The sequence below is a fragment of the Salvelinus alpinus genome, chromosome 26, assembly GCF_045679555.1.
Source record: "Salvelinus alpinus chromosome 26, SLU_Salpinus.1, whole genome shotgun sequence".
NCBI classification, from domain to species: Eukaryota; Metazoa; Chordata; class Actinopteri; order Salmoniformes; family Salmonidae; genus Salvelinus; species Salvelinus alpinus.
In genome coordinates, this window is record NC_092111.1 from 31,050,823 (window position 1) to 31,330,017 (window position 279,195).

Genomic DNA, 279,195 nt, shown 5'->3' on the forward strand with positions numbered 1-279,195 from the left:
TAGGAGTGAATTCAACCGAGTGTTGATGGTTCTTAGGCTGTTTATGATAACCTTTATATGTGACTTGCATGGAAGATCTGTGGGTGCGTAAAGACGCGGCCGAAGCAATTGCGCACGCTTTACACTGTCCATTCAAGATCATATATTCAGAAAAAAAATGTTTAATGCTTAAGCGTGAGGTTATATATCATATGAATAGGTTAAATTGTATATTTTAGTACCGGAGTGCCTTGAGGTCAGATGAAAGTCTACTTTTGGGTCTTGAAGGGCTTGTAATAAAACATAGCCTAACGATAGGCCTAATAATATGACTTCCGGCGCCGAAAAGAGATGGCCGCCTCGCTTCGCGTTCCTTGGAAAATATGCAGTATTTTGTTTTTTTATGTGTTATTTCTTACATCGGTACCCCAGGTAATCTTAGGTTTCATTACATACAGTCGGGAGGAACTACTGAATATACGATTAACGTCAACTCATCATCGTTCCTACCAGGAATATGACTTTCCCGAAACGGATCCAGTGTTTTGCCTTCCACCCAATACAATGGATCTGATCCCAGCCGGCGACCCTGTGCGACGCCGTAAAAGGGGCAAACGAGGCGGTCTCGTGGTCAGGCTTCGGAGACGGGCACATCGCGCTCCACTCCCTAGCATACTACTCGCCAATGTCCAGTCTCTTGACAATAAGGTTGATGAAATCCGAGCACGGGTAGCATTCCAGAGAGACATCAGGGATTGCAACGTGCTCTGCTTCACGGAAACATGGCTAACTCAAGAGACGCTAACGGAGTCGGTGCAGCCAGCTGGTTTCTTCATGCATCGCGCCGACAGAAACAAACATCTTTCTGGTAAGAAGAGGGGCGGGGGGGTATGCCTTATGATTAACGAGACGTGGTGTGATCATCATAACAACACACAGGAACTCAAGTCATTCTGTTCACCTGATCTAGAACTCCTCACAATCAAATGTCGACCGCATTATCTACCAAGGGAATTCTCTTCAATCATAATCACAGCCGTATATATTCCCCCCCAAGCAGACACATCGATGGCCCTGAACGAACTTTATCTGACTCTTTGTAAACTGGAAACCACACACCCTGAGGCTGCATTCATCGTAGCTGGGGATTTTAACAAGGCTAATCTAAAAACAAAACTCCCTAAATTCTATCAGCATATCGATTGTGCTACCAGGGCTGGAAAAACCCTAGATCATTGTTATACTAATTTCCGCGACGCATATAAGGCCCTCCCCCGCCCCCCTTTCGGAAAAGCTGACCACGACTCCATTTTGTTGATTCCAGCCTACAAACAGAAACTAAAACAACAAGCTCCCGCGCTCAGGTCTGTTCAACGCTGGTCCGACCAATCTGAATCCACGCTTCAAGACTGCTTCGATCACGCGGATTGGAATATGTTCCGCATTGCGTCCAACAACAATATTGACGAATATGCTGATTCGGTGAGCGAGTTCATTAGGAAGTGCATTGACGATGTCGTACCCACAGCAACGATTAAAACATTCCCAAACCAGAAACCGTGGATTGACGGCAGCATTCGCGTGAAACTGAAAGCGCGAACCACTGCTTTTAACCAGGGCAAGGTGACCGGAAGCATGACCGAATACAAACAGTGTAGCTATTCTCTCCGCAAGGCAATCAAACAGGCTAAGTCCCAGTACAGAGACAAAATCGAGTCGCAATTCAACAGCTCAGACACAAGAGGTATGTGGCAGGGTCTACAGTCAATCACGGATTACAAAAAGAAAACCAGCCCCGTTGCGGACCAGGATGTCTTGCTCCCAGACAGGCTAAACAACTTTTTTGCCCGCTTTGAGGACAATACAGTGCCACTGACACGGCCCCCTACCAAAACCTGCGGGCTCTCCTTCACTGCAGCCGAGGTGAGTAAAACATTTAAACGTGTTAACCCTCGCAAGGCTGCAGGCCCAGACGGCATTCCCAGCCGCGTCCTCAGAGCATGCGCAGACCAGCTGGCTGGTGTGTTTACGGACATATTCAATCAATCCTTATCCCAGTCTGCTGTTCCCACATGCTTCAAGAGGGCCACCATTGTTCCTGTTCCCAAGAAAGCTAAGGTAACTGAGCTAAACGACTACCGCCCCGTAGCACTCACTTCCGTCATCATGAAGTGCTTTGAGAGACTAGTCAAGGACCATATCACCTCCACCCTACCGGACACCCTAGACCCACTCCAATTTGCTTACCGACCCAATAGGTCCACAGACGACGCAATCGCAACCACACTGCACACTGCCCTAACCCATCTGGACAAGAGGAATACCCATGTGAGAATGCTGTTCATCGATTACAGCTCAGCATTTAACACCATAGTACCCTCCAAACTCGTCATCAAGCTCGAGACCCTGGGTCTCGACCCCGCCCTGTGCAACTGGGTCCTGGACTTCCTGACGGGCCGCCCCCAGGTGGTGAGGGTAGGTAACAACATCTCCACCCCGCTGATCCTCAACACTGGGGCCCCACAAGGGTGCGTTCTGAGCCCTCTCCTGTACTCCCTGTTCACCCACGACTGCGTGGCCATGCACGCCTCCAACTCAATCATCAAGTTTGCGGATGACACTACAGTGGTAGGCTTGATTACCAACAACGACGAGACGGCCTACAGGGAGGAGGTGAGGGCCCTCGGAGTGTGGTGTCAGGAAAATAACCTCACACTCAACGTCAACAAAACAAAGGAGATGATTGTGGACTTCAGGAAACAGCAGAGGGAGCACCCCCCTATCCACATCGACGGGTCAGTAGTGGAGAAGGTGGAAAGTTTTAAGTTCCTCGGTGTACACATCACGGACAAACTGAATTGGTCCACCCACACAGACAGCGTTGTGAAGAAGGCGCAGCAGCGCCTCTTCAACCTCAGGAGGCTGAAGAAATTCGGCTTGTCACCAAAAGCACTCACAAACTTCTACAGATGCACAATCGAGAGCATCCTGTCGGGCTGTATCACCGCCTGGTACGGCAACTGCTCCGCCCACAACCGTAAGGCTCTCCAGAGGGTAGTGAGGTCTGCAGAACGCACCACCGGGGGCAAACTACCTGCCCTCCAGGACACCTACACCACCCGATGTCACAGGAAGGCCATAAAGATCATCAAGGACAACAACCACCCAAGCCACTGCCTGTTCACCCCGCTATCATCCAGAAGGCGAGGTCAGTACAGGTGCATCAAAGCAGGGACCGAGAGACTGAAAAACAGCTTCTATCTCAAGGCCATCAGACTGTTAAACAGCCACCACTAACATTTAGCGGCCGCTGCCAACATACTGACTCAACTCCAGCCACTTTAAAAATGGGAATTGATGGAAATTATGTAAAAATGTACCACTAGCCACTTTAAACAATGCCACTTAATATAATGTTTACATACCCTACATTACCCATCTCATATGTATATACTGTACTCTATATCATCTACTGCATCTTGCCATCTTTATGTAATACATGTACCACTAGCCACTTTAAACTATGCCACTTTATGTTTACATACCCTACAGTACTCATCTCATATGTATATACCGTACTCTATACCATCTACTGCATCTTGCCATGCCGTTCTGTACCACCACTCATTCATATATCTTTATGTACATATTCTTTATCCCTTTACACTTGTGTGTGTGTATAAGGTAGTAGTTGTGGAATTGTTAGGTTAGATTACTTGTTGGTTATTACTGCATTGTCGGAACTAGAAGCACAAGCATTTCGCTACACTCGCATTAACATCTGCTAACCATGTGTATGTGACTAATAAAATTTGATTTGATTTGATTTGATTTGATAATAATGACAATGATAATAAGACTTAAACTGGTGAATTTTATCTCGGTCGGAAATCATGGAGCAGACCTCTGTATTTCAATCAGTTTTTCATGACTGAATATATACAATTATGAGCCTCTCCTGCTTTCCACAACAACTGGTCTAAGACGGATAGTTGTATTTTCCTGTAATTTATACGGAGACATCTGATACGGAATTCTGTCTAAATCATTTATATGGTTCCACCTTCATGGACTAAGTCAGCCATGGAGACACGCGGCCTACAAAGGCCCTAATACCGGTATGTGTCCGGTTGCTTGTACTGTAATATGATAAGTTGCCAAATGTGATGTGACCGGCTAGCTGTCATTTTGTTCTAGGACTTGTCACCTCCTCCACTACATGAACGTAATAGCGTGAATTGCCAATGGACTCTCCAGTCCCAAAAATAGCATAGCCATCTCCTAGGTCGCTATTACGGGCACCAACCTGATAGAGCGACTTTGCGGTGTCTCTGTGTGGATCACTCACTTTTTTATTAATTTATGCCCCACACGCCCTTTACAGCCCGGAGCGGACCTGCCGTAGGGTCAGTTTCGGGTTTCAGCGGCCACACAATGGAGACGCTATCTGTTGAGTCCCCTTTTTGTCTCCGTTGTGTGCAGCATGCTGACTAATCAGAATCCCCTTACATTTTGGCTAAGAAAACGTACAGGGTCTCTGGTAAATTCTCATTAATGGGTTGTCCTTAATCCCTTATGTGCATATCTCTGTGTTTATAGGCCTATATCATAAACGTGCCTATATCATAAACGTAGGCTATACGTTTTAGGAGTGTGCCAAATAGACCCAGAAAATACACAGAGTGTACAAAACATTAGAAACACCTTCCTAATATTGAGTTGCACCCCCTTGTGCCCTCAGAAGAGCATCAGTTCGTCGGGGGCATGGACTCTACAAGGTGTCGAAAGCGTTCAACAGGAATTTTGGCCCATGTTGACTCCAACGCTTCCCACGGCTGGATATCCTTTGGGTGGTGGACCATTCTTGAACACACGGAAAACTGTTGAGTGTGAAAAACTCAGCAGCGTTGCAGTTCTTGACACACTCAAACCAGTGCGCCTGGCACCTACTACCATTACCCCATTCAAAGGCACTTCAATATTTTGTCTTGCCCATTCACCCTCTACATGGCTTACACACAATCTGTCTCAGTTGACTCTCGGCTTAAAAATCCTTCATTAACCTGTGTCCTCCCCTTTATCTACACTGATTAAAGTGAACTTCACAGGTGACATCAATAAGGGATTAGAGCATTTACCTGGATTCACCTGGTCAGTCTGTCATTGAAAGAGTAGGTGTTCCTAATGTTTTGTACACTCAGTGTAGATACTCTATATACAGGTCCTATTATGAATGATGGATGTAGGAGTGTATGTAGCTTAAACTGAAAAAATATATAAACGCAACATGCAACAATGTCAAAGATTTTAGTGAGTTACAGTTCATATAAGGAAATCAGTCAATTAAATACATTAATTGGGCCCTAATCTATGGATTTCACATGACTGGAAATACCTTAACAGATACCTTAAAAAAAGGTAAAGGGTAGGGGGGATGAGAAAACCATTCAGTGTCTGGTGTGACAACCATTTGCCTCATGCAGCATGACACATCTCCTTCGCATAGAGTTGATCAGGCTGTTGACTGTGGAATGTTGTCCAACTCCTCTTCAATAGCTGTGCAAAATTGCTGAATATTGGCAGGAACTGGAACACGCTATCGTACACGTCGATCCAGAGCATCCCAAATATTCTCAACGGATTACATGTCTGGTGCAGGCCATGGAAGAACTGGGACATTTTCAGCTTCCAGGAATTGTTTACAGATCCGTGCGACATGAAACATGAGGTGATGGCGGCGGATGAATGGCACGACAATGGGGCCTCAGAATCTCGTCACAGTATCTCTGTGCATTCAAATTGCCATTGATAAAATGCAATTGTGTTCGTTGTCAGGAGTTTATGCCTGCCCATACCATAACCCCACCACCACCATGGGGCACTCAGTTCCCAACGTTGACATCAGCGAAGCGGTTGCCCACACAACGCCATACACACAGTACAGTTTGAACGGATTCATTCGTGAAGAGCACACTTCTCCATCGTGCTAGTGGCCATCATAGGTGAGCATTTGCCCACTGAAGTTGGTTACAAAGTCGAACTGCAGTCAGGCCAAGAACCTGGTGAGGACGACAAGCACGCAGATGAGCTTCCCTGAGATGATTTGTGAAGGTTTATGCAGAAATTCTTCAGTTACGCAAACCCAGTTTCATTAGCTGCCCGGGTGGCTGGTCTCAAACGATCATAAGAAGCCGGATGTGGAGGTCCTGGGCTGGCATGGTTACAAGTGGTCTGCGGTTGTGTGGCTGGTTGTAAGTACTGCCAAATGATCTAAAACGGCATTGGAAGGTAGGCAGTTTATGGTAGAGAAATTAACATTCAATTCTCTGGGAACAGCTCTGGTGGACATTCCTGCAGTCAGCATGCCAATTGCACGCTCCCTCAAAACTCGAGACATCTGTAGCATTGTGTTGTGTGACAAAACTGCACATTTAAGACCGGGCTTTAAAATCATGCTGTTTAATCAGCTTCTTGATATGCCACATCCGTCAGGTGGATGGATTATCTTGGCAAAGGAGAAATGCTCACTAATAGGGATGTAAACACATTTGTGCACCACATTTGAGAGAAATACACTTTCTTTGCGTATGGAACTTTACTGGGATCTTTTATTTCAGCTCATGAAACATGGGACCAGCACTTTACATGTTGTGTTTACATTTTTGTTCAGTATAAATACAATTTGGGAATTCCATTAGAAATTTTATTCAGCATTCTACTTAAAGTGCAGCATCATGATGGGCAACCCACTTGATTAAGCGCTATGGGGATGGTCATTGGTCATGTTTGGAAAATTGAAAGTAATATTAGAAAACTGTTAAATACTTAACCTGCTGTGCAAGGTTGGGTAGGTTACTTTCTAAATGTAAGCCGTTACAGTTACTAGTTACCTGTACAAAATTGTAATCAGTAATGTAACTTTTGGATTACCCAAACTCAGTAATCTGATTACTTTCCCCTTAAGAGGCATTGGAAGACAAAAAAGAACCATCAAACGAATTTAGTGTCATCATAGTTGTCTCTGACTTGTGGTCAAACTCGCTCAGGTGGAACAAACTTAAACTTGAGCCTTTTTTCAATGCTGAATTGAATGTCATTAGGAAAACAGAAAGTTGTCCAAGTGTATTATTTCGCAAACATCCTTTCTAAATTGAAAAGTAATCCAAGAAGTAATAATTTACTTAATCAAATGTATCTGTAATCTGATTACATGTTTTTTTGCTGGTAACGTAACTGATTACAGTAGGCTGGGTTTCCCAAAAGCATCGTAGCACTAAGATCATCTTTCGTCAATTTAGTTTCAATGGAATTAAGATGATCTTAACGCGGCAGGTAGCCTAGTGGGCCAGTAACCGTTGGGCCAATCACCGAAAGGTTGCTAGATCAAATCCCCAAGCTGACAAGGTAAAAATCTGTCGCTGAACAAGGCAGTTAACCCACTGTTCCTAGGCCGTCATTGTAAATAAGAATTTGTTCTTAACGGACTTGCCTGGTTAAATAAAAATTCTACAATGCTTTTGGGAAACACAGCCCTAGTCATTCCGAGAATTTCAACATATTTTTTTTCACCAGTTGAAAAACACAGCACACCTGTCAAGTATATAAAGCCCAAAGGTCATGGGTCATTTGAGAATAGCTGAATTCTACACACAGTCAAACCACGGTTGTCCTCAATCAAACACACATTTCTCTCTCTCTTTCGGTCTCTCTCATACATACGCAGTCTTAGAGAGAGCAAGAAAGAGGGGGGGGGGGGGGGGCACTTGAAATTCAAACTGACACACAACATATTACATTTTTATTTACATAAGAACAGATACAATTTAAACATTGAATACGACCGCCTGATGCATCGTACCATCACACCTTACATGCCAATTTACAGTGACTGTCTCCAAATGAGCATTAAAGTAATGACAAAGACTTTTTAGACACTATACTGGAAACACCAATACACTCTTACATACAGCGCCGGTCAAAAGTTTTAGAACACCTACTCATTCAATGGCTTTTCTTTATTTTTACTATTTTCTACATTGTAGAATAGTGAAAACATTAAAACTACTATATAACACATATGGAATCATTTAGTAACCAAAAAAGTTTTAAACAAATCAAAATATATTTTATATTTGAGATTCTTCAAATAGCCACCCTTTGCCTTGACTCTTGGCATTCTCTCAACCGCTTCATGAGGTAGTCACCCGGAATGCATTTCAGTTAACAGGTGTGCCTTGTTAAAAGTTCATTTGTGGAATTTCTTTACTTCTTAATGCGTTTGAGCCAAGATAGCCCTATTTGGTAAAATACCAAGCCCATATTATGGCAAGAACAGCTCAAATAAGCAAAGAGAAATTACAGTCCATCATTTTAAAACCTCTTTGGGCTAGGTTGGACGCTAGCGTCACACCTCGACAACATCCGGTGAAATTGCAGAGCGCGAAATTCAAAATACAAAAATCGTAATATTAAACATTCATGAAAATACAAATGTCTTGCATCGTTTAAAAGCTTAACTTCTTGTTATTCCAACCGCGTTATCAGATTTCAAAAAGGCGTTACGGCAAAAGCATACCATGCGATTATCTGAGGCCAGCGCCCCGCATACAGCAGCATTAAAAACATTTTTCAAACCAGCAGAGGCGTCACAAAAATCAGAGATAGCGATAAAATAAATCACTTCCCTTTGAAGATCTTCCTCTGTTTGCAATCCCAAGGGTCCCAGCTACACAACAAATGGTAATTTTGTTCGATAAAGTCCTTCTTTATATCTCAAAGAAGTCTGTTTAGTTGGCGCGTTTGATTCAGTAATCCACCGTTCCACTCGTTCAACATGCAGACAAAGGAATCCCAAAAGTTACCGGTAAACTTCGTCCAAACAACGTTTCTAATCAAACCTCAGGTACCCTAATATGTAAATAAACTATACAATTTAAGACGGAATGTAGTATGTTCAATACCGGAGATAAATAACGAAGTGCGCGCCCTCATCCACGCGCGCAACAAGACTACAGTCCTAATGAGACACCTTGAAAAACTACAACTACTTGCTAATTTTTCAAAAAACAAGCCTGAAACCCTTTCCAAAAACTGTTGACATCTAGTGGAAGCCATAGGAACTGCAATCTGGGAGGAATTCCTTTGAATATCCCATAGAGAAGCATTGAAATGGCATGTGACCTCAAAATGTTTTATTTCCGAATGGATTCTCCTCGGGTTTTCGCCTGCCATATCAGTTCTGTTATACTCAGACATTATTTTAACAGTTTTAGAAACTTCAGCGTGTTTTCTATCCAATGCTACCAAATATATGCATATCCTAGCTTCTGGACCTGAGTAACAGGCAGTTTACTTCTGGCACGTCAGTCATCCGAACTTCCGAATACTGCCCCCTAGCCCATAGAGGTTTAAGTCAAGTCAGTCAATATGAAAATTTCAAGAACTTCGAAATTTCTTCAAGTGCAGTCGCAAAAACCATCAAGCGCTATGATGAAACTGGCTCTCATGAGGACCACCACAGGAAAGGAAGACCCAGAGTTACCTCTGCTGCAGAGGATAAGTTCATTAGAGTTACCAGCCTCAGAAATTGCAGCCCAAATAAATGCTTCACAGAGTTCAAGTAACAGACACATCTCAACATCAACTGTTCAGAGGAGACTGCATGAATCAGGCCTTCATGGTTGAATTGCTGCAAAGAAACCACTACTAAAGGACACCAATAAGAAGAAGAGAATTGCTTGGGCCAAGAAACACGAGCAATAGACATTAGACCGGTGGAAATGTGTCCTTCGTTCTGGAGTCCAAATTTGAGATTTTTGGTCCCAACCGTCGTGTCTTTGTGAGATGCGGTGTGGGTGAACGGATGATCTCCGCATGTGTATTTCCCACCGTAAAGCATGGAGGTGGTGTGATGGTGCTTTGCTGGTGACATTGAATTCTAAATAAATCACAGACAAAGTACACTGAACCAGCATGGCTACCACAGCATTCTGCAGCGATACGCCATCCCATCTGGTTTGGGCTACGTGGGACTATCATTTGTTTTTCAACAGGACAATGACCCAACACACCTTCAGGCTGTGTAAGGGCTATTTGACCAAGAAGGAGAATTATGGAGTGCTGCATCAGATGACCTGGCCTCCACAAATCACCCGACCTCAACCCAATTTAGATGGTTTGGGATGAGTCGGACCGCAGAGTGAAGGAAAAGCAGCCAACAAGTGCTCAGCATATGTGGGAACTTCTTCAAGACTGTTGGAAAAGTATTTCAGGTGAAGCTGGTTGAGAGAATGCCAAGAGTGTGCAAAGCTGTCATCAAGGCAAAGGGTGGCTATTTGAAGAAACTCAAATATAAAATATATTTAGATTTGTTTAACACTTTTTTCGTTATTTCATGAATCCATGTGTTATTTCATAGTGTTGATGTCTTCACTATTATTCTACAATGTAGAAAATAGAAGAAAAAAAGAGAGAAAAAAACCTTGAATGAGTAAGTGTTCTAAAACTTTTGACTGGTAGTGTATGATGACACCAAAAACCTGTAAATTTGCGATACTGAACAGTGCTGCAGAGTAATTGAATTCCATGGAAACAGCGCCATCTTGTGTTCAAAACAGCTTTCAACTCAACGTTCATCATGGAGACACAAAGTAGGGGGGGGGGGGGAATCCCTTAACCTTTATAAATTAATGGAAAATAAAAGTCTCATGATAAATTTTTTGGTTAATTTACAATATTTGTATAATAATGACCCTCTCCCTCTCTTCCTCTCATTCCCTTTTGCTCATTTTCTCTATCCTCTTCCTAGTACTTCACCCCTATGTGCCATTTTCTACTTCCCTCATTTTATCCATCCTTCCGTTCTCAGACACACTAGAACATCTCCACAGTTTGCTCAGTCTGTTGAAACGTGGAGTCATTTCTCCATCTCCAGAGAGGCTAAGAGAAGCTGCCCACTGACCCCACTTCTGACTTCCACTCCCTCCATCCCCTCCTCCCTGGGTCTGGGGTGGGTCGGTATCCGGGGGGTCCTGCTGGATCCCTGTCGGGCTGGGTGGGGTCTCAGAGGCCTTGAGGACCTCCACAGGGGGGACTACGTCCCCCTCTCCGGTTTTCCCTGCAGTGTCTGGGCCATGGACACCAGCTGACTTAGTCCTCGGCTCACCTTCAGCTCCCCCTCTTTGACCTGAAAGAGAAAACAAAGAAATGCAGTGAGTGATGAAAGAGTATGTGTGTAGTCTGAAGCTGGCTATGAGCACAGGTCATATTCAAGGCAAATGAAATTCAAGTTGGTCCCCATTTAACCCCCTAAACCCAGTTTTCCCCTATTCCCTCACCTAACATTGATATTTTTCATGTCATAATCACTAGCTCTTCATAGGCCACTTTTATCTTATTCCTCAGCTTGTTAAGTCTCTCCTTGGCCTGCCTCATCCTCTCCTCTTTGCTGGTGACAGACTGGTCCCTCCTGACCTTCAGAGACTCCAGGTGAGGGTGTCTGTGTCAACAATCGGACAATACACACACACAGCAATTACACCATGAGTGAATACACACTCCAACAACAGATATTAGGTAGACACTCATATACTGTAGTTAGTGTAATTAACAAAAAAATACCATCTCTTCAATAGTGTTACTGTCCTTGGCATATTCAATCAGCTATGCACTCACTTACCATAAGATGGCAGCAGTATAAATAATCAGAACACTAATCAAGAGACTACCCAATCAAGCCCCAGTCTTAAGATGACAAGAGCTTATGGAACGCATCCTCTCACTGAAGGTACCCACCTTACTGGGGGCTGTTCCCAGGAAACTACCACCACTAGCAGGAGTGTGTGTTTTATTCTGTGTTTGATTCTGACACCACTATAGAGGTCTGAGGCTACAAAAGGCTACACTTTGCTCTGCCCCACTAGTAGCCCTGGCCGGTACCCACCATGTTGTATGCCTCCCCGCTGGCCTCTCCCTGGGCTGGGCAGGTATGATGCCTTGGCTAAGCAGCTACTCCAGGATTTCACTGGACCTGGGTCTCTCACCACTCTCATGAACCAGGCTAGGGATGTGGGCTGGGAGTGGGACACACACACAAGGTCTCTGACAAGCATACACTCTTTCACTCTCTTTTACACACACACCTGCTAGTGGTGGTAGTTTCCTGGGTACAGCCCTTGGTAAGGTGGGGACCTCTCCAGTGTACAGGACCACTCCACTGTCTGTGGTGAACTTTGACACTGCAGTTGCCCCTACTGCCTTGTCTACTCTCGGTGTCATCCTGTTGGGAGGAATTACAAAGTCACTTATATGAGTTAAATACACAGTGGCAATGTCCTAAATGTGCTTAAAAATATACTGAACAAAAATAATAACACAACATGCAACAATTAACAATTTTACTGAGTTACAGTTCATAAAAGGAAATCAGTCAATTGAAATAAATTCATTAGGCTCTAATATATGGATTTCACATGAGTGGTCAGTGGTGCAGCCATGGGTTTGCCTGGGAGGCATAGGCCCACCCTCTGGGGAGCCAGGCCCAGCCAATCCTAATAAGTTTTTCCCCACAAAAGGGCTTTATTACAAACAGAAATACTCCTCAGTTTCATCAGCTGTCCGGGTGGTGGCTGGTCTAAGACGATCCTGCAGGTGAAGAAGCCAAATGTGGAGGTCCTGGGCTGGCATGGTTACACGTGGTCTGCAGTTGTGAGGCCGGTTGGACGTACTGCCAATTTTTTTTTAAACGACATTGGAGGCAGATTATGGTAGAGAAATTAACATTAAATGATCTGGCAACAGCTTTGGTAGACATTACTGCAGTCAGAATGCCAATTGCACACTCCCTCAAATTGAGACATCTGTGGCATTGTGTTGTGTAACAAAACTGCACATTTTAGAGTGGCCTTTTATTGTCCCCCAGCACAAGGTACACCTGTGTAATGATCATGCTGTTTAATCAGCTTCTTGATCTGTCACACCTGTCAGGTGATTGGATTATCTTGGCAAAGGACAAATGCTCACTAACAGGGATGTAAGCAAATTTGTGCACAAAATTTGAGAGGAATAAGCTTTTTTTGCATATGGAACATTTCTGAGATCTTTTATTTCAGCTCATGAAACCAACACTTTACATGTTGCGTTTATATTTTTTCAGTATAACAGGTTGCCTATGTTAGATCAAGCATTCAAAAGCGTGTAATCTGCATTGTTCTACCGTAGCCAAATAGTTTGGTTGATTTTAGAAGAATCGTGACAGCGGATGAAAGAATAGCCTGCGACTCACTGTCTGTAGCCTACCATGATTCTCGAGCTGCCGCATCCCATATTTACTTCCAATAGAAAAGCTTTCGGTTACAGAGGTTCTACAGTTTGAGAATTTCGCGGGATATTGACGCATAAGGACCCTCTCAAGCAGTCGGGCTCCTTCACACTTTCCAAGATAGCGCGACCCATGTCGCCATGGACTCTGTGCGTTACCATGGCACGTTGCTACAATACATCTGACCCGGTTTAAGGCCAGTAGGTACAGTGGGTACCGCAAAACAGCCAATCCATTGTCCTTTATATAAATCCCCTTCCAAATCGTGGCTCTTAGCCTCATATGCATGGCCTCCAGAGTTATCCTGTATGTCAGGTTACAGATAGATAGCTATCGAGCATTTAAGTGTCTTATGTTGATGTAGTCAAATCAACTTTTTTCAAGACAAAAGAAAATCTCAATGGTCTTTCATACCCACAACCACAAGGAGGCGATAGAGGTGTGTGTGGTGTTGCTCTCATAGAACAGTCACTCTGTCAGTTCCAGAGAAAGTACGTTTTAGCAGATTCATTTGTCTTCTTCACTACTCTCCTTGGTCTCCTGCAAAAGACCAATGTGGGGCTGGAGGGGTAGAAGCACTGGGTTAGGGCAGCCACACATACATACTGACAACAAACAATTAACATTGTATTTTTACCATTAAACTATTATAGGATGAGAGAAGGCAAGTGACAAACAGACAAGACAGACAGGAAGGCTGACCAGCAGGCTAGACAGGGACAGACAGGCAGGACAGACAGACCTGGTCCATGCAGAGCTCATAGTTGGCCCTTTGGGCCAGGACGTCCAGCTGGGTGTGGGCAAGCTGCTGCTCAGAGTTCATGACCCGTCTCTCCGCCTTCTGTATCTCCTTGACCAGGCCCACCACTGTGTCCATCACCTGGGGACAGTTCAAAGGTCAGTCACAGGTCAGTCAAATTATATCATCAGCATCACTAAGGCTACTAAGCACAAGAAAATATTGTTTTTTCATGACTATCCTTTTCTACAGTCTGTTTTATAGACCTTGCACAACTGAATTGAGTGGATTTCTTATGTAGAACTCTTTAGGTCTGTCAGGCTTACAGCACATTTCACAAGAGTGTAAATATTTACAGAAATGCCAAGTGATCACAAGGCAGGTCCCAACTGTACGGCAGATGAATGAACAACATGGCTAGGACCAGGAGATCTGAACACCTTCCGTTTCTCCCACCCCAGAGTATCCCTGTCCCCCAGCACAAGGTGCACCTGTGTAATGATCATGCTGTTTAAACAGCTTCTTGATATGCCACACCTGTCAGGTGGATGGACAATCTTGGCAAAGGAGAAATGCAGACTAACAGGGATGTAAACACATTTGTGCACAAAATTGGGAGAGAAATTAGCTTTTGTGCATATGGAATATTTCTGGGATCTTTTATTTCAGCTCATGAAACTGTTAAGGCTGCGAAGGATCAACTGAGATAGGAACAATACCACACCTGAACTTGGTTAAAATAATTGTTTAATTCAATAGTTAATAAATGGCAAATGCAATTTCCGTATATACGGGTTCACTGTAACAGGATGAAAACAGAGAAGACACTTGTTCCTGACAAAGATATTATAATATATACTCATGACAGAGATAGTTCCCGCTTCCGAGCCGGCCTGTCAGAGTAGAGACTGGGCGTGGTTTAGACTCACCCAGCCTATCGTTGGTGTTGGCGCTTAAGCCAGTCCTGGCCCCTTAGCGCATGTGATGTCCCGACGCTGTTGCTGTGTAGATTACGCTCCCTCACCCCAAAGACTGAGGTCAGACATCTCTACAACATTGTCTGAGCTATTTGCACCTGTATACAAAGCCCACTGTTCTCGCTCAAGGCTAACCACAGCTTCCCAGCACACTTATCTGGGGCTAACTGTTACTTCCAGCATACACACACAGACACCCAGGCTCCCAGGCCAACAGTTGCTAATATTCAATCACATGTGTTATAGTATTGGGTTATAGTGCATAATTCAGAACCTCACAGATGATCTTCGTGTGTATAGTTTATCTATTATTGTACACCATAGTCAGCAGTCTCCTGATTCACCCCCCTCCCTCTACACCCCTCCTGTGCCTCTCTAAGATTAGCACAGTTTCGGTCACACAGTATGTTAGGGTTGCGTAAGTTCAACTGAGATAGGAACAATAACACAACTGAACTTGGTTAAAATAATTGTTTAATTCAATAGTTAATAAATGGCAAATACAATTTCCGTATATACGGGTTCAATGTTTCATCACGCAGGATAAGACAGAGAACTGATTTGTTCCTGACAAAGATAGTATATTATACTCATGAAAGAGATAGTTCCCGCTTCCGAGCCGGCCTGTCAGAGTAGAGACTGGGCGTGGTTTAGACTCACCCAGCCTATCGTTGATGTTGGCGCTTTAAGCCAGTCCTGGCCCCTTAGCGCATGTGATGTCCCGTCGCTGTGTAGATTACGCTCCTTCACCCCAAAGACTGAGGTCAGACAGCTCTGTAATATTGTCTGAGCTATTCACACCTGTTATACAATGTCCACTGTTCTCGCTCAAGGCTAACTACAGCTTCCCAGCTTCTTATCTGAGCTAACTGTTACTTCCAGCACACACACACAGACATCCAGGCGCCCAGACCAACAGTTTGTCAACATCCAATCACATTTAATACAGTTGCTAATCACGTTTGTTATAGTATTCAATTACATATGATATAGTTGCTAATCACGTTTGTTATAGTATTCAATTACATATGATATAGTTGCTAATCACGTTTGTTATAGTATTGGGTTATAGTCCATTGTACACCACAGTCAGCAGTCTCATGATTCACCCCCTCCTGTGTCTCTCTAAGATTAGCACAGTCTCGGTCACACAGTACAGCTTCACACTACTGATACATTTGTTGCTTCTCTCCTTTTAACACACACATTTCAGGCTGATATTCATGGTTGGGCCCTGAGCACTGGTAAGAGTGAGAACAATGGAAAATGCAGGTTCACAAGAGTCAGCAATTCAAACTTTAATACATAAGAAGCCCTACTAGCTTATAGTTAGTTAAGCATGTCAAAAAACCTTTATAAAACCCCACAAGTACAGCGCCCTTCTTAACACACACACATTTCACACTGCTTGTTCATATCTTATGCCCTTGTACAATGTTGCATACACACACACATATTTCAGGCTGTGGCCCCATGGTTAGGCTATGAGAACTTGTTACTCCTGAGAACAAAGACAAATTGTCAGGCCTACATGTGTCAGTAGCTCAAACTTTAATTAATGTAAAATCCTTCTAGTTTATAGTTATTTTAGCACGCTAAGCCTAGCAAAACCCCACAAAACACGTTACATGTTGCATTTATATTTTGTTCAGTAATATCTTGCATTTTTTAAATTCTACCAACTGGACAATTATTGACTTGTAGCTAAATGGTTGTCATTTTTATGCAATTTGTACGAACACTGGCTTCTTAATGTCCACTTAGAGTGAAATACATTATTTTTCATCAGATTTCACAGTCCGTGCCTAAAATGATATTAAGCCTTTACTAACAGGAGAATGCATCAAACCACTTCCAAAGTAAGTCACTTACCACATGAATTCAAAATTATAAAAATGACAGAAGTATATAGCAAAGAGCTTGAACGTGGAGCAGCTTATTAGCAATGACAAAAGTTAAATGTGACAAACTTCAAAACTCTTCAGAATCACTTGGAATCCTCCATTGGAACCATAAAGTCTGTGACAAAACCATTTCTGACATCCCAAGTAGGCCAGTAAACATATTGTATGTTGAAAACAGAATGGTGCAGGGTCACAACAGAGTACAATGTTTGCATTTGTACTGGCACCTATCAATGATTTTATAACATTGTCATGTTTTTCTCACTGCACATGGTCAACTGTGTCAATGTAAGGAACACATGCAGCTGGCAGAGAATACATGAGGGTTTGCATGCATGCAGTCAAAACACTAAGGAGCCTAAATGTGATACTATGTTTCTGACCAGACCTCAGTCTAGTCATCCTCCGTCTAGACATAATGAGGCTCCATGTGCAGCTGCAAAACAAAATCAAGAAGATACCCATTGACCTTTAAAGTTTAAACCCTCAGGGTCTTATTGATCACTTTATTCATATAGCTGACATATCAACACATTTGCTGTAATAACCAGGAATTCCAGCACCAATGCACAGTTGAAGCATTTGCTACACAATGTTGGCTTTAAATGCATAAGACTATAGGTTATTGTTCATACAAATTTGAAAACAATGCATTAAGGAGAATATGAATGCGAATTGACAAAAGGGACCACTGAAATCCGATTTTACCTGTTCTACCAAAACCCTATTAAGCTACACAATATGGGCATAAAATGGTCCTACAGATATACAATACATTTAAAATCTGCATACAAGCTTCCTCGTTTGGTGTAGTGTTAAAAATCTGTGTTCAAACACTGCAGAACTATAAAGAGAGAGTGTGGCAACATCAAACATAATGACCTTTAATTCTCTCTGACAGACAGCTAGACGTCTACTCATGTGTTGCGCTTGAAAAAGTTACTGTCAAAACAATGACTGCACGTGGCAATGTTTACCACCTGGCTGGGGCCAGTCCCTTGGGACAGACAACACACTTCGCAAGCATATCGCCCCTCCGACTAGACAGACAAGCTACATTCCTAAAATGTTTGGCCCCGGCCACTGGGCTACTATAAATTGCTGGAATGCGTCCAGGCCACAAACATTATTGATGCAGAGTTCCAGACGCGTGTACTTGATTTCCGAGTTCCAGACGCCTGTACATGATTTCCGGGAAGATTACAACAATGCAAAGAAATCTAATGGCTGAGAGCAGCCTCGCCCCGACCCATTATTTCGACATGTGGCATGACTATATGAACCTAGGGAGGATGCTGGAGAAACTTTGTGACGTCGCAGATCGGACAGCGACCACCTGTACCCAGCTAAAAGAGCACGTGCCGGACGCAGAGGATCACCAGACCGGTCGCCAGGAGCAACACTGGTTTCGTCTGAATTCAATCGGGACTGAGAGCCTGAGTTCTGCAAGCAGCATTTCAGGAAACACGAGCCACAGCCTGGCTTCCGGTGATTACTGCGGCTTCTGCAAGCAAAATGGAGAAACGGCAGAGATCTACCGGAGCCACAAACTGAAATCCAAAGACAGCAAAGTCATCTGCCCCATTCTGAGGAGCTACATTTGTCCTATGTGTGGCGGCACCGGAGACAAAGCGCACACGCGCCGGTACTGCCCACAGCGCAACGGCGTAGTGCCGAAATACTGGGGGACTGTAGAGTAGAAAACAGGAGGAAAATCCATCTGTAAATATTTATGGAGAAAATATATCCAACGTTCTTGTTCAGTTAGATAGACCTATTGTTACCATATATATTTTTTTTTACAAAGTGGCTAATGCGCCTTTGATGTTCTACGAAAAAAATAAACCTATTTTCGTACATAACTGAAATCGTTTTTGTTCACGTTCTCCTCAATTCTGGTATATAACTCGTTATAAAACTAACTCATTTCATACTGAACCTTTATTTAACTAGGCAAGCCAGTTAAGAACAAATTCTTATTTACAATGATGCTTACCGGGGAACAGTGGGTTAACTGCCTTGTTTAGGGGCAGAAATACAGATTTTTACCTTGTCAGCTCGGGGATTCGATCCAGCAACCTTTCAGTTACTGGCCCAACGCGCTAACCACTATTATTTTGTGGGAAAGAAATCACAACATGTTAATGACATATTATAGTTTTATTGACGGCAATTACCCATGGATCTTATTTTATTACTAATCCAGTAACAATCATGGCTTTAAAATTAAATCGACTTCCTTATTATCCAAAGTCACCCTAGTCCATTTAAACAAGCAATATAAAAATATATACTAATACTTTGTACAATACTGGTTTTGGTCCAAACAAAAGTGGATCAGAAATGCCAATATAACTTTAGTCTTCAAAGGATCCCAATATGCATTGAATTTTTTTAAATGGATTTCAGGCAACTTTGAATAAAGGATTTACATAATAAATTCTAAATGACAAAATGCTGAATGTAGAGTTGGTTTAACACACAAATTCAACTTCACAGATAAAAAAAAAAGCTAGTTACTATTTACAGGTTATAATGTTCAAATGCCAATTAAGAGAGCGGCAGGAGGTGGTGAAGGGAGAGAACATGAATAAGAATAAAAGGAAGAGAAAGAGGGCACAAGAGAAAATAAAGGAGATGGAGCGACAAAGGGGTTACAAAAGTAGTAAGAACAGTGAACAGATGTGGAACTACAGATTTACAAAGTCCTAAGGATGATATTTCAGGAGTCGGTCTCTAGACCCAACCTCCACAGTGCTGGGGTAACGGTCCTCTCTTCCCCACCCTCCTCACTGCCTCCATTTAAACACATTCATAAGCATCTCACCTACAACTGTCTGACAGCCTCAACCAGCCACGACCACACATGACACTTTCGTTCAGTTTCCACACACACACACACACAGAAACCAAACACCCCAAATCTGTATACAGAAAACAAGCACGCGTCATTCAGTACACAGAAACCTGTACATACAGCATACACGCCATTGACACTATGTCTACGTCTCAAATAGTACCCTATTCCCGACCCAATGATGTGCACTGCTTCAAATTCACAGGTTAAACTAAAGTTCACTACATAGGGAGTAGGGTGCCATTTGGAATTCGCACCACAGCTCTTATTAATCTCTGCATTAACGTTCGCAGTGCATAACCTGATCACCCATACTAATCAACTTGACAGTACGATTTTTACACTGTCAACTTTCAATTTCAGTTTTTGCATTTGTATTTTAATTACAAAAAGTCACAACAATGTTCTAGCTGACATTTGGAGGTGTTGTTAAGCAGAAGTTTCTCACTTGATTGTGTTGTTGTCGCCATCATACTGTAGGTTCGTTCGCAGTTTATTTTTTAAGCCCGACACCTGCCCTGTACGAGGGTCCCACTCTCTAGTTGCTCTGGGGTCTACCCCCCCCCCCCCTCCCACCCACCCATCAGAGTATCACCCATACATCTCCAGATGGGGGCTTCACCAGAGCTTCTTTACATGCTAAGTAGTTCAGTGTTTGTCCAGAGGAAGTAGTCCCGTCTATGCTTAAAGGGTCAAGTCTAGTCCAATGGATGTTTTACTTCTTACGCCGGACAGCTGTTTTGATCTTGCGTCTAGCGATTGAATTCTGTCCTGCAGGGGCTGCAGTGAAGGTGGTGCTCTTTGTTGACCTGTAGTAGGGGATAAGACGTCATCAACACACAATTCAAACTAAGTGTGCGCACATCCAATAACTTGCAGATGTTTGGTACAAAAAGGCATCTATTTTTATTTAATTATTATCAACACCATCATAACTATACATTACACTTGTGTTAAATACAAAGACTTAGGACTAACACCTGAACCACTAAACCAGGGAAGGCAAACATTCTGAGAGCATATAAATACCACTGTATTTACATAGGGACAGGTGAATTTGGGCCAATCCTTTTTCAGGAGTTGGCGCTGTTGGACTCACCCAATAAAGTTAAAGCCACCTCCAGGTGCACTGGGTTGGGGTGCCATGGAGGGTGTGGCAGAAGGGGCGGGGGACCCTCCTGGTGCCCCTCCGAAAGCAAACACCCCCGTGCTGTTACTGGACGTGCCGAACGCACTGACTGCTCCAAACTGGAAACCGCCACCTGGTAAAACCATGGACATCGGGTGAATCTTTGAAGTTGAAGCTTTAACGTTGCGTGATAGGATGATTCAAAAGCAAATCTCGCTACTCAGACTTAGTAAAATGTATTTAAAAATAAATAAATCATATCAATCTTAAATGGCACTTGTTTTTTTATTGCCGTCAGAATATATTCATACCCCTTGAATTATTCCACTGTTGTGTTATAGCCTGAATTCAAAATATTTTCTAATTTATCGACACACAATACCGCAATGACAAAAAGAAAACATTTTTGCAAATGTATTGAAAATAAAACAGAAATCTTATTTACATAAGTATTCACACTCCTGAGACAATACTTTAGAAGCACATTTGGCAGCTTTTACAGCTGTGTAAGTCTAAGCACTTTGCAACCCTGGATTGTGCGATGTCAAGTTGGTTGTTGATCATTGCTAGACAGCCATTTTGATGTCTTGCCATAGATTTTCAAGCTCATTTAAGTCAAAGCTGTAACTAGGCCACTCAAGAACATTCACTGTTGTCTAGGTAAGCAACTTGTGTATATTTGGCCTTGTGTTTTAGGTTATGGTCCTGCTGAAATATGAATGTCTCCCAGTGTCTGCTGGAAAGCTGACTAGGTTTTCCTCTAGGATTTAGCCTTTGCTGAGCTCTATTCCGTTTCTTTTCATCATAAAACACTCCTTAGTCCTTGCCAATGACAAGCAAACCCATAACATGTCGCCGCCACCACACTTGAAAATATGATGAGTGGGTGTCAGTGATGTGTTGCGTTTGCCCTAAACATAAAATTTGATTTGAAATACAAAGCGTTATTTGTCACATGCGCCGAGAATACAACAAAATGCTTACTTACAAGACCTTAACCAACAGTGCAGTTCAAGAAAGAGTTAAGAAAATATTTACCAAATAAAGTAACGAGGCTACATACAGGAGGTATCGGTACCGAGTCTACAGCCCCGTCGATGTGAATGTGGGCCTGTTCAGCCGACCTTTTCCTGTAATCCACGATCAGCTCCTTTGTCTTGCTCACATTGAGGGAGAGGTTGTTGTCCTGGCACCACACTGCCTGGTCTCTGACCACCTCCCTATAGGCTGTCTTATCGTTGTCAGTGATCAGGCTTAAGACTTGTGTCGTCAGCAAAGTTAGTGTTGGAGTAGTGTTTGACCACACAGTCGTGGGTGAGTACAGGAGGGGACTAAGCACACACCCCTGAGTGGCCCGAGTGTTGAGGATCAGTGTGGCAGATGTGTTGTTGCCTACCCTTACCACCTGTGGGTGGCCCGTCAGGAAGACCAGGATCCAGTAGGAGAGGGAGGTGTTTAGTCCCAGGGTCCTTCGCTTAGTGATGAGCTTTGTGGGCACTATCGTGTTGAACGCTGAGCTGTAGTCAATGAATAGCATTCTCACATAGGTGTTCCTTTTGTACAGGTGGGAAAGGGCAGTGTGATTGAGATTGCGTCATCTGTGGATCTGTTGGGGCAGGTATGCGAATTGAGTGGGTCAAGGTATTCGAGATGATGCTGTTGATGTAAGCCATGCCAGCCTTTCAAAGCACTTCATGGCTACCGACGCGAGTGCTACGGGCAGTAATCATTTACGCAGGTTACCTTTGTTTCCTTGGGCACAGGGACTACGGTGGCCTGCTTGAAACATGCAGGTATTACAGACTCGGTCAGGGAAAGGTTGAAAATGTCAGCGAAGACACTTGCCATTTGGTCTGTGCATGCTTTGAGTACACGTCCTGGTAATCCATCTGTCCCCACAGCCTTGTGAATGTTGACCTGTTTAAAGGTCTTGCGCACATCGGCTACCGAGAGCGTGATCACAGTCATCCGGAACAGCTGGTGCTCTCATGCATGCTTCAATGTTACTTGCCTCGAAGCGAGCATAAAAAGTCATTTAGCTCGCCTGTGCAACTCGGTTTCCCTTTGTAGTCCGTAATAGTTTTCAAGCCCTGCCACATCCGACAAGCGTCAGAGCTGGTGTAGTAGGATTCAATCTTAATCCTGTATTGACGCGGTGCCTGTTAGATGGTTCGTCGGAGGGTGTAGAGGGATTTCTTAGAAGCGTCCGGATTAGTGTCCCGCTCCTTGAAAGCGGCAGCTCTAGCCTTTAGCTAGATGCGGATGTTGCCTGTAATCCATGGCTTCTGGTTGGGATATGTGCATACGGTCACTGTGGGGACGACATCGTTGATGCACTTATTGATGAAGCCCGACTGAGGTGGTATACTCCTCAATGCCATTGGATGAAACCTGGAACATATTCCAGTCTGTGCTATCAAAACAGTCCTGTAGAGTAGCATTTGCACATCTGACCACTTTCGTACTGAGCAAGTCACTTCTGTTTTAATTTTTGCTTGGAAGCAGGAATCAGGAGGATAGAATTATGGTCAGATTTCCCAAATGGAGGGCGAGGAATAGCTTTGTATGAGTCTCTGTGTGTGGAGTAAAGGTGGTCTAGAGTTTTTTCCCCCCTGGTTGCACGTGACATGCTGGTAGAAACAAGGTAAAACAGATTTCAGTTTTGCCTGCATTAAAGTCACCGGCCACTAGGAGCGCCACCTCTGGATGACCATTTTCTTGTTTGCTTATGGCCTTACATAGCTGGCTGAGTGCGGTCTTAGTGCCAGCATCGGTTTGTGGCGGCAAATAGACAGCTATGACTAAGAGGACAAAGTTTATTTCTTTGCCACATTTTTAGCAGTTTTACTTTACTGCCTTATTGCAAACAGGACACATGTTTTGGAATATTTCTTAGTCTGTATATGCTTCCTTCTTTTTACTCTGTCATTTAGGTTAGTATTGTGGAGTAACTACAATGATGATCCATCCTCAGTTTTCTCCGATCACAGCCATTAAACTGTGTAACTGTTCTTCTTTGCGAAGCATTGGAAAACTTCCCTGTTCTTTGTAGTTGAATATGTTTGGAATTCACTGCTTGACTGAGGGAACTTACATATATAATGTGTGGGGTTTGTATGTGTGAGGTACAGAGATTAGGTAGTGATTCAAAAATCATGTTTATTATGTGACATGTTTAGCACATTTTTACTCTATGATTGCCATAAAGTGCTTGAATACTTGACTCATTTTTAATTAATTTGTAAACATTTTTATTAACATTCCACTTTCACATTATGGGGTATTGTGTGTAGGCCAGTGACACAAAATCTATTTAATCCATTTTAAATTCAGGCTGGAACAAAATGTGGAAAAAGTCGCTCTGAACATACACAAAACAACCCCAGAAAGTGACCGTAGCAACCCACCTGGTGTGGCAGAGGTGGATGACCCAAAAGCGGGCGTGGAGTTGGCTTGCTGTTCGAACACAGGGACAGAGTTGGCCTTCCCCCCGAAGGCAGGAGGCTGTGAGGCCGTGGCAGAGAAGGGGGACGGGGCGGGAGAACCAAACGCAGGGGCATTGGGCTGGGAGGTACCCTGACCAAAGGTAGAAGCTTGCCCTGACCCAAAGCCAGAGGAGGAGGCAGGGCTGAATACAAACGGAGCAGGGGCTGCTGATGGAGCTGGAGACAGACAACTTGATTACATTTCAACAACAAAAAGAGAGCGCTTGAGTGGAAAAATATCTTGGTTCAACTATTGGTCAATGCAGTCAACAGCTACACATATTAGATCAAGAGAAGTGAACAGAAAAAGCACAACACTATCAATTCACATTAGTAAAATAGTGCAGTGGCAACATTCTGGCTGAAAAAAACAATGTTCCTCGAAAATAAGTCCTAAAAAGAACCAACCTGTAGATGAGGCAGTGGAGAGCGGTGCCGCTCCAAAAGCGAAGGAGGGAGCAGCAGTGTTAGGTCCAGACCCAAACAGGAATGGTTGAGCCGGGCCAGGGTTCAGGGAAGCTGCAGGGGCAGGCAGGCTGTCCTGGCTCTGCCCAAACAAGAAGGACTTGGCTGGGGTGGCCTCACTTGAGGCATTCTGCCCGAACAGGAAGGTACTGGGGGCCGGGATAGGTGCTGGGGTAGTGCTGCTGGTGGGCCCAAACAGCCTGGGAGCAGGGGTGGTGGAAGTAGAGGTGGTGGTGGTTGCCATGAACCCAAACACTGGCTTTGAGGCTGCAGCATCTGCAAGAAAAACAAAAACAACTGAAGTAAAGAATGATTGGTTTAGGTGCAGACAGTGTGTACATTCACAAAAAAATATCAATTTTATAGTAGAACATCCATTCAAAGAATTGACAAATACAAAATGAGTTAATAATAACATGAACTAACTATTGCAGCGTATCCCTCCCACCTGTAGCACTTTGCCCAAAGCTGAATGAGGGCTTAGGGGCTTTTGCTGCTGGGGTCTCGCTGTCTGCCAGCTTCCCAAAGGTGAAGGTAGGTGCTTTGGGCTGGTCTGCAGATGGATCTACCATAAAGAAGGAAAAGCCTCCAGGGGGAGCCGATGCCTCCGCCTCTTTACTAGCAGCACTGAACAGGAACCCAGACCCCATAGAGGCCTCCTTCTCAGGCTTCCCAAAGGTGAAAGGGTCCTGGTCTTTTTCTAGCGATTCCTCAAATATGCTGCCCCCTAGTGGTGTGGCCAGGGCAGGAGGCTCAGCCAGCTTCCCAAAAATAGGAGCTGATGCTGTTGTGGTGGTTTCTGTAGAAGCTCCACTGTCCTTCTCTGTAGAGACAGGAAGGCTTAAAGTAGAGGTGGTGGTTGTCGGTTTTGATAGTCCAAAGGAGAACCCTCCGTCCGAGGGTTTGATCTCCGTGCTAGCAGCTGCTGCAGTGCCGAACGAGATCCCACCGCTGATGCCAAATTTGAACCGGGCACCCATACTCAGGGCTTCAGCCTTTCCCCCCTCATCCACTTCAGGGGTGGAAGCAGTAGAAGCTCCAAATTTGAAGCCCTCTGTGGAGCCGCCGAATTTGAAGCCTGCAGAGCTGCTGGTGTCTGTTGAGGTGGTGTCTGATGAGGCAGCTGCACCGAATTTGAAGCCCCCTGAAGAGGAGTCAGAGAGGGTGCCGCCGAATTTAAAGCCCCCAGAACTAGAGGCCGAGTCCGATGACACCCCCATGCCAAACTTGAATCCCCCTGAGCCGGTGTCAGACAAGGACTGGATACCAAATGACGAGGAACCGAATGCTGAAAGAGACAGAGGATCACATTAATTAACTACTTCAGTATTCTGTATTAAAAGAAAACCCACTGTTATCACACATTTCCTTACACTAGTTCAGGCTTCACATCTCTCTTCACTAATATCAAAGATCTTGCTACAATGACAAAGCCCTCTAACGAAGCCTCTATAACACACAAAGATGGCAGTTGACAGCTGTACGTACCTTTAGGCTCTACTTTAGCCCCAGGCTTAAGGGTCTGACAGGCCACACACGCCTGGTCTGCTCCCTTGTTCTGAACACAGCACACGTCACACTCCCACGCTCCATCTGGCTTCTTGAACTGGGCCCCAAAGCCTAGTAGAGGAGCGGTGCTGACAGGGGCGGGAGTTAGAGATGAAGTCGCTGCCGTCACTCCTGTTAGGTAGATGAAGATATGAGCGATAAGCAAAAATGTAAACATTAATTTGCACTAGAATTCTTTAAAATACTTTCTTGAAGATCTTCTGGTGCAAAATTAACAGTGGGCCAAGATAGCAGTATTGAGACAAACTCTCTCAATGGCAACTTCATGAAAAAAAAAAAAACACTTCTAAGCAAAAAAAACTTTAAAAAACACCAGGTTGTTCTCTCTTCTCATTACCTGGCTTAGTGCTCATACAGGAAACACACTTGATGTCCTGCGCCTTGTTCTGCACCATGCACATGTCACACTCCCACGCTCCCTCTGGCTTCTTAAACTTGTCCCCGAAGCCCAAGAGGGGGGCAGCAGCAGGCAGAGTCTTAGCCTCCGAGAAGGCATGCTGAGTCAGTGTGGCTTTAACTCCAGTCCCAGGCTTGGCTGTCTCACAGGCCACACATTTGACCGCTTGAGGCTTGTTCTGAACCAGACAAGTGTCACAGTCCCAGCTTCCCGCAGACTTTGTGAACAGGGCTCCAAAACCAGCAGCGGTAGTAGTGGTGGAACCCTCCAGCCCGGACAACGTTGTGAAATGTTCACTGTCGGTCTTCGCTAAAGTAGAGTTTGGATGTGGGGTCATACAGGCCACACACTTTGTGGCAGTGGGTTTGTTCCTCACCATGCAGACGTCACAGTCCCAGGAGCCTGTTGGCGCTTTGAACAAGTCCCCAAGGGAGGGGGTGGTGGTGGTGGACAGGGCTGGGGTCTCCTGGGGGGCTTTGGGGCCAGGGGAGGTCTGAGTAACAGGAACGGTAAACCCTAATGGAAAGAGATAGGGTTAAAAACCACCCTAAAACCAGAAATGAATATAAAGACACTATTTGAAAATACACTAATTTAAACCCACCATTAAAAAGAGCCACAACACTGTCATGACAAATTACATAAGTAACGACAAATGATGGCAGATGACTTGTAAGTCATATAAGAGAGAGATCAGGTAAAGCAATACTAGAAACGTCAAGGTTCTGTATTCATGTTTCCGTCATTCTCACCAGGTCCTTTGAGGAGCTCCAGCACACTGCCCTGTTTCAACATCTTGGCTGGTTTAAACGGCCCTTCAAACTCCTCCATGCTCTCACTGGCAGCATGCTTCACTACAGAGACACCAATGGAAACAGAAGACAACCATTAGCTATGAAAGTGGTTTCCCTTTACATCAAGGCTTGGATCTTGTTCTCATCCTGAAAGTGATCCACGCTTACCTGCTGCCACTACTGGGGTGACCATCTTCCCGTTGGATAGTGACAGACCCGTTTTCACTACAGGTGCACTGAAGGTAAATCCAGACTAAGAGACAGAAGATGGTCAACATCTCACCATTGTTGAATGTCAGAACAGAAACAATATTCTACGGGGGTCACACTGTCATCATAGCAGGTATACTCAAGCTGCGGGACTTACAGACAAGGAGAAGGACGGTGGGCTAGCAGCAGTTGTCATGACAATAGGGGAGGAGAAAGTGAAAGGTGTGGAGGGAGGGGTAGAGGGGGCTGTAGTCAGTGGCACCTGAAAGAAAGACAGACTTCATGGTCATTAGGATGGACACTAAACACATTTGGATACATTGAAATAAAGGCAACTGAAGATATCAAAAGTCAATGGCCATGTACCAAATGGCACACTAAATAGTGCACTACTTTTAAGCAGGGCCCCATTGGGCCAAAAGTAGTGCACTTTTAAGGGAATAAGGTGCTCTATGGGACACAGTCAAACGGAGCTGGACGGACCTCATTAGTGACGGGCTCCACCAGGACAGGTGTGGTAGTGACAACAGGCTTGGGGTTGGGGAAGCTGAAGATGGGCAGACTGATTGAGGTGTTGGCCGGCAGGGCCGGAAGCTCAGCAATCTGAAGAGATGGGTGTAGAAAACCGTTAGCAGTACTATACATTAACCAGAATATCTCTACTACACATAGCGGCATTGCCTTGCACAATTAGACAATGGTTTCAACCCAACCACCCACCCAGAAACATTTCAGAACCAACCAATAATTTATTGCCTGGATCACAAACTTCTCGCCAGACAGAATAGAAGGGGTCATATAGAGATGTGTACCCACCTCGTCTTCAGGTCGTTTGGACGAGGGTCTTGTGCTGGTCCTCTCCCTCTTCATCTTCCCTCCTCCTGACCCTGTGCTGCTGGTTGCAGGAGTGCTGGACAGAGGGTAGGTGGGTAGGCTGCTGCTTGTGCTTTGACAAGGGCCTGCCACTGCTTCAGGAATCAGAGGGGATCGTCTTGTGGGCTGGAAAGGAGGGAGTAAAGGGTAGGGTTAAACATAACGTAAACACGTCTGGTTCTATGGACTGGCTGTAATTTGGAAAGCAACTATCTACTTCAGCTTGTTAAGGCTTCTACACATCTATCCAACTACAGCCAACCCAACAGTCTACGGATGCGTTTTAAAAGAATCAGCCCGGTGTGTAGTCTCAGTTGGTAGGGCTGGGCTATACGGCCACCAAATCATATCTAGAGTTTTTCAAACTAATACAACATAAAGTATAAATATACAATATAAAAGTATAAATACTGTTTTTCTTCATCTCTAAATAAGCTTGGTTTCACAATAAAATGTCAATACACCGCAATTCAAAACAGCCAGGAATAATCAAATGAATTCAGGGCTTGTAAAATCATACCTAGACTTAATATAAGCATTCCACAAGCATAACTTATTTATTTTATCAAACTAGTTTAACCTGCTTTTTTGCAATAATCACTATCTGGCTTTCAAGTATGTCTATGAAAATGCCATTTTTGAACAACGCACATCCACTAATGACGACACATTTCTGGTAGCAGGCATTATAGAACATTAACACAGGTCTCAAACAATCAAGCCCACGTATTTAAAGTCTAGCCAACTTGGATCTAACTTGCTTGCCAAAAAAAAAAAATGGATAGTTGAATTATGAACACACCCTCCTGTCTGTCACCAACTGTTTGAACAACAGCCTGTTCACTTTGTTTGGATGTTGAAATCCAGCAGCCTACCTGGATAAGAAGATTTCTAAGAATGAGAACAAGTTGCCAATTCCTTACATAAAATGCATCTTTTCATGCGCATTTATAAAACAGACTAGACAGCTAGCGAATAAGCCTGTGGCTAAGATGCTGCTAGAGGTACGTGGTACCGCAATGCCACGCGTGACAAACTGAGCATTCATTTCCCACAATCATGTTCATTGATGCTCTCGTTTTAGTAGGGTCTGCTCTGTTCTACATTTCGTGAGTTGAGACATTTACAGACATCTCGTCCATTACAGTAAAATAACGTCTAAGCGTTTGTCTCCATATGACTTATTCTTTTGAACCAAACCTCAAATAGCGAGTTTAAAACTGCTCGTTGTCAGAGGAAGAAGTTATCTTGGTCGTTGTGATGAAGGGCAGGGGCTTGGTGTCTGTGTGCGAGTGGGAAGGTGCAGTGCACACAGCACAAAGGAGACGAGAACAAAAATACATAAAACACTCATAAAACCAAATGAAAAATGAATGCGATACAGGCATTTGGAACATGACACCAAAACATACATTCAAATTAATTAACTTGATATAATCGCCCAGCCCTAGTTGTTGGACATCATAATTGGTCCCAATTCAACATGTAGAAACAGCCATGGAGTCTGAGTTGGGGGAACAATTCAACACATCGATAGTTAGTTGGCTGTAGTTGTATGGATGCCTAGAAGCCATTAGGTGACTATTCTAGAGGTGGTGGTGGGGGTCCTCACCGTGCCTCCGGGGGTCTGGGTCAGGCCCGCGGGGGTCAGAGAGGGCCTGAAGGACATTGAGCGGCTCCCAGACACCAACGCTGCAGCCGGGATTACCAACTTCTGGACTGGGGGGAGGGGAAAGTCCAGCTGGAGGGGAACACACAGAAAAGTCATAAATACTCAAAACAATGTGTCCCAGGCACACACGAATACAAACATTTTAAAAGTCCATCACTGGCAGCGGGCAGCATTTGGTAAGCCAACACACCCACACACCATTCCATGCTCCATTGTCACCAATTCTAGCAATGTGGGTCAACACACAAGTTAACCTGTTTCTACATATGCATTGCTTGCGGTTTTGGGTTTTAGGCTGGGTTTCTGTATAGCACTTTGGTGATGTAACAAGGGCTTTATAAATACATTTGATTGACTGAACCTAGTGATCTCAGGTCATACATTACACATATTCTTACCTCCCTTCAGTAACAGTTTGGTATAAAGAATACGAAGACCAGCCTTGATGTTTCTTTTAAGTGACGTTTATTGTACTTAGTTTTTTGAATCAGCGCTGTTTCTTTCGGTTCCTCTCTCTACATCTCTGTAGCTTCCGGGTATGACGGAATAAGGACCCAAGCTATGGCAAATAGGGCTGGCTTTGTAGTGCCTGTCCATGTGAATGAGCGCATTGGAAGACAACCCCACCGCTACTGACAGGGTATGTAAATGTTTATATTTAAGCATAAGCGCCAAGAGGGTGTGGTATATGGCGAATATATCACGGCTAAGTGCTGTTCTTAAGAATGACGCAACACAGTGCCTGGACACAGCCCTTAGCCGTGGTAAATTAGCCATATACCACAAACCCCAAAGGTGCCTTATTGCTATTATAAACTTAAATGTAAATGTAATAAACTGGTTACCAACGTAATTAGAGCAGTAAAAAAATAAATGTTTTGTCATACCAGCGGTATACAGTCTGATATACCACGGCTGTCAGCCAATCAGCATTCAGGGCTCGAACCAGACAGTTTACAATTATATATTAAGTGCTATATCAGTTCAATGGGGGGATTTTGCTATTGATAGGACAGCGTTAGTTAGCTGGACCCATCATTTATGTGTATACTTTTGTTGCGGCAGTACTGTTGTTTTGGGAATCACTATGTAAATAAACACCCTTACACAGAAGTGCTTTTGCGGCGCTGCCATCGGTTATTTTGTAGAGTTTAATATAGGCTTAAGATTAATTTAAGGTTTATAGTTTAGCCTTCAGGCCTACTACGCGACACCCTTACTACTCAATGGCCCATTGTCAGGGCTTAGTGACCAGCTGCCACAGCTGGGACCATTTAATAGTTACTGACGACCATCCAGCCTTGGACCCCGCTAGATAGCAGCGCACACTCTACACTCACTCAAACAAATGCCCGCTTACTTTAACACACGCCAGATCACATACAGGACATAAACACGGCAGAGCAGAGGTGATCAGCTGATCCAGACTGACACCCCTGTTAACTACTGCAGACACGCCACGCCAGCAGACGGCAATACGGGAAGGAGGAGCTAGTGACAGCACTTTTCAAACCAATCAATAGCAGTGTTTGGCTCAAGACCTTTCAGCTGCTGCTGTGCATGTTAGCTGTTGTGGTTTGTAACATTGTGGACTAACAGCTGGAGAACACTAACCCAGGTTTGAAATGCTATAAGGTCAGCTGTCAGTGTCAAGAGATAATGTATTGGGGTTTTGAAGATGAACACTAGCTGGGCGATATGGACCAAAATCCATGTCACAATACAAGTACTGAATTATCACAATAACAATAAATAGAATGCTAAGTTTATAACATTAATGTGCACTAGTTATTTATACTACCCATAAAACTACTTTATCCCTAGTCGCACGGGACTTGTATTACCACAGAACGTTGGTTATATAATTATTACTTCAGAATGTCCATTATTACAGACGATTCGGAAGGGATTTGTTTTTTCCCAAACTGCCCCCTGTAATTCTTTATTTTTTCTCTCCAAATTGACATTTATGACAGAAGCCTGGAGTTTTTTATTCTAGGCGTGAAGATATTTCAACATGTCCAGGTGATAGGGCCACACTGATATCTCCAGCTTGGTTCCAAAGTTTGTAAACCATACCATCTTTGGTATCGTGTCGCCATAATATTTGAATTGAGGATGTGTGATCATAATCATTTGAATATTTTAGCGATCCGCTGTACGTCCTTAATGCATTCAGATGTGAATTACAGTGCACTTGCACCCGAGATGCGTTTTAAGGCTACGGATGACAAATGTAGCTTTTTCCAAACATTTAAGTCAGTTGTATGCTGCTTTGCGATCTATTAACATTAACATTAACATTAAATAGGCGCAATATTTTTTACTGATGCATTTGGCGAAATTCAATTAATACCCACAAAACATATGAACAAAAGCATTCACTGTGAAAGTTGGTAGATGTAGGCCCTTCATATAAAGTTATGGGCAGCACTTCATTCAATTTCTTAAATCAGTTATTGTTTTCTTGATCAAACCGTGAGCAACACATGTCAAACTCAGACATTTCTCTCAAAACACAGGGATGTCGATTCGCACGGGACTAGTATTATCAGATGACCTTCGAGTTCACAAAAAAACATTATTCTGTCTGGAATTATTACTCTCCTGTAATGTAAAAATAACTGACATGAAAGATTCGGACGGGACTGAAATTACAGCTGTGGTGTTCTGTGCGCGAGCACATAATTACATTACCCAAACTCCTCCAGTAAATCTAAAATCACATCCGAATAGGGATTTTGACTGTTGTAGCTAACAATTGTCCCATTCACAATCCATATTAGCAAACTTACTTCATTTCAAAATTCACATTTCTCTAGTAGGTTATTTACTGTAATGAATGATATAAGCAAAATGTCCATGATAAAGGGTCAGTGTCTCAAACACTTACCCGTTTTTTGGGGGCCTGGAAATGTGAAAGGTCCAGAGTGCTGCCATCAGGTGACTGCAGGAAATAAGAGAAAGAAATGTGAGCTATGTGACAACAATTGAGAATAAAAAGAGAAAGAGAAATTCACAACACTTACTTTTGACAAGGGAGAGGACACCGTAGAGGGGATTCTCTTGGCATCCTGTTAAGACAAACACACAAATGATGCATTTGTTACCATAAATAACTTCCAACAGAGACAGAAATATTTACCATGGCTTGGTAGCCAAGTGGACACCACAGGAGGTTGGTGGCACCTTAATTGGGGAGGACGGACTCATGGTAACAGATGGAGCAGAATGAGTGGAAAGAAATCAAATAGATCAAACATATGGTTTCCATGTGTTTGATGCCATTCCATTTGCTCCGTTCCAGCCATTATTATGAGCTGTTCTCCCCTCAGCAGCCTCCACTGCTTAACATGTAAACATTATTTCCTTGTGAGGATTCACCACTACAAATGGCTTCGACAGAAATGTAGGTCTAACAGCTGACACTAATACTATATACACAGAGGATCTATACAATACATTTCTATCAGATGGTTTTGTAGCCATTGTGCCAAGCTGAAATGGCCACTGTTCGTGCAAATCTGAGGGTTCCATATTTAATTCAATGTAAACAACTTTATTGGTACACACAGCGAGGGGGCTGGACATGCGCTCCAGGGACTGTAAGATGCGTCGGGCGGTAGCACTGGTCACCCCACAGGGCAGAGCCCCAGCAGGCTTGGCCTTGATCTGTCTCCGCAATGGAGCCTAGAGGGGAAATACACATCCATCAATCACATTCTATTTACATAGAGAAGCACTTTCTACAAACCCATTTGCCACAAAGTGGTTAACGGCACACATGGTTTGAATGAATGCCAGGTTAATGAAACAGCAGTGGTGGAAAGGCAGAGCTTTGGTCAAGTCATGCTGCAGGTTAATACCCTGTACCTCCAGTTAATGTTCAGCACAGGGCATCAAACAGCTCAGGGGTGGCGTTAACTCAGGAAAAAAGATCACGCAGAAGAAATATTGCTGTGTTTTAGAAACACAGATCTAAAATGCTTCTTATTGTAATTTCTGCTTGGCATCAGACTAATTGTGTGCTTCAGTTGCACTACTTCACTCGGATGAGAATTCACAAATGTGCATTCTGTCAGCAGACAGTAGTCAGACTGAAGTGAAGGTACTTTTCTCAGTGTAGCCAGCCTAGTTCTCTGGTAAAATGCAAGATTTACTTCAAGAAAAACATTAGGAAATGTAGATGGATATATTATTTCTATGATAAACAGAAATATGGTGGCCATGCATCGTTTTTGCAAAAAAGCAAATTTACTTGTGTGGCTGCTAGCCAAATAGTGATGCACTTCTGTGAAGCTATTTTCTGACGAATGTGTTGCATTAACGTGTTTTCTGTGAAGGAAAACTATAGTTGCACGCCCCGATCACTCAATTGAGGCAACAAAATAACACCTCACGTTCAATATAAAACAGCAGATTTCTCTAACATGTCTCTAGCAGCTCCATCTAGCAGCTCCATTTCCCCTGACTAACATACTATTTCCTATCTGTTATTATTCAGATCATCACAGCTCTATTTCCCCTGACTAACATAATATCTATTATTATTCAGCACAGGGCATCACAGCTCTATTTCCCGTGACTAACATAATATCTCCTATCCGTTTGAAATTACAATGTTGGTGCTGGCAGGCCAGAATATTGCTTTTGGGGGAGGGGGGGGGGGGGGGGGGGTATTTCTTGCCTAGGAGAAAATCAATAGGGAAAACACTTGAGTTGTAGTGGAGTGGGGAGCATTACCTGGTAAGGTGTGGCTGTGCGTGAGCGGGCTGTTCTAACAGCAGCTGCTCCCCCGTAGGTAGTCTTCCCTGGGTAGAAGGGGGAATCCCCCAACTGACTGGAGTTCAGCACTGAACTGTTCAACGTGGACTAGTGGAGAAGAAAAACATGGAGGCCGCATGTCAAACAATCACAACGGCGCAAAAGCAACAGTTTCCAAGCCACATGTATGTATGCAGGTTTTCCTGTAACGAATCGGTCATCATTGCAGCTGGTCAAAGTAAATCACCTTAACATCGATAGCTAAGCAAGTAACTTTAAGAGTTTGAGGACTCTCGACTGGCACTCACAGTGGAGGACTGATTTGACTGACTGACACTCACAGTGGAGGACTGATTTGACTGACTGACACTCACAGTGGAGGACTGATTTGACTGACTGACACTCACAGTGGAGGAAGTCCCAAAGACAGACAGGTTGAACGCAGGCTTCTTGAGACTGGACTGGGACTGCTGGGGCCCAGAGTGTGTCCGGTCCATCTCCGGAAAACAGAGCTGGGGTAGCGACGTGGTCTTAAAGTTTGGTACATCTGGGTACAGAGAAGAGACATTGTGTGATTACTCAAACTTGTGTCATGCAAATACATAACAAAGGACTGAATTTCAGTAGTACTGGCTATGGATCCTAAAATGTTATTTTCAAGATTTGGGAAATTATTTCCAAAAGCCACTTTCAACCATTAAAATATATTCTGCTGACTCTAGAACTCAACAGGATTGTTCATGGCGAAAACGTGATTCAGTACTCTTACCACAAACAATCCACACTACCTTTTTCTGATGCGCGTGACGAGAAGCCGCTGGTGGTGGAGATGTTGTCATCCTCGTGCTGGGAGCTATTGTCCTTGACCTCCTTGACTAGGGAGAAGCTGGTCGACGCCCCAGTGAAGGGGCCCCCAGCGAATGGAGCGGAGGAGGTGGAGGGCTGGGAGAAAAGGGAGCTTGGGCTCCCCAGGGCCGGTGAGGCGTCCAGGGAGGGGAAATGGAGGTAGGAGCGGTTGAGGGGGGGCCTCGACAGAACATCCTGGAAGTTCAGGGATACCCTGCTTGTCGAAGGATCTGGAGGGGTGGAGGAGAAATTACTAGGGTTAAGACGGGTTGAGGGGGGCGCTAGAGAGCGTGCTATGGAGTAGACGTGCATTGCTAGAGCTCCGCTCAATTTTGAAACAAATTAATATTTATCTTAACCTCTCACAACCTATAACTTCAAACAAATATGACAAAAGGAAAAGGCAACAAAAAAGGGGGCGCTAAACAAGATAATTGGAATGAGATAGACAACGAACCAATTTCAACGTCGCCGACCCACGAGGAGCTAGCTGAAGAGGCTAGCTTCCAAGAGTTCCCCACAGATCCTACTCAAAGTGACATACTGGCTGCCATAAACGCACTAAGCAAGAAGGTGGACACAAGGTTGGCTGATATCTCAAAGAGTATTGGGACTTTGGCCGAAACTGTGAAGGCAACTAAGGGAAGGGTGCACGAGGTTGAGCAGACGACAATCGATCACGAGGCCAGGCTACAGGACATAGAGAAACAGTGCGCAACGTTCAAAAATGACAACAAAACCCTGAAGGCCCGACTGGAAATGCTCGAGTCGCATTCAAGACGCCAGAACATCCGAATATGTGGGATCCAGGAGGACACTGAGAAAGGGAAACCCACTGAATTTGTCTCGGAGCTGATACCGGCATTGCTGGGGAGTGAACACTTCAAAACGGCCATCCTGATCGACCGCGCACACAGAGCACAGGCAACGAAGCCGGCCAAGGGCGGGCCACCAAGGCCATTCATTGTAAGGCTGCACTATCCCCACACCAGGGATCTCATCCTCAAGCTGGCTAGTCAAAAGTTCCCCCTTAACTACAACGGAGCCAGGGTGTCTTTCTACCCAGATCTTACCTTGGAGGTGAGGAACCAACGGAAAGAGTATGATGAGGTACGCAACAAATGCAGGGCGGCCAACATCCGATATGGATTCCTCTTCCCAGCCCGGTTTAAGGTGACAGTCGAGGGATCAACACGTACGTTTGACAACGCAAAAGAGGCCGATCTGTTCTTGACAAGCAAGCTCCCCGGCTGAGGATACAGAACGGCTGTGCCAGCAGGCTAAATGGCCAAATACAGGCCAGGAATGTGTGTGAATTGAATTTCCGGCCTATGTCTTTTCGATCAGAAGATCAGAAATTGGGACTTATATGATAGGTGAGATGTTGTGGCTAATATAGCATTGTTTGGCATGTCATGTTTTAACGCCACTCACCCCCTAACGTGAGAGTTAAGTTAAGTGTTATTTAATATTAGTTTATATGCGGAGCATCTATAGACGACGAGTTAGTTCAAGCTTTATGTCTAGACACCCTAAGGTTTGTGTGTTAGTCAAGGAGCGCTTCGTTTGGGGAAGTCACTCAGTAAAGGGACGGGTGGAGGGACGGGAGGGGGGATGGGGTCTGTGTTTTATGTTCACGTTTATTAGTACAGGTGGCATGACAAGCTCCCGCACGGCGGGACGTTTTTCTTCAGGGTTTTGTTTGACAGCAGCAATTTGCTTTAAAATAAGAAATGCCACATAGTGACCGAGCACAGAGTAGACCAGGTGGAATAAAGATAGTCAGCTGGAACTGTAATGGATTAGGGCATGTCGTGAAACGAGCTAAGGTTTTTTCTCATCTTAAATCACTGGGTGCTGACATAGTGCTTCTTCAAGAAACTCATATTAAACGCTCCGCGCAGGCCAAGCTACGAGTCGGCTGGATCGGTCAGATATACCAGTCTAACTTTGATGCAAAAGCGAGAGGGGTAGCAATCCTGATAAGGAAAAACATTCCTTTTGTTTACTCAACCTCGATTTCAGATCCTAATGGTCGGTATATTATTGTGGCTGGTACACTGAATTCAAAACCAATAACCTTGGTCAATTTATATGGACCCAACTTCGATGATCCATTATTTTTTCAAAGGGTATTTAAGGCCATACCAAATATCTCGGATACAAGTGTTATTGTTGGAGGTGACTTTAACTGTACGTTAGATCCTCTTTTAGATAAACAGCTATCAAGGTCACTTCAACAATCAAATGCCAGTGTCTGTCTAAATACATTGATGACAAACCTTAACATTGTCGATATTTGGAGACTGACGCACCCAACAGACAGGGATTATTCTTTCTTTTCATCAGTTCATAAATCATATTCCAGAATTGACTATTTTTTGTTGGACTCCAAACTAATTTCAGCAGCTGAGTCGGTTACCTATCACCCCATTCTAATTACGGACCACTCTCCTCTGTCCATGGTGCTGAAACTCGACAATATGTCGACAGGTCGGCGACCGTGGCGCTTAGACGCATACCTGTTGAAAGATGAGGCTTTTTGTCAGTATTTGAAGGAGCAGATTGCCTTTTTCCTCAGTACTAACGACACGGGGGATGTTGACGACTCCACCCTTTGGGAATCTCTAAAGGCTGTGATTAGAGGTTACATTATTTCTTATACATCAGAGAGGAAGAAACGTGCCAATACTAGGCTGAGAGAAATTGAAAGAGAGTTAGGGGAACAGGAGAACGTTTTTAGGACAAATTCCTCGTATACAGTCCTTGAGAAGATCACAAAGTTAAAGTATGAATACAATACCATCCTTTCGAAACGGGTGGGCTCTTTACTTGCTAGAACGCAACAAAGTTATTTTGAACTGGGGGACAAACCACATAAATTATTAGCAAGACAGCTAAGGCATGTACAAGCATCTAGAGCTATTCACAAAATAAAAGACAAGAAGGGTAAAATAGTAACAGATCCGCAGGACATTAATAAATGCTTTGCGCAGTTTTACTCAGAGCTATACCAATCAAAATGCGATGCTACTGATCCACAAACTATGGAACGCTTTCTCGCTGAATGTGAACTTCCTAAACTAGACAGGGGGGCAGCTGCCGCACTCGATGCAGGGATAACCTTAGATGAAATTAACACAGCGATAGCACAATTTCCAAACAGCAAGGCCCCTGGGCCCGATGGATATGTAATAGAATTCTATAAGAAGTACTGCGCTAGTCTATCTCCACTTATGCTGCGAATGTTTCAACAATCCAAAGAAAATACCAAACTCCCGCAAACACTGTATGAGGCTACAATAGCCCTGATCTTGAAAAAAGATAGAGATTCCATGGAGATGTCGTCGTATCGCCCCGTGTCGTTACTCCCCATAGAAAACAAGGTGTTGACAAAGATATTGGCAAACCGATTGAAAAAATATATTTCCGACATCATACACCCTGACCAGACAGGTTTTATCCCGGGCCGACATATATACTACAATTTGAGACGCCTTTTCAACGTAATGTATCATGATCATAAAGTTGAGGCAGTGGTAATAGCTCTTGATGCAGAGAAGGCGTTTGATCAGATTGAGTGGAAGTATATGATGTCGGTTCTGGAGCATTTCGGATTTGGAAAGGAATTTATTAATTGGATAAGAATTATTTATGCACACCCAATGGCGTCCGTTGTGACCAATCAGGAAATGTCGCAGTCATTCCGCCTGTTCAAGGGGTGCCGACAGGGGTGCCCTATTTCGCCTGCTCTCTTCGCTATAGCCATGGAACCCCTTGCTACTCGCATTCGGGCATGTGCCGATATAGCTTCTGTTAAAATAAAAGACACACAGCACAAAATTTCCCTATATGCAGACGATGTTCTTTTGTTTTTGTCTAAGCCTAAAACTTCTATTCCACCATTACTTAACTTGATAAACACATTCGGCTCCTTCTCTGGCTACAAGATAAACTGGCAAAAAAGTGAGTTGATGCCAATATCACGGCCTGTGGATATGCAATTTCTGCAATCTACCCCGTTTAGAACAGTGAGGGACAAGTTCACAAGCCTTGGCATTGTAGTGACAAGAGACCTTGACCAGCTATTGAAAGTGAATTGGGACATGAAAATATATCAGCTTAAACAAAATATAGATTTCTGGAAAACTCTGCCTATTTCCTTGGTTGGTCGTATAAACGCTATTAAAATGGTTGTCCTACCCAGGTTTCTTTACCTCTTCCAATGTCTACCCAATTTCATACCACAAAGCTATTTTAAGAAACTGGATTCAATAGTAACTCCATTTTTATGGGATAACAAGGCAGCCAGAATTTCAAAGAAGCATTTATGCAAGTACAAGATAGAGGGGGGCTTTGGCCTTCCTCACTTCAAACTGTATTATTGGGCTGCTAATCTGAACATTGTGTCTTTCTGGAGGGAAAGTTTACCTGCGATGAGACAGAAGGATATGCCTTCATGGCTTTTGATCGAGCAGGCCTCCTGTCAACGTTCCTCACTCCCTGCACTTGTTAATAGCCCATCATATGTGAAAAAACCCACTTATGACTCCAATCCAGTCATTTGCCATACGCTTAGGATCTGGAAACAGATTAGGGATTTTCTTAACATACCCACTGTTTACATAGACAGCCCGATTAGCCTGAATCATGCTTTCCACCCTGCATTGGATGATGTGGTGTTTTCACAGTGGAGGGAGAAGGGGCTCACAACAATTGGTAATTTATACATAGATGGTCAGTTAGCTTCATTTCAACAATTACAGGCAAAGTTCAACATGCCAACAACACATTTTTTCAGATACCTCCAAATCAGGAATTTCTTAAGGACACATATCCCACAGTATGGCATTAAGCCCAATAGTCCTACATTAGATAGCTTGATACTTGTCAAACCCCATTCAAAAGGGTCGGTCTCTAGACTGTATGATGTACTACAGGCCCACATAGAGGTATCCACAGACACCATTAAAAGGGCTTGGGAACAAGAACTTGGTTCAGAAATCTCAAATGAGGACTGGATAGAAGCTCTCAGGAATATAAACCACAGTTCAGTGAATGCCAGACACAACCTTGTACAGTTTAAGGTGATACACAGGTTACACTACTCAAAAGTAAAACTGCATAAAATATTCCCGGACACCTCACCACTGTGTGAGAGGTGCAAGCAGGATGAGGGGACGTTGACCCACTTATTCTGGACATGCCCTAAATTACATGCTTACTGGGCTCTCATTTTTGATTACTTATCTAAGGCCTTTGATAGAGTTCTAGCCCCAGACCCATTGATCGCTCTGTTTGGTACAGTTGATGGGAATAACCAGGAAGGGAAAGCTGTCTCTCTGTGTACTCTATTAGCCAAAAGGCTCATATTGCAATTTTGGAAATTGGAGACTGTACCTACCTTTGAAATGTGGTTACGGGATTTAGGGAATGTAATACATATGGAAAAGATTCGATACAACACCTCCAATAGAAGTCCATTGTTTTACAAAATATGGCAGCCGATACTGGATAAATGGTCTAGCCCCGCTTCATAACTGGGCTGACGATCTGCTGCTACTCTGTGCTGTACTCCACTCAATATTTATTTTTGGCTGAACTACACTGCTTGTAATGACTATATGCTGTCTTCTTATACATGTACCACCTAATAGGATTTTGTTTTATTTTGTGTATGTGTGAGTTAACTTTTGTTTTGTCCTCTAAACTGGCCATCCCATTCAACAGTACAATGAATGTCATTGTTTGTATTGCTGTCTTTTTTACTTTATTTTTATTGGAAAATAATAAACATATTATAAAAAAAAAAAAGAAGTGGGTGGAGAGCAGGGAGTGAGGGGAACGGAGTGAAGTGGGACTTGAATAAATAAAATGTGAAGGAATGGTGCGGTGTTAGGATTACGAGGATCAGTTTTCAATTTAAGTACAGATGTATAGAATGGTTTGAAGTAAGTTACTTCTAATAGAATGTTTTTGAGCCTGTGTTCAATCTCGATTTGACACAGAGTGCCTTCACAATCTGTTGTATTTCTTTGAATAAAATGCTCTCTTTCCAAAAAAAAAAAAAAAAAAAAAAAAAAAAAGACGGGTTGATGCATATTTTGAGCTTCAAAATGGCACTGAAGGGGGACCCCTTCAATTTAAGCCTACTAGAAAGTGTGCGCCCTCAGGCCTGGAGGGAAGCAAAAGTCATTACACTACCTAAGAAAAGTTAAGCCCCCCTAACAGGCTCAAATAGCCGACCAATCAGCCTGTTACCAACCCTTAGTTTTTGGGTTGGTAACAACTTTCGGGAAAATTGTGTTTGACCAAATACAATGCTATTTTACAGTAAACAAATTGACAGACATTCAACAAGCAAGTACTTACACAAATGGCTAATAACTGGATGAGAGAAATTTATGATAGAAAGATTGTGGGGACTGTTTTGTTGAACTCCAGTACAGCTTTTGACATTAATGATCATAGTCTGCTGCACAAAAATGGTGTTATGGCTTTACATCTCCTATATTGTGGATAAAGAGCTGTCTAACAGAACACAGGTGTTCTTTAATCAAAGCCTCTTCAACATAATCCAGGTAGAATCAGGAAGTCCCCAGGGCAGCTGTCTAGGCCCCTTAATTCTTTCGATCTTTATAAACCTATTTGGGGTAGGGGTTTCACTTTTGCATGAAATGCATGCTCAGAGCAAACTACCTGCTACTCTGTCCCACATCCTAATATATGCATATTAGTAGTATTGGATTAAAAAAACTCTAAAGTTTCTAAAACTGTTTGAATGATGTCTGTGTATAACAGAACTCATATGGCAGGCGAAAACATGAGAAAAATCCAACCAGGAAGTGGGAAATCTGAGGTTTGTAGTTTTTCAATGCTTGGCCTACCGAATACACAGTGTCTATGGGGTTAAGTTGCACTTCCTAAGGCTTCCACTAGATGTCAACCGTCTTTAGAAACTTGTTTCAGGGCTCTGCTATAAAGGAGGGGCTCATGAGACCTGTTTGAGTCAGTGGTCTGGCAGAGTGTCTCAGGCTCGTGACGCGCGCTCCCGACAGTTACCTCTCGTCTGAAGCAAAGCACTGGAACGATGGAATTCTCCGGTTGGAACATTATTAATGATTTATGTTAAAAACATCCTAAAGATTGATTCCATACATATTTTGATATGTTTCTACGACCTGTAACGGAACTATGAGTTGTCTGGACCTAGTGCTCATGAAGATGGATTACTGGGCTGAACACGCTAACAACTAGTGGCTATTTGGACATAAATTATGGACTTTATGGAACAAATCAGTCATTTATTGTCGAACTGGGATTCCTGGGAGTGCATTCTGATGAAGATCATCAAAGGTAAGTGAATATTTATCATGTTATTTCTAACTTCTGTTGACTCCAACATGGCAGAAATTTCTTTGGCTGTATTGCGCTCTGAGCGCCGTACTCAGATTATGCGTTTTCCGTAAAGTTTTTTTGAAATCTGACACAGCGGTTGCATTAAGGAGAAGTCTCTTTAATTCTGTGAATAACATTAGTATCTTTTATCGATGTTTATTATGAGTATTTCTGGGATTTCTGTGGCTATCTGCAAGATCACTGGATGTTTTGGAATCAAAACATTACTGCACGTAACGCACCAATGTAAACTGAGATTTTTGGATATAAATATGCACATTATTGAACAAAACATACATTACTGTGTAACATGATGTCCTATGAGTGTCATCTGATGAAGATCAAAGGTTTGTGATTAATTTTATCTATATTTCTGCTTTTTGTGACTCCTATCTTTGGCTGGAAATGGCTGTGTGTTTTTTTGACTTGGCTCTGAACTAACATAATCATATGTTGTGCTTTCGCTGTAAAGCATTTTTGAAATCGGACATGATGGGTAGATTAACAAGATGTTTCTTTCATTTGCTGTATTGGACTTAACTTCTCTAGGGTAGGGGGCAGCATTTTCACGTTTGGATGAAAAGCATACCCAAATTAAACTGCCAGCTACTCATCCCCAGAAAATAAGATATGCATATTATTAGTAGATTTGGATAGAAAACACTCTGAAGTTTATAAAACTGTTTGAATCATGTCTGTGAGTATACCAGATCTTATTTAGCAGGCGAAACCCTGAGGACAAAACATTCCGTTTTTTTGGGGTCACTGTCTTTTCAATGAGTTTATTGGGAAACCAGATTTCTAAGCGACTTGCTTGCAGTTCCTACGGCTTCCACTGGATGTCAACAGTCTAGAGAAATTGGTTGAGGTTATTCCTTTGTGTAATGAAGAAATACGGCCATCTTGAAGTCGAGTCACTCTAGGTGTCCTGTGAGATAGAAGCGCATGACCAGAAGGCATGCTACGGTTGGTTTTAATCCTGTATTGAACACAGATCATCCCGTCTTCAATTTTATCGATTATTAACGTTAAAAAATACCTAAAGTTGTATTACAAAAGTAGTTTGACATTTTTTGGCAAAGTTTACAGGTAACCTTTGAGATATTTTGTCGTCACGTTTGAGCAAGTTGGAACCTGTGTTTTTCTGGATCAAACGCGCCAAATAAATGGACATTTTGGATATACAGTGGGGAGAACAAGTATTTGATACACTGCCGATTTTGCAGGTTTTCCTACTTACAAAGCATGTAGAGGTCTGTAATTTGTATCATAGGTACACTTCAACTGTGAGAGACAGAATCTAAAACAAAAATCCAGAAAATTACATTGTATGATTTTTAAGTAATTAATTTGCATTTTATTGCATGACATAAGTATTTGATCACCTACCAACCAGTAAGAATTCCGGCTCTCACAGACCTGTTAGGTTTTCTTTAAGAAGCCCTCCTGTTCTCCACTCATTACCTGTATTAACTGCACCTGTTTGAACTCGTTACCTGTATAAAAGACACCTGTCCACACGCTCAATCAAACAGACTCCAACCTCTCCACAATGGCCAAGACCAGAGAGCTGTGTAAGGACATCAGGGATCAAATTGTAGACCTGCACAAGGCTGGGATGAGCTACAGGACAATAGGCAAGCAGCTTGGTGAGAAGGCAACAACTGTTGGCGCAATTATTAGAAAATGGAAGAAGTTCAAGATGACGGTCAATCACCCTCGGACTGGGGCTCCATGCAAGATATCACCTCGTGGGGCATCAATGATCATGAGGAAGGTGAGGGATCAGCCCAGAACTACACGGCAGGACCTGGTCAATGACCTGAAGAGAGCTGGGACCACAGTCTCAAAGAAAACCATTAGTAACACACTACGCCGTCATGGATTAAAATCCTGCAGCGCACGCAAGGTCCCCCTGCTCAAGCCAGCGCATGTCCAGGCCCATCTGAAGTTTGCCAATGACCATCTGGATGATCCAGAGGGATGGGAGAAGGTCATGTGGTCTGATGAGACAAAAATAGAGCTTTTTGGTCTAAACTCCACTCGCCATGTTTGGAGGAAGAAGAAGGATGAGTACAACCCCAAGAACACCATCCCAACCGCGAAGCATGGAGGTGGAAACATCATTCTTTGGGGATGCTTTTCTGCAAAGGGGACAGGACGACTGCACCGTATTGAGGGGAGGATGGATGGGGCCATGTATCACGAGATCTTGGCCAACAACCTCCTTCCCTCAGTAAGAGCATTGAAGATGGGTCGTGGCTGGGTCTTCCAGCATGACAACGACCTGAAAGACACAGCCAGGGCAACTAAGGAGTGACTCCGTAAGAAGCATCTCAAGGTCCTGGAGTGGCCTAGCCAGTCTCCAGACCTGAACCCAATAGAAAATCTTTGGAGGGAGCTGAAAGTCCGTATTGCCCAGTGACAGCCCCGAAACCTGAAGGATCTGGAGAAGGTCTGTATGGAGGAGTGGGCCAAAATCCCTGCTGCAGTGTGTGCAAACCTGGTCAAGAACTACAGGAAACGTATGATCTCTGTAATTGCAAACAAAGGTTTCTGTACCAAATATTAAGTTCTGCTTTTCTGATGTATCAAATACTTATGTCATTCAATAAAATGCAAATTAATTACTTACAAATCATACAATGTGATTTTCTGGATTTTTGTTTTAGATTCTGTCTCTCACAGTTGAAGTGTACCTATGATACAAATTACAGACCTCTACATGCTTTGTAAGTAGGAAAACCTGCAAAATCGGCAGTGTATCAAATACTTGTTCTCCCCACTGTATATCGACGGAATTAATCCAACAAAAGGACCATTTGTGATGTTTATGGGACATATTGGAGTGCCAACAACAGAAGCTCGTCAAAGGCCTGCAGGGTTGGAATATGCTTATCTCTCTTGGTTTACAATGGTGCTATCCTCAGAAAATAGTATCGTATGCTTTCGCCGAAAAGCCTATTTGAATTCTGACATGTTGGCTGGATTCACAACCAGTGTAGCTTAAATTTGGTATCTTTCATGTGTGATTTAACGAAAGTTTGATTTTATAGTAATTAATTTGAATATGGCGCTCTGCATTTTCTCAGGCTTTTTGCCAAGTGAGACAGTAGCGTCCCGCCTAAACTCAGATTTTTGGATATAAATATGAACTTTACCGAACAAAACATACATGTATTGTGTAACATGAAGTCCTATGAGTGTCATCTGATGAAGATCAAAGGTTAGTGATTAATTTTAATCTCTATTTCCGCTTTTTGTTACTTCTCTCTTTGGCTGGAAAAACGGCTGTCTTTCTGTGACTTGGCTCATACCTAACATAATCGTTTGGTGTGCTTTCGTCGTAAAACCTTTTTGAAATCGGACACTTTTGCTGGATTTACAACAAACGTAGCTTTAAAATACTTGTATGTTTGAGGAATTTAAATTATGGGATTTCTGTTGTTTTGAATTTGGCCCCCTGCAGTTTCACTGGCTGTTGACGAGGTGGGACGCTACCGTTAATATGTTAATAAGTTAATGTGAAAGTTACATATTTAAAAAATATATTTTTGGATTTCCCGCGCTGCCTTTTCAGCGGAATGTTGTCGAGGGGTTCCGCTAGCGGAACGCCTGCGCTAGAAAGGTTAACGACATGTCCCTGGCTTTGAGTAAAGCCAGTGTGTCTATGTATCCAGATGATTCAACACTATACATGTCAGCTACTACAGCAACTGAAATGACTGCAACACTTAAAAGAGCTGCAGTTCTTTTCAGATTTTGTGGCAAGGAATAAGTTGGTCTTAAATATTTCAAAACACTTAAAGCATTGTATTTGGGAGAAATCATTCACTAAACCATAAACCTCAAAATCTTGTAATAAATTATGTGTAAATTGAGGTGACGAAACTGCTTGGAGTAACCCTGGATTGTAAAAATATGTTTTGACCATGACAGTTAACAGTAGCTAAGAAGGGGAGAAGTCTGTCCATAATAAAAGCGCTGCTCTACCTTCTTAACAGCACTATCAACAAGGCAGGTCCTACAGACTCTAGTTTTGTTGCACCTGGACTACTGATCAGTCGTGTGGTCAGGTGCCACGAAGAGGGACTTAGAAAAATTGCAATTGGTTCAGAACAGGGCAGCATGGCTGGCTCTTGGATGTACACAGAGAGCAAACAAGATGAACGTAAATCTCTCCTGGCTCAAAGTAGAGGAGAGATTGACTTTATCACTACTTGTATTTGTGAAAGGTATTGACATGTTGAAAGCACCGAGCTGTCTGAAGTACTGGTGCACAACTCGGACACCCATGCATACCCCCCCAAGACATGCCACCAGAGGTCTCTTCACAGCCCCCAAGTCCAGAACATACCATGGGAGGTGCACAGTACTACATAGAGCCATGACTACATGGAACTCTACTCCACGTCAGGTAACTGATGCAAGCAGTAGAATCAGATTTTAAAAAATAGATAAAAATACATCTTATGTAACAGCAGGGACTGTGAAGCAACACAAACATACGCACTATAGACACACGTACACATGGATTTTGTGTGTTAGATACACTACCGGTCAAAAGTTTTAGAACACCTACTCATTCAACGGTTTTTCTTTATTTGTACTATTTTCTACATTGTAGAATAATAGTTAAGACATCAAAACTATGAAATAACACATATGGAAACATGTAGTAAGCAAAAAAGTGTTTTATATATTTGAGATTCTTCAAATAGCCACCCTTTGGCTTGATGACAGCTTTGCACTCTTGGCATTCTCTCAACCAACTTCACCTGGAATGCATTTCAGTTAACAGGTGTGCCGTATTAAAAGTTAAAATACGACACCAATGGGCCAGATGTCTGAATGAATATATTTGATATACTGTATAATATGCCATATCAGCTCACCTGTATTACTGGTAGCGGGCTCCGCAGAGTCCCGTCCATCAGGAAGGGGGTCTACCTCCTCGCTGCCATTAGGAGGGGCCTGACTGTTCGGCTCCTCCCCCAACATGGCCCCTCCCCCTTCTGCAGCCTCCCCGTTCGTGAAGTATTTCTGCATCCAGGAAGGAACGATGCTCTTGACTGTGTCTGTCACTCGACTAATCAGGCCTGACTGCTGCTGGTGAACAGAAAGAGGAAAGAAGGGTGGAGATAATAGCAGAAGGAGAGAGAAATGGGACAGAGGGAGACTTTTAGGACAATAGGTTGATATTTAATGAGAAAATAAAAACCATAATAATGAACATCTGTTTGGTGAACATCTACGGTTATGTGTTGAGAGGTATGTGTTACTAGGTATTGATCGAGAGACAGAGCAGTGGGTGCAAGTCAAAGTCATTCCTCTCAAGCGAAGCCCTACTTAAAAGCTCTTAGTAGCCATGTTTCCATCCGTCCAGTGATTGTGTCAACAGTTACTAAGTTTGCATTAAAAATAAATGCAACAATTATCTGCTACGGTGTGTTTCCATTTAAACGGTCTTCTATAGATCGAAAAAGCTGTATATAATGATGTCACAGTAAAGAACAAAAAAAAATTGTTGCTAAAACCTAGTGTCTATTAAAAATTAAGTGGTTGAATTGTTCCCATTAACCATTTTGGCAAATCGACATAAATAAATTGGCGACAGCCTGTATGCCCTCCCACCTATCGGTCTCATGTAGCCTGCAAAAGCGAGCATGGATAGAATCAAATCAAATTTTATTTGTCACATGCGCCAAATATAACCTGACAGTGAAATGCTTACTCACACGCCCTTATCCAACAATGCAGTTCAAGAAATAGAGTTAAGAAAATATTTATTGAAACAAAAAAACAGGCTATATACAGGGGGTACCGGTACTGAGTCAATGTGCGGGGGTACATGTTAGTCAAAGTAATTTGTACATGTAGGTAGGAGTAAAGTGACTATGCATAGATAAAACAGTAAGTAGCAGGGTAAAAAACACTGGGTGGGGGGGGGGGGGGGGCAATGTAAATAGTCAGGGTGGCCATTGGATTAATTGCTCAGCAGTCTTATGGCTTGGGGTTAGGAGCTGTTAAGGAGCCCCCTTTGGACCTAGACTTGGCGCTCCAGTACTGCGTGACTTGCGGTAGGAGAGACAACACTATGACTTGGGTGATTGGAGTCTGACAATATTTTGGGCTTTCCTCTGACACCGCCTAGTATAGAGGTCCTGGATGCAGGAAGCTTGGCCCCAGTGACGTACTACGCCGTACGCACTGCCCTCTGTAGCGCCTTACTGTCATTTGCCGAGCAGTTGCATCACCGCCTGGTATGGCAACTGGTCAGGATGCTCTTGATGGTGCAGCTGTCAAACTTTGAGGATCTGGGGACCCATGCCAAATCTTTTCAGTCTCCTGAGGGGGAAAGGTGTTGTCATGCCCTCTTCACAACTGTCTTGGTGTGGCCATGCAGTCGTGGGTGAACAGGGAGTACAGTAGGGGACTAAGCACGCACCTCTGAGGGGCTCCCGTGTTGAGGATCCGCGTGGCAGATGTGTTGTTGCCTACCCTTATCACCTGGGGGCGGCCCGTCAGGAAGTCCAGGATCCAGTTGCAGAGAGAGGTGTTTAGTCCCAGGGTCCTTAGCGATGAGCTTGGAAGAAACTATGGTGTTGAACGCTGAGCTATAGTCAATGAACAGCATTTTCACATAGCTGTTCTTTTGTCCAGGTGGGAAGAGCAGTGTGGAGTGCAATAGAGATTGCATCATCTGCGAATTGAAGTGGGTCTAGGGTATCTGGGATGATGCTGTTGATTTGAGCCATGACCAGCCTTACAAAGCACATCATGGCTACCGAATGTAAGAATTTACTAATACTTGAAATATTCTAATAATTCTCATCTGCCAATGTATAGCCACAGTGAAACTTACTGTAGAGCTGAAATAATTGGGTGGTGAAACTTGCGCTCAGCCAACCAGAAAAGCGAGGCGAAGCAAGTCAGGCATTCTTGAAAGATTAAGCAAGCAGTAGGCATTTAGAATTAAATGTAGAGACTGGAGCTTTGATAACATTGTGCCCAGTATAACTTCTCAATTATTCGACAATCATTTGTCGCAAGTAAGTTTGACAAAAGAAAAACCCACCCCCTCGAACAGATAAAAATGTTGTTGATCTTCAGAACATTTCTCCCGTAGCTGCCGTTTCCATTACACGTGGCAAATTTATTTATATTTTTCTGCGACATTGCTTTGTCAAATAAACCTGGGTCAATGGAAACTTGACTAATGAACAGTGGGCCAGACAGGAGTCTGATGCAGCACAGACCTGGTACTGGAGTTAATAATGCAGTAACAGTACACACATCTTCTACAGTAGATCTAAGCCTATCAACGAGTTGAGGGACATGCTTCCTGTCTTTAAACCAATATCACAATACAAGATAGTCCCTAAGTGCTACCCAGCTCCATTAACTACACTAAAATGTATTTTTAGAATGGTTCTGCAGAAACCTCAAGCCTGGGCAAATTTTTGTTGCAGCAGTATAGAGCGAAACAGAGGACAAGGGGTGTAAAAAATTATGTTGCTAGCACCACTTCACATGTACATCGGCTAGTCTACTCTTTTGGTAGCTTTCTACTCCTGATAACGACCATATCCTCCACTCCACTTCTGCTTTAACTGTAAAAAGCACCAGTCGCGCAGCGCATCTGCTATTCAACCTGTCCACACTAAATCCACAGTGTTTTACCAAGCACGGACCAGTGTAAACAATCACTCTAGATAAGTCTAACCCATGTACCAGGCCCAGCCTCTAAGAGGGCCAGTTCGAGCTCGCAGGCCTTCGAACGCAGCTCTTGTGATTCTACGGATTTAAGGACGCTGCATTTCCCCTGTGAATAGGGCCATGAGACCACAGGACCGTGCCAGAATGCTGCTCTTATTGTTCTCCCAGGAAGCACTTCTGTGTGGGGTTGAAACAGTGAGATGAGGGTGAATAGGGTCTGGCGGTGTACAATTGACAGATGAAGTTCAAGTGAACCAAAGAGCTGCTAGCCTATACAACAAACTGGACAATGTGTCTGACTGACTGTAGGCATTCCAAATACCAAAAAAGGCCAAGTTCTGTGTGCATTTCAAACCACCGCACAGTAATACAGAGCAGCAGTTGAACTTGCATCTGTCCAGTTACATGTGCCAGCACAACCATAACTCATAATTAAGGACCACTACTAAAGCTGCCAGATTCCCAACACTAGCTCACAGCGCCACACAAACACATGAATGAAATGTTTATGATTTCCTATATGACTGGAAGAGCCTACAACACCACAATATGCCCCTGAGCTAGGGGTGGTTAGCTCCATGACTCACTTCCTGACTAGAGACCACTTAAACAAGACTACTAGGCCTTCCTATATCAGTACCAAAGGTGGGGGGGGGTAATCTACAAGGGAGGTCATGCACTGTCAAGGGAAGCCCAATCTATCTGTAAAGTTAAGAGAAGCTACATGGTTGGTCCACCACAGTTCAATATGGCAGACAAAGTGAGAGTGGGTTTACTGGAAATTCCCCCGCAACCCAAATTATTTATTAGTGATTTCGCACTTGTGTTTTCCCCTCCAGTAACCTGAAAAAAGCTGCTGTGATGACACCATTCCAAACGTTTACAATTAAAAGTGAATAGGTCTACTGCTTCCCTCTCAAGCATTTCCCAGTTGATAGGAGAGAATTTATGCTTGTGGGGTCCAATGACACAAATGGAATAATCAGCTGACATGTAGGCCCAAACAGGCACAAACAAAACCTCAACTGGAAGTTTGAGTTCACTGGTCTAGAGTGAACTCCAAGTCAAATATTCCAATAGTTTGCTTTGGCCTATACATGCTCTTTATTATTACTGCTGGCAGACTCTCTGCTTTCACTTTCCAATGACCAATCTAGCAGGGATGCACAATATATCGGTGAACATATTGGAATCGGACGATATTTTTTTCGCAAATATTTATTTGCGAAAAATGGCGGACGGAAGACAGGGTGGTGCGGCAGGTGCCGCTTCTCATTCGAATGCTGTAATTTTATCTAAACCATCAGGTGTACGCCGACCCCAGCTAAGTAACTCATGCAAAGAGTTAAAGCGCAATTATGTGTTTTATCTCCAGTACTCTGCCATGATTGTCAGTTATGTAGCTGCTCTACTGATAATCTCAGTGCGTCCTTGCTGGGATGACACAATCAGTCTACTACCGGAGAATATTAACACCAAACACATTGGTTCACCGTTCCACGGGAGCGGACAGTACACAGCATACCATAATGTTCTGAATAATGGCCAAGTCTACCTCGCTCCTTATTCTACTGAACCGCTTAGGCGCAACAAACACAAGTCCAACATTTATCGGAAACTGTTAAACTACCTGTTCACTACCCTCCTGCTCTCCGGGGATGTGCAACTCAATCCTGGGCCCAACATCACCGAGCCAGCGATACGCACCGGAGTGGAAAGCGGTGGATGGCCTCGTCCACTGATCGTCGCCGCTGTGGAAGTGGGTGAGTGCTATGGTCCTATGGTTTCTCTCGACTCACCCAGCTCCAGGATAGATTTTGACTCTTCAAACATACCAAAGTCGCTATATGCGATCCCTGACTCTGCTTCTGGTACGCAAGCTGTTTTAATTAGTTCCCCGCATCCAGTGCAGGCGGGAGGGATTGTTAATTGCGCTACCGAACTGCCCCTAATCAAAACGAAACAAAACGGCCTAAACCCAGCCGTCAGAAAACACAGAAAATTTAACTTTTTTCAATGTGTCAATCACTCTCGAGTCATCTGGGACCCAAGAGCTAAGCCCAAGGGACTACTAGGGGGGCACTTGAACATTCGTAGTGTCATTCCAAAAAGTGATCAAATTCAACATCTACTCACAGACTCCAACCTTGACTTTCTCTGCCTCTCGGAGACATGGCTCCATGGAAACTCTCCATCTGCTGCTTTGATTGTGCCTGGCTACAATGTTTTCAGGAGAGACAGGACTGAAGGAAGAGGAGGGGGTGTGATGATTTACATTAAAGAACATATCCGATGTAAACAAATTGAGTGGTCATGTGATAATGAACTAGAATGTATTGGCCTGAACATTACACTGTCTCCCCAAATGTCTTTTACCCTCATTGGAATGTATAGGCCACCTTCCACCAAAAGTGTGTTTTTTGATCAGTTTAATAACATGCTTAGGGAATGTGATTTTGGGAAAGAGGTCATCTTAATGGGAGATTTTAACATTAATTATGAAGACAAGTGTTGTAGGAAAACCCTCAAACGGATCACTAATACCTTTGACCTTACACAGCTAGTTAAAGGGCCAACCAGGGTGACTTGTTGCTCTAAAACACAGATTGATTTGGTGTTCAGTAATAAACCAGAGAGAGTGACTAAATCATTCAATATGGTTACTGGGCTATCTGATCATAATCTGACACTTATAGCCAGAAAGCTGTCCAAGAGCAGGTTTAACCTCTCTACTGTTAGAAAGCCTGATCAACTAAGAATACCTAAGAGTGAATTAAGCTATTTTGAAAACGCAATTAAGGGAATTAACTGGAATGATCTCTTGTCCTATGCAGACGTGGAAGCTGATAGTCAAGTTTTTCTATCCACAATCCAGACTACATTAAATGGTTTCCTAAAGAAAATCAAATCCAAACCTGGCCAAAAGAGCACTCTTCCTTGGCTAAATGGAGAAATCTGGAAATTGATGAAAGAACGAGATTATTATCTAAAAATAGCCCTAAGATCCAAATTAGAGCATGACAGACGTAGGTTTACCATGTTGAGAAATAAGGTGATGAAAGAAATCAGACAGGCCAAGGCAAACTTTTTTATTAACATAATTGGTGAAGCAAAGGGAAATTCTAAACTGATCTGGGAGAATCTAAAAAAGTTAACAGGGAAAGACCATAGTAACACTGCAAAAAGACTAGAAATCATGGTGAATAACAATCTAACACAGGATGCAGTTGAAATAGCAATAGCCTTCAATTCCTATTTTATTGACTCTGTCAGGGTACTGACACAGAACCCCTCCACTGGTTTCTTGGGCTCAGTGCTAGTAAATGATGCTCAACCTGTCTTCATCATAAGGGAGGTTTCTGAGTCAAAGGTGGACAAGGTGATTAGCTCACTAAAGAACTCTAAAGCCAAAGATGTGTTTGGGATGGACTCTACCTTTCTTAAAAACTACAAAGAGTCACTCATTGGCCCCATTACTAAGGTCACCAACACATCTATTGGTCTCGGGGTGTTTCCAAGGGTATGGAAGTCGGCCATAATAACAGCCATCTTTAAATCAGGCGACCCTGCTGACGTGAGTAACTACAGGCCCATTAGTATATTACCTGTGGTGTCAAAGGTTGTTGAAAAGTGTGTAGCAGAACAACTGATTGCCCACCTCAACAACAGCCCCTTCACATTACATTCCATGCAGTTTGGCTTCAGAGCGAAACACTCCACAGAAACGGCCAACTGCTTTCTTCTGGAAAATGTGAAGTCCAAGATGGACAAAGGGGGCGTTGTTGGGGCTGTGTTTCTGGACCTAAGGAAGGCTTTTGATACTGTTAACCATGAGATTCTCATCACAAAATTGTCCAAGTTTAACTTTTCCCCTGATGCCTTGAGATGGATGAAATCATACCTTGAAGGCAGAACTCAGTGTGTCAGAGTGAGCAATGAGCTGTCGCCCACTCTTAGCTATGATGTGGGCGTGCCCCAAGGGTCAATACTGGGGCCCCTCCTGTTCAGCCTGTACATTAATGATCTGCCTTCTGTCTGTACTGGGTCTGAAGTTCAAATGTATGCAGATGATACAGTGATATATGTGCATGCAAAGAGCAAACAACAAGCTGCACAAGAACTCACTACTGTAATGGTCCAGGTTACAAAGTGGCTCAGTGACTCGTGTTTGCATCTCAATGTGAAAAAAACTGTTTGCATGTTCTTCACAAAGAGGGCAACAGATGCTACTGAGCCAGATGTCTATGTGTCAGGGGAGAAGCTCCAGGTGGTATCTGATTTTAAGTACCTTGGCATCATACTTGATTCCAACCTCTCTTTTAAAAAGCACGTGAAAAAGGTAATTCAAATAACCAAATTCAACCTAGCTAATTTCCGATATATTCGAAATTGTTTGACTACAGAGGTAGCAAAACTGTACTTCAAATCTATGATACTCCCCCACTTAACATACTGCTTGACTAGTTGGGCCCAAGCTTGCTGTACAACAGTAAGACCTATTCAGTCTGTCTACAAACAGGCTCTCAAAGTGCTTGATAGGAAGCCCAATAGCCATCATCACTGTCACATCCTCAGAAAGCATGAGCTCCTGAGTTGGGAAAATCTTGTGCAATACACTGATGCATGTCTTGTATTCAAGATCCTAAATGGCTTGGCTCCCCCTCCACTCAGTATTTTTGTTAAACAGAAAACCCAAACATATGGCAGCAGATCCACAAGGTCTGCCATGAGAGGTGACTGTGTAGTTCCCCTAAGGAAAAGCACCTTTAGTAAATCCGCTTTTTCTGTGAGAGCTTCCCATGTCTGGAATACACTGCCATCAGGCACACATAACTGCACCACATATCACACTTTCACAAAATGCTTGAAGACATGGCTTAAGGTCAATCAGATTTGTGAACATGGTCCCTAGCTGTGTGTTGCCGCTTTCCATGTCTGTTGTCTAACTTGTGAGGTGTGGAAACACTTTGTTGCTTTTATGAATTTTGTCTTGCTGCTTTTTGTTCTATGTTGCTCTGTCTGTATGCTACGTCTTGCTTGTCCTATGTTGCTATGTCTGTATGCTATGTCTTGTTCTATGTTGCTATTGTCCATGTTGTAATTGTTTTTAATAACCTGCCCAGGGACTGCGGTTGAAAATTAGCCGGCTGGCTAAAACCGGCACTTTTACTGAAACGTTGATTAATGTGCACTGTCCCTGTAAAAATAAAATAAACTCAAACTCAATAAACTCAAAAGTGTTAACATCGGTATCGGCCCGATGTCAAAGCTGACATGCATACCTATATAACATGGTACATGACGTAATGACGCCGCGCAAAATTTTGCGCTACACGTGGCACACAGCATTCCTAACCTAACCCAGAATGTCTGCTGTGTGGATCGAGCAGTCAACAAGTCGAGCAGTCATTTGAAAGAGTAAGAAAATTTCAGCGAGACAACTCAAAGGCAAAATTCATTAACGTCAAAATAATGTAATTCATTGCCCTTGACAATCAACCGTTCTCTGTCATGTGTGATGTTCGCTTTCGCCGACTGGTTGAGCACCGGTACACGTTGCCCTACCAGAGTTACACAGTAATAGCATCACTACTATTAGCTTCACGACATACTATGGAACATCGTTTGGGTCTTTGCGTTTCAAAAAAGATAGACGTCAAATAACACAGCTCTATCATAGAATGTTGTGTGTTCTGAATTTGCACGTGCAAGCCAAGCACCACCACTACTATCAGGAGCACTGTCAAAGCTGTACAAAAGTCTGCAAACAAGCAAACACCGACCATGAACGATGTGTTTACAATACCGCGCTGGTAATAAAGCATTTTTTGTTCGACCACAACTTCTGGAGTACCTAGCTAGCACCAATACAACCAGCTTGAAAACAAATGACCAATAGAAACTAGTCATTTTCATTAGCAATGATTATGGAATCCTTGTGACTAAGTATTAGCTAGGTAGACATTTGTTGTTCGCCTATTGAAATTCATTAAAAAAAATAATAATTGCTAGCCAGCCACTTAACCCTGTTGCCCAAAGCTAATGTTATAAGCAGCCAACTAGCTTCATCTGGCTAGTGAGGCTCGACCGGACCGGGTTGAGAAGCTAGCCACAAAAGTGAAATTTGCAGTTTGCCTTCAAAATAAAGGTATGTCATTGACAGTCATGCAGACGGTTACTACAATTGGTGGAATAATGCAATATTTAGACTAGATAATGTAAAAAAAAAGGTTGGAATGTGAGGTAATGAAATGGGGTATCAGTCTACTCGGTGCCACCCACAGAACACAACTGTGAAGAGTTTACGCAAATATTAGCGTTGTAGCTCTTATCGCGGGACAGCGACAGTGTGAAATCACCTCACCAGTCAGCCTATTGCGTGTATTGACATTCATATTGCACTATACAGCTTTACCTAAGGATTGGGGATCAATGAATTGGGGTATCAGTCTACTCAATACCCAAGACATTTTCCCCATGTCCTCAGAGTTATCAGACTCCAAAACATCCACGCAGTATTGTTTATCCTCGGGAATAGTGTTCAATACACATAGGTTGACAATAAATGTGGCTCAATTCACAGTTGTTTCAGAGACCCGCAATAAGAGCTAAGAGCTAATGTTCTCTGGGTGTCACTGAGTAGACTGATACCTATGGATTGTGGATCAATGACATCGGATAAGGCTGCACAGTGAAATAAGTATGCCCCCAATGCAATTCTAAAGTATAATACATCAGTGAGATTAACAGATTTGTCAAATTAACAAATTATTGTCTTTTGTTGATTTTATAGAACATTACAACCTCATTTAGCATGATCTATTCAATTATGGCATAATTCTACTATTTGTATTCATTTGCATCACTGTCAATGACATACTTTTATTTTGAAGGCTAACCACGAAGTCCACTATTGTGGCTAATCCTTATTATGGCTAGCTTCACATAGATGGGTCCGACCACCATTAATCAAATAACCGTCTTATAAATTAGGGTTATTTTAGATGACACCTATCTATATAGTTAGCTAACTACAGCTATTGAAACAGATGTTGTTTTGCTATGTTTTAGAGGAAAAACATTGTTTGCATCCATGAGCTAGCTAGCTTATATTTATGACCATCACTGTAGGTGCTCAAGACAACTTTACCAGCATTATGGCATAAATATTGATGAATCGTTGTGACATATGAAATATGAGTGATAGCGCAATCAATGTGTAATAACTACGTAGAAAATGTATGAACACGTTAAATTATTATGTGACGTGCAGTCATATTCAGGTCAAATAACACAAGTGCGTTTACAAATTCTTATTTCCAATGACGGCCTACCCCGGCCAAACCCGGACAACGCGGGGCCAATTGTGCACCACCCTATGGGGCTCCCAATCACAGTCGGATGTGATACAGCCTGTATTCAAACCAGTGACTGTAGCAACCCCTTGCACTGAGATGCAGTGTCTTAGACCGCTGCATCCATGTGTTACCTATTTAACTGTACTAGAATGCTTAAAAGGAGGCTACAATTGTAAATATCTGTATCGTTTTTTTGGCAAGGAAAATATCAGATATCATATCCGTCAAAAATGTCATATCAGTGCATCACTACAATGTAGCAGTCCCCGTCTTTGCACAGGGACAATTAATTTATAGGAAACTCCTAAATGGTGCATTGTCCCTGTCATCTGAAAATATATATATACATTTACTGACATATATTGAAGACAATGAAAACCTCCTGTGGGATTTCATGTCAAGGTATTTAATGGTCCTGAAAATCTGGATAATGATATGACTTAGAATGACCCTGTTCTAAACAACATGGATAACCATGACCAATCATTCTAAAATCCCATCCAACAGACTGGTTGCAAGTCAAATAAGTGGGACCTGTATTTAATTTAGCTGCAAAAATCACAAAATCAGATGAGCAGTCCAATAAATCCCAGTAACGTTAATTTTTGCAGTTAACTGCCGTTATCTAGCTAGATAAATAAGAAATTAGCTAGGTAGCTATATAAATATCAAGAACAGCGCAGGACAAGTTAGCTACTACTCACAGATATTCGAATTTCTAACTGTAGCTACACAACAACAACCGCCTACAACTAGCAAGCAGGACGACTAACGTAGAGGGCTCAAGTGACCCTGCTCAGTGCATATGTATCCCGCCTTTCTTGTGGTGTGTTCTCACTAGGCTACGACTGGTTACGTTTCCACAACGCCTCACATTTATGCCCCTTTCGAAATGAACAAAACCAGTTCATAATATTGCCTTGATTTCAAGAAATATAGTAACAGACTGAATAGCTACCATCACGGACTAATGTTGACAGTTAACGTTAGTTTACTGATTGTATTTGTGTTGCTTTGTAACGTTAGATTGTTACCACGTCGTAACGTTAACTAGCCTCTAACGTCACTTGCTTAGCTAGTGGTCAAGCATGTGGGTTGACTTAAAACAAAACTGAAATTATTAACTAACGTTACCGAACTCGTTAACTATCACAGTGCGCACTACACATTAACGATAGCTAGCAACTAGTATCTAGCTAAACGGCTAAGAAACGGAAATATACCCCACTGTCGACTGTATTTAAAAACATAGAAAGTATATAGTTAAATACTTTCATGATTAAAGTTAGATAATGTAAGCCACAAAGAACTGATATGATATGCCATAGCGAACGTTACATGACAATGACGTTGGCAGCGAGACAATGAAAAGCTAACAAATGATACCTAGCTTGTACATTTCGCTAGCTGTTAGCATCATAACATAGATAACTACTTGCTAGTGCATAGCTACGCAGCAGGTACGCAAACTTGACAAGAAGCCAGTGTTACGTCTAAGCTAATAAAGTTCAATATTTCTACACGACAGTGTGTTAAATAAGCATGGCTGCCGTTAGTCTTACAGTAACTGTCTTAAAAAGATACACACCTGTTAACAGATATTGGCTGGTAATATTAGCTTGTTCCCCGAACCAGCAAAATGTATATCACTTTGCTAAATTAGCTAGTTAGCTAGCTTGACACAGCGTGGAGGCCATGAGCGCTAAGACTAGGCCGCACAAAATGTCTCAAAGAAAACAATAACACAAGAGCGAAAAGACAACTGTTAACAAACTACATGCTATCCTTCAATGTGGAACATCCATAAAGATATGGTAATTTAATTTACCTGTTTGCTTTTGGCGTAAGGTTTAGAAGCGATATGATATCTTCTGCTTCTAATTTTCCCTCCACCCGTGGCCGCCATGGCTAGATCGAATCTCAACTAGCCGCCAGATAGTTGTCCTGTCATATCCTAGAGTTTAGCGCGCTCAGTCCTCCAACATACCACCATGCAAGGAAGCTTCACGTAAATGAGAACTATGGGAAATGTAGTTTAGGCATTAAACACGCTTGTGCGCCTCTGCCAATAATGTCAATTTTCAAAGGCCTTTGGTTTGACAAGGGTATTAATTTTGTATGTGATTTGTTAGACAACACAGGGGAGTTTCTGCCGTTTGATGACTTTATTGGTTAATAATTTCAGGTTAATATTACTCAGAGAGAATATATTAAGGTTTGCAAAGCAATTCCACTTCATTTACTTGGACTTATTCAGAACACTTTGTTATATTGTCAGGTTGTTCCCACTTTTCCAAGTTTACAAATGAATGACTTGAACCTTTTGGATAAACAAAAATCAACAATAAGTGGATACAATTGTCAGTTAAGTAATGTTTGGTGATTATAATTCAATATATTGCTATGGAAGTGGCCAACCTATGCTATGGTCAAAAGCAACTACCTTTTACCTTAATTGTCCAGTTATCCCAAAAGTTAAAGAAACGTATTTTAAAATCTTTTCTTCCATCTAGCCTGTTAAGGACTTATTGTACAAAAGGTTCAAATTTGACAAAGTGCCTTGTGTTTTTTGTTCCTCTGATTCTGAATCTATAGAGCATTTAGCTTTTTCATGCCACCATTCCAGTAAACTGTGGTTGTGTATAAAATCTCAAATTACCTATGTTTACCTTTGATGATGTTAAATGGCATTATGCTTATCCTTGTAATGCCAATCATAACTATTTTATTAACATTATTATTGTCTTGGCCAAATAATTATATTCACAAATGTAAACAGGGGTAGGAAAATTCCTTATTTAGTAGTTTTTTTTCTTCATTGAACTGTTACAATTTTATAAAGTTGGAAAAATCAGAGGTCATGTCTCTGAATGTCTGTTAATGTATCATTGCCTTGTCACATCTAAATTATGTCCACGCCTGGTGTTTTATTTTATTTATTCATTGTATTCACAGGAATGTCCCTGTATTGATGTGTAATATTATTTTTTTACATAAATATCAAACATGTGACCTACATTTCCCAGTGAAAAATAAATAAATACCAGTTGCGTAAAGTACTTAAGTAGTACTTTAAAGTATTTTTACTTAAGTCGTTTTTTGGGGGGAATCTGTACTTTACTATTTATATTTTTGACAAATTTTACTTCACTGCATTCTTAAAGAAAATGTACTTTTCATTCCATACATTTTCCCTGACACTTTAAAGTATTTGTTACATTTTGAATGCCAAGCAGGACAGGAAAATTGTTCATCCTTGAGTGTGCCCCTGCTAATCTGTTAATGTAAAAAAAAAAAAAAAAAAAAATTTAAAAAAAATTGTTTAGTCCGGTTTGCTTAATATACAGAATTACTTTTGATACTTAATTATATTTAAAACCAAGTAGTATTTTACTGAGTGGCTTTCACTTGAGTCATTTTCTATTAAGGTATCTTTACTTTTACTAAAGTATGACAATTTGGTACTTTTTCCACCATTGATGAATACAAACAGTTGCACTAGAATCAAACCTTCAAAACATGTGTATGCATGCATTCTTTTGTCATAGTGTAATTTGACTGACAACAATTTAATTCAATTTTGTTTGGTAAGAATGATTCTCTGCTGCCACCTACTGGTAGAAATTGTTTGTACACAAAAGACCACAAAACAAAAACAATTCTTGTCCTGTTTTAAATATTTATTAGAAAGATATATTCATATAAATTATCTTGCAACAGTATGCAGTTCACATAATTCATACAAAACAAATGCACTCTTAATGCTTGTATAAAAACAATGGTTAATCATATTACCTTTCACACACTCACGTAAACAAAGTGGGTCATCATGACATAATCAACATTTTAAACATTTAAGGCCTGGAATTATCTTAAAAACAGATCTGTCCAAACAGGATTGAGACCAACTCCATTTCAATACTAGTCAGTTGTAAAAATGAACTGAAATGAAATTCTCATAGAAAAATGTGAACTCTGACTTTCAATATATAGCTTGAACTGATTGAGTTAAAATAATTATCAATAATAAACTCTGAATACGGAAAAGGGAAACCAGGCATCTAAAACATTCAGGCTTTAGCTTCACGTAAGTTAAATAAAATCCATCCTGTAATATTTATGGTCATCATTTGAACAAAAGAGTGGGAAGAGTAAAAATGCATTCGGTACACCTTGGTGTTCAGTAAATTCTGTGAAGATTGGAAACTCAACAGTTGGTGCCTCCTCATCAAGTGGTAAATGCAACTTTTGTTGATTGGTTGTTGATCTCACAAACACAGTGAAGTGGGGGGGTTGCTCTGGGTAAGAGCGTCTGCTAAATTACTAATGTAAATGTAGTAAAGCTCTCTGCTCAGCCTTTTCCATTCAGTTTATGCTTCATTTATCTCGTCATTGTTCTTCAACCACTTTTCAACCAATGTAATATCCCCACCTCTTGAACCTCCTTACCCAAATTCTCTTCCTTCAATCTCCCCACAGAATTGTTGGGTGCAGTAGGGATGTAACGTAGTCCCTTCTTTGGCTCTCATTGCTTTTAATCTTTGTGTCCATTGACAGCTTTGGATCTCGCAGAGCCTCTCCCTTGTTTAGATGGGCTGGCTGAGTTATTCCGAGAGTCTCTCTCACCTACAAGAGGATACATATAGGAAATATGCTCCTTGACAAACATATACAGTTGATGTCGGAAGTTTACATACACCTTAGCCAAATACATTTAAACTCAGTTGTTCACAATTCCTGACATTTAATCAGAGTAAAAATTACCTGTCTTAGGTCAGTTAGGATCACCACTTTATTTTAAGAATGTGAAATGTCAGAATAATAGTAGAGAATGATTTATTTCAGCTAATATTTCTTTCATCACATTCCCAGTGGGTCAGAAGTTTACATACTCAATTAGTATTTGGTAGCATTGCCAATAAATTGTTTAACTTGCGTCAAACGTTTTGGGTAGCCTTCCACAAGCTTCCCACAATAAGTTGTGTGAATTTTGGCCCATTCCTCCTGACAGAGCTGGTGTAACTGAGTCAGGATTGTAGGCCTCCTTGCTCGCACACACTTTTTCAGTTCTGCCCACAAATGTTCTATAGGATTGAGGTCAGGGCTTTATGATGGCCACTCCAATACCTTGGCTTAAGGACAACAAAGTAAGTTTGCCACAACTTTGGAAGTATGCGTGGGGTCATTGTCCATTTGGAAGACCCATTTGCAACCAAGCTTTAACTTCCTGACTGATGTCTTGAGATGAAACTTCAATATATCCACATCATTTTCCATCCTCATGATGCCATCTAGTTTGTGAAGTGCACCAGTCCCTCCTGCAGCAAAGCACCCCCACAACATGATGCTGCCACCCCTGTGCTTCACAGTTGGGATGGTGTTCTGCAACTTGCAAGCTTCCCCCTTTTTCCTCCAAACATAACGATGGTCATTATGGCCAAACTGTTCTATTTTTGTTTCATCAGACCAGAGGACATTACTCCAAAAAGTATGATATTTGTCCCCATGTGCAGTTGCAAACCGTAGTCTGGCTTTTTTATGGTGGTTTTGGAGGCGTGGCTACTTCCTTGCTGAGCGGCCTTTCAGGTTGTCGATATAGGACTCGTTTTACTGTGGATAAAGATACTTTCGTACCCGTTTCCTCCAGCATCTTCACAAGGTCCTTTGCTGTTGTTCTGGGATTGATTTGCACTTTTCGCACCAAAGTACGTTCATCTCTAGGAGACAGAACGCGTCTCCTTCCTGAGCGGTATGACGGCTGCATGGTCCCATGGTGTTTATACTTGCGTACCATTGTTTGTACAGATGAACGTGGTACCTTCAGGCGTTTGGAAATTGCTCCCAAGGATGAACCAGACTTACGAAGGTCTACAAAAAAAATTCTGGGGTGTTGGCTGATTTCTTTTGATTTTCACATGATGTCAAGCAAAGAGGCACTGAGTTTGAAGGTAGGCCTTGAAATACATCCACAGGTACACCAATTGACTCAAACGATGTCAATTAGCCTATCAGAAGCTTCTAACGCCATGACATCATTTTCTGGAATTTTCCAAGCTGTTTAAAGGCACAGTCAACTTAGTGTATGTTAACTTCTGACCCACTGGAATTGTGATACAGTGAATTATAAGGGAAATAATCTGTCTGTAAACAATTGTTGGAAATATTACTTGTGTCATGCACAAAGTAGATGTCCTAACCGACTTGCCAAAACTATAGTTTGTTAACAAGAAATTTGTGGAGTGGTTGAAAAACGAGTTTTAATGACTCCAACCTAAGTATATGTAAACTTCCGTATATTTTCTATATAAAAAGACCTCATTCAACTTAAGTCGAACGCTTACCTGTAATGTCATCAGGGCTGTAACCATATGACTCTTTTAGGTTGCCATCATCACTCTCAGAGACGCTCTAGAAAAGATGGTTCTTGATAGTCAGTTAGAGGCAAAAATAACAATTAGAAAGACAAAACTACACTAGACAAAGGCCGACATAGCCTTTCTGTACAATAGACTGGAAACTGGCTGCAGACTTACCTTTAACTCAGGCTCATACTTCTGCTCATACCGCACCATCCCATACAGACAGAGAAGTGTGATTAAAGCCTACAGAGAGAGAGAGAGATATGTAGAGAGCACTGACAACACAATGGGAGCACTTACAGTACCACCCACATAGCAGTCACATGTCAGAGCATACCAATGGTATTACAGTCTAAATAACATCTCATTGTTATGGACACTTGAGGTATGGTAATTGAAGCAGAGAGAAATGTTTTGGAGGTTAACACATGCGCACACATGCACACACACACACAGCGCGAGAGCGAGATAGAGAGACACACACACAGCCCTTACCACACACAGAAGCCACTGGAACACAGACCGAGCTTGTGTTTTGGAGAACACGTCCTGTCCAAACTTGACGCACGCCAGGGCCTCCAGGAAGGCTATGGCCCTGTGGGTTAGATAGAGACCGTTAACGGACACTGACCACCAACAAACATTCACCTCTAACAATAATTACATTTTACAACAGGCATTATCTATAAAAAAAATATCTATGTTTTTTATTAAACAATGGCCCCATCTTTTTGTTAATCACACTATGTTAAGACACAAAAAAAAAATTAATCACAGAATACAATACATTACAATACATTTCCTCCTTAATTTTAGTCACCAGACTGCAGAGGGTACTTAGACTTTCGCTGAGCTTATAATATTGAAGGGGTGAAGCCAGGGGCATATAAGGGCCTCATTGTTTTGTATTTTATAGTGAGAGAGCAAGAGAAAGTAAGTCTGGTCCCCATGGTTACCAAAGCCTAGTCGGGGCAATCACCAGCTTGGGACAGCGATGAGGTCAGCATCAATATTTTGAACAAAATTGGACGTGACCCAATTTGCCATCCACAGCATTTCTGAGACGTTTGTCAATGACGTGGTCCCAAGATTAGAGTGGAGTTCAGCAACAGCAGGAAATGGCCACTAGAGGATACAGGAAAGACTCACCCAAACATCCAGCATTGTGTTCCCACTCGTTTGCACTGTGTGTCTGTCAGATATGCATAATACTGTCTGAGAGAACAGGAAGACAAACATTCAATACAGTTTATCTACAGCCATCACAACAACGACTGTCATCAAGATAAACAGAAGGGTTTACAGAAATCATTTAAAACTTCTTCCAACTCAATTCCATCTATATGAAAAGAGACTGCACGTGTCTAACTGTCATAATTCCCTTCTGCCTCTAGAATGTAGAGTACACGTGTGGAGTGGCATGGTGGAAAGGGTCCCTACCGTACAGTAGGGGCTGTGATGATTCCAAGAAGGAGAATCCGGCACCAGCTGAGAGCGTGAGACGCCTGGAACACGAAGATGTGCTTCAGGAAGAACGTGTTCAACTCAGTCAGCTGTTTAGAGGAAAGGAAGTAAAGACAGACAGGAAGTAAAGTCGTAGTACAGCAACATGTATATTAAAACATCACTGTACACACAGCTTAGATATCATACAATCTACCCCATAACCTTCAGGTATGTAGTAGGATCATAGAAAACATACCAACTGCTCAACTACAAAAAAAAAAACACAAATTTTAGTAAATAGTTTAACTCCATTTGTTTCCCAAAAGAGTTCAATCACAAATTACTTTCAAGTCAATATACACAGAGTAACTACATAAAACTGGATTCTGACTTCTAACCCTGGCACTAAATACTATGTATCATTTCCAGGTCAGAGGTCAGAGGGTAGAGCTCACCTGCCAGAGAATCATAAAGACGTAGATCCCTGCCACCCTCTGGAAGGAGGACTTGGGGTCTAACCACCGTACGTAGGTCCAGCTTGCTGGGGTGAACTGGAGCACAACCCGCTTCAGCTTCCCTGTAGTCGTGTGGATGTCTCTGAAGACACAGCATAGATACAGATATACAGAGAGGCATACACTTACACACTGGGAAATAACACCGATGGGTGTTGACAGACAGTTAGGCACACAAGGTTAAACACAGAGATACTGTACAGGCATTAAGAGACATACATTGATGAGAAAGCACACATGCACTAAATCAGAGCAGGCAGCAATTCCATAGAATAAATGTATTTTAATTGGGAATGGTGAACTGTATTGTGTCATCTGGGCTCCCGAGTGGCGCAGTGGTCTAAGGCAAGAGGCATCGCTACAGTCCCTGGTTCGAATCCAGGCTATATCACATCCGGCCGTGATTGGGAGTCCCACAGGGCGGCGCACAATTGGCCCAGCGTCTTCCGGGTTTGACCGGGGTAGGCCGTCATTGTAAATAAGAATTTGTTCTTAACTGACTTGCCTAGTTAAATTAAATTAAAATCTGTCATGACACTACAGGAGAAGGGAGGAAACCAATAGGAGGAGAACTTACTTGATGCTGGCCCATTGGTAGGTCCGCATCTCCAGGAAGCGACACACAGTCATGCCCAACCAGATGCCCCCTCCATTACACAGGAGGATGTCCAGGATCAACTGGTCCCACCAGCACTCAGCAAAGTTAGGCAGCAGGTGCATGAAGAACAGCTGAGGGAGAGAGAGACAGATAGAGACAAAGGTGAATGGGGAGTTACAAACTGACTCAAAATGTGCCAATGCAATAGAATATTTCAAATCAATCAGAGCCCAAATACTGTTTGAAACCAAAATGGGATCTGTTGATGGAAATCGAGCAACACTTCACAAAGACACGTGTCCCAAACAGCACCCTATTCCCTTTATAGTGCACTGCTTTTGACCAAGGCCGTTGCTCTGCTCAAAATAAGTGCACTGTACAGGGAATAGGGTGTCATTTGGGAAGCAGACACAGACTTCCTTATACCTTTTATTTACCTCAGTGAGCTCCCAGGTGATGCTGATGGTCCAGCAGAGGGCGTAGCTGCGGATGAGCATTGCCTTCATGGCCCAGCCCCCGAAATGCCCAAACGCAAAGATGTCAAAGTGGCTCAGGATCCGCTCCCAGGTGATCACGTGACAGTTCACTGCATATTCCTGCAGGGGGAGAAAGGCCAGGTAACACACGGACACAGAAGAGCCAGTTAAGACACGGACACAGAAGAGCCAGGTAAGACACGGACACAGAAGAGCCAGGTAAGACACGGACACAGAAGAGCCAGGTAAGACACGGACACAGAAGAGCCAGTGGCTCAGCAGTATGGTGAGTCATGATGATGCTAGCCTTGGATGCCCAGGCTTTGCTCACGTATAGTTGAGTCAAATAGATTTGTAAGGAAGGCCTTTGCGAGACTATGATGGTGCAAATTCATGCTGAATGACTCTGGTGGGAATAGCAGGCGTTTTACGGGCTCCTGACCAATTGCGCTATTTTGTGTATTTTTTTTGCATAGATCGTTACTTTTTTTGCACTTAATGTTTCGCCCATTGTTTCCTATGACCGAAAAGAGCTTCTGGACATCAGAACAGCCATTACTAACCTTGATTTGGACGAGGACTTCTACTTCAATGAGTCGGAGGCGAAAGAGATATTGATTATTGCGGACCAGGACCAAATACCGACACTCGAAGAAGGAGAAGACGGCGCCATAGAGGCCGGCCTGCGGGATACCTGACGAGACTACGCCGGAGCGCGGATAAATCACCTCTACCCTCCGTTTTATTGGCGAACGTGCAATCACTGGAGAATAAACTCAGTATGAGACTATCCTATCAACGTGATCTGAAGAACTGTAATATCCTATGTTTCTCAGAGTCGTGGCTGAAAAAGGAAATTGTATATATAAATAAATGTTTTTCTATACATCGGTAGGACAGAACGATGGCGTCGAGGAAGCTCAGAGGAGGGGGTGTGTCTCTTTGTAAACAACAGCTGGAGCGCAATCTCTAATATTAAGGAAGTCTAGAGGTTCTGCTCGCCTGAGTTAGAATACCTCATGATAAGCTATAGACCACACTATTTACCAAGAGTGTTTCCAACTATATTTTTCGTAGCTGTCTATTTACCACCACAAACCGATGCTGGCACTAAAACCGCACTCAACGAGCCGTATATGTCCATAAGCAAACAAGAGAATGCTCACCCATAGGCGGCGCTCCTAGTGGCCGGTGGCTTTAATGCAGGAAAACTGAAATCCATTTTACCTCATTTCTATCAGCATGTCACCAGAGGCAAAAAAAAAAACTCTAGATCACCTTTACTCCACACTCCACGAAAGTGGTCCGATGAAACGGATACTAATCTACAGGACTGTTTCGCTAGCAGAGAATGGAATATTTTCCAGGATTCATCCGGTAACTTTGAGGAGTTTGCCACATCAGTCACCGGCTTCATTAATAAGTGCATGGATGACGTCGTCCCCACAGTGACCATACGTATATATCTCAGACAGAAGCCAAGGATTACAGGCAACAACCGCTATGGCTGCTGATTGCAAGGAGCGGGACACTAATTCGGACACTTACAAGAAATCCCGCTATGCCCTCCGACGAACCATCAAACAGGCAAAGCGTAAATAAAGGACCAAGATCAAATCCTACTACACCGGCTCAGACTGTCGTCAGATGTGGCAGGGCTTGCAAACTATCACAGATTACAAAGGGAAACCCAGCCACGAGCTGTCCAGTGACGGAGGCCTACCAGATGAGCTAAATTTCTTCTGTGCTTGCTTCGAGGCAAGCAACACTTAACCATGTATGAGAGCACCAGCTGATCCAGACGATTGAGTGGTCACACTCTCCGTAGCCCTTATTTAAGTATTTAAGTTGACTGAGAACACATTTTCATTTACATCAACAACCTGGGGAATAGTTGCAGGGGAGATGAATGAGCCAATTGGAAGCTGGGGATGATTAGGTAGGCATGATGGCCAGATTGAAAATGTAGCCAGGACACTGGGGTTAACACCCCTACTCTTACAATAAGTGCCTTGGGATCTTTAGTGACCACAGAGAGTCAGGACACCCATTTAACGTCCCATCCGAAAGACAGCCCTCTACACAGGGCAATGACCCCAATCACTGCCCTGGGGAATTGGGACTTGTTTATTTTTAGACCAGAGGAAAGAGTGCCTCCTACTGGCACTCCAACACCACTTCCAGCAGCATCTGGTCTCCCATCCAGGGACTGACCAGGACCAACCCTACTTAGCTTCAGAGGCAAGCCAGTAGTAGGATGGTTGGTATGCTGCTGGTTAACATTCACAGACGGATTACCAGGACGCATACTCAGCGCATGAGCTGACAAGCTGGCAAGTGTCTTCACTGACATTTTCAACCTCTCCATGAACCAGTCTGTATTCCTATGTTTCAAGCAGACCACCATAGTCCTTGTGCTCAAGAATAACAAGGTAACCTGTCTAAAGGACGATCACCCCATAACACTCTCATTTGTAGAAATGAAATTCTTTGAAAGGCTGGTCATGCCTCATATCAACACCATCATCCCAGTATTTTACTTGGTGTCTTTCACTTAAGTCATTTTCTACTAAGGTACCTTTACTTTTACTCAAGTATGACAATTGTGTACCTTTCCCACCACTGGTTAAATAGTTAACCAAATAGCTACCCGGACTATCTGCATTGACCCATTTTGCACTAACTCAACTCATCACATACGCTGCTGCTACAGTTAATTATCTATCCTGTTGCCTTGTCACTTTTTCCCTAACTATATCTACCTCAATTACCTCGTACCCCTGCACATGGTCTCTGTACTGGTACTCCGTGTATGTAGCCAAGTTATCCTTACTCATTGTGAATTTATTCCTCGTTATAATTTGTCTATTATTTCTCCCTGCATTGTTGGGAACGGCCCGTAAGTAACAACTTTACTGATAGTCAAAACCAATTGTTTATGAAGCATTTGACAAATGAAATCTTATTTGAAGTGTAACAGCGATTTAATTTTCTTTATCTCACAGCTTTTGAATGATGAGATAAGTTATCAATATTTAACAATACCAGTTTTACTAATAATGTTTTGTGAAACTGTCCCTTATACATGGCAACAGTATCCAGCATGAGCAGAGCAGGCTGATGCCAATCGTTTAACCCAACGATGACTAATCTTATAGGCTAAGTGGTAGCTCTGTCCTCAACGTCTTATGGTTCACCCTCTTACAGAAAGCTGGTATTACCTGCACAAATTTAATTGGATGCCATAAACACATAGGGTGGAGTAGAGAGTAGAGTGGAGTAGAGAAACCAAACTCAAACTATGATCACTTAATCAGCGTCTAGGGCAACTTCACCCTACTCCCAAATATGGTGTCTGGCATGAGGTGGATACTGTAGCATACCGAGATCATAATGACTCACCATGACATCAGTCTCACGGGTAGCGTAGCGTAGGTTGGGGTCCACCCAGTACATGAGCCTCTTCACCTGGGCCCAGTTCAGGAAGATGAGGAAGACCAGGAACAGGAAGTACAGAACACTCAGACCTGACAACAACAGGAAGGAACCAATCAGAGCGGAGTTCCATGGACATGGTTCCATAGAGGTGCTCCACTGACGATGTGACTTGTTGTACTCTGCAGTAGGACTACTCACCAAATACCATGCGCCAAATTGCAGGATGTGGTCTTGTGAATGGACCTGAAGTGGATAAATAACGCATTTACACGTATCTACCATTATCAGAGTGGATCGACCAAAACCCTCATATACTGCAGTTCAAAAGTTAACGTAGCATAACCACTAGCAGTAGGTGCCCCATTCACTCGCACAGTCAAAACCAGAAAGACCTGAATGTCTATTATGTGACCATTGATCTACACTAGAACAACATTCCTCCCACCCATCAACATTCAGACACACCCTTTCTACCAGGTGCTGGTCTGGGTTATTGACAAGTACAAGGCAGTGACATTGAGTAACTACCATTGGGGAAGGCCAGGACACTGATGACGAGGAAGAAGGAGACAACCAACACGAAACCCACTCGAAAGTTGTTGTCAACATCTGCATCATCCCTGGAAAAGAGAGCAGGGTTTGATGTCAAAAAGCATTGGCTGAGATTTGCAATTTTTACATTATTTTCAGAGCATAAAGTGAGGTTTACTATGATACAGTAAATGTGACATTCAAATGTGACATTTAATAAAGTTTCTGTTCGATTATTGCATTTCCAGCATTGTATATATTATTACAATAAATAACATTAAAGGCCCAGTGCAATCAAAAACGTGATTTTCCTGTGTTTTATATATATTTCCACACTGAGGTTGGAATGATTCTGTGAAATTCTGAAAATGATGATAATTTTAGTGTGAAAGCTGTTTGAAAAGAGCTGCTGAAATTTCAGCCTGTTTTGGTGGGATGGAGTTTTGGCCTGCCTGGGTGACAACACCAGGCCGTAAATCATGTCATAGACCAATACGAAAGAGAGTTCCAAACCTCTCTGCCAATAACAGCTTGTTTTCAGTTTTCCCCTCCCCACTCAGACCACTCCCAGACAGTCGTAGAAAAATTATTGCTTGAGAAATTGCTACCCACCAATGCTTTTGAACTAAAACACTGCTGCATTGGACCTTAAAAAATGTAATCAGCAGTTGAAACAATAACAATGTGTTTTCCACAGCCCTGTTTCAGTAAAAAGCTGAGAGATGGGGCTGGAGAAATTAAACCACTCTCAAATTCATCAACAGAGCTATGGATGCAAGGATTGACCATCCATGATATCAGAAGTATACTTTTACCCATGTTTTGAGTCTATATAGTGTTTGTTTACATTTACTTTGTTTACAAACATTGGAGTAAAACAAGCTTATCTTTTGGGTTCTGATGGGGTATAACAGTTGAACTAAGCTCATTAAGCATTTATAACTTATATTCTTCAAGAATCAATGGGTACATATAATTCATTTACAAGTCCAAAAATGGATGTAGCAACTGCATATTGGCCCTTTAAATGTCTAATCATCTGTAGTTTAATTATACAATTTAGGTTTACACTTGGGTTAGATAGCTACGCCATGTTAGTACAACCACTAGGCCTACCGGCAAGTCAAATGAGCTGTCAACGGCTATTGGGTTACCTGGAAAAGACGAAGTACATCAAGCTAGCCACAGTGAACGTCAAAAGCGTGAGAGTGTGAGGCTTGTAGAAAAAGTTTATGCTGATGCCCTCCACTTGTTGCTCGTTAATCATCCGAAAGTGTAACATGTCATTCACATCATCCTTGCTTAATTTATGGGACCCCAAAGCAGGCGCCATGGTTGAGGGATAAGGAGTTTCTTCCACAATATTCCCTGTGTCAGCAGTTCTCGACAGAACAGGTTGATCTGCCTGTAAATAAATTGATGAGGACTGGGGATGGGCGGAGAGAGGACTGAACAAACCTGAAAACGGCCAATCAACTCAACAAACTATAGGGCTGTAGTAGGAATGCACATTCCAATACCAACACTCCCAATGAATTCCCCTGCAATCTTACTTTAGAAAGAGTTTCTATTTTAATATTTAGAACACCAGACATTCACAATGGAAGGACAAGGGAGTTTTCTTTATTGGTCCTTCGTAGATTGTTTTAGGTTGAACTAGCTAATTCCCCTGCTGTATGCGTATTTTGGTACATCCCTTGGAGAGGACGCTTCTATAATACTTCGGTGAGAGCGCACACGTGAGTAGACTGACATTGGCGCTATCTATTGTTGTTTTTACGTCTGCTCAGCGGATATATTCATGTTTTGACCCATTTTCTGTAATTTATTGCATGGTTTCATCCATTTTGTACTTCCAAAAACGACTATTTCTGTCTGCCCGTATGATTGTTCTATGCAAGCTAGCTAGCGTTAGCTACCTAGCTAGCCATTAGCTCAATGAGACATGTCCCTCAATCATTGTTTTATCTATTGCTTCTCTACGCAACAACAACATTCTCCACCAGTCAAGCTCAAATAATACATATAGTGGCTAAACAACGTGTGACTTGAGTGATATTCAAGTTAGCTGCATATATTTAATGTACACCCTTCTCATGTCACAATGTACTCTGTGTTTCTTCAACAGATCTCCATCGCTTCAACCTGTATCCAGCAGTGTCAGAGATGTACCTCATTACTGTCAAGGACTGTGGGTATCATCACCCTTCAGTATTCCACTGATGCCCAGCATTGCCCTGCAGCCTTTCGGAATTATTTCAGTGTTCCAGTCTTGCTTTCCATGCTCTAGAAAAGTCAGAACGCATCTCAGACGCAATAGAGGTGAAAACTAGGAGTTACTGTGAATCTCATGCCAAGGTCCAACCATTTCAAACGAAACACAGGGATACTGATAGGACTGATATGGTGCCATATCAGAATCCTCTCTCCCATCAACTCAGAAATGGAGGGATGTCGCTGAAGGAGTGGCAGACAGCTTTAGGTACTAATGGTACTCCTGTGTACAAACACACACTGTGGGCATTTCTCCCTAAAGTTTTTGCCCTCTCCAGATTTGGACGATGCCCCAGGACACTCTGCATTAGAAGAGATCAGTGATGAGGAGGCGGTTCGTATGGACAGCCCAGCTGCCCTGCCTGCTGTATCCATCTCCCTCAGACTATGTCAACAAGTCAGAGACACTCAGCAAGCTTGTACAGCTAGATAGATTCAGTCCATTTAGGGTTTGTATCTGATTAGCCATTAGTTTCCCATTACTTCCCCATGTAGTGCAGGGATGGGCAACTGGCGGCTATGTCAGCGAACAAGGCCGTAACCGGGGTTTGCGTTTTAGTGACGTCCAGAAGAGGGGATGGGGGGTGCAAGGGGAGGTACCTCCTCCCCCAGGACATTTTTTAAAGTCAAAGCTCATTTACTGCTTTTCTATAGCATTTAAATTTGTTTTTTTATTGTATCTGGACAGCAAAAACAAGCAAAAATGAATCCATTATCACCTTGGCTGCTGTAGCTTCATTCACCTCAGTTGATCTACAAACACATAGCCTGTTAGCTACAATTGTAATGTTATACCCCTGAAAGGGGGAACATATGAGAAACGATTCAAACTGACACGTAGCATCAGCAACGTCTCAGTAGCCTACTGTCTGTAAAGCAAAGTTATGAGAACTCGGTAGTGTATTTTTTGCTCCTGCTGAGGAAGACTCCGTTTAACATGAGCTTCTTACTTCGTCCTTCTAGCTGGCTAAGTAATACTAGCCAGTCCCCTTCAACGTTACTGCAATAGAAGTCTAGCCACCTGACTGACAGACATATCTATGTGCACTCTTTCTCAGAGTGTTGGTTTTTGTTTGTTTGGGGGATGTCTGTAGACACGGCAGCATCTCGCAAACACACTCGGTATTGTTTCTGACTCTAGTTGTCTACTTGAGCCAAGTGCGAGCTGTGGTAGTTCGTTTCACATCTCGGGCCTGTGCCGCAATAGGGAGGATTTAGCCATGTGAGAAAGTGGTGTTCCTAAAAAGGCAAATACGGGTGACGCAGGTGAACATAAGGAACAAACTGCTGTTCATGATTCCAGTCAGGAAATTAGAATTATAACTATTAGAATTCAATCATATCAAGAATAAGCGTTCTAATCATTGATCAACGCTGGCAGCAATAATTAGATGTTGACCCGTAATTCATTTTAATTTTTTTAATTTAATTTTTTGCAAATAGTCTGGGTGGCCATTTGATTGATTGTTCAGCAGTTATGGCTTGGGGGTAGAAGCTGTTAAGGAGTCTTTTGGACCTAGACTTGGCGCTCCGGTACCGCTTGCCGTGCGGTAGCAGAGAGAATAGTCTTAAGACTTGGGTTACTGGATGACAATTTCTTTGGGCCTTCCTCTGATACCGACTAGTATAGAGGTCCTGGATGGCAGGAAGCTTGGCCCCAGTGATGTGCTTGGCCGTATACAACCGGTCAGGATGCTCTCGATGGTGCAGCTGTATAATACATTTTTTGGGGGTCCTTTTTACCCCCCAAGTCTTGTTCCATCGCTGCAACTCCCATACGGACTCGGGAGAGGGGAAGGTCGAGAGCCACGCGGCCTCCGAAACAAAACCCTGCCAAGCCGCACTGCTTCTTGACACCCGGCTCGCTTAACCCAGAAGCCAGCTGCACCAATGTGTCGGAGTAAACACCGTACAACTGGTGACCGAAGTCAGCGTGCATTTTATTTTATTTTTTATTTTTTTTATTTCACCTTTATTTAACCAGGTAGGCTAGTTGAGAACAAGTTCTCATTTGCAACTGCGACCTGGCCAAGATAAAGCATAGCAGTGTGAACAGACAACACAGAGTTACACATGGAGTAAACAATAAACAAGTCAATAACATGGTAGAAAAAAGAGAATCTATATACAATGTGTGCAAAAGGCATGAGGTAGGCAATAAATCGAATAATTACAATTTAGCAGATTAACACTGGAGTGATAAATCATCAGATGATCATGTGCAAGAAGAGATACTGGTGTGCAAAAGAGCAGAAAAGTAAATAAATAAAAGCAGTATGGGGGGTGAGGTAGGTAAATTGGGTGGGTGGGAAATATATAGGATAAAGTATATTATAAGGTGGAGCACATAAATAAATCAAATCAAAGTTTATTGGTCAAGTGCACAGATTTGCGTTCAGTAATGCGCTCGGCCCGCTACAAGGAGTCGCTAGAGTGCGATGGGACAAGGACATCCCGGCCTACCAAACACGGACGACTCTGGGCCGATTGTGCGCTGCCTCATGGGTCTCCCGGTCACAGGTGGCTGCGACACACCCCGGGATCGAACCTAGGTCTGTAGTGACGCCTCTAGCACTGTGAGGCAGAGCCTTAGACCGCTGTGCCACTCGGGAGGCAGCTGTAGAACTTTTTTAGGATCTGGGGACCCATGCCAAATCTTTTTGTCTCCTGCCGGGGAATAGGCGTTGTTGAGCCCTCTTCACGACTGTCTTGGTGTGTTTGGACCATGATAGTTTGTTGGTGATGTGGAGGGGACTTGAAGCTCTTCATAAGGAGTAACTTGTAATAATAAATGGGAAATATATAGGATAAAGTATATTATAAGGTGGAGCACATAAATAAATCAAATCAAAGTTTATTGGTCAAGTGCACAGATTTGCGTTCAGTAATAGCTACCAATACAATAAACACATCATCCAAAAAATAAAAAGGAACAAATGGTTGGCGCTTAAGTAAATTAATGTAAAGAACATAATATTCTACACACCATACTGATCAAGCACTAGAGTCTATATGGTGTCTGTAGAGTTTTGGAGTTTTGCTGGGTATTTAGGCCAGTCCCCCATGAAATAACACCATATAAAGATTCTACAGACCCCTAGTGAGTAACCCCGACCGCACTTTCTACTCCACCCATTCCATTGGTCCCAATGCAATACACTGTAAGCCTATAAATTACATATTGGCTTATAGAGAAAAAACTATTCTACATGCTTATGTAAAAGTGCTCACTAGGGGTCTGTAGAATCTTTATATGGTGTTATTTCATGGGGGACTCTGGCCTAAATACCCAGCAAAACTCCATATTATTCAGAATCCCATGAAATGACACCATATATAGATTCTACAGACCCTACTGAGTACTCCCCACCCCACTTATACATCAGCACAAATAATCGTTTTTCCTGTACAGTGTTATAGTTATACTTTACACTGCAGTGGAGGCTGCTGAGTGGAGAATGGCTCATAATAAAGGCTGGAACGGAGCGTTTGAAACCATGTGTTTGATGTATTTGATACCATTCCACCTATTCTGCTCCAGCCGCTACCATGAAACCATCCTCCCCAATTAAGGTGTCACCAACCTCCTTTAGTATAGTGTCCAAGCACCCCATTTTAAGCTGTTGACCACAGTAAAAGTCCAGCAACACTCCATATTATTCATAGATCCATGAAATGACACCATTTGACTATCTGTACATAGTCACTTTAATAACTACCTACATGTACATATGACCTCAATTACCTCGACACCGGTGCACCCACACATTGACTCTGTACCGGTACACCCTGTATATAGCCCCGCTATTGTTATTTACTGCTGCTCTTTAATTATTTGTTATTCTTATCTCTTAGTTTTTTTTGGTGTATTTTCCTAAAACTGCATTGTTGGTTAAGGGCTTGTAAGTAAGCATTTCACTGTAAGGTCTACACCTGTTGTATTTGGCACATGTGACAAATAAAATGTAATTTGATTTGATACATAGACCCTATGTATGATACATAGACCCGATACATAGATTTGATCTACAGACCCTATTGAGTACTCCCCACCCCACTTGTACATCAGCACAAATAATATGATTTTCTCTATACCATACAGTGGAGGCTGCTGAGGGGAGAACGGCTCATAATAACGTCCGGAATGGAGAAAATGGAATGGCTTCAAACACCTGGAAACCATGTGTTTGATGTATTTGATACCATTCCACTGATTCCGCTTTAGTCATTATCACAAGCCTGTTCTCACCCACAAGGTGGCAACAGCCTCCTGTGCTATCATATGCATGATTTGTATTGAGGGGCATTTATGAGACCTTGGGACATGTTTTAAAACCCACATTTAATGCAAACGTCACTTAAATATTATTTGTCATGCATCATGAATAAATACAGGTTAATGGTACTTTTCTACTAGTATGTGAGGGACTTTTATTGTGAAATGTTCCGAAATTTCCTAACCCGGAAGTGCTTGTTTAGTGTTGCTGTCGAGACGCTGATACATTTTACCTTAGACAGAACAACATGGCGTCGAGGGCACCAGGTAAAAGTCACCTGTCTTTAAGCATTTATTTAGCCCAAAATCGAGATGAAACATTGCAAATATTATTGAGTGAAGTGGGATGTTGATTTGTGGTATTTTGGTGTGTTCAAATCCATGTTTTTGAGATCTCCTTTGTCGTGTCCTCTACTGAGTGTCCTAGCTAATGTTAAGCTAGCTATGACAAATCAAGGGAGAGCTCAGTGGTGTGCTCCAGACTGCTAGTGACATTTAACTTTAAATGTAATATATGTCAAATGCATTTTCAATTGATAGGTAAAGCTGTGCTTCGGTCTGATCAACTTTCAAACGCCACGCCAGTACAGATTGACGATTATCAAACACTAAGCATCTATGGGTAGGTATAATTTGTGGAACATTCCAACAGGAATCTGTTCCAAAAACTGAGTAAATAACAAGGATGCCAACAAACAATGCATACAAAGTAGCATGATCAATTAACCTAGCTAACTAGTTGCCCGAATAGGCATCAACTCACCACGTTGTTTATTCTTAATGTTTGTCCATAGGCTACCAGAGTGAGGACAGACATTTTTCGGGATTAAATGGAGAGTGAAAAACTCAACAAAATTGCCCACTCCCTCTCTACCTGGTATCTTATTCTGCCGCTTTGTATGCGTTGTTTGTTGGCAACCTTGTTATTTACGAAGTTTTTGGAACAGAATCCTGTTGGAAATTTCCACAAATTATACCCACCCTGCATCCATTGCCTAGCTAGGTGCAGTAGCTAACGTTAGCTAACTTGGTGGTTGTAAACATCTAGCTAGCTAAAACAAAGCAAGATAAGTCGGCATGCTAGCCAGCTCAACTTGGCTAGCTAACAGTACCCGGTATTACTACTGACATTGATTATCATGTCTGATGTCCTCTCTCCATACTTCCCGTACACCTCGATGTCAGAAATATGTCCAGATCGCGCAGTTCCCACATAGTTAGTACTCTGTAGATAATAACAGCATGTCATGTGATCTACTAGCACTCTATCCTGTTATCCACCACAGATGTAATGTTTGCAGTTGGGATACTCTCCTTGGTTTGTCCCAAATAATACTGTCAAACCCTCCCTCAAGTCCCTAGTTCTGTGATCATCTCAATTCTAGTTCCTCTACTTAAGCATCTTCTTAAATGAATGGAGAACATGATTTGGTGTCTCGTTGCTTTTGTACTGCAGTGATTGCAACTGCTTTTCTAACTGTGTTTTAGCAAACCAAATCTTGACATCAAATTATCTGACTCTTATTCTGGCCTCCCACACAGCAGCTACCGGCAGACTCCTGGTCGGCTTCCGTAAATGGTACTACAATGCGGCCGGATTCAACAAAATTGGCAAGTCTTGGAGTCTTTTCCTTTGGGGCCATCAGCGAGGGTCTTCAGACAAATCTTTTCACTCAGTCTTAGAAACATATATAATCTTCAGTTAGATATTTCTCTGACACTGTGTGGTGCTTGTTTTGGTTCCAGGTCTGATGCGTGATGACACGATCCATGAGGATAGCGATGTGAAAGAAGCCCTGCGGAGGCTCCCAGAGAAAGTGTACAATGACAGGATGTTCAGGCTCAAGAGAGCCCTGGACCTGTCCATGAAGCAGGCGGTTATGCCTAAGGAACAGTGGACTCAATATGAGGAGGTATGGAAGACCTGGGTTCAAATGCCATTTGAAATATAATTTACTTTCTCTGTGTTTGATTGAGCTTGCCTGGCATAATGGACCTATAGAATATCCCCAAAATGTTAAACCCTGCCCATCTGGCACTCTAGGCAGGCTAGAGCAAATAAAAGATTGAAAGATTTCAAATACTATTTGAACCCAAGTTTGAGGTACAGTGCATATAGAGTACCATAGTGGAGGGTACTGTGAAAAACAGCCCTTATTTTAAGTGTTAATAAAATCCCCTATGGGAAAATGATTGGTGGAAAAACGATTGGAATCATTTCCCTGTTTGACTGCTAGGTTTTATGGGTATTATGACACCTCCACTGTTGGGCTCTATAGTCTCACAATCAATAGTTTGTGTACAGGAAGGGATTTGAGATATCACTGGGGAAATAGAAGATATGTCAGAAGTTTCACAGCAGTTGATGTTATGGCATGTGATGAAGGACAAAATCTAGCCTGTCAGAGGTGATATTGTTACCATATTGATCGTGCTACACTACTTGAATAATCAACATGAAGTATGTAGGAGTAGAGACTTGAGGTTGGATTGGAATTGGCCAATTGTTGAGGAGTTTGGAGACGCCTATAAAGCTGTTTAATGTTTAAAAAAACACATCTGGTAGAGGTGGTGGGAGATCATTTACAGAATTAACCTTGTTTTTGTGTTTGACCTTTCTCCATAGGATGTACATTACCTGGAGCCTTACCTGGAAGAGGTCATCCGTGAGAGGAAAGAGGTTGAGGAGTGGTCGAAGAAATGAGATTAATCTGTTCTTTCTCTTTGGTCTGGTGCATGGTTGTCTGTTGTAATGTTTAAAATAAAGTTTACCCTATGGGAAGACTGCTTATTAAAAATGTACATTTTTGCAAAAGATGTGAGAAGGATTTTTATTTTTTAAAGCAAACCAGGATTTGATCCCCACAGTAATAAAGTTGTATTTACAGTAAAGTCAGTTTAATCCCACATTTTATAGCACTTTTGTAAAAACAAACTTTCATTCTGGTCACATATAAATGTCCTAATATACAAGATACATCTAAACTGAAATATATACAGTACATGTAAATACATGTTCAGTATACAAGTAGTACAATTCTTAACTAAGCATTCAATGCTTTACTATAATTGCCACTCATGAATGGAAGACCAAAAGGACAATTCAATCTATACTATAATCTAGGTCCAGTTGCATGTCAAAAAATCCCCTGATAATGGGGCAATACATTTGTCAAAATATCTGTTACAAGTACAGATTAATTGGTACGTATGGGTAGAAAACATTACTCAAGGTCTTCAGTCATCCCAATAGTCTAAAGCTGTCTCTCTTTGTCTCCTTCCTTCTATTTGCACTGATTTCTTAGACTTCTTTTGATCTGTGGAAATTAAGTGTGGGAACCCACTATAGACAATTGAGATGAACCACTTGTATTGCACAAACCCTTGTGCTATTAACCCTCTATTAGCCTCCCTCTGGTTTTCTACCTGCACTTTAATCAACCTCTTTGTTGGATCTCCTGTTGTCCAGGGCCGTAATTGTATCAATAAAGTTTCCAATGACGCTATTGAAGGATTTCACCATGGACACCCCCAGCTCGTTACTGGTCTCGTTGATATCCGCGTCATAAGCGCCCAACAGGGGGGTAACCACCTCTACGTTCCCCCTCCCCGCCCCTTGAAGGATCCCCATCAGTTGACCCCTGACGTCCTGGAACATCTCCCTGTCGTACTGCAGCAGCACCGTCTCATCCATGGGGTAGGAGACATCCTCGGGGTAGCAGTCCCTGGGCACGGGCAGCTCCACGTACCTCAGGGCTGGGAACCCGGTGGCCAGCGTGGAGAAGAGGCGGCGCAGGGCAGTGGCGCTCAGAGGGTTGCCCAGTATCTTCAGCTCCTCCAGGCCGCGACAGGGAGCCAGGGCCTGGGTCAGGATGTCCATGTATTCGTCTTCCAGGTCACAGTCCTCCAGGGTGAGGCTGTGGAGGGTTGCGGCGCTGTGCTGGAGCAGCTTGATGAAGGTGGTGGGGAAGAGCCCGCACACGTCGTGACCACTTATGTCCAGACTGACCAGGTTCTCGCTGTGCAGGCTGTTGGCCAGGTAGGCCATGTCTGTTCGGTTCAGGTGACAGTTGGCCAGCTCCAGGCATTGCAGTGGGGTGATCAGGGGGCTGTGGACAAGGCCAGAGGGTCAGAAATGTATTGCAGTAAATGTTCACTATTTTGCAATGTTATCAATTGTGTGTGTGTGTGCTCCTCATTTCATGCATGCTTGACAAAAAAGCAAAGGCAATATGAAAGCTTTACGATGCATGCCTAATTAATGGACAAGTGCAGGTGTCCGCTTGTTGTTTTGGGTCACGGCTTCAGTGATATTTCAGTGTCCGCTGTAATTGACACCATATTCCCTTCAAAGTGCACTACTTTGGACCAGAGCCCATAGGGTTCTGGTCAAAAGTAGTGCACTATAAAGGGAATAGGGTGCCGTTTGGGAAGAAGACAATGTCAGCCGTTGAGTGTCCCTTGCTTTCTGGCCGACCTGCTGATTTAGCAGCAGTCAGCTGTCTACATTGTCCCCCACAGCCAAGCAACAAAAACAAAATGCACTGAGTACTGCAGCCCACATGCTATGATATTACACAGTGGGAATGCATCAGCTTGAATAGACACCCCCAAAGCTATATATACAGTAGACATCAATACCTAATACACACACACACACACACACACACACACACACACACACACACACACACACACACACACACACACACACACACACACACACACACACACACACACACACACACACACACACACACACACACACACACACACGTGAGCACCTTAGCAGTCTTCGCAGGTGTCCGGTGAGGGTGGAGAAGCCCATGTAGAGCTCTGTCAGTTCAGTCAGCCGGCTCAGCAGATCCCCAATGGTCGCCAGCAGGTCATCCTCATCTGAGCCCAGCCTTCGCACGTCCATCGCCCCCGCAGGCAGCGTCAGGGACTGCAGCTGGGGGAAATCCATCCGGGACAACAGCAACTCCAGGTGCGGGGCCTCCAGGTGAACGTTATGGACCACCTCGAGTCTCCTCATGGCTTCCGGTTGGGCCACACGCAGCACGTAGAACAGCTGTTTGAGGGCCAGGGAGTCGCCTCGGAACCCAACGAAGCGCAGCTTCAAGGGGCAGTGACGGAGGAGCAGGAAGGCCTGGGCCACCACCTCGTAGTTCCGCCCGGTGACGAAGCCGTTCAGGCGCACGTCCACCTCAGTCTCGAGGGCGGAGGGTGCAGCGTCACCCGCCTCGATGGCCACCATGACCTCGTAGCACATACGGGTGAGGAGCTGGGTGCGGGCCCAGCGGCCCAGGGTGGATCCACAGGCACAGGAATGGTGCTCTGTGTCCTTCAGCCCAGTCAGGTCTACCACACGGAGGGTCTTGGCGTAGGTCTCTGGGGGCCGCAGTACATAGGACTGGAGATGGAAAATAGAATCTAGCTGTTTATTGCCATAAAATGGGAATTTGTCTTACAAATCAAAGACATAGGCCCTTATATGATGTAAGGTGAAATGTTTAACGTTTATTGCCCCAGTGGCAACTCAAGTAACTACAAACACATTCAGAATTGAAGGAAAACAAAAAATGTGTTACATTGGCCAAGACCCAGTGCCTCAGTTCACAAGTAGCACTTTTGACCAGTGAAAATTACAGATTGCACCTTTAAAGAAAATAACACCAGAACACATAGTAAGCCTACCTTTAGGCCAGTCAGCAGAGCTTCCAGGCACAGCCGGCAGGTGCATGAGGTCAGATCCTCCTGGCAGTCCACCGTCTTTCCCAGGAGCCTTTGCAGGTTAAGCTCGTGCAGGGGCCAGGTTTGGACGAGGTCGTGGAGGAGGAGGGCCATCTCGTGCATGTAGCAGGCCTTGAAGAGGAGCGGGTAGAGGTTGAACGACACACAACTGAGGTTCTCCCTGGCTCTCTGGCCACTCTGGGCGAACCCCTCGGCAGCGAGGAACCTGAGACTTTTCATGGCTCTCTCTTTTCTATGTTCTACCTGTCCTCGAGGTCTGGGTCTTGAAGCGTTAGGATCAACCAATCATCCCTTGTAACTGGATGTGTTTGTGTTGCTGCTCTCTCCCTGAGGGTCTCTCTGTGTGTTGATTCTTTGTCTCTGCCAGTACTGTATATCTGTCTGGACCTCGTTTTGCTGTGGTATCATGTTGTGAAAGAGAGGCTTGGGGCACGTGGTAGGTGAGTTGGAGGACTATTTTTAGAAACAGCCATTTCATTCCCTTCACCTCGTGAACAGAGAATCTATTTACAACCTACACCAAACGCCGAGCAGCAACAACCTCTCCTAGCCTACTGCTTACAACATGAGGCCCAAGATCCCTAGGTACCGCCAACATTGAAATGACCTGTCTATGCAATCAATCTATACATAAACACCAGTGACAATAACAGCAAAGCAATGTAAACAAACATAGAAAACACCGTACTGCTACATGTACACTACTGCTGTACAGAGTAACATTGGCAACATGCTCACAATGAAATGATAGATTTACTAAAGGCTAAACTGTTTATCAAGACCAAAGCAACGGTGGATCAGACGTCATAGCGTAACTTGACCGGTTTCGAAAACATTCATTTGAGTACACTGGAACCTCCAGAGTGTTCTAACACTGGAACCTCCAGAGTGTTCTAACACTGGAACCTCCAGAGTGTTCTAACACTGGAACCTCCAGAGTGTTCTAACACTGGAACCTCCAGAGTCTTCTAACACTGGAACCTCCAGAGTGTTCTAACACTGGAACCTCCAGAGTGTTCTAACACTGGAACCTCCAGTGTTCCAAATACTTTGGTGACAAGTCTTAGAGCCTTAGCATGTAATGTTTTGCTTTGGCCATGAGAGACAAACACATTTGACAACTTCCACACGCCGTAAACAGTGTGTATTGCTTTATTGTTTCTTGCAAATGTTTATTTTATTTAGATTTTTCATATTGCCAAATTTGAAAACATCAGCCTTCATTAGAGAGTGTGTATTTTTCAATTGACACACTACAATGAACACAAGCAAAGTTGATCATGCTTTAATACATCAAAATACAGACAATACAAAACATACTGCATAAACTCTAATACAGGGATGTAACTGTTTAAATCTTTGCCTTAATGAAGGTATTCATTAATTATATTAAATGTAAGTTGTAATCACAGGAGGTTGGTGGCACCTTAATTGGGGAGAACGGGCTTGTGGTAATAACTGGAGCGAATTCAGTGGAATGGTATCAAATATATCAAACACATGGTTTCCAGGTCTTTGATGCCATTCCATTTGCTCCATTCCGGCCATTATTATGAGCTGTTCTCCCCTCAGCAGCCTCCACTATAGAAACCTGAGAAGAAACATCCGTTAGAGAGCTTCCAAAGGTGAGTAGCACATTCAACATGAAACTCAGTTATCAATACAAGGCATAACAGTTCATTTTTGTACGGAGTTGCTATTACTCCTTAGCATGGAGAATGGTGGTGTCCCACAGCCTTATACTATATCTAAGGCCCACCTGACCTGACCAGGAATGGCTCAGGGCCCTAGCTATAGGCTAAACCACAGGGAGGTGTTTCTCTCAGTCTCTGTATCCCTGAGTGGAGTGCAGACTGCAGTCATGCCGGGGGGTGGTAGTGGTAGTGATGGTGGTGGTGGTGATGGTGCTCGTGGTGGTGCTCATGCCTCTGAGCCAGGGGGACCAAGCCCCCAGACGATGCAGGCAGGCTGGGCAGCATCTCCCTCTCTCCCCCTGGCTGAGCTTGAGAAGCAGGCTGGTGTAGGTGGTGGAGGGTTCTGGAGGGGGACCCAGCTTCTCTGGCCCTGGAGCGAAGCCTCTTACTGTGGCTGTGCTGTAAGGGGAGTTGGGGCTGGGAGTGTGGCTGAGAGGAGTGGCACCACATGGAGGGCTGGTGGCCATGGAGCTTGCTTGATTTACCCCCACGTCCTCCTCCTCCTCCTCCCCCTCCTCCTCCTCCACCTCCTCTGTCTCCCCCCACTGCCTTGACGTGGCCCCTGAGAGACCTGTTGAAGGAGAGGCCCCTACCTCTGGACTCAGTTGCACCGCAGTTCTCCCCTACCAACACTGAGCGGTGCTGCTGGGCTGAGCGTGCGTCCACTCTGGGCTCCTGAGAGGGGGCGTCTGCAGAGGATGGACAACAAACATCATGTTATGTTGCCATTTCTCTTTGTTGAATGTCATTCATCTTTGGTGTATTTTCAGTAAAAACATGTTGACTTTAATGATCTGTGACTCAAAAGTGCTGAAAATTGTCATTGTGTACCTACCTGCATTGTCAAACTTGGAGGAATAGTTCTCTATCCCAGCTAGGTCTAAGTAGTGATTCCTGCGTTCTGTGTTTTCATCCACACAGTGAAAAATCCTCTCTGGGCTCCCAGTCTCCTCCTGCTGGACCTCCATTCTGTCACCTGTTCTAGAGCCCCGGCCAGAGCTGCTGGAGGGGCCTACCACCAGTTTGACCTTCAGGGCTGTGCTGCTACAGGACGGCTGCTTGGCCGACGCTTCAACCACCTCATAGATGGACTGCATGAGACTGCACATATCCTGTAACACACAGGCACATCATTGTTCACCCAGGCACATACACGCGCACACACATGCACATCATCACACACACACATGCACATCATCATACACACCAACACACACACACACACACACACACACACACACACACACACACACACACACACACACACACACACACACACACACACACACACACACACACACACACACACACACACACACACACACACACACACACACACACACACACACACACACACACACACACACACGCACCATTAGCAGGGCAGCAGAGTTATCTTAATCTAAAGAGAAAGAGTATTATGTGCAACAGTTGCTTGTTGTGGGCGTGTGAAGCTGCTGTACCTGCTTGGTGACTTTACCGCTGTTGTCAAAGTGATACAGTGTAAAAACCCTCTCTTGCCGAGTGTCATCCTCCAACACCACGGTGCACTCTGTGTCCTGTAACCATGAACAAACACAACGGATGAACAAACACAATTGTACCATATTATGCTCGTCAAACAAACCCTTGCTTTACTGTATATAGCAGTAATAAACTACTATGTTATCTACATAGATTCTATATAGATTGTCCTTTTGAAGCTCACATCAACATGGCTGTTTCTTTTCCTGGGCTGTCTGAATGGAACGTGGATGGAGCTCTCCCTCTCCTCTGGTGGCAGTACCACTGTGAAAAACACACAACATTCTCATTAGCCTTGGGCTGGGAAAGCTTGTGTCGACTCAATCTATCACATTCTCATTGAATGGGTATTTGCTGTTTACGGACGATAATACACACATAGTATCCCAGGTTTAAGGAATTTGCGTACAAATATAAAACAAATGTATTTTTTCCCAGACAAGAAAGGGGTATGCTTAGTAAAGATATGAATCATACTGAATCAAACATATTAATCATTGAGTATGATGTTACGTTTATGATGCATGCTAGATTTGAATCAGTGCAACAGTAATGTGATCAGCCTGATCCACTGAGCCGTCTTTCTCTACTCACCCTGTAGGGGGCACTTATGGTTCAGGACCTGCTCATCCTTCACTTCCCTTCTGTACAACTCCTGGACAAAGAGGGAGAGGAGGGATGGACCAAGTGAGAATTAGGAGAGAAAACATTACAGAAGTGGGGTAGGAATAGAGAGAGGGAGAACAAAGCAATAAGTGACTCAGAGATGTGAGAGCAGGAAATCTTTGATCATCTGGGGGCCTATTGTTTGTCATCATCTGGGTAAGTAATACTGTGAGAACCAGCATCACACCTCAACTTCTGATAAATTAAATAAAGCGATATGAATGTATAATGTGTTCTACCACTAATCAGATGTAATGCAGACACAGCACATCCGCCTCTAAATACACACATGCACACACACACACACACACACACACACACACACACACACACACACACACACACACACACACACACACACACACACACACACACACACACACACACACACACACACACACACACACACACACACACACACACACACACACACACACACACACACACACACACAAATTAGATATACAAGTAACTAGTAGAGTACCAGTAGTGATTCATTTCCCCTTTGGGATGAAATCTGAGCTTCTAATCTGACCCCTGATCTCCTCCACTCAATGAGACAGAGTGTGTTCTACAGCTGAGGTACTGAGGGTCAGCGTAGAACCCCGGAACCTTGTCACATGGGACAGAATGGGGAACAGAAGGTCAAGACGTCACCACCCTGAACACAGGAGCCGCAGACAGATGACTGGCCTTCTCTCCCACTTGGCACACACTGGTTGAATCATGACGTTGAACCAACGTGAAATAGACATTGAATTGACATCTGTGCCCAGTGGGCTGTTTGTCTCCTGTTTCTAATCTGGCCTTACTGAGAGATATAATCTGTCAGGGTCTATTTTCCTAACATATGAAGAGCTACTTCTGATATCAGAGTCCAAAAATGGCTGACATTTGCTCAAATCTACCTCAGAATCAAATGTAAATATCCAGAAGAAGCAGAAGACAACTATTCTATTCTAGGTGTTTTATTCTATATTATTTTATTTTATTCTAGTATAAAGCAGAGATGGAATATTGCACGGGAGAAAGGTAGAACCTATCAGGGTGAATTTACTGTAAGAGCAGGCAAGCAGTCATGCCCTGGCCATGCCAGCTGTGACATCACTCTATCCAGTAAAAGTAGATCCATTAAGTCACTCTTGGTAATAAAGTAACATCACCCACCGAGTTCCCATATATGAGTAGAACTGAGCGTCTCATATGGAAACAATAACACATGGTAAATGTACAGACTATGTTCATGAACCTGCTGAGACTACAACCTATTTATGCTCAAGATGGATATTAGCTTCAATTAATTCCACTGGGTACTTCTTGCTTGGCGAGTACCTACACTTTGAAACTAGGTGTTCCCTTGAACGATGCAGAGCATATTGCATGTGTTAGCAAGACCTATCAAGATCTGAGCATATGATATCCAACCCTCTGTTGCAACAAGTCAGAAATCCGTCAAATAATGACAGTGAAAGCACCAAAACATTGGATCTGTGCGTCTGACTCTCTCCACCATAGATGTTCGGACTGAACAGCACTTAGTCGCCCACAGCAACAGAGTAACAAAGAGCCTGTGGAGTCTGAGAGGACGATGCTGACAGATAACCCTGGCTGCTGATGGCTTCACCCAGCATCCCAGCATCCCAGCATCCCAGCCAAACTCCTGCCATCGGCCGCCACGCTCTGCCTGCTACGGGCCCTTTTATCTGGGGTAGGGTTACTGACCGAAATGGGGGGGGGGGGGTAAACCTACCCCAGATGAACTGGGTGTCACCAATTTTTGCATCCTGTCCCGTAGCCCCCCTCTCTCTCACTCCGATTAGTTAGACTCCCATTAGTTAGAGTCAAACCCAGAGCCCTGGGAAGAGAACAGTGCAGGGCTTTGTTTGAACAAACTCTCTTCCTGTCAACCAATACCTGGATAGGTGGTTGATCATCTCTCTTCCTGTCAACCAATACCTGGATAGGTGGTTGATCATCTCTCTTCCTGTTAACCAATACCTGAATATGTGGTTGATCGTATGGGGGTGGGGCTGCATGGGGAAGGATGGTTGCTTCATCGCAGGAGTTTATGTGAATCGGCTTCTATATACAAAATAGGAAGATAAATAACTGAAAGTTGGTATACAGTTGATATACAAGTATTAGAAGTTGATATACAAAAAATGTAAAGGGGTTAAGGGTTGATATCAGACTCAGGCACAGAATAACCATTAAGAAGTGCTCATTTTCAGAGGCCTGGCCTTGCTCACAGAAACCAGATGTGAGAGATTTCTGGAGGAGGGGAACAGAGGGAGGGATTTGGATGTTGAGCTGTAGTTGGGTGAGGAAATTCTGGAGTCAGAGCCTGTATGGGTGGTTTGGCTGCTGAAACATAGAGCTAATTTCACAGGAAGAAAATGCCTCTCTAACCTCCAGAACTTAGCTAGCTAGCTATACAATCGGGCCTCCAACTCGCCAATCTGGTCTGTTGGCCTTCAGGGAGCAAAGCATTGGGAAATTTCAGATCATTGTGCGTAGATGTCGAGGTGTTCTCACCACTCAATGACATGATGAACATGATGGTTTCTTTTTCATTTTCTCTCTCTCTCTCTCTCCTCTCCTCTCCTCTCCTCTCTCTCTCTCTCTGACTCTCTCTCCTCTCCTCTCCTCTCTCTCTCTCTCTCTCTCTCTCTCTCTCTCTCCTCTCCTCTCCTCTCTGACTATCTCTCCTCTCCTCTCCTCTCTCTCTCTCTCTTTCTAGTCTTTTGTCTGAGCTAACAGCCCAGCAAACAGGGTGGTTTCCAAAATCACTTGAAGGTTCTCCAAGTAACCAAACATGAAAGGGGGAGAAAGACACCCAAACGATCCAATCTGTGTTTGGGAAAACCAGCTTCCCTGGCTCAGAGCTGGAATATTCTGGGAGGCGATCTCAGTCCAAATATGATCACAGAGTCCAGAGTCTGAACAGTCTACAGCCGATAGAATAATGAATCGAAACCTCTGGGGCAACAAACAGGACAGAAACAATACGAGGAGGGTTGGAAGGAAGATTCCCACCACTGGGCACAGAAGTAAATTCAATGTCTATTGTCACGTTCCTGACCTGTTTTCCCTTGTTTTGTATTTGTTTAGTATGGTCAGGGCGTGAGTTGGGGTGGGCATTCTATGTTATGTGTTTCTATGTTTATTGGGGGGGGGGCTACAACGGAGTGTGGCGAAGTCAGGTAGGAGACCTGCGCCAACTCCCCGTGCTTACCGTGGAGAGCGAGAGTACGGGCAGACACCGTGTTATGCGGAGCGCACGGTGTCTCCTGTACGTGTGCTTAGCCCGGTGCGGTACATTCCAGCTCCTCGTATCGGCCGGGCTAGATTGGGCATTGAGCCAGGTGCCATGAAGCCGGCTCAACGCGTCTGGTCTCCAGTGCGTCTCCTCGGGCCGGCATACATGGCACCAGCCTTACGCATGGTGTCCCCGGTTCGCCAACACAGCCCAGTGCGGGTTATTCCACCTCCCCGCACTAGTCGGGCTACGGGGAGCATTCAACCAGGTAAGGTTGGGCAGGCTCAGTGCTCAAGGGAGCCAGTACGCCTGCACGGTCCGGTATATCCGGCGCCACCTCCCCGCCCCAGCCCAGTACCACCAGTGCCAACACCACGCACCAGGCTTCCAGTGTGTCTCCAGAGCCCTGTTCCTCCTCCACGCACTCGCCCTGTGGTGCGTGTCTCCAGCCCAGTACCACCAGTTCCGGCACCACGCACCAAGCCTCCTGTGCGTCTCCAGAGTCCTGTGCGTCCTGTTGCTGCTCCCCGGACTAGCCTTGAGGTGCGTGTCCTTAGCCCGGTACCTCCAGTTCCGGTACCACGCACCAGGCCTACTGTGCGTCTCAGCCGGCCAGAGTCTGCCGTCTGCCCAGCGCTATCTGAGCTGCCTGCCTGCCCAACGCCGCCAGCGCTGCCCGTCTGCCCAGAGCCGCCTGAACTGCCCGTCTGTCTTGATCCTTCAAAGCCGCCCGTCTGTCCTGAGCCTTCAAAGCCGCCCGTCTGTCCTGAGCCGCTAGAGCCGCCCGCCAGTCAGGAGCCGCTAGAGCCGCCCACCAGACAGGAGCCGCTAGAGCCGCCCGCCAGACAGGAGCCGCTAGAGCCGCCCGCCAGACAGGAGCAGCCAGAGCCGCCCGCCAGACAGGAGCAGCCAGAGCCGCCCGCCAGACAGGAGCAGCCAGAGCCGCCCGCCAGACAGGAGCAGCCAGAGCCGCCCGCCAGACAGGAGCAGCTAGAGCCGTCAGCCAGCCATGACCTGCCCCTCAGTCCGGAGCTGCCCCTCAGTCCGGTGCTGCCCCTTAATCCAGTGGGGTTAATATGGAGGGTGGCCGTTAGGAGGAGGCCACGGAAGCGGGGATTGACTATGGTGGGGTGGGGACCACGTCCAGAGCCAGAGCCGCCACCGTGGACAGATGACCACCCAGACCCTCCCCTAGAGTTTTAGGTGGTGCACCCAGAGTTCGCACCTTGAGGGGGGAGTTCTGTCACGTTCCTGACCTGTTTTCCCTTGTTTTGTATTTGTTTAGTATGGTCAGGGCGTGAGTTGGGGTGGGCATTCTATGTTATGTGTTTCTATGTTTAGGTTCATTGTTAATTAGCCTGATATGGTTCTCAATCAGGGGCAGGTGTTTTACGTTTCCTCTGATTGAGAACCATATTAAGGTAGGCTGTTCACACCGTTTGTTTGTGGGTGATTGTTCCTGTGTCAGTGTTTGTGCCACACGGGACTGTTTCGTTTGTTGCTGTTCGTGCGTTCTTCGTTGTCTGTAAGTTCTCATGTTCAGGTCTGTTTACGTCGTTTGTTATTTTGTAGTTGTTCAAGTGTGCTTCGTGTTCGTCTTTCTGTATTAAACGGATTATGTATTCAACCCACGCTGCATTTTGGTCCGATCCTTGCTCCTCCTCAGACGAGGAGGAGAACGAACGTTACATCTATTCCATGTTGGTTCAACTTAATCTCATTGAAATGACATGGAAACAACGTTGATTCAACCAGTGTGTGACCAGTGGGCCTCTTCAAACACAACAGAATGACTGGTCGAGTTCTTCAACACTGCAGTTACAAATCCATACACACTAGACATACTGTGATGTAAACTGCTACCCGATATGGTTGGTTTCTCCTCTAACTTTGTTAGTGTTTGTACATTCTAATCTCTGGCTCCCATATCTGTACATGATCCAGACCTGATTTGGACAAACAGATTTGATAGTCAAATGTGCCTTTGTTAATCCATCAGGTGATGTTTTCAGCACTCCAGCCTGAGTTACTGTAATTGGACAGATACAGTATGTCAATATTGAGGTGAGTCTGAAATTGTTTAAAATCCTGTTTGAAATACGGATGACACATCCTATAGGTCTTTCTGCAAACATTGTATGACATGACTTTTGAAAACGGTATAGAACCAGTACAGAATGGAAGAACACATCACAATCAGTAGCTGCTGAGATCAGACACCTTACAGTAAAGGCAGTAGGGCCTCACTCCAAAACATGGCTGCTGTTTATTTTCAATTCATGCATGGTAAATATGTTACTCTTTCTGAAGAGAGGAAAGTCTAGAACCAGTGCCCGCAGCACACACTCTATACAAGACACGCATGCACGCACACACGCGCGCTCATGCACGCCCTGGACACACAGATGGAGGCATCACAGCCGAAACATCGGTGAAACGAAATAGTGAAATATCTCACTCTACAATCAAGGATAGACAGTTCGCTATTAGATTCTGCTGCAACACAACCGGGACGTTGCAGTTTAATGTGACCTTATAATTGACATTAGAATCAAGCTTCCTTACTGAAAAGAGGACAAATCATGAAGATAAGCTCAGACAGCCAGCCACACATATGAAGTGCCCAGGAAAATAACTGATAGTTCACTACAAACTGTAGGCCCCTGCTGACAGTTACATAAGCAATGGTGTCATGGAGCAGTTAATGGTGGGGCTGGAAAACAGAATCACAGAAACAACTGATTTGCCATTAAAAAGACATTGCAGATGTTGGTCTCATTACAGGAACCTGGCAGACTCTGCCTCTCTTTCCTAATTACAGGCTCCAGAGAGGCAGCAACATAGACCAACACTTCATTAACACCTCCTCACCACCACAATGAGTTAAAAATGTCCCTGCAGCTGGCATTCAGCATGGCTCCAATGGGTCTTTCCAAGTGTTGAGAGATGATTACGAGAGTGAAAAGAATACATCAAAAATATGTGAGTGAGACAGTGAGGGGTCACACAGTTAAATAAAAGTTATGAGCATGTTTTTGTATAGGACTCTCACTATGTTACATGATGTTGTATAGGACTCTCACTATGCTACATGATGATGTTGTATCGGACACTCACTATGTTACATAATGTTGTATTGGACTCTCACTATGTTACATGATGATGTTGTATAGGACACTCACTATGTTACATGATGTTGTATTGGACTCTCATGCCCCTACAGCTCTCCAAACCTGATTAACTCGTTAACAGTATTAGGCCTACATCTGAGGCACAGGAGGCTGCTGAGGGGAGGATGACTCATAACAATGGCTGTAATGGAGTGAATGGAATGGTATCAATCACATGGAACCCATGTGTTTGATGTGTTTGATACCATTCATTCCGTTCCAGTTATTATTATGAGCCCGTCCTCACCAGTTAACCTGCCACCAGCCGCCTGTGATGTGAGGGCCGTCCACCCACCACCAGACACTACGCCTACCATACCTTGTTCCCTTCACTGTTTTTTCTCAGTACAGCTTGTCTCTGTTGCAGTCAGAAAACCAGGACCAGATGTGTAGGTTCAGTATGGCGGCACTGAAAGACCCCGCTGTTCTGGACGGCAGCCATATGCGTTTCACACCGACATGACAGCCTCCTCTCACAGAGAGAGCAAAGGAAGAAGCAGGGAGAAAAAAAGCCCCTTTCCAAACACCTTTCATGTCCCTGACTTGGCTGTGAGCCATGATCCTGTGGCTGCCTTGCCTTGGCTGTGACTGGGAGGGAGGGAGCGTGTCTGGCTAGTTTATTATCCTGGGCTGGGGCAGACCTGACTGAGACTGACTGAACCCCAGTGTGAACCCCAGTGTGAACACCTGTGTGGACACAATATGAGCCCAAAGTGGTGACTGCCAGTATCAGTCCTCTATTCAATTGATGGATGTTAACAAGACTGACAAGACAGTAATTCTCAATGTTATTTGTTGTTTACCAATTTACCAACCCTAGATGGTACATACTTTGGTTGTGATTTTGGAATACAGATTGATGAATACAACAACATCCTGTACTCAATATTGAGAATGGTCAGTTGACCTCCCTCTGTCTTATAAAAGAACCACCTTTACATGTCCATTAGGGTTCTTACCCCTCCCACTCTAGGAGGCCTTGGTCCATTCATCTGCCCCGTCACAGAACTCCACCATTCTGTTTCTCATTAGCATCATTATCTAAGTTCAAGCCTCTCCACTCTAATGACACACGTCTGTGTTGCTATCCATTTACAGGCTTTTCTATGCCAAAAAAAAGCCACACTTTTATCCAAAGCGTCTTACAGTCATGCGTGCATACACTTTTTCCCACTATCCTGATGCTACACAACGGAGCTACAGAGGACAACTTGATATTGATGTTGATATTGATATTTGTGATGAGGTAACTGACTTTCTGAGGTAAAGGCATGTTACTCTCTCTAACACTCTCTCACTCTCTCTCGCGCTCTCTCTCTCTCTGTGACACTCTCTCTCTGTATCTACCCCCTCTCTCCTTCTCTCTGAAATCTGCAAAAGTGCCAAAATGTTAATCATATCTCAACTCAGGTGTAAAATATATCAGCTGTATTATAATGTACTGTACCTGCTTAAATCTGATTGTGTGGGTGTGGAGACCAGTATGTTCCCACTCTCCCTGACAGGTGAGAACATTGGCAGCAAAACTACCACCTACAAAACAAAATAAGAAATAGTCTATACCCTGCATGACATTTTATATTTGAGAGACATACTTCTGAATAAGTGATTCTTACCTTCAGGATTTTCTCTGCGTTTACAGGCTATCCAAATTATGCATGAATGGAAACATAAAAGATAGAAAGAAAATACTGTTGTTATATTTAGGTTATTAAGAGATTTACAGTAGCCTCTGAAAATAATCTAAATACCAAGTTTTACCATGTTTTGATTGGAGTTTGCCCATATTTTGTGGTATTTCCTCTTGTGCCTTGAACCTTCATCTATTTGCGAATTGACCAAGACATCTTCATCTCCCATTGATAACAACAAAGACAGTTATATCCTGTATGCACCGATATATCCATTTTCCCATCAAGTTATTAGAGGGTTGAGATAGGCTAAAGTTGGTTGAGGTAAACAAGAGGACCGAAGCTTTGGGAAAGTGTTCGCAATATGGACAGAGGGAATTTACGGAATTTAATATGAAAAAGAAACGAATAATCTATAGAGGGTACAGCACCTCCTGCTGTACATTAGGGGAAAGTATTTTCCCCAAACTAACTGTGGATTTGTATTGTGTGTGCATATAACAAATGACAGTGTCATAATGTAACGCATGCATGATATGCCTATGCATGTGAACATAAAATAAGAACCCTTCATTATACAAACGTTTTATTTGTTTAATAGCTAGATCGCTGTTTCCCTAAATAGGCTACTGTCAACTCCCTGTGATAAATATTGCCACCCAGTGGTGGAAACACATTGTGACACGTGTCTGCGTAATTTGAGCATAGAATGGACGGAGGACTGAATGACGAGAACGCAACTTCAGTTCCAATCACCTGTTGCACGATTATGACATCTATCTTCTGGAACGAGACCTTTTTGGTCAAAGATTCATCAACATTCTTCATAATATTTTCAACGGGGCTGGTGAGACAAAAGCGGTAACGGGGTATAGCTTCTATGGCATTTACCTGAAAATTAGTTGAAGGGAGAAGGCGCGAAAAAATGGATTACAGGAAACGCTTGATGATTCTCCAGGTAGGCCTAGACGAACTCCAAACGCTAGGGTAGGCCTATTGGCCGTTTTCACTCTACCACCATGTCATCTATATGCTCTCTTTGTACACTTATTCAAGTGTATTAACTGATTTGAACTTTTCCATATAATTGAACAACTTTTACAAAAGACTAACATGTTTTTGGGGCATCCAATTAACAATTTTTTCTACTGCAGCGGGCGTCGGAGAGCACCGGGAGGAGGTGGTCCGTGCTTGAGCGAGATGAGGAGCCTGAGATGATCAACATCAGAGACATCACCCAGCAAAAGGTGTAGGCTATATTTATACTGTTGGGCTTTCACAGGTATGATTACTTATATAGTGAATAATGAGTGGGTTAACATAGAGAGGTATGCAAAACAAATCTGAGTTCATTCACAGAGAAATCACACTACTCAGTTTTTTCAAACTATTTTCAGACAGATCTTCAACACTGATACTGGTACCTGGGGAGATTATTCAATTATTTTCACTTGTCCAGGAGACAGGGGCTCCGGTTCATCTAGATGAATACCAATAATGACCTCTGACTATACCCTATAGGATGACTCAGACACTGAGGACTATGTCTCCCAGGTGCTCGTGGGTGCACTGCTGGAGAACTTCCTGTTCAAATTACTCATCATCATCATGATTGTCAGCAACTGCATCATTATGGCCTTGCAAACCGATGCTATCATTGCCAAGGTAAGTTATGGTCACTGAGGACATCTTGTTGTATGGTGTATGGTGTTATTGAACATTTTGTGTTGTGGATATGTGGTGGTGTAGGGATGTTATATGATGTGCTGTTTTATCTTTAGCTCATTCAGTACAAACATAGTTCACTGTTTTATCTATTGTTTCATATGTAATGTGGATGCTTTGGTGTGTTTGGACCCCAGGAAGAGTAGCTAATGGGGATCCCTAAAAAATGCTAAATACAAATACACTGCTCAAAATAATAAAGGGAACACTTAAACAACACAATGTAACTCCAAGTCAATCACACTTCTGTGAAATCAAACTGTCCACTTAGGAAGCAACACTGATTGACAATAAATTTCACATGCTGTTGTGCAAATGGAATAGACAAAAGGTGGAAATTATAGGCAATTAGCAAGACACCCCCAAAAAAGGAGTGATTCTGCAGGTGGTGACCACAGACCACTTCTCAGTTCCTATGCTTCCTGGCTGATGTTTTGGTCACTTTTGAATGCTGGCGGTGCTCTCACTCTAGTGGTAGCATGAGACGGAGTCTACAACCCACACAAGTGGCTCAGGTAGTGCAGTTCATCCAGGATGGCACATCAATGCGAGCTGTGGCAAAAAGGTTTGCTGTGTCTGTCAGCGTAGTGTCCAGAGCATGGAGGCGCTACCAGGAGACAGGCCAGTACATCAGGAGACGTGGTAGAGGCCGTAGGAGGGCAACAACCCAGCAGCAGGACCGCTACCTCCGCCTTTGTGCAAGGAGGTGCACTGCCAGCGCCCTGCAAAATGACCTCCAGCAGGCCACAAATGTGCATGTGTCTGCTCAAACGGTCAGAAACAGACTCCATGAGGGTGGTATGAGGGCCCGACGTCCACAGGTGGGGGTTGTGCTTACAGCCCAACACCGTGCAGGACGTTTGGCATTTGCCAGAGAACACCAAGATTGGCAAATTCGCCACTGGCCCCCTGTGCTCTTCACAGATGAAAGCAGGTTCACACTGAGCACATGAGCACATGAGCACCGACGTGACAGAGTCTGGAGACGCCGTGGAGAACGTTCTGCCGCCTGCAACATCCTCCAGCATGACCGGTTTGGCGATGGGTCAGTCATGGTGTGGGGTGGCATTTCTTTGTGGGGCCGCACAGCCCTCCATGTGCTCGCCAGAGGTAGCCTGACTGCCATTAGGTACCGAGATGAGATCCTCAGACCCCTTGTGAGACCATATGCTGACACATGCACATTTGTGGCCTGCTGGAGGTCATTTTGCAGGGCGCTGGCAGTGCACCTCCTTGCACAAAGGCGGAGGTAGCGGTCCTGCTGCTGGGTTGTTGCCCTCCTACGGCCTCTACCACGTCTCCTGATGTACTGGCCTGTCTCCTGGTAGCGCCTCCATGCTCTGGACACTACGCTGACAGACACAGCAAACTTTTTGCCACAGCTCGCATTGATGTGCCATCCTGGATGAACTGCACTACCTGAGCCACTTGTGTGGGTTGTAGACTCCGTCTCATGCTACCACTAGAGTGAGAGCACCGCCAGCATTCAAAAGTGACCAAAACATCAGCCAGGAAGCATAGGAACTGAGAAGTGGTCTGTGGTCACCACCTGCAGAATCACTCCTTTTTTGGGGGTGTCTTGCTAATTGCCTATAATTTCCACCTTTTGTCTATTCCATTTGCACAACAGCATGTGAAATTTATTGTCAATCAGTGTTGCTTCCTAAGTGGACAGTTTGATTTCACAGAAGTGTGATTGACTTGGAGTTACATTGTGTTGTTTAAGTGTTCCCTTTATTTTTTTGAGCAGTGTACAAAGAGGTATTGTAGGCCTACTTTCAAACTGAAAACTCTTTTTATATGACAAGTCAACAGATAACAACGAACTGAAATGCAATGGAATGATTTGTTCATTGTAGAAGTATGACATTGCGTTCAGCATCTGTGAGCATATTATCCTCACCGTCTTCATCTGGGAGATCCTGGTCAAGTGGTATTACGGCTTCAACATCTTCTGGAAGGTAACGTCTGGTCAGGAGATTGATTTGACACAACCTATTACTTACTGTGGCCTTCTCAGAGACCATTGTGGTGTCATTATTCTCTCTCTCTCTGTCTCATTTTTGGTGTTTCAGAGTGGCTGGAATGTCCTAGACTGTTTGGTCACTCTGGCTCTGATGCTTGGACCCCTGATCTTTCCCCAGGGTGGGGACAGTTTACTAAAGGTCATCAGGTGAAGGAGTACCCCTCACACTCCGCAGAAACGCATTAGTGGAAACGTAGGGTGTTCTCAGGGCAGGTCTGGTTATAACTAGATATGTTTGAGTTGTGTCAGTGACAATTTGATCCTTTTAGCTAACCTCAACCCTTTTTCTAATCTTAACCTAATTCTCCTAACCTGCCACGATAATTCTCCTAACCTGCCACGATAATTCTCCTAACCTGATACGATAATTCTCCTAACCTGCCACGTTAATTCTCCTAACCTTAACCTAATTTAGTTTTAGGACAATCGTTTTTTTGTGTGTCAAACATCAACATGAAACATTATTTGTTGTGTAGTTGTTGTTGTGTGCTGCTTTCCCACTGGGCACACACTTGTTGAATCAACGGGGTTTCCACGTCATTTCAATGAAATGACGTTGAACCAACATGGAATAGACGTTGAATTGACATCTGTGCCCAGTGGGTTGTCACTCCATGTTGTAATGTGTTATTTATTGTGTGTGCATTCCAGGGTGTTGAGGGTAAGCCGTAGTATCAGGGGCTTTGCCTCCATGCAGGGTATGGCTATGATGGTCACCGTCATTATGCAGTCCATTCCAGACATGGCCAACATCTTCTTCCTCCTCCTCATCATCATGCTTGTAGGTGTTAAATCATGTACCAATTCAACCTCTCTCTCTTTCTACTTCTCTCTCTCACTTCATCATCATTCATCTTAATCCATTACCACTTCTTCGCCTCATTCTCGGGACTTTGAATGAGAAAAGAAACACGAGAACAGTCAATCTATGACGCCCCAGTTCTTGCTCTTGTTTATAGTATTTAATATGTTGGTTTGTTACTATGGCCCCAGATGAGTGTGTGATGTTTCAAGGAGTGATATGAGACCATATGAATGGATTCTACAACTGCTCAGTTGTCCCCTGTGTTTGTGATGGTGGGACATCTGCTCAGTTGTCCCCTGTGTTTGTGTCTCTCTGTGTTTGTGTCTAATGTCTCTGTTGATTTTCTGTCTGTGTCTGTCAGGTGTTTGCGGTGTTCGGCGTGACCCTGTTCAGTGCTGCTGTCCCATCAGCCTTTGGGGACCTGTTCTCGGCCCTCTACACCCTCTTCATCTGCATCACCCAGGACGGATGGATGGACATCTACAGGGAGTTTAAGGCGTAAGTGACACAAGGCCCTACATTTCCCCTTATCCAGTTCATACAGTATGTGTCCTTGGATAAATATTTTGAAAAGCAAGAGGAGATAATTTTATTAGTCTAATGCAGGGTAGCGTTTTTCATCATGAATCTTGTCTCCTATTGTCCTGGAAGAGGTGGTCTTCACTAATATCCCTTAAACAATGTAAATTACGCTTTGGTCCTATTATTGCTCACAGTTTCTATTTGGCGCAAAATTGAAAAACAATGTAACTTGGAATCATAATGTCATGCCCATACCCAACTCTGAAAATATCCAATGTTGGGATGTTTAAATTATCTCAGCTCCCGAAAGGACTGATCTCTATTATACACTGAACAAAAATATAAATGCAATATGTAAAGTGGTGGTCCCATGTTTCATGAGCTGAAATAAAAGATCCCAGAAATGTTCCATACACACAAAAGCTCATTTGTTTACATCCCTGTTAGTGAACATTTCTCCTTTGCCACGATAATCCATCCACCTCACAAGTGTGGTATATCAAGAAGCTGATTAAACAGCATGATCATTACACAGGTTCACCTTGTACTGGGGATAATAATAGGCCACTCTAAAATGTGCAATTTTGTCACACAACAAAATGGCACAGATGTCTCAAGTTTTGAGGGAGTGTGCAATTGGCATGCTGACTGAAGGAATGTCCACCTGCCACCTGAGCTGTTGCCAGAAAATTAAATGTTCACTTCTCTACCATAAGCCGTTTTAGATCATTTGGTAGTACGTTCAACCGGCCTCACAACCTCAGACCACGTATATGGCGTTGTGTGGGCGAGCGGTTTGCTGATGTCAACCTTGTGAACAGAGTGCCACATGGTGGGGTTATGGTATGGGCAGGCATAAGCTATGGGCCACAAACATAATTGCATTTTGTAATCTAACATTATCTTTGTATAAGGCTCGTGAATAGGGACTGGGGGGGGGAATGGGTTGGGATTATCTTTTGTATTAATTTATCTTATTGTTGTTGTACCTGTAACCCCCCCCAAAAAAGACTAAACGAAATAAAAAGTTGTTCACAAAAAATGTATTTTGTTCTGGAGGCAGCTCTGCAGTGGTCACTAGCTAGCACAGCCACAAAGTCATAAAATCTGCCTTTAAACCTAACCTTAACCACACTGCTAACCCTAATGCCTAACCTTAAATTAAGATCAAAAAGTGTTTCACATATTTTTACAATATAGCCCATTTTTACTGTGCCGATATCAAAACGGAAATGACTCAGTTCTACCTCCAGGACAAGACTCATGACAATTAACATCAACCTGCTAATTGTAGTCAAATGGGGCTTAACATTTTGCAGTAGAGTGAAAAAGCTTATGTGAAAATGCCTACATATTGTAGACATAGTTCTATGTATTTTGTCCTTATGTGGTAAGTGTTGTCCTTTCTCTCTGCACTGTAGTGATGAGGGGCTGATGTACGGAGCTTCTCTCTACTTTTTCATCTTCCTCACTGGCGGAGCCTTCATCTTCGCCAACCTTCTCGTTGCTGTGGTAACCACCAACCTTGAGATCTCCATGCCCGACTACGACGAAAAGAATTCGAACGAGTGTTCGCCGGCGGCGGTTAGTCTGTCACTCTTTCCCTTTTCACATTTAGTGTTTGTCACAGTGTTATTTATATCAAGGCATTGTATGTAACATCTTCTTGACCCTCATAAATGTGTATTATTGATCAAAGAAAATAAAATGTTATTTGTCACGTGGCCAAATACAACATGTGTAGACCTTACCGTGAAATTCTTCCTTACAAGCCCTTAGCCAACAATGCAGTTCAAGAAATAGAGTTAAGAAAATATTTACTAAATAAAGTAAAGTGAAAAAAAATACAATGTAATTTAATAAAATTAAAAAGTAACAAGAAAATTACATAACAATAATGAGGCTATATACAGCGGGTACCGGTACCGAGTCAATGTGCAGGGGTACAAGTTAGTCGAGGTAATTTGAAAAGTGACTGCATAGATAATAAACAGTGAGTGGGGGGGGGTGAATGTAAATAGTCCGGGTGGCCATTTGATTGATTGTTCAGCAGTCTTATGGCTTGGGGGTAGAAGCTGTTAAGGAGCCTTTTGAACCTAGACTTGGCGCTCCTGTACCGCTTGCTGTGAGTTAACAGTCTATGACTTGGGTGACTGGAGTCTTTGACCATTTTTTGGACCTTCCTCTGACACCACCTAGTATATAGGTCCTGGATGTCAAGAAGCTTGAAGCTTGGCCCCAGTGATGTACTGGGCCGAACACACTGCCCTCCTCGCGGTCAGATGCCGAGCAGTTGCCATACCAGGCGGTGATGCAACCGGTCAGGATGCTCTCGATGGTGCAGCTGTAGAACTTTTTGAGGATCTGGGGACCCATACCAAATCTTTTCAGTCTCCTGAGGGGGAAAAGATGTTGTCGTGCCCTCTTCACAACTGTCTTGGTGTGTTTGGACCATGATAGTTTGTTGGTGATGTGGACACCAAGGAACTTAAAACTCTCGACCCGCTCCACTTCAACCCTGTCAATGTTAATGGGGGCCTGTTCGGCCCTCCTTTTTCCTATATGTCATCGTTGTTGGTGATCAGACCTACCACTGTTGTGTCATCAGCTAACTTAATGATGGTGTTGGAGTCGTGCTTGGCAGTGCAGTCGTGGGTGAACAGGGAGCACAGGAGGGGACTAAGCATGCACCCCGGAGGGGCCCCAGTGTTGGGGATCAACATGGCAGATGTGTTGTTGCCTACCCTTACCACCTGGGGCCGGCCTGTCAGGAAGTCCAGTTGCAGAGGGAGGTGTTTATTCCCAGGGTACTTAGCTTAGTGATGAGTTTTGTGGTCACTATGGTGTTGAACACTGAACTGTAGTGAATGAACAGCATTGTCACATAGGTGTTCCTTTTGTCCAGGTGGGAAAGAGCAGTGTGGAGTGTGATTGAGATTGCGTCATCTGTGGATCTGTTGGGGGGTATGCGAATTGGAGTGGGTGTAGGGTTTCCGACATGATGGTGTTGATATGAGCCATGACCAGACTTTCAAAGGGGGTGGGTATGCGTGATGAGTTGTATACTGATTATTACAAGCTAGCTGCCTTTCAAAATCATCAATACGACCACTGCTCTTTCGTAGTTCCGTGTATTTAGTCCTCTCTCCTCAACCTGTCCCCTCTCACACAGCTGATTCCAGAGGACACGGGAGGCTTGGCGGACCAGAGCACCATCCACGTGGAGGAGGTGGTGACCAAGTCCAATATGACCCGGCGCCAGAAGCCCTGGAAGGCGAGCTGTCTAGAGAACCTGACCATGGACACCTTCGAGGAGCTGGTCCTTGTCATGGCTGCTATGCAGAAGAACATGGCTGCCTACAGGGAGATAAGACAAGAGCTGGACAGGTAGTGTAACGGAAGTCTCTGTTCTAGCTAGAAGCTATTGAAGCCACTATACATTTTTTCATCGTCCATCACAGTAACTGGTTTACACGTTTCCAATTGGCTCATTCATCCCCCTCCTCTCCCTGTAACTATTCCCCAGGTCGTTGCTGTAAATTGTGTTCTCAGTCAATTTACCTGGTAAAATAAGAGTTCCATAAAATAAAGTAATTGTGATACCAAGAAATTATGTTTTTCAATCTCCATTTTTCTGAATTCAATTAGACAATTTTTTCTCCCTTATAAGTAAAGATGGTGTCTTTAATGAAAAAAAAGATTGTCTTTGTACAGTGGATGAACTGTAGGTATATGTCCGACCATGGGTATGTGTTTATCCACAGTATAGTGGAGGAGGTGCACAGCCTGTCGTTCAACGTAAAGCAAGAGCAGGAGGTGATGATGAGGAACCATATGGCTGCGACCCTCCAGGACAACCTATTGAATAATGATATCGCCACAGGCCGCACCGGAGACATACTGTCCACCCTCATCACCCTGGAGAAGGTAGGAAGGCAGTGGACATGGCACCCTATTCCCTATGTAGTGCACTCATTTTGACCAGAGCTTTATGGGTACACAATAGATTAATTGACTTTTCCTAGAGTTGTCTATAAGCTTACATTCACTATTCTGTTACGTGTCTCTGTTTCAGGCTCATGTCATAGACTCGAACACAGCATCTGCTCACCTGTTCCAGAAGGGGAACATGCGTCACGCAGCCATGAGGCTGTCCATGGACAGCCAGATGTACTACCAGTCTACTTCTACACATGTGGATGCGGGACACAGTAACACTCCCAGCACACACCACAACACAGGCTGAACATACACAGGAATTTCTTCATGTCCCAAATCATTTGGCTTTACTGATTAGCTGAAATGGTCTCAAAGATAATGATAGATTACATGGCTAAATCAGACTCAGGCTTGCTGCACACATTTCCACATGCAGATCAACATTAACCATGTAATGTGACATCAAGGAAGAGTTAGTTTCTTGATAAAAAAAGACTGGTGACTGACGTAAATGATCAAAGGTTTCACAAAGTGTCTAAAAATATATACCAAAAGGGATAGAACTTGGAGTCTATTAACAGCATCTTTATAAATACTTTTTTTTATTTTTAGGTATAATATAACACTTCACATGTATTGCACAGATGTCTAAATAAAAATGATATGTTTGAAAAACATTCTAGTACAAAGCTTATGAAAAAGGTATTTTCCACATTTATTACCGAATACAAAAGTCAATCCCATATCTCACTGTCACCTCAGGATGATCATTTCATGGGTCCGTCCCTGTATTGTTGGAAGGGTTTGACTTAGAAGGGTTTGTAAACGTTGAATTACAAACACTTTCAATATTCAGACTATAATAATTATTATTATGTGGAGTCTATATTTGTCCCATTTCATACATGTACAAGTGTGTATTAAAACATGTGTGAATTGGAAATGTGTTTTTTTAGCATGTCCCAACTCACCCTGAACCACTCTCAGAGAGCAATTTGGGTCAAGTGCCTTGTTCTAGCAAACTAACAGACAAGGTTAATATCTTCATGTTAAATGTCCCAGCGGCTAATTGCTGTTGCCAAATGATTCTTTGATAGCGATGGCCGGCGTGGGTCCAATATGGGTCCAGATGTAGCCTTTCTCTGGACGGATAGGAATGGTGGGGTAGGGGCAGCTCCTGGACTTGAAGTACTCCGAGGGGGCGTGGCACACAAACTCCAAGTACTCCATCTTCCTGGGTAGATCCTCCTCTGGACCTATAGACACAATCAGAAAATCAGTAATGGAAACATTATCAGCTAGTAGTGGTCTTTGAGTCTACTGTGACATTACTCCCATATACACAATGCTCAAAAAGAGACAACTTTTATTTCTGTGTGCTCAAATGCAACTATAAAAAATGTGAGATAAATACTTAAGATTCAATCATCACTCACCAACAATGTAAGTGGCTGGATCAAACAGGTCCTTAGGACTGGCCTGGGTTGGTATCAACCAAGTCAACGCGGCACTCTTCTCACAGTACTGGTCCTGGATGAAACCTCTGATCTGTGCATAGTACGGCCTCCCATCATCCTCGTCTGTCACTTTGATGACATCTCCCATCTGATAATACACACCCTGCACAATGACACACGAAGGCAGAACGATTGCTGACAGCTATACATATCTGTGGCATACATTAAACAACAGATACATTTGTTATGTTTGCTAACATTATGTCCAGAAAGGATTTATAAAAAGTAAACATACCTTATAAAAGACTGATTCTGATGTGATGATTGTGGAAACAGATTCTGGTGCTTTGATTGGCTGTGGGGGGGGGGGGTCACATTGGGAGGAGCTTAGATTTTAACACCTGTGACAATACAACACAAGCAATCCAACACAAAGAGTTCCTGTGTATTTGAACTAATAATACACTTACATTTTTTAGTTTGAATATGTGTCTTCTGCCTTTTCCTTTGGTAGACACCTTTTTCTCAGAGGCAGGGGCTTTGTACTTTGTGCTCCTCAACCGTGCTGATCTCCTGTGGATCTCTTGTTTAGACTGTGGGCAAGATGTGTCAAATACCAATATTACATCTCCATCAGGGTGACATATATTGTTTTCTGTTTTGTCTTGCAAATATATGAGTATGGAGTTACAGTCACTAAGGGGAGCACAGTACAGTACATTATAGTGCAGGCCTATGTACAATGAGTGTACAAAACATTAGGAACACCTTCCTAATATTGAGATGTACCCCCTTTTGCCCTCAGAACAGCCTCAATTAATCGGGGCATGGACTCTACAAGTTGTCAAAAGCATACCATGGGGATTCTGGCCATGTTGACTCCAATGCTTCCCACAGTTGTGTCAAGTTGGCTGGACCATTCTTGATGCACGACACACAACCGAGTTCCATACCCCGTTCAAAGGCACTTTAGTCTTGCCCATTCACCCTCGGAATGGCACACATACACAACCCATGTCTCACGGCTTAAAAATATGTATTTAACCTGTGTCATCCCCTTCATCTACACTGATTGACGTGGATTTAACATGTGACATCATCAATAAGGAATCAGCGTTCACCTGGATTCACTTGGTATGGAAAGAGTAGGTGTTCCTAATGTTTTGTACACTTAGTGTATGTGCTCAAAACGACAAACAACCTGCTTGCCCCCGCCATTATTCTGTAGTGTGTTGGAGGACACCGAGGGTCCAGATGCTCCACTGCTGGTGCTCTTCCCCGTGCAGTTATTGCACAGGATCTCTCCTTGGTTTCCCTTTTTCCACATAGACGATGAGTTTGTTTTGCAGACAGCGCAACATGGTTTCAAACCCAGAGGCATCTTGAACGTGTTGACCAGCGAAATGATGAATGCAGAAGCTAGCTATTTAGCTAACTGCTTTCTGGCTAACAACATCAGCAACAAACAACCTAAAGCATGCAACAAAAAAAGAGCCAATCGTCCGCTCGCGCAGACAAACAGATACAGAATGCAAATCAAATAAAACCAGCAATAATCGAAAGCTGTTTAAAGGAACAACACAGATAACCTGTCCGTAAAATGTATTTTCCCTCTTTCAGATAGCTAGTGACGTGTTGGAGCGCTTAAACGTGTAACGTTATTGCGCCACCTACTGTGATGGAGTGTATCGGCAGGCTTATATGTATCTAGCAGGCAGGCGTATAAACGCTTAGCTACTTCTTTGTAAAAATCAAGCAAAAAAACGATAATATTGTCTGAAACAGAAGTACATACGGTAGCTAGCTACTTTAGTTGTGGGTGAGAGAAAAAAAACGATCCAAGCACGCTTACTACGTCACTGATCAAAAAGTAGCGGGGAACTTCCACTCCTCGCAACTGTATATTAACCGTTGCTACCAGTACCACTGAAGAAACGTCCTTATTCATGTCAAAATGTCTGGAGACAACGCGGAAGACAAAGTTAATCATGCATCTAACAGCAAAGGCATCTCTCTTCCAATGACTCGCGTGAAACTGATCATGAAAAGTTCTCCCGACGTCTCAAGCATCAACCAAGAGGCTCTTCTCATCACCACCAAAGCAACAGTACGTTGAATTCAGTTTACTGGCGTAGTTATGCTAGCTAGCCAATAGCTAGGCCTGCTAGCTAGTTTTGTAGTGAGGCATTTTCATATAGGCAGCGCTAGCTAGCTACTTCCATTAGTTCAAGCTCGTGAAGAAGGTAGCTAGCTAGCTAACCCTGAATGGCTGTAACAGTTAGCCAGCTAGCCCTGCACTGACATGGCTGTAGAGCCCCAACCAAAATAGGATGTAAACCCTAATGTCTGAATGTCTTTGCCTCGGCTTACTTTACATCCATCAGAGCCTTGTAAATAGAAGACTGGCCTCCATTATAGTGTCACTGTTAATAAATGGGAACTGTCCTGTGTAATAACAATTTCATTCATAACACTCGTGTCTTGTAGGAACTGTTCGTTCAGTACTTGGCTCTGTCCTCGTTCAACAATGGAGCAGGGAAAGACAATAAGACACTCTTGTACAGTGATCTGGCCAATACTGTTGAGGGAACAGAGACTTTTCAGTTTCTCACAGGTAAGAACTAGTGTTGCCACCACCACTTGACTTACATTCTCTTCTCTCTGAGCATACAGTAGATAGTCAATATTATCTGTTCATTATACCATTGCAGATATCCTACCAAAGAAGATCTTCGCTCGAGATTACCTGAAGCTCATAGAGGAAAATCCAATTGAGGAAGCAGACAATTGAAAAGACATTCAACCCTTCAAGCAATAGTGGTTGCTAGCATGGAGTCTGTTGAAGCTTTTTTCTCCAGCTCATTCCTGAAGTAGTCCACATCCATACTACTTCCAGGCGATGGCATTGTGTAGGCCTACATCTTCCCTGAGACGTACTAGAGTATATTATGTTTACTACCATTAGTTGCCCAGTCATCCAGATAATGGTCATCCAGTTTGGGGTCAGAAAGAATCAGTATGTGAGTTGACTACAGATAAACCATTAAAATCATAATCATATGTTGACCATGATACCACCCCCATATTCCCCCCTACAGCAATCACCTGCTGCCGAAGAGAAACGTCTGTGCTTCCTCTGGTTTTAATACCACTCGGTGCAAATAGTGCAAGCTTTCATCTGTTTTGGGCATTCTTTTTCTAAACAAGATCTTGAAGCAAAGGTTGAACAAATCAGGTGCTTTAAATAAAAAAAATATTCCATACAAGCAATGCAGTTCTCAGGTCAAACCAAATTGACTCATTGGTTGTGTCCTTTTTATGAAGAGGAACCCCAATGCGCAGTCTTTGCTAATGCTGACTATCTACTTGATATGACTTTTGTATTATATACCTTTCATTCATAAACAATGTTGATAACTAATCTTTAGAGATCTACACATGCAAACCGATTCCTTTTAGCAACGCGACTGAGTATAAAAGACACTTTAGACTTTGGCTGTGTTTAATGTGATATATTTACCATATTACTCAGTCAAAACCATTGGTAGTTTCAGCACTGGGTGGTTGCAGGCAGCACTAATTAATTTTTTTAGTAACAGCTCCTCTCAGATTGTGATGCATTTACGCGAGGACAGGGATTGCAATATTTAGGTTTATGTGAAGACAGGACAAAAAAAGAAATCACACTTAATGCTACATTTATTAAACCAAAGTCTAAATATGCTACTGTGTGTGGTTGAACTACAAAGCAGGCTACTGTAACTGCTAGTGTGTATTGTCTCAAATGGAAAGAATGCACTGAACTTTAACCGCTGTGTATATATTTTCTACAGGTGTTTGTAACAGCAATTTCATCCCATCTAACGATTGAGACTTGCCTTTTGTATGTTTTTGTGTTCCATAGTTTAGTTAATGAAAATAAAATCTTCATGCTCTACTAGATTATGCGTCATTCCCTATTTGTGTTGCATTGTTGTTTTCACCTTGTTGTAACAAAGCATTTACATAAATGTTACAATTTTATACCACACTGAATGAGTGTCACAGTTTTACTTCAATAAATAACATCTCTTTCTGGAACAGGTGTGCATGCTGAGTATAAAAATATATTTTATTTCCATCAAAATCTCCCTGATGCTGTAGGCTGCGTGCAGTTTGGGTTTCAGATAGGATTAAAATACACCTAATAGGAATGTGACTACGGAAGAATAAAATACCTAGTTCATATACAAAGAAAGTGCACCTCATGCTTTGTAAAGGGGGTTTTAACCTGAGTTTGCATGCATTGTTAGTGGGATATATTACATGATGGTACAGTTCATTCAAAAGCTGACAAAAAAATTGCCTTTAGAACACATCATTCACTGTGCCATTAGTTTGTCAAGTCGGAGTTGCATGATGTGTAAAGACTTCTCTAGGCTGGAGAACTGTTTCTCTAGAAGGGCTGCCACGTTGTCTTTTCCGTTGATGGAGTCCTTCGTTTTGGCAATGTGCTCCTTTATACTAGAAACAGACATTAAACAAAATCACAAAAGGTTCTCATACACATGAACCTAAAAACAGGTTTCATACATTTTATAACAATGTACTCTTTGATCTCCTAAATATTTACGACACGCTATCAATTACACACACATGAGTATTTAGTTGTATATCTTTGTATTTTATGCGTGTGTGACTGTTCTTGTCTATCAGTGTAACAGTGTTTTGTTACTTGTCATGTTTTCTGTTTTTGTGTGGCCCCCAGGAAGAATAGCTACGGCTTCGGCAAAAGCTAATGGGGATCCGAATAAACAAATACCAGCGGGATTGGTTCAAACTGTATCGTACTAGAAAGAGAAAGTCTGATCTCATTAAATTGCATTGTAATGATTTGTAATGAATCTCATAACAGGACTTTGGTTCAGCCAGATGTGGGGAGGACTGAAGTAGAACGTGAAATGATTCAGGCGGTGTTTGGACGACTTTTCCCGCTCTGTTCTTAGACCTCTCTACTCAGTAGGACAGGTCCTGACTAGTGGTTGATCATGCATGACTTCATCTGCTAGGAATTCAACAATGCTGGTTGGAGCAGAAAGCTCCACATACCCTTCTACATCTGCATTGCTTGCTGTTTGGGGTTTTAGGCTGGGTTTCTGTATAGCACTTTGTGACATTGGCTGATGTAAAAAGGGCTTTATAAATACATTTGATTGATTTACCCTTTATTTTCCTCACTCCCCTACACATTATCCTGCTTGCACAAGTCCCTAGAGGAAGTTCACTCAATTCCCTTTGATGAACTAGCTACAATCATTGAATTTCTCAATAGTTTTACTATGCCATCAACAAACAAAATCACTGTGTTAAAAAAGGCATTGGTATATATGACTGCTTGAGTATTCAATCTTTAGAAGTAAAAATAAGAGCAAAACTACCATGACGTCCTGTTTAACACAAACAGCAGGTGGAACAAGACTAGGGGCCAACTCAGTGCTGTGGTGCAGTGAGTGAATCTACCCCCTCACCTTGAGAAGGTCCATCGCTCCATCCCCTACACCTCACCTTGAGAAGGTCCAGTGCTCTGTCCCCTCCTTCCTCTTCTCCTCCAGTGTGAGGAACACCTTCTGCATGGTCTCCGTCGTCTCTGTCACGTTCAGGTAGTCCGCCCTCACCACCTGCAAGTCCTCCAAGGCCTGCTGTTTAAACGAGGCTGAAGTTCCCCCTTCTACCACCACCTCACTGGCCAGGGACACCGCCTGCAGGGCCGCCCTATTCTGGAGCACCAGCAGACGAGACTGCTCAAACTCCTCCGGCCCGGCAATGTCGTCCCAGCAGACTGGGGAGGCCGAGGGCAGCCAGAAGCGCTGGGAGCAGTTGACAGGGTTCCCCGGAATCTCTGTCACAAAAGGGCTGTCGGCGGGGAAGCTGTGGAGTAGATCCTGGAGGTTGAAGGAACCGGAGCCCCACTCCCAGTCTCCCTGCATGGGCTCCCCTGACTCTGGGTCGGGCGTGGGTCCCACCTCCGCTCCCACCGGGCACCAGGCACTCAGGAGGCAGCAGGAGAGGGAGAGCCAAGCCCAGCTAGTTGTTCCATCGTGGAGCCACTTCATCACGATGTAGCTGGACTAGTCTTGTTCCCCAGCAGTGTGTCTATTAGCCTGGCAAGCAAGGCTACTGGGCCTGAGGAGTAACGCAATGGGCATTGTCATTTAGATAGGCCTAATTTGTGCCGCTAGAAATAAACATGGTACCAGTCCAGCAGTGAATCATTCATCCAGGAAAACATGAGCTCATTTCCAAGCCACAGGACTCTTTGTTTTGAACATTACAGTTCACAGTAACTTTTCTGTATTTCTCACATACAATACCTTATGTTCTGCAGACAGAGGTTAGTGACTTTAATCCGTTCTTGAACAACTTTCACCTACTTTTTCCTGTGTATTTTCTTCCTGCCAGTAGGGTGGTCTAACAGTAATGTTTGGCATGGTGGCACTAGGGCAGACTGTCTAACCAGTTTTCCATGTTATGTCCTTGCTACAGGCAACAAAATGTGTTTAAAAGTATTTCCCTGGTACTTACAGTACAAATGTAAACCTATAAAGCTTTGCAATAATGTTGTGGAACCGTTACTGTTAAATACATCTTATTAATGAAACCACCTGGACATAGCTGAAATATAAAAAACTAAATGCAAACACAGTGCGCTACTCCACTGCTTATGTTATGAACAAACAATCATTTAGATATTTGGTTCAAACGATATTGGGGTCAATCGAATCATTACCGCCAGGCGGTGGAAAATAATCCTAATCGTTCAGCACTGCAGTCGGTTCATTCTGCAAACGGTCATAATTTGTCGTATCTTCATGTTTATACAATAGCTTCTCTAAACTATCAAGCAAAGCAAGAACATACTTACAAATGTAATCAAACGGCGTATTGCCATTTTTTTCATGCAAAGATTACCGTATAGAAGAAAATTCCGGAGACGTACGCAGTTTAGTCCGTCGCTGGTGCAAGTGAAGTCAAATTACACATGGTGAGCTTTTGGAAAGTATGACTCGTTCTCTCCCTCTTCCTCTCTCAGCGGTTTGAACAGCCCGGTGTCAGAGCATTTCGTATTATTCTGTACGTAAATCTGAGGCATAATTTCGTATGATATGCATGTTACATTTCGTATTATATTAATTTGTAGTTGTCCATCACCCATTTCGTATGATATATTACGAATTCTAGCTAGGTGGCTAACGTTAGCTAGACTAGGAGTTAGGGTTAAGGTTAGCTTAAATGGTTTGGGTTAGAAGGGTTGGGGTTAGCTAACATGCTAAGTAGTTGCAAAGCAGCGAAAAAGTAGTTAAAAAGTTGCTAATTAACTAAATTTGTCCATGATCCGATTTGAACTCTCAAACTTTGGGGTTCTAGACGTTCGTGTCATAGGCTCACCCACCCTACATTTGTGTTTGCCATCTGTCTTATGTAAGAGTATCCCGGATTTACGTTTACTATGTTACGTCTAGTCTATGGGACCAGGCCGAAGAACAAGCAAAACACCATGAATTTGTCGAATACCAACAGACTGCGATTTTGTAGAGTAATTTTGAAGGTAAAGTGTAATTCGGTTTCTTAAATTGGTACTTTTACTTATCTGGTTTACTAATTATGTGGTACTGACAGCTGTAATTTTAGAAGCCAACTAATAAAAAAATTACCGAATAATTTGTCCTATAAATATATCTTCTAAAAGTTGACTTTTTAATAGTGAAATATATTTTATGCGCAGGTTGTGTCCTGCAGACTTGACATGGACTCAAGTAGAATACATGGGAAAAAGTCGGCCCCATATTAAAGTTTGTCAGTTGATTGTATACCTCAAAAGAGTTCTAAATCAAGCAGTGTCAATATTCCGTAGCATATGTATTTTAGGAAATCGGCAGTCTTTACTCCCATTCTCTTGGGCTTGAACTGCACATGCAACAGTCGGATCCATTTCGAGAAAAAAAAACACTGCTAGGTGTAGACTACTGTACTTGTGGGGGCAGTATAAAAAACAAATAGACTTTATGGCTGAAATAAAAAGTATAGCACCTCATTTATACGAGTACTAAATCATATTGGGATTTATAGACACCATCTGTGTGTGTTTAGGGAGTGCTGTTTTGGCAGTAAAATAGAAAAGGCGCAAGGGGTGTATTTGGAAAAGTCTAGCACTGACATAAGTAAATAGGAATGGCAAAAACAGCTAAAGATGGACAGTGTTATTTCATTGGGAACATGTGGTTCATGAAGCCAAAAACGTGTCATACTAAATGATTAACTTGCAGAATCTATAATGTCCACTTACAAGCACCATGACCAGTTATTCATACGTACATCAAGGGACAAGATTAAACCATTCACATTTAACCAAATCTTAATATACATAGTAAAAGACAACAAACGTTTGAAGAAACTTGATATTTTTTATGAATTAATGCAATTTACAGTCAAGCCAGAGTTAACTATATTAAGTGAAACGTATTCACATTTTCTATCAGGGTTTTACAGCATCTCTCGTGTTTGTAATCATAATTGTTAACAAAAAAGTAATAGAAATCAAAACTGACACTTTACGACAACAACTATAACAAGGAGGAGCTGCTTAGCAGTGGATCGAACAAATAAACCAGCACCAAAAAGACCTTTCCATGATAGATATGACAGCAAATTCAGTTTTGGCATGTGGTAATAGAGTAAACTCTATAAAATCTAAATGACACGCCAGGGAGGTTTGAGTTCACTGTACTGTGCAGGACTGCCTTTGCAAAGAGTATTTGGTCACTTTGCTCCTCAATGGCGTACATTGACATTTAAAGAAAAACAATCCTTGACGGGTTAAAACAGAAATGGTATGTCCTGGATAGTGTTTACTGTGAAAAGTCAAGACATAAGGAAATGTAGGGCTTTTCAAAAATATTTAATTGATAATTCAAGGATGATTGTCATAAAAAAAAGAAGCGTAACAGAAATTAAAATCAGGTGACTGCATCTCCAGGACACTTACATTCATAGGAGGTAGATATGTGGCAATGGCGCATGCATGACATGGTTTCTCAAGGTGTGGATTCTAGTGCATAATTTTGTACTTTTAAGGCCAAATATACTAGAAGGTACCCCATTTGAAGTTCTAAGGCTATCTTAAGACAAAGGTGTGGGAGAATAAGATGGGGAGGACAAACAGTTGCAGATACAGCCCTTTCATGGCAATACCGGAGTCAACGGTCACGTTGAACAGTATGGAGTCGCCATAGTTTTGTTGATGGAAAATGACATGAATTCCTCAGTGACTGAAACCAATTTTTTGGGTTCTTTGGACACTCACAGCATCCTAACAAGCAAAACATGGAAAGTATGTGGCTACAATTTAGAATGATGATTAATGTATTTAAGAAAAGTGCATACATGACAATCTCACACAACCATTTATTTTGGCTTCAGGTTCAGAAAATACCATTTAAATGTTTGACAGTGAACTGGTTTTGCATGGCATATGCACAGCCTTGTGACAATCAAACCTCCTAGAGGGGATATTTACATTTTATTGGACAATATGAAGACAAAAAAAAAATGAGAAAAGTCAATGCAGCATTTGTCAGGCTTATGAGGTACTTTGTGAATATATATAGATATATCTTTACCTTTTTAGAAAAGCTCTTCAGTCATATTATTCATATTGATAGCATAAAATACCTTGTGTTTTATTAATTTTTCTGTCTGCCCAGCCTTAAGCGGGCATTTTTTTTAACTGCTTTGAAAGTGCAAAACACAAACACTGATCATTCTATGCAGCGTCTTCACTCAAGGCTGCAGGATAATGTGTAAATTATTTTATGTGGCGCTGTAAATCAAATATGGGTGAGCAACTCAAATAGGATAGGTGGAAAATAAATCTCTAAAAAAGGCACACAACACCATAAAAACAGGGGATGTTTTCAGATCAGATGACAATGACAGAGAATTTCATTTCCATACCTTTTTTGTACCTTTCCATTGGGCTATCAGATTATCTTAAGTGACTGAAATATGCCAGTAGGCTACATCTGTATATCATGTCACAATGTACAAAACATTGAGGAAAGTGTAGTTCAAATGTATTCACTTCGTAAAATGTAGCATGCAAAAATACATATATTAGCCTCATCTAAAACATTACAAATGTGGATAATTAATAGTTTGATAGTTATTTTCCTTTTTCTGGGTGTAAGAACAGATTAAAACTGGTAAAGGGCAACAACAACAAAAATGAAATAAAATCACTTAAAGATGCAGATTGTGTCAGACCCTTAGAAAGCTTTAACTGTGGACCATTTGTTTGCTAAGCTACAAGTACATTCCATTTATCAGACATCCTTGTCATCTCTTAAAGGCTGAATGAAAGACGCCACCGAGTCGGAGGCCTGCTGTAGTCGACTCTAGATCACAAGGCAGGGTTCATGTAGCTCACTAGGTGAGACTTGCATTACACCTAGTCAAGCAAATCACAACCTTAGCTTGGACTTCAGTAGTTATTGCTCTGCATACATCATCCCATTGACAAGTCTCTCTCCATCTGCAGCCCATTATTTATATTTAATACTACCAAAAACTTATAGCAGGAATAGTAAGTGATTAGATGGACGAATAAATAGCCATTCGATTGGCACGTCAATATATCATCCAGTCATGACTACAGCTTATATTGCTACGCGAACAACTGCCAACTCAGTTTCTGCTAGCTAAGCGTTCATTGGTTATTTTTGTTATCACTATATTTATATATATATATATATATATATTTTAAAAAAAGAGGACTCACATGCATTTATGATAACACTGAGACTTGAACTACAATTACAAAATTTGGTCCTTTGAACTTTGTTTTAGTATGTAAAGTTAATCTGTAATATATTTTTGGGATGTAAAATAATGTCTATCTAATACACAGTATTGGCTTATGTTGTTTGGTCACTACAATTGATTTTTGTCTTCGTCATAAATTAGGGATAAACACTAGCACCCGAGACCGTTTTGAGGTAGTTTACTAAGTTGGTATATAAAAAGCCAAGTCATTCTGAAGCCCTCAATTCTTTCAGAAGGATATAACATATCCATGTTAAATGCACATATATGGCATTAGTTTGGTGAAGCGCTATGAAGGCTCTGTTCTCTTTTTAAATAGGATCGCATCACTGTGGATCATAGGGGGTCAAGCTTGGCATGACGACAATCCTGGCCTAATGCTTGGAATCAGCTCAACCAAAGAATACTATAAAACAATCGTGCCGTTTAGTCAAGGGGGAGAGAAGACAGATATGGGACACTCATCATAGCAGGACATGTTAGAGATCATAAGTATCTTAAGAACTTCGACATTTGCAGACATTCCAAGAAAGGTGTCAACACAAAATGAAATGTTGGATTAGTTGCCTGAGACAGCACTAGTCATTTTCCATAAAACTATCTAGTGTGTACTGTAGTGGAATATCAGAACCAAGACGAGCATAAGCCAAAAACCACACAACACCTCACACAAAGGAAAAAAATATAAAACGGACCGATGGTTGCACCAGTGTGACACTATGTAGCAAAAATGTTTTAATTTTTATAGAAGTCTAAAAGTTCCCGTGATACATTTGAAAGCTAACTAAGAAATCATAATTATTAAATTATAACATTTTGCTTTCTGATGAACAAGATGTATGAGACTATACTCAGTTTCTTACTCATGTCTATTCAATGTGATGACTGAAGGGGAATTAATTATTTGACAATATGTGATGTTAGCCTATGCTAAGGAACTTAGGAAAACAAAGACTTAAGTTTGGCTCCTGAAAGTGGGATAAAGTCAATCAGTTTAAGGTTTGTGGACTGAAGCTAATGAGCATGCATAAAAATAAAAAAAAGTTATGGATACAAGCATATATTACAGGTGGATACAACTTAATATTACAAATACACTGGCCTTAGGTACATTCATTGTTACATGTGAGTTAAGAAAATAAGTTACTCTACTAAACAGGGATGTTATTTCAAATGTAGACCGTCAAGGGAAGATGGGTAAAGGAGAGCGGCCTTTCTGTACACACATCCGATTTTATATTTTTTTGTTTGCCCACAGTATAAAATAGTTTGAACACAGATAGCACCCGCTTTGTAATTTACGTTGTTTGCTTTCACTTTCCTCTGTAATACAGGAGCCATTACCTTAGCTGGATAAGATAGAAAAGCCAGCCTATACTACTCTCAGCCCATCTAGACAATGTTCTGCCCAAATCAAAGCTATACAAGCGAAAACTACTACAGGGTAAAGCTAAGCAATGGAGAAGCTAAACCATCTCAAATACCTTTGAAAATGTCATGCAAACACACTCCAACGACTCAAATAAGCACGATAAAGATAAATATTGGATCTATTGTCATTTTATGTATAAGACAAGATTATTATTATTCATAACCTTTAGTTATTGATATTTGTTTTCGACAAATACTCAGACAGTACAAAATCAGGTGGCAAATGCTCAACATCGATTTAATCAAAAATATTGATAATACAAAGACCATCTGATAGGACTTGTAGTCTCAGCCTTATATGAAGAGCACCTTTTCCTGCAAGGGCTTGGGACTACAATGTAAAGTTCCAATTATCTATTAACATGATATGCCTTCTAATACAAGAAAACACCCCCATCAACATACTTGTTATTCACTGTCTTTCCCCCAGAAAAGCGCCTGAGCCCACGATGCAATAATTACTAACTAATTACTAACTAGTCTGTGCATGATTTTAATGTTATTTTGTACAAGACCAAATACACATACCATTTACGGATGATGGCAACTGTCTCTCACTTGCGTACATTCCTGATTTGACTGACAAAGACTAATCGTTTTATAAACTGGGTAGTTCCAGCCCTGAATGCTGATTGGCTGATAGCCGCGGTATATCAGACCATGGGTATGCCAACAATTTATTTTTACTGCTCTAATTACATTGGTTTTAAATGTAACCTTTAACTAGGCAAGTCAGTTAAGAACAAATTCTTATTTACAATGACGGCCTACCAGGGAACAGCGGGTTAAACTGCCTTGTTCAAGGGCAGAAGACAGATTTTTACCTTGTCAGCTCGGGGATTCGATCCAGCAACCTTTCGGTTACTGGCTAAAAAGCTCTAACCACTAGGCTACCTGCCGCCCCTTGGTCACCAGTTTATAATAGCAATAAGGCACCTCGGGGGTTTGTGGTATATGGCCAATATACCTTGGCTAAGAAGTGTCTCCAGGCAGTGCCGCAATGCGTTGTGCCTAAGAACAGCCCGTAGCTGTGGTTTATTGGCCATATACCACACCCCCCCGTGCTTTATTGCTTAAATATAGCTAGGTGTTCTCTGATCAAAAAAGGTGTGCAGTCAACTCCTACATACGGATATGCTACTAATTCTGCCACATTCTTTGATGCCTCCGACTTCTCTAATTCTGGCGACCACAACGACGCAGGTAATACACATTTAACCACCAACTTGCTGGACCCTTTTTCCACACACACTACTTTGGCATCAGACTATAGCTACACAACCAGTAAGATATACAATCAGACTGTTCCAACTACCAGACGTCTACCCATCATCCTAATACATGGTAAGATAAATGTCAGTTTCGACTATTGTTTTGCATATGGTTTTTCCTCATAACTTTTTCATGGCCATAGAAATACAAAAGCTCAAAACTAATAGAATAAATTATGAATAGCACCCTCTTCTGGGAGGAGATTCAATCACAACCCAGTGGCAGTTATTTATCTGACGAAGACGTTAAAAAGGCATTATTTTCAGTGAATCCCCACTGTATGCTGGCTGGGAGAAACCCTCTCGACAAACAGGCCTAGGTGTAACCATCTGAATGTCTGGCTTAGTGCACGTGTGCCATCACTAGCACAGAGGCTGCTGCCTATATACACAGACTTGAAATCACTGGCCACTTTAATAATGTTTACATATATTGCATTACTCATCTCATATGTATATACTGTATTTTAGTCTATGCCGCTGACATTGCTCGTCTGTACATGTATACATTCTTAATCCCATTCCTTACTTAGATGTGTGTGTATTGGGTATATGTTGGGAAATGGTTAGATATTACTGCACTGTTGGAGCTAGGAACAAGCATTTCGCTACAACATCTGCTAAACACGTGTATGTGACCAATACAATTTGATGTGTGTGTGTAATCTGGGACTAGTTGTCAATGCAATGACTTGGTATGGTCTCAGACAAACTAGCCTGGTATTGAGACTCATGATACATCATATAACCCAGCTGATCTGGTCTCATTTTCTCTCAGACAATAAACTAGTGACTAGACTACAGCTCCAAAATGGTTTTTATTTTAGTGCAAAATAACATTATTAAATGTTTTGGATATTGTCAGGAAAAGCAATGCTGTACAGGTCTGGTATAATCCAAGGTGCTGTGTATAAATAAGTAACTTAAAACACAAATAAGCAGTAACATGACCACATCTCCCAAGAAACAAGTTTAGGATGAACAAAAGGTGAGGCAGACTTCAGTTAGGGAAAACGGATGAAAAACGGTAGTATGAAAAGTTTCACTTTAGCCATATTGAAAGGAGAATGTTCACAATTCAATGGACAAGCCAACATGCTGTTTTGACCAGTGCACCCTACAACAAGTCATGCTTGATCAGTTTCCACAGCAACAACTCATGTTATCAATCATGTCTACTTGAACTGTATTAACTAAAACCTGCCATCTGTTGGGTTGACTGTAGCAAACATGAATCAAATGTGTGACAATGAGGGGAGCTAAGACGATGCATTCCAAAAACAACAATATTTCATTCAATCACTGCATTCAATGAACCCAATTAAAGCAACATGGGAGATGCCTTTCTATGTACCCCATGTGTATCTATGGGAGCAGAGTATGTTGCATATTCAAAAGTATTAAGCAAATAGCTTAAAAGAAAGATGTCAATGAACAATACTAATCATCAAATTGTGGGTGAGCAGCTAAATTGTTATTAGCCTTGGCTTTACCAACATGTTGCTTACAACGCAGTCTGTTAGGCAACACCATCTATCTCCAAAGATATGCAATGAGGTGCTAAAAATGAATGCATTGGCGCATAAAACAATTAAAATAAAAAGCTCGTTACGATCAAATAATTTGTTCTCAAACCACTTTGTTTGTTTGTTTTGGAAACATCTTGAACAAGCTTTAAGATATCACACAAGAACTATGAAACTATGATTACAGAACGCAGGTCCACTGACTGTCATTCATGACAAAGGTTTAAACACATGACAACGTAAGATTTAAACGATGCCTATCAGATATATCCTGTGTAATTATGAAGAAATGACCAACAGTGTGACGTTACCATAACACTTGAACAGGTAACAAGAGGTAGAACACACAGCCATTTCAACACAATTGCACATAATGTATGTCCGGGTTTCCTGCTTGGCTTGACCAATCAATGTAATTTATGTTCACTATTATCAAAAATGTATCAATTTACAAATCGCGAGACCAGCAAAGAAAAGAAAAAACAAGTAAATCTCAAGTACTTGATTTTTAAGAACGCTCCACAGTCAGTCGGACTTCGGATTACTTTGAAGGTAATGAGAAATGAATGTCATTAAGGTAGAGAAAAATAATAATAAAGGTATTCAAAACCACTTCAGCGTCTATTACCATACTTATGGCAAGTGAAGAGCATCTTGGACAAGTCCATTGAGATTTAAGGTGACATTCGTGAAAGAGAAAGTCGAGCACCTGGAATTAAAAATGGTCTCTTGTGCTTCAGTTTCTTTAGGACATGAATTTTGTATAAAATGTGTAATCTTGTTTGGCTAAGAAGAGTGATGTGTTCTACAAAGTATATACCGATTTTTTGTACTATCAAATATACAATACAAATGACGACAACACAACCCCCCATACCATTACAAAGGTCTAGGGAAGAAGCACTACAAACGTTATTAAAACGCACCAAGCAACAAAAAACTACCCTACAAATGTCCTAAATTCATATTTGGGAAAGGTCACTGCTAAAATCTCTTGGTTAAAAACAATGCATAGTTAGAAAAGAGCGAGATAAAAGCCAGCCAATCTAGGCTATATGAAAAACCCCTGCTAAAATGTCATTACTAAGGAGAACAGAAAAGGGAATAAAAAAACATTTTGGAAGGCATTACAATTTCTGCATGCAAGCTCTGCATAAAATTTATTTTTATTTTTTTATTCTTTATAACTACATACCGGACAATCGTTTTGAAAAATTCCTTCTATTATCATCATCATTTTAGCATTCTCTTCTAAAAGCGTATTCAAAATATACCCTACATCCCACGAGGCTATGATACAAAGCCCACAATTAAACTACTTGCAAAAAAATTAAAATAAAATACCTTTGCTTGACTAGTGGAATAGCATAATTGCTCCCTTTTTTACAGAGGAATAACAAAGAGAAAATATCTAGCAGTCTCTGGAACATTTGTCCCCCAATAGAACCCCACCTCATCTTCAGTCCAGTCCCTACACGTGTGGCACTGACATCACAGGCTTCACTCTACTATACCGATTCATACATCAACGACTGTACTACAAGATGACAGCATTACAACTACCCCCCCCTCCCCCCCAGTAGGGAGAAAACCATTTCGCTGCCATAAAACCATAAAGAAAACTAGATAGGGTTAACATATCCAAATGCCTAAATCGAACGTGTAAGTCATCTATGTACAAATTCATAAAATAATAGATTACATGAAAGGGGGACACTAAAAGGAGACAACAGATTTCATTTCAAGAGACTTGACCCCCCCCAATGTAGATGTCTTCACATGTAATGTGGCTCAGAGAACACAAAAGGTGTCTGTTGGGAACCAGTCCCATTCTATTAGTAAATCTATTCGCTGGCCACACTGGCCATAGATTGACAAAACAACCCAGTCCAAGTAAAAGGCAAGACAGCAAAAATTGCTGTCGTTACAATTTCATATTATTAATTTGTATAAGTCTTGATAAAAAATAAGTGTTAACAGTTTCAAAGTCTAATGAAAATCTAATACAAAAATTACTTGCTTAGCGGTCATCAGATGCAGCATAAAAACATGTTGGTCACCAGTGTTGGAGGACAAATACTCTGAGGCTGGTACTGTATCCAAGCCTGTTAAATTCATAGTACATACAAATGAAAAGACAACATGTTAAGTACTTGTGTACTTAAGTCCTGGTCAGTGCACTTTGCTTTGATTGGCTGATAAATAAAGGTTGTGAAGAGTAAGAATGATTATAAACCTATCGGACCGTTCTCGTCTTTGATATCCCCACCTCCTTTCAACCCTGGGGACCCCGCCAGAAAACTGTATAGTGTCTAAACATCAAAGTGTGATGATACTGCCCCTTAGTTTGATACAAGTATTTCCAACTGTCAGTGTAAAGAAAAGTAATACAAATGTATCTCCCCCCACATTTACAAATACAAACAAATGTACAACATGTAAAATAAAGGAGTCCACTCCACCACAACCCATTTCTGAGTAATCATTTTACATAGTACTACCTTAGAATGACCAGGGTTAGGCCAGGAAGGGGGGGAGAAAGCGGTTTTGTTTGCATGTTTGAAAATAATTGTGGACATTTTGGAAAAGAAACCCTCCCTAATTTGTTTGGTATCATTCCCCCTTACTGGCGGGGAGAGACAAGACGACAAACCCACTTAACGCCCACACCTGATACAGTAAGGGGGTTAGGTGGGAGGAGAGAAGGCTTCTTCCCTGTTGGGTCTCTCACCAATGTCCGCCCCTGGTGCTTCAGGCGAAGTACATAGTGCGCAGTGTGTCCTGGTGGATCTGAACTGCCTTGGCCAAAGCCTGCTGGTCACGCCCATTGCTCTGTCCCGACGTGTGACTGCCCTCCGCACTAGAATGATCACAATGGGAAGAGTTTGAATTATTCAGTCCAAATTCTTTATTTAAATAATAATTCTTCCTTCATCACTTCCTCGTAATCACTAACCTGTCACAGTTTGAATGGTACAGCGATATGATGGAAATAAGAGGTATTTTAAATAGGTTATCAGAACAGGGCCATGGTCAACAGACATGGTCTCTTACCTGTCATGCTCCTTATCCACCAGGTGGTAACGGGCACGGAATGCCACCAGGTGGGCGTAGTAGGCTGGTGCTGGGATGGACACAGAGCGGGTGCAGCGCACATAGGTGTGGCACAGCTGGTAGGTTAGCACCTGCAGCTCGTCCGAGGTGAAATGGTTGTCGTCCCACAGCACGTGGTAATGGGATGGTCGGCTGGTCCCCTGGGGAAAGGTATTACCATTATTAAATCATGTTTAGTGGTAATGCATGTCATTTAGCTCTACTACAACCAAAGTATAACAGCCTATAAATGTTAAACATCCAAATTATAAAAACATTTAGAGCAGTGAAACTACATCTAGGTCTCAGAAGCACATAAACTCAGCAAAAAAAGAAACATCCTCTCACTGTCAACTGTGTTAATTTTCAGCAAACTTAACATGTGTAAATATTTGTGTGAACATAAGATTCAACAACTCAGACAAACTGAACAAGTTCCACAGACATGTGACTAACAGAAATTGAATAATGTGTCCCTGAACAAAGGGGGGGTCAAAAAAAAAGTAAGTCAGTATCTGGTGTGGCCACCATCTGCATTAAGTACTGCAGTGCATCTCCTCCTGGCACCAGATTTGCCAGTTCTTGCTGTGAGATGTTACCCCACTCTTCCACCAAGGCACCTGCAAGTTCCCGGACATTTCTGGGGGGAATGGCCCTAGCCCTCACCCTTCAATCCAACAGGTCCCAGACGTGCTCAATGGGATTGAGATCCGGGCTCTTTGCTGGCCAAGGCAGAACACTGAGGATGTCTTCCCTGTAATGCACAGCGTTGAGACTGCCTGCAATGACAAGCTCAGTCCGATGATGCTGTGACACACCGCCCCAGACCATGACAGAACCTCATCCTCCAAATAAATCCTGCTCCAAAGTACAGGCCTCGGTGTAACGCTCATGCCTTCAACGATAAATGTGAATCCAACCATCACCCCTGGTGAGATCAAACCGCGACTCGTCGGTGAAGAGCCCTTTTTGCCAGGCCTGTCTGGTCCAGCTACGGTGGGTTTGTGCCCATAGGCGACATTGTTGCCGGTGATGTCTGGTGAGGACCTGCCTTACAACAGGCCTACAAGACCTCAGTCCAGCCTCTCTCAGCCTATTGCGGACAGTCTGAGCACTGATGGCGGGATTGTGCGTTCCTGGTGTAACTCGGGCAGTTGTTGCCATCCTGTACCTGTCCCGCAGGATGTATCGATCCTGTGCAGGTGTTGTTACACGTGGTCTGCCACTGCGAGGACGATCAGCTGTTCGTACTGTGTCCCTGTAGTGCTGTCTTAGGCGTCTCACAGTACGGACATTGCAATTTATTGCCCTGGCCACATCTGCAGTCCTCATGCCTCCTTGCAGCATGCCTAAGGCACGTTCACGCAGATGAACAGGTACCCTGGGCATCTTTCTTTTGGTGTTTTCCAGAGTCAGTAGAAAGGCCTCTTTAGTGTCCTAAGTTTTCATAACTGTGACATTAATTGCCTAACGTCTGTAAGCTGTTAGTGTCTTAACGACCGTTCCACAGGTGCATGTTCATTAATTGTTTATGGTTCATTGAACAAGCATGGGAAACAGTGTTTAAACCCTTTACAATGAAGATCTGTGAAGTAATTTGGATTTTTACAAATTATCTCTGAAAGACAATGTCCTGAAAAAGGGATGTTCCTTTTTTTGCTGAGTTTAGTATTTGTAAAGCTGGAGGTAGCCTCTCTTACAGAATAGTCCCTTCTCCACTTCCTAGCTCTACAGTGTCCTGGGTTGTGTCTGAAATTGTACCCTATTCCCTATGGGCCCTGGTCAAAAGTAGTGCACTATAAAGGGAATAGGCAGCCATTTGGCTGGTCCTTACCTGAATGCCAGCGTGGCTACACAGGTAGAAGTCAAACTCCGATGGGTGAGTGATTTTGGTGTCCACTGTGGTGCCTGCAGGGATGTTGCCACTCTTACCAACCTGAACAAAACACATTAGGAATCATATAATATCACGATGTAGGCATTTCATATAAGTTTTTTTTACAGTAATAACAGTGGTCAGTATGAATTGGAGAGATGTCGAACCCTCTCGTTTCTGTCCATGCAGAACAGTCGAGTGTGGTGTCTCTTCTGCACCACCACGAAGGTGATACCGGGCTGGTAGTCTTTCTCCAGTTTGATGCAGGCCTCACGGATCGCCAGTAACTCATGTTGGAGCACCTGGATAAACCCCAAAACGACAGCTACAGTTTAAAAACAGTAACTCCCACACGTCACAATACATACATTTACAAATCAGGGGGGAAAAAATTAAAGATTGGGCAATTCAGAATTGGAACGGTTACTAATAGAAACAAAAACTGGAAAAAAAACAAAAAAACATTTTAACTTTCTTTTTGATTAAAAAGTTTTAAAAATCTGAAATACCTGATTTGATCTCAGTAAAACAAAGACTAGGCATTCAGAATTGAATTGGAACGGTAACCAATAGAAACAGAAACCAAAAGAAAAACAAATAAATAGCAGAAAATCCTTTACTCACGACCAGTACAGTACAATTACAGATCATGCAATTGAATTGAAATCCTATTTCCTCAAGTCTACCTCAAGTCTAACCTGGTTGAACTGGCCCTCAGATATGCCGTCGCGGTAGTAGATGATCCGGGTGGGCTTGAAGCGGGTGGACTTGTAGAACTGGATGAGCAGCTCTCTGACCATTGTGGCCAGGTCCTGGATGATGTCCTGGCGATGCTGCTGCACCCGCACCGTGGCACAGTAGCGGCTGGGGTGGGCGTCCATGCTCCCTACCACCTAGAAAAGAGGAACAGGGATATGATCAGGACAATATACACGGCAGGATTTTCACTAGGGGGATAGGTCAGATGGAGTCATGTAGGGATTCATCAGGAGGAAGCACATCCCAGAAAAAGCACAGAGCACACTTAAGATCATTTATTTTTTGGCTGTTTTGAAAGTCAGGTCAAAGCTGGTCAGTGAGCAAGGTGGAGTGGAAGGCTATTGATTCCCTCAGTTCTCTCCATTTCAGATGTTGGACATAGTAAAGGACACCGCTGTAGACTATTGCACCCCTACTCCCTAGCAGAAACATGGTTCTGTGGGTAAAATAAACTACTGTAGACTATTGAGATGCACCCCTACAGTCCCTGGTAGGTGACAAGGCCCTGTGGAGCATCTGCTCTGTCTGACTTACTGCAGCGATGGAGGGTTTCTTCCCGTCTCCAGCAGGAGGGTGAGTGACATCAGCACCCAGGAAGATGACTGGCTGCTGGAACACCAGGGGCCTGGGAAGAACAGACACCCATAAGATTAACCAGAGCCATCATCACAGAGGAGAAGACGTGTGAACAGGAGAATGGACATATACATGGATGGCTGGATGAGACTGACTTGACGTTTCACTTATAGCATGTGAATGTATAGGTGAATGAGTAGACTGATATCTTGGAATAAGCCACAAAAGCTATTATGGAAGAATGTAAGTCTTACAGATGTCATGGATAAACGCATACTGGTTTATACATTTTAACCGAATGCAGAGTACAATACTGTTAGACATTAACAGTAAACCAGCAAGTATTCATAGCCATGATAATGAGAGGTTCTGCACTGACCTGCCCTGTGGGAGGAGGATGTTGTTGACCCCGCCCAGCTTGACGTTGATCTTCAGGCAGAGGTTAGAGAGGGTCTGGGGAGTGGTTTTCTGAACATTCTTTACCTGGACACACTGGGTGGCCATGCCCAGCACCGTGTCACCAACACGCTTCACCTCAGCTAGCCCACAGAGAAACAGGGGAGGGAGGGAGAAACGCTATGTCAGCACAACAGGAGAGATATACAGCTAGTTTGTGCGTTGCAATGAATTCTGAATTAGTTAATGAATGCACTAATTTAAGTTGCTTTGGATAAGAGTGTCCGCTAAATGACTAAAATGTCAAAGGTAGAAACATCATGTGAAATTTGCTTTCATACAGTTGAACATATAATCCACTAAATATTCCAGAACAGCATATAAGAGCACAGCACTAACTGAACCAATAGGATTTAGAGGCAGAGTTATAAACAGTGACATTCATTGACTTAGGAACATATACTGAACAAAAATATAAAATGCAAAATGTAAAGTTTTGGTCCCATGTCTCATGAGCTGAAATGATCCCAGACATTTCCCTTACGCACAAAAATCTTATTTCTCTAAAATTTTGACCACAACTATTTTTACATCTCTGTTAATGATAATTTCTCCTTTGCCTAGATAATCCATCCACCTGACAGGTGTGGTATATCAAGGTGATTAGACATGATCATTACACAGGTGCAGCTTGTGCTGGGGACAATAAAGGCCACTAAAATGTGCAGGTGTGTCACATAACAATGCCACAGATGCCTCAAGTTGAGGGAGCGTGCCATTGGCATGCTGACTGCAGGAATGTCCACCTGAGCTGTTGCCAGAGAATTTAATGTTTATTTCTCTACCATAAGCCACCTCCAACGTCGTTTTTGAGATTTTGGCAGTACGTCCAACTGGCCTCACAACCGCAGACCACGTGTATGGCGCCGTGTGGGCGAGCGGTTTGCTGATGTCAACGTTGTGAACAAAGTGCCCCATGGTGGTGGTGGGGTTATGATACGGGCAGGCATAAGCTACAGACAATGAACAGAATTGCATTTTATCGATTTGACTGTTTTTTTTTAAGGTATCTGTGACCAACATGTGCAAATCTGTATTCCCAGTCATGTGAAATCCATAGATAATTAATTTATTTCAATTGACTGATTTCCTCATATGAACTGTAACATGAAAATTGTTGCGTTTATATTTTTGTTCAGTATAGTTTCCATTTTCCTCACCATAGACGGGCGTCTTCCCAGGCAGGATGACCACCACCAGCTGCAGGCCCTGGTAGGTGTACTTCAGGTGTTTGAACATGGGCTCCACGCTGTCCGCCCCCTGAGCGTACTTACAGAAACAGGGTTGGCCCTGGATGGGCATCCCCGCGTCGCGAGAGATCTTACGCAGCTGGTCTGTGAACGCCCTGAGAGAAACACAGGTTAGAAGGTACAAAAACACAATACAAGTGTCCTCAAACTCTTTATTGGATTCCAAAAATATTGTGTAGATTGAAATCATAAGCGGGCTAACAGAATAAATAGTTTTAGAAATTGGAAAATAGTTTAACTTAAAAAAAACATCCCAATTATAAACATCCCCCCTGCGATGGTTATTGAGGCTCCTAAGGGCTCCTGGCAGCTGCAGTTCTTACTTGAGCAGGAGTTCAGTACACTGTCTCTGTGGGGCGAAGCAGGCGATGGCCCACACCTTGATCTCTATGCCAGTGTGGAACTGCTTGTTCCTCATGTCCCACACTCCCTGGATGGGAGTTGCTATTGCTTTATTCTGCTTGAGTAAAAGGAAGACGAGATAAGGGTCAGAGACAAATAGTTGTCTGAATGGGACAAATTAAGCCAGGGGTAAACTACATGAGTCAAAATCCTAACATCGCTGAGCCTCGCATTAAACAACTGGCTTTCCTGTAGTTTTTGTTGCCAACATAGTGGTGCGATACTAAGCGATGTGGCACAGACTGAGGTCACCCTGCAAGACTTCACTTGGTCGGTGAGGATTTGATACCACGCTGTCTCGCCAAAACAATGTGATTAGATTAAACGTAGCTCCAACGTGCTGTGGCTCAAAGCAGCCTCAAACATTCACACTTGCCATACAGAGTTGAAATGTCTAGTCATCATTTGAAATTAATAACATTGCTTGTGCACTTCCGAGCTGTAACTGACACTTTGGCTTTGGTTAAAGGCAAGTACAGACGCATACTAGTGGTAGTCATCGCTCCTGCGCGAGAGTCTACACATTCTGAGTGACGCAAAACAACATCACCTCACTAGCGAGCCCTCATTGGCTATTGCTGACCACCGTTCTCAACTTGCCGTTGCACATCTCACACTACAAGAGCGTTGCAGATTTTGTGCAGATAAAATTAAACATGTTTGAAAATATGGGGACGTCTGGGACTGCTCAAAGGCGAGATCAGTAGCCCACAGATTACGTCTCTGAGCCGCTCACATTAAACCTGCGTCGGTGACGGCTGCACACCCCGAGTAGCAACGACATGGTCGCTGGGACAGCTAAAAATCAGGGCCAAAATTGGGTTGTGTACACCGGGCTTAAATGGGATGTTTCACATTAGAAGGCTGATTCAAAATACAAGTGACATAACTTTGTTGGAGTGTTCTAAGTTTCCCTTTCCATAAGATACGTAAAGAACTGTTGTTCATCAGTGCCGTTTTTATAATGTCAGGTTTTTGCCTTAGCACTACACACCTGATTAAAAGCTTGGTGATGAGTTGATCATTTGAGTCAGTTATACAATAACGTGCACCCCTTTGGGTCCCCAGGACCAGGATTAAGAAACACTGAATAAAATCAACCCATCTTAAATCAGAGAAACCTACCCGCCCTCCGTAGAGGATGGATGGGGCCTGGAGGACTCTGCCGTTCACCTCGGTCATCTCATCCCTCACCATCACCCCAAACTCACGCACGTAAGGATCATTGTTAAAGTTGGCACTTCTCATCTGAAAAGAGAGCAACGGTTTAGTGGTAATAATTCAGAGAGTTTATATACAGTTGTGGAGAAAGTACTCTAAAAGCCTAAAAGTATTTGGTTTTAAATATACTTAAGTATCAAAAGTAAATGGAATTGCTAAAATGCACAATTTTCATTTTAAAATGTATTGGTGGATAGCTAGGGGCACACCAACACTCAGACATAATTTACAAACGAAGCATGTGTTTAGTGAGTCCTCCAGATCAGAGGCAGTAAATGACCAGGGATTTTCTCTTGATAAGTGTGTAAATTGGACCATTTTCCTGTCAAAGTGTAAGAAGTACTTTTGGGTGTCAGGGAAAGTGTATGGAGTATTTTCTTTAGGAATGTAGTGAAGTAAAAGTACGCAAAAATATAATAAATAATGAAGTGCTTTTACTGAGGTACTTTACACCACTCTTTATATACACACACACTAGGACTTTGGAAAGACAGCCTGAACGAAAACAGTCAGGCCATCAATAGTTAAATAACAGCAGTTCAGAGTCATTGTACATCCTAATAGATCATTTCAAGTTCATAAAAGCAGCTGTCAAGACCCTCTGTGCTTGAGTTCACTCTCCCAAGTCAATTAAGTCTCTTTACCAGTTTGCTTATCTCTTCCTGACGGTCTGGTGCCGATCGGGCTGTGGCACGGATCATAGTGGACGTTTGATTGTCGGTCAGCTTCTTGATGCACCGCTGGCCAGCCACTATGTTACAGACCTAGACACATACATTACAACACGGCTTTATTACTACCCCCAGGGACACATCACGAAGGCTTCAGCCAGAGAATAGTCTTGCATATGGAGATTGTCAATTGGTTTTGCTAATCCTCAGTCCTCTCCTTGCCTCCTTTTGAAAAAGTCCAAGGGTAATAAAGGAGAGGAAACAAATGCGCTTGTATGAAATGAGACTCCTCCACTCACACGTCAGGCAAATCACATTTATAAATGTGTAAAGTGCTTAAAAACCTATTTGTGCAATGCATTTTCTAGATAAAAGGATGAGTAGCATATCATGTTTAAATGTGTGCATGTCTTTTCTCCTTGGAAAAAACAGCTGATTCAAAGGAAGTGTGGCAGGTTTTAAAACACTTCTGCGCTACCTGACACGATGATGTCCCGTGTGGCTCGGTTGGTAGAGCATGGCGCTTGCAACGCCAGGGTTGTGGGTTCGATTCTCACGGGGGACCAATACGAAAATGTACGCACTCACTACTGTAAGTTGCTCTGGATAAGAGGGTCTGCTAAATTACTAAAACATACTCTTGTGCATCGTCTGTCGAAGTAATGGTAAAGTGGAGTTTCTGTAATACCGCCCGGGTCCTCATTCTTTGTAACAATTTAAACCCAGCAGTAAACCATCAACAAGTTGTGAGGGGGGACTGCAGACTGACCTCGAGGGGGAGGTAGGTGTGTTTCTGCTCCTGTCCAACCTGTAGACAGGGGAGGTGGGGGTAGCGCAGTATGAGTTTGTACTTGTCTTTGAAGTACTGCGCTACTGTGCATTCTATGGTCTGGCCATTCTCCTGCTGCAGTGGAAACCTGAGGTAAAACAGATGAGCGAACCAAAAAGAAAAAAGTTTAAATGGATTTTCAAAGAAATCCAAGACCAAGTGGGGATTTCTGTTTAACTTGATTGGGATCTGCTCCTAACCTGTGCATGAATTATATGTTAAACATGTTAATATTAGGTTTGTTTCTATCACATCCCTAAAAAAACAGTCATGTTTACATCACAGGAAACTAAAGGAATTGAGGCTGTTGTGAATATTTTAGGGTGTTCTTTCTTACGTCTGGTGACTGGCTGGTCTTCTCGTCACATTACATACTCTGTACTTCCTTTTCATCTGACCACAGTGAGTGATCTCAACCTTCAGACCTGAGAATCACAACAAGACAATGGTCAGATTCACATATTCCGTGGACAACGGTTTCTTATTTTATCACATTCTAATCTGATTTCAAGTCAGATTAAGATTTTAAGTCAATACACAAAGATACACGCATCATAGCAACATTTATATGTGTTATAGTACAGAATTTTTGTATATAAGTATTTTCAAATATTTCCACTCAGACAGACAAAACAACCAACCCAATGCAACTATTGATTACCTGGTAATGAATGATTACCTTTGATTTCCTTGGTAAACTTTACTCGCTGGGAGTCGGTTAAGGGTTTCTGTTGTTCTTCGATACTTTTGAAATCCAAAACCTCACACATGAACTCAATCACAGGCTGGGCCTTGTAGAAGGCGGTGGCCGACACTGCAAAACACCAAGCACAGCACAGATTCAGACCTATCCTCCTTCCAGATACATACTGTAACTTACCATTATGGTAGGTTGCACTTGTTTTAGCAGTGGGTTTACACTTTTAGGACCAATGGCATCACCACAAAAGTGCAAGCTCCACACAAATCAGCACTTTAGGAAGAGCTTAATCAATGCCACTTATTTACTGACTGAAACCTACCATGGAATGAGATTCCCAGTACTATCCTCCTTCCAGTCACACAGAGACATACTCTAGTCTGACACTTTGGTTGTGTTCCAAATGGTACATTCCTTACAGCCATTTGCAGAGTGAAACCTACCGTCAATGTTTAGCATCATCTTCCACAGGGAAGGCCTAACCGATTGGTGGAACCCAAACCAGACCTCCCTGCCCCCGCCTAGGGGGTTGGAGCATCCCTCTGAAGGGGTGAAGAAAGAACGTCCGACGGGGGTGTACCTGTTGGAAGAGGGTGGGAGGAAAATTTGATTAATATCTCAACTGAAATTGGCTTTACAAATAGACAAGGAGAGAGGAATTTGCATAACCCACAGGGACAAATATACTAGAAGTGAATGGGGATTGTAACGCTTTGGTGTGTACAAAGAAAACAGCGATTTGTGGCCATGTTTGAAGGAAAGATTGAAGAAATGTCTTGGGATAGATGGGCATATTAGGTGTGTGGACCCATTTACTGGTTTGATTGAGTCCATTTGCACGAGAACAGTTGTTTGATAACCATGTATGTGCTGTAACTAAATACCACCATTAAATACCAAAAATATACTGATTGTTTTAAAGGGGAAAACACTGACCTCATAGAGGGCAAATGTCTCATGACCACGTCCAGGGCCTGGATGGTCTCAAAGGGGATGTTTGGCAGTCGTCCAGACAGGGCTTCTTGAAGAGCTTGCAGACTGACGCAGGACACCCACTTTATGGCCACTTTGAAGTTCCGGTCTTTCCCCTCGCCTGGGATGGTCACCTCCAGCTCCACCTGTTTGGGGACACAGGTGTTTTGGTGTGTTTAAAATAGGCTGTATCAGAAAATTCTACAGGAGAATGTTAGGCCATCCATCTGTGAGCTGAAGTGCAGCTGGGTCATGCAGCAATACAAAATCATCCAACACACAATCATCTCAACATGAAAATGATTCAAAAGCAACAAATTTGAAGTTTTGGAATGGCCTAGTCAAAGTCCAGACCAAATCCCAATTGAGATGTGGCATAACTTGAAACGAGCATTTCATGCTTGAAAACCCACGAATGTTGCGGAGTTAAAGCAGTTCTGCATACAAGAGCGGACCAAAATCCCTCCACAGTGATGTGAGAGACTGATCAATAACTACAGTAAGCATTTGGTTGGAGTCAATGCAGCAAAAAGGTGACAACCAGTTATTGAGTGTAAGGGGGCCAGTACTTTTTTTACACAGGGGCATTGCGTGTTGCATAACTTTATGAAATAAACATGTAATTGTGTTATTTGTTCACTTAGATTCCATTTATCTGATATTAGGTTTCAGTTGAAGATCTGATAACATTCAGTATCAAAAATATGCAAATATAGAGAACATCGGGAAGGGGGCAAATACTTTGACGTTACTGTATACCCCAAGACATGTGTGATAAGTAGTCTATACACAAGTTGAAAACCAATATTATGGATGTAATTTACACCTGTTTATTTAGTTACACCACCAAGTTCACGAAAATGGTTTGCTTCTACAGACACAAGTCACGTGGCCGTGGCTTGCTATATAAAGCCAGCAAACAGGCATCCTTTTACTGTCTGATTTAACGTCAGAATGGGCAAATCGAGTGACCTAAGCGACTGAGCGTGGTATGATCATTGGTACCAGGTGCGCCAGTTCAGGTCGCAGAAGCTGGCCGGCCCCCTTTTCACGCACGATAGTGTCTGGAGTTTACGGAGGATGGTGCGACAAACAAAAAACATCCAGTCAGCAGCAGTCCTGTGGGCGCAAACAGCTAACTGATGAGAGGTTGAAGAAAGGCAAGAATCATACAGACGGGCCACAAACAGACAAATAACGGCGCCGTACAACAGTGGTGTGCAGAGCAGCATCTCAAAGCACACAACTCGTTGGTCCTTGTCACAGATGGGCTATTGCAGCAGACAACCACACCGGGTTCCACTCCTATCAGTTAAAAACAAGGAGACGTGGCTCCAGTTGGCACGCGATATCCAACACTGGACAATTGAGGAGTGAATAAACATCGCCTGATCCGATGAATCCCGATTCCTGTTACGTTATGCTGATGGCAGAGTAAGGATTTGGCATAAGCAGCATGAGTCCATGGCCCCATCCTGCCTGGTGTCAATGGTATAGGCTGGTGGTGTAATGGTGTGGGGAATGGTTTCCAGGCACACGCTAGGTTCCTTGATACCAATAGAGCAACGGTTCCATGCCCCGAAAAATTTGTGCTGTTCTGGGGGCAAAAGGGGTTCTGACACGGTACTAGATAGGTGTACCTAATAAACTGGCACTGAGTGTACATAATATCACATTGCGTGTAATCACGGCTGTCCCAAAATATCGGTGCCTTCACATAACAGACACCTCTGGTCAGACGGGGAGACTTACTTTTTCCCTGCCTATAGGTAAGGGCATGGCTGTGTAGAGATTCTTCCTCCCGTCATACACTGGCTTTCGATCCCCAAAGATCTGCGTTTTAAAGTGCTGTACCATGTGCTCCACAATTTCACTGAGAACACAAATGGAGCGTGTTAGACTTTATCAATACAGTACAAAACGTCATCAACTAGATAATAGCCTACTAGTTATTTTGCTCAGGTAAAAGCATGTAAACCAATTAAAACGGCTCCATACCGGTTGACCCTTCTGGGGCATTTCTCTGGCTTGATGTCAATGTCGTAGTGGTAGACCTCCAGTTTGGGGATCTCCATCTCAAAGAAGTTGGCCTGCAGTTTGATTGTCCTGCCCATGGTGCCAAAGTCTGGCCGCGAGGGGGGTTTGAACACATACTCTGGCACTGGGGGAGATGGGGGATCTGGATCAGAGGGGTCAGGGGTAGGAAGCAAACAAGAAACAAGTTAATAACTGCACATACAAAACAAGTTGTTTAGCCTGGTCCCAGAACTTTGAGAAGTTTTACCAACTCCTATGTTCATGGCTATGAGTTGGAAAGACAACACAAACAGACCTGGGACCAGGCTATACTGGTGTAACTCACAAGATTGTTCTTTCACACTTGAACGTGAAATATTATTTTCTAGAATGTGAATAGTTGTATGGATGCTCAATACATTTTGCTGCCATGCTTGAACTATTTGGTTGGTGAGCCCTGGCCGAGTTTGACTGTTCGTTCAGCGAACAGGCATCTTTGGTCTGGGGCCTTGAGGTCATGGAGGAACATGTCTGAACATACTCCCTTTTGACATCTTATCTCTGTTCTCCAGCTCTTTGAATCCCCATAACTCCCTTTTGACTTTAACAATGCACACTAGCTAGCCATACAGTACAAAACTGTCATGTCCAATAAGTCACTCTGAAGAGAACAAGTGGAATGTCCTTGTGAGTCTTAACACATGATTAAGACATTGTTAACGTGGCAGGGGAAAATACCAGGAAAGTTTATCAGAAAAATGCAGTCTTTCCTTGAGCTGACTTTTCCCGGTGGTTATTTGTTTTCTCAGTTAGCTAAGCCTCTATGAAGAGTGAACTATTATAGGATTTCTCCACATTTCAAATCAGAATGTCTGAATATCTGCCGTAATATTCAGTAGAAGAGGGTATTTCAGGGGTCTGATATTCAGGACATATTGTAAGATGCAAATATAACATATAACATGACTAGTGCTTCAGTGCAGTCCACTGTTCTTTCTGGCTGGTAAACACTTTTTCATCCAATTGATTCCTACAATTATACTTGCCGTATTTGCATGGCAGAATCAAGACATTTAAATTACAGCAGTCCGGGGGACAGGAGAAAACAAAATGTATACTATAGGGTATAGTAGGCTGGTGGTACAAACATAGTGCTAGACTTAGACTGGTGTGAAAGAAGCTTACCAGAGCCAATTGACCCAGAGGAGTGAGGTGGTTCAAGCATCTCAGCAGCTAGAGAAGAAGAAAACAGTGGTCAATTGACATGTCCCACAATGAGTCAAATGAAGCTGAATGGACCAAAATGTTTGTAATATTCTTAGATATTACTCCTTTTGAACATGCCCAAAGGAAACCTTGTCACGTCATTCTTCACGTACATTTTTATTTCCCATACTTTATTCCTGCATAGTTAGCTAACTATTTCTAAATGCCATGCCCTCTTATCAGCCTTAGAACAGGGTCATGTAGCTACAACTTCTGGGCGATTTTTCTGCTCCCTTATCAACTAGCCCACACTAGCAATCTGGAAGTCTGATAGTGACAAGTTTCAAGAAGATGAGTGGTTTAGGAGTGGTCATTCTCAATAAGTGGAGGGTAGGACATAATCAACAGAAAAAGAGTTAGTCCACAAGCATATCAGTGGTGCAACCTTATTTTCTAGCAAATCTTAAATTCACCCAAACGTGCTCCACTTTGAAAAACCTAGGAGGAATGAACAATTCTATGCTACTACTAGGATAATCTATTAGCTAGTTACCCTAATTTACTAAAGTAACTACTAGTCACAACGCATGACTTTCTAAACCTAAACACCAGGCCATGTTACCACTTGCAAACTAAAACAGCATGATAGGAGAGGATGATATTTTCTTTGTTTGGCCTTTACATTATGGCAATTTGTTAGAACTAAAACAATCGGGGCACCATTACCAATTTCAACTCACTAACAATAACTTAGCAAAGGATGCATAACTAAATTATCGATGTTTGCTCAATTCATAGCAAGTTGACTGGTCCCCATAATAGTAACGTTAACTAGTTAACCAAGAGGATAGAGAATTACTTTTTTTCAAACAGCCTCGAAAATATAACTAGCAAGTCACACAACAAGCAATGGCTAAAACGTAGCTAAATAGTGCTAGCTATCTAGCATGTAATCCAAGTCAGCTAACTAGCTAAATTGTGTTAGCTAGCCAGCATGCAAACCAGCTAGCTAACATTTGAAAAGGCTAACAAGCCGCCGTTGGCTAAGGGAAGATGACTAACCTAGCTAGCTAGCTAACAATTTGTTCATCTGAGCTGGCTAACGTTAGCTAGCAAGATGGCTACCTAAGACCAACTATTTGATGGTCAAATTCTTTCTAGAACTTGTTTAATGCAATTGTTCGCTAATTTGCCCAAATGAATCTTACTTTAGGATTGGACTTGAACAACAAGTTAATCGACTTCCAGCTATCATTAGCCAGGTCAACAGGCATAACTAAAAGCTACAGTAACAACAGGCCGGGAAAACGGTGGCAATGACTGCTAACAAGATCTAGGTAGTTAGGACGAAATGTTATTCCGAAATTATATTGAGGTTGGCGAACAATGTTACAAAATGAAAACAAACCATCATGCAAATGATTGAAGATACCCCAACGACATACAAATCAGCACGCTTATAGTTAGCCGTCTTGCTAACTAGCAATGCACAATTTACCTCCAGCAGCTCCACTGGAATACATTTTGTAGTTTTTCAGAGTGCACCGTGGTCGTACGGATACTCCACTTTTCTCCGGTCAAACGTCGCCAAAATACATACGTGAATGGGTACTATATATAAAACAATGCGGGTGGCTCGGTTAGGAAGTGGAAGGATTTAGCCAAGAACTAAAGTACAACACCTCGAGAGCTCTATCATCCTCTGCACGGCCCCATCCCCCTAAATACAAACCGGAGCAATGCCGAGAGGACCTAGTAATGGGTATGTGTGATGTCACACGCACAGCCCGCAATTATCCCCGCGCGCTCTTTCCTTGGCCGTCTTTATTTTACAACTTGTCGAAATCCAGGGGAAGATGGATCAACCAAAATGCATTAAATGTATTTAATTCAAGCCATGTTAACACCGTGCGACAACAAATTAGTTGTAACGTTACCAACCAAATGTAAATGTCTGTTTACTCAATTTGACCACTGGCGAATGCCATTCACAGGAAGAAGAAACAGCTGTCATTTCCGGGGTATGTTGTATTTGAAAAAAAAGATCACTGATAAACCAATCTCGTGCATTATACAAAAGACCTGCAAACTACCATGAAGATCCACAGTCACCGAATGGCTGCCATTTAGTTAAAAAACTTAACTAAATGGCCGTCCCTGTGGGACGGTTGAGCTAACGTAGGCTAATGCGATTAGCATGAGGTTGTAAGTTACAAGAACATTTCCCAGGACGTAGACATATCAGATTTTGGCAGAAAGCTTAAATTCTTGTTAATCTAACTGCACTGTCCAATTTACAGTAGCTATTACAGTGAAAGAATACCATGCTCTTGTTTGAGGAGAGTGCACAGTTTTGAACATGAAAAAGTTATTAATAAACAAATTAGGCACATTTCGGCAGTCTTGATACAAAAGTTTGAACAGAAATTCAATGGTTCATTGGATCAGTCTAAAACGTTGCACATACACTGCTGCCATCCAGTGGCCAAAATCTAAATTGTAACTGCGCTGAAATAATACATTATGGCCTTTCTCTTGCATTTCAAAGATGATGGAACAAAACAAAAAAATTAAACGGTTGGTTTTTTCTTTTTATTATCTTTCACCAGATCTAATGCGTTATATTTTCCTACATTCCTTTAGTCTAAAATTGGGGAAAAAAGGGGCCGATCCTTAAGAGGTTTTAATACATGAATTATTCATATTGGATGGATGATTTTGTATTGATGTTTGTAGCTAGTAGGCTGGCCTACTGTACACACAGGTAGGCAGGGCAGGTAGATAGACAAGGAAGGCAGGCTAGGTAGGCAAGGCAGCCAGGCAGGTAGGCAAGGCAGCCAGGCAGGTAGGTAGGTACAGTAGGGTGAGTAGGTAGATACAGTAGATAAAGTAGGTAGATACTTTAGGTACAGTATATAGATACAGTAGGTAGGTACAGTAGGTAGATAAAGTAGGTAGGTCCAGTCGGTAGATACAGTGGGTAGAGACAGTAGGTGTAGTAAATTAAAGTAGGTAGATACAATAGGTACAGTAGATAAATACAGTAGATACAGTAGGTACAGTATATAGATACAGTAGGTAGATACAGTAGTTGTAGTAAATAAATAAAGTAGGTAGATACAATAGGTACAGTAGAGAAATACAGTAGGTACAGTAGGTAGATACAGTATGTACAGTAGGTAGGGACAGTAGGTAAATATAGTAGGTACAGTAGATACAGTAGGTAGGTACAGCAGGTACATTATTCCAGTAGGTAGGTACAGTAGGAGGAGTATGTACAGTCGTGGCCAAAAGTTTTGAGAATGACACAAATATAAATTTTCACAAAGTCTGCTGCCTCAGTTTGGATGATGGCAAATTGCATATACTCCAGAATGTTATGAAGAGTGATCAGATTAATTGCAATTATTTACAAAGTCCCTCTTTGCCATGCAAATGAATCCCAAAAAAACATTTCCACTGCATTTCAGCCCTGCCACAAAAGGACGAGCTGACATCATGTCAGTGGTTGTCTCGTTAACACAGGTGTGAGTGTTGACGAGGACAAGGCTGGAGATCACTCTGTCATGCTGATTGAGTTCGAATAACAGACTGGAAGCTTCAAAAGGAGGGTGGTGATTGGAATCATTGTTCTTCCTCTGTCAACCATGGTTACCTGCAAGGAAACACTTGCCATCATCATTGCTTTGCACAAATAGGGCTTCACAGGCAAGGATATTGCTGCCAGTAAGATTGCACCTAAATCAACCATTTATCGGATCATCAAGAACTTCAAGGAGACCGGTTCAATTGTTGTGAAGAAGGCTTCAGGGCACCCCATAAAGTCCAGCAAGCGCCAGGACCATCTCCTACAGTTGATTCAGCTGCGGGATCGGGGCACCACCAGTACAGAGCTTGCTCAGGAATGGCAGCAGGCAGGTGTGAGTGCATCTGCACGCACAGTGAGGCGAAGACTTTTGGAGGATGGCCTGGTGTCAAGAAGGGCAGCAAAGAAGCCACTTCTCTCCAGGAGAAACATCAGGGACAGACTGATATTTTGCAAAAGGTACAGGGATTGGACTGCTGAGGACTGGGGTAAAGTCATTTTCTCTGATGAATCCCCTTTCCGATTGTTTGGGGCATCCGGAAAAAAGCTTGTCCGGAGAAGACAAGGTGAGCGCTACCGTCAGTCCTGTGTCATGCCAACAGTAAAGCATCCTGAGACCATTCATGTGTGGGGTTGCTTCTCAGCCAAGGGAGTGGGCTCACTCACAATGTTGCCTAAGAACACAGCCATGAATAAAGAATGGTACCAACACATCCTCCGAGAGCAACTTCTCCCAACCATCCAGGAACAGTTTGGTGATGAACAATGCCTTTTCCAGCATAATGGAGCACCTTGCCATAAGGCAAAAGTGATAACTAAGTGGCTCGGGGAACAAAACATCGATATTTTGGGTCCATGGCCAGGAAACTCCCCAGACCTTAATCCCATTGAGAACTTGTGGTCAATCCTCAAGAGGCGGGTGGACAAACAAAAACCCACAAATTCTGACAAACACCAAGCATTGATTATGCAAGAATGGGCTGCATCAGTCAGGATGTGGCCCAGAAGTTAATTGACAGCATTCCAGGGCGGATTGCAGAGGTCTTGAAAAAGAAGGGTTAACACTGCAAATATTGACTCTTTGCATCAACTTCATGTAATTGTCAATAAAAGCCTTTGACACTTATGAAATGCTTGTAATTATACTTCAGTATTCCATAGTAACATCTGACAAAAATATCTAAAGACACTGAGGCAGCAGACTTTGTGAAAATTATTATTTGTGTCATTCTCAAAACTTTTGGCCACGACTGTACAGTACAATAGGGGGAGGTAGGTACATACAGTAGGTACAGTAGGGCAGTAGGTATATACAGTATTTAGATACAGTAGGTACAGTATATACAGTGTATACAGTAGGTAGGTACAGTAGGGGAAGTAAGTAGGTACAGTAGGGGGTAAGTAGATACAGTAGGGGAAGTAAGTAGATACAGTAGGTACAGTAGATACAGTAGGGGCGGTAGATATATACAGTAGATAGATACAGTAAGTACAGTAGTTAGATACAGTAGGTACAGTAGGGGAAGTAAGTAAATACAGTAGGTATAGTAGATACAGTAACTACAGTAGGGGAAGTAGATAGATACAGTAGGTACAGTAAGTACAGTAGATAGATACAGTAAGTAGGTACAGTAGGTAGAGTAGATATATACAATAGATAGGTACAGTAGGTACAGTATGTAGATACAGTAGGTACAGTAGATACAGTTGGTAGGTACAGTGGGTACAGTAGGATAGGTATGTACAGTACAGTAAGGGAAGTAGGTACATATAGTAGGTACAGTAGGGCAGTAGGTATATACAGTATGTAGATAGAGTAGGTACAGTATATACAGTAGGTAGGTACAGTTGATACAGTAGGTACAGTAGGGGAAGTAGGTAGTAACAGTAGGTAAAGTAGGTAAAGTAGGTACAGTAGGGGGAGTAAGTAGATACAGTAACTACAGTAGGGTAAGTAGGTAGATACAGTAGGTACAGTAGATACAGTAGATAGATACAGTAGGTAGGTACAGTAGGTACAGTAGATAGATACAGTAGGTAAAGCAGATACATTATTACAGTAGGTAGGTACAGCAGGTAGGAACAGCAGGTACAGTAGTAGAAATATGTACAGTACAGTAAGGGAAAGTAGGTACATACAGTAGGTACAGTAGGGCAGTAGGTATATACAGTATGTCGATACAGTAGGTACAGTATATACAGTAGGTGGGTACAGTAGATACAGTAGGTAGATACAGTAGGTAAAGTATATACAGTATATACAGTAGGTAAAGTAGGTACAGTAGGTACATACAGTAGGTACAGTAGGGGGGTAAGTAGGTACAGTAGATACAGTAACTACAGTAGGGGGAGTAGGTAGATACAGTAGGTACAGTAGATAGATACAGTAAGTACAGTAGGTACAGTAGGTAGATACAGTAGGTAAAGCAGGTACATTATTACAGTAGGCAGGTACAGTAGGAGAAATATGTACAGTACAGTAGGGAAAGTAGGTACATACAGTAGGTACAGTAGGGCAGTAGGTATATACAGTATGTCGATACAGTAGGTACAGTAGGTAGGTACAGTAGATACAGTATGTAGATACAGTATGTAGATACAGTAGGTAAAGTATATACAGTATATACAGTAGGTAGGTACAGTAGATACAGTAGGTAAAGTAGGTACAGTAGATAGATACAGTAGGTACAGTAGGGGGGTAAGTAGATACAGTAGGTACAGTAGGGGAGGTAGGTAGATACAGTAAGTACAGTAGGTAGATACAGTAAGTACAGTAGGTACAGTAGGTAGATACAGTAGGTAAAGCAGGTACATTATTACAGTAGGTAGGTACAGCAGGTACAGTAGGAGAAATATGTACAGTACAGTAGGGAAAGTAGGTACATACAGTAGGTACAGTAGGGCAGTAGGTATATACAGTATGTCGATACAGTAGGTACAGTAGGTAGGTACAGTAGATACAGTATGTAGATACAGTATGTAGATACAGTAGGTAAAGTATATACAGTATATACAGTAGGTAGGTACAGTAGGTAAAGTAGGTACAGTAGATAGATACAGTAGGTACAGTATGAGGGTAAGTAGATACAGTAGGTACAGTAGGGGAGGTAGGTAGATACAGTAAGTACAGTAGGTAGATACAGTAGGAACAGTAGGTAGATATAGTAGCTACAGTTGGTAGATACTGTAGGTGAAGTAGATACAGTAGATAGATACAGTAGGTACGGTAGGTAAATACAGTAGGTACAGTAGGTAGATACAGTAGGTACAGTAGGGGTGGTAGGTAGATACAGTAAGTACAGTAGGTAGATACAGTAGGAACAGTAGGTAGATATAGTAGCTACAGTTGGTAGATACTGTTGGTGAAGTAGATACAGTAGATAGATACAGTAGGTACAGTAGGTGGATACAGTAGGTACAGTAGGTAGATACAGTTGGTACACTAGGTACAGTAGGTTAAGTAGGCACAGTAGGTACAGTAGGTAGAGTAGGTTGATAGTAGGTAAAGTAGATGCAGTAGGTACAGTGGGTAGGTACAGTAGGTAGATAAAATTGGTAGGTACAGTGGGTAGAAACTCAGTAGGTACAGTATATAGATACAGTAGGTACATTAGGTAGATACATTAGCTACAGTAGGTACAGTAGGTTAAGTAGGTACGGTAGGGAAAGTAGGTAGATACAGTAGGTACAGTAGAAGCAGTAGATACAGTAGGTGCAATACATAGATACAGTAGATACAGTAGGGGAAGTAGGTAGATACAGTAGGTGAAGTAGATACAGTAGGTACAGTGGGTAGATAAAGTAGGTAGGTACAGTAGGTACAGTAGATGCAGTAGGTACAGTAGATGCAGTAGGTTAAGTAAATACAATAGGTACAGTAGATGCAGTAGGTACAGTATGTTAAGTAGATACAATAGGTACAGTAGGTACAGTAGGTTAAGTAGATACAGTTGGTACAGTAGGGAAAGTAGATACAGTAGGTGAAGTAGATACAGTAGATGTAGTAGGTACAGTAGATACAGTAGGTAGATAAAGTAGGAAGGTACAGTAGATACAGTAGGTAGGTACAGCAGGTAGGAACAGCAGGTACAGTAGGAGAAATATGTACAGTACAGTAAGGGAAAGTAGGTACATACAGTAGGTACAGTAGGGCAGTAGGTATATACAGTATGTCGATACAGTAGGTACAGTATATACAGTAGGTAGGTACAGTAGATACAGTAGGTAGATACAGTAGGTAAAGTATATACAGTATATACAGTAGGTACAGTAGGTACAGTAGGTACATACAGTAGGTACAGTAGGGGGTAAGTAGGTACAGTAAGTACAGTAGGGGGAGTAGGTAGATACAGTAGGTACAGTAGATAGATACAGTAAGTACAGTAGGTAGATACAGTAGGTAAAGCAGGTACATTATTACAGTAGGTAGGTACAGCAGGTACAGTAGGAGAAATATGTACAGTACAGTAGGGAAAGTAGGTACATACAGTAGGTACAGTAGGGCAGTAGGTATATACAGTATGTTGATACAGTAGGTACAGTATATACAGTAGGTAGGTACAGTAGATACAGTAGGTAGATACAGTAGGTAAAGTATATACAGTATATACAGTAGGTAGGTACAGTAGATACAGTAGGTAAAGTAGGTACAGTAGATAGATACCGTAGGTACAGTAGGGGGGTAAGTAGATACAGTAGGTACAGTAGGGGAGGTAGGTAGATACAGTAAGTACAGTAGGTAGATACAGTAGCAACAGTAGGTAGATATAGTAGCTACAGTTGATAGATACTGTAGGTGAAGTAGATACAGTAGATATATACAGTAGGTACAGTAGGTAAATACAGTAGTTACAGTAGGTAGATACAGTAGATACAGTAGCTACAGTAGGGGAGGTAGGTAGATACAGTAAGTACAGTAGGTAGATACAGTAGGAACAGTAGGTAGATATAGTAGCTACAGTTGGTAGATACTGTTGGTGAAGTAGATACAGTAGATAGATACAGTAGGTACAGTAGGTACAGTAGGTAGATACAGTTGGTACACTAGGTATAGTAGGTTAAGTAGGCACAGTAGGTACAGTAGGTGATACAGTAGGTGGATACAGTAGGTGGATACAGTAGGTACAGTAGGTTGATAGTAGGTAAAGTAGATGCAGTGGGTAGGTACAGTAGGTAGATAAAATTGGTAGGTACAGTGGGTAGAAACTCAGTAGGTACAGTAGATAGATACAGTAGGTACATTAGGTAGATACATTAGCTACAGTAGGTTAAGTAGGTACGGTAGGGAAAGTAGGTAGATACAGTAGGTACAGTAGAAGCAGTAGATACAGTAGGTACAGTACATAGATACAGTAGGGGAAGTAGGTAGATACAGTAGGTGAAGTAGATACAGTAGGTACAGTGGGTAGATAAAGTAGGTAGGTACAGTAGGTACAGTAGATGCAGTAGATTAAGTAAATACAATATGTACAGTAGATACAGTAGGTACAGTAGGTACAGTATGTTAAGTAGATACAATAGGTACAGTAGGTTAGGTAGATACAGTAGGGAAAGTAGATACAGTAGGTGAAGTAGATACAGTAGATGTAGTAGGTACAGTAGATACAGTAGGTAGATAAAGTAGGAAGGTACAGTAGATACAGTAGGTGGATAAAGTAGGAAGGTACAGTAGGTGCAGTAGGTGAAGTCAGTACAGTAGGTGCGGTAGATACAGTAGGTAGGTACAGTAGTTAGATACAGTAGGTCGGTACAGTAGATTCAGTAGGTAAAGTAGGTTGTACTGCAATAATTTATAATGTCAAAATATGTTTGTTTATAACCAAATATGGAGTGTCGTTGAGCAACTATCTTCATTTACTGCCATCAAGCCCGGTATGTACTTCCCAAAAAATGTACAAGCAACTGAAAAAATATATTGTTTGGAAATAATGTGTATTGTTTTGCATGCTCCAAATCCACTTCTTCGAAAAGATCACTCTAAAAACGTAACTCAAAAAAATTGATGTAGTTCTGTCCTTGAGCTGTTCTTGCCTATTAATGTTCTGTACTATGTCATGTTTCATGTTTTGTGTGGAGCCCAGGAAGAGTAGCTGCTGCTTTTGCAACAGCTAGTGGGGATCCTAATAAAATACCAAATACCAAAAATACCCTATATGGTCTACTTAATCTACTTACAAAAAATAATATATATTATTGCGCTCCGTGTAGCGTGTGTGAAACAACAGGTTGACATGACGTTCATACACTGTTGTAAGCGATAAAATCAATGATGTTTCGGGATACTGTACTGCTGCTGGATCAGCCGACCTGTGGGGGGCAGTAATGAGTGTTTTTATTGGAGGTGCCTAAGAGGTGGATTTGGGCATGCACACTTGGTAAACAACAATACTGATTATTTCCAGACAATTTTTTCGGTTGCTTGTGAATTTTTATTTAGACCTTTTTTGGAAGTACTTACTAGGCGTGACCGCAGTAAATTAATATCGTTGCTCAGCGAAACTCCATATGTGGTGGGTAACTAATCTATTTTGACATTATAATGCTTGCAAAGCTGTCTAATGGGAAAATGATTAGCAAACTGGCCTCGAGAGGAGACTTGTCATATGCATCTTCTCCTCCTCTGCCCAGATTCTGGTTCACCTAACATGCTATACTGAGTTTATGGACCCAGCCAACTCCTTATTAAAAATGTACTTCCGCTTGAATTCCGCTTGTAGGCTTACCTGAAACAGAAAAGAGGTGGCCAGAGGTTAGAGAGGCAGACCAGTATCCGGAAAGTTGTGGAAAAACTCGGAACTGAACTGGCAGCCTGCTGAGGGCTGCTGCGTCCGATCCTGGGAACCATCTCCTTCCATTGTGCCCTTGAGCAAGTCACTTTACCCCTAAAAACTGCTCTCGATCCAGGAGTGCTGCTACCTGGTGGCTAACCCTGTTCCTCTCCAAGTGTGTGTGTATTTGTTGGGGTAGAGATAGATGCATTTCTGTTTCTCACAAAAGTTATTCTAGTCTATTCAGAGGACTCATCCCATTCACTTCTTATGTAATATGCACAAAATAATTAAATCGTTAGACTATACCTCATGGTAATATAGGCCTATAGGTCTCCAATGAAAAGACCTATAACAATTAAATAAACCTTCATTATTTTGGATTGATTGATTACTTACGGTATGCAACAATAGCCTACCTACATTTTGAGTATCCGGCTACAAATGATACCCGGCCCCCACAATGACAGGAATGAATGTATTGTTGCGTGTGGCGGTGCTGATTCTACTGCAAGCATCAAGGGGATCGTACATTCCCTCATTCACCACAGAGCGGCGCCATTTTACCACAATACGCGCGTTGTTCAGGTGCGTGCACCATCCACAAACCCTACAGAGTTTGGTCGTTTTATTAAGTAAATGCGTGTTGTATTGTTTCAATGCGTTTTGGTGAGGTTTAACGTGCCTGTTGTTGACAAACAAATCATCGAGTTTAATAAAGTAGTTTCCATAGAGTTTCACGTGTCTAATAATGAATTTGATGCAGAAATGTTAATCGTTATGATGTAGACCTTGCTGTAATTTTAAAATGAACATAGGCCTACAAATGAATGATCAAAGGACTCTTCTGAACAGATACATTTTATACATTGGACATATAGGCCTGTCGACTCACAATATGGAGTAAAAACAAACAAAAACATTGTTTCATGGCACATGTGAGTGACTGGTTATTTATTTATAAATATGCTAGTAAAACAGAAATCTAGTTTGATATTTTCGTTGCATTACCTGCATTTTATTTGGAGGCAATCGAAACAGTTTCATTTCTGAATGTGCATCAAGTCCAATCAAAATTAAGATAAATACTGTAGTAATTTCTTTATTTTGTTTCGTTTGTCAAAGGCAGATAATACAACCAACAGTCGTAATGTTTTAATACTGAAGCTCACGATAGACCAATATATCCATGTGGACGTTTTGGAAACTGTAATTTACCCCCCTAAATTGTCCACCGATGACATGACACACAGTTTAATTGCCCATTTTGATTGATAGTAAAAACACAACAAAGTATAGCCTGAGTCGTATATCGCCTATGGCAAACTGGTCGAGCGAGTTGGGGTGTATGCTGCCTGCGCGCCTTGGCCAATGGAACCAGATCCTCCCTGCAGTGCGTAAGAGCGCAATTTAGGATTTAACCAGGTCTTTGCTGTGGGGCTGGCAGCAGTTCGAGAGAGCCCGTCGGCGAAAGCACACATCACACAATGCAAGTGTAGTCTTCACTCAGTCTTCAGACGTCTCAGTGGAAACAGACTTCCCTTTAACGTTGCTGCTTCGAACTATGACTGGAGTATTCGACCGAAGGATTCCGAGTATCAAACCTGCCGACTTCCAGAACCCTTTTCAGCTTTCCACCACCATGCATCACCCGTCTCAGGAATCTCCTACGCTACCCGAGTCTACGGCCACGGATTCTGGCTACTACAGCCCTGCTGGAGCAGTGCACCATGGCTATTGTTCGCCTAACTCCACCTCGTATGGGAAACCGCTCAATGCCTATCAATACCAGTACCACGGCGTAAACGGATCTGCGGGAAATTACCCTGCAAAAACATACCCAGACTACAGCGCATACACAGCCTCTGCTTACCACCAATATGCTGGAACTTATAGCAGAGTACAACCACAGCCATTAAGTCCGCAAGGTAATTAGCCTACATTATTATTCTTGTTGTTGTTGTTGTTGTTGTTATTATTGTTGTTGTTATTTAATCAAGTGTATGCTTTGTTCGAGCTCTCACACAATTTTTTACACGCGAATAGCCTATTTGAAGCAAAGATATTTTACACCATGGTAAAATTCTTGAAATTAAATTCGGTAAAGGGGCACACATTTTTCTGAAAGTAATTCTGTAAAAATGACACTTTTCCTTTACCGGTTAGACTCTGCTATACGCATTTGCTTCAATCTATTTGTCTATAAATTGACAGAGAGCCCTCCTTAAGAGACATGTGTCCACGGGATGTCCTCTTGATTTGATCTCTCTGAAATAGATGGTATAACCGGGAAATATGACTGCATTGTGCAAATACTTTATACTTAGTTCGTTTATACACCACATATAAAGTAATTTCTTTCTTTCAGAAAAAGAGGTAGCAGAACCTGAAGTGAGAATGGTAAACGGAAAGCCCAAGAAAATCAGAAAACCAAGAACAATCTACTCCAGTTTTCAGCTCGCCGCCCTGCAGCGGAGATTTCAGAATACACAGTACCTCGCGCTGCCGGAGAGAGCAGAGCTCGCGGCTTCGTTGGGACTCACGCAAACGCAGGTAAATAGCTTACTATTCTTCAACTTCATTGTCTGTTCAAAGTTGCATTCTATTTTGTTTAGTTTTTTAAATCAAAATGATCACTTGTTCTATGTTGTTATCCTTCACTGGGATTGTCCGTTCAAAATTGCATTACGTTTACAATATACATTTCATGCGTAATGTGTGCGTAATTAACGAAAACACATCGCCCCAATGCTTACTTCATATGAATACTTTAGTATTATGGAATTTGTGGGTTTTAATATGCTTTTATTTATGAACTCGTTTTAACATAATTCTCATCCATCCCCAGGTCAAAATATGGTTCCAGAACAAAAGGTCGAAACTGAAGAAAATCATGAAGAACGGCGAACTCCCACCGGAACACAGCCCGAGCTCCAGCGATCCCATGGCTTGCAACTCTCCTCATTCACCCGCCGTCTGGGACACGCAGGGCCCGTCCAGGCCTCACAGCCACCAGGCACAGAACAACAACTCGGCGGCATCCACCTTTTTGGAAAACTCCGCCTCTTGGTACTCCGCGGCTGGTGCCATGAATTCTCACCTCCAGGCCCCCAACTCGATACAGCACTCTTTGGTTCTCGGATCGGGGACGTTATACTGAAACCCAGTTCAACAAATATTTCATTGTATGGGACTCGTGTTTAAAAGATTCAGAGGAATATGCAATGTATTGATGACAGTCATAGAAGAACGTGTATAATGTGTAAATGTGTGCATGTAATTTATTGCATTTTGGAAGACTAATTAAACGTTTTAAATGGACAATGGAACCCAGACACTTTCAATGGCGCCCTCCTGAATTAACACTTTAAGGCAATTGTTTTGCTTATACCCACAAATCCCTCATGATTACTGATATAGCATGTAGGCCTAGATAGGCTATTCGCACTGAATATCAAGGACTCCATAACATGACACTATAAGCCTACTTTCTGTGAGACACTTTAAATCCATGTACAGCTCAAACTCGAGTTTAATTGCCTGAACTGTCTTTGTGCCCATATTTGGTCAGTGGTGCAAAGTAGTGATTCACTTTAAATAATAATTTGGCCACACATCTATCAACAAGGAGATGGGTCTAATGACCTTGGGCTAAACAGTTAGGCTGTTTCATTTTCAACAACCACGGAATTCTCATCGGGAGTAACCTGCAGGTATCTCAAAAGGTTAAGATAGATTTATTTCGTGTCATGTCAAGTTATTCATTTGAATACTACAACCTGTTTTATGGTTATGTGCATATAAACATGCCCATAGTAAATCGTTTTCAGCGGATCCATAACCGACTAAACAGAACCTATATCGAAGAGAGAAGCATCATTGAGTGTATAATAATTAACATTTTTGAAGGGAGTGTTTTGAATTACAATTGAATTTGGATGGATTGATTGCAGGTATCATATCATATTAATCCTTTTGAAATATTTTTTTCTGAAAGAGAAATACCCAAGGAATGGCATGATATTGTTAACTCTATTAAACAGTCATAAGAAAACATATAATTCAGTTTTTGTTCTTGTTGTTCGTGTAAACCAAACAATGAAATGTTGTGAAGATACACACAACATGGATACTATTTTCTTCCAGGTTAATTCTACTTTTAGGTTTATGTTAAGACAAACAAATAAATTAGGTCGTTTTATTATTAGGCTATTATTATTATTATTAATTAAATCGTGTTACAGTGAAGCACATTTCAGTCTTGTGTTTTGGAGTTGCATCTGGATTCTGAACTTCCCCAAAGAATATGGGTGTCGGTCTGGCAGACAGTCTGCAGCAGTGCTCTCTTTGTGTCCCCTACAATTAGCTGCTTTGAATGGCAGAGAGGAGGCGAAGGGGCGGCACGTAGATCTGAGACAATCCGCATTCCTGTGGGGGCAGATCGGCTCCAGAGCTCTGCCACTCCCGCGGCCACAGCCCACCTCCGTCAGACCTTCCGGGTAAAATAAAATCTTTAACATTTGAACATATCATTAGGCCTACTACCAGTGTTGCCACTGCAAACCACTAAACAAATAGGCCTACTGCACTGAAGCGAACATCTTGTTCCAGACTTTACATAAAACATGTTATCATTATGCACCAATAGCCTATTTAAACGAATCAACCAAGAAACAATCACACTACAACACACACACACACACACACACACACACACACACACACACACACACACACACACACACACACACACACACACACACACACACACACACACACACACACACACACACACACACACACACACACACACACACACACACACACACACAGGGCGAGGACACATTTAACACCAGTTTAAGATAGCCTGGACACATGATAATGTTGTTAAGCGTCTGACCTAAGGATTCACAATACATAATACACCAATGTTGACATGGTTGTGCATGTAACTGAATGCTCGTCTCATCTCTCTGGTTTCCCCAAGGGCCTGACTGTCCTGGCTGAATATAGCCTTAGCAAGCAAGCGATGCACTTGGACATGTTCAGCTGAAATAATTGAGCAAAAAATAAAACGGTTTGCTGAACGCTAATCCAAAACATGAACGTGGTTTATATCAACCTAATTTCTACATGTCACGTGCTTCCGTAATTACATTGCCAGTAGGCTACTCGAGAAATCTACGTTTGATTTTCATATTACTGTTTATCCTCCCTCCACACCCGTCCCCCAACACACACGCACAGGCACACACACACACACACACACACACACACACACACACACACACACACACACACACACACACACACACACACACACACACACACACACACACACACGCCATTATATCGAGAGCCCCGTTAAATTCCAACTGAACATTTTCCACTCAGCGAGTTCCCTTGCAAATCGAGTCTAAATAATGACAGTTAGCTTTACTAGCTTCAACTATAACACTCAACAATAATTATACTCCAGGATTAGGCCTCCATTATCATAATCTGGACATTGACAATTACCTATAATTTGCAAAGATGCGCTTGCTTCTTGATTGCAGAAGGCTTTTTTCTAGCTCACCATCACTAAACAGTGACAGTAATAACAGCTAATTTTGCAGGCAATATATAAGAGGTACCGCGGTGTAAATACACTTTCACACCTGGATGTGCTTACTCAACCACGAGCAGTAGAACCGTGTTCTGTCGGAGACAGTGTTCCCATTCGAAGCCCAAGCTTTTTGACCACTGCTAACACTATTGTAGGCTAAAGAATCGTATGAAGGTAAGGCTATATTTTTTTATTTATCATGATGAAGCTATCTCAGTAGCCTAGCTAGGTCGTTGCGCTCTATGAATCCCTATGGGGGATTGTTACACACTTTTGTTTAAGAATGTTATAACCTACCTTATTAAGTGACACTATTGATTGTGTTTTACTAAGCTTTTGGAAGTTATGTGATAAATAGCAGCATGCATTCAACACTAGCCTATACTAGCAGCCTACATTGGCTTTTTATTCTAGCCTATCTATTTGTCAGGTGTTTTTATTTGTCAGACGGGACAATTTTATTTATATCTAAAGACAACCTTTGCCAATTCGGATTTTAGAATCAAATGCAATCATGACGCCAAACTGATACTAGGCATAGCCTGAAACCTATAGTGATATCCGGCAGTTATAATATACCCTGGATATATGGTCTGTCTCCTAACCTACAGCAGACTAACATACTGCATCAATCTATCTTAGCCGGAAAACCACAAATATCTGGGAGTGTTGACATCTCCCTCTCTTACCATATCTCTCTCTCTCTCCATCTCTCTCGATGTAAATATTCAATTAATCGTGGCCTCCCAAGAGCTCTTGTCCTCGTGTTTTCATTTGTTCTCTTCTGTTCCCTCTCCCTGTCTCATCAAGTTGCTTTCTATCTGAGCTATATCTATTTTTGTTCATTTGAATCAATTTAATGAAATAATATGAAACATTTGCATTGTTTGGGTCTTTTCACAACTTGGATGCCTCCACCAATGAGAAATAGCATTCTTGCTATTGCAACTATTTGCATATCCTATCAAATTCAGTTTTTATGACGATATAGGCTTATTGTAAAAAAGATGATTTGCCCAAGTCCTTCGAGTGTGAAAAGACCACACCGCGCACTTTCTGCTTTACTAGTTACTCTCGGCCAATATAGGAAAGTTATTAAGCGAAAGGTTATTTACGGGGGTTTGGGGAATAACTCAAACTATATATACAAATATAGGCCTATAGATATGGTCGTGATAGGGCCTGTTTGGTCAAATGGGGCCCATGCAGGTAAACTGTGCCAGTGGGGCATTCACGACTTGACAGCTGCAGACACTTTCTCTTGTTTTTTTACATTGTAATTTCTGATAATATCCCAACTGTTCACTGCTCTCAGCAATTTGTATATGAATAACCGAATAATTTCCCGCTTTTGTTCCGCGTCTGTGCTACCTCAAATCCAAATAAAGATGCCTTTTAGTATTAAAAGTGGTAGAAAATTACAGGTAATTATCTTTGACGGTAAAAACGCTGTAATCAGCGGGCTACATCAAAAATTACCCTAATTATGCCTGCATTTATGAGAATGGAAAAAAGCCTCACTTGGATAAAACCCATAAATTGTCCCAAATATCTCCTTCATATTGAACGGGACTGCAGCTGGATGCTTTGTTCAAGATCGATCCCGTGGAGCTTGGCATTTAGCGTCTTGCATTAGGACGGGCAGAGAGGAGAAAAACATTGTGTCAATACTTCTAATAATTGAGGCAGAAAATGACAAGATTAACAGGACAAGGAGCTACCATCTTTTTCGTGATAAATTGAGAGAGGGGAGCAGGGTAAGTTAATTTCCTCTGGTGTTGTTTAATATATATTGACAATTTTGTTCGTTTGCAGTGCATTGACAATGTCTATTTTATAAAGAGGAAACATAATGTTATGACGAATAGCCTGTAAGTTTTTCATGAAAAACCATATGGGACCTACATTTTAGAACGTCCATATGACATCTTGACAAGGAGCGATTCATCAGTCATTTTTACATATATCAACCATCTTCATCTTGCAGTACAAAACACGATACTTTGTTTTAAGTCATGGATTAATCCATTTATGAAAGACAAAACATAAAAGTGAATGTACAACTAAAATCGAAGAATATATTTACAGACAGACAGATTGCTTTGTTTTGCATGAGAAAAACACACAGTCAAAGAGCAGTTAAGATTTCAACAATATATCATGGCATCATGTTCAACCCGCAAAAAAACGCGTGAGTGTAGTCCATTCTGTGCCCAAGTGACGGGCTGAATGTCGGTGATATTTTTGGTATATTGACAGTCAGATGTTGACATGAATGAAAGCAACAAAGGCAATCCCACTGAACAGTCATTGGTAAATTAATACGTTTCGTTCCTTTAGGGTGTGTCATATCACAGTCTTTGTCCTCAAGTATCCTTCAAAAGCAGCCGACCCTGTCTCCAATGAATCTCTCTGTTCGAACGGGGCACCCCTTTTGTCTCGAGGCTGACGGAAATCAATTGTGCAGGTAAAACTATGAAGGTTCGAACGTCTTGAGTCAGACCTCGGGCCTTCCCGCCCTTTACGCAGTCTATCTCTGCATTGTCTCTTGATGTGGGGAGGAGTACCAGTGAGAATACCCGGGCATGTAGCCGTTGGCCGCCATGTTAACTCCTTTGCTGGACGCTGACACGTCCCATATTGGAGGAATTGCTGGAGAGCGGGGAGACAGGCCGATGGAACCAGGCATAGTAGGGTCGCTCTCGTGTGGGTTGCCACCTGCCTTCAGCAGCTTCTTGAACTTTGACCTTTTATTCTGGAACCATATCTTTACCTGCACAAGATGGCAGGAAGGCAAGGGAAGACCAGATGACAGACAACGATTATATCATTAATGTATTTATTCATCTATTAACATTTTTATAAATAGGCTTATAGACCAACTGATATGTTGAATATGATTTAGGAGCCCTACATAACATTATTACAATACATTCGCGCAGGCCTACATTCAAACCTGCACCTTAGATGCTGCTGCCCTATATACATAGGCATGGAATCACTGGTCACTTTAATAATGTTCACATATTGCTTTAATCATTTCATATGTATATACTGTAGTGCATTCTACTGTATTTTAGTCAATGCCTAAAATGTATATATTTGTTCATTCCATTATTTTATTTTTTAGATTTGTGTGTATTGTTGTGAATTGTTAGATATTACTGCACTGTTGGAGCTAGGAACACAAGCATTTCGCTACACCTGCAATAACATCTGCTAAATATTTGTATGTGACCAATACAATTTGATTTGATTTGATAGGTTAAAAAAAAGTAAATATTATGAAGGAATCCTAAATTGGTCAACAACAAAAACACAATACCCAGACCAATTTTAGCGTATAGGGTAGTAATAACAATAATAATCACAATAGTAATAGGCCTACTAATAACACTAATAAATAATAATAATAAATGATAATAAAGCGCCAATAACAATATAATAATGTATACCCTTTTGTATAATAATTCATGTTTTGAGAATAGGCCTACCTGTGTCTGTGTTAGTCCGAGAGAAGCAGCTAGCTCAGCGCGTTCTGGCAGGGCGAGGTATTGTGTTTGCTGAAAACGGTGATTTAAAGCTTGAAGCTGCAAACTAGAATAAATCGTCCGAGGTTTGCGAATCTTCTTGCCTTTCCCGTTGAAACGAATTTCTCCGTTTTCAATCACTGTTGTTTTCTGCTGCTCTGCAACAAAAAAGGGCAATGTTAAAAAAAGGGCAATGTAATATGTTAAGGACAAACATATTCCACAACAAATAGGCCTAGTTTATAATTCCCCTAGTATAATTAATTTAATAGAATATAATAGTTCCAAATCTATTTAAATGTCTAAATATCTAATAAGGAAAATATATGAGAAAACCAATGATAGGCCTTCTCTATTATTAAATTCAGACCACTAATACATATTCACGTGTCACATTCACTCAATCCAGTCCACCATTATTGTAATCATCATCGAATCTTCTGTCATATTTAGGATATTGCTCGTAATGACATGCCAATTAAATGCTAATTATAACTTTCAAAGCAAGTAGACCGCTTAATTCCAAGAATAATTCGTGAGGATTCCTCGCTTGTCATTATCATTATACCCTGTGCAAAGAATAGCCATAGAATAGGATCTATAACAAAAAGAGACAACATGAACTAAATATAATATAGAAAAAATAGGCAACATATAAATTGTCATTCAGATACAATTTGAAATTAATTTGCCATTCAACCGTCTGCTGGACGTTTATTGTGCTTTATCTTTTACTTGGCCGATTTTAGACAAAGATATGTCCCTCGCTTTGTTATCGCTGCACGATGAAAACGATATTGAGCATATTTCTTGTCATGAATGGGAAAGCATCTTACCTGTGCTGTCTAACCTTGTCTGACCGCCAGTGGTGTTATTGTGGTAGGACGGCAGGTACGGGCTGTGGTGGGGGTGGCTCACGTAGGAGTACGGTAGCGACCTGTTGTAAGAATTGTTGCCGGAGTACGGAGAGTTATCGTGCTGATGGTGAGCTGGGTGCGACCCGGAATGGAGACAGTGCAGCGGGTAGTGGCTGGCAGCCATCGACGGAGAGCTCTGTTGTGAGTGGGACTGCTGACCAAACTCCATGAAAGCCGACTTGGACGAGTCCTGAGCCTCCAGACCGTTAGCCATCGTAGTCATGGTCATCATCAAATGTTCTGCCTTGAGAGCACTCGCCCCCTCTCTCAAGTCCAAATGGGTTCTCTCGCTGTGTTGTTGTCTCTCTCCTCAGCGAACAGATATTGTCCTATTAAGACCCGAATTACTCAGTTGCTTCGATTTTTTTTCTCCTCTGGTATTCTTACTTGGTATGGCGCAAGTTGGGCATAAGTTAATGCAGAGATTTAAGGTGGATTCTGTTAAAATTGAGTCCTTGCTTCCAGACTTGATGCAGACACTACAAGAAAAATGGTTTGTCTCCAAAGGGCAACGCCTTCCGATTGGTCATTCAACCCAACGTCATCAGTTGTGTGCTTCACTAGTCTTCAGTGTGAGTTAACCCACCTTACCAGCTCCCACTGCAGCCACAACTATGGTGGGAGAACCTCATAATTCCTACGGAGAATATAGTCAAACGCAAGGTATAATAATTATGCCAGCCCTTTGGAATAGTCCATTTGTTTTAGGATTAATCCTCAACCCCAAATTACGCAAAACGTATCCCACACCAGTTTGATTTAGCCTAACGAACGAATATCATCTTGAACACACCATATCATCACTCTGGAAATATACTGACACCATTTCTATACTGTCGTAATGATTAGGTTATTCGAAGAACAATTGCATGCGACGAATCAACAAGATGACAAAAACACTGTATTGCAGATAGGAAGGATGGATGTCGTGGTAAACTGACAGTATCATTTATCCCTTTTGAAATAAGATTCTTGATAGCCTACAGTCGGAAATATATGCAAATTATACAGTGCGGTTTGGCAAATTCAGTTGCAATATAAACTATCAATGCAAATGCAATAATACATCTTCCAATTCTACTTTCATAAAACCTGTCGTTAAAAAAATTGCGTTGTCAACGCGTTTTTTTTCTTCATAGTGTGTGATTCATATATTTCAAAATGGTGATGAAAAAGCAATTATGGTCGCAATCAGTTATAACTAAAACCTCTTTGATTAACCACCACACTTTACTTAAATTGGAGCTATAAAATTAAGAACATTTCGCCTGTAATGATTATGGACTGGGTTTGTTTTGGGAAGGTGGAATAAAACTGAATATAGCATAAATTATCCCCTAATTATACGCCAGTATCGCCTCAATTATCCTCTTATCAAAAATGGTTGTCTAAATGCAGCGTTTAGTTTCAATGTTCTCCCTTTCTATAACAAGAACTTGGTACCTTGCTATTATTGCCAGGCTTGTTATTTACTTTGGGGGATTTAAAAAGTGCACAACCCAGCCGGATAATCATTTTCCAGCAGTGGACCAAGAGAGAAGCACAGAGACAGTTGGTAGATATGAAATATATGAAATGCCTTTTAATATTGGATTTTAAACCAAGGCTTTCATATAAAAACGAAATATTTGAAGGTTACTTCTATATGGACATCAGGAATGTAGGTAAGATACCTATGAGCCATGTCTTCTGCATGATGGATTTGACACATTTTTGTTTGTAAAGGCTACATAGGGATTTATGTATTTGTTCAGATACATTAAATGAGGTAGGAATCAATGCAATTCTTAGTAACCTTATGGGACTTAGAACAATATATTAGCCTAGACGTCGTCATCCCTGATTGATCTAACATAGAATGTCTCATCCCGAGTTCCACCTCAACACGCAGGAGAGAAACCAGACCCATACCTTTTCTAATCGGCTTCGAATGGCACAAGGCAAACGTTGATGGGCTTTTCTGTGCTATTACTTGCATGCTTTACTATCTCGGTACTTGATTAGTTGAGACATCATAGTTTATTACCTTTTGGAGACCGCAGCATAATCACCTACCGTGACAGTTTTATGACCTCCGAACATGGTTTCTGTGTAATGTGGAAGTGTAGCCTAGCGTGTCCCGCAGGCGCGAAAGGAAGCTGTACACCAATGGAGATTAATTGAAGTGGTGAAAATAATGAAAGATCACTGTTTTTTTGTTTGTTTTAAATGGTCTGAAGACACAGTGTTGTGATGGACGTGGGCTATCCCCCCCTCCCCATAAACATAACATTTCGCATTTGGAAATAGTCTTGAGGCGATTTATATTTCTAAATAGTAAGCTGTACATGCAATCAATGTATACAATTGTTATTACCATAATGTATTATTTTGAGAGGAAATATATTTGCTTATATTGATGCTGTGCAATTTTATAAAGCATACATACATACATACATACATACGTACATACGTACATACATACATACATACATACATACATACATACATACATACATACATACATACATACATACATACATTACATATATTGCTCTCTGTTCAAGGCCTAAAAGGCTATAGTTCTCCATTTTTTTGGCATGAGGAGATTATGCCGCAAATTTAGCAAAAGTTAATGGGAAATGTTAAAATTAACAAATGGCAGCTATGAAAAACTATTTTAGCTTTCCTGAGTAGGCGATTGACCTTCACCGTCAAATCAATGGTTGTGATGATTTACAGAAGTGGTCTTTAATTCAAGCTGTGAAAGATGACTCTAAAATAACTCAAACATCAAACCACTGGGAATAGGCATGGGATTCCTAAACTGGAACTGCATGGGCTATGAGTTACTTAGTCTACGCAAAAATAGACTGCATGTTGGAGCAACATAACACACAATATGGATATAACACAATAATAATAATAATAATAACAACAACAATGGTGGTTATTGTCAATAATTATTAGTAAAGGCGTATTGTCTTATAAGTCTCTTCTAAAAGGAACTATGTGTATGTATATGTGCCTGCGGGCGCGCGTGTGTGTGTATATCTGTGTGACTGTTGGTCTTTGTGTCACGTGTATTTGTGGCGTTTTGCGTCTCGGTGTTTAAAATGGATACACATGTTAATCATATTTGAACGTTAACATGTAGCCCGCACTAAAAACATTCATATTTCTGCCAAGTGCTGGGACTTTGCGGTAGCTCGCTCTAACAGCTATTGACTGGCTTGCATGGAAAGCCATCTCATTGAGCTCTCCTTGTAGAGCTCTGCTTTCAGGAGCATTTGGGGCGTGGGGACTTGCCAGTCTAGCAGAAGCAGTTAAAAGTGTCTCTCTTCTCCAGAACTCAAACCCACTGGGTCTTCACAGACTTAAAGTTGTCGATGCTTTTCCATCGCTGCAGTGTGAGGGAAGTGGCGTGGGGAAAGCGAACGTAGATGGATGCCACACGCAGCTGTCTAACTGTAATACTGTAATACAAATCAGAAGGGTAGCATCTGAGTTTGCAGTTCCCCATACATCACCAGACCGCGTTCCTTGTTTGCTCATAGCAGAGCTAACCCTTCTAACATCATAGCGCACAACATTTGACGCACTTTGACGCAAAACGAATGTGCGTAAAAATGTGGAATGTAAATCATCTAGGCATCCACACCACAGGAGGCTGGTGAGGGGAGGACTGCTCATAATAATGTATGGAATGGAATGGAATTGAATAGTATCAAACACATGGAAAACTAGTGTTTGATACCATTCAATTCATTCCGTTCCAGCCATTACGTTGAGCCCGTACTCCTCAATTAAGGTGTCTCCAGCCACCTGTGGTCCACACGTAATATCACGGTCACATTAACAAAACAACAGTGATTGCTGGTTATTTGCATGTTGAAAAGAATAGACTACACTGATCTGACTCATTTCAACGGAAGTCAATGGTTATTTCTCAGTCATCAGAATCAAATCAAAATCAATCAAATTGTGTTGGTCACATACACGTGTTAGGCAGATGTTAATGCGAGTGTAGCGAAATGCTTGTGTTTCTAGCTCAGACAGTGCAGTAATATCTAACAAGTAATATCAACAATGTCACAACATATATCCAATACACACACATCTAAGTAAAGGAATGGAATTTAGAATATATAAATATATGGACGAGCAATGTCAGAATCATATAGGCATAATGCAGCAAGTGCAACTCAACCCATACATGACCATTTCTAAGAGCATAGCACAGCAAGATAGGTGAAGGCCTATAGGCTACAACTAGACCGACTGGCGATGAGTGATGTCGAAAAAAAGTAACTCGTTTTGGCCTCAATTATGACAAATAAACAAGGAACTGCACCATTAGCCTCCATTGTCAAATGGATTTCATTCAAAACGGTCGAAACTACTGCACCAAAACGGTGACCCATACACACCATTTTAATTAATCTCGACTGTTTTCTTTTTCTCGCATTTTGTGGAAACACTCTGTTTACTTTTTTAAATGATTACTACGTTGACTGAGACAGCCTGAAGATTAAATATAGACTGAGCATTGGAAATTAACGAACGAACAACTGAAAGCACCAATAAATCGATTTTCTGATACATTTCTCCTAATTGTGAATAAGCGAAATACTCAGAATGCATTGTTTTAGTGTGGGGATTCATGTTCACTGATAAAGACACTAGAGCTATTGTACCTGCAAACACCATTTATCAGGTGCCAAGTCAAAACCTAAAAAACTCGCATTTTTTATCAAATTAATTTATGATGAGGTTGACTTTCTCTAATGGTTCATAGGTGGATTTCAAGTGAATGTATTGCTAATATTGAAAACATACTGATGATAACATGTACTTTTATGTCATGGTCTTATTGGTTATGCGAATACAAAATCCATCTCAAACAATATGGCCTAATGTTTTCTCAGAGACGTATATACAAGTTCACAGTGTTTTTACAGAAAGGCTAGTCTAATGAGTCGGGCCTATCACTAACTTACAAATTGGACGATTTATTTCCACCAAGATGTCTACGCCGCAATTAATCGAAATTAAGCTGCTGGCTGTGCCGAACACCTTTCATCTTCGACTGGGACAAATAAGAACACCGTGGCTTCCTTACCCTTTAGTGCTTGTTCTCTCTCTCTCGACTTAATACGCAACATTATTAGATCTGACAGCACACAGCTCGGGTTTGAAGGAGAGGATTTCGCAGAGAGATGACAGACAGGAAGGCCAGCAATCATGGGCTTTTTTTATCAGAATATACTGTTCGATGCCGTTTATCCCTGATGATAGAAAATTGCTCTGTCGCCAGGACGCTGCTGCCGAAATAGAGGGCAAGAGCAATTTCCATTTTCCAGTTTGAAAGGCATTGAAATGAATTAGTAAAATGGAGAAAAAAAATCGTCCTGGTAAACAAAGGGGGGCAAACAAAGATACCCTTTTTCTTCCCGTGAGCCCTTTTTTCATTTTGTAATTTTTTCGTTTGCAGCCACATCGAGTGAGGCCTTCGGTTCAACACTTGCAAATCACACAGCCTTCTAATGTACTTCAAAGGCAATAATTAATTTCCAAACCTCCTGAAATATAATTGGAGAGGTAGGCTTCGTGTGTTAATCATAGCCGTCGTTTTTGTTGTATTTACGATGTCGTATGGATGTCTTTCATCCTCGATATCCATACTGTAAATAGTCATTTTTTGCCATTCTTGAAGATAGTATGCATTCACAGCCTATTATGTGCAACTGAAAAACTAAAACAAAAAAAATGGACACAAACACGTATAGGCCTGAACAACAACTTTTTACAATAGATAAATCATATAAGAATGAAGAATTCAGCTGAATGAATGAGAAGCAACACCTCAGAACTGCAGCTTCAAGCTTTGGTCTGCATTGGCACAATTTGTCAGATGAGAAATGTAATGGAGTCGAATGATGGGTTTGCGTGTCATCTTCTACATCTTGTACACAGGCCACTGTTGTTAGGCGTGCAGAGGGCGAACACATGACATATTTAGGATAAACAAATTCCCATGTGTGCGTAAATCTTAGAACTGTTAATAGTGCCCAAAAAGTAACTGCTAAATGTATATTTTCTCCACTGTTGCAGTCTACATCACAAAACAATATGTTTACAATTTCACATATATATTCACATAGGATTCCTATTGAATAAATTATTTGTAGTCTATTATTATTGTGGTTAATATGATTATTTTATAGACCTACATAAATAGTATCATCATCATTATTACATTGTATTATTACAAATGATTACATTAGCCGTTATTTGACACACACAGGTGGGTGATATAAAACAGAAACCATGTGGCAATAACAGGCCTATTTCCCATGTAGGCTCACCGCGTAAACGTTTTCCTGAGTTGAGTGTTGGCTAATATGGTGCTGCAACTGATTAGAAGAACCCTTTAATCCGCGAAGACTATGATAATGCGCCTTTGATCTTCTACTATAAAACAAAAACATCTACATATTCATTTTGGAGATCCCGTGGCGGGGCCTTCCACTGAAGAGCAATTAGGCTATTGTGCATTGAGTCTGAATACGCAGGTGGCTATAACTCCCAACAGGGTATTCCTATAAAGTTGTCCATAATGCTCTGCCTATTCTACCCCATACGGCGATGTAAATTACAATCACTGGAATGTATCAGTAGTTACGATGCAAGAGACAATACTTCTTTGACAAATCATGGGAGGCTAAATTGGGGTCATGAGCTGGTAATTCACGAGATAGATAGATCAGTGCACACGCTCGTGCAGAGCAAAGTCTGCTGTCTTTATCTCAGAAAATTGATTTAATTTAAAAAAATGTAAATACATAACAAACGAATGAGTGACAAAAGTTGGGATGAGGGATATGGAAAACTAACACATTTTTTGTTTAACGTCGATATACTTTTTCTTTAGTTGATAGGGAGTGGGACAGTGCACATTGCTGTTTTCCATCAGATACCATTTTTTTTGACAGTTCCTGAGCAGGTAAAGCAAGACAAAAAAAAGAAAATTCTCACCAGAAAGTTCTAAAAAATATCCTAAATGTTTTTAAATGTTCCATTATAACCAACATTTGGCGAAATTCTGTTATGACCAAGTTGCTTGTGCATGCATGCGTGCATGTGTCCTGCTGAAAGACCTAAAGACATCTACACACTAGCGGAATGCATGTTAGTTAGCCTGTAGAGCCTACCCTCTGGAAGGGATAAGTGAACAGATGTGGTGTAAAAAACTTCAGACCTAATCATATATGTGACATACAGTCTGGAACATAAACACTACACACAGACCCTTATGCAAATACTACGAGAATCGCATTTATTTCTTTTTTTCAGAAAAAAATATGCAATGCATTTCTAAAAAGCAAAATGACAAATATAAGGCATGAAAATAAAACAATTTACAGTTTTAATTTCCTAGTGTTGGGGAAGGCCTACATTATTACCTCCAAAATCCAAACAGTTATACAAAATTGAGAGAAATTAACATCCTTGATACAGCAGAACCAACTGGACATTGCAGTTAGACAGATCAGAACCAACTGCACATTGCACATAATCTGCAAAAATGAATTAATAATAAACGTAGGAGCAAATTGACCTACATTTGACTAAAGTGGGAACGATGGAGGAAGTGGCACACACAATGCATTAATGGCTATAACAAAAGGAGCATGTAATTTAAGAGCACAGAGTGAGCTGAGGCAGAAAAAAAAAAATCACACCTGGTCAAATGCCCTGTGACTGACAACCCAACTCATTCACTGGGCTGCCAAGGTTCTCATGAAAACGACACTGCAGGAGTTGTCAGATGATATATCCTAACTATTGTCTACCATGCCCCCATAAACACCTACCTGAAACTGAATTCTGAACAAGGGTTTTTCTCATGGCCAATGTTTTGAAACCTAAATCAATAGTTATAAGTAAACTGGATCCTTCTCACTCACGCATTTGTTGTTTTCATACACATTCTAGGAGTTGTCTCCTTTGTCCATAACATCCTTATCCCAATGTTTCAGTAAAATGCAAAACAGGCTATACATTTTCCATAAAGAGATGATAAAGGCCCAACTAAGTGCATGGAGAGGATAACACATTCATATTATTAATATTCCTCTTAGTAGAGGTGTGTTAACTGCATTAAACACTAATCTGAGGATAATAGATGTTGACTTTCTGAGCTCTGGATCACAGAACAATAATAGCATTCGTTTAATGGTCACTCTAGACTAGAGCATTGGTATTGCAAGCCATATCATTTCATAGTCATTAGTGCATTTCCTAGAAAGTCCCTAAGATCTTATTTTCATTAGTTCCAACTGCCATTTTCAAGTTGAGGGTTTTGACCCAGACTGCAGCCTGTAGACATCAGTGGCCCTTGGAAATGCAACTAACCTCACCAAAGGCCTTATTCAATGAAACTCAAAGAGACTGAATGAGGGCTTAACTAATGACTTACCTTATCTTAAATTATGACGATACAATTACCCAAAGGTCAACGATGCTATCTAATACAACCAAAAATGTCTCATTCACCTTCCTCATGTTAAGTTCTTCTAGTTTTGTTTCTTGATAGATGTGCAGTTGCATTGGACTCTATCTTGATGTATGAAGGCTGGTTGTTTTTCCTGTCACGTGAGTATTGTCATCACCATGGCAATCACATCCAATTGCAGATTCAATCACGAAATCTTTAGAAGCCAGAGTTTTTTCCACATTTTCTTAAATTAATTGACCATTTTACAAAATAAACTCCACTTGAATTTGAACAAGAACAACAAGGGGTGAAATCGTTAAGGGAAACGCAATGATTGTCTCAATATCATGACATAAGAAGATAAATGGAAAATTCTTCAAAAAAATGTTGATTAACAATTTTGATTCAATTTCCCTGTCCTCGTTTTGATTTCACCATCTCTCCACTCCGTTTTAACTCCTGAGTGTTATTAGCTATTTCTACCCACCACTGTCTGTCACCCTCCACTCCCAACCCTTTAATCTCTTCACTGTCTGTCACCCTCCACACCCAACCTTTTATTCTCTTCACTGTCTGTCATCCTCCACTCCCAACCCTTTATTCTCTTCCCTGTCTGTCATCCTCCACTCCCAACCCTTTATTCTCTTCACTGTCTGTCACCCTCCACACCCAACCTTTTATTCTCTTCACTGTCTGTCACCCTCCACTCCCAACCCTTTATTCTCTTCACTGTCTGTCACCCTCCACTCCCAACCCTTTATCTCTTCATCACCATATCCCCTTCTTCTCTCCTCCGAATCTCCATCTTCTTTCTCTTCAAACCACCCCCTCCTCCCCCTTTCCCTCTCCTCACCCAACCCTCTATCCTCACCCTATACCCGTGCCCCCCCCCACTCACCCACCCACCCACCCACCCACTCTCCCTTGTTGGTTTCCACAGCTGCAGAGAGTGAAGGAAGAGATGACCGACCGGAGAATTGGCCCCTGGGAGAGCAGCGGGACATCCTGGTGCTATTAGGCTCGTGGCTAATAATAGGTGTTTCAGTCCAGGGAGGAGATCAATCAGTGGGAATCATGGGGAATGTTCGGCGCAGCGCTTTTACACATCAGCCCAGATGGATGAAATTACACTTGTCTGTTTTTAGTTGCATTACTCCCAAATTGGTTGTCTACTTTTTTCTCCCTCTCCCTCACTCTTTCAGTATTTGCCTCTCCATCCTTTCTCTCTCTCTTTCTCTCTCCCCTCATTCATGTGTCACTGGGCTACTAAAAGGATTTGGGCGCTTAGCCGCACTCTGCTCGATTCTCTGCCACTTGCATATGGACTCAGATAGGATGACGTGAGGTCTTGTCTTAGGTTGTTCTGGTTCCAAAGATTGGGCTGGGTTATGTGCAATTTTGTTCTTTGTAAAAATGTAAATTTTAAATTTAAAAAAATCTTTATTTCAGTACACATTTTAATGCAACATTGCATCTATTCTACCACCTATACTTCCAATGTATTTGTGTATGAGGACTAAAACAAGGTGCTTTCTAGGAATAATATCACAGCTCCTGAAATACATTGAATATAAAGTCAGTATTTCAATCTGATTGTATCAAATCTAAATAAAGAGTTGTGAAAATAATGTGATATTGAGTTGTCTTTACTAAGACTGGGAATGTTGTGGTGTAGTGTTCTGTGGTTCTATATGTAAACAAAGACAATAGTGGTGCATTGGAACCATTGGCACTCCAATGGAACTGAAGACTCTGATGACACCCCAATGGAACAGAGGACAGCTCCAAAGGCACTATACATTATACATACCAATGGTAGATCCACAACAATGAAGATATACCAATATCAGGGACACACAAACACACAAAGATAGACTGACCAGGTGAATCCAGGTGAAAGCTATGATCCCTTATTGATGTCTCTTGTTAAATCCACTTCAAATCAGTGTAGATGAAGGGGAGGAGACTGGTTAAATAAGTATTTTTAAGCCTTGAGACAACTGAGACATGGATTGCGTATGTGTGCCATTCGAAGGTTAATGGAAAATACAAAATATTTAAGTGCCTTTGAACGGAGTATGGTAGTAGGTGCCAGAAGCACTGGTTTGAGTGTGTCAAGAACTGCAATGCTGCTGGGTTTTTCATGCTCAACAGTTTCCCCATGTGTATCAAGAATGGTCCACCACCCAATGGAAATCCAGCCAACTTGACACAACTGTGGGAAGCATTGGAGTCAACATGGGCCAGCATCTCTGCTTTTGACACCCTGTCCCTGCCCCGACGAATTGAGGCTGTTCTGAGGGCAAAAGGGGGTGCAACTCAGTATTAGGAAGGGGATCCTAATGTTTTCTACATGCAGTGTAGACTGTATACATCGTTTCCCCTACCACTACAGAGGGAGAACTAGCCTACTCTCTGGAGATTCATGACAGTGAATATATGCGTGCTATGCCATGTATCATTTCCAGTCCCCCATGCCCCGACCTTTACAGCATGTTCAGTGACAGCGCGTGTCAGTCAGAGAGGTGAAGTACAGAGGCTGAGAGGGCTCATTTGAAGGCAGTACATAACAGCTATTTGTGTCACTGATTTCCACCTTTGAAGATTTGACAGCCTGAAATGTTTAGTGTTTACAATAGCTCCCCTGGCAACTTGTCTCGAAGTTTGCCATTTCCCCGCTGATGTGTCTCTCGCTGCCAGCATTTTGATACTGATAACTTAAAGAGACAGAGCTATTGCTTATGTGTGAGTATAGGCTACGTAAGGGGAGCCCAATGATAACTATCGGCTACCATCGTCACACTGGCAATCACGGCGAGAAGGCACTCTGTAAAGTAACTACTCTGAATAGGATTGCAGGGGGGACGTTTTCCACCATTAAGAATCAATAGCGGCATTCTTTGTCAGGTCTCAATGCCTGCAGAGAGAACCCCTGATTTGGAGATGTTCCTCTGTATCTGATTGCGCAACACGGAGAGAGAGAGAGATGTCAGCAGCACTGAGAATACTGTCCACAGAAAGAGTCCTTTGACTGAAAGCTTCGGTGACCGGGGGGAGGAAATCAGGGCCCTCTCAGAGAGTGTCTCCTTAGCAACGAGGAGAAAATTAACATTGACATCCTGAGTTCCAAGCGAAACTAAGCTGGTTGAGATTTCCGCGGCGAGCAAAAGTGATGTTCAAAGACAGACACTGCTCCCATCCCATTTATATTGAAATTAGTATTTTCTTTATCTCGGTTGTGTGCTGGGGTGAATACAGAGAGTCTTAATGTATTTTGTTCATTTTTCTGTGTCTCACATTTCTACGGCTCTCCTCTGTGACGCCGTGTTTGCATCCCACTGTGGTAAACACAACGTCGCTATGACAGAGAATGTAATTCAGAGAGCTGAAAACACCACCGCTGAAGAGACAACACTCTCTCTCTCACACACACACACACACACACACACACACACACACACACACACACACACACACACACACACACACACACACACACACACACACACACACACACACACACACACACACACACACACACACACACACACACACACACACGTCTCACATCCAGCCAAGGTATTCAGCTCCATCCCATGATTGCAAACATCCCATAGGGCCTAATGACAGCAGCATCTCCCAGGGCCTCTGAGGCATCCTGCTCTCCTACTGATGCAGGGGCTCATTCTGTCATCACCAAACATGAAATTCAGCGGATGGCCGTCTGCCTGGAGAGAGCTTGGCAACAACGACCAGAAGCGAGTAGTTTTGGTTAATAAAAATGAGACGCAAATTGTGTGCTGCTTTTAGGCCCTACGAAATGGAAGAACCGTGAGGTGCTTCCTCCCATTACGAGCTAGACAGCTAGGCAGTGCGAATAGTGTGGAAGGCAGCTAATGTAAGCATGGATACATTAAACAGTAATGAGGAAACATGGAGAAGAGGGTCAGAGGGGCCATCGCTTGGCTCCAGAGGCCTGGCGATGGAGAGCTTTCAGCGGCGTTATGTGATGGGCTTGTCATCCCTATTTAAAGAGCAAGGGAGAGGTGGAGGTCAACAATGTTACACATAGCAACAGTTGCTAAGACTAGCCATAAGAGGCGTATTCCGTTTTTGTAATATGTACAGTTACTGCTATATCTACCTGAGGTAGCTAGTATGAATAGGTGGATAGAAACGCTTTACATATCAACGATAATCATTTTTTTTTTTTTTTACAATATCACATAATATGAAATTATCATAATATACTCAAATACTTCAAGACTACGGAGTCCCTATTGTTGACTAAGGGTTAGATAATCTGAATCTTAATCTGGATAATGTATTATCATATCATGAATGATAATGGGATGATTAAAACAAAATGAAACTGACATTTTGAATTTGAGGCATAGGCCTATGTCAAACATACACCAAATTCTGCCAAACATGTATAAAGCATCACCGATGTGACACAAAACAAATGATCTGACATTCACCATAAAAAATGAAATCCATAAAGTCTGGCACATTGATGACCTTGGCTCCATACATCTAGAAAATCTTACCCACAATCCATCACATCATTAATCTAATTCAGATGCTCAAACCCAATCAAACACAAGCATCATTCAGCAGCACATCATCTTCAGCATGTGGAGAATCGACAGTGACACACCTAACATCAGTGAGAAGCCAACCCTCCAGTGGCTGCTGTCTCCTCGCCGCCAATCAGCCATCACAGTTCATGCAGCATTGCTTCTAGAAGACGAGGATGAACGTTCTAGTCCCTCCTCAGAACCCTCCCTCTGGCATTCAGCTACTGATGAGGCGCTATGGAGTCGCCTAATGGAATGCCATGGCAACAACACCTGGCAAGAGTTCATCCAACCAACCCCTTCTCTTCCCCTCCTCCACCCCCATACTACCCCTCCCCCACTGAGCTAGCTGAAAACGCTGGAACATATTTCCCTGAGACAGAAAGCTTTCCCTGTGAACAAATAATGGGTACGAGCCAATCTAAATAAAGTGTGGTTTATGAGTTGCGGTCAGAAATGTCTCCCTCTCTCTTTCTCTCTACTCTCTTTTTTTATGTTCTGCACAAAATGGCTGCCAACAGTTTTTTTTCGCCATAGGGTTTGTTGGTTATTATACAAAGCCATTTTCCCCCCCTCGCACAGTGAGACACAGAGTCAATAAAAGGCAGCCGGTAGACCAGTAGTCTACAACTCTCTGGAGAATGGTACAAGCGCCATCTAGGCCAAAACAAACTTGATATGTCTCTTTGCCATTTTTCAACCCTGGCTTCTCAGTAATATGTTTATTAGGCTTCTGAGCTGAATAAATCTACTAAAGCGTGGCCTACCACACTTGTGGTATTAATTAATCAACAAAAGACCCGTAGGAGGGCAAGGGTTCAGCCGGATCCTATCAGATTCAGATGTTTCATAAACCTTCAAACTGAACCGTTGTCTGAGAGTTGACCATCAATCAAATCCATTGATGAAGTACTGGAGTTCGGTCGTGCTTAGTTTTGGAGGCGGACCATAATCATTCCTTGGGAGCTGCTACCAGGCAAGAACAGCGTTAATAGTTATAGAACAGAGCTACAGTAGCTACATATTCCACTGTACTTATTTTGGGGTATTTCCTGCTTTGAAAACAAGCACTTCAGAACTGGGTCAACTGGTGTCAGCTAGCCTCCTGAGGGACCAATCAGCAACCAGTGGGAGTCCAAGTACCAGGGGTTGAAGGTCACTGCACTAGAGTCCTCCAGTCAGTGCTTCTGGTCAGACTACTGATGATGATATCTGAGGTTCCGGCTGCTCCTTTGAGGTTCCTGTCCTTCTCCTCAGTCCATCTCCTTATCTCATTTTCTCTCTGGATGACCTTGTTATGTCTGAGCTCCAACCAGGTAAGTGTAGAGCACAGGAGGTTGGTGGCACCTTAATTGGGGAGAACAGGTTTGTGGTAATAACTCGGGTGGAATAAGTGGAATGGTATCAAATACGTCAAACACATAGTTTCAAGGTGTTTAATGCCATTCCATTTGCTCCGTTCCGGCCATTATTATGAACCATCCTCCCCTCAACAGCCTCCTGTGGTGTGGAGAAGGCTGAAGTTGCCCTTAAACACTGATGTTGGGTCAGTTTTGCATTTCCCCCACTAATGGTTAAGGTTAGGATTGGGGAGGGGAAGCGGATCTTAATTCTGTACCTAAGGGGAAATTTCACCCCAAAGCGGTGAGTGCTGCTTGGGGAGGAGTCGTTTGGGTAGCGGTCTAGTCTGGTCTGAAAATGTGTGTAAAGAAAGAGACAGTAGCCAGCCAAAAGAATGTTGAACAGTTGTTTCCAGGCCTGGAGCGGCTAAGTGAACTAATAGAGTGCCAAGTGCTGTGAGAGAAAGTTCTGTGTTAATGCACCAGTATCAGTTTCATCTGGATTTAATGCAAGAGACATTTTAAATATCTAAAGTTTATTTACTGCATACCAATTAACCCATGGTAGACAATAGAGTGGAGAAATAAAGGGTTTCACCTGTAATCTGACCAATGAGAACGAATAGGGGTCTGAGTATTTCCTGGCCACTTGATCTGACCATCAAAAACTCCAGTTAAAGGCTATAACAGGAGCCAAGATTCTTTCCTGGTCTGATCACATGGTCAGGAAAAACATCAGACTCTGAGAGTGACATATCTTAATGCAACTTCCAAAAACAAGAAACAGAAAAACCCCATAATCGTTGTGTTAACCAAGGGAAGCACAAGAGGCACAAGGCCCTTAGTTGGTAGCAGACTATTTTCTAAGTCCCCTGCTGATTCGGCTTCATGAATACAGCAGCTATCAAGAACTGGTTTAGCAGCCCGTCATTAGTGGGCAGGCCCATGTTATGGTTTGGTCAAGCCTTTCTTCTCCATGTCTCTGGGTATGGCACCAACAGCAACACTCTTTTTGTCGCTCAAAACCAATAGATGGAGTGTAAGGCCACAAGGCTGCCATTTATGCTGAGCAGAGAGTTTAAGCTACCAGCTCTTGTTAATTCAATTTAAGGGGAAAGGCTCTGAGGCTTTAGGGGCGAAGTGTCATAAATCATATGTGTGAGGAATTCTGTTTTTATGGATCTCTGTTAGGATTATTGACCAACACAGACTGAGCCCTTTAAGAATAATTAATTTTTCCATTGCTCAAACGTCTCCAGTGAAGTATGGAACAGCAAGCAGCAACTGATTCATTGTAAATGAAGAGAGGTTTAGGACGTAAAGCCGGGTGGAGATTTAAATTGAGCTGTGGCTGCATTATACTCATAAAAAGCTGAGAAAAGCCATACGTTGAATAACATAATAGAGCTACTTCTAATTTGTATATAGGTGATCCTGCTGCTTTTACCATGATGACATTTCTGCATTTACGCTAATTTACACCGGGTGGAAAATACCTGTTTATAGTTATTTGAAGGCCACGGCAATGTGCTGATGACAACAATGTTACTAATACTAAAACATTTTACATTTACATTTAAGATGTCATAGAGCGACTTATGCTTAAAATAAAGTTGAAATTAAAGTAGAAAGGGGCTATTTATATGGTATTGATGCACAGTAACTTGGACTCAAGTTGCATGGCTTGTCTGAAGACTACGTGACCCATCTTGGTACATTGACATCCAATATAGTGATAATATGGAGGCTTCTAAAGCACTAAAACACATTTACAGCTGAAGTACTGAAGTCAAGCTTCAGTGCTTGATCAAGACGGCGGGAAGGATAATTGGTATAGATCAAGAATCAGACACCAACCTGTACACAAAACTCATCCTCCTAAAACTTGAAAGTATTTTACAGGACAGTATTCATCACCTTCACTCACAGCAGCAGCAGCCGGACAAGGGGAAAAATACTTCTTCAATAGAAAATTAAAACAGATAGATATGGGGACTCTTTTACTCCAACATCCATTGGGCTGTATAATAGATAGTCTGTTGGTCCCTCCAGTATACAGCATATTGCACTGTCACTTTAAATGTGTAGCTATAGCACTTTGAATGAATTATATTATGTAGTTTCTGTGTTTTCATGTTTTATGTACCGTCTTTTTAAGCACATGACCAAATTAATTTCCTCCTGGCGGGATAATAAAGTTAATCTGAATCCGAAACTGATTCATGACAAATTGTACATCATGTGTAATACGTTGTTTATTTAAGTGGTCTTATATAAATACAAGTAGCAGCTTTTCTAAGTCTAGATTTATGGAGGCTTTAGAGTGTCTGGATAATATCTGGGCATTGTGGCACTTACTCAAAGGCCACTCATATGGGACCCAAATTATATACGCTCATGGATTCATGAGTTTGGGAAACCATGCTCTATATAGCATCACATTTGCCTATAAATTATTTGTGCATCTATGAAGTCCTTATGAAGGGTTTATGAAGGCTTCATAAAGACTTTAAGTTGTTGTTAGTTTAAAGAGTTACCAATACATAAAGCCTTAAAAAGGGGCGTGAGAACTAGGTAACCATTAGTAACCCATCAATAAATCATCAGACAGTTACACTGTGTAGCCAAATGTCTCCCTTCATGTGTTGGTCTTCTTCATGTCTGGGAGATGTCAGATTTAGGTGGAGGAATATTCAGTTGTGAAGGATGTTTTTGATATGTGTTCAGAAAACTAAAGTCACCATGGTTCTGAGTAGGAGGAGGTAAAGTCTAAATCCAATCAGGTGTACAGGTTATGCTGTAAGAATACGTATTTGAATTAGAATTCATGTTTACAGTGTGAACTGAAAAGACACTCAACTGCATACCAAATCAAGCCTATTCTCCCTTTGCAGGGATAATGTTATGTTTTACTAAATTGGCTACCTTTTCGATTCATATATATATATATAAAATGTTGTGCATATGAGGGGTGTAGAAAGTGTGTGTGTGTGTATGTGTGTGTGTCTGTCTGATGTGTGTGAGCATGCCTGTGTGTGCATATGTGGATGCATGAGCGCATGTATGTGTATCAAATACCATTTTATTGGTCGCGTACACATATTTTGCAGATGCTATCACGGGTGTAGCAAAATGCTTATACTCCCAGCTCCAACAGTGCAGTAATACTTAACAATACAAAACATGCAAATCCCCAAAATAAAAATAAAGGAATTAAGAAAGATAGACATATGTAAATATAGAGTCTGGAATATAAATACACTATATATGCAAAACCCTTGAAATTAGTGGATTCGGCTATTTCAGCCACACCAGCTGCTGACACTTGTATAAAATTGAGCACACCGCCATGCAGTCTCCATAGACAAACATTGGCAGTAGAATGGCCTTACTGAAGAGCTCAGTGACTTTCAACGTGGTACCGTCATAGGATGCCACCTTTCCAACAAGTTAGTTCGTAACATTTTTGTCCTGCTAGAGCTGCCCCGGTCAACTACAGTGGGGAGAACAAGTATTTGATACACTGCCGATTTTGCAGGTTTTCCTACTTACAAAGCATGTAGAGGTCTGTAATTTTTATCATAGGTACACTTCAACTGTGAGAGACGGAATCTAAAACAAAAATCCAGAAAATCACATTGTATGATTTTTAAGTAATTCATTTGCATTTTATTGCATGACATAAGTATTTGATCACCTACCAACCAGTAAGAATTCCGGCTCTCACAGACCTGTTCGTTTTTCTTTAAGAAGCCCTCCTGTTCTCCACTCATTACCTGTATTAACTGCACCTGTTTGAACTCGTTACCTGTATAAAAGACACCTGTCCACACACTCAATCAAACAGACTCCAACCTCTCCACAATGGCCAAGACCAGAGAGCTGTGTAAGGACATCAGGGATCAAATTGTAGACCTGCACAAGGCTGGGATGGGCTACAGGACAATAGGCAAGCAGCTTGGTGAGAAGGCAACAACTGTTGGCGCAATTATTAGAAAATGGAAGAAGTTCAAGATGACGGTCAATCACCCTCGGTCTGGGGCTCCATGCAAGATCTCACCTCGTGGGGCATCAATGATCATGAGGAAGGTGAGGGATCAGCCCAGAACTACACGGCAGGACCTGGTCAATGACCTGAAGAGAGCTGGGACCACAGTCTCAAAGAAAACCAATAGTAACACACTACGCCGTCATGGATTAAAATCCTGCAGTGCACGCAAGGTCCCTCTGCTCAAGCCAGCGCATGTCCAGGACCGTCTGAAGTTTGCCAATGACCATCTGGATTATCCAGAGGAGGAATGGGAGAAGGTCATGTGGTCTGATGAGACAAAAATAGAGTTTTTTGGTCTAAACTCCACTCGCCGTGTTTGGAGGAAGAAGAAGGATGAGTACAACCCCAAGAACACCATCCCAACCGTGAAGCATGGAGGTGGAAACATCATTCTTTGGGGATGCTTTTCTGCAAAGGGGACAGGACGACTGCACCGTATTGAGGGGAGGATGGATGGGGCCATGTATCGCGAGATCTTGGCCAACAACCTCCTTCCCTAAGTAAGAGCATTGAAGATGGGTCATGGCTGGGTCTTCCAGCATGACAACGACCCGAAACACACAGCCAGGGCAACTAAGGAGTGGCTCCGTAAGAAGCATCTCAAGGTCCTGGAGTGGCCTAGCCAGTCTCCAGACCTGAACCCAATAGAAAATCTTTGGAGGGAGCTGAAAGTCCGTATTGCCCAGCGACAGCCCCGAAACCTGAAGGATCTGGAGAAGGTCTGTATGGAGGAGGAGTGGGCCAAAATCCCTGCTGCAGTGTGTACAAACCTGGTCAAGAACTACAGGAAACGTATGATCTCTGTAATTGCAAACAAAGGTTTCTGTACCAAATATTAAGTTCTGCTTTTCTGATGTATCAAATACTTATGTCATGCAATAAAATGCTAATTAATTACTTAAAAATCATACAATGTGATTTTCTGGATTTTTGTTTTAGATTCCGTCTCTCACAGTTGAAGTGTACCTATGATAAAAATTACAGACCTCTACATGCTTTGTAAGTAGGAAAACCTGCAAAATCGGCAGTGTATCAAATACTTGTTCTCCCCACTGTATAAGTGCTGTTATTGTGAAGTGGAAACGTCTAGGAGCAACAAAGGCTCAGCCGCGAAGTGGTAGGCCACAGAATGGGACTGCCGGGTGCTGAAGCGCATAGAAATCGTCTGTCCTTGGTAGTAACATTCACCACCGAGTTTCAAACTGCCTCTAGAAGCAACATCAGCACAATAACTGTTCGTTGGGAGCTTCATGAAATGAGTTTCCATGGCCGCGCAGCCGCACACAAGACTAAGATCACCATGCACAATGCCAAGTGTTGGCTGGAGTGGTGTAAAGCTTGCAGCCATTGGACTCTGGAGCAGTGGAAACATGTTCTCTGGAGTGATGAATCACGCTTCATCATCTGGCAATCCGACAGACGAATCTGGGTTTGGCGGATGCCAGGAGAACTCTACCTGCCCGAATGCATAGTGCCAACTGTACAGTTTGGTGGAGGAGGAATAATAGTCTGTTATTCATGGTTCAGGCTAGGCCCCTTAATTCCAGTGAAGGGAAATGTTAACGCTACACCATACAATGACATTCTAGACGATTCTGTGCTTCCAACTTTGTTTTCCTGTTCCAGCATGACAATGCCCCATGCACAAAGTGAGATCAATACAGAAATGGTTTGTCGAAATCGGTGTGGAAGAACTTGACTGGCCTGCACAGAGCCCTGACCTCAACCCCATCGAATACCTTTGGGATTAATTGGAATGCCGACTGCGAGGCAGGCCTAATCGCCCAACATCAGTGCTCGACCTCACTAATGTTCGTGGCTGAACGGAAGCAAGTCCCCACAGCAATCTTCCAACATCTACTGGAAGCATTACCAGAAGAGTGGAGGCTGTTATACCAGCAAAGCGGAGACCAACTCCATATTAATGCCCATGATTTTGGAATGAGATGTTCGACGACCAGGTGTCCATATACTTTTGGTCATGTAGTGTATATAAGTATATGACAGTGTATATAGACATTATGGTCAGCATATGCATAGAAAAGGTGTGTACAGCAGTAGTTATATAGGATGAGCCATGACTAGAATACAATATATACATATGAAGTGGGTAAAACAGTATGTAAACATGATTAAAGTGACAAGTGTTCAATAACTACTTACATAGTGCAGCAGTCTCTATGGTGCAGAATTGAGTACCGGGTGGTAGCCGGCTAGTAACAGTGACTAAAGTTCAGGGCTGGTGTGGGCATGTGTGTGTCTGTGTGCGTGCGTGATCGCGCGCATGTCTGTGGTTTCTAAGTGTAGTGGGAGCTCTGCCACGGGGTCTGCAGCAGCCAGGAGTAAAAAAACACCATGTAGTCACTCTGAAGGAGCCAAAACTGTTAATGAGCATTAAAAACCTAGAATCATCTTGACCAAACTCCCAGAGGTAATGCTTATCACATACCCTCCACTAGCACCACCTTTACCTTAGCCTCTGCCGAGTCCCCAACAAGCGGATGCTCCAGTTTTCAGGAGAAATAGAAAGAGAGCCTGTGACACGACTTCCGCTTTTGGATGTTAGCAGGACAACACTCCATCTTAACTCCTTCTATAAATGTAACGTGTTGGTCCCATGAAATGTTTAATACGCACAAAAAAATCTTATTTCTCTCAAATTTCTTGCACAAATTTGTTTACATCCCTGTTAGTGAGTATTTATCTTTTGCCAAGATAATCAATCCACCTGACAGGTGTGGCATATCAAGAAGCTGACGGAACAGCATGATCATTACACAGGTGCACCTTGTGCTGGGGACAATAAAAGGCCACTCCTAAAATGTGCCATTTTGTCACACAACAGAATGCAACAGATGTCTCAAGTTGAGGTAGCGTGCAATTAGCATGCTGACTGTAAGAATGTCCACCAGAGCTGTTGCCAGAGAACTGAATCAATTTCTCTACCAAAAGCTTTAAAAAAAAGTTAATTTCTCTACCAAAAGCTGCCTCCAATGTCATTTTGGGGCCATGCATTATCATGCTGAAACATGATAGCGGCGGATGAATGGGCTTCAGGATCTCGTCATGGCATCACTGTGCATTCAAATTGCCATCAATAAAAAATGCAATTGTGTTCATTGTCCGTAGCTTATGCCTGCCCATACCATAACCCCACCGCCATCATGGGGCACGCTGTTCACAATGTTGAGATCAGCAAACCCCTCGCCCACACAACGCCATACACGTGGTCTGCCGGTGGACGTACTGAGTACATCCACCGGCGAAAGAGATGTGTCGCGCTGCAAGAGGAAAATGGTGGTCACACCAGACACTGACTGGTTTTCTGATTCACCCCCTACCTTTTTTTACGGTATCTGTGACCACCAGATGCATATCTGTATTCCCAGCAGTGGAGGCTGCTGTCACGCTTGTTGAAATGAGTGGATCAAGGCGCAGCGTGCGTAGAATTCCACATTAAATTTAATATTGAAACTTACAACCAAAGCAACAAAGAATATAACAAAATGTGCAGTATTGCAGTGCTCAAGGCAATTATACAAAAACAAGATCCCACAAAAACCCAGTGGGAAAAGGCTGCCTAAATATGATCCCCAATCAGAGACAACGATAGACAGCTGCCTCTGATTGGGAACCATACCAGGCCAACATAGAAATTAAAAAACTAGACTACCCACCCTAGTCACACCCTGACCTAACCAAAATAGAGAATAAAAAAGGATCTCTAAGGTCAGGGCGTGACAGCTGCTGAAGGGAGGACATATCATAATAATGGCTGGAATGGAGTAAATGGAATGGTATCAAAGATGTGGTTTCCATGTGGTTGATACCATTCCATTGACTCCATTCCAGACATTATTATGAACCGTCCTCCCTTCAGCAGCCTCCACTGATTCCCAGTCATGTGAAATCTATAGATTAGGGACTAATTAATTCATGTCATATGACTGATTTCCTTATATGAACTGTAACTCAGTAAAATCTTAGAAATTGTAGCATGTTGCATTGATATTTTTGTTCAGTTTCAGGCATTTCTTTTACTTCTGCTATGTTAGTTTACCTACACCATAACCACAGCCCAGCCAGATACACTCTCACACAGACCAGGGAGGACAAGCCCTTTTTGGACCTTCCTTCCTCCTTTCCCTTGAACGAATCACTGATCCAATATGGTTGGATGGTGGAAGCAAGGGTTTCTCTACAGGTTATGTAGGGATTCTATAACAGGCAAGAGGAAGGAAGTATGAATATTCTAACATGTGTAGAGGGAAGGTGAGGAGAGGATGTTAGGATGGAAGACGAAGGAGAGAATGGAGGAAGAAAAAAAAGAAAAAGCAGGGATCATCTCTGAAAATGAGCAGCACAGAGACTTACGTAAGAGGGCTAAACCACATATTTACACGTCACATTATGAGACAATTCAAACTGCTTACACGATTGGCCAATATGTACAAAGGGGCAAATGGCTGAAGGGGAGAGCTGATCTCAGTCACAATGAGCAGCACAGAGACTTACGTAAGAGGGCTAAACCACATATTTACACGTCACATTATGAGACAATTCAAACTGCTTACACGATTGGCCAATATGTACAAAGGGGCAAATGGCTGAAGGGGAGAGCTGATCTCAGTCACAATGACAGGTACCACATGCACTCGGTCAGTCGCTCACACTAACCTGAGATTGGGATTTATTAGCTTTCAGCACAAAATTAAACAAAACGTTTCATACTATAACCACCTCAGAACGACCTTCATAAATTATCAGGCATTAGCAGACGCTTCTGGTGTACACAAACTCACTCCATGTGTGCGTCCCAAATGGCACCCTATTCTCTATATAGTGCACTACTTTTGACCAAGGCTCATAAGACTGGTCAAATGTAGTGCACAATATAGGGAATAGTGTGCAATACCTATTAGAGGAGGCGTGGACGGCAAGCACCAGGGGACAAACATCACTCTGTCCACTTGATTACAACAAATAAATACCTCACTAGGCACGAGACGGCAGAACGAGAAACACTTTTGTCACAATTTATTTATACAATAAATGAATCAGACCAAATCAAGTACATCTTTGTGAGTGAATGATTTGCTCGTCTCTACTGGAGCACCAACGGCAACAACAGTAGTTACACTACCACAGTTTCTGACTTTCTCAATCAAACTTTGTTTTACAGGCCTGACACGCACTCACGACAAGCAGCTAAAGTACTGCCTAATAAATATCTCCCAATTTTTTATGCCCGCTTTGAGGTAGCCTTAATTATCCAGCCACTGCACGCACTCCTCAATGACATATGTCCCGAGGAGAGCCAAAAATAACACAGTCACGAAAGAAGATGGAGAGGGGAAGAAGGGGGTGGGGGGAATGGTAGAGAGGGCCACAGGTTTTTCTCAGATATTCAATTCAAGTGAGCATGAAGAGTGGAGCAGCAGGCAGGCCTGGTTCTTTGGTCTCTTGGCCTCTGCTGGGGTCCCAGAGGAGTGCATTAGAGGCCAGGGCCTGAGGCAATGGTGAGAGGGAGGTGGGTGCAACAGAGTGAGGAACGCTGGGCAGAGCCACCTGTGAAGACAGATCGAGAGAGAGGGAGGGAGAGAGAAAGAGAGAAGATCATTTGTAGTGTTCGTTGTGACAGGAGGCATTTGTCAGCTGGTATTGAAGGCCTGGTAGGTCAATGGTGGAGGAGGAGGTGGAGGTTTGAGCAGGTCCATTAGCACAAGCGACTGGGTCCAGCAGGCAGCAGGGGTGAGGAAACAGGCACTAAGTTAGCATAGAGGACCTGGAGCTCAGAGGGGATATAATCACACTCCTCCACACAACTTCTCTCTCTTCATTTATTTGTACTATTTTCTACATTGTAGAATAATAGTGAAGACACCAAAACTATGAAATAACACATGGAATCTTGTAGTAACAAAAAAAGTGTTAAACAAATCAAAATATATGTAAAGTACCTACTCTTTGCCTTGATGACAGCTTTGCACACTCTCAACCAGGTTCATGAGGCAGTCATCTGGAATGCATTTCAATTAACAGGTGTGCCTTGTTAAAAGTTAATTTGTGAAATTTCTTTCCTTCTTAATGCGTTTGAGCCAATCAGTCGTGTTGTGACAAGGTAGGGGTGGAATACAGAAGATAGTCCTACTTGATAAAAGACCAAGTCCATATTATGGCAAGAACAGCTCAAATAAGCAAAGAGAAACGACAGTCCATCATTACATTAAAACATGAAGGTCAGTCAATCTGGAAAATTTCACGAACTTTGAAAGTTTCTTCAAGCGCTATGATGAAACTGTCTCTCATGAGGACCGCCACAGGAAAGGAAGACCCAAAGTTACCTCTGCAGAGGACAAGTTCATTAGAGTAGCAGCCAACAAGTGCTCAGCATATGTGGGAACTCCTTCAAGATTGTTGGAAAAGCATTGCAGGTGAAGCTGGTTGAGAGAATGCCAAAAGTGTGCAAAGCTGTCATCAAGGCAAAGGGTGGCTACTTTGAAGTATCTAAAATATAAAATATATTTTGATTTGTTTAACACGTTTGGCTTCTACATGATTCCATTTGTGTTATTTCATAGTTCTGATGTCTTCAATATTATTCTACAATGTAGAAAATAGTAAAAATAAAGAAAAAGCCTTGAATGAGTAGGTGTCCAAACTTTTGACTAGTACTGTACATGCAACATCGTATATTCCTCCATTGGTATTTGCACATCCAAAGAGACATTCAAAATCCATCATCAACTCACATTTTCAGGCCTACCACAGTGTTGACTGTCTCCAAAAGCTTGTCAAACAAGATCTATACCCTCACAATATTCCAGAATGTTACTCTAATTGACAAAATCACTCCAGTTGGTCTAGACTAGACATGACATCACTCAGCAAGACTGCAGGTAGTTCTAATCATTACAAATAACCATGGTAAATGTTTGGTCCATGATTGGTTCACAAGACGGCATCTGTAAGAGATTTAGTCTGAGAGAAGAATATCCTATCATTAATACACATTTAATCCTAGTAAAAAATTCCCTGTCTTAGGTCAGTTAAGATCACCACTTTATTTTAAGAATGTGAAATGTCAGAATAATAGTAGAGAGAATGATTTGTTTCAGCTTGTATATCTTTCATCACATTCCCAGTGGGTCAGATGTTTACATACACTCAATTAATATTTAGTAGCATTGCCTTTAAATTGTTTAACTTGGGTCAAATGTTTCGGGTAGCCTTCCACAAGCTTCCCACAATAAGTTGGGTGAATTTTGGCCCATTCCTCCTGACAGAACTGGTGTAACTGAGTCATGTTTGTAGGCCTCCTTGCTCGCACACGCTTTTTCAGTTCTGCCCACAAATTTTCTATGGGATTGAGGTCAGGGCTTTGTGATGGCGACTCCAATATCTTGACTTTGTTGTCCTTAAGCCATTTTGCCACAACTTTGGAAGTATGCTTGGGGTCATTGTCCATTTGGAAGACCCATTTGCGACCAAGCTTTAACTTCCTGACTGATGTCTTGTGATGTTGCTTCAATATATCCACATCATTTTCCTGTCTCATGATTCCATCTATTTTGTGAAGTGCACCAGTCCCTCCTGCAGCAAAGCACCCCCACAACACGATGCTGCCACCCCGTTCTTCACGGTTGGGATGGTGTTCTTTGGCTTGCAAGCCTCCCCTTTTCCCTCCGAACAAAACGATGGTCATTATGGCCAAACAGTTCTATTTTTGTTTCATCAGAGCAGAGGACATTTCTCCAAAAAGTACGATCTTAGTCCCCAAGTGCAGTTGCTAACCGTAGTCTGGCTTTTTTATGGCGGTTTTGAAGCAGTGGCCTCTTCCTTGCTGAGCGGCCTTTCAGGTTATGTCAATATAGGACTCGTTTTACTGTGGATATAGATACTTTTGTACCGGTTTCCTCCAACATCTTCACAAGGTCCTTTGCTGTTGTTCTGGGATTGATTTGCACTTTTCGCACCAAAGTACGTCCATCTCTAGGAGACAGAACGCGTCTCATTCCTGAGTGGTAGGACGGCTGTGTGATCCCATGGTGTTTATATTAGCGTACTATTGTTTGTACAGATGAACGTGGTACCTTCAGGCGTTTGGAAATTGCTCCCAAGGATGCACCAGACTTGTGGAGGTCTACAATTTGTTTCTGAGGTCTTGGCTGATTTCTTTTGATTTTCCCATGATGTCAAGCAAAGAGGCACTGAGTTTGAAGGTAGGCCTTGAAATACATCCACAGGTACACCTCGAATTGACTCAAATATTCGGGAATTTTCCAAGCTGTTTAAAGGCACAGTCAACTTAGAGTATGTAAACTTCTGACCAACTGCAATTGTGATACAGTGAAATAAGTTAAATAATCTGTCTGTAAACAATTGTTGTAAAAATTACTTGTGTCATGCACAAAGTAGATGTCCTAACCGACTTGCCAAAACTATAGTTTGTTAACAAGAAATGTGTGGAGTGGTTGAAAAATGAGTTTTAACCAACCTAAGTGTATGTAAACTTCCGACTTCAACTCTAAGTATTCAGACCCTTTACTCAGTACTTTGTTGAAGCACCTTTAGCAGTGATTACAGCATTGAGTCTTCTTGGGTATGACACTACAAGCTTGGCACACCTTTATTTGGGGAGTTTCTCCCATTCTTCTCTGCAGATTCTCTCAAGCTCTATCAAGTTGGATGGCGAGTTTTGCTGTACAGCTATTTTCAGGTCTCTCCAGAGATGTTCGATCGGGTTCAAGTCCGGGCTCTGGCTGGGCCACTCAAGGACATTCAGAGACTTGTCCCGAAGCCACTCCTGCATTGTCTTGGCTGTGTGCTTAAGGTCGTTATCCTGTTGAAAGGTAAACCTTCGCCCCAGTCTGGGGTCCTGAGCGCTCTGGAGCAGGTTTTCATCAAGAATCTCACTGTACTTTTCTCTGTTCATCTTTGCCTCGATCCTGACTAGTCTCCCAGTCCCTGCCGCTGAAAAATTGACAGTACATGTCAGATGTGTCGGTTGGCATTCAGGCCAAATAGTTAAATCTTGGTTTCATCAGACCAAAGAATCTTGTTTCTCATGGTCTGAGAGTCTTTAGGTGCCTTTTGGCAAACTCCAAGTGGGCTTTCATGTGCTTATTAATGAGGAGTGGCTTCCGTCTGGCCACTCTACCATAAAGGCCTGATTGGTGGAGTGCTGCAGAGATGGTTGTCCTTCTGGAAGGTTCTCCCATCTCCACAGAGGAACTGTAAAGCTCTGTCAGATTGACCATCGGGTTCTTGGTCACCTCCCTGACCAAGGCCCTTCTCCCACGACATCTCAGTTTGGCAGGGCGGCCAGCTCTAGGAAGATTCTTAGTGGTTCCAAACTTCTTCCATTCAAGAAAGATGGAGGCCACTGTGTTCTTGGGGACCTTAAATGCTGCAGACATGTTCTGGTACCCTTCCCCCCGACACAATCATGTCTCGGAGCTCTACGGACAAATCCTTCGACCTCATTTCTTGGTTTTTGCTCTGACATATTCTGTCAACTGTAGGACCTTATATAGACAGGTGTGAGCCTTTTCAAATCATGTCCAATTAATTGAATTTACCACAAGTGGACTCCAATCAAGTTGTAGCAACATCTCAAGGATGATCAATGGAAACAGGATGCACCTGAGCTCAATTTCAATTCTCATTGCAAAGGGTCTGAATACTTATGTAAATATATTATTTAGTATTAAACAATATAGTATTTAAAAAAAAATTGTAATACATTTGCCAAAATTTCTTAAAACATGTTTTCGCTTTGTCATTCTTTGGTATTGTGTGTAGATTGCTGAGGAATTTTTATTATTTAATCAATTCTAGAATAAGGCTGTAACGTAACAAAATGTGGGAAAAGGCAAGGGGTCTGAATACTTTCCCGAAGGCATTGTAAGTACAGTGGTACAAAAGTAATACATTGTCATACTTGAGTAATCAAATTACTTAAATTAAGCAAACCAGCCGGCACAATTTACTGACGGTCAGGGGCACACTCCAACACACAGACATCATTTACAAATGCAGTATGTGTTTAGTGATAATGATAATAATAATGATAATAATGATAATAAATGTAATTGTAAGTGCTATTCACGACACCCAGTCACTTTACATACACAATCAAATCAGCAGGATAAAAAGCAATACAATCACATTAAATAAGTAAGTATATAAAAGTACACTAAACATGATGACAGACTGACCATGGAGAACACTAAACATGATGACAGACTAACCATGGAGAACACTAAACATGATGACAGACTGACCATGGAGAACACTAAACATGATGACAGACTAACCATGGAGAACACTAAACATGATGACAGACTAACCATAGAGAACACTAAACATGATGACAGACTAACCATGGAGAACACTAAAAATGATGACAGACTAACCATGGAGAACACTAAACATGATGACAGACTAACCAGTGAGAACACTAAACATGATGACAGACTGACCATGGAGAACACTAAACATGATGACAGACTGAACATGGAGAACACTAAACATGATGACAGACTAACCATGGAGAACACTAAACATGATGACAGATTAACCATGGAGAACACTAAAAATGATGACAGACTAACCATGGAGAACACTAAACATGATGACAGACTAACCATGGAGAACACTAAACATGATGACAGACTAACCATGGAGAACACTAAACATGATGACAGACTGACCATGGAGAACACTAAACATGATGACAGACTAACCATGGAGAACACTAAAAATGATGACAGACTAACCATGGAGAACACTAAACATGATGACAGACTAACCATGGAGAACACTAAACATGATGACAGACTAACCAGTGAGAACACTAAACATGATGACAGACTGACCACGGAGAACACTAAACATGATGACAGACTAACCATGGAGAACACTAAACATGATGACAGATTAACCATGGAGAACACTAAACATGATGACAGACTGACCATGGAGAACACTCAACATGATGACAGACTAACCATGGAGAACACTAAAAATGATGACAGACTAACCATGGAGAACACTAAACATGATGACAGATTAACCATGGAGAACACTAAACATGATGACAGACTAACCATGGAGAACACTAAACATGATGACAGACTAACCATGGAGAACACTAAACATGATGACAGACTGACCATGGAGAACACTAAACATGATGACAGATTAACCATGGAGAACACTAAAAATGATGACAGACTAACCATGGAGAACACTAAACATGATGACAGCCTAACCATGGAGAACACTAAACATGATGACAGACTAACCATGGAGAACACTAAACATGATGACAGACTAACCAGTGAGAACACTAAACATGATGACAGACTGACCACGGAGAACACTAAACATGATGACAGACTAACCATGGAGAACACTAAACATGATGACAGATTAACCATGGAGAACACTAAACATGATGACAGACTGACCATGGAGAACACTCAACATGATGACAGACTAACCATGGAGAACACTAAACATGATGACAGACTAACCATGGAGAACATTAAACATGATGACAGACTAACCATGGAGAACACTAAAAATGATGACAGACTAACCATGGAGAACACTAAACATGATGACAGACTAACCATGGAGAACACTAAACATGATGACAGACTGACCATGGAGAACACTAAACATGATGACAGACTAACCATGGAGAACACTCAACATGATGACAGACTAACCATGGAGAACACTAAACACGATGACAGATTAACCAAGGAAGTGAACTAGACAGGGGATAAAGGCTAAGACAACAGAGAATCCGGGTAACCTGTGTGAAGAGGTGTGGACTGGAATATGTGAATTTATTGTGAGGTTCTGACATGGAGAGGAAGGGAGTTCCAGAGTTGGGGAGCTGCCCTGCTAAAAGCCCGGTCTCCCATAGATTGGACCCTGGTGCGAGGGATTGTAAGGAGGTCAGTGAACAGGTGGGAGTGTAGGAATGCAGGAGGCCAGTAAAATATGTGGGTGCCAGTCCATTGAGTGCCTTGTAGGTGAGCATGAGCAATGATCCTGTATTGAACTGGGAGCCAGTAGATTTTGATGAGGGTGGGGGTGATGTGGTCCCAAGGTCTGGTGTGTGTGAGAACTCATGCAGCTGAATTTTGAATATGTGGAAGTCTGTCCAGTGTTTTGGCAGGGTGTCCATAGAGAATGGCGTTTTAGTAATCCAGGTGTGATAAAGGGGTGAATGAGGGTTTCAGCAGTGGGGTCAGTGAGCAAGGGTCTGAGTCGGGAGATGTTTTTGAGGTGGAAGAAAGCTGACTTGGTGATGTTCCGGATGTGGGGTTCAAATGTCAGAGTGGGGTCAAATGTAACACCAAGGTTCCTGACTGTGGAGTTGGATTGGATGGTGCAGCCGTCGATTGTCATATTGACCCAGTCATAGTAAGTCCACCAGATCAGACGCAGAAGGTATGACAACGCATTATATTGATAGTTGCGTGAATTGTAGCATATTGCTGTCCTGTCTGAGCATTCAAAATATAATGAGTACTTTTGGGTGTCAGGGAAAATGTACATATTTTCTTTAGGAATATAGGAATTGTCATGACTGTCCTGTGAGGATCCAAATAGGTCAGATCAGCGTTGCAATAAATAACTCCAACCAGACCCCCACTCACCCGCAGAGGGGGGAGAAGGGAACTGGTGGGGGTTAACACCTCACACCCTGTTGTAAATCAAGGACAGAACATTCAGCATCTCCCTCTCCAATATTCACCAGAGGAATGTGCCTTCGTTTCAGACTTTTTCCCGCCGAAACGCTAACACGTTCTAAAGTGAATACTGGAACAATATTTTAACATAGAATGTGGGGAATGGTCAGAGGTGACCTGAAAGAACATGGATGTCGGTTTGGTTGTTATAAAGGAAATATTGTAACTTGAAAAGTATACACACTATATGTGTGAAGTGTCCATCCGAAGAGTTGTGCATGAAATATGAAAAATTATGAAAGTGTTTTTGTTAAGAGAAGGACATGATTTTAGGAGCCATAAGAGAAAATTGTTTTACATAACTTTGCACAGTGACAAGCCACACCCTTGAGTGAGGTCAGGGAGCGTGTCAGCCAGATGGAACTGCATTTTTGAACTAACTGTATAAAATGATGGGTTAAGAATTAACATATCAGACCAGAGAGACTTTGAGCTGTAGCTCACGTCCAAAGTGGTTCAAACTCTGAATGTCAACACGAGCTAAAGACGATAAAGTCACCTCCCGCACAATCACGGATACAGCTGATAAGCTGTCCTAAGTAAAGTATCTAGAAAAGTGAATTTAAGTGGGACCACTCTACTACTCTGCTCAAACCACCATAGTACGCTACTCTCATCACCCCACTAGGAACCATCGACACGGCTGGCTAGCCTATCTTCAAAGAAGCATCTTCCAGAGCAAATGGAAGTAGAATAAACTCTGTAGCTCTGTTCAGGACTACATGACAAGTCACCGGATATCGGACTGGTTCCGAATGAAATACACAAAGAAACAAGACATTTCACGTAAATACATTCATGATTTCTTACTCAAAGATGGTGGCGGTTCGTGTGCAAAGTATATGATCACAGTGAGAATAGTTTCTAAATGTACCAAAGTATTATCTCTCTCTCTCTCTCTCTCTCTCGTATAACAAGCTGTCATGTTGTGTCAGTCCACTGGGGACCTTTTTTAAATGTATTAACTGTGTATGTTTATCCTGTGTTACCATTTAGTTAGCAAGTAAATAAATAATTGAACCAATTTGTGTAGTACTGAATCATAAGTAAGGCTTGGGATTTTGCAGATGCAAGGGGGTTACGACTGTTCAGAATGATGATATGATACGAGTTTATGATTAATAAGTTAACTGTTTATGGATGTGATAGGTAAAGACCTTTAGAGTTTAATTTGAGAGATGGTAAATCTTTAAAGAACCGCTCTCGTGGTGCCCCAAATCCTAATGAGTTAATTGTTACATGATTCATTTAATCAGGTAACAATTAAACATAGTTAGTTGATTAGATAAATAACAGTCATCAAACAGAGTAAAAGTAAAAGTTGTCAAAAATGTAAACAGTAAAGTTATGTAAAGATACTCTAAAAAACTACTTTAGAAGTACTTCAAAGTATTTTACCTTCTCAATTCCAGTATCTCCTGAACTAACTGAATTGAAAATGAATTGACCTCAACCGTGCAGGTTTCAGCCTCAAGAAACAAAGATGAGGTGGCCTGGGTGAAAATTTGGCTCAGCCAAAACAGAGCAGAATGTCAACAGATTCTGGCACATGGTCGTTTGGGGTTTTTCCTCTCTCCGTGGCTCGATGTTGGACGCTTCAGTGTCAGCCACACTGTTATTTCTCTAATCCTAAACAGATTCGCTTCCGCCACCAGAGAAACTCAGAGTCTGGGCGGCTCCGCGGCGCTCTCTCCGCAGAGCCCATTAATGGGCTACATATGTTGATAAGTTATGGAATGGATTAGGAGCGACGTATGTGGTCCTCATGGCCTAGCTGTAATTGCTGGTGGCATTCGGGGACACATTTCTAACAACCAGAGAGAATTGATCCACGCTGTTCTCACTTTTACAGCCATAACCGGGGAGGGGTTAGCTGTCAGTCAATCACACAACCCATCCCAGAGAGACAAGTCAATGGCTTCTCTGACGAAACCATTCAAACCAAAGTAACCCATGTAAAAGGCTCAAAGTATAATTATCAAACTTATAGCTGCTCATTAAGATGTGGAGAGAACAAGGCAATGTGTTGTTTTTGTTCCCAAGGACCGTGAATAAGTGGAGCTGTGTGGCGTCGTGGCCAGGGAGAAATATACATGATCTGGAATAGATAAATGGTGGGAGAGAAAAACGTAGGGAGGTAGAGAGAGAGAAAAGAGAGAGAAAGATCAACCACATTTTCTGCAAGAAGCTAGCATGGGGAGGGAATCATACAGGCAGACACAGAGAGATATAGTCAGAGAGTCTTTCAACTGTAGCTCCGTGTTAGTCTGTGTGTGCGTGTCTGTGAGTCTACACTGAGTATACCAAACATAAGGAACACCTTCCTAATATTGAGCTGCACCCCCCCCCCCCTTTTGCACTCAGAACAGCCTCAATTTGTCGAGGCATGGACTCTACAAGGTGTCAAAAGCTTTCCACAGGGATGCTGGCCTATGTTGACTCCAATGCTTCCCACAGTTGTGTCAAGTTGGCTGGATGTCCTTTGGGTGGTGGACCATTCTTGATACACACCAGAAACGGTTGAGTGTGAAAAATCCAGTAACTTTGCAGTTCTTGACACAAACCGGTGTGCCTGGCACCTACTACCATACCCCGTTCAAAGGCACTTAAATATTTTGTCTTGACTAGTCACCCTCTGAATGGCACACATACACAATCCATGTCTCAACAGTCTCCTCCCCTTTATCTACACTGATTGAAGTGGATTTAATAAGGGATCATATCAGTCTATGTCATGGAAAGAGCAGGTGTTATTAATGTTTTGTACACTCAGTGTGTCTGTCTGCATGTACTGTATGTATGTGTGTGTGTCTATGAGTGTGTGTGTGTGTGTATGTCTGTGTATGTCTGTCTGTGTGTATGTGTGTGTTTGTGTGTGTATGTCTGTGAGTGTGTGTGTGTCTGTATCTGTCTGTGTGTGTCTGTGCGTGTGTCTCCGTCTGTCTGTGTGTATGTGTCCGTCTGTCTGTATGTCTGTGTGTGTGTGTGTGTGTGTATGTCTGTGAGTGTGTGTGTGTGTGTCTGTGAGTGTCTGTCTGTCTGTGTGTGTATGTGTGTGTCTGAGTGTGTGTGTCTGTCTGTCTGTCTGTCTGTCTGTCTGTCTGTCTGTCTGTCTGTCTGTCTGTCTGTCTGTCTGTCTGTCTGTCTGTCTGTCTGTCTGTCTGTCTATCTACCATATGGGGGTGGGGTAAATTCTCTGAAACACGGCCACCAGCTGGAGGCCTGCTCTGCCTCTGTCATTTGTGCAAAGGGACCGGGTGAAAAGTGACCCAAATTATCCAATAATTCAGTATGTGTGTGTATATGTGTGTGCCTACTTCAGGAAGAAGGGCTGAAAATTACACCCATGCACACATGTCCAGAGAAACCACAGTGTGGATCACGCACTGGGAGGGGGTTGGCTACAGATCCCTCTGAGACAGGCACATGGAGAGATCCTACATCCAGAGAGAAGCACTGTATCTGGGCAGGGGGGGTGGGGGGTTGTAAACAATGGGAGCTTTTCATAGATGCCAATCTCAGAGGCCTGGGGCGTAGGAGATCAGACAGACAGACAGACAGACAGACAGACAGACAGACAGACAGACAGACAGACAGACAGACAGACAGACAGACAGACAGACAGACAGACAGACAGACAGACAGACAGACCTCTTAACACAGTGATCCGTGTAGTGTGTGGTGTGCATCCCAAATGGCACCCTATTCCCTGCGTAGTGCATTATATAGGGAACAGGGTGCCTTTTAGTAGTGCATTATATAGGGAACAGGGTGCCTTTTAGTAGTGCATTATATAGGGAACAGGGTGCCTTTTAGTAGTTCATTATATAGGGAACAGGGTACCTTTTAGTAGTGCATTATATAGGGAACAGGGTGCGTTTTAGTAGTGCATTATATAGGGAACAGGGTGCCTTTTAGTAGTGCATTATATAGGGAACAGGGTGCCTTTTAGTAGTGCATTATATAGGGAACAGGGTGCCTTTTAGTAGTTCATTATATAGGGAACAGGGTACCTTTTAGTAGTGCATTATATAGGGAACAGGGTGCGTTTTAGTAGTGCATTATATAGGGAACAGGGTGCCTTTTAGTAGTGCATTATATAGGGAACAGGGTGCCTTTTAGTAGTGCATTATATAGGGAACGGGGTGCCTTTTAGTAGTGCATTATATAGGGAACGGGGTGCCTTTTAGTAGTGCATTATATAGGGAACGGGGTGCCTTTTAGTAGTGCATTATATAGGGAACGGGGTGCGTTTTAGTAGTGCATTATATAGGGAACAGGGTGCCTTTTAGTAGTGCATTATATAGGGAACAGGGTGCCTTTTAGTAGTGCATTATATAGGGAACAGGGTGCCTTTTAGTAAAGCATTATATAGGGAACAGGGTGCCTTTTAGTAGTTCATTATATAGGGAACAGGGTGCCTTTTAGTAATGCATTATATAGGGAACAGGGTGCCTTTTAGTAGTGCATTATATAGGGAACAGGGTGCCTTTTAGTAATGCATTATATAGGGAACAGGGTGCCTTTTAGTAATGCATTATATAGGGAACAGGGTGCCTTTTAGTAGTGCATTATATAGGGAACAGGGTGCCTTTTAGTAGTGCATTATATAGGGAACAGGGTGCCTTTTAGTTGTGCATTATATAGGGAACAGGGTGCGTTTTAGTAGTGCATTATATAGGGAACGGGGTGCCTTTTAGTAGTGCATTATATATGGAACGGGGTGCCTTTTAGTAGTGCATTATATAGGGAACAGGGTGCCTTTTAGTAATGCATTATATAGGGAACAGGGTGCCTTTTAGTAGTTCATTATATAGGGAACAGGGTGCCTTTTAGTAGTGCATTATATAGGGAACAGGGTGCCTTTTAGTAGTTCATTATATAGGGAACAGGGTGCTTTTAGTAATGCATTATATAGGGAACAGGGTGCCTTTTAGTAGTGCATTATATAGGGAACAGGGTGCCTTTTAGTAGTTCATTATATAGGGAACAGGATGCCTTTTAGTAGTGCATTATATAGGGAACAGGGTGCCTTTTAGTAGTTCATTATATAGGGAACAGGGTGCCTTTTAGTAATGCATTATATAGGGAACAGGGTGCCTTTTAGTAGTGCATTATATAGGGAACAGGGTGCCTTTTAGTAATGCATTATATAGGGAACAGGGTGCCTTTTAGTAGTGCATTATATAGGGAACAGGGTGCCTTTTAGTAGTTCATTATAAAGGGAACAGGGTGCCTTTTAGTAATGCATTATATAGGGAACAGGGTGCCTTTTAGTAGTGCATTATATAGGGAACAGGGTGCCTTTTAGTAGTTCATTATATAGGGAACAGGATGCCTTTTAGTAGTGCATTATATAGGGAACAGGGTGCCTTTTAGTAGTGCATTATATAGGGAACAGGGTGCCTTTTAGTAGTGCATTATATAGGGAACAGGGTGCCTTTTAGTAGTGCATTATATAGGGAACAGGGTACCTTTTAGTAGTGCATTATATAGGGAACAGGGTGCCTTTTAGTAGTTCAATATATAGGGAACAGGGTGCCTTTTAGTAGTGCATTATATAGGGAACAGGGTGCCTTTTAGTAGTGCATTATAAAGGGAACAGGGTGCCTTTTAGTAGTGCATTATATAGGGAACAGGGTGCCTTTTAGTAGTTCATTATATAGGGAACAGGGTGCCTTTTAGTAATGCATTATATAGGGAACAGGGTGCCTTTTAGTAGTGCATTATATAGGGAACAGGGTGCCTTTTAGTAGTTCATTATATAGGGAACAGGGTGCCTTTTAGTAATGCATTACATAGGGAACATGGTGCCTTTTAGTAGTGCATTATATAGGGAACAGGGTGCCTTTTAGTAGTGCATTATATAGGGAACAGGGTGCCTTTTAGTAGTTCATTATATAGGGAACAGGGTGCTTTTAGTAATGCATTATATAGGGAACAGGGTGCCTTTTAGTAGTGCATTATATAGGGAACAGGGTGCCTTTTAGTAGTTCATTATATAGGGAACAGGATGCCTTTTAGTAGTGCATTATATAGGGAACAGGGTGCCTTTTAGTAGTGCATTATATAGGGAACAGGGTGCCTTTTAGTAATGCATTACATAGGGAACAGGGTGCCTTTTAGTAGTGCATTATATAGGGAACAGGGTGCCTTTTAGTAATGCATTATATAGGGAACAGGGTGCCTTTTAGTAGTGCATTATATAGGGAACAGGGTGCCTTTTAGTAGTTCATTATATAGGGAACAGGGTGCTTTTAGTAATGCATTATATAGGGAACAGGGTGCCTTTTAGTAGTGCATTATATAGGGAACAGGGTGCCTTTTAGTAGTTCATTATATAGGGAACAGGATGCCTTTTAGTAGTGCATTATATAGGGAACAGGGTGCCTTTTAGTAGTGCATTATATAGGGAACAGGGTGCCTTTTAGTAGTGCATTATATAGGGAACAGGGTGCCTTTTAGTAGTGCATTATATAGGGAACAGGGTACCTTTTAGTAGTGCATTATATAGGGAACAGGGTGCCTTTTAGTAGTGTATTATATAGGGAACAGGGTGCCTTTTAGTAGTGCATTATATAGGGAACAGGGTGCGTTTTAGTAGTGCATTATATAGGGAACGGGGTGCCTTTTAGTAGTGCATTATATAGGGAACGGGGTGCCTTTTAGTAGTGCATTATATAGGGAACGGGGTGCCTTTTAGTAGTGCATTATATAGGGAACGGGGTGCCTTTTAGTAGTGCATTATATAGGGAACAGGGTGCCTTTTAGTAATGCATTATATAGGGAACAGGGTGCCTTTTAGTAGTGCATTATATAGGGAACAGGGTGCCTTTTAGTAGTGCATTATATAGGGAACAGGGTGCCTTTTAGTAGTGCATTATATAGGGAACAGGGTGCCTTTTAGTAATGCATTATATAGGGAACAGGGTGCCTTTTAGTAGTGCATTATATAGGGAACAGGGTGCGTTTTAGTAGTGCATTATATAGGGTACAGGGTGCCTTTTAGTAGTGCATTATATAGGGAACAGGGTGCCTTTTAGTAGTGCATTATATAGGGAACGGGGTGCCTTTTAGTAGTGCATTATATAGGGAACGGGGTGCCTTTTAGTAGTGCATTATATAGGGAACGGGGTGCCTTTTAGTAGTGCATTATATAGGGAACGGGGTGCCTTTTAGTAGTGCATTATATAGGGAACGGGGTGCCTTTTAGTAGTGCATTATATAGGGAACGGGGTGCCTTTTAGTAGTGCATTATATAGGGAACGGGGTGCCTTTTAGTAGTGCATTATATAGGGAACAGGGTGCGTTTTAGTAGTGCATTATATAGGGAACAGGGTGTCTTTTAGTAATGCATTATATAGGGAACAGGGTGCCTTTTAGTAGTGCATTATATAGGGAACAGGGTGCCTTTTAGTAGTTCATTATATAGGGAACAGGGTACCTTTTAGTAGTGCATTATATAGGGAACAGGGTGCCTTTTAGTAATGCATTATATAGGGAACAGGGTGCCTTTTAGTAGTGCATTATATAGGGAACAGGGTGCCTTTTAGTAGTTCATTATATAGGGAACAGGGTGCCTTTTAGTAATGCATTATATAGGGAACAGGGTGCCTTTTAGTAGTGCATTATATAGGGAACAGGGTGCCTTTTAGTAGTTCATTATATAGGGAACAGGGTGCCTTTTAGTAATGCATTATATAGGGAACAGGGTGCCTTTTAGTAGTGCATTATATAGGGAACAGGGTGCCTTTTAGTAGTTCATTATATAGGGAACAGGGTGCCTTTTAGTAATGCATTATATAGGGAACAGGGTGCCTTTTAGTAGTGCATTATATAGGGAACAGGGTGCCTTTTAGTAGTTCATTATATAGGGAACAGGGTGCTTTTAGTAATGCATTATATAGGGAACAGGGTGCCTTTTAGTAGTGCATTATATAGGGAACAGGGTGCCTTTTAGTAGTTCATTATATAGGGAACAGGATGCCTTTTAGTAGTGCATTATATAGGGAACAGGGTGCCTTTTAGTAGTGCATTATATAGGGAACAGGGTGCCTTTTAGTAGTGCATTATATAGGGAACAGGGTGCCTTTTAGTAGTGCATTATATAGGGAACAGGGTACCTTTTAGTAGTGCATTATATAGGGAACAGGGTGCCTTTTAGTAGTGTATTATATAGGGAACAGGGTGCCTTTTAGTAGTGCATTATATAGGGAACAGGGTGCGTTTTAGTAGTGCACTATATAGGGAACGGGGTGCCTTTTAGTAGTGCATTATATAGGGAACGGGGTGCCTTTTAGTAGTGCATTATATAGGGAACGGGGTGCCTTTTAGTAGTGCATTATATAGGGAACGGGGTGCCTTTTAGTAGTGCATTATATAGGGAACGGGGTGCCTTTTAGTAATGCATTATATAGGGAACAGGGTGCCTTTTAGTAGTGCATTATATAGGGAACAGGGTGCCTTTTAGTAGTGCATTATATAGGGAACAGGGTGCCTTTTAGTAGTGCATTATATAGGGAACAGGGTGCCTTTTAGTAATGCATTATATAGGGAACAGGGTGCCTTTTAGTAGTGCATTATATAGGGAACAGGGTGCGTTTTAGTAGTGCATTATATAGGGAACAGGGTGCCTTTTAGTAGTGCATTATATAGGGAACAGGGTGCCTTTTAGTAGTGCATTATATAGGGAACGGGATGCCTTTTAGTAGTGCATTATATAGGGAACGGGGTGCCTTTTAGTAGTGCATTATATAGGGAACAGGGTGCCTTTTAGTAGTGCATTATATAGGGAACAGGGTGCATTTTAGTAGTGCATTATATAGGGAACAGGGTGCCTTTTAGTAGTGCATTATATAGGGAACAGGGTGTCTTTTAGTAATGCATTATATAGGGAACAGGGTGCCTTTTAGTAGTTCATTATATAGGGAACAGGGTGCCTTTTAGTAATGCATTATATAGGGAACAGGGTGCCTTTTAGTAGTGCATTATATAGGGAACAGGGTGCCTTTTAGTAGTTCATTATATAGGGAACAGGATGCCTTTTAGTAGTGCATTATATAGGGAACAGGGTGCCTTTTAGTAGTGCATTATATAGGGAACAGGGTGCCTTTTAGTAGTGCATTATATAGGGAACAGGGTGCCTTTTAGTAGTGCATTATATAGGGAACAGGGTGCCTTTTAGTAGTGCATTATATAGGGAACAGGGTGCCTTTTAGTAGTGCATTATATAGGGAACAGGGTGCCTTTTAGTAGTGCATTATATAGGGAACAGGGTGCCTTTTAGTAATGCATTATATAGGGAACAGGGTGCCTTTTAGTAGTGCATTATATAGGGAACAGGGTGCCTTTTAGTAGTTCATTATATAGGGAACAGGGTGCCTTTTAGTAATGCATTATATAGGGAACAGGGTGCCTTTTAGTAGTGCATTATATAGGGAACAGGGTGCCTTTTAGTAGTTCATTATATAGGGAACAGGATGCCTTTTAGTAGTGCATTATATAGGGAACAGGGTGCCTTTTAGTAGTGCATTATATAGGGAACAGGGTGCCTTTTAGTAGTGCATTATATAGGGAACAGGGTGCCTTTTAGTAGTGCATTATATAGGGAACAGGGTGCCTTTTAGTAGTGCATTATATAGGGAACAGGGTGCCTTTTAGTAGTGCATTATATAGGGAACAGGGTGCCTTTTAGTAGTGCATTATATAGGGAACAGGGTGCCTTTTAGTAGTGCATTATATAGGGAACAGGGTGCCTTTTAGTAGTGCATTATATAGGGAACAGGGTGCCTTTTAGTAGTGCATTATATAGGGAACAGGGTGCCTTTTAGTAGTGCATTATATAGGGAACAGGGTGCGTTTTAGTAGTGCATTATATAGGGAACGGGGTGCCTTTTAGTAGTGCATTATATAGGGAACGGGGTGCCTTTTAGTAGTGCATTATATAGGGAACAGGGTGCCTTTTAGTAGTTCATTATATAGGGAACAGGGTGCCTTTTAGTAGTGCATTATATAGGGAACAGGGTGCCTTTTAGTAGTGCATTATATAGGGAACAGGGTGCCTTTTAGTAGTGCATTATATAGGGAACAGGGTGCCTTTTAGTAGTTCATTATATAGGGAACAGGGTGCCTTTTAGTAGTGCATTATATAGGGAACAGGGTGCCTTTTAGTAGTGCATTATATAGGGAACAGGGTGCCTTTTAGTAGTGCATTATATAGGGAACAGGGTGCCTTTTAGTAGTGCATTATGTAGGGAACGGGGTGCCTTTTAGTAGTGCATTATATAGGGAACGGGGTGCCTTTTAGTAGTGCATTATATAGGGAACAGGGTGCCTTTTAGTAGTTCATTATATAGGGAACAGGGTGCCTTTTAGTAGTGCATTATATAGGGAACAGGGTGCCTTTTAGTAGTGCATTATATAGGGAACAGGGTGCCTTTTAGTAGTGCATTATATAGGGAACAGGGTGCCTTTTAGTAGTTCATTATATAGGGAACAGGGTGCCTTTTAGTAGTGCATTATATAGGGAACAGGGTGCCTTTTAGTAGTGCATTATATAGGGAACAGGGTGCCATTTGGAACACAATCCACACTGTGTGGTGTTATTAGCAGCCACTTTTTAAAATGCCCATTATCCCAGATTTTGGATATCCACATAATGGTGGAGTGTAGAGTGTTTTACAGAGAGAGGTCAACTCAAAGTTAAATCATTGCAAACTCTTTATGGTCTCTTCAACAGTGTTGAAAGCCATTGAAATGCTTGTACATTACAACACAAGGGTTCATATCGGGGGGCTTCAGTGAAATACAGTAGAACATCCGTTTAATAGGACAGTATGTAGGTGTGACAACCAAGCAGGAGCAACACTAATTGTAATATTATTTCTCCCTTTTACAGGCACCACAAATACACACACATATTGAATCAGTACATTAAAATTATACAAAATATTTTAATTTTAGAATATCTGAGATTATATCATAATTCAAGGAAGAGAAATCCTACAGTTCCTTTGCGAAAGTACCAAACGAACACAGTTCTCTTACATTTGTACTATACGACCACAGAGTCAGAAATCATCTTAATCATATGGATAAATCTCCAGTCAGCATGTTCACGGTGCGGTCCAATGCAACGCACTCCAGTTCCCCGTTTGTCGAGATCAGAGCGCCGCCCGCCACATTACAACACCCCCGCAATCCCAGACTGCCCCTCTCTGATCAAAGGTACAGCGTGTTTATTCATACAGCCTGTTACTATGATAAAGGGGGTCCCTGTTACAATTAGCCTTTTTGCTTTCTTCCCCTCCAGATGTAATGGTCACTGGTCAGATCCTGCCGGACAAAAGAGCATTGGCTCTGACCTTGGTTTGACTCTTAATGATGCCGTCTTGACCTCCAGCATTCCTCTCTAAGTGATGAGTTCCATACATGTATTTTTGAGGAAGTGAGCATCTATCTGTGTTGAAGGATGTTACAGCAGTTAGTTGTTGTTGTGACACCCACCTCCTCCTCCACCACCTCCTTATCCACTACCACCACCACCACTACCACCACCACCACCTCCACCACTTCCACCACCTCCACCACTTCCACCACCTCCTCCACCTCTACCTCCTCCACCACCTCCTCCACTCCACTCCACTCCACTCCACTGACTGACTACAGCCCTACCGGATTGCTGTATCCATGGGAACATTCTGGAACATACCCAGCCCCACAACCCCCCTTCCCAGTCACTCCACCTCCCTCCCCTCACTAGTCACCCCATCTCTCCTCTCCTCTCCTCTCCAGTCACCACACCTCCCTAGTCACCCCCCTTCCCCTCTCTTCTTCCTGCTATCTGCAGGGCCAATCTAAAGCCCTGCTATTATGATTCCTGTACTCAGTGTATTCCAGGCCGATTTAGAACATCAACACCATCAATCACCCAGGCAGAGGGGCCGAGCAGCTGGCTGAACCTCTGCTGTCTGTCCGCAAGGCCTATTTGTCATCCGGGGCACGTCTGATTCTCACGCTTACCCACTCCCCTCTGTCTCACCCCTCATGACTACTACTACCCCTCTCCGCTCTCTCTCACCCCTCACGACTACTACCCCTCTCCGCTCTCTCTCACCCCTCTCTGCTCTCTCTCCCCTCTCATGACTACTACTATCCCTCTCTGCTCTCTCTCCCCCCTCACGACTAATACTACCCCTCTCCCCTCTCACGACTACTACTACCCCTCTCCGCTCTCTCTCCCCTCTCACGACTACTACTACCCCTCTCCCCCCTCACGACTACTACTACCCCTCTCCGCTCTCTCTCCCCTCTCACGACTACTACTACCCCTCTCCCCCCTCACGACTACTACTACCCCTCTCTGCTCTCTCTCCCCTCTCACAACTACTACGACCCCTCTCTCTCACTCCTCACAACTACCACCCCTCTCCCCTCTCTCTCACCCCTCACGACTATTACCCCTCGCCCCTCTCTCTCACCCCTCACGACTACTACCCCTCTCCCCTGTCTCTCACCCCTCACGACTACTACCCCTCGCCCCTCTCTCTCACCCTTCACAACTACTACTACCACCCTTCTCCCCTCTCTCTCACCCCTCACGACTACTACCTCGCCCCTCTCTCTCACCCTTCACAACTACTACTACCACCCTTCTCCCCTCTCTCTCACCCCTCACGACTACTACCCTTCTCCCCTCTCTCTCTCACCCTTCATGACTACTACTACCCTTCTCCCCTCTCTCTCACCCTTCACGACTATTACTACCCTTCTCCCCTCTCTCTCACCCTTCACGACTACTACTACCCTTCTCCCCTCTCTCTCACCCTTCACGACTACTACTACCCTTCTCCGCTCTCTCTCACCCCTCACGACTACTACCCCTCGCCCCCCTCTCTCACCCTTCATGACTACTACCCTTCTCCGCTCTCTCTCACCCCTCACGACTACAACCCCTCTCCCCTCACGACTAATACTATCCCTCTCCCCTCTCTCACCCCCCTCACGACTACTACTACCCTTCTCCCCTCTCTCTCACCCCTCACGACTACTACCCCTCTCCCCCATGACTACTACTACCCTCTCCCCTCTTTCTCACCCCTCACGACTACCCCTCTCCCCTCTGTCTCACCCCTCACGACTACCCCTCTCCCCTCTGTCTCACCCCTCACGACTACCCCTCTCCCCTCTCTCTCACAACAACTACCCCCCTTCCCTTTCCCCTCTACCTCACCAAGTCAACTATCCCAGTAATGGCCGTAGTACTGCCCCTACGGAAGGAGATGATTGTATGGACACACTTAACAAAACATAGACTGCTGCTTTCTCTTGTGGCTCTCTGTCTAAGCTGGGAGAAAGAGGCACTCCTCTTTTTGTCTTCCACAGTGCCTCTCTACGCCTCTGTCTGCTTGTGCCCAGGACATTGAAAATATACTAAACAAAAATATAAATGCAACATGCAACAATCTCAATGATTTTACTGAGTTACAGTTCACATAAGGAAATCAGTCAATTGAAATAAATTCATTAGGCCCTAATCTATGGATTTCAGAGGCGCAGCCATGGGTAAGCCAATCAGAATGAGTTTTTCCCCACTACAGAGTTTTATTACAGACAGAAATACTCCTCAGTTTCATCAGCGTTTGGGTGGCTGGTCTCAGATGATCCCACAGGTGAAGAAGCCTGATGTGGAGGTCCTGGGCTGGCGTGGTTACACGTGGTCCGCAGTTGTGAGGCCGGTTGGACGTACAGTACTGCCAAATTCTCTAAAACGACGTAGGATTCTCTGGCAACAGGCTCTGGTGAACATTCCTGCAGTTAGCATGTTAATTACACACTCCCTTAAAACTTGAGACATCTGTGGCATTGTGTTGTGTGACAAAACCACACATTTTAGAGTGGCCTTTTATTGCCATGAGCACAAGGTGCACCTGTGTAATGATCATGCTGTTTAATCAGCTTCGTGATATGCCACACCTGTCAGGTGGATGGATTACAGTCTCTTGGCAAAAGAGAAATGCTCAAGAACAGGGATGTAAACAAATTTTTGCACAACATTTGAGAGAAATAAGCTTTTTGTACGTATGGAACATTTCTGGGATCTTTCATTTCAGCTCATGAAACATGGCAGCAACACTTTACATGTTGCGTTTATATTTTTGCTCAGTACAGTTCCCTTTTCCTTTTTTTGTTTGCTGTTGTTGTGGGTCATTATACAAAAAAAACTGATGTTGCCTACAAACAAACAAATAAACACTTAACAGAGAAACTATGAGTCATAGTCACAGGTCCATAGGTCCATAAAACACTCTCTAAGACGGTTACCACACTCATATAAAGTAAACACAAATATTTGCGTTTATGGATGCTCCAGGAAATAAAGTTAGACTATTTCTACTTTTAGACCACATACACTCTAATTCTAGAGTAGAATGGAGTTTATATGTCAATAAAAACTATAGACATGGTCAATAAAGAGCTAAGGTTTGTCATAAACTGACAACACAGGATCATTATGCTGTAGTTACTAAATGTCACCAATTCTATCTAGCACACAATCGTCAAGCCTGTTGTATTCATGACTACGTCAATGCAAGCTCGGAAACTGCATTCAATCAGAACTACCTTTTCAATATTACTGCACAATTAACAAAACTACGAGTTAACAGTTAATAGAACTACGAAGAGAGGAACTGTAGCTAACAAAAACACAGCAAGAAGTGCTTTACACTCACACAGGGTGGTGCAGAACCCCCGCAGAAATTATCACTGTGAATCATTGTACTGTTTGTTTGTGTCAAATCATAAGAGATGGGGTTGCCAACTGGCGATTTGTAAAGGAAATAAAATGTCATTCATTCATTCACACACACAGAAAGCCCATCAATGTAAAAAAACAAACATCTGATGTCATGGATGGATGGAAGTGTCGTCAATTTCCCCCTTGACCCCCATGTAGGGCCTTGGATGCGTCCCAAATGACACACTATATGACAAGGGCCCATAGGGTAGTAGTGCACTATATAAAGAATAGGCTGCCATTTGGGAAGCTGGCATGGTGTTCTACAGGACCTTCCTTCTCGTCCCTCTATAGCCAGCTGAGAGGAGCTGCCCTGCCCAGGGGGCAGAAAGAAGGACATATTTGTACAAACACCCCAAATGAAAGTCTAGGCTTGTTCCTCTGCACTCAGCTCCGCCTTGGAAACAAGTGCAGCACAGTGCTGGGAGTGTGTCTGTTAGACCAGACTGGTCACGCTATCTCCTCCAAACCCCCGACAGACACAGTCCCAGCTCCCCAGACAGCCAGCTGCAGAACTGCCTGGGGTATACAATCAAGAGAGGGTCAACATCATAGAGGCCAATAAGGATATAAGTGGACGTGTGTGTGTGTGTGTGTGTGTGTGTGTGTGTGTGTGTGTGTGTGTGTGTGTGTGTGTGTGTGTGTGTGTGTGTGTGTGTGTGTGTGTGTGTGAGAGAGAGAGAGAGAGAGAGAGAGAGAGATAAGGGCTTGGACACAAGAGAAAATGCCACTCTGTTACAGGACTGTTTTGCTAGCACAGACTGAAATATTTTCTGGGATTCCTCCGATGGCATTGAGGAGTATACCACATCAGTCATTGTCTTCATCAATAAGTGGCGGCAGGTAGCCTAGTGGTTAAAGAGTTGGACTGGTAACCAAAAGGTTGCAAGATCGAATCCCCGAGCTGACAAGGTAAAAATCTGTTGTTCTGCCCCTGAACAAGGGGCCGTCATTGAAAATAAGAATTTGTTCTTAACTGACTTGCCTAGTTAAATAAACGTAAAATTAAATTAAAATAAATAAAGTGCATCAATGACGTCTTCCCCACAGTGACCGTACATACCCCAACCAGAAGCCATAGATTACAGGCAACATCCACACTAAGCTAACGGCTAGAGCTGCCTCTTCAAGGAGCGGGACTCTAACCCGGAAGCTTATAAGAAATCCAGTATTGCCCTCAGACGAACCATCTAACAGGCAAGATCAAATCGTACTACACCGGCTCTGACGCTCGTTGGATGTGGCAGGGCTTGCTAACCATTACAGACTACAAAAGGGAAGCACAGTTGAGAGCTGCCCAGTAACACGAGCTAAACTACTTCTATGCTCGCTTCGAGGCAAATAACACTGAAACATAAATGAGAGCACCAGTTGTTCTGGAAGACTGTGATCACGCTCTCCACAGTCGATGTGAGTAAGAGATTTAAACAGGTCAACATTCACAAGGCCGCAGGGCCAGACAGATTACCAGGACGTGTACTGCAAGCATGTGCTGACCAACTGGCAAGTGACTTCACTGACATTTTCAACCTCTCCCTGTCCGAGTCTGTAATACCAACATGTTTTAAGCAGAACACCATAGAACACTAAGGCAACCTGCCTAAATGACTACCGACCCGTAGCACTCACGTCTGTAGCCATGAAGTGATTTGAAAGGCTGGTCATGACTCACATCAACACTATTATCCCAGAAACCCTACACCCATTTAAATTTGCATACTGCCCTAACAGATCCACAGATGATGCAATCTCTATTGCACTTCACACTGGCCTTTCCCACCTGGACAAAAGGTACACCTATGTGAGAATGCTATTCATTGACTACAGCTCAGCGTTCAACAACATAGTGCACTCAATTACACAATATCAGAATTGGTATTTTAATATTTTAAATTAAAATGAATTCAACTGCTAAGCAGAACAATTTCCACAACTTGGACCACTTGGTCTCACGCAACTTTATTTGCCTGTAAATGATTTTCTAACATCCCATTCAAAAAGTTAAATGTTTGATTCCAAACGGTTTAATAGAACATGTTTCACACAGCCTCGGAAGCCAAAACAAACTGTTACCTGGCAGACAGACAAAATAAGCCCCCCCCCCCCACACTGTATTACAGAACTCAACACCAGCTTTAATTTAAAGCCAGAATAGATGAATAGAGTAAAGGAAAACAGCTGCCAGGCATACAGTACAACAGCATGAGAAAAATGAAAGAAATTATGTGCCCAAATAAATGAAGCTCTTCCAAATGGGACTCTGCTCAGTCGATTCAACAACAGTTAACAAAGGCAAGCCTTTCATAGGCCTATTTAGGTATAATAAAAATAATCAAATGCCAAAAATAAAATGTGTTTGTTTTGGAGAATATGATTGATATCTTATTTTCTAAATCAGTTTAGATTTTGCCCTTTTGATCTACTTTTTGTCAAATATACAAAAACATTGAACATCTAACCTCCAATTGTTTATTTGTTAGCATTCAGTTAAACAATGAGAGAAGTAGCCTGAGTCAAGATTTATTTTGAGAGCGGGAAGAGTAAAATTATAATAAGCATAAATTGGACCCTTGGCATTCTCCTTTCTTTGAAAAGTCTTAATGACAAATAACCACTTTCCTTCCATCTCCTAGTGTTTCAGCTGCAGTCTACCCAGGGTGCTCGGGCCTGCCTAAACGCTTGTCATTGGCTGAGCCGTTTAAGCTTTGCCTTCGGCCATACTCTCAAAAATAATTATTGGTTTCTTGCCCTGGACTTTCATGCACACAAGTGGGGCTTGGTACTCCCCCTTTGTGATCAATCTGAGAAACCAGACAGAGCCGTTTCCACAGTTTAGGTCTATGTGGGCTGTAGTAGGTTCTGCAGCGGTGGAGGGGTTGGTGCAGTGTTACTAATGGCTGTGCACACAATCTGGCCAACACAATTAATCATACACTTTCCACCTTCACTGGGTTGCAGTGTGAGAGTAACTATAATTCTCAGCCTTAAAAATAAACATTAATAGCTGTACATTGCAGGTCATAATAATATGAATATTATAATGGCGTCAGAGGATGGCTGCAGTTTTACGGTCTCCTAACCAACTGTGTTATTTTGTGTGTTTTTTCGCATTGTTTGTAACTTATTTTGTACGTAATGTTCCTGCTACCGTCTCTTATGACCAAAAAGAGATTCTGGATATCGAACTGGACGAAGATTTTTTCTTTAATGAGTGCGACGCGAAGGATATACTGCTTCTCCGAGATCAGGCCCAAATCCCCTTCATTCGAGTGAAGAAAATACGGTAATATAGGGTGAGGAGATCGGGGTGCCTTGTGAGAATTTGTCAGCGAGTGGGTGACCTGCCTCTACCATCCGTTCTATTGGCCAACGTGCAATCACTGGAGAATAAACTGGATGATCGCCGTTCAAGACTATCCTACGAACGGGACATTAACAACTGTAATATCTTATGTTTCACCGAGTTGTGGCTGAACGGCGACACGGATAATATACAGTTGGCTGGGTTTTCCATAGATCGGCAGGACAGAACAACTATGTCTGGTAAGACGAGGGGTGGTCATGTGTGTCTATTTGTCAATAACAGTTGGTGCGCGATGTCGAACATTAAGGAGGTCTCGAGGTATTGCTCGCCCGAGGTAGAATACCTCATGATAAAAAAAAAAGTATTTAACAAGGCAAGTCAGTTAAGAACAAATTCTCATTTACAATGACAGCCTACCCTGGCCAAACCCGGACGATGCTGGGCCAATTGTGCGCCGCCCTATAGCTGTAGACCACACTATATATTTTGTAGACGTCTATTTACCACCACAAACCGATGCTGGCACTAAGACGGCACTCAACGAGCTGTATAAGGCCATAAGCAAACAAGAAAATGGTCATCCAGAAGCGGCGCTCCTAGTGGCCGGGGAATTTAATGCAGGCAAATTTAAATCCATTTTACCAGCATGTCACCTGTGCAACCAGAGGGAAAAAAAACTGTAGACTACCTTTACTTCACACAGAGACACATACAAAGCTCTCCCTCGCCATCCATTTGGCAAATCAGACCATAATTCTATCCTCCTGATTCCTGCTTACAAGCAAAAACTAAAACAGGAAGTACCAGTGACTCGCTCAATGGCATTGAGGAGTATACCACTTCAGTCACCGGCTTCATCAATAAGTGCATCGACGGCGTCGTCCCCACAGTGACCGTACGTACATATCCCAACCAGAAGCCATGGACTACAGGCAACATCCGCACCGAGCTAAAGGCTAGAGCTTCCGCTTTCAACGAGCGGGACACTAATCCGGACGCTTGTAAGAAATCCCGTTATGCCCTCAGACGAACCATCAAACAGGCAAAGCGTCAATACAGGATTAAGATTGAATCCTACTACACCGGCTCTGATGCTCGTCGGATGTGGCAGGGCTTACAAACTATTACGGACTACAAACGGAAACCCAGCCGCAAGCTGTCCAGTGACGCGAGCCTATCAGACGAGTGAAATGCCTTTTATTTCTTTGCTTCAAGGCAAGCAACACTGAAGCATGCATGAGAGCACCAGCTGTTCCGGACGACTGTGTGATCACACTCTCTGTAGCCGATGTGAGCAAGACCTTTGAATAGATCAACATTCACAAGGCCGCTGGGCCAGATGGATTACCAGGACGTGTACACAGAGCATGCGCGGACCAACTGGCAAGTGTCTTCACTGACATTTTCAACCTCTCCCTGACTGAGTCTGTAATACCTACATGTTTCAAGCAGACCACCATAGTCCCTGTGTCCAAGAAAGCGACGGAAACCCGTCAGTAGCCATGAAATGCTTTGAAAGGCTCACATAAACACCATCATCCCGGAAACCTTAGACCCATTCCAATTCGCATACTGCACCAACAGATCCACAGATGACGCAATCTCAATCGCACTCCACACTGCCCTTTCCCACCTGGACAAAAGGAACACCTATGTGAGAATGCTGTTCATTGACTACAGCTCAGCGTTCAACACCATAGCGCCCACAAAGCTCATTACTAAGCTAAGGATCCTGGGACTAAACACCTCCCTCTGCAACTGGATCCTGGACTTCCTGACGGGCCTCCCACCGGTGGTATGCTGATCCTCAACAAGGGGGCTCCTCAGGGATTCAAGCTTAGTCTCCATCGTTGTACTCCCTGTTCACCCACGACTGCGTGGCCAAGCACGACTCCAACCCCATCATTAAGTTTGCTGACACAAGTCTTAAGCCTGATCACTGAAAACGATGAGACAGCCTATAGGGAGGAGGTCAGAGACCTGGCAGTGTGGTGCCAGGACAACAACCTCTCCCTCAACGTGAGCAAAACAAAGGAACTGATTGTGGACTACAGGAAAAGGAGGGCCGAACACGCCCCCATTCACATCGACGGGGCTGCAGTGGAGCGGGTCGAGAGTTTCAAGTTCCTTGAGGTCCACATCACCAACAAATGATCATAGTCCAAACACACCAAGACAGTCATGAAGAGGGCACGACAACACCTTTTCCCACTCAGGAGACTGAAAAGATTTGGCATGGGTCCCCAGATCCTCAAAAGGTTCTACAGCTGCACCATCGAGAGCATCCTGACTTGTTGCATCACCGCCTGGTATGGCAACTGCTCGGCATCCAACCGTATGGCGCTACAGAGGGTAGTGCGTACGGCCCAGTACATCACTGGGACCAAGCTTCCTGCCATCCATGACCTACATACTAGGCGGTGTCAGAGGAAGGACCACAATATTGTCAAAGACTCCAGTCACCCAAGCCATGGACTGTTCTCTCTGCTACCGCATGGCAAGCGGTACTGGAGCGCCAAGTCTAAGTCCAAAAGGCTCCTTAAAAGCTTCTACCCCCAAGCCATAAGACTGCTGAACAATGAATCAAATGGCCACCCGGACTATTTACATTGACACCCCCCCTTTGTTTTTACACTGCTGCTACTTGCTGTTTATTATCTATGCATAGTCACTTTACCCCTACCTACATGTACAAATTACCTCGACTAACCTGTACATTGACTCGGTACCGGTACCCCCTGTATAGGCTGCTGCCTACACTGAGACCCAATCACTGGACACTTTAATAAATGGATCTCTAGTCACTTTAAACAATGCCACTTTAAATAATGCGATTTTAATAATGTTACATATCTTACATTACTCATATCACAAGAGCGTCTGCTAAATGACTTAAATGTAAATGTAAATGCTGTATTGAGACCCAATTTTAATTAATGTTACATATCTTACATCACTCATATCACAAGAGCGTCTGCTAAATGACTTAAATGTAAATGTAAATGTATATGCTGTATTGAGACCCAATCACTGGACACTTTAATAAGTGGATCACTAGTCACTTTAAACAATGCCACTTTAAATAATGTTTACATATCTTACATTTCTCATATCACATGTATATACTGTATTTTATACCATCTACTGCACCTTGCCTCTGCCGCTCGGCCATCATTCATCCATTTATTTATATGTACATATTCTCATTCACCCCTTTAGATTTGTGTGTATTAGGTAGTTGTTGGGGAATTGTTAGATTGCTTGTTAAATATTACTGCACTGTTGTAACTAGAAGCACAAACATTTCGCTACACTCAAATTAACATCTGCTAACCATGTGTATGTGGCCAATAAAATGTGATTTGATTTGATTTAGCCTCGGTATTGTTATTTTATTGTGTTACTTTTTTTATTTTTTCACCTATTTTATTCAGCACGTGACAAATAAAATTTGATTTGATAATATGAATCTGAAAGTTAATTATATTCTCCCCACTTAAGTAGTTTATGCACAATGGACTTTTTCTGTTTGAAACTTCTGAAATTGACTGTAAAGACACACACAGCGCATCCCGGCGCAGAAACTCAATGAAGGAGAAGAAATAATTATTGAGCAGTAATGACTTTGCTGCGCTGGGAGAAGCTCCTTCTGTGCATGCCTACTCTTGCATACTTCCTATTATTTTTTAACATTAACCACCTCAATGCAAATAACCATACTTGTGAGGTGAATCCAAATTGATATGGTAAACTTTGACAATTTACATATCGTTTGCAACATACAAATATAGAGGTAAACAGACTACTTGCGTTCACTCGATTCCTGCAGACCGCCCTCAACAACATACAATACCTGCAAGTACTCTAGAGGGACGGGGACAAAACCACATTGGTGGCATGGAGAGGTGTGGGGGAATTGTAAAATACTAATAATTACAACTCTGTAAATAACCCATTCAAGCTGTGAAAACAGAGAAAATTAAGAAGAGAAGAGACAAGACTAGAATCCGACCAATGGGATCTGGATGCTGGGGCAAACCCGAACCCAGGTGATCACCACCATCAGTCTCTGCACCCTCGGCCCTCTCGCCGTCTAGTGGGTCTAACTACTTAATAAGTAGCTGTTAGAGGTTTCCTGGACATAGTCCAGACCCCATAGAGGCCCTCAGAACTGTTGCAGACCCCCAAGAACACAAGGAGAGCTTCATTTATCAATCAGACCAATCAGGAGGCCACTTCCTGGGTTAGGGACGAATGGGACGGCCACATGTTGGGGATTACGCCTGAATTCCATACTGATGTAAAACCACCTGAAAGACACTAACAGTTACAGTTATTGATTAGAAGCCAGAGTTGCATCGAAGTAAGCCATTAAAACACAGTATATATATATATTTCATGCCACGACTAAAGCCAGCAACATAAAATGCTTGAAATGTTTTAAATATTTGACATCATCATATTCAAATGAGGGATTGTCTGAAGTATGGCTAATGGGATAATAATGATGCTAACACAGTAGGCCTACAGGATGCTCAGCTTGATGGGTGAATCCTCTCACGCTGGTGACAAGTCAACATAGGTAAAAGAGCGTACGTCCCAAATAGCACCCTATTCACCATTTAGTGTACTACATTTGACCAGGGTCCCATGGTAGTGCACTGTGTAGGGAATAGGTGCCATTTAGGACGCATAGAGTTACATAGAAAAGAGAGCCGTCACCTGAAGCATGTTGTGTCATTCATCCTTATTTTTCCCCTGCGATGACAAATGACAGGTAGGAGGGTAGCATGGTAGAGGGTAGAAGCAAGTATTAGAGCCAAGCAGCTTGTCACCCCTTCACTGGGCCCCATGCTGAGGGACGACCTCTTTACACGGTCATACCAGGTCATATACCAGGACCCAATAGGAGAGAGAGAGAGAGGGAATGTGTGTGAGAGTGAGAGAGAGAGATTCTCCACAGACATGAGCACTAAACCACAGGGAGAATGGTCATATCCAGGTAGCCAGGGCTTCTCCACAGACATGTGACACGTCACCACACACACAGCACCATTGTACTGGTGACCATGGGACATGTAATCTTACAACTGATTGACTTCTGTCTGAGATCAATGCTGTCTGAGTAGAGGGAGAAAAAATCATTTTACCATTATTTTTTGTTTGACCACTCTTTAGAGGAATAGTGGCAAAATAGTAAATTAGATAAGACTTTTCATTAAAAAAAAAAGTATATATATTTTTGTAATTAAATAAATATTTTTTATTGTGCATGTGATTTCATACAAAATATTGCCTCTCTACTCTCTTTATAGAGTAGGATCTAATGCATTTCAAATGTAACATTCATATTTGCGTCGACATTAACCAAAACCCAGGGAATGGCTCTAGAACAGTACGAGAACATGTTGCTTAATGGGTACTCTCACTGAGAGCACCGCTCACAGAAGGTAAGATGGTAAGAGTGTCCAAGTGCTTTTCACATACTCCAGAGCTAAGCAGACTTGTCCGGGATCATAGGATAGCAGCATGGATGTAAAGTCAATGTGAAATTACAGGCTATTAGTAGTTTCTCATTCATCATTGGAATAAATAGCATTTTGTAATGTTGGAGACACCATATCATGGTGATTTAATTGACAAAACAGTAACAAATGGTATCTAATGAGAAACTATTGTTATTTAAAAAGTAAATACGTAATATAGGTCCACACGTGTATTTGTATAAATGTTGAATGTAATTAATGTGCTGTCATTAAAATCCCATTTTTTCACATTTCTTTGAATCAATATTATTAAAACACTAATCACATGAAATTTGCATATGTACAGATGTGTAAATTGTCAAATGTACAAGATATGAATTGTAAACTGCATATTGTCTCGGTACTAACACATTGGAAAAGGGAACCCCCTGTGTTCATAGATCTGAAACAAGGAACCGGGGGTCCTCCTGTACCTCTGTCTGTTTTTGGAACTCGAGATAGACGACCCCCCCCCCCCCATATTTAATTTCTACCTTGCTGATAGTATTTATCAGCGACGTCCTGATAAAAACAAAATATGCAATTTAAGCCTGAGCAGGGCTAAGCCGCCGAGGAGGACAGGATTACCTGGGGGCTGGTTGGGACAGACATCAGATTGTATTGTCATAAAGGGGCCATTGGCCTCTTGGCAAACTGTACCTCAAGCCCCAGATGACAGGCCTTTTCAAGACAGACAAGGGGAGAAAATATGAAACTTAAATTCTTCATGACAGACAAATTAATGAGTCACAAAATAAGAGAATAAAACAGAGAAAACTAACATTTATGTTAACCACTCTCGCATACATTTATTCAAATTGATATTTTTGTTCCTTATTTGATCATCGTTTTCATATTTCCCTTTGAAATAACTGTCCTTTTCTTTTATTAATGGAGAGAGGGTTCACCATACAAAACACAATGGCCCAGACTTAGTGACTGGATGGGATTAAGTTTAATACCAAATCTTGACAGACATATCCTGGAAGCATATAAATCCCATCCGATTTTGGAAGAGAGCAAAGCTGACATGTTTTTCTGGGATTTATCTTATTAATTGGATGGTTAAGTCCATCTAATCCACTCTGATCGCTTACTTTGTCTCAGGGCTTTTTTTCTTCATTTTATATTCTACAGATTTTTTGCCACATTTAGGCTACCACATATCTAGGAACGTCTAAACAAAAAAATATATGATTCAACTGAATCAATATTGCAACCAAACTGTTATTTTATTTACACAAAAGACAGATGGAAATAAAAGAGAAATTACTTCATATGCAGACAAGGCAAAAAAAAAGTCAGAAGTCCCCGGCATTTTCCTACTCAGCTTTGAGTTGGTCTATTCTATGGGAAGAGGAGTATTTCTGGCATGTGGCACAATGCATGTCTGCAATGTCTGAATGACTGGAGGGGATGGAGTGATGGTCAGACAAAGGGCCCCGGGACAGGTCGACTAGACTGCTTCATCATCCTGTGTCGTCACTTTCCCTGGCATGGAAGAAGAGGTCTTGTCTGTTCCTAATCTGAAAGGGGGATCAGTCAGGTGAGAGCTGGGGGGTGAGAGTGGGGGGGTAACGGTAGAGCAGGTGATGATGGTCTAGACTCTCTATGCACACCCTCAGGGCCATATAGTGATCTGGGTCAGGATAAAGGTCCAGGCAGCGACAGATACAGACTGCCAGACTGGCTGGGCAGGCAGGGTTGGAGTCAGACTCCTCTGTCTCTGTGAAGACTTAGGGCCAGCCAGTCTGTCCTGAAGGGCTGTACGAAAGGCATGCATTTTCAGAGACGCAACACAGAGGAGAAAGTCTTGGAGTCTGGGCAGCCCTGCTTTCTTACCCTTCAACCCTCTCTCCCTCCCTCTCGCCCATACCTGGGAGACTCCAGGCGCCACAGTGTAACTGCAGTCTCAGGTATGCTGCTGCAGGACACTACTACACTATCTTTCCAGGGTTCTATAGCCTACCTGGAATCAGAAGAGTCATCCTTCTACTGCATTCCATTCGATTCCTCCTACTAAGCTAATCTATTCATTGTATGTGGTGTATGACAGTTTTTGGAAAAGCCATTTTTGATGGTTGTTCCCCAATCCCGATACAGTATTCTCACATCAAACAAGAACTGTCACATTAAATTTAACATGAAAGTATTTCCTCCAACTTGTTGTTGTGTAGTACAGTATTGGCCTCTTCTTTTCCTTGTTCTGTTCTCCCTCCCTCTACTCCCCTTCCTCTTAATGTTGTGGCATTGTCGTCATGTGTAAGGGTTTAGGATGATTACAAAATAATTTGAAAATAGAATAAGTGAGCAGCCTACATTGAGGTTCATCGTCTGTCAGCATGGTGACATCTGCAGGGGCAATTTTCATTGTGGTGCGTGTGGTTTTGTGGTAGATGTGCTCTCATTTATCTAAACTACATACTAAGCTGTGGCTGCTGGTTCATTATTCAAACAGGCAACATGGACAAGAATGCACATTTGTTCCTCAATGAAAAATCTTCACTTAAATTTGGGTGATTTCTGTGTATTTTTTGTGGGACTGAAGGACTGCGAGGGCTTTGTGTTTTAAGTAAGAAGGATTTGAGTGTGATTATGCTTTGACAATGCTGCATTTACTTTTTCACAAATCATAAGTTTGATTGACTGATATTAAACAGTCTGAATTAGTTTCATTTTTAAATGATTGTGAGCTACAGTTGACAAGATCATTTACCTGGTCCTTGCCTAAAAAAATCCGACAGTCTGGAACAAAGCACTGCAAAAAACCTGGAATGTTTCTTTCCAAGCCAGAATGTTGAATAAGATTACATTTGAACTTATTCTGCGCTCTACCAGTTGTCTGTGCGGTAGGTCCTTCAGATGGTCTAAACTTTTTACAAAATATCCACAGGAAAGTATTATTTAGCCCACTTTTTAATAATAATAATATAACAATAATACATTTTATTTAGCAGACACCTTTCAGGGTACTCAAGGACATCTTACATTAACAGTAGGCCTACATGATTGGTAAATAATGTATTGTGTCATTTTGGAGTCACCTTTACTGTAAATAAGAATAGAATACATTTCTTAACACTTCTACATGAATTATCCATGATTTCAGATAATCCTGAATGAATCGTGAATAATGATTAGTGTGAAAGTTACAGACACACAAATATCATACCCTGAAGACATGCTGACCTCTCACCATTACAATAACAGGGAAGGTTAGCTTTTTGGGGGGGGCGGGGGGGTGATATTTGTGAGTATATCATTTTTTCAGTCATCATTATTCACGATTCATTCTGGATTATCTGTAATCATGGTAGCACCCACATTCATGTAGACGTGTTTAGAAATATATTCTATTCTTATTTACAATAAAAGTTAACCCAAAATGAGACAATACGTTATTTACCATTAATTTCTATTGGGCACAAAATAATCTGAAACATAACAAAAACAAACGGCAAACGGATCCAACAAATTTGTTGAGTCACAAGCTTGACATAGTAATTTCATGCAATGAATATGGGACCAAATACTTAACTGTTTAATACTTTAATACACATAAGTGAGTTTGTCCCAATACTTTTGATTTCAAATCTAACGTTCTGAAGTATAGAGCCAAAATAAGAAATAATGCTTCACTGTCCCAATAATTATGGAGGGCACTGTATGTACAGTATACTGAGAAGGCACAGACGGGGGGATAGGACAGTCAACCATAGACCATAGTCTATAGATTATAGGCATCCTTGAAGAGGTGTGTTTTTAGGAAGTTTTTGAATTAAATGAATGCATTTGCATGTGTGGGGGGAGTGCATTCCGGTTGCCTGGTGGCAGAGCAGCTGAAGGCCCGGGCACCCACGGTGGAGAGGCGGAATGGGGGAGTGACAAGGAGACCAGCAGAGTTGAAGCGGAGGGAGCAGGAGGGGGGATTGGCTGGGAGAAGGTCAGAGAGGTAGGTGCGTGGTTGGTTGTGGAGGGCTTTGTAGGTGAGGAAAGGTCGCTGGTTGGAATACCCGAGCCGACAAGGTGAAAAATCTGTCAATGTGCTGATATTTTTTATTTCTTTATTTTTACCTTTGGATTATGTGTGTATTGTTTTCTAGATATTATTCCTGCACTGTTGGAGATATAAACACCAGCGATAACATCTGCAAATCTGTGTACGCGACCAATAACCTGATTTGATTTGAGCACTTAAACCCTATTTTATCCCAGAGGTGCAGTACTACTATGGCTGACCCTGTAAAACAAACAACACATTTCACTGCAACTATCCGGTGTATGTGAAAATCTAAATAAATAAAACATTGCCTATTTTAGCCTATGGAAAAAACAGACACGAAAAATAACTCAACATAGCTACACATCAACATACAGTATGCTGATTTAAATTATTTACCTTCGTGCAGAATCAGGAGCATCGTGTGACATGGGATTCTGTTGGCAGAGCACTCTCTGCCCATGAGCACCAGCCTTCTCTCGAACCTCCACTATCCCATAAACCCTCTCGCTGGAAGTCCATTTGTTCACGATAGACCCGCGCAACGAAAAGGCAGTTAACATGTCTGACAAGAAACAGACGGTAGATTTGGGATTATTAGAGGAGGACGATGAGTTTGAAGAATTCCCAGCCGAGGGTAAATTAATTCTAGTTCAATATGTTACTAATGTTAACCCGTTTTCACTGAATTGTCTTATTTAGCGATAACTTTTCAGACTGGGCCCAACAGTGACTCGGCTAGCAAGCTAGCTAGTTATGCTAACGTCATTGAATAAAAATGTAACTAGCTAGTGTGCTAGCAGCTAACCAGCTAGTTAGATATCTATGTTCACTGATAGCGAATTAGCGATTGTACTGGCGACAACTTTACCTAGTTAAACGTTAGCCAACTAAGGTCAACTATAATGTAAACAACACACAACATATAAAAGCCAGTTAATTGACTTTAATGTTAGTTAGCTTGCTACGTTAGCTATCCAACTAGCTAGCGTAGTAACTAGTTGAGTAAGAGTTACTTGTTCGGTAGTTGCTTGTCAACTAACGTTTATAATTTGTAATTCTCATAATTGTATTTATGTGTTCAGATTGGACTGGGTTGGATGAGGATGAAGATGCCCACGTGTGGGAAGACAACTGGGATGATGACAATGTAGAGGACGACTTCTCTAATCAACTAAGGTAGCCACCTCCCACATTTTACTTATGACAAATCATTGTACCCCACTCAGCATCTCATCCCTAGAAATGAGAAGTACCACTCCGTTTAAGGGACGTGATGCTTTGATTTTTGAGTAGGCCTATATGATTTGACATGATATGGCAATGGTAACTAAACAGTAATAATGGTTATGCTAAATGTTTAGCCACAGCAGATTTCATCAGGCTTTAGATGGAGAGTCTCTGAGGAGAGGAGAGTACTTGGTAGTTGTAGGGTGTCCAATCAAAAATGCATGTTTTGACCAATGGGTAAAATAATGTTAATTGTGTAGATAATCCTCTAAGAAAACAAATGGTCCAAACCCTGCACCATTGAGAGGATCTTGACTGTCTGTATCACAGCATGGTATGGCAACTGCTACAGAGGGTAGTACGTACAGCCCAGTACATCACTGGGGCCGAGCTCCCTGCCCTTAAAATGGTCAGACTCCAGTAGGGCGGTCCAAAACTTTAAAAAATCTTGGCTTACCAAGAGTCGTCTGGTCTTTTGACCAATCGATTGGTCTAAATGTTAAAACGTCTTCAGTATAACCTAATAACAGTTCTGTAGGAATGAGGTTTGTGCAGTAGGCCTAATACATTATCACAGCATATTGGCTATATGCCTGGCCTGCCAATATTGTTCTTCTCAGACCATATTATATTTCAAAACTCGAGCGTTGATAACAAAATAGATCAGTTGGTGTATCACTTCCGAGGCACAGCTGAGACTAAATTGAAGTAATTTTCAAATTAGCTTTTTTATTTTACTGTGCTGATGGTACCTTCATCTGATGGTCATGGTGCTTTCAAGACAACTGGGAACTCGCAAGCTCTACAAAGATGCCAGAGTTTCCAACTTGGAATTCTGAATTGGATCCCAGTCTGATCAAATTTTTATTTGACTTCCCAGTTGTTTTTAACACTTGGAAGTCGAAGATTTCCGAGTTCTCACTTGTTTTGAGCACTGCATTAGTAGTGCCTTTCACAGTCCCTGCTCTCTCCTTCCTTTCCTCCAGTGAGACTGACCAGAGAGAGGGGACACTATCTTCCACCTGATGGTGGAATTCTAGTCGCACCGAATCTGCCTCAGGCACAAATTCATATTGTTCCTATGACCAGAGAAAGGGAAATATTCCTCCATATTAAAATGAACACGTCAAGCTGTTAATATTTATAAAAACGCAGGGCTATCGATACACTTGGCTACTCATTCATTGCAGCTGCAGCGCGAGTGGAAGTAGGGAGAAGTGCATTTAATGCTTTGTAATAGTGTTGAACAAAAACAATGACAGTGCTTTTAACTTGAACTCACTCATAGAAACAGCAGCTCTTTGCGGTATTCATTGACAGTCTTTCTGGTCATGGTTTTAAAAGTTAGGAAATCTCACTTAGGCTAGTATCAAACTTCTGTAGCCATGGTTGTGGAAGCTGTAGGAACGGTGATTTGAGCTATCCGATTGGCCAGCGCAGTAGGTGAATTCGATTTAGCCACAGCTCTCCTGGTCCATTGGGCAGGCAGTTATTTATTAAAATTTTTCTCATGCAGATTATGTTTCCAAAATAGAACACTTTCCCTACCCGGTGCGCAGGGCTTCTGAATCAACTTCACTTACCGCCAACAGAGGAAAAAACAAAAAAGGAGTGCAAGCCTTTGACTTTTCTACAGAAATGTTTGTTGGTCGACTAGGAATGCCTTGAAGATCAACCACTGATCTACACCTTTAAAAATCATCACTATCGTAATCCGTTCAAAAGTTATTGGAGTTTTTACCCTTGTACGATGGTCAGAATTAGGGTGACTAAATCAATGAAGGCCAGAGAAAAAAAGTGGTAAAAACCCTGGAAACTGGATTCTGTGCAAAAATTAAGGCTGCTGGCTACCTGACAGGCTCACTTTCCTATTGAACTTGTTATATTTCTTATCGAATCGGCGGGACATAAAACAATATAGAGGTAAGATAGATTTTGATTTTGAGACATGACGTATTTTCATATTAGCACATGCTTTTCTAATTTGAAATTCCTGTTATTTTTCTAAGATTTCTCACAAAAACAAGCATATCTCTGAAATGTCAATGGAGCACAGAGCGTATACCAAGCTTTTTATTCTCAAAGCCTTTTACATTTAATTCAGCTCATTTCATGCTAATTCTGCTTTTTGCGACCCGCGGTAACAACTTTGACATGGACGGCCACAAAATGTGAAATCCTCAAAAGTTGTTACGAGAAACCTGCACCGCTATGTCAACCGAGCTCAGTGTTTATTATCTGATCTATTAGTTTACGAAATCTGACGTTTAGGATATAATGTTAATGATATGTTAGAGAAAGACCCCATTGAATGATTCAGAACATAAAGAATTACATAAGACTTGGTAAAATGTAATTTATGACATAAGGGAGTGAAATTTCACCACCAAAATGTGTTTTTCATCTTGTCTTTTTATCAATGCTTCATGATTGGTGATCTGATTCTTGAGTTGATAGCATCCGAACGTACCAGGAGGATTCAATCGGACACTCTCGTAGAAATCCGACTTCCCGAGTCGGAAATAGCCTAACCTCTATAAATGACCCTCCTAAATCAGAGTTCTAAGTGGGGAAACTCAAACCAGAATGATGATTCACGAGTTGTGACGTTTCATCACTGAGCTTTCACCTTTTTTACCAAGAAGATGGTAAAACACAACCATTTACAACCTTGATGATGTAGCCTACTTAATTTGATCCATCCAATCTATTGTTTGACATACTGTCAAAGTAAGCAAGCCAACTGAATACTACTAATAATAATAATTATTATTAGCAATGTTAGCCATCTTATTCGTCTAGCTAAATTCAAGCTTAAATCTCATTGGTAGAAGTTGTTCCGATTTCAAAAGAACCTCTGATGCTTTCGTGACATGTTTCAGAGTTCACCAACAGAGTTACGAGAATGCATATTTTCTGGTGGATGAGGCATTCTGTTGTCTGGATAGGCCTGATGAAGGCTCCTGCTTCCAGCTGTTCATCTTCGTGGTGTCTCTTTTCTTACATAGGGTGACATTTGTCAGCATAATTGCGTGTCATTTGTTAATGATTATGCAGGCTTTGAATAATACGAACAGTCTACAATGTGTGCTTCTTGAGTAATTGTCAGCAATATGTGTTTTTATTTATGGACATGTTTATGCTACTCTTGTTGAATAATCAACTGTTGTATTGACTTGAAGTGGCCAGTCTGTTTTCATTTTTGAGTGTAAGCTACTTCAGACAATTATATTGCATTGTTTTATTCAAACCTTTTATGGCTACTATTAAGACATTTATAGAAGACCTCATATATGATTATGTTATAAGTCCATAACCTAGTACAAGTATGCCGTAGCTGACTGCGTTGTATTTCTTCAGTCGTATAATAAGAACTCTTTTCTTAATCAACATAGATGGCCACTTGTACTTTAACCTCCGGCACTGCTTAGATGTGTTCCAAATGGCATCCCTTTCCCTACTTTTGATCAGGGCCCATATGGTTCTGGTTAAAAGTAGTGCACTAAATGGGGAATAGTGGACCATTTGGGACATAACCCTTGTAATCACCTCGATTGACTGATCCTTTTTTTTCTCTCTGCAGAGCGGAGCTGGAGAAACATGGGTACAAGATGGAGACGTCGCAGTAGCCGCCGAGTCCACACGGCTGTTGAGATTGGATAGGGATGGACTTGATGTTTTTAATATTTATAACATCATACTTAAAATGGAGGATGTTTAACTTGCTAAACGCGCACACATTTTTGTACGAAACCTTAGCACGAGTAAAGTGTTTCACGAGTAAATTCCCCCCTCAGAGTTATGTATACATTAAAGATGGTTCTGTTCAAGTACCCGTTCACATACTCTTATTTATGCACATTTTCCATCTCTTTATATATAATCAGCTGGTCAGTTACTGCTTTAATATAAATCCATATTTTACAGTGTTATGTTTTTACTATAAAGACCACTTTGGTCCAGGGCTTTGGTTTAACATCCATTTAAATACCACTTTTTGTTAGAGCCATTGATTTAAAATGTAGCTTTACTGCCTGCACAACACTTAACCTACGTTTTAATGGTCCAGTAATTATTGGCCTGTGTGACACACTCCATCTATTTTAATCCACAATATGAATGTTGCATGATGTTAGTAAAGAGTCAAGTGCTGCACTGCACATTTTTCCATTGTAATGCTCTTAGTTTGAAAACTACCACCCATTTTTCACATGGTCACTCTCCAATATTAAACCATTCAATGAACAGGTGTGTGTCATTCAGAAGTGGGTGGAGAGAAACACACACACACACGCAGCGAGATGTGTGCATAAATTGTGTGTGGGTGGGTGTGTGGAGGATGATCCACACACAGGGATGCGTGTTCCCCTCTGCTGTCTACATTCCCTCTGAGCTCATGGCGTTGGGGCTGGGTCTCAGTCTGAAGGAGAGATTATCCACTGCCGTGTTTGTCAGGGGCAGGGAGGTGGTCTCAGCATGGGGGGCCCTGCCTGGGCCTGCCCTACTCCCGACCAGGCCCTGCTTTTCCGGCTCCACACAGCAGGGACCCCCTCACTGAACCGGAGGCCAATTTAGTCCAGCCACACTCGCCCCGGCAAAATGATTTCGCTGCATTTGTGGACTCTTAGTCCCACAGTCTTAATGAGAAGAAATGGATGCCAGTAAAACCTGCCTGCCAGCATGCTGTAGAAGAGAAGAGATGCTTCCTCTTCTCCAGTGTTGCTCCCTCTGCTCTTTATATGTTGCTGGTAGACCTGCGATAGCTTGTTAGAATAGCAATTAGGAAAGTTTTCTACACGTACTGTTTTCCAGTGTTTCTCTACATATTATTGATTATGGTTGTATTATTAGATACAGTCCTGATTTCCTGTTCAAAACAAAATGGGTTGATTTATCTCATCTATCCTCCACCACTGTAGGCAAAACAGACCATCCTGTCGTCTGTCTTTGCCAGATGATTTTACATCTATGATCTATTGGTCATGGCTGCCGTTCGTAATGGTGTGTCTCTTTTTAAGGTATGTTCTCTGATATTTGTGAAGTTGCACAGGTGTAAGTCCTCAAGATGAGAGGGTATCTCCCCAGAGGTTATAGCTCCCTCTTCACCAGTGATTATGCCAAACACTCGTCTGCAGACCACAATCCAACCGCTCCCTTGTGTGTAAAGCCCTTATGACACTTTCTGATTTCTCAAACTGTTCAGAATGGAATTTCAATTAGTCCAAAATGAACATTTGGTGTCTTTAGACTTTATAGACCCCATTTGAACTTGCAGTTGTGGGTTCTACTAGTGCAATATAAAATGTATACATTTTGACACAATAAATTTAGGATGTGGAACTAAGATTGACACATTACACAAAGATGCTCACGTTTACTTATGCCGTTAAGCTAAGTGCCAAGAGCCAGATCATTATTTTAATTGTTGGAAAGGCAACGGAGTGAGAGAATCGGTAAGTGCGAGAAATGGAGGAGAACACAGCCATTTTGTTTGTGCTGAGAGTGGCAGGTTGTCTCCCTGGGCCTCTGTGCCCCCCCCCCCCCCCCCAATTGCTTTTCCTTTCCCTAACTTTTGTCATTTATGACCCACATAATTCACCTTGACATGGGCAGTCTACCCACTTTGACCACTGTTGATGTGTCAACAATCACATTTCTTGTTTGAACTGAACCCCAATGAGGATTTATTTTTGGAAGGTAACATGATTTCAATTTGGACCACTGTTTCATCAATAGACTGCTCCAGTTGCTTTTGTCCACTTTGTCACAAAAAAAAGCATCTGTACATGAAACCCTGGATCATGGTTTGACCATTGTCTTATGTGCTGGCAATACAACCAGCAAGAGGTCTCTATAAAAACTGAAAATACTACTGAATACCACACATTTTGTAACATTACAGTTCTATTGTTCCTCTGGCCTGTGGGCGATGTATGGATCCATCCCACTGTGTCAACACTGTAGAGAGGGGAGACACAGCATCCTCCCAGGCTATACTTTACTTCCTTCAGACCCTGGTTGGTACTGCGGTCGTTCCAGGGTTCTGCGACCGCAGCAGGCCTCTCCACCACCAGCCAAGAAAGACGGGGGCCGTCGTAGTCGTGCAGGCAGGGGGACGCGCAGCTGCTACAATAATAAGCCTAATTGCACGTTTCTTTTGTGGGGCTGAAATTAGTGGCAGACACTGCTACATACAATGCCCCCCCCCAAAAAAAAAACCTTGAGTAAAAAAAAAATAGAAAAAGTGACACGAGGGGGCGAGTCATTCACCAGAGAGAGAGACCCATCAACGCCCACGGCCAAGCGTCGTACCACACCTGCACTCGCCCTCGCTAAAGTAAACACAGATAATAAGGTGTAATTACTTTAGAAAATAATAGCGAGGAGGGCTCCCTCATGTGACAATGTCTGGCCTGTTTATTGTGGGGCTGAAACAACCTCAGGATAGGGTAAAAAGAATGAGTGGCCCCAGAGCAAGGCAGACATCACTTTCAATGAGGACCCTGCTTTTTTAATGTCTAGCCCGAGTAATTTGTGTGCTTCGTCACCTCAATGGGGTTTGACCTTGAGAGTGTGGGCCGGGTGGGTTTTCAGTATGGCAATAAGTTGGACATTAAAGTGATGTAGCCCTGATAAAGAGTTTTGTTTTGTTCCATGTGTTTTACACTACACCCAGTTTAGTTCCCATCTGTTTCTCCATCACACATATTAAAGTTAAGTTCAAAGGGGATAGACTCGTCATAGACCATAGAACATGACACTGGACAGTTCAGACAGTAGGATCATACTGGAGCTTCAGTTTCGTTCAGGAGCGGACAGGCCTTAAACACATCTGACGTGTTCTCACACAGAGAGAAAGAGAAGGGAATGTTTCTTTTTAACGCCATCAGTGGCGGTTGATCACTATGAAAACACAGACTTTAGTTTGATGTCAGTGTGGATTATGGACTTCCCTGCTGCAGCAGAGCAGTTTGACATTCCTCTTCTCTTTGGTCTGGGAGGAATTTTGAGGGAATGAGTGTATAATCTCTCAAAGACATTGAGCAAGAGGTCACTCTCAGCCTAACGTGAATGTGATATAGACATGCATGGTCCTGCATAGACAATGGTAGAAAACAGTTAGTGTGTCCCAAATGGGACTCTATTCCCTATATAGTGCCCAACTTTTGTCATTTGCTATGCAGCCAGTGAAATTCAGTGTGAGCATCATGGAGCTGCTGATGGTACTACTATACTTTACCTTATATGAAGACTTGACTGCAAGGGCCTAATCAAAAATACAGTAATAAAACAACGTGGAAAAGACGGCCAGTATTCATTCACTATATGTTATGCTATAGCACTGTCACATCTGCCTACAATACAGTAAAGAACACGCCACGGTAAAATTGAGAAAAAGTGGAAAATAGAAGTGTGCTAATCCAGAGTGATAAAAAATGAATTGCCCAACATCTGGGTGACATTTTGTCACATACTGTTACTAACGAATCACTACAGTTGTATTGACTGATTCATGTAATCATGACTCAACCTGTTACTAACGTATCACTACAGTCGTATTGACTGATTCATGTAATCATGACTCAACCTGTTACTAACGGATCACTACAGTTGTATTGACTAATTTGTGTAATCATGACTCAACCTGTTACAGATGGATCACTACAGTCGTATTAACTGATTTGTGTAACCATGACTCAACCTGTTACTGACGGCTCACTACAGTTGTATTGACTAATTCATGTAATCATGACTCAACCTGTTACTGACGGATCACTACAGTTGTATTGACTAATTAGTGTAATCAAGACTCAACCTGTTACTGATGGATCACTACAGTCGTATTGACAGATGAATGTAACCATGACTCAACCTGTTACTGACGGATCACTACAGTCGTATTGACAGATGAATGTAACCATGACTCAACTTGTTACTGAGGGATCACTACAGTCGTATTGACAGATTAATGTAACCATGACTCAACCTGTTACTGACGGGTCACTACAGTCGTATTGACTGATTTGTGTAATCATTTACATTTACATTTAAGTAATTTATCAGACGCTCTTATCCAGAGCGACTTACAAATTGGTGCATTCACCTTATGATATCCAGTGGAACAACCACTTTACAATAGTGCATCTAACTCTTTTAAGGGGGGGGGGGGGGTTAGAAGGATTACTTTATCCTATCCTAGGTATTCCTTAAAGAGGTGGGGTTTCAGGTGTCTCCGGAAGGTGGTGATTGACTCCGCTGACCTGGCGTCGTGAGGGAGTTTGTTCCACCATTGGGGTGCCAGAGCAGCGAACAGTTTTGACTGGGCTGAGCGGGAACTGTACTTCCTCAGAGGTAGGGAGGCGAGCAGGCCAGAGGTGGATGAACGCAGTGCCCTTGTTTGGGTGTAGGGCCTGATCAGAGCCTGAAGGTACGGAGGTGCCGTTCCCCTCACAGCTCCGTAGGCAAGCACCATGGTCTTGTAGCGGATGCGAGCTTCAACTGGAAGCCAGTGGAGAGAGCGGAGGAGCGGGGTGACGTGAGAGAACTTGGGAAGGTTGAACACCAGACGGGCTGCGGCGTTCTGGATGAGTTGTAGGGGTTTAATGGCACAGGCAGGGAGCCCAGCCAACAGCGAGTTGCAGTAATCCAGACGGGAGATGACAAGTGCCTGGATTAGGACCTGCGCCGCTTCCTGTGTGAGGCAGGGTCGTACTCTGCGAATGTTGTAGAGCATGAACCTACAGGAACGGGTCACCGCCTTGATGTTAGTTGAGAACGACAGGGTGTTGTCCAGGATCACGCCAAGGTTCTTAGCACTCTGGGAGGAGGACACAATGGAGTTGTCAACCGTGATGGCGAGATCATGGAACGGGCAGTCCTTCCCCGGGAGGAAGAGCAGCTCCGTCTTGCCGAGGTTCAGCTTGAGGTGGTGATCCGTCATCCACACTGATATGTCTGCCAGACATGCAGAGATGCGATTCGCCACCTGGTTATCAGAAGGGGGAAAGGAGAAGATTAATTGTGTGTCGTCTGCATAGCAATGATAGGAGAGACCATGTGAGGATATGACAGAGCCAAGTGACTTGGTGTATAGCGAGAATAGGAGAGGGCCTAGAACAGAGCCCTGGGGGACACCAGTGGTGAGAGCACGTGGTGCGGAGACAGATTCTCGCCACGCCACCTGGTAGGAGCGACCTGTCAGGTAGGACGCAATCCAAGCGTGGGCCGCGCCGGAGATGCCCAACTCGGAGAGGGTGGAGAGGAGGATCTCATGGTTCACAGTATCAAAGGCAGCCGATAGGTCTAGAAGGATGAGAGCAGAGGAGAGAGAGTTAGCTTTAGCAGTGCGGAGCGCCTCCGTGACACAGAGAAGAGCAGTCTCAGTTGAATGACTAGTCTTGAAACCTGACTGATTTGGATCAAGAAGGTCATTAATCATGACTCAATCTGTTACTGACGGGTCACTACAGTCGTATTGACAGATGAATGTAACCATGACTCAACCTGTTACAGATGGATCACTACAGTCGTATTAACTGATTTGTGTAACCATGACTCAACCTGTTACTGACGGATCACTACAGTTGTATTGACTGATTTGTGTAACCATGACTCAACCTGTTACAGATGGATCACTACAGTCATATTAACTGATTTGTGTAACCATGACTCAACCTGTTACTGACGGCTCACTACAGTTGTATTGACTAATTTGTGTAATCATGACTCAACCTGTTACAGATGGATCACTACAGTCGTATTAACTGATTTGTGTAACCATGACTCAACCTGTTACAGATGGATCACTACAGTCATATTAACTGATTTGTGTAACCATGACTCAACCTGTTACTGACGGCTCACTACAGTTGTATTGACTAATTTGTGTAATCATGACTCAACCTGTTACAGATGGATCACTACAGTCGTATTAACTGATTTGTGTAACCATGACTCAACCTGTTACTGACGGCTCACTACAGTTGTATTGACTAATTCATGTAATCATGACTCAACCTGTTACTGACGGATCACTACAGTTGTATTGACTAATTAGTGTAATCAAGACTCAACCTGTTACTGACGGATCACTACAGTCGTATTGACAGATGAATGTAACCATGACTCAACTTGTTACTGACGGATCACTACAGTCGTATTGACAGATGAATGTAACCATGACTCAACCTGTTACTGACGGATCACTACAGTCGTATTGACAGATGAATGTAACCATGACTCAACTTGTTACTGAGGGATCACTACAGTCGTATTGACAGATTAATGTAACCATGACTCAACCTGTTACTGACGGGTCACTACAGTCGTATTGACTGATTTGTGTAATCATTTACATTTACATTTAAGTCATTTATCAGACGCTCTTATCCAGAGCGACTTACAAATTGGTGCATTCACCTTATGATATCCAGTGGAACAACCACTTTACAATAGTGCATCTAACTCTTTTAAGGGGGGGGGGGGGGGGGGGTTAGAAGGATTACTTTCTCCTATCCTAGGTATTCCTTAAAGAGGTGGGGTTTCAGGTGTCTCCGGAAGGTGGTGATTGACTCCGCTGACCTGGCGTCGTGAGGGAGTTTGTTCCACCATTGGGGTGCCAGAGCAGCGAACAGTTTTGACTGGGCTGAGCGGGAACTGTACTTCATCAGAGGTAGGGAGGCGAGCAGGCCAGAGGTGGATGAACGCAGTGCCCTTGTTTGGGTGTAGGGCCTGATCAGAGCCTGAAGGTACGGAGGTGCCGTTCCCCTCACAGCTCCGTAGGCAAGCACCATGGTCTTGTAGCGGATGCGAGCTTCAACTGGAAGCCAGTGGAGAGAGCGGAGGAGCGGGGTGACGTGAGAGAACTTGGGAAGGTTGAACACCAGACGGGCTGCGGCGTTCTGGATGAGTTGTAGGGGTTTAATGGCACAGGCAGGGAGCCCAGCCAACAGCGAGTTGCAGTAATCCAGACGGGAGATGACAAGTGCCTGGATTAGGACCTGCGCCGCTTCCTGTGTGAGGCAGGGTCGTACTCTGCGAATGTTGTAGAGCATGAACCTACAGGAACGGGTCACCGCCTTGATGTTAGTTGAGAACGACAGGGTGTTGTCCAGGATCACGCCAAGGTTCTTAGCACTCTGGGAGGAGGACACAATGGAGTTGTCAACCGTGATGGCGAGATCATGGAACGGGCAGTCCTTCCCCGGGAGGAAGAGCAGCTCCGTCTTGCCGAGGTTCAGCTTGAGGTGGTGATCCGTCATCCACACTGATATGTCTGCCAGACATGCAGAGATGCGATTCGCCACCTGGTTATCAGAAGGGGGAAAGGAGAAGATTAATTGTGTGTCGTCTGCATAGCAATGGTAGGAGAGACCATGTGAGGATATGACAGAGCCAAGTGACTTGGTGTATAGCGAGAATAGGAGAGGGCCTAGAACAGAGCCCTGGGGGACACCAGTGGTGAGAGCACGTGGTGCAGAGACAGATTCTCGCCACGCCACCTGGTAGGAGCGACCTGTCAGGTAGGACGCAATCCAAGCGTGGGCCGCGCCGGAGATGCCCAACTCGGAGAGGGTGGAGAGGAGGATCTCATGGTTCACAGTATCAAAGGCAGCCGATAGGTCTAGAAGGATGAGAGCAGAGGAGAGAGAGTTAGCTTTAGCAGTGCGGAGCGCCTCCGTGACACAGAGAAGAGCAGTCTCAGTTGAATGACTAGTCTTGAAACCTGACTGATTTGGATCAAGAAGGTCATTAATCATGACTCAATCTGTTACTGACAGGTCACTACAGTCGTATTGACAGATGAATGTAACCATGACTCAACCTGTTACAGATGGATCACTACAGTCGTATTAACTGATTTGTGTAACCATGACTCAACCTGTTACTGACGGGTCACTACAGTCGTATTAACTGATTTGTGTAACCATGACTCAACCTGTTACTGACGGGTCACTACAGTCGTATTGACTGATTTGTTTAATCATGACTCAACATGTGTCAATGACAGCAGTAGTATCGGGACAAAATGTAGAAGTGGTTGAAATAGATAAAGCGAATCACTTTAGAGGATCTCGCTACAATACCCTCAGCATGTAGGCCAATCATATTCCTTTAATGATAGCATTAAGATCATTCTTATGGAACACTGGATAAGAGTTTATCAGTTCAGCCTTAATTACATTTGATCCTGTATAAAGAAATAAACCTCAATGTGCTTTCCGAAGATTTTGAGTTTACAGTGACGTCCTCAACAAGCTCCCCACTGTGACTCCATCCACTATCCTTACAGACACCAATACCCAGCAATTAGGGTTTGTTTTCTATTTTTACTCCAATTTCCCCCCCCCACTGACCATCTTTGTAAACACTTATAGCTCCCATATCAAGCCATCCATTCTACTGAGCCTAATAGCATTGGACAGTGAAGGAAGAAAAATTAACAGAACAATTTAGAGAGAGGCTTTTGCAGGCTAATTAGGCACTTGTGTTATCATCATCGCTGGTGACTTATTATCAGTGCTCTGATCATTGTAATTAATCAATCATCTGAGTCACTCATGCGCTCCTACACACTGGAAATGGGAACTAGAGCATCGGTGACCTATAAGAAGCAGGGTATGCATTTGTTTTAGCCCATATCAATTGTGGTAGTAATGTGATATACCACGTCTGTCAGCCAATCAGCATTCAGGGCTCGAACAAGCCAATTTATAATGTGCAGTAGTCCACTCCCATTTGAATAACCAATTTATTCATAGATATATGTTGCCATATAGGCCTGATTACAATATCAACAAACAAGTAATGCCACTAAGCAGACTTGGTTATCATACAATTTATACCAAATCACAAAAGTATGATATCCTATAGGAATCATACAGAACTTGCCAGCAGCATACCACCCTGCATACCACTGCTGGCTTGCTTCTGAAGCTAAGCAGGGTTGGTCCTGGTCAGTACCTGGATGGGAGACCAGATGCTGCTGGAAGTGGTGTTGGAGGGCCAGTAGGAGGCACTCTTTCCTTTGGAAAAAAATATCCCAATGCCCCAGGGCAGTGATTGGGGACACTGCCCTGTGTAGGGTGCTGTCTTTCGGATGGGAAGTTAAACGGGTGTCCTGACTCTCTGAGGTCATTAAAGATCCCATGGCACTTATCGTAAGAGTAGGGGTGTTAACCCTGGTGTCCTGGCTAAATTCCCAATCTGGCCCTCAAACCATCACGGTCACCTAATAATCCCCAGTTTACAATTGGCTCATTCATCCCCCTCCTCTCGCCTGTAACTATTCCCCAGGTCGTTGCTGTAAATGAGAACGTGTTCTCAGTCAACTTACCTGGTAAAGTAATGGATAAAAAAAACGTATTTATGTTATTGAAATACGATTACATGTTTGACCACTTCTCTGTGGTCAATCTAAAAGCTATCACATATGTACTGAGGAGGATCATCCCACTGACTGACAAACACATCAAATGGGAGAAAAACAGGCAAACACAGGCAAATTATGAACAGCCAGCGAGCGGCAGTGGGTTGGAGAGCCTGGGAGGCCTGGCACAGCCACAGTCAATTGTACTGTGTCCAACAAGGAAACTATTAATCATGTGTGAATGGCTGTCTGCTTGCAAGACAACAACAACGCTCCAAATCTCTGCCTGAGCCTGAGGCAAGACACACATCCAGCTGAATATGTAGGCATGCGGTCCCTCACACACAGACACACAAATACTGATGCACACAGTCACAAAAACTGTCTGGCATTTTTTATTTTTTTTATTTTTTTATTTCACCTTTATTTAACCAGGTAGGCTAGTTGAGAACAAGTTCTCATTTGCAACTGCGACCTGGCCAAGATAAAGCATAGCAGTGTGAACAGACAACACAGAGTTACACATGGAGTAAACAATAAACAAGTCAATAACATGGTAGAAAAAAAGAGAATCTATATACAATGTGTGCAAAAGGCATGAGGTAGGCAATAAATCGAATAATTACAATTTAGCAGATTAACACTGGAGTGATAAATCATCAGATGATCATGTGCAAGAAGAGATACTGGTGTGCAAAAGAGCAGAAAAGTAAATAAATAAAGCAGTATGGGGGGTGAGGTAGGTAAATTGGGTGGGTAGTTTACAGATGGACTATGTACAGCTGCAGCGATCGGTTAGCTGCTCGGATAGCAGATGTTTAAAGTTGTTGAGGGAGATAAAAGTCTCCAACTTCAGAGATTTTTGCAATTCGTTCCAGTCGCAGGCAGCAGAGAACTGGAAGGAAAGGCGTCCAAATGAGGTTTTGGCTTTAGGGATGATCAGTGAGATACACCTGCTGGAGCGCGTGCTGCGGGTGGGTGTAGCCATCGTGACCAGTGAACTGAGATAAGGCGGCACTTTACCTAGCATAGCCTTGTAGATGACCTGGAGCCAGTGGGTCTGACGACGAACATGTAGCGAGGGCCAGCCGACTAGGGCATACAGGTCGCAGTGGTGGGTCGTATAAGGTGCTTTAGTAACAAAACGAATGGCACTGTGATAAACTGCATCCAGTTTGCTGAGTAGAGTATCGGAAGCTATTTTGTAGATGACATCGCCGAAGTCGAGGATCGGTAGGATAGTCAGTTTTACTAGGGTAAGTTTGGCGGCGTGAGTGAAGGAGGCTTTGTTGCGGAATAGAAAGCCGATTCTTGATTTGATTTTGGATTGGAGATGTTTGATATGAGTCTGGAAGGAGAGTTTGCAGTCTAGCCAGACACCTAGGTACTTATAGATGTCCACATATTCTAGGTCGGAGCCGTCCAGGGTGGTGATGCTAGTCGGGCGTGCGGGTGCAGGCAGCGAACGGTTGAAAAGCATGCATTTGGTTTTACTAGCGTTTAAGAGCAGTTGGAGGCCACGGAAGGAGTGTTGTATGGCATTGAAGCTCGTTTGGAGGTTAGATAGCACAGTGTCCAAGGAAGGGCCGGAAGTATATAGAATGGTGTCGTCTGCGTAGAGGTGGATCAGGGAATCGCCCGCAGCAAGAGCAACATCATTGATGTATACAGAGAAAAGAGTCGGCCCGAGAATTGAACCCTGTGGTACCCCCATAGAGACTGCCAGAGGACCGGACAACATGCCCTCCGATTTGACACACTGAACTCTGTCTGCAAAGTAGTTGGTGAACCAGGCAAGGCAGTCATTAGAAAAACCGAGGCTACTGAGTCTGCCGATAAGAATATGGTGATTGACAGAGTCGAAAGCCTTGGCCAGGTCGATGAAGACGGCTGCACAGTAATGTCTTTTATCGATGGCGGTTATGATATCGTTTAGTACCTTGAGCGTGGCTGAGGTGCACCCGTGACCGGCTCGGAAACCGGATTGCACAGCGGAGAAGGTACGGTGGGATTCGAGATGGTCAGTGATCTGTTTGTTGACTTGGCTTTCGAAGACCTTAGATAGGCAGGGCAGGATGGATATAGGTCTGTAACAGTTTGGGTCCAGGGTGTCTCCCCCTTTGAAGAGGGGGATGACCGCGGCAGCTTTCCAATCCTTGGGGATCTCAGATGATACGAAGGAGAGGTTGAACAGGCTGGTAATAGGGGGTGCGACAATGGCGGCGGACAGTTTCAGAAATAGGGGGTCCAGATTGTCAAGCCCAGCTGATTTGTATGGGTCCAGGTTTTCCAGCTCTTTCAGAACATCTGCTATCTGGATTTGGGTAAAGGAGAAGCTGGGGAGGCTTGGGCGAGTAGCAGCGGGGGGGGCGGGGCTGTTGGCCAAGGTTGGAGTCGCCAGGAGGAAGGCATGGCCAGCCATTGAGAAATGCTTGTTGAAGTCTTCGATTATCACGGATTTATCGGTGGTGACCGTGTTACCTAGCCTCAGTGCAGTGGGCAGCTGGGAGGAGGTGCTCTTGTTCTCCATGGACTTTACAGTATCCCAGAACTTTTTGGAGTTAGAGCTACAGGATGCAAATTTCTGCTTGAAAAAGCTGGCCTTTGCTTTCCTGACTGACTGCGTGTATTGGTTCCTGACTTCCCTGAACAGTTGCATATCGCGGGGGCTCTTCGATGCTATTGCAGTTCGCCACAGGATGTTTTTGTGCTGGTCGAGGGCAGTCAGGTCTGGAGTGAACCAAGGGCTATATCTGTTCTTGGTTCTGCATTTTTTGAACGGAGCATGCTTGTCTAATATGGTGAGGAAGTAACATTTAAAGAATGACCAGGCATCCTCAACTGACGGGATGAGGTCAATATCCTTCCAGGGTACCCGGGCCAGGTCGATTAGAAAGGCCTGCTCGCAGAAGTGTTTTAGGGAGCGTTTGACAGTGATGAGGGGTGGTCGTTTGACCGCGGACCCGTGGCGGATACAGGCAATGAGGCAGTGATCGCTGAGATCTTGATTGAAGACAGCAGAGGTGTATTTGGAGGGCAGGTTGGTCAGGATAATGTCTATTAGGGTGCCCATGTTTACGGATTTAGGGTTGTACCTGGTGGGTTCCTTGATGATTTGTGTGAGATTGAGGGCATCAAGCTTGGATTGTAGGACTGCCGGGGTGTTAAGCATATCCCAGTTTAGGTCACCTAACAGAACAAACTCTGAAGCTAGATGGGGAGCGATCAATTCACAGATGGTGTCCAGGGCACAGCTGGGAGCTGAGGGGGGTCGGTAGCAGGCGGCAACAGTGAGAGACTTATTTCTGGAGAGATTAATTTTTAAAATTAGAAGTTCGAACTGTTTGGGCATAGACCTGGAAAGTATGACAGAACTTTGCAGGCTATCTCTGCAGTAGATTGCAACTCCTCCCCCTTTGGCAGTTCTATCTTGACGGAAAGTGTTATAGTTGGGTATGGAAATCTCAGAATTTTTGGTGGCCTTCCTAAGCCAGGATTCGGACACGGCAAGGACATCAGGGTTGGCAGAGTGTGCTAAAGCGGTGAGTAAGGCAAACTTAGGGAGGAGGCTTCTGATGTTGACATGCATGAGGCCAAGGCTTTTTCGATCACAGAAGTCAACAAATGAGGGTGTCTGGGGACATGCAGGGCCTGGGTTTACCTCCACATCACCCGAGGAACAGAGGAGTAGTAGGATGAGGGTGCGGCTAAAGGCTATCAAAACTGGTCGCCTAAAGCGTTGGGGACAAAGAATAAAAGGAGCAGATTTATGGGCGTGGTAGAATAGATTCTGGGCATAATGTGCAGACAGGGGTATGGTGGGGCGCGGGTACAGCGGAGGCAAGCCCAGGCACTGGGTGATGATAAGAGAGGTTGTATCTCTGGACATGCTGGTCTCAATGGGTGAGGTCACCGCATGTGTGGGGGGTGGGACAAAGGAGGTATCAGAGGTACGGAGAGTGGAACTACAGGGTCCATTGCAAACCAAAACAATGATAATGATAACTAGCCTGAACAACAGTATGCAAGGCATATTGATATTTGAGAGAGACATACAATAAGGCATAAAGTGATTGCAGGTCTTGATTGGGAGAGCTAGCTAAAACAACAGGTAAGATAACAGCAGCAATAACAGGGTGCTAGTCTAACACAGCAACAACAGGTAAAAATGGCGACGACTAGGCAGAGAGGGTCGGATTAACTACACACAGATCCTGAGTTAAAGCACAGAGCCGACAGATAAAACACAAATAAACAGAATGGAGTACCGTGAATTAATGGACAGTCAAGCATGCATCAGCTATGTAGCCAAGTGATCATAGTGTCCAGGGGGCAGCCGTAGATGGAGCAGGGAGGCCTCCACTAAGCTAGCACGCGGCGTTTAAAGTTAGTAGCCCGGGGGGTGGTCTGCTCAGACGGAGGGGGTCTGCTCAGACGTGGTCGTGTCGACAGAGAATCCAAGCCGGATGGCGAAAGAGAGGTTGTGAATTGTAGAATTGTGTTTGCTAACTGGTGCTAGCTTCGTGGCAGTGGCGCTAGCTGCGCTAGCTGCAAGCTAGCTGTGAGGATCAGAAGTAGTGGCTCAGGGATTACGGCAGGAATCCGGCGTTGTTGTCGAGAGACAGTCCGATGCTGGTAAATTGGTGAGTAATATCCAGGCTAATAACAGGGCTGGTGTCTGTGCAGAAGGTAAAAGCTACTAGCAGCGGCAAAAAAATGGCTAAATTAGCTTGTAGCTGATTTAGACCAGTTGTGATGGATTGGCAGGGCTCTGTGTCGGCAAAAAAAGGTCCAGTCCAATTGGCAAAAGAGGTATTGTAGCCCAAGAATTCGCTGGTAGACCTCTTCGGCTAGCCGGCAGATGGGCCTAGCTCGAGGCTAGCTCAAGGCTAACTGGTGCTTGCTTCGGGACAGAGGTGTTAGCCAGTAGTAGCCACTCGGTTGCAGCTAGCTAGCTGTGATGATACGGTGTAATTGTCCAGAGCTTGCGTCAGGAATCCGGTGATGTGGTAGAGAAAAAGCAGTCCTATATGCTCTGGGTTGATATCGCGCTTGCAGACTGGCAGGTATTGGCCCGGTATTGAAGCTGGCTGTGTCCGAGTTGAGGGTGAAGACCGCAGCAGTGGCTAACTGACTACTAGCTAGTAGCTAGTTATCTGGCTAGCTTCTGATTGGGGTTACGGTTCTAAAGTATAAAAAATAGCAGGTCCGTACCACATTGGGTGAGGCGGAATGTAGGAATGTATATTCAGTTCCTAGATGGAAAGTGAAATTAAAATATATACGAAATGTATACGAAAAATACGAAGACTATTTACACGGGACAAGACAAGACAACACACGTCCGACTGCTACGCCATCTTGGATTCAGTCAAAAGACAGACAGCCATAAACAAATGCAAGCATGCACACCAGTGGCGATCAGAACCGTTTAAGTTGAGGGTGAACGATACATTTTTTATGACCATGGCCTTATTTCTATTACAGCATATTGGATGACTGTCATTCATATTCCATTCACCCAGCTCATTTTAACATGGAGAGGGTTAGGCTACTATATGATACTCTAATATTCCCTGTACCCATCATGAGGTTGCTACAACCTAGCCTATGAATGAAAGTTTACAATGTACAGTTGAAGTCGGAAGTTTACGTACACCTTAGTCAAATACATTTAAACTCCGTTTTCACAATTCCTGACATTTAATCCCAGTAAAAATTCCCTGTCTTAGGTCAGTTAGGATCACCACTTTATTTTAAGAATGTTAAATGTCAGAATAATAGTAGAGAGAATTATTTATTTCATCTTTTATTTCTTTCATCACATTCCCAGTGGGTCAGAAGTTTACATACAGTCAATTAGTATTTGGTAGCATTGCTTTTAAATTGTTTAACTTGGGTCAAATGTGTCGGGTAGCCTTCCACAAGCTTCCCACAATAATTTGGGTGAATTTTGGCCCATTCCTCCTGACAGAGCTGGTGTAACTGAGTCAGGTTTGTAGGCCTCCTTGCTCGCACCCGCTTTTTCAGTTCTGCCCACATATTTTCTATAGGATTGAGGTCAGGGCTTTGTGATGGCCACTCCAATACCTTGACTTTGTTGTCCTTAAGCCATTTTGCCACAACTTTGGAAGTATGCTTGGTGTCATTGTCCATTTGGAAGACCCATTTGCGACCAAGCTTTAACTTCCTGACTGATGTCTTGAGATGTTGCTTCAATATATCCACATCATTTCCCTGTCTCATGATGCCATCTACTTTGTGAAGTGCACCAGTCCCTCCTGCAGCAAAGCACCCCCACAACATGATGCTGAAACCCCCGTGCTTCACGGTTGGGATGGTGTTCTTCGGCTTGCAAGGCTCTCCCTTTTTCCTCCAGAGATAACGATGGTCATTATGGCCAAACAGTTCTATTTTTGATTCATCAGACCAGAGGACATTTCTCAAAAAAGTATGATATTTTTCCCCATGTGCAGTTGCAAACCGTAGTCTGGCTTTTTTATTGCGGTTTTGGAGCAGTGGCTTCTTCCTTGCTGAGCCGCCTTTCAGGTTATGTCAATATAGGACTCGTTTTACTGTGGATATAGATACTTTTGTACCAGTTTCCTCCAACATCTTCACAAGGTCCTTTGCTGTTGTTCTGGGATTGATTTGCACTTTTCGCACCAAAGTACATTCATCTCTAGGAGACAGAACGCGTCTCCTTCCTGAGCAGTATGACGGCTGTGTGATCCCATGGTGTTTATACTTATGTACTATTGTTTGTATAGATGAACGTGGTACCTTCAGGCATTTGGAAATTGCTCCCAACGATACACCAGACTTGTGGAGGTCTACAATTTGTTTCTGAGGTCTTGGCTGATTTCTTTTGATTTTCCCATGATGTCAAGCAAAGATGCACTGAGTTTGAAGGTAGGCCTTGAAATACATCCACAGGTACACCTCCAATTGACTCAAATGATGTCAATTAGCCTATCAGAAGCTTCTAAAGCCATGATGTCATTTTCTGGAATTTTCCAAGCTGTTTAAAGGCACAGTCAACTTAGTGTATGTAAACTTCTGACCCACTGGAATTGTGATACAGTGAAATAATCTGTCTGTTAACAATTGTTGGAAAAATTACTTGTGTCATGCACAAAGTAGATGTCGTAACCGACCTGCCAAAACTGTAGTTTGTTAACAAGAAATTTGTAGAGTGGTTGAAAAATTAGTTTTAATGACTCCAACCTAAGTGTATGTACACTTCTGACTTCAACTGTAGGTTCACAGGTCGAGATACATTTTTGTAATCAAAGTGAAAGACATTGACACATTCAACACCGCCTTGCACTGTAACGATCGTCTTCGGGAGAAAGAGAGGAGGACCAAAGCGCAGCGTGGTAAGTGTTCAATGATGATGTTTTTAATTAAACTCAGAACACTAAACAAAATAATAAACGATGTGAACAAACGAAACAGTACCGTGTGGCGACAAACACTGACACGGAAGACATACACCCACAAAACCGAACAGAAAACAGGCTACCTAAATATGGTTCCCAATCAGGGACAACGATTGACAGCTGCCTCTGATTGAGAACCATATCAGGCCAAACACAGAAATACAACACAGAAACACAAAACATAGATTACCCACCCAACTCACGCCCTGACCACACTAAAACAAAGAAAAATACAAAAGAACTATGGTCAGAACGTGACATGCACACTCTTGCCTGTATCTACCTGATCTAGGGTGTAATCATTAGTCCAACAGTTGCAAACGAGATTGTACAAATCTATTGGACAAATTCAGGTATGTTTATCTCCTTTTCGTTCCATTGAAGAATTTATCAACAGAATCGTAGGAATGAATACATCCCTGATCAGTTCACTTTCATAGAAGCCACATACAAACAGCATGATCCCTTTGATCATTTAATAATTGCTTCTCGCATCTACGCGCTCTCCTCTTCTCGACTTTTCCCTTCCCTTGTGGACTTCAGTGCACAACACATCAGCTGTCTGTGACGAGGCAAAAAAAACTTTCTAATCCCAACCTTCATATCATGACCGCTAACCACTACACACAGCCTACATTGGTGTCACCATATTAACGTCATAGTCAACATAGCTACTAGAACTAATGCTTTAGTAAACCAGCTAAAATCATGCAGTACAGTGTACAGTCAGCAAAGAGTTTAGTAGTTACACCAGCGGGCCCTAGTTGCAATACATTAATAAAACCAATAGCTTACCTTGACTTGGAAGTGTTCCAGTGTTGGATAGCCATAGCCAGCTAGCTAACATAGCATCCCTCTCTGTTTGAGCTGTGTGACTGAGTAGGCTGAACTAGCTAGCTGCATTCGCCAGCTAAGTAAGTGAAAGTGAAAAAATGAATACAAAGAAATATAGCTAGCTCTCTTTCTCCGTCTTGCTTCTCCTTCACTTTGAAAGAAATGAACTTGTTAAAAACTGTTCAACTATTGTCTTTCTCTCTTTGAGTCAACTACTCACTATATTTTATGCACCGCAGTGCTAGCTAGCTGTAGCTTATGCTTTCAATATTGGGTGGACAACATGTCAGTTCATGCTGCAAGAGCTCTGATAGGTTGGAGGATGTCCTCCGGAAGTTGTCATAATTACTGTGTAAGTCTATTGAAGGGGGTGAGAACCACGAGCCTCTTAGGTTTTGTATTGAAATCAATGTACCCAGAGGAGAACGGAAGCTAGCTGTCCTCCGGCTACATCATGGTGTTACCCTACAGAGTGCTGTTGAGGCTACTGTAGACTTTCATTGCAAAACTGTGTTTCAATCAATTATTTGGTGACATGAATATATTTAGTATAGTTTTATCTAAAAAAGGATTGTCCTCCCCTTCCTCTACTGATGCCCACATACGCATGCACACACACGCACACACACATGCCTATGCTACATCAGCTCTATCAGACAAATGTCATCAGGACTTGCTAGCTGTAATGACCTGAGTGTTGAAGTCCGACTCACTTTTCAAGTCTCAAACAGATCTTAATCACCTAGCAAGTCGTTACATTCAATAGAAATTGATGGATATTGCCACATGCATTCACTGAGCAATTTCAAACGTTTGAGGCCTACTATATATTTATTGGTGCTCTGAATCGCAACAGAGAGTTTTTGACATTTCTCTTACTCTCTTTCAAGATGACAGATGGACAAAACCTGAATTGAGCTTTTTCATTTCACATTTAGGCGCACTTAATTTAACTATTCGTCTTCTGTGTGGCAAAGCAGTTTAGGTATGAGCTAAAGCAGCTGAGGGCTTACCGAAATGAAATAGGAAATTTGTTGTTTATTCCCTCACTGCAACCCCTGCTTGGGATTGGGGGAAAGGGGGCGGGGGGAGTTCAAACTCAAGCAAACAAAGAGCGGGTGTGTGTTTCAGGATGGGGTGTCTGGATGGCATCAGGCGAGGCAGACCAATTAGGACTGACACAGGTTACTCCAGGGGTCTTTACTGAGAAACACCCCCAAAGCCTGCTGGGAAAAAGGAGCTTTGAATCCTGGGCTAGAAGGGGATGTACGCATGGGTATTCCCTTCTTTTTCAAAATGTTCTGTTTGTTTCTAAAATCATACCACCCCACTATTGGTGGTAGCCGAGCTGTGTCTTGCAGGTTGCCTTTTTGGGGGTAAGCTAAATAAACAAAAGATATATGCCTACTTTCTTAAATGATCTGAAACTCACATTTGTTGAAGTAATACAAAGATTTATTTGAGATAAAATAGTAACTTTAGTGACAAAGTGTTTCATATGTGTTGCATAAGGGACAGTTTGACATGTACTGGGGTGAGAATGCTGGTCCAAAATAGGGTAAGGTTGTCAAACTTTTTGGTTTGTGTGGTGTTTGGGATTCTGTGTATGTATATACTATATTAGTGACTATTTTTCAATGAGCCATTTTGCAGGTTTGACTATATAATGTGTTCCATATAGCCACATTTCCATATGCTTGCATTCACCTCCCCTATCAAGGGGATTTGGTACGTCCCTTATGCACTAAACTTTTCTACACGATTACAAATCCACAGGTCAATATAGTCTACCAGTCAACTGTCTATCCTGCCCTCTATCCATAGAGACAATAGTGGTAGTTGGATCGTTTGTCCAAATCGGGCATAGGTTAACTAGCAATCATACTACAAATAAAAGCATTAAAATCTGCACCAATTTTCAAAATAAATCCACAAGATAGAGCAACAGCGGAGAGGCCTGGCCTCATTGCGAATGAAAGAACAGTGAAGGCACGCAGCTCAAAAAGCTCCCCTATTATCCTACCTAGACCAGTTTACAACACCACAATACAATAAATAATTGCATTATTGTTTTTACATTTTTACAATTTAGTACAATTCTACTCTAGCCTGTAAACTGCAGTGAAAATGTCATTTGAATGATGGCGCAAAAGCCCTGTTATTTGAATGTTTCATTCCATTAATTTAATTGGGTTCAATTGTGGGTGTAATCTCGACAGGTTATATAAAGGCACAGTACTGGACAGTCTGGCTGTATTTTTACTTCTGATACTGTTGCGCTGTCTGTTGCCGATCATCATTCTCCCAAGTCATCTATATAGCGTAGCCACATAGGCATATGCTCCCAGCAGGCCCAGTTATTCAGGAAAGCTTAACACGCTCTGCCTCCATTAATCGAATGGCTATTGCGCAGTTTGGATGCTGGAATTATATTAGAGTGGAGTGGATGAACGTGCGCAGGTAGCCTACAGGAGACTTTTGAAGTAGCCTAATCAGATGAAAACAATGTGACTAGTTGTGTTTATGCCACACATAAAAGGTAATACATTTTAAACATTAAATGACAAATAGGCTATATTGAAGTGCTAGGTTCTAGGTTGAAGAATAGCAGCTCGGATCTGAAAGGTGGCAGAACGTGTGTTAAACTTTCTGGGCCTGTTATGACTGGGCCTGTTATGACAGCTCGAGTTGGACCAGCCCTGTCCCTAATCAACCCTGGTCATTGACATCCTCCTCAATCAATTGTGATTGCAGATCAATATCTCCTTTCTCTGGTTTAATCCCCTTAAATACAAGATGTAATCACTGTGCTGGCCGCAAACTCGCATGGACACGCACACACACATTCCACACACATTTCACTCTTACGGCCAGGTGGCAACTCCTCAGGAAATGGAATATACTTAAAGATTTGCTGGTGTACTCGTTTGGTTCAAAGACAAACTCCCCTTTGATAATTCCCCACAATGCTCCTTGGCAGCCCCTGTGATCAGCAATTATGAGAAAGACCAGAAATCTGAGAGACAACTACTTAAACTGAGGGAAGAGAAAGCCCCCCCCAGACCCCTCTCCTCCTGTCTAATTCTCTTGCTCCCTCCATCCCTCTCTAACCAGAATGCCTCAACCCTGTGTTTGTAGGCAGCATCTGGGTTCATTTAGCCAGGCCTAGGAGGGGGACCAATGTCCTCTCGGGTTGCAGGCTTGAGTGTGGGGCCTTGTTGTTTTGGAGAGGGGCTCAAGCCCCACTGCCCGCCTGGACCTTCTCAAACCGCCCAGGCGGGAGCATCCGCCCAACCCTCCAGAGGACCAATTCCAGCCCATCCCAGATGCCCCTGAACATGTTTAGTGTAGCTCTTTATCTGAACTGAAAGATGTTAAACAGATTCATCCAGAAGCCAGCAGTCTCATTGAGGTTTGGAGAAGAAGGAGTGGGTGGACGGTGGTGATGAGGGCAGGGGGAGGACTGAGTCTGCAAGTGTGTGTGTGTGTATGCCTGAGTGTGTGTGTGTAGTTAGTGGAGTATGGAATGAGTAGAAAACTAAATAAATAAAGGTATAGTGAATCAGTAATGCAAGAATCAAATCCCCAGCGATGTAGGTCAATTAACTTTATCATCTCCCTCTTATAGTCTTTAAAAAGCTCCTTTAATCTGCTCTGGGGTCAGGTCTTAGCAACGAATCTCAATGAGCCGGGCATCTGTAAGTGTAAACATTCCTATTCGATCTTCCATCCCATGTATAACGTCAGAACTATTTATCAGTCTGGTCTTTGAATGGAACCAGAGTGAGTTTGATTGGTGTTGATGTTGATGTTATTCTAACACAGAATTATTTCAGCGTAAACAAGAAAGTGCTTGTCATGGTCTATTACACATAAAGCACTGCATGTTACAGATGATATTCCTGCATTACGTTTGACATCCCCCTGATTGGATAGATATGGAGACAGATGGAGAGATACATTGTTGGTTACTAGGCAGAAAGATGTGTACTTATACTTTGGGAGACCAAAGTATTACACAAATCAATGAATGTTTTGAGATTAAATGGTTTTTTTGACCTTTATTTAACTAGGCAAGTCAGTTAAGAACAAATTCTTATTTACAATGACGGCCTACCAGGAAACAGTGGGTTATCTGCCTTGTTCAGGGGCAGAACAACAGATTTTTACCTTTTGGTTACTGGCCCAACACTCTAACCACTTGGCTACCTGTCGCCCCAAAATGTAGATCCTGTACTCATCTTAAATGTGGTTTTAGATTTATAGATACCATAAATTACATTTTATAACCATTATAAAATAAGTAATTTAATAAAATGCCTTCAAATGGCTATTATAATCATATTCTTATTTTAATGCAAAACACATTTATTTCTCTCAGTCCTCCCATCCACACTATCTGGACAGCTTGTTTGTATTGTGGTTTGGTACAACAAAGTTATATAAAACCTATTTTTGCATGCTGTTGGTTTTCAGGGTTTGTTGTTGTTGCACAATGCAAGGCTTAGCAGTTTGCAGACACTTGATGTTTGTATTGCGTGTCACATAGCTAACACAACTGGAGCTGGTGTGGCCTTGGCTTACAGAGTGTTTTAAAACGTTTTTCTCTGTGATAGTAGGCTAGGCCTTGGACAAATTCATCTGGATTTGAATATTCTCTTTAAAGGTCCAATGCAGCTGTTTTTATCTCAATATCAAATCAGTTCTGGGTAACAATTAAGTATCTCACTGTGATTGTTTACAATTAAAATGGCCCAAAAGAAGAAAAATAGCTTCTTAGCAGAGAGCAATTTTTTCTTAGCAAAATAATTAAAGGGGCATTATAATTTTCACAATTTCACAGTGTTATTCCAACCTCAAAGTGGGAAAGTATATATAAAACACAGAAAAATCACATTTTTGACTGTGCTGGGCCTTTAACAAAAAATGTTGGGGTATTTTTTTAATATGAGTTAGGATATGTAAGCTCTGACTGGTAGAGATTGTGTTAATGGGATGATGTATATGTATATCCAGAGGCGTTCAGGTGTACCAAAAATGGTTCTATAACTTCATTAATGGAAAACTGTGAAGCTGCTGCCAAAAGGTGACCCTTTCCTTCAGGTCAACAAAGTCCACATGACCACATCCACCACACTCCCCTCTGATCTTCCATGATATCTTTCGTCCTAAAAATGCAATCCAAAAGCCCATCCTACTAGACAAAAAACACAAGGGAGAGACAAAAGGAGAATAAAGTCTTCAACAAGTGACTTAAACAAGCAGAACTATGTGAATACACTTAAAGATAAATAGAAATACATTTGAGTGACTGACAGACGACGGCAATAAGTAAGCCCAAACTGGTCATTTACAGCGCTATTTGAGAGGCCGCCACTAACCTGTCAGCATTTCAAACCCAAAACACAACTTTTCAAGAACACATCTCCTTTCCTCTGTTACTTTTAATAGAAAGTCTTTAACCCCTTTGACCTCTAGGGTCCACAGTTATTGACCGTTAATAGGGGCTGTGTAGTCGGTGGAGAGGCCCAAAGTGGTATAATCATTTGTTTATAACTCTGGGTCTATTTTTGAAACACTGTGTTTAGATGGTTAAAATTAGAAGATGGTCGTCCGTCACTCATCGCTCATTCCGTCAGGACGCGTGGTTCCTCTGGGACTGAGAGGCCGGGAGAGGTGACCCCCCAGGCCAGGAGGTTTCAGAGGTTCCAGAGTTTATCCCCATTATTCAATCACTCATGGGACCTTGGACGAAGACCAGTTGGGCTTTTGGATTTGTTTTTGTCATGCAATTCTGTTCCTAAAAATAAAACAGAGAAACCAGACCAGGGAATTGAATGATTTAGTAACATTGTGTTTCTCAAAGGCCTATTTCTCATGTAAATCCCTCACAATTCGATTATAGATAAATTATGTTTACATGAACAAATAGTGGATGTAGGCCTATATGCAAAACAGCACGGTCTCACAGCTCACAAATGCTGCAAATCATAACTGCAACCAGCTATAACACACCTCTGTGTTCTACCTACAGTAAATGTCACAAATAAGTCATTTAATACAAGACTGACAGAGATAGATAATGCCGTGTCAAAGGACCAAATCATTCATGTTTAAATCTTCTCAAATATTGTCCTACAACCAAATTTAATACAGGTTATGAGATTGCATTAGCTCATAAAACGTTACTCACAGCCATTTTTCCAATAAACGATAAACTGTGTGCCATCAATATTTGGGAGGGATGTGGGCTATGCCCTGGCGAAGGCCATTTTGAGAGGAGCAGACAGCCTGCTGAGAAAAATACAGGGGTTCATGCTGGTGATCGGGAATCCGAAAAGCCACTGGCAAAAAGCTATGAATTATTTTAAGCGCAAAATGCATTTTCTTTGAAGACCATGTGCCATTAGGGCCCTTTTGCTCCCTTTTAAATTGTTTTTATGCTATGAGTAATGTTAACCTTTGCTTTTGTAGTCATGTAATTCTCTCTCTCCCTCTCTCTCCTCCTGACACAAAGCATAGATGGAGGGATGGAATGGCTGGAAATAAAGTAGCGAAACCATTTACTGTGGGGAAGAGAAGGAGAAACCTTGTATGCTCTCTTCCATAAATGCCCCTTTTCTGCCTTAGATCTATAGGAAAGGTTCTTTCTCAGAAGCTATACGTCTGATGTTGAAAATAATTGAAGAACTGCTCTACTCACTGGAGAAATACAAATGACCATTACAACAGTGCCTTCAGAAAGTATTCATACTTTAGTGCCTAATTGCAAACAGGATGCATGTTTTGGAATATTTGTATTCCTTATAGGCTTCCTTGTTTTCACTCTATCATTTAGGTGAGTATTGTGGAGTAACACAATGTTCTTGATCCATCTAGTTTTCTTCTATCACAGCCATTAAACTCTGTAACTGTTTTAAAGCCACCATTGACCTCATGGTGAAATCCCTGCACAGTTTCCTTCCTCTCTGGGAACTTAGTTAGGAAAGACACCTGTAACTTTGTAGTGACTGGGTGTATTGAGGCATCATCCAAAGTGTAATTAATAACTTCACCTTGCTCAAAGAGATATTCAATGTCTGCTTTTTGATTTTTTTAGCTACCTACCAATAGGGGCCCTTCTTTGCAAGGCATTGGAAAACATCCCTGGTCTATGTGGTTGAATCTGTGTTTGAAATTTACTGCTTGACTGAGGGACCTTACAGATAATTGTGTGGGGTACAGATGAGGTAGTCTTTCAAAAATCATGTTGAACACTATTATTGCACGCAGAGTCCATGCAATTTATTTTGTGACTTGTTTAAGCACCTTTTTTCTTCCTGAACTTATTTAGGCTATCCATAACAAAGGAGTTGACTGAGGACATTTCATCTTTTAATTTATTTGTAATAATTTCTAAAAACAATTTCACTTTGACATTATTGGGTATTGTGTGTAGGCCAGTGACACACAATCTCAATTTAATCCATTTTAAATTCAGGCTGTAACACAACAGGAAAAAGTTAAGGGTGTGAATACTTTCTGAAGGCACTGTACATAGATATGGATGGAACAATGTTTTTACATTCTTCACTCAATGGCAGCCAGGAAAGGTACATAAAGCCTATTACCAAAATGAATAGTATCAGATCATGTTTAAATAAATGCGTCATAGGTTGTGTAGGCATAGAGCCAATGTCAGTTATATCCTAGTATAGGTGTACTGGGAGGATACAGAGATCTTATGATGATGATAAGCTTCATAAGAAAGACAGAGAACTTTGAAATAAGGAATGATTGCCTACACCTTACTCTAATACCTGTGTAGTAACAGCGTATTCATGTAATATGAATAGACTGTAATACGGATGGTTAGTAATATGGATGGTTACATAACGATGCCTGCCACTGACTACCTCTCTACGGCTCCATACCACGTGAACACTTTAGCTGCCTTGATCTCCTCTCTTCACTGCACTGTTAGACAACCGCGCGTGATTTCCATGGGAACGTCGTCACGCAAAAGGAAATTACCGGGTTTGCTTGGTCAGTGGGCTTGGTTGGTTGACAGTAATCTTGCTATGGCTGCAAAGGTAAGCTCACCTTTTCCGAGGAAAAAAATACAGTTTTTGTCAGTAGGTGAACTAGACAATGTCGGAATAGACAACGACACCTTCGAACGCAGGGACGACTTTCTCACACACTGACTTCCTCCCCCATCTATTGATAGATGGCTAGCCAGCTAGCTACTAGTTAGCCTGCTAAGAGGATGTTCGAGGTTAACATTAGCCAGTGGCAATGCCATTGGGCTTTACAGTGTAGGAGGACGGGGCTACTTGCAGAAGTCAAGGTTGTAATGGGATGCATCCTTTCCCTGTGATGCACTATGCGGAAGCCGGTTATTAGACCAACCTGTCAGTGAAACCAGTGGTCTCTGTCCCTCCCTTTCCCCACGTCCCGTGTGGCCGGCTGATTAGCATGTCATTGACTTAAAGCCGGCTGTAGCCTAGTAACCTTGGTTAGCATAATGCTACATGAGCTTCTCCCCATACACATACACTACAGTAATATAAGGCTTCTGTTGTTGCTCGCTCCACTGGGGGCAGTTATTAATTCACATAATGTGATAGCACGTAATCAAATTCTCCAATGTAGATTAGGCACGTCTAGCGCCGTCATCTGCCTCGAGCCACGTTTTGAATGAAGAAAGTGTTCCCTCCCCCCAAAATGTAATAATTTATAAACTCACAGCTGAATCCCCTATTATTATGTACAGCCCCGTTTCATATAATAATTCCATATAAAGACAGCAATATTGACCTGTTGAATCTTAACATTGTCAAATGATACAGGTGACATTTGCACATCATCATTGAGATTTAGAGTGCCTTGCAAAAGTATTCATCCCCCTTGACGTTTTTCCTATTTTGTTGCATTACAACCTGTAATTTAAATATATTTTTATTTGGATTTCATGTAAGGGACATACACAAAATAGTCCAGATTGGTGAAGTGAAAAAAATAACTTGTTTCAAAAAAATTCTTTAAAATAAAAAACGGAAAAGTGGTGTGGGCATATGTATTCACCCCCTTTGCTATGAAGCCCCTAAATAAGATCTAGTGCAACCAATTACCTTCAGAAGTCACATAATTAGTTAAATAAAGACCTGTGTGCAATCTAAGTGTCACATGATCTCAGTATAGTCTGCAACACCACTAAGCAAGGGGCAACACCACTAAGCAAGTTGTGGAGAAGTACAGATCAGGGTTGGGTTATAAAAAAATATCCTAAACTTTGAACATCCCACAGAGCACCGTTAAATCCATTATTTAAAAAAATGGAAAGAATATGGCTCCACAACAAACCTGCCAAGAGAGGGCCGCCCACCAAAACTCACAGACCAGGCAAAGAGTTTTATTTATTCAGGTAGGCCAGTTGAGAACAAGTTCTCATTTACAACTGCGACCTGGCCAAGATAAAGCAAAGCGACACAAACAACAACACAGAGTTGCACATGGAATAAACAAACGTACAGTCAATAACACAATATAAAAAAATATCTATATACAGTGTGTGCAAATGAGGTAAGATTAGGGAGGTAAGGCAATAAATAGGCCGTAGTGGCGAAGTAATTATAATTTAATTGCTAAACTCTGGAGTGATAGATTTGCAGAAGATGAATGTGCAAGTAGAGATACTGGGGTACAAAGGAGCAAAAAAAGAAATAACAATATGGGGATGAGGTAGTTGGATGGGCTATTTACAGGTGCAATGATCTATGAGCTGCTCTGACAGCTGATGCTTAAAGTTAGTGAGGGCGATATGAGTCTCCAGCTTCAGTGATTTTTGCAATTCGTTCCAGTCATTGGCAGCAGAAAACTGGAAGGAAAGGCGGCCAAAGGAGGAATTGGCTTTGGGGGTGACCAGTGAAATATACCTGCTGGAGCGCGTGCTACAGGTGGGTGCTGCTATGGTGACCAGTGAGCTGAGATAAGGCGGGGCTTTACCTAGCAAAGACTTATGGATGACCTGAAGCCAGTGGGTTTGGCGACGAAAATGAAGCGAGGGCCAGCCAACGAGAGCATACAGGTCACAGTGGTGGGTAGTATATGGGGCTTTGGTGACAAAACGGATGGCACTGTGATAGACTGCATCCAATTTGCTGAGTAGAGTGTTGGAGGCTATTTTGTAAATGACATTGCCGAAGTCAAGGATCGGTAGGATAGTCAGTTTTAAGAGGGTATGTTCGGCAGCATGAGTGAAGGATGCTTTGTTGCGAAATAGGAAGCCGATTCAAGATTTAATTTTGGATTGGAGATGCTTAATGTGAGTCTGGAAGGAGAGTTTACAGTCTAACCAGACACCTAGGTATTTGTAGTTGTCCACATATTCTAAGTCAGAACCGTCCAGAGTAGTGATGCTGGACGGGCGGGCAGCGATCGGTTGAAGACCATGCATTTAGTTTTACTTGCATTTAAGAGCAGTTGGAGGCCACGGAAGGAGAGTTGTATGGCATTGAAGCTCGTCTGGAGGTTGGTTAACACAGTGTCCAAAGAAGGGCCAGAAGTATACAGAATGGTGTCGTCTGCGTAGAGGTGGATCCGAGAATCACCAGCAGCAAGAGCGACATCATTGATGTATACAGAGAAAAGAGTCGGCCCGAGATCCGATTTGACACAATGAACTCTGTCTGAGAAGTAGTTGGTGAACCAGGCGAGGCAGTCATTTGAGAAACCACGGCTGTTGAGTCTGACAGAGTTGAAAGCCTTGGCCAGGTCGATGAATATGGCTGCACAGTATTGTCTCTTATCGATGGCGGCTATGATATCGTTTAGGACCTTGAGCGTGAGTGAGGTGCACCCATGACCAGCTCGGAAACCAGATTGCATAGCGGAGAAGGTATGGTGGGATTCGAAATGGTCGGTGATCTGTTTGTTAACTTGGCTATCGAAGACCAATGAAAGGCAGGGTAGGATAGATATAGGTCTGTAACAGTTTGGGTCTAGAGTGTCTCCCCCTTTGAAGAGGGGGGGGGGATGACCGTGACAGCTTTCCAATCTTTGGGGATCTCAGACGATATGAAAGAGAGGTTGAACAGGCTAGTAATAGGGGGTTGCAACAATTGCGGCAGATAATTTTAGAAAGAGAGGGCTGTCCAGCCCAGTTGTCTAGCCCAGCTGATTTGTAGGGGTCCAGATTTTGCAACTCTTTCAGAACATCCGCTATCTGGATTTGGGTGAAGGAGAAATGAGGGAGGCTTGTGCAAGTTGCTGTGGGGGGAGGGGGGGGGCAGGGCTTTTGACGGGGTAGTCAGGTGGAAAGCATGGCCAGCCGTAGAAAAATGCTTATTGAAATTCTAAGTTATCGTGGATTTATCGGTGGTGACAGTGTTTCCTAGCCTCAGTGCAGTGGGCAGCTGCTCTTATTATCCATGGACTTTAGTGTCCCAGAACATTTGAGTTTGTGCTACAGGATGCACATTTCTGTTTAAAAAAGCTAGCCTTTGCTTTCCTAATTGCCGGTGTATATTGGTTCCTAACTTCCCTGAAAAGTTGCATATCGCGGGGGCTATTCGATGCTAATGCAGTACGCCACAGGATGTTTTTGTGCTGGTCAAGGGCAGTCAGGTCTGGAGTGAACCAAGGGCTATATCTGTTCCTGGTTCTAAATTTTTTGAATGGGGCATGCTTATTTAAGATGGTGAGGAAAGCACTTTTAAAGAATAACCAGGCATCTTCTACTGACAGAATGAGGTCAATATCCTTCCAGGATACCCGGGTCAGGTCAATTAGAAAGGCCTGCTCGCTGAATTGTTTTAGGGAGAGTTTGACAGTGATGAGGGGTGGTCGTTTGACCGCAGACCCATTATGGACGCAGGCAATGAGGCAGTGATCGCTGAGATCACTAAAGGAGCTGCAAAGCTCCACAGCGGAGATTGGAGTGTCACTAAGCTGTACACTCCACAGAGCTGGGATTAACGGAAGAGTGGCCTTAAAAAAAGCCAATTCTTAAAGAAATAAATAAGCAAACACATTTGGTGTTCACCAAAAGGCATGTGGGAGACTCCCCAAACATATGGCAGAAGGCACTTTGGTCAGATGAGACAAATGTAGCTTTTTGGCCATCAAGGAAAACACTGTCTGGCACAAACCCAACACCTCTCATCACCCAGAGAACACCATCCCCACAGTGAAGCATGGTGGTGGCAGCATCATGCTGTGGGGATGTTTTTCAGAGGCAGGGACTGTCGACCTCGAGGTCGGGGAGCGGGACGATCACTGTGAAATGCCTGAATTACCTCTGGGTTGATGATGTCCTGGTTGGGGACCCTGGACCGGTCTTCAGGCCCATAACCTTCCCAGTCCACTAGATAGTGGATGCGACCTTTCAGGTATTTTGAATCAAGGAGGGCCTGATGGGCGTAGGCAGGTTCCCCTCCGACGTCCAACGGTGGTGGCACACTGCGGGTTGAGACTGGAGGATGAAGAGGACTGTAGGTGACCGGTTTTAACAGAGACATGAAAGGACGAGGAGATTTTATACTGACGGGGTAACTGGAGGAGGTACGTGATAGGGTTATCTTGAAGGGACCAATGAAACAAGGACAGAACTTTTTGCATGGGAGACATATGTCTCTGGTAGAGAACCACACACATTGTCCGGTGTGAAAGAGTGGCGTAGGTCGGCTGCGTCTGTCGGCAAAGCGTTTCTGGGTATTAGAGGCCTCCTGCAGATGCCGGTAAGTGGTCTCCCATACCCGCTCACTACGCCGAAACTAGTCGTCGACAGCTGGGACAGTACCAGGCTCCACCTCCCAGGGAAACATGGGGGGTTGGTAACCAAGTACACACTGAAACAGAGTAAGGCAGAGGGATGAATACATGAGTGAGTTCTGAGTGTATTCGGCCCAGGCCATATACCGACTCCAGTCGTGTGGAGAGGCAGAATATTGTTGGCGGAGGTACTTCCCTATTTCTTGGTTCAGGCATTCTGTCTGCCGGTTGGTCTGGGGATGGTACCCGGAGGAGAGGCTGAGGGCGACCCCCAGTCTGTCACAGAAGGCTCGCCACACCCAGGTGACAAACTGGGGCCCGCGGTCAGAGATGATGTCCTCCGGAATCCCATAAGACGGATCACCTGCTGGAATATACACTCAGCCAATTCCATGGTGTTAGGTAAATGAGGAAGTGGAACCAGATGACACATTTTTGAAAAACGGTCTACTATGACAAGGATGGTGGTGTTACCAGAGGATTCAGGAAGGTCTGTGATGAAGTCAACAGCTATGTTGGACCAGGGTCTGTGAGGGATTGGCAAAGGTTGAAGCTTACTGGAAGGGAGATGACGAGGGCTTTTGGTTTGGGCGCAGACTGGACAGGAGAGTACGTAATCCTTTACGTCAGATGCCAGTGAGGACCACCAGAACTTACGGGCTAGAAGTTTGGTGGTTTGTGTAATGCCCGGATGTCCTGACCCCAAGGACGTGTGACACCATTGCATCAGTTGGGGTCTAACAGCTGCTGGTACATAACTCCTCTCAGGTGGTGTCTCAGGAGGAGCCAGGTCTGAGGTTAGGGCTTCTTGTATGGCAGAGTGAACCTCCCACTGTACCGGCCCCATAATGCAAGAGGAAGGAAGAATGGGTGTAGGGTCTGAGTTACTGGTCGGAAGGTCAAACTGGCGGGAGAGAGCATCAGCTTTTACGTTTTTCTTTCCAGGGATGTAAGTAACATGAAAGCGTGTGAAGAGGAGCGCAGCGGGCTTGTCTGGAGTTTAACCTCTTGGCCCCTCTGATATATTCCCGATTACAATCTGTTAGAAAGAGAAAATTATTTTGTGCGCCCTCCATCCAGTGGCGCCACTCCGAGGGCCAGCTTGATGGAGAGGAGTTCTGTTCCCCACGTTGTAATTCCTCTCAGCGGAGGATAACTTCCGGGAGAAGAAGGCCCACCTGCTGAAAGAGTATTGCTCCTACTCCTACTTCGGAGGCACCTCCAGGGTGAAAGGAAGGGTCGGATCAGGTTGGAGAAGGACAGGAGCAGAGGTGAAGAGGCATTTCAAGTTGTTGAAAGCATTCAGGGCGGTATCAGTCCATTGAAGGGTCCGGCTCTTTTTGGCTGGTAAGGGCAGTGAGGGGAGCGGCAGTAGCACTGAAATTCCGAATGAACCGGCGATAGTAGTTGGAGAACCCAATGAAACGTTGGAGTTCCTTAACAGTGGTGGGTTTGGGCCAGTTACTGACGGCAGGGACTTTGTTCTCATCCATGCTGACCCCTCCAGGTGTCAGTACGAAACCGAAGAAGTTTACATGGAAGGTGCTCTTTTCAGTCTTCACATAAAGGTTATGGACAAGGAGCTGTTGAAGAACCTTTTGCACATGCTCTATGTGTTCCTTTAGGGAGTAAATCAGGATGTCAATGTAGACGATGAGAAAGCTGTTGATCATATCCTGGAAAACCTCGTTCATAAAGGATTGGAAGACGGCGTTAGTAAGTAAGTTAGTAAGGCCGTAGGGCATGACCAGGTTTTCGTAGTGCCCTCGTGCGGTGATAAAGGCCGTCTTCCATTCGTCGCCTTCACGTATACGGACAAGGTTACATGCACTTCGCAGGTCGAGTTTTGTTTAGATGTTGGCGCGGTCCACTTGTTCAAGGGTTGCTGGGATCAGAGGAAGACGGTTCTTAACATCATTCAGGGAACACTAATCAATACATGATCGGAGACCACTGTCCTTTTTTCCCAACGAAGAAGAAGCTGGACGCAGCCGGGGAAGAAGGACGAATGAAACCATTTGAGTGTTTCATCAATGTAGTTCTCTATTGCCTCCTTTTCCGGGATAGATAGGGGGTAAACACGGCCCTTCGGTGGGGACGCTCCAGGGAGTAAGTCAATAGCACAGTCCCCTGGGCGATGTGGTGGCAGAGTGGAGGCCTTGATTTTGCTGAAAACATTGCTATACTGGGCGTATGCAGATGGTATGGTGGGTGGCACTGCAGAGGCAGAGTCGTCAATGGTGGTGGCTCTGCAGGTAGGCAAATGTTGAAGCAGGTAGATTACCAGGACAGTAGTTCACCTTGTCGCCACGAGATAGCAGGGTCGTGACGACAAAGCCAGGGGTGTCCGAGGATGAGTGGCTGTTTGGGGGATGAGAGTTCCATGGTTTCGGTGTGGAAGACTCCAATTTGGAGGGTGACGCTCTGTGTCAGGTGTGTATTGAAGCCCGTGCCCAATGGCTGCCTGTCCAGGGTGTTAATCCTTAAGGGAGGGGTGACAGGTGTTAGATCAATGTCAAACTCTTGTACTAGCTGGTGATCGATAAAATTAACTGCTGCTCCCGAATCTATCAAGCCTTCTACATACTTGGTAACCCACTTCACGGATATCAATACTGGGATGGAGAATTGCTTCTGGGAGATATTTAGAAATAAGGACACGCCTACCTGCATGCCAACCTGAGGGACCCTTCTCATCTCTCCGTGGGGGGGCGAACAGGGCAATGGCTGAGTGGATCATCTTTCCCTCCACAGTATAGGCAGAGCCCTTCTTGGATCAGCCTTTGATGTTCGATACACGGGAGAGGAGCATGGCCCAACTGCATGGACTCTGGAAGACTCGGACGGGATGACGGAATCATGGAAAGAGAAGGTGTCGGGTTCCTGGGTGGCAGAGTTCTTCGGCGGTCGGCGATGAGTTGGTCGATGGAGATGGACATATGAATGTATTGATTTAAATGGTGAAGGTCACCTCTACAGGCCAGCTCCGCCTGAAGTTCCCTGTTGAGCCCTCTTCGGTAGACAGTAAGTAAAGCAGCCTCACTCCATCCACTCCCTGCAGCCATGGTGCAGAACTCGAGGGCATACTCGGCAGCTGAATTGCGTCCTTGTTGAAGTTCTATGAGGAGGTCTGCTATAGGACGACCGGAAGGAGAGTGATCAAATACCTCTTTGAAGAGGGTGTGGGAATGGGTCTCAGATCCGAGTTCTGTGCTGTTGGCAGTCCAAATGGCAGGTGGCCTAATCCAGGGCTTTGCCTGTGAGTAGAGACACAACAAAATCCACCCTGCTCTTGTCGGTGGCGAAGTTAGTGGGGTTGTGCTCAATGTATTTGCTGCATTGCATCAGAAATCCCTGACAATTCCCAGGTGAACCGTCATATTTTCCAGGTATGGATATGAATGAAGGAGGGCTATGGGATACAATACCTGGCATCGGAGGAGTAGGGATAGGCTGGCAGAGAAGATGACAGATTTTCTCCATACGCTCCTCTTGCTGGGTTAGGCGCCGCTGTAGTTCCACTGAATCTATTCCGTTTTTAGGTGAGGTATTCTGTAATGAATTCTCAGGGAGAAAAAGGTGTAGATTCACGCGCAGAGCGTGGCATGTGTTTATTACGACCTTCGCAGGAGGCAAGAATCGTGGTCACAGGCAGGCAATGGTCATACACAGGTAGGCAAACAGGCAGGTGAATCAAAACTAGGACTGAAGGCTATAACTGGTTCTCACAAACGAGATAGGAAAAGGCTTAGTAGAGTCAAAAGGAACAATACCACACAAAGGCACAAACAGAATGAACTGAACTAAATAAGGAGCTGATGAGACCAGGTGAGTAACTAACAGAGGTGAAATCAATGAACAAAAATGAAAGACAGGGCTACGTTCAAGAACACAAAGACGTTCAAGAACACAAAGAAACAGGGCTACGTTCAAGAACACAAAGAAACAGAACACAGTGTTGACTAAGAAAATAAATACAGAACCTTACAGTGCCAAGCTTATAGAGACATACCCCAAGAGACTTGCAGCTGTAATTGCTGCAAAGGGTGGCTCAAGTTGCACGCTCAAGTTGTTCATTTTTTTTGTCTTATTTCTTGTTTGTTTCACAATAAAACATATTTTGCATCTTCAAAGTGGTAAGCATGTTGTGTAAATAAAATGATACAAACCCCCCAAAAATCTATTTTAATTCCAGCTTGTAAGGCAACAAACAGGAAAAATGTGAAGGGGGGTGAATACTTTCACAAGTCACTACTATGAAAGGTATAAACAAAAAGAGCACAATAAAGTTGAAAAGCATAAAACTAACATTAGGAATTCATTGTGTCATAAATATCAGGTCTCAATAATTCTGCATATCCTAATACATTTTTTTTCTTTTTTTCCCTACAGTAATTATTAACAGTTTAACAGGGGGATGTTATTATAAGTACACGATTAGTGTGTCTTACTTTTATTGCAAAGTGGGGAAAACATCTTACTGCAACAAGTCATAACGTTATCCTAGTAGCCTATGCCTATAGGCCTATCCATTTTATTTTGTATTTTTATTTATTCGCACAAAAAAGACAAGTTACAAACAGTTTATTTTTATTTATTGAACCTTTATTTAACTAGGCAAGTCAGTTAAGAACAAATTCGTATCTACAATAATGGCCTACTAAAAGGAAAAAGGCCTCCTACGGGGGCCTGGGATTAAAAATAAATATATATTAAAAATAACAGTCAAGATAAAAACCAAATAAAATGGTGTGCAGGTGAAGACATCCAAGAGGGCTTTAATGAGTGCTTCAACAGAATTGTAAATTAAAGAAGTGTATTAGTTTCAGGTTATTACCACAGAGCTTGGTTGTTGATTATGTGATGATAATGTGTACATAATTTCTTTCTCCAGGGACAAAAGAGGGCTGACCCTACTGAGCTGAAAGCTATTTTCATAAAGGTCAGTTGTGTAAGAATCAATTTGCCTATGGATCAACAACATTTCCTTAGCTCACTGGATACAAGCCAACTTCATGCACTGGAAAGCCACTACTAATATTGCATTTATTTGTAGGCTTCTTCTGGTTCAAGTCACAAAAACAAGAGTCAATAGCACATTTCCGGTTTTCTCCATTGAGGTCTGAATCCTAACTTGAGATCCCTGCACACAACTTGAATTTTTACCATTGACATCACTGCATGATTTATGCCTATTAAAGTCTTGAGTTACGTGTGAATGATCGCAAGTTAGGTGTCTGCCCAAAGGATTGAAACAGTCAGTGTCAGTGTCTTCCTCGACCAATAGATCACTTATTAACAAATCAATTACGCTGTCTGTCTGTCTGTCTGTCTGTCTGTCTGTCTGTCTGTCTGTCTGTCTGTCTGTTTTTGTGTGTGCGTGTTTGCTGTTGCAGTATGCCAGCATCCAGAAGAACGATGAGGCCTTCATGTCTCCAGAGGACTTTGTGGCCCGGTTTCTCTATGCACACACTGACATCAGGCTGTCTAACGAGGCCACCTCACTGCTGGCTGGGGTGGTGGACCAGAAGAAAGATGGGTGGGTATGATGGACAGACGACACAAAGCTTTGTGAATACAGGCCCTGACCAGGAAAAACTCCAGGCTTTATGCCTAGTTAAAAGTTGGTTACAACAACAACCTGGAGTACTGCTAGGGTTATAGATAGGGCCTGGAGTACTGCTAGAGTTATAGATAGGGCCTGGAGTACTGCTAGGGTTATAGATAGGGCCTGGAGTACTGCTAGAGTTATAGATAGGGCCTGGAGTACTGCCAGAGTTATAGATAGGGCCTGGAGTACTGCTAGAGTTATAGATAGGGCCTGGAGTACTGCTAGAGTTATAGATAGGGCCTGGAGTACTGCTAGAGTTATAGATAGGGCCTGGAGTACTGCTAGAGTTATAGATAGGGCCTGGAGTACTGCTAGAGTTATAGATAGGGCCTGGAGTACTGCTAGAGTTATAGATAGGGCCTGGAGTACTGCTAGAGTTATAGATAGGGCCTGGAGTACTGCTAGAGTTATAGATAGGGCCTGGAGTACTGCTAGAGTTATAGATAGGGCCTGGAGTACTGCTAGAGTTATAGATAGGGCCTGGAGTACTGCTAGAGTTATAGATAGGGCCTGGAGTACTGCTAGAGTTATAGATAGGGCCTGGAGTACTGCTAGAGTTATAGATAGGGCCTGGAGTACTGCCAGAGTTATAGATAGGGCCTGGAGTACTGCTAGAGTTATAGATAGGGCCTGGAGTACTGCTAGAGTTATAGATAGGGCCTGGAGTACTGCTAGAGTTATAGATAGGGCCTGGAGTACTGCTAGAGTTATAGATAGGGCCTGGAGTACTGCTAGAGTTATAGATAGGGCCTGGAGTACTGCTAGAGTTATAGATAGGGCCTGGAGTACTGCTAGAGTTATAGATAGGGCCTGGAGTACTGCTAGAGTTATAGATAGGGCCTGGAGTACTGCTAGAGTTATAGATATGGCCTGGAGTACTGCTATAGTTATAGATAGGGCCTGGAGTACTGCTAGAGTTATAGATATGGCCTGGAGTACTGCTAGAGTTATAGATAGGGCCTGGGGTACTGCTAGAGTTATAGATAGGGCCTGGAGTACTGCTAGTGTTATAGATAGGGCCTGGAGTACTGCCAGGGTTATAGATAGGGCCTGGAGTACTGCTAGAGTTATAGATATGGCCTGGAGTACTGCTAGAGTTATAGATAGGGCCTGGAGTACTGCTAGAGTTATACCAAGGGCCTGGAGTACTGCTAGAGTTATAGATAGGGCCTGGAATACTGCTAGAGTTATAGATAGGGCCTGGAATACTGCTAGAGTTATAGATAGGGCCTGGAGTACTGCCAGGGTTATAGATAGGGCCTGGAGTACTGCTAGAGTTACAGATAGGGCCTGGAGTACTGCTAGAGTTATAGATAGGGCCTGGAGTACTGCTAGAGTTATAGATAGGGCCTGGAGTACTGCTAGAGTTATAGATAGGGCCTGGAGTACTGCTAGAGTTATAGATAGGGCCTGGAGTACTGCTAGAGTTATAGATAGGGCCTGGGGTACTGCCAGGGTTATAGATGGGGCCTAGCCCTTATTTTCTAATGCACAGGATGCAACCCAAATATATTTTTTTTGCTTTTAGCTCATGATGAATTTATTTACCACTTATTTATTGGATTTATTATGTTTAAAAAAGAAACTCTTAGAAATCCTCAAAGGCCCTTTGTCAGGTGTTGTTCTGTTCCTTCTGTTGGTTGTTGTACCCTAATTCATCTCATCTTATCCCCCTCTCCCCTTAACCCCCATCACCCCTGTGTTTTGCATTAATATGTATGTTTTTAATGATACATAATGACGGGCAATAGAATGTTAGGGTAAGTCAAAAAGAAAAAGTGTGTTGCCATGGCAACCACCTGGGCTCCGGCAAAGAGCAGAGTGCATGCGGTCATGTTGCTCACATTATGAAAGCCTGCTTTAAAATGGAGTGGAGGCTGGCTGCACACATGCACTGTAATTGCCCATGCCATTCAGCACTCCTGCATTGTGCGGCTTTGCGAGACGGATAAATGGCGGCAGCAACACTGCTATTAAGGGATAAATCTATTAGGAAACCATGGCTTGGTCTCTGTATCTAAACTTAATTTGGTGTGGTCGAGTGGTGGGTAGGGGATACCAAATGATAAGGAAGCAGAAATGTCTGCTTTGATGGTTTGATCAAAGTCACGAAATCGGAAACCTTTGTTTGAATGCATCCATTTTGTTTACAGTTGGCATCGTAGGTTAGTCGTCATGCATTTTGTTTTAGCTCGTTTTAATTACATTTTTAAGACTGATTTCACTAGACAATGAGATGGATGATTAGTGCGGAAGAGAGAACAGACAATGAGATGGATGATTAGTGCGGAAGAGAGAACAGACAATGAGATGGATGATTAGTGCGGAAGAGAGAACAGACAATGAGATGGATGATTAGTGCGGAAGAGAGAACAGACAATGAGATGGATGATTAGTGCGGAAGAGAGAACAGACAATGAGATGGATGATTAGTGCGGAAGAGAGAACAGACAATGAGATGGATGATTAGTGCGGAAGAGAGAACAGACAATGAGATGGATGATTAGTGCGGAAGAGAGAACAGACAATGAGATGGATGATCAGTGCGGAAGAGAGAACAGACAATGAGATGGATGATCAGTGCGGAAGAGAGAACAGACAATGAGATGGATGATCAGTGCGGAAGAGAGAACAGACAATGAGATGAATGATCAGTGCGGAAGAGAGAACAGACAATGAGATGGATGATCAGTGCGGAAGAGAGAACAGACAATGAGATGGATGATCAGTGCGGAAGAGAGAACAGACAATGAGATGGATGATCAGTGCGGAAGAGAGAACAGACAATGAGATGGATGATCAGTGCGGAAGAGAGAACAGACAATGAGATGGATGATCAGTGCGGAAGAGAGAACAGACAATGAGATGGATGATCAGTGCGGAAGAGAGAACAGACAATGAAAATCAAATCAAATCAAATCAAATTTATTAGTCACATACACATGGTTAGCAGATGTTAATGCGAGTGTAGCGAAATGCTTGTGCTTCTAGTTCCGACAATGCAGTAATAACAACAAGTAATCTAACCTAACAATTCCGCAACTACTACCTTATACACGCAAGTGTAAAGGGATAAAGAATATGTACATAAAGATATATGAATGAGTGATGGTACAGACGGCATAGGCAAGGTGCAGTAGATGGTATAGAGTACGGTATATACCTATGAGATGAGTACTGTAGGGTATGTAAACATAAAGTGGCATAGTTTAAAGTGGCTAGTGGTCCATGTATTACATAAGATGGCAAGATGCAGTAGATGATATAGAGTACAGTATATACATATACATAAGAGATGTGTAATGTAGGGTATGTAAACATTATATTAGGTGGCATTGTTTAAAGTGGCTGGTGGTACATTTTTACATAATTTCCATCAATTCCCATTTTTAAGGTGGCTGGAGCTGAGTCAGTTTGTTGGCAGCGGCCGCTAAATGTTAGTGGTGGCTGTTTAACAGTCTGATGGCCTTGAGATAGAAGCTGTTTTTCAGTCTCTCGGTCCCTGCTTGGATGCACCTGTACTGACCTCGCCTTCTGGATGATAGCGGGGTGAACAGGTAGTGGCTTGGGTGGTTGTTGTCCTTGATGATCTTTATGGCCTTCCTGTGACATCGGGTGGTGTAGGTGTCCATCACCCCCAATGAGATGGATGATCAGTGCGGAAGAGAGAACAGACAATGAGATGGATGATCAGTGCGGAAGAGAGAACAGACAATGAGATGGATGATCAGTGCGGAAGAGAGAACAGACAATGAGATGGATGATCAGTGCGGAAGAGAGAACAGACAATGAGATGGATGATCAGTGCGGAAGAGAGAACAGACAATGAGATGGATGATCAGTGCGGAAGAGAGAACAGACAATGAGATGGATGATCAGTGCGGAAGAGAGAACAGACAATGGCTACGCGTGTCAACATCACCCCCTTTTATGTTCATGGAAAACAGGAACGCATTGTTTTTCAAGTATTGGCAAGGACCTGTTGAGTGACCTCCCTGACAAAAAAGAAAGTAAGGAAACAAGCCACTTACACAATCATATTATGATATACTCCCTCTAGTTAAAATTAGAGTATTTTTCAGGATATGCATACTGCATACATTTTTTCTTGCCAATGCGTCTGCCTCTGTTTTTTACCCCAGGTAGGATTCCATTTCACAGAGATGAGTCAGGGCGGGGTAATCGTTTTTGTGAGTAGAGGGGGTTTGGATGTACGTAAACAGTGTAATGCATTTCTTTGCCTCCCTCTGTGACTGTGTAAATCAGGTGATACACTCACTGACAGCCATCACAGTCTCTCTCTGCCTGGAAATCACTTTTCTCTCTTGTTATTCACCCTCCCCAGACTTGGCTGGCTGAGATAGATACACTCCCTCTCTATGTCTGAAAATTACTCATTCAGCACATGTAGACATCCCTACTTCTGTCTCAAAGATGTGTCAGAGATGTTTCCTCCCTCTCTCTCTCTCTCTTTCTCCCTCTCCCTCTCTCTCTCTCTCTCTCTCTCTCTCTCTCTCTCTCTCTCTCTCTCTCTCTCTCTCTCTCTCACATATACAATTATTTTTCTCTTTCTCCAATGGAAACCTCTTCAAAGTGTGAAACCCTCTGAGGTTAGTCTCTGGGGTTAAAACTTTGTAAAGAGAGCATGCTGGGAAAATAGCAGTCCTCCCAGCCAGCCATGTGCATTTTGGTGTGGTCTTGGTTGTCTGCTTGGAAGAACCCAAAGCATCCAGCCCACCAGCCGGACAGCTAGCCAGCCAGTCAGTCAGCTAGCCAGCAGTCACCTCTGGGTGGAAGGCTGTCAGTGACAATAGCAGGGACAGGGGGTTTATTGAAGGGATGGTCTTTCCTTTTACTAGCAGGGATAAAAGCTGTCGCTCCAGCCTAATCCGCCCAAATGTTTATGCTGTTAACAGTGTTCTAGACCCTCGCTAGCTGCTGAAGATGACAGTAAAGTCTAGACTTTCATAGACACCCCCAAACAAAGACATCAAGTATATCTACCTCCACATTGACTTCGTACAGAGAGACACTTTCAACCTTTGTTGACCTCTGACTCTCAGACTAAGATTTAAAGTGAATAACAATCCCGTCCATGTGGTATAGCATTAACTGTGTACGTCTTACATTTCCCAGAAACATAGTCTCATGTTTGTAAATGCATATGTTTGTGCACTGTTTACCCAGACCATGGACATGCCTAGAAAAAACCTGGTCCCGTGCCATATAAGTTGATGGTTGGTAGATACTGTTGGTTGATTTGATTATTGGAGTCTCGGTTTGGTCTGCATTGCAAAGTGATGCCATCTCTTTTTTGGGGGTAATTGTTTTGTAGTAGTCATAGCAATGCTAATCAACCATCATAAGCCTCATCCCTGGCACAATCACCACTGTGTGTGTGTGTGTGTGTGTGTGTGTGTGTGTGTGTGTGTGTGTGTGTGTGTGTGTGTGTGTGTGTGTGTGTGTGTGTGTGTGTGTGTGTGTGTGTGTGTGTGTGTGTGTGTGTGTGTGTGTGTGTGTGTGATATACCCCCTGAACACTCACATCTCCTTCTCACAAAGTCATCTGAATACCCCTGATAATCAACAGCAGTGTAAAATGCTCATAATCCGTGTCTAGAAAAATACTGAAATGCTAACAACATAAATTAATGTAAGCTGATATGCATACTGTACTTCCTCGTCTTATTTTAGGCATTTTAGACAGTATCTGTTTTCTCCCCTGCACTCGTCTGTATTACTGTCTACAGTTACTCATGAAATTACCTTCCAAATTGGTAATTGTTATGTTTCAGAAAATGTTCCTTTTCAACGTTCAATATGCTTCCAGCCGCGAGAGCTGTAAATATGTTAGCTTTTCTCCAACAGCCGATGCATGGACTCAGCAGCGCGCTTTTGTACCCCTCCACCCACTCCCTACCAACAGGCCCCTGTTCTAAAACTGTCAGCTAGCTTAGTTAATACAACAATTACTCTTGACTTTTCAACATGGCAGTTTTTTTCTACACTGTAAGGCAGGCAGAGCATGCCTACAAGCATACAGATTCCAAATGAATCCATCTTTGAATTTCATCAGTAACAAAATTAATTAGAGTAGCCAGAAAAATGTAATCATCGCTCCCCTGGAAATTGAAATAGATTAGAGATGCATGCTCAGGGGACTGCTCATTAGGACTGACCCTGCGTAATTATAGTATCCATTTGTGAAATTCATAATGGACTTGAGGCAACTTTGAACCGAGCATGAATTAAGACTAGATTGCGCCGTGGTCCCCAGGGCTCCCATGGATCAGTTGGTGTATTCTCCCTTTGTTATAGATGATGTGGGCATATTAGAGAGAAGTGTAGTACAATGGTATTAATGACACATACATTCTGTAGCCTACACATCAAGAGAGAGAGAAAGAGAGAGCGAGAGAAAGGGAAGAGAGAAAGAGAGTTAGAAAGAGAGAGAGAGAAAGAGAGCGAGAGAGAGAAAGAAAGTGAGAGAGAACGAGAGCGAGAGAGAAAGAGAGAGAGAGAGAAAGAGAGTGAGAGAGAGAGAGAGAGAGAGAGAAAGAGAGAGAGTGATAGAAAGAGCGAGAGAGAGATCGAGAGAGTGAAAAGATTGAGAAAGAGAAAGGGAGAGAGAGAGAGAGAAAGGGAGAGAGAAAGAGAAAGAAAAAGAGAGAGACAAAGAGAGAGAAAGAGAGAGAGAGCAATAGAGAATTTACCCTTCCTAATACATTGTTGGGCTTGTGCACAAATGTATATTTCTGTGCTGAAATATAGGCAATACAGTAAAAGTGAAAGGATATCCGTTCAAAACTCCCTTTGTACTTGTACACCTGTTTATAATGGCAGGGGAAATGTAAAACGTCATATTTAATGACATTAAAGTTGCCCGTCAACATTATAGCAGCCAACTCAGACTGGCACACTATACTGACATGAAGAACAGAGTTCTTTCAAAACCTTTTTTAATGTTTTTATTTTCCTACAGTCATACTCATTGGATTTAGGACATTTCACTCAGCTGAGAAGTGGCCTACTTGAATTAAGATTGACATATATTGGTCTGTCGATTGGTTTTGTCACCCAGTAAAGCCCAGTGTTATACATTGAAACTTGTATAGTTCTCCTTTTAATGATTACACTACACGTGCTGTAAAATGTGTCAAGTATGAACAAGTACAAACTACTACGTTTGTATCCGTCCTCTGCTTTTTCATTGTGGAACAGGACATTATCTGTAGACCTTTAGAGGATATCCTAACATTCACCTGTCTGTCTGTCTGTCTGTCTGTCTGTCTGTCTGTCTGTCTGTCTGTCTGTCTGTCTGTCTGTCTGTCTGTCTGTCTGTCTGTCTGTCTGTCTGTCTGTCTGTCTGTCTGTCTGTCTGTCTGTCTGTGTCTCTCTCTCTCTCTCTCTCTCTCTCTCTCTCTCTCTCTCTCTCTCTCTCTCTCTCTCTCTCTCTCTCTCTCTCTCTCTCTCTCTCTCTCTCTCTCTCTCTCTCTCTCTCTCTCTCTCTCTCTCTCTCTCTCTCTCTCTCTCTCTCTCTCTCTCTCTCTCTCTCTCTCTCTCTCTCTCTCTCTCTCTCTCTCTCTCTCTCTCTCTCCCTCTATATCTCTCTCTCTCTCTATATCTATCTATCTATCTCTCCATCAGGTTGATCTCCTTCCAGGAATTTGTGGCCTTTGAGTCGGTCCTCTGTGCTCCAGATGCGCTCTACGTGGTTGCCTTCCTGCTGTTCGACAAGACGGGCAAAGGAGCAGCCACCTACGGTACGTAACGTTCCCTCTGATTTGATTGACAGCTCTATTTCCAACCCCCAGGTTTGATTTGTAACCACTGAAGTACAAAACAATGTGGACACTTATAGCTAGGATATTCATATTGAAGTGAAGGAAGAATTCTTAAAGCTGTTCTCAAGTACATAAGCTATTTTATTTACTGAAAGTACATTTCATTGTACATTTTTCTATTTTGTTATTTTGGAAGAGGTAAAAAGACATCACTTTTACTCAACCCCAAAAATGACCTAAAAAATAATATTGTCACATATAACCATCAGAATCAATGACAGTAACCTTAGCCCCTATGAAGGTGACAGTGTAAGCACCCCTATGGAGATGACAGGATGACAGATATTGGTTTTGGAGGGGTGGAGGGGGAGAAGACATCTGTCGGAGAGAAGGGGAGTGTGATTGGGACCATTACCTAGAAGGCTCCAAGCCCAGAGGTGAGAAGAGGAGACATTTGTACGTGATTCACATTTCCCTAATTGATTTAAACAACCTTAATTTTGCCTTCTGTAGGTGTGCCAAATTAGCACATTAGGACTGATTTGAAATGCGGCGCACATATCTTGGGCACAAACAGAGAGAAAGTAAATTCCGTTCTAATTGTTGGTAGTCGGCAGGGAGTAAGATCATTGTGGTTGATTATGTATGCACATATGTAAATGTTCATATTTAAAAGGAGCAATTATACTATTTATCAGTGACGTAGTGTATCTGGTTTGGTAATTAAAAGCTCTGTTGTTTTTCTGCCTTCTGAAAGGTGTGATGAATGAATATAGCCTACGCTACCGTGGATACGCTAGGAGATGCAACAAGAAGTGGAAAATTGCATGAAAAACAATACGCTGCTGTTTATCGCTCACGTTCAGCTACCATTTCACCGAAAGCAAATAACTTGTGATTGAGATTATGGTCTTGTCAAAGTCGCTTTATTGTGATCCATTACATGATTTTATCTCTTTCTTAAGTTTTTCATTAGATGAAATGGCCTTCTCCATCTCAACCAAAATAACAAGTCACTCCTTTATAACGTATTGAAAGCATGAATTGCTGTGGCTTAGCTGCATTAAAGACAGTTTGTTTTTCCACCTCATAAATGGGTTTTTGTTGTAAATTTTTATTACATTTTTGTACGTTGTTTTCTTGTTTGTTAATAACCTGTGTAATTCCTATTAAGTGATCGCGGAAAAACAGATATTTTTACATGAAGGGATGAATGCACTGTTAATTTTAAGTGTTTTATAAAAAAGTAAATCCATAATTTCGTGGAATAGACTTAATTAAACTGTGACATGCAACACACATTAAAACGGGATTGTACTTCAGCCAAAGAGACCAAAAAAGAGAAGAATAAAAGGTTGCCTGAGTGTTGACAGGTCCATAAAGGCTGATAATATAAACGGTAGGTCTGGAATAGGGAATGGCACTGCAGTGTTACACTGCCCAGTAAATGCAGCATTTTTATTGCCTCATTAAAGTGTAAAACCTGCTGGAGCTGTCTTGTTCCGAAAGGTATGGCCTGATCTGGCTGGGGAAAAAATCTCACTCCTATTTCTCTGGTCTGCGTCCCAAATGACATAACTATTCCCTAAATCGTGCACTACTATCGATCAAAAGTATTTATGGAATAGGGTGCAATTTGGTACGGATCCCCTCTCATTTCTCTTTAAGTTATTCATTCACTGATACATGCTAGAAGGTATGAAACACGTTTTTTGTTTAGTGGTGTAATAAAAAATAGGCTTCTTTCTGACTATCTGTTGTTTTGGTTACTCTGATGAGGCTGTAATCATTTGGGCTGGTGTTCAATGTCTCCCACCTACATTACCTCTACTGAATGAGACTCTTACAGAATTAGAAAAGCGTATAATCACATAGCTTTGCATATTTTATAGCTACGGTAGCCCTACAGTACTGTCTAATGGTTCCGTCAGATGTCAATCCATCATCGTTGTTTAGACCTATGGTTTTATAGACCTATGGTTTTAGGGACCTGTAACTTTCGGAATTATCAACACATACTTTTCTAATATGAAATCTATAAAAAAGAAACTGGTCAATGATGATAATTTCCACGATTTGATAGAAAATAATAGCACATTTCTTCCTGACATAATACACAACATTGTCTCCCATGTCTGCAAGTAACCGAGTCTTGTGAAGCAATGCTACTGCTAACCAGCCATCTACAATAGTCTGTTTGTCAACAGGGTCAGAATAAAAAGGGGACTGATTTCATTAAAGGTGCTCGTCTTGTCTGGTCTCTCCTCAGAGGACGTGAAGCAGGTCTTCAGCCAGACCACCAACCATCAGCACATCCCCTTTAACTGGGATTCTGAGTTCATGCGGCTGCACTTTGGCATGGAGAGGACCAAGCACCTCAGCTATGGAGAGTTCACCCAGTTCCTCCTGGTGGGTTGATATTCTCTATATCACCTTGCACTCACATAGTGACTCTCTCTCTCTCTCTCTCTCTCTCTCTCTCTCTCTCTCTCTCTCTCTCTCTCTCTCTCTCTCTCTCTCTCTCTCTCTCTCTCTCTCTCTCTCTCTCTCTCTCTCTCTCTCTCTCTCTCTCCTGTCTGAGTAAATGTCTTGCTCTTTTTTGTCCATATCAATGTGTCTTTCTGTCAGTTAGTTTGTCCTTTACCTCCTCTCTCCCTTTGTGTCTGACTCTGTCTATCTGTGGAGTTCTTTTCATTTTGCCTTCAGACCCTGTATACCCATTAATGAAACCCCATCAGTCTGTGTTAGATCTTTACTCTTACCTGCTTGTCTGTATTCACACTGTGTGTGATGCCCATGGTGTGTGTGTGTGTGTGTCTGTATTCACACTGTGTGTGATGACCATGGTGTGTGTGTGTGTCTGTATTCACACTGTGTGTGATGACCATGGTGTGTGTGTGTCTGTATTCAGACTGTGTGATGACCATGGTGTGTGTGTGTCTGTATTCACACTGTGTGTGATGCACATGGTGTGTGTGTATCTGTATTCACACTGTGTATGATGACCATGGTGTGTGTGTGTCTGTATTCACACTGTGTGTGATGACCATGGTGTGTGTGTGTGTGTGTGTCTGTATTCAGACTGTGTGTTAAAAGCTGTGGTGTGTGTCTGTATTCAGTGTACTATTTGATGCCCATCCAGCCTCGGCCTGACACACACATACTTGGGTTCCTCTACTTGGTCCTGTTTCCTCAACACAGCTCGCCATATTGTCCTGATTCCACTTGGTCCTGTTTCCCCAACACAGCTCATCATATTGTCCTGATTCTACTTGGTCCTGTTTCCCCAACACAGCTCGCCATATTGTCCTGATTCTACTTGGTCCTGTTTCCCCAACACAGCTCATCATATTGTCCTGATTCTACTTGGTCCTGTTTCCCCAACACAGCTCGCCATATTGTCCTGATTCCACTTGGTCCTGTTTCCCCAACACAGCTCGCCATATTGTCCTGATTCCACTTGGTCCTGTTTCCCCAACACAGCTCATCATATTGTCCTGATTCTACTTGGTCCTGTTTCCCCAACACAGCTCCTAATATTGTCCTGATTCTACTTGGTCCTGTTTCCCCAACACAGCTCATCATATTGTCCTGATTCTACTTGGTCCTGTTTCCCCAACACAGCTCCTAATATTGTCCTGATTCCACTTGGTCCTGTTTCCCCAACACAGCTCATCATATTGTCCTGATTCTACTTGGTCCTGTTTCCCCAACACAGCTCATCATATTGTCCTGATTCTACTTGGTCCTGTTTCCCCAACACAGCTCGCCATATTGTCCTGATTCCACTTGGTCCTGTTTCCCCAACACAGCTCATCATATTGTCCTGATTCTACTTGGTCCTGTTTCCCCAACACAGCTCCTAATATTGTCCTGATTCTACTTGGTCCTGTTTCCCCAACACAGCTCATCATATTGTCCTGATTCTACTTGGTCCTGTTTCCCCAACACAGCTCATCATATTGTCCTGATTCTACTTGGTCCTGTTTCCCCAACACAGCTCCTAATATTGTCCTGATTCTACTTGGTCCTGTTTCCCCAACACAGCTCATCATATTGTCCTGAATGTACTTGGTCCTGTTTCCCCAACACAGCTCATCATATTGTCCTGATTGTACTTGGTCCTGTTTCCCCAACACAGCTCGCCATATTGTCCTGATTCTACTTGGTCCTGTTTCCCCAACACAGCTCATCATATTGTCCTGATTGTACTTGGTCCTGTTTCCCCAACACAGCTCATCATATTGTCCTGATTCTACTTGGTCCTGTTTCCCCAACACAGCTCGCCATATTGTCCTGATTCTACTTGGTCCTGTTTCCCCAACACAGCTCATCATATTGTCCTGATTGTACTTGGTCCTGTTTCCCCAACACAGCTCATCATATTGTCCTGATTCTACTTGGTCCTGTTTCCCCAACACAGCTCGCCATATTGTCCTGATTCTACTTGGTCCTGTTTCCCCAACACAGCTCGCCATATTGTCCTGATTCCACTTGGTCCTGTTTCCCCAACACAGCTCGCCATATTGTCCTGATTGTACTTGGTCCTGTTTCCCCAACACAGCTCATCATATTGTCCTGAATCTACTTGGTCCTGTTTCCCCAACACAGCTCATCATATTGTCCTGATTCCACTTGGTCCTGTTTCCCCAAAACAGCTCGCCATATTGTCCTGATTGTACTTGGTCCTGTTTCCCCAACACAGCTCATCATATTGTCCTGATTCTACTTGGTCCTGTTTCCCCAACACAGCTCATCATATTGTCCTGATTCTACTTGGTCCTGTTTCCCCAACACAGCTCGCCATATTGTCCTGATTCTACTTGGTCCTGTTTCCCCAACACAGCTCGCCATATTGTCCTGATTCTACTTGGTCCTGTTTCCCCAACACAGCTCGCCATATTGTCCTGATTCTACTTGGTCCTGTTTCCCCAACACAGCTCATCATATTGTCCTGATTCTACTTGGTCCTGTTTCCCCAACACAGCTCGCCATATTGTCCTGATTCTACTTGGTCCTGTTTCCCCAACACAGCTCGCCATATTGTCCTGATTCTACTTGGTCCTGTTTCCCCAACACAGCTCATCATATTGTCCTGATTGTACTTGGTCCTGTTTCCCCAACACAGCTCGCCATATTGTCCTGATTAGGCATGAATGAAACACTGAGGTTATACTTTAGACCACGCTGGCATTTGTTTTCCATTACAGTTAAGTGACGTAACCACCAATATAAACCCACTCCACCTATACACCCTTCTATCGAAAACAGGTAGACCTGTTCTCTTCCATAAAGAATAGTATCAGCCGTGCTGTTGCTGCCGCATTCCTTTTGTATTTGTGGTGTGCTAGCCATTTTCCAATATGATGTCTAGACGTGAAATCAGGGGAGAGGGAGACTGGAGGAGAGGGAGAGTGGGGGAGAGGGAGAGTGGAGGAGAGGGCCTTGCCAAGTTTGCATCTACACTCACTATATCTGAATGAGCTTTCTATGTTACACTTAACTTGGACCAGATGGGTTACACTGTGAAGAACACACTGATATTGTGTGTGCGTGCGTGCGTGCGTGTGTGCGGCGTGTGTGCGTGCGTGTGTGCGGCGTGCGTGCGTGCGTGTGTGCGTGCATGTGTGTGTTGCAGCCAGTTACATTAGGGAAATATTTTGCATTCAGGGCTTTCACAGTTCGACTCCAGTGGTTTCCAATACTTCATACCAGGAGTACAGCAGTAATGCTCATAGCTCAACTATGAAATACACATTTCCTATTTCACTCACTTCATTTAGTCAGTTTGCCCCAATTTCATAGCTATTGATTCATGTCATAATAACTGAGTCAGAAAAGTCATTTTTTCTGTGGTTCTTATTTAATTCAGGGGCTGTGATTTAAGTGTTTTCCCAGTAGTAGAAGAGAAAATGGTTGTTATAAATCCACTTAGACCTGAGTGAAGACCTTTACTGTTATTTTAAGTTATTCAGTTATTTTAATTAACTACTATTTGAAAATACTATAATTTCTATTCACCCTTGTAATGTGAATGATAATACAGATTTAAGCTGTGTATCTCACAGTTAAGCGCAGTAAATTTGTAATAATACATATTTTTATTATACAACAAATATACTGTATGTACATTCAGGGGCCAGTTTATTAGGTACACCTATCTAGTACTGGTTCGAACCCCCCTTTGCCTCCAGAACAGCTTGATTTCTTCGGGCATGGAAACGTTGCTCAATTGGTATCAAAGGACCTAACCTGTGCCAGGAAAACATTCCCCACACTCAGTCAACTTACCTGGTTAAATAAGGGTTAATTAAAAATTACACCACCGGCACCAGTATGTACTGTTGACACCTGGCAGGATTACGCCAAATCCTGATTCAACAGGAACTGGGATGCATCGGACCAGGCGATCACGTGCCCACTGGGGCCGCTTCTTCTTGTCTTTAGAGTGGTACCTGGTGTGGTCGTCTGCTGCAATAGCCCATCTGTAACAAGGACTGAGGAGTTGTGCATTGCGAGATGCCGTTCGGCACACAACTGTAGCTTGCATGATTTTTGTCATTTTTGTTTGACCTCTCATCGACAAGCTGTTTTTGCCCACAGGACTGTGTTTTTTTGTTTGTCGCACCATTCTCTGTAATCCCTAGACACTGTTGTGTGTGAAAAGCCCAGAAGGCCGTCCGTTTCTGAGATACTGGAACCGGCGCGCCTGGCACCAGCGATCATACCACTGCACCACGCTCAAAGTTGCTTAGGTCACTCGTTTTGCCCATTTTAACATTCAAGCGAACAGTAACTGAATGCCTCGATGCCTGTCTGCCTGCTTTATAGAGCAAGCCACGGCCACGTGACTCATTGTCTGTAGGAGCAAACCATTTTCGTGAATGGGGTGGTGTACCTAATAAACTGTGTACTGTATATACTGAGGTTTATTTTCAGTGGTTTCCTCAATGGGGTTACTCATCCTTATACATTGTGTTTACTTGCATAATCATCCATAATGATGACGAGCCAGATGCACACAAAATGGGATTATCCCGGTAAAAAGTTTGCTCTGCAAATTTCTCGCCAATTACTGTCTCGATGGATGCCAGAGATTCTCCAAAATTACATGATTTGCATTTCAAATGGCACCCTATTCCCTATATAGTGCAGTACTTTTGTCCAGGGCCCATAGGGTACTGGTCAAAAGTAGTGAACTATGTAGGGTATAGAGTGCGATTTGGGATGCAACCATTATTTTTTTTCCCACTAGCAGGGTTTTTTCAGGATCAGAAAGGAGTTTAGGTGGTGGACTTGGCAGGGGCAATGGGCACAGTCGGCCAGTCAGCCGAATTTTAGAGGCCCCATCTTGGCTGTGTAGAGAAATTTGTAAATTTTTAAGCTTAGAGAAATTATTGCTGTTTTGAAGCTAATTTCCTGCAATTCTACACATTTTTACATGGAGGTGAGAGAAAATGTTTCTATTTTAAAGCTAATTTCATGCAATTCTACATGTTCTGCCATGGAGCTGAGAGAACATTTAACAGTATTAAAGCACATTTTTTCAATTCTACACGTTGCCATGGCTAATGCTGTGTTCCTATGCTCAAACAATAATACAATCAATACTGCTAAATTCATTGTTTTGGGAATTTTGGCACCAATATACAGTATAGGTCTGTGGCTGGCACACTGAACATGGATGGAGGGCATTAATGTGACCTTGTTAAGATATGTCTGAGCTTTTGAAAGCTACAGTCTATGATCTGGGGTTGTGTTTTCAATGGTAATTTCAATGCTTGATATTCACCAATTTAGCTGGGAAAAGAACAGAATCCCAGACTGTAGCTTTAAGGGTCAGTAATGACTTTAATCTGGTGTGTGTTGATCGGAACCACTGGGAACAGTTAGAGGGAATCTGTACAGTATTTCTCCTGCAGGTATTCCATTGTTTAAAGACCTTAAACAGCAGGAAAGACGCCAAGGCCTCGTATTGAAACCCAAAACAGAAGTGGCTCGTCAAATGTTTTTTATTCCGTCCAGTCCAGGGACAATTAAAGTGTAAATGCTGTGGCGGTCTGTGTATTGGTCGTCAGAGGCTAAACTCTCCTCCTGAAATGAAAACCATGTCTCTAAAACACTCACAGTTACAATAAAACTGTAAACTGACTAGATTCTGGGCCGCAATTGTTCTGTTGTTCCATGTGGTTGTGGCAGTCCAGGCAGCTCCTAACTCTGCTCAGTGTTGTCCAGCCTATATAGCTCAGGGATATTTTTCCCTTTACACACACGCTTTTATTTTCTCTTTTTGTCTTCCTTTCTCTCTTGTTTTGACTATACTGCTCGTGACTCTCAGTTATTTTTTCATTCGCTGTTTTATCTGTGGTAGTTTCTTTCCACCCTCACATGTTTATTGGTTTGGACCTATTCATCGCAAGGTTCAAAAACCAACTGAAAAGAGTCTTGGAAATGTCCCATTCCCAAATGATTTGTTTATTTGCGATATGTTCCTTTGTATGGTTTCCATTTTGGACCTCCTCAGTACATTTTACTATAACCTCCCCTAATGATGACTCTCCTAACTGATCGTTATATGGCAGTAGGCCGCTGACGAGCTCCTATGCAGAATCATAAGTGTTTGTTCCTGACACCCTGCTCTCACAGAAACCTGGTTTGCAGATCACACCTCTTTTGGGAGAAATGTCTCTACTTATTCTCCCCTTTGTATTCAGCTTTATGTAGGTGTCAATCTCCTGAAACTGTTTTCTGGAGTTATTGAGCGTAGCCTGGGGCCTGTTATGTTATCAAAAATGTTAGTCACTCAGACTTAGACACAGGAGTTCTTATGACAAGGAATGGTAGGGAGGAAGTAGAGTTTTTATAGTCAAAATCCATATCAAAATAATATTCAATAACATCTCTAATTTACTCAAAGTCAGTAAGTAGCCTATTGGTATTCAAGTTTTACAGTTGTTTGAATTGTGGTATTTTCAGTATGAGCCCAGAGGAAGCGGTATTGTTTACAGGGTGTCTCACCAGACGTGTGGTCACAGGTACAGTAGTGATAATGGCTTTTAATTTCAAAGCCCCACTGGAGTCTTCCCATGAGCCTGTCTGTTGTCTCTACGGTCCACAGAGGAGGAAGCTGCTGTGCTGTGTGTGTGTGAGCAGTTAGGTGATTAGCCAGTCTGCATGTGTATCCCCTGGAGTGCCTTAATGGGGGATTTGGACTGGTGAGAGAAACACAAGCGACGCCCCACTGCAGCAACGTGAGGAGAAGGAGAGGACAGAGGAGAGGAGAGAGGAGAAGGAGAGGACAGAGGAGAGGAGAGAGGAGAGAGGAGGAGGAGGAGAGGAGAAAGGATAGGAGAGGGGAGGAGGAGAGAGCAAATTACTGCAGCTCCGCCAAATGCTGGTTCCCTGTAACTGAGAGGGAAAATGGCGTCAGGGGGCTCATCAACGGCAATCCTGCTTCTCCGAGAAGTGTGTGTGTGTGTGTGTGTGTGTGTGTGTGTGTGTGTGTGTGTGTGTGTGTGTGTGTGTGTGTGTGTGTGTGTGTGTGTGTGTGTGTGTGTGTGTGTGTGTGTGTGTGTGTGTGTGTGTGTGTGTGTGTGTGTGTGTGTGTGTGTGTGTGTGTGTGTTTGTAGGTACACCCTCATCTGAAGTCATTAAAATGTTATAAGAGGACAACATTTTGCACAACATGTCTAAATCATGTCACAGAAATATGTTACCGGGTTTAACCGAACAGGACGATGTCTCTGTTTGTGTCCGTGTGTTTGTTGCTCTATGTCTCTGAACATAGGAATGTCTGTATGATTTAAAAGGTATCTATGTGATTTAAAAGGTATCTATGTGATTTAAAAGGTATCTATGTGATTTAAAGGGTATCTATGTGATTTAAAAGGTATCTATGTGATTTAAAAGGTATCTATGTGATTTTAAAGGGTATCTATGTGATTTAAAGGGTATCTATGTGATTTTAAGGGTATCTTAGAAAAAAGGTGCCATCTAGAACCTAAAAGGGTTCTTCATCTGTTCCCATAGGAAAAAGGTGCCATCTAGAACCTAAAAGGGTTCTTCATCTGTCCCCATAGGAGAACCCTTTGAAGAAACCTTGTTGGTTCAAAGTAAAGTAGAACCCTTTTGGTTCCAAGTAAAACCGTTTTGGGCTCCATGTAGAACCATTTCCACAGAAGGTTCTACATGGAACCCAAAATGGTTCTATCTGGAACTGAAAAGGGTTTTACTTGGAACCAAGGGTTCAAGGGTTAGGGTTACAATTATGTTAATAGTTAGGGTCAGGATTAAGATTAGGTTTTTGGGTAAGGGTAAGAGTACGGGTTAGGGTTTAGGGAAAATAGGATTTTGAATGGGACTGAATTGTGTGTCCCCACAAGGTTAGCTGTATAAGACTGTGTGTGCGTGCGTGCGTGTGTATCTGTCTACTTGTGTTGTTAATCTGTGTGTGTGTTCCTCTGTCTCCTCCCCAGGAGATGCAGCTGGAACATGCGCGGCAGGCCTTTGTTCAGAGGGACAAGGCCCACAGCGGCTCCATCTCCGCCCTGGACTTCAGGGACATCATGGTCACCATCCGGCCCCACATGCTCACACCCTTTGTGGAGGAGAGCCTGGTGGCGGTGGGTCTGGCTCTCTGGTTCTCCTCCCTCTCTCCCTCTATCCCTCATCCTTCTCGCTCTCTTCCTCTATAATTCTCCCTTTCCTTCCCCTAACGTGTCATTAAAGCCTTTTACTGCAGTGGGCTAAATCAGGGTCACACAGTCTTTCTCCGTAGTCTTAAACAAATCTACTTAAAACAAAAGTATCCACCTCACACACATGGTTATGGGCTTAAAAAAGAAGACACCTGTACCATGTCAGATATAGAGTTGAAATGTATTCCAGTCTGCATCCCAATATGACACTTTATAAATGTCACAGAAGACTGAACTATAACAAAACTGTTTGAGATAGAAACACCGGATTTTCAACATAAAAAAAAAGAAAAGTTTATTAATGATGTAATTATGAAAAATATGAATAACATTCCACTCATGAGGCCACTAGGTCATTTGACTGCAGGAAGGGCTCCCTCAAACCTCTCTGGCATCAAACCATGCGGTTAAATGTCTCTCCCTTTACACGCGCGCACCACGCACACACACACAGCTGTTTTGCTGTCCTCTCTTTTTCTCTCTCTGTGTGTGATAGAAAAAATGAACACAAGTATGGTATGTTTGTGTGAGTGAGTATGTACAGTATGTCTCATGTCACATGTTTGTTTGTGTCTTTGTCTGTTTTCCTCGTGTGTGTGTGTGTGTGTGTGTCTTTAGAATGTGTGTGTGTCTTTAGAATGTGTGTGTGTCTCCCTCCACGTCTAGCCCATTATATAAACACCTTGTGAACTCTGTCATTTCTCCCACATTGTTTACCTCATAAACCAGCCATCTCAGGGTCCATGTTAGTAAACACACACTCACTGCCATTACAGCAGACACATTTAAGACAAGGCTGTGTGTGGAACCAAGCCTACACACATTTACACACACTCTCCCTCTAATCTCTCTCACACTGAAAAATGATAAATAGAATGCTCAGTTTTCCCAAATATTTTATTTTCTCTCCCGTTGTGTCCCTGTATATGGCTAGGGTGTAGAGTTCGTGGCCAGGGCACAGTAATATGATGTTTCAGTGAACAGCAGAGGCTGCTTGGTTTTTGGATGTTAGATACATTTATATTTTTGTCAGGAGAGGAGAAGCTTCAACCCCTTCTGCAGATGGCTTCTCTCCCTCACTGCTAGCTGTGTTGGGCACACTGCTGTGTCTGTAAAGCAAACAGCGCCATCTAGTGAAACGGATGGTTTCCAGTGTTTTCTCCCCACCCCCACAATCTAGAACAGTACAAGATGAATATCCGCAATATTTCACCCATGCTACTTTATGTACTTTAAACAGACTTAAATGGAGAGACATAATTCCTGTGACAGTGAAAGAGTTGTGTTGGGAGGACAGTGTGCAGTGAAAGAGTTGTGTTGGGAGGACAGTGTGCAGTGAAAGAGTTGTGTTGGGAGGACAGTGTGCAGTGAAAGAGTTGTGTTGGGAGGACAGTGTGCAGTGAAAGAGTTGTATTGGGAGGACAGTGTGCAGTGAAAGAGTTGTGTTGGGAGGACAGTGTGCAGTGAAAGAGTTGTGTTGGGAGGACAGTGTGCAGTGAAAGAGTTGTGTTGGGAGGACAGTGTGCAGTGAAAGAGTTGTGTTGGGAGGACAGTGTGCAGTGAAAGAGTTGTGTTGGGAGGGCAGTGTGCAGTGAAAGAGTTGTGTTGGGAGGACAGTGTGCAGTGAAAGAGTTGTGTTGGGAGGACAGTGTGCAGTGAAAGAGCTGTGTTGGGAGGACAGTGTGCAGTTCATACACTTTGAGTCTCTATTTTAAGCATTAACTCTATTAACTATTTTCTCTCCATCCCTCCATCCCAACATCCCACCATCCCATCCATCCCACCATCCCTCCATCCCACCATCCCTCCATCCCTCCATCCCACCATCCCTCCATCCCACCATTCCTCCATCCCACCATACCTCCATTCCCACCATCCCTCCATCCCTCCATCCTACCATCCCTCCATCTCTCCATCCCACCATTCCTCCATCCCACCATCCCTCCATCCCACCATTCCTCCATCCCACCATCCCACCATTCCTCCATCTCACCATCCATCCATCCCAACATCCCTCCATCCCACCATCCCTCCATTCCCACCATCCCTCCATCCCACCATCCCTCCACCCCACCATCCCTCCATCCCACCATCCCTCCATCCCACCATACCTCCATCCCTCCATCCCACCATACCTCCATCCCTCCATCCCACCATCCCTCCATCCCACCATTCCTCCATCCCACCATCCCTCCATCCCACCATCCCACCATTCCTCCATCCCACCATCCCTGCATACCTCCATCCCACCATCCCTCCATCCCACCATCCCTCCATACCACCATCCCACCATCCTCTCCCACCATCCCTCCATCCCACCATCCCACCATCCCTCCATCCCTCCATCCCTCCATTGAATGGGAATGTCACTTTGTGTGTTTCGGTGACTCTCTTCTCTCTCTCTCTCTCTCTCTCTCTCTCTCTCTCTCTCTCTCTCTCTCTCTCTCTCTCTCTCTCTCTCTCTCTCTCTCTCTCTCTCTCTCTCTCTCTCTCTCTCTCTCTCTCTCTCCCCTCCTCTCTCTCTCTCTCTCTCTCTCTCTCTCTCTCCCCTCCCCTCCTCTCTCTCTCT

General features: G+C 42.8%; 15 protein-coding genes and 2 long non-coding RNA genes across 31 annotated transcripts in view; 9 read left to right on the forward strand and 8 right to left on the reverse strand.

Annotated features, from left to right (window-relative positions):
* The first annotated feature begins 18,140 nt into the window (after positions 1-18,140).
* nanos2 (nanos homolog 2) lies at positions 18,141-18,617 on the forward strand. Its single transcript, XM_071367096.1, has one exon. The coding sequence runs from the start codon at positions 18,141-18,143 to the stop codon at positions 18,615-18,617; it is 477 nt and encodes a 158-aa protein (XP_071223197.1).
* A 441-nt stretch (positions 18,618-19,058) lies between these two features.
* Positions 19,059-60,419, reverse strand: LOC139555154 (nuclear pore complex protein Nup153-like). Of its 3 annotated transcripts, none has more exons than XM_071368721.1 (21): positions 60,282-60,419; positions 48,272-48,485; positions 35,921-36,208; positions 35,540-35,679; positions 35,112-35,240; positions 33,942-34,058; positions 33,398-33,442; positions 33,262-33,315; positions 30,309-30,437; positions 28,640-28,822; positions 28,307-28,426; positions 27,981-28,085; positions 27,782-27,866; positions 27,572-27,673; positions 26,760-27,335; positions 26,342-26,533; positions 25,302-26,141; positions 24,797-25,129; positions 24,311-24,565; positions 20,874-21,036; positions 19,059-20,583 (listed from the first exon to the last, which is right to left on the reverse strand). In XM_071368721.1, the coding sequence occupies exons 1-21, from the start codon at positions 60,357-60,359 to the stop codon at positions 20,490-20,492; spliced, it is 4,242 nt and encodes a 1,413-aa protein (XP_071224822.1). In that variant the 5' UTR covers positions 60,360-60,419; the 3' UTR covers positions 19,059-20,489. The 3 variants fall into 3 exon arrangements, with proteins under 3 accessions (XP_071224822.1, XP_071224823.1, XP_071224824.1); XM_071368722.1 differs by having other exon boundaries at positions 48,272-48,482; positions 60,282-60,404; XM_071368723.1 differs by lacking the exons at positions 19,059-20,583; positions 20,874-21,036; positions 24,311-24,565 and having other exon boundaries at positions 24,990-25,129; positions 25,280-26,141.
* Positions 60,420-62,112: 1,693 nt separating this feature from the next.
* Positions 62,113-73,242, reverse strand: ptdss1b (phosphatidylserine synthase 1b). The gene is made up of 13 exons (XM_071368750.1): positions 72,971-73,242; positions 71,814-71,905; positions 71,484-71,528; positions 71,250-71,374; positions 67,809-67,967; positions 67,351-67,502; positions 66,714-66,855; positions 66,253-66,365; positions 65,962-66,027; positions 65,308-65,407; positions 64,987-65,055; positions 64,795-64,861; positions 62,113-63,079 (listed from the first exon to the last, which is right to left on the reverse strand). Exons 1-13 carry the CDS (start codon positions 73,147-73,149, stop codon positions 62,988-62,990), a joined length of 1,401 nt encoding a protein of 466 aa, XP_071224851.1. The 5' UTR covers positions 73,150-73,242; the 3' UTR covers positions 62,113-62,987.
* A 56-nt stretch (positions 73,243-73,298) lies between these two features.
* Positions 73,299-74,811, forward strand: LOC139555176 (uncharacterized). The gene is made up of 2 exons (XR_011670950.1): positions 73,299-73,555; positions 73,945-74,811. It is a non-coding gene; the product is annotated as an uncharacterized lncRNA (long non-coding RNA).
* Positions 74,812-78,428: 3,617 nt separating this feature from the next.
* Positions 78,429-81,181, forward strand: LOC139555175 (cytochrome b-c1 complex subunit 7-like). 2 transcript variants are annotated; one of them, XM_071368752.1, is made up of 5 exons: positions 78,624-78,733; positions 78,907-78,988; positions 79,909-79,977; positions 80,113-80,279; positions 80,993-81,181. In XM_071368752.1, the coding sequence occupies exons 2-5, from the start codon at positions 78,985-78,987 to the stop codon at positions 81,068-81,070; spliced, it is 318 nt and encodes a 105-aa protein (XP_071224853.1). In that variant the 5' UTR covers positions 78,624-78,733; positions 78,907-78,984; the 3' UTR covers positions 81,071-81,181. The 2 variants fall into 2 exon arrangements, with proteins under 2 accessions (XP_071224852.1, XP_071224853.1); XM_071368751.1 differs by lacking the exon at positions 78,907-78,988 and having other exon boundaries at positions 78,429-78,633.
* A 2-nt stretch (positions 81,182-81,183) lies between these two features.
* LOC139555173 (leucine-rich repeat-containing protein 14B-like) lies at positions 81,184-84,499 on the reverse strand. The gene is made up of 3 exons (XM_071368748.1): positions 84,064-84,499; positions 83,151-83,779; positions 81,184-82,475 (listed from the first exon to the last, which is right to left on the reverse strand). Exons 1-3 carry the CDS (start codon positions 84,337-84,339, stop codon positions 81,800-81,802), a joined length of 1,581 nt encoding a protein of 526 aa, XP_071224849.1. The 5' UTR covers positions 84,340-84,499; the 3' UTR covers positions 81,184-81,799.
* Positions 84,500-85,389: 890 nt separating this feature from the next.
* LOC139555156 (protein naked cuticle homolog 2-like) lies at positions 85,390-96,417 on the reverse strand. The gene is made up of 8 exons (XM_071368724.1): positions 96,195-96,417; positions 96,050-96,076; positions 95,881-95,966; positions 87,933-87,993; positions 87,523-87,602; positions 87,278-87,373; positions 86,650-86,926; positions 85,390-86,503 (listed from the first exon to the last, which is right to left on the reverse strand). Exons 1-8 carry the CDS (start codon positions 96,217-96,219, stop codon positions 85,980-85,982), a joined length of 1,176 nt encoding a protein of 391 aa, XP_071224825.1. The 5' UTR covers positions 96,220-96,417; the 3' UTR covers positions 85,390-85,979.
* Positions 96,418-96,799: 382 nt separating this feature from the next.
* On the forward strand, positions 96,800-106,122 carry LOC139555180 (cation channel sperm-associated protein 4-like). Its single transcript, XM_071368764.1, has 11 exons — positions 96,800-97,022; positions 97,219-97,311; positions 97,586-97,729; positions 99,649-99,750; positions 99,865-99,962; positions 100,467-100,596; positions 100,982-101,118; positions 102,564-102,726; positions 104,315-104,529; positions 104,907-105,069; positions 105,218-106,122. Exons 1-11 carry the CDS (start codon positions 96,990-96,992, stop codon positions 105,386-105,388), a joined length of 1,449 nt encoding a protein of 482 aa, XP_071224865.1. The 5' UTR covers positions 96,800-96,989; the 3' UTR covers positions 105,389-106,122.
* Positions 105,667-107,919, reverse strand: LOC139555182 (GATA zinc finger domain-containing protein 1-like). Its single transcript, XM_071368768.1, has 5 exons — positions 107,740-107,919; positions 107,009-107,131; positions 106,834-106,893; positions 106,518-106,701; positions 105,667-106,337 (listed from the first exon to the last, which is right to left on the reverse strand). The coding sequence occupies exons 1-5, from the start codon at positions 107,917-107,919 to the stop codon at positions 106,147-106,149; spliced, it is 738 nt and encodes a 245-aa protein (XP_071224869.1). The 3' UTR covers positions 105,667-106,146.
* Positions 107,920-108,492: 573 nt separating this feature from the next.
* Positions 108,493-110,478, forward strand: LOC139555183 (chromatin accessibility complex protein 1-like). Its single transcript, XM_071368769.1, has 3 exons — positions 108,493-108,645; positions 109,026-109,152; positions 109,250-110,478. Exons 1-3 carry the CDS (start codon positions 108,493-108,495, stop codon positions 109,327-109,329), a joined length of 360 nt encoding a protein of 119 aa, XP_071224870.1. The 3' UTR covers positions 109,330-110,478.
* Positions 110,479-110,624: 146 nt separating this feature from the next.
* LOC139555181 (uncharacterized) lies at positions 110,625-113,620 on the reverse strand. Of its 3 annotated transcripts, none has more exons than XM_071368765.1 (3): positions 113,487-113,620; positions 112,083-112,700; positions 110,625-111,041 (listed from the first exon to the last, which is right to left on the reverse strand). In XM_071368765.1, the coding sequence occupies exons 2-3, from the start codon at positions 112,628-112,630 to the stop codon at positions 110,900-110,902; spliced, it is 690 nt and encodes a 229-aa protein (XP_071224866.1). In that variant the 5' UTR covers positions 112,631-112,700; positions 113,487-113,620; the 3' UTR covers positions 110,625-110,899. The 3 variants fall into 3 exon arrangements, with proteins under 3 accessions (XP_071224866.1, XP_071224867.1, XP_071224868.1); XM_071368766.1 differs by having other exon boundaries at positions 113,440-113,589; XM_071368767.1 differs by having other exon boundaries at positions 113,515-113,573.
* A 1,345-nt stretch (positions 113,621-114,965) lies between these two features.
* ago2 (argonaute RISC catalytic component 2) lies at positions 114,966-139,635 on the reverse strand. 10 transcript variants are annotated; one of them, XM_071368759.1, is made up of 20 exons: positions 139,149-139,635; positions 137,635-137,677; positions 136,427-136,627; positions 136,181-136,301; positions 134,393-134,574; positions 133,900-134,036; positions 133,436-133,570; positions 133,094-133,181; positions 132,697-132,844; positions 131,901-132,020; positions 131,161-131,283; positions 129,957-130,090; positions 129,544-129,728; positions 128,307-128,466; positions 127,886-127,976; positions 127,279-127,485; positions 126,760-126,894; positions 126,551-126,652; positions 124,678-124,877; positions 114,966-124,483 (listed from the first exon to the last, which is right to left on the reverse strand). In XM_071368759.1, the coding sequence occupies exons 1-20, from the start codon at positions 139,171-139,173 to the stop codon at positions 124,375-124,377; spliced, it is 2,646 nt and encodes an 881-aa protein (XP_071224860.1). In that variant the 5' UTR covers positions 139,174-139,635; the 3' UTR covers positions 114,966-124,374. The 10 variants fall into 10 exon arrangements, with proteins under 10 accessions (XP_071224860.1, XP_071224859.1, XP_071224858.1 ...); XM_071368758.1 differs by having other exon boundaries at positions 129,957-130,093; XM_071368757.1 differs by having other exon boundaries at positions 127,291-127,485; positions 133,418-133,570.
* A 9,675-nt stretch (positions 139,636-149,310) lies between these two features.
* Positions 149,311-151,327, forward strand: dlx5a (distal-less homeobox 5a). Its single transcript, XM_071368726.1, has 3 exons — positions 149,311-149,931; positions 150,372-150,556; positions 150,852-151,327. Exons 1-3 carry the CDS (start codon positions 149,568-149,570, stop codon positions 151,161-151,163), a joined length of 861 nt encoding a protein of 286 aa, XP_071224827.1. The 5' UTR covers positions 149,311-149,567; the 3' UTR covers positions 151,164-151,327.
* Positions 151,328-155,369: 4,042 nt separating this feature from the next.
* On the reverse strand, positions 155,370-158,534 carry dlx6a (distal-less homeobox 6a). Its single transcript, XM_071368727.1, has 3 exons — positions 157,978-158,534; positions 157,106-157,299; positions 155,370-156,384 (listed from the first exon to the last, which is right to left on the reverse strand). Exons 1-3 carry the CDS (start codon positions 158,288-158,290, stop codon positions 156,142-156,144), a joined length of 750 nt encoding a protein of 249 aa, XP_071224828.1. The 5' UTR covers positions 158,291-158,534; the 3' UTR covers positions 155,370-156,141.
* A 660-nt stretch (positions 158,535-159,194) lies between these two features.
* On the forward strand, positions 159,195-168,170 carry LOC139555159 (uncharacterized). The gene is made up of 2 exons (XR_011670949.1): positions 159,195-166,695; positions 167,478-168,170. It is a non-coding gene; the product is annotated as an uncharacterized lncRNA (long non-coding RNA).
* A 49,151-nt stretch (positions 168,171-217,321) lies between these two features.
* sem1 (SEM1 26S proteasome subunit) lies at positions 217,322-221,970 on the forward strand. The gene is made up of 3 exons (XM_071368777.1): positions 217,322-217,544; positions 217,993-218,086; positions 221,721-221,970. Exons 1-3 carry the CDS (start codon positions 217,469-217,471, stop codon positions 221,764-221,766), a joined length of 216 nt encoding a protein of 71 aa, XP_071224878.1. The 5' UTR covers positions 217,322-217,468; the 3' UTR covers positions 221,767-221,970.
* A 25,705-nt stretch (positions 221,971-247,675) lies between these two features.
* Positions 247,676-279,195, forward strand: part of LOC139555160 (electrogenic aspartate/glutamate antiporter SLC25A13, mitochondrial) — a 79,115-nt gene continuing 47,595 nt past the window's right edge. Inside the window, exons 1-6 of the mRNA XM_071368728.1 lie at positions 247,676-247,854; positions 257,430-257,477; positions 257,932-258,074; positions 265,793-265,908; positions 268,199-268,338; positions 276,405-276,551. Coding sequence (XP_071224829.1) covers positions 247,765-247,854; positions 257,430-257,477; positions 257,932-258,074; positions 265,793-265,908; positions 268,199-268,338; positions 276,405-276,551 — 684 coding nt within the window. The 5' untranslated portion in view covers positions 247,676-247,764. The remainder of the gene's footprint in view (positions 247,855-257,429; positions 257,478-257,931; positions 258,075-265,792; positions 265,909-268,198; positions 268,339-276,404; positions 276,552-279,195) is intronic.

Excerpts from the sequence above, each read along its gene's own strand:
- nanos2 (XM_071367096.1), top strand. The coding sequence starts at position 18,141 with ATGGCTGAGAGCAGCCTCGCCCCGACCCATTATTTCGACATGTGGCAT.
- LOC139555154 (XM_071368721.1), bottom strand. The coding sequence starts at position 60,359 with ATGGCGGCCACGGGTGGAGGGAAAATTAGAAGCAGAAGATATCATATC. Across the intron at positions 28,086-28,306 it reads TGGAGCCCGTCACTAATGAG|GTGCCACTGACTACAGCCCC; the intron begins GTCCGTCCAGCT and ends TCTTTCTTTCAG. Across the intron at positions 20,584-20,873 it reads GGTGGCTTTAACTTTATTGG|GTCAACAAAGAGCACCACCT; the intron begins GTGAGTCCAACA and ends CCCCTACTACAG.
- ptdss1b (XM_071368750.1), bottom strand. The coding sequence starts at position 73,149 with ATGGCGCCTGCTTTGGGGTCCCATAAATTAAGCAAGGATGATGTGAAT. Across the intron at positions 66,366-66,713 it reads TCTTTATGATTCTCTGGCAG|CTGACTGAGTTGAACACGTT; the intron begins GTGAGCTCTACC and ends TCCTCTAAACAG. Across the intron at positions 65,056-65,307 it reads TCCAGTGGCTTCTGTGTGTG|GCTTTAATCACACTTCTCTG; the intron begins GTAAGGGCTGTG and ends CTCTCTCTGTAG.
- LOC139555175 (XM_071368751.1), top strand. Across the intron at positions 79,978-80,112 it reads GGCCGGATTCAACAAAATTG|GTCTGATGCGTGATGACACG; the intron begins GCAAGTCTTGGA and ends TTTTGGTTCCAG. Across the intron at positions 80,280-80,992 it reads AGTGGACTCAATATGAGGAG|GATGTACATTACCTGGAGCC; the intron begins GTATGGAAGACC and ends CTTTCTCCATAG.
- LOC139555173 (XM_071368748.1), bottom strand. The coding sequence starts at position 84,339 with ATGAAAAGTCTCAGGTTCCTCGCTGCCGAGGGGTTCGCCCAGAGTGGC. Across the intron at positions 83,780-84,063 it reads CTCTGCTGACTGGCCTAAAG|TCCTATGTACTGCGGCCCCC; the intron begins GTAGGCTTACTA and ends TTCCATCTCCAG. Across the intron at positions 82,476-83,150 it reads CACCTGCGAAGACTGCTAAG|CCCCCTGATCACCCCACTGC; the intron begins GTGCTCACGTGT and ends CCTTGTCCACAG.
- LOC139555156 (XM_071368724.1), bottom strand. The coding sequence starts at position 96,219 with ATGGGCAAACTCCAATCAAAACATG. Across the intron at positions 96,077-96,194 it reads CAAACTCCAATCAAAACATG|CCTGTAAACGCAGAGAAAAT; the intron begins GTAAAACTTGGT and ends TAATTTGGATAG. Across the intron at positions 86,927-87,277 it reads GCGGTAAAGTCACCAAGCAG|GATATGTGCAGTCTCATGCA; the intron begins GTACAGCAGCTT and ends TGTGTGTTACAG.
- LOC139555180 (XM_071368764.1), top strand. The coding sequence starts at position 96,990 with ATGGATTACAGGAAACGCTTGATGATTCTCCAG. Across the intron at positions 101,119-102,563 it reads ATCTACAGGGAGTTTAAGGC|TGATGAGGGGCTGATGTACG; the intron begins GTAAGTGACACA and ends TCTGCACTGTAG. Across the intron at positions 105,070-105,217 it reads CCCTCATCACCCTGGAGAAG|GCTCATGTCATAGACTCGAA; the intron begins GTAGGAAGGCAG and ends TCTCTGTTTCAG.
- LOC139555182 (XM_071368768.1), bottom strand. The coding sequence starts at position 107,919 with ATGCCTCTGGGTTTGAAACCATGTTGCGCTGTCTGCAAAACAAACTCA. Across the intron at positions 106,702-106,833 it reads CAGAATCAGTCTTTTATAAG|GGTGTGTATTATCAGATGGG; the intron begins GTATGTTTACTT and ends GTCATTGTGCAG. Across the intron at positions 106,338-106,517 it reads TCCAGCCACTTACATTGTTG|GTCCAGAGGAGGATCTACCC; the intron begins GTGAGTGATGAT and ends TTGTGTCTATAG.
- LOC139555183 (XM_071368769.1), top strand. The coding sequence starts at position 108,493 with ATGTCTGGAGACAACGCGGAAGACAAAGTTAATCATGCATCTAACAGC. Across the intron at positions 108,646-109,025 it reads TCATCACCACCAAAGCAACA|GAACTGTTCGTTCAGTACTT; the intron begins GTACGTTGAATT and ends CGTGTCTTGTAG. Across the intron at positions 109,153-109,249 it reads GACTTTTCAGTTTCTCACAG|ATATCCTACCAAAGAAGATC; the intron begins GTAAGAACTAGT and ends ATACCATTGCAG.
- LOC139555181 (XM_071368765.1), bottom strand. The coding sequence starts at position 112,630 with ATGAAGTGGCTCCACGATGGAACAACTAGCTGGGCTTGGCTCTCCCTC. Across the intron at positions 111,042-112,082 it reads GAGCACTGGACCTTCTCAAG|TATAAAGGAGCACATTGCCA; the intron begins GTGAGGTGTAGG and ends GTCTGTTTCTAG.
- ago2 (XM_071368753.1), bottom strand. The coding sequence starts at position 139,173 with ATGTATTCCAGTGGAGCTGCTGGAG. Across the intron at positions 136,302-136,426 it reads TGCCCCAGAAGGGTCAACCG|TGAAATTGTGGAGCACATGG; the intron begins GTATGGAGCCGT and ends TTGTGTTCTCAG. Across the intron at positions 134,037-134,392 it reads AGACATTTGCCCTCTATGAG|GTACACCCCCGTCGGACGTT; the intron begins GTCAGTGTTTTC and ends CTCTTCCAACAG.
- dlx5a (XM_071368726.1), top strand. The coding sequence starts at position 149,568 with ATGACTGGAGTATTCGACCGAAGGATTCCGAGTATCAAACCTGCCGAC. Across the intron at positions 149,932-150,371 it reads ACAGCCATTAAGTCCGCAAG|AAAAAGAGGTAGCAGAACCT; the intron begins GTAATTAGCCTA and ends TCTTTCTTTCAG. Across the intron at positions 150,557-150,851 it reads TGGGACTCACGCAAACGCAG|GTCAAAATATGGTTCCAGAA; the intron begins GTAAATAGCTTA and ends ATCCATCCCCAG.
- dlx6a (XM_071368727.1), bottom strand. The coding sequence starts at position 158,290 with ATGATGACCATGACTACGATGGCTAACGGTCTGGAGGCTCAGGACTCG. Across the intron at positions 157,300-157,977 it reads GACAAGGTTAGACAGCACAG|AGCAGCAGAAAACAACAGTG; the intron begins GTAAGATGCTTT and ends TTTTTGTTGCAG. Across the intron at positions 156,385-157,105 it reads TCGGACTAACACAGACACAG|GTAAAGATATGGTTCCAGAA; the intron begins GTAGGCCTATTC and ends CATCTTGTGCAG.
- sem1 (XM_071368777.1), top strand. The coding sequence starts at position 217,469 with ATGTCTGACAAGAAACAGACGGTAGATTTGGGATTATTAGAGGAGGAC. Across the intron at positions 217,545-217,992 it reads TGAAGAATTCCCAGCCGAGG|ATTGGACTGGGTTGGATGAG; the intron begins GTAAATTAATTC and ends TTATGTGTTCAG. Across the intron at positions 218,087-221,720 it reads GACTTCTCTAATCAACTAAG|AGCGGAGCTGGAGAAACATG; the intron begins GTAGCCACCTCC and ends TTCTCTCTGCAG.